Source organism: Panthera tigris, chromosome X (genome assembly GCF_018350195.1).
Source record: "Panthera tigris isolate Pti1 chromosome X, P.tigris_Pti1_mat1.1, whole genome shotgun sequence".
Classification (NCBI taxonomy): domain Eukaryota; kingdom Metazoa; phylum Chordata; class Mammalia; order Carnivora; family Felidae; genus Panthera; species Panthera tigris.
The window spans coordinates 15,249,449-15,493,241 of record NC_056677.1 but is presented as its reverse complement, the minus strand read 5'-3'; the positions used below and the strand labels follow the sequence as shown (position 1 = coordinate 15,493,241).

Sequence of the window (243,793 nt, the reverse complement as noted above, 5' to 3'; positions counted from 1 at the left end):
TCAGAATCAGAAGCGTTTTAAATAAGCATCTTCTCATCTCAATTTTGAGTGAAAAGTACCTCTGTATTTAGCTTGAAATTGAATATTTACCTCCAGCCGGCGCTTTGAAAGAGTTTTTGCTCTGCTTGAAAAGCTTCAAATTGTTTTGAGGGGAAAAAAAAGGGACTCCTAATGTCCGTCAGGCTGGAGGGATGGCAACAAGATCCTAAAATTGACGAATCCGCCCTCCTCAGGGCGCTGCCCGGGGGAGGCGGCAGGGGGCGCCCTGCCAGCTCCTGCCCCGCCGCTCTTCCCAGAACTACCCCCCACCCCCCCACCCCCCCACCCCGCGCCCTCCGCTCGTCCTGACGTCCCAGGCCCCCGCCTCCTTCTCCCCAGCTTTCAAAGGGCGCTTGGGGGCTGCGGGGCTGGAGCTTCCGTCTGCAGCCCGGGGGCCTTGCATTCACCTGCGGGCCGCCGGGCCACGGGTGCGCGCGGGCTCTTCCGGGTCCCGCCCCGCGCCCCCGGGAACAGGTGCCGGGACTGCTTGCGGCCTTTAGCCGCACGCGCGGAGGTGGGATCAAGGCGCGCAGGGCGGCCACATGGAGAGCGGCGGCGGGACTCTCCCCGCTGGGGCGCTTGGGGTGGCGACCGAGTCGCCACGGTGCCCGCTGCCGCCGGGAGCCGAGGCCACGGCGGAGCCCGACGGGGCGGCCGAGGGCGCTGGGAGCGGCAGCGGGGGCGAGGACGGGGACGCGCCGCGGCGGGCTCTGCGGGCAGTATACGTGCGCAGCGAGAGCCCCCAGGGCGGCGCGGCTGGCGGCCACGAGGCGGGGGCGCGGCTGTGCTTGCTGCGGGCCTGCGAGGCCGAGGGCGCCCACTTCACCTCCGTACCCTTCGGGGAGCTTGACTTCGGGGAGACAGCTGTGCTCGACGCCTTCTACGACGCCGGTGAGGCAGATGCCCCCTTCGCCCTTACCCCACGCCGCCTGCTTTTCTTACCCTGGCACACGCCATGGCCCTGGCCACCCCCACCAGCCCCGCTTCTCCTAACTTAACCACCAGCCTGCCCTGCCTTTCGGGAGGGGAGAGTAGGTAGCATTGTATCTTTTTACAGATAGGAAAACAGAAGCGACTGGCATTTAGCTTCGTTATTTTACAGTCTCCTTAAACATCCCTTAACCCAACAAACAGCCCATAAACTGGATGATGCGAAGCCCTCCTCCCAACCAGTTATCCAGTTTTTATTTCCTCCCTCTGGCCCTGTCCTTATAGCAGTGAGTGGGCCCCAACCCCACCTACACATTAGAATCACCTGGGTAACTTTTACACCCCACCCCCACCCCGCCCCATGCCCAGATTGTATCCCAGACGAATACCAGAATCTGAGGCCTCAGTAGTTGTTAATGCTTTCTCAGATGATTCCATTTTGCAGCCCAGAAGGGGAATTGGTGTGTTACAATTGAGTGTGTGTATATATGTGTAGGGACAGGTGCTCTTAGAAGTGCCCCAGTGTTCTTTTTAGTACTCTAATTCCTGCCCCCCAAACACACTTTGACGGTGGGGCTGTGCTCTCCCACGTGTGTGACAGATCTATTTTATCCCATGGTGCACAAGCATTTGGGGGCTCAGGGTCTCCTCCGTTGCTGGGATGGGGCCCTAGATCTCTGAGCTCACTGTAATAAGCACTGGCGTGACATTAATAAGCCTTGGGTATCGTGCAGTAATTACCTGGGAGTCCTTGTGCCTTGGCTTCTTCACTGATCAAAAGGTGGTAACGGTGCCTACCCTAAACCTAAAAGCATGTCGGAAGGTACAGGGAGGATTTAAGACGCTGGCCACACCACGCTGAAGCAATCAGCCAGATGTAGTGCCATCCATTCTCTGCCAGAGGCAACAGGGATCCGTTTTCTGCAGAGCAAATCCTCCCCGTCTGGAACAGGGGGCGGGGTGTCAAGCTTGTTCAAATAAAGTGGCCCCTGAGCCCATTGAAGACACTCTCTTGACGTTTCTGACCTCTCAGAGTGTACTCTTCAGCACAACGTCTTTTTAGAAAAGTGCTCAGGAGCCCACTTCACCCAGAACCACTCAGTTTTCTTGCCTTCTGTTCATTCTCCTCCGAAACTGGAGTTTGAACAGACTCTTCTCTGAAAGGGTAAATGTTCCTTTAGCCACTCAGCACAGCTGTAGCCTCCTGCGTGCTGGTGCCAGCTCTGAAGATCAGTGTGCAGCGGCTTTATTCGGGGGGGGTGGTGTGTGTGTGTGTCTGTGTCTGTGACAAGCCTTCATCTACCAACAGGACCCCTTCTGGGTGGGTGTGAAAGTGAAGTCAGTCAGAAACTCTTTGGCTTTCGATTCCAGATCTACACAACAGGCACATTGCCTTCTCTTGCTCCGGGTCCTGATTCCCTAGAATTTTCTGCATCATGCGCTTCCTTTGGTTGACCTTGGCTTCATCTTTTTAAAAAAAATTTTTTTAGTGTTTATTTTTGAGAGAGAGAAAGAGAGACAGTGCATGAGCAGGGGAGGGGCAGAGAGAGGGAGACACAGAATCCAAAGCAGGCTCCAGGCTCCGAGCTGTCAGCCCAGCGCCTGACGTGGGGCTCAAACTCACGAACCGTGAGATCATGACCCGAGCCGAAGTCAGATGCTCAACCGAGCGAGCCACCCAGGCGCTCCTTGTCTTTTTTTAAAAGTTTATTTATTTTGAGAGAGACAAAGACGGCATGAGTAGGGGAGGGGCGGAGGGAGGAAGGGAGAGGGAGAGAAACCCAGGCATGCTCCAAGATGTCAGTACAGACTCCGACGCAGGGCTCGATCCTACAAACTGAGATCATGACCTGAGCTGAAAACAAGAGCTGGATGGACACTCAACCGGCTGAGCCACCTGGATGCCCCAACCTTGGCTTGGTCTTGACTAAGTCGTTTCTCAGCACATCATTACAACTTATAAATATAACTTACGTATTTGTGTATAAATATAAGTATATATGAATATAACATTGATATATAACAAATATATGTGAATATAACATATTTATATAAGTTATATAAATATATGTAAATAGAACATGTAAGCTATATAAATATAACTTACATGTAAATATATATATAAATATAGCAATAAATTCTTTTTACAGGTTTGACAAAGGATGTATGCCACTCCACTAAGTGGGTTTATGGATTAAACGGACAGCCCCCTCACTCACCTCTCCTGGCTTCCTCATCTCTACCACTCAGACTTTTGATATCTCCACCAAAAATCATACACATCTTTCACTTTGGTTTCTTTGTAGAAGTTCTGTAAGCACGCTGTCCAACAGGTAGCCTCTAGCCACAGGTGGCAGTTTACATTTAAATGAGTTTAAATGCAGTAAAAGTCAGTTCCTTGTGGATACCAGGTGTATTTCAAGTGCTCAACAGGCACTGTGAAGAGAGCATTTTCCTCATCGCAGGAGGTCCCATATGGACAGTGCTGTTCTAGAAAAATGTTTGTGGGGAGGGGACCAATGGAGCTGTCCCAGATGTTTTTTAGGGAGGCTGGTAGGTGTGAAGTGTGAACACTTCCGGCCTCTTGCTCCCATAGCAAGGCGAAACCGGGTTGGGTTGGGTTTTCCTACTCCTGGTGCAGTTTTATGTGGTCCTGTGTGGGACTGGATCAGAGGTTCCAGATCACCAGTGCCTGGGTGATTTGGTGGGATATGAGAGAGCCCCAGGCAGGCCTTCATCCCAGGCAAGGACAGGTGATGCTGTGGGGAAAAACACCGCCATGGCCATGAGTACTGTAAAAAACAAATCATAAGATCTCCGTAACATAAAATTTGCCATTTAATCATTTTTAAGTGTGCATTTCATTGGCATTAGGTACGTTCATGCTCTTGTGCGGCCATCTACAGAGAACTTTTTTACCAGCTCGTACAATAACTCTGCTCCCCTTAAATAGTAACTTGTCCTCCCCGTGCCCCCTAGCTCCTGGTAACCACTGTTCTACTTTCTGTCTCTGTGAATTGGCCTGTTCTAGAGATTTCATAGAACTGGAATCATACAGTATTTGTCTTTTTGTGTCTGGCTTATTTCACTTAGCATAACATCTTCAAGGTTCCTCCGTGCTGTAGCACATACCAGAGCGTCTTTTAAGGCTACCGAATACTCCAGCGATTGCATACACCACGTTATGTGAATCCCTCATCTGCAGATGGGCTTTGGGTTGTTTCCACCTTTAGGGTATTCTAGATATTTCTGTGATGACCGTGGGTGTCTGAATACTTGTTCGTTTCTTCTTTCACTTTCTGTGGTATATGGTAATTTCATGGTTAAATTTTTGTTTTTTTGAAAAACATCCTGTTCACTTTGAGCGGAGGTGGTGGTCATCCCTATGTGCCTTTGGTCCATAGAAGGACTAATTTGTTTTATTTTTTTGAGCATCTGTCGTCCATCTTCAAAGTTGGGAGTCTTGAATTTAGTAGAACTATTGAATTCTTTGAGGGCCGATCACTCAGTTACTTCTAGTATTGGGAGAACAAAACAGGTGTTCTCTTTTTTCTCTAAAAGAAACCCCTTCTGGATATGCCTTGACTCCTTTTGTCTAAGTGCCCATTTATCTACTTGAACAGAATTCATAGTTATGGCTTGAGGTCCTTCTCTTGTGTGTGGAGTGTATTTACACGCAGCAGCCTTTTCTCCTTCTCAGGCTCGTGCTGTGTCTCCCTCTTGGAGGTTCTCCGTGCTTGTGAACATATTAGAAACCAAGAGTTCCTTCAAGAAGGAAATCTGTGTAACTCTGTCTCCTGCTTTCCCGCACATTTTGACCTGGAAATTCTATTCTCCTGGACTCTGTAGTTGAATCCGCTTACTGCGGTATCTGATCTTAACCTGAGATCTGGTTCAGTAGAATACATCGATCTCCTAGGAGTGCACCGTATTTTTGATGGAGGTTTACTCTCCAGGTAAACCAGGTGGTTAATGACCAATCTAAGTTAGAGCCTCCATGGTGAGTTAGCTAGTAACTGCTCTAATGACAGCAGCCCCTTTGATCGAGCCTGCCCCGGGGCACAAGTTCTCTTCCCACTGCTGTTGGGTTTGGCTCTGCCTAACTTGGCTCCTCTCTGAACCTCATTTAGTTGGTACTTTTCTGCCCCACAGGCCCAGCTTCTGAGGATTTTGTCTTCAGTTACTTTCATGGTGATTTTACACGTTGTGAGCTATTGCCACCTACGGCAAGAAGTCTTTGCGCTTCCTGAACATCGATTCAGAAGACCAAGGCCAGGACAGACGAGCTGTTTGACTTTGCTCTATCCGGATGACACCCCTTTTCTGGCTGGCTCATACAGAGTCATTCGGAGGATACCAAGCGTGGCAGAGATTGTTGGGTGACCAGGGATTCACGCTCCTAGTTGTTGCTGGGAAGTGGGGGCTACATTTTCCAGCCCTTTGAGTCTTGGGATGTGTAACTAGTTCTGGCCGATGAAATGGAATTACAAGTGGCATCTGTCACTTCTGGGCCCAGGTGTTAGCATAGCGAGTATTCCTTCCCATACCTTGTGTCCCCTTCCTGTGGTCCCCACGGGAACCTTAGAGGCTCAGGGTAGACGATGGCAGCGGTGCACAATGGAAGGCCCCCAGATCCCTGAACCACTCTTGGAAGGATCCCTGTTGGAGCTGGAATGTTTACTTAGGAGTTCGCATAAGCAAGAGAGAAGCTTTTATTTGGTCAGGCTACTAAGATTTGGTGTGGGGGGTGTTTGTTACCGTGGTAAGAGTGCAACTTGGGTTATGAAAACCTAGCGCAGCTGCTAGGAAGTTGTCTCCAAGGTATGCCTTTCCAAGAGGAAGTCCGACTGCGTATCACCTCAAGTAATGGATCGTCCCCGTTCGTGACCGTGGGGCCCCACGCTGTGCTGCCATGAGTGAAGAAAATAGAATTGAGATGCTTGGACCATCAGGTTAATACCAGTGGTGGGAGGACACGTTCTGGCTTTTTTCCTTGGTTTCACTGGTTTTGGAGGCCAGGTTATTTTTGCCTTTTGTATTAACTGATAATGCAGTGATTCTGTTATTTTCGAAGCTGACAGTGATATTGTGCTTCTGCCGAGATAGGATATGTAACGGTTTAACGTAAAGCCAGCTGTAGTCCCTTTTGCTGCCCTTTGTGTGGGTTGTGTCTAGCCTCTCCATCTGTGATGTTACTTGTGGATTCTTTATCAGCTTGGTGATAAAGACCAGGCCCTGCCAGCTTCTGTATACTCTTCCACAGTTCCGGACCTCCCTTGCGGTCAGCTGGGCCCTTGTGGTTAGTACTGGCCTGTGAAATGTGAACAACGCCAACACGTATCACTTCGAAAGAGAAGTTAGTGTGCCTCCTCCGTCTGTCTCTGCCTCTGTTATGGCAAACTCAAAGGTCATGTGTTCAAGATGGCTGTTAAGCCACTGAACTGGGGACTTGTCTCGTGGCACCCTGGCCTAGGTTACCCCGACTAATCCAGTTTGCCACGCATTGTGCTAGAAACGCCTGAATGCATCCCTCGGCTTTCGTGGACTTAGTCCACAGGTGTTTTGGCTTCTACTCAAGAGAGAGCCTTGAGGATGCCTTAGGCCTTCTTGTAATCAGGTGCATACTCTCCTCATCACTGTGGAAAATGCAAAAGGTTCTACGGAAGACAGGCGTGGGTTTAATGGTTGTAGAATGTGTACTTTGCGTGGCATCTCTACCTGGTCAGGCGACTGGCCAAATCGATTTCCAGTAGAATATAAGGGCAGTAGTTCCTTAAACTGTTGCCTTCTCTTAAGTAAACACTGATCAGTGAAATCGTCAACTGGGAGTCAGTCTTGGCCCCACCTTCTCGGTCATGGACGAATCCGGCCTATTGCTTCCAAAATAGTTCTCGGATCTGCTGGATGTCACTCTGTGTGCCTCTGCCACCTTGGTACAGGCATTATCTTCTCTCAGCCAGGGTGCTGTTAACACCTTTGTCCCTGGTCTCTTAAGGTTGGGCCGGTCTTGGTGTGTTCCACCCCATGTCATCTGCTTGGACACCACTGTCCCCTGGCACCCTCCACCACCCTGCAGTCTTGCTTGGTCTCTTACGTCCTCAGCCTTCACATCTCCTTTCTTCAAGGAAGCCTTGACAGATTCCTCACCCTTACCCTCTCTCTGTCAGCTTTGAGCACACCGAGGTCTTCATTCCTAGTGAGTGACACAGTTGTGATTAAACGATTACTGATTTAATGATTGATCTTCTGTGAGACCTTGAACTCGTCACCCATAGGCAGCCAGATGCGGTTTTCTTTGCTACTCTTGGAGTGCTTCCTAGGAATATCTCTCTGGTTCTTTTTTAGAATAACTCTCAGTGGACACCGATGACACTTGGTTTCTCCTGTTGAGATGAAGCACAACTTATTTGGTACCCTCAAAAAGAAATCAGAATGTGGCTTCCTGTAAAAGCCATGTTGAATATGGTGGCCAGGCATAGATACAGTGCAGTTGTCACTTTTATTAGGAAATAAGATCCATCCTAATGACGCACCTCTGGATCTGAACCTTTCTCCTGAGTGGTACGGATCAAATAGAAGAGACCAGAACCACTCACTCTGGAGACACCGGAATGGAAAGAGTGGTTTGAATTGTGTTCTGGGGATACTGGTTCTTTTTATTTGTCCACATTTTCTACAGTGTATATTTTTTGTAATATAAATAATTTTATATTAAACAAGTGCAGTGGGAGATTCACGATGGGGTTATCAGAAGCCTCTTTTCTCCCTGCTGGAGACAGTGACGTGGCTTGCCCAGGCCACAGTGGCTTTACTCCCAAGGACAAGGCTGCGTGAGTGCCTGGCTGGACCTCGGCTGTCTTCGGCTGGACCTGGCTTCTGGCTTGCCCTCGAGGGCCATTCGCGGAGCCTCTTTCCTTTCTGGCTGCTCTTACTGCTACTGACTCGGCATTGAACCTGCAACTTTCCTCCATGCTTAGTCACGTGGGCCGAGTGAAAGAAGGTTGCACCTGCAGCATTTCCTTGCAGCTGTGCTGATTGAGCCTTGAGTGTGTTTGGGGTAGATAAATACTCCTGGGCTGGCCTGCTACACTGCTGGCTCTCTGTTACTGGGGCAGAAGGTGTTTGGGGTTCCCAGCAGCCAGCTTACAAATAGATTTTTGGAATGCAAGCCATAAACTATTGTTCCAAGACTCTGTGTATCAGGCTTTGAGATAGGAGCTGTTTAAATCCTGTTCAAATAACCTCTGTGGAGGAGGGGTGAACTCCTGAAGAGCCTGCTAGAAAACGTCTGGTTTCCATCCCCCCCAAACACCGCCCCCCTCCATACCTTCCCAGCTTTCGGGCTGTTGGGTGTGACAGGGCTTGGCCAAAATGCCTGGTGGTCGTTGGGGCTTGATTGGTGGTAGGAGGTGCAGCGCAGGAAGGAGTTGAGCTGTGGACCTCAGCAGGAAGCAGAGTTCACTGGAGAATCTGGGTCTGTGGGAAGCAGCCCGGGCGCCAGGCAGAATTGGACAGGGGTGGCAGTAGGAGAGAGCAGGCGCATTAGATGTAGATGAATTTTTTCTTAAATTTTTATTATGGAAAATTTCAAGCATGTACGTTACCAGCTTCAACGATGATGAACTTTCTGCTGTCTTTATTTGTTCTTTATGTACCCCCTGCTCCACACTTGATTATTACACTCAGACTTTTTTTTAAAAATGTTTATTTTTGAGAGAGCGGGAGGGAGAGCACACGAGCATGAGCAGGGGAGGGGCAGAGAGAGAGAGGGGGACAGAGGCAGACCCTGTGCTGACAGCAGAGAGCCTGCCTCAGGGCATGAACTCACAAACGGTGACATCATGACCTGAGCTGAAGTCAGACGCTTCACCAACTGAGCGACCCAGGTGCCCCCTACTCTTAAACTTTTTTTCTTTTTTAAAGTTTATTTTTGAGAGAGAGAGACAGAATGTGAGTGGGGGAGGGGCAGAGAGAGAGAGGGAGACACACACAACGTGAAGCAGGCTCCAGGCTCCAAGCCACCAGCATAGAGCCCACCGTGGGGCTCAAACTCACCAACAGTGAGATCATGACCTGAGCCGAAGTCGGACACTTAACTAACTGAGCCACCCAGGCACCCCCCTCTTGTACATTTTTAACGTGAAATGTATATGCATCAAAGTACACAAATCTCCACTGACTAAATCCCTGTAAATAGATCCTATCACGATAGAATTTCCATCTGTCCAGGAAGTTCCCTCATGTCCCTTCCTGCTCATTCCCCTCTCTCTTCCCGTTCCTGGCACCGAGGAGTGACGGAGGTGCTGTCACTACCAAGCAGATTTGACTTCTCTGGAGTTTTGTATAAATGGGCTCATGCAGTACTCCTCATTGTCTGGCTTCCTTGGCTCAGCATGATGTTTTTGAGATTGACGTTTACTGTTGCGTGTACCCATCGTTTGCTCCGTATTCGTGCTGAGTACTGTTGAATTGTGTGGATATACCACAGTTGGTGTAGTTATTCTCCTGTTGAAGGACATGTGGGTTGTTCCCAGTTTGGGGCTATTACAAATAAAACTGCTATGAACATTTGTGTGTAGGTCTTTTTTGTGAGCAAATGTTTTCATTCCTCTTGGGTATATACCCCACAGCAGAATGGCTGTATGTGAACCTGTATAAGGACCTTCCATACCTTTCTCCCAACTGACTGTACTATTTATGTTCCTGGCAACGATGCACAAGAGTTGTAGTAGTTTAACGTCCTCGCCGACACTTTGTATTATTGAGCTCTTCAACTTTGGCCTTGCTAGTGGGGGTATAGTGGTTTCTCATTATGGTTTTAATTCACCTTTCTTTGATGACTGATGACGTTGAGCACCTTTTTATGTGCTTTTTGGGCAGGCAGATAGCTTCCTTTGTGGGGTGTCTGTTGAGACCATTTATCCATTTAATTGGGCTGTCCTCTTACTATTGAATTAGAAGACTTCCTTATATATTCTGGATTCAAGGGCTTTGTCAGAAGTATATTTTGTGAACATTTGCTCCCAGACTATGGTTTGCTTATTCATCTACTTGGGACTTTGGATGAGCAGAGAATTTTAATTCTGATGAAGTCTCATTGAGGCTATTTTTCTGTTTAGGTTGCCTTCTGTGTCCTCTCTGAGAAATCTTTGTCTCCTTCCGGGTTGCGGTTGTACACATACACTTTGATGTGTTCTTCTGAATGCTTGGCAGTTTTAGCTTTTACACTGACGTCTATAACTGATCTCAAATGAAGTGACTTGTGATAGACCATGCCTGACACCTTGTCTCAAGCACCTGAGAGAAGGGTCTTGCCCCAGATGAATTTTCCAGGCGCTTTGAGTCTAGTTGCCAGAACCACGGCTGCCTCCCTTTCACCTTACCATCCAGGAGAGCGTAGGAAGTGCAGGTGATCCTTCAGGTACATTGCCTTTCTGCTTTTTGGAATAAACACCACCAATACAGATCTGTGACGAGACTGTACCAACACGTGTTCCATCATTGTGTCCCGCTAACCTTGTTAATACAAATGGCAGAGGGGAAAAAACCTTGGCTTTGCAGATCAGGTTTCTTTTTTTTTTTTTTTTAATTTTTTTTTTTTTTAACGTTTATTTATTTTTGAGACAGAGAGAGACAGAGCATGAACGGGGGAGGGTCAGAGAGAGAGGGAGACACAGAATCTGAAACAGGCTCCAGGCTCTGAGCTGTCAGCACAGAGCCGGACATGGGGCTCGAACTCACGGACCGTGAGATCGTGACCCGAGCTGAAGTCGGACGCTTAACCGACTGAGCCACCCAGGCGCCCCGATCAGGTTTCTATTTTTGCCGTGTCATTTATTGGCTGTGTGACCCTGGATAACCTACTTAACATCTCTGAGCCTCATTAAAAAGAAAATCTCTACTAGGTAGAGATTCAGCCACAGTGCCCTGAACTCAGTCTCGTAAGTGCTCAACAAATGTCAGTCCCCTGTGCCTCCCTTTCCTCCTACCAACAAATAGACCGGAACCTCGCTATGGAAGGAAATATGCTTTGTGGAATAGTAAAGACTCAGGGATCAAACCCTTTGGACAATCATTATGTAGTAAGGTCACATTATACTCCTGCAATTGGGTAAAACACATTTTTTCCCAAAGTTTTAACGCTGGAGATTTAATCCTAACTCCATTCCTGGTCCTGTGTTCGAGAATGGAAGTGAGAAAAAGGCACAAAACCCTGCTTTGATGTTTTTTCTTTTTTCTTTTTATTGAGGTAAAGAATATTTATATAGAAAAGGGCACATTCTTAAGTGTACTGCTCTGTGAGCTTTCATAAGCTATACGTGCTGTGTAATTCTGCCCTGGGATCAAAAAAGTGAACGCCAGTAGCACCCCAGAGTGAGCTTGCTTCTGTTTTCCAGCCTGGCCAAGTCTCAGCATACATTAGTTTTCCTGTTTCTGTACTTTCTTTTCTTTTTAAAGTTTTAATTTTCATTTCAGTCTAGTTAACATACAGTGCAATATTAGTTTCAGGTGCACGGTATAGTGATTAAACACTTCCGTATAACGCGGTGCTCACAACAGTGCCCTCCTCAGTCCCCATCACCTATTTACCCTGCCCCCCCCCCCCCCCCCCCCGGTAACCACCAGCGTGTTCTCTGTAGCCAAGAGTGTTTCTTGCTTTGCTTCTCTCTCTTTTTATAAATGGAATAATACAATTTCCTTTTAGTGTCTGGCTCCTTTCATTCACCATTATGTTTGTGGGATTCCTCTCTCATTAATACAGCAATAATTTGTTCATTTTCATTTCTACGTACTGTTGCCTTGTAAGGATATACCACAGTTTATGTTTTCTATTGTTGAACATTTGGGTAGTTTCCGGTTTGTTCCAATTGCTGCTAAGAATATTCCACTTAAAAAAAAAACCCCAGCTCTATTGAAAAGTAATTCATCCACTGCAAATGTACAGTTCAGTGGTGGTTGGTGTGTGTATGGAATCATGCAGCCATCGCCGCAGTCTTGATCTCAGGCCACTTTGTCCCCCCGAAAAGAACCCTGTACCCATTAGTAATCATTACCCACTCCAGCCACCTAGCCACGCCCCCAGGCGGCCATTACTTTCTACCTCTCTAGATTTGCTTATTCATATAGATGTCATTGTGTAAAATGTGGTCTTCTGCGGCTGGCTTCTTTTCACTTACCATGTGTCCATGATTCATCCTTGTTGTGGCTTGTATCTGGACTTTATTCCTTTGTTGTTGCTGAATGAAATTCTGTATGGATAGACCATGTTGTTTTTACCTGATGGATATTGGGCTTGTTTTCTAATTTTGGCTATTGTGAATAACACTATAACTTTTTGTGTGGAGATTTGTTTGCATTTCTCTTGAGTATGTACCCAGGAGTGGGATTTCTGGGTCATAAGGTAACTCTATATTTAACCTTCTTTAAAAAATATATATATATTGATTGTGAGAGGCCCCTGGGTGACTGAGCATCTAACTTCGGCTCAGGTCATGATTCTCGGTTTGTGGGTTCGAGCCCTGCATCAGGTTCACTGCTGTCAGCGTGGAGCCCGCTTGGGATCGTCTGTCCCCTCCCCCCCCCGACCCCTCCCTCGCTTGCATGCGCTCTCTCTCTCAAAAATAAATAAACATTAAAAAAAATTTTTTTTTGTGCTAAAAAGCCACATAATATAAAATTTGCCATCTTAGCTATTTCCAAGCGTACAGTTCAGTAGTGTTCAGTACATTCACCTTGTGCAACCAATCTCCAGAAGTTTCCCATCTTGTAAAATGGAAATTGCACCCATTAAATGACTCTGAGTTTCCCCCTCCCCTCCATTCCTGGCAGCCACCACCCAGCTTTCTGTTTGTATGACTTGACTACCGTGGACACCTCTTGTAAATGGAATCCTGCAGTATTTGTTTTTTGTGATTGACTTATTTCATTTAACATAATGCCTGCAGGGTTCATCCATATTGGAGCATGTGTCAGGATTTCCTTCCTTTTTCAGGTTGAATAATATTCCATTGTAGGGATACGCCTTATTTTGTTGTATCCATTTTATCCATCAGTGGGCTCTTGGGTTATATCCACCTTATATTTAACCTTTTCAGGAACCGCTTTTCAAAAAACAACTGTTTTCCAAAGCCGCTATACATTTTACATTCCCACCAGCAGTGTGCGAGTGTTCCAGTCACACCGAATCCTCATTAGCACTGGTTATGGTCTGTTTATTACAGCTGTCCTAGTGGGCTTTAAGTGGTAACTCATTGTGGCTTTTTATTTGTATTTCCCTGATCATGAAGGATGTTGACTGTCTTTTCTTGTGTTTGTTGGCCATTTGTATACCTTCTTTGGAGATATGTCTATTCAAATCGTTTGCCCACTTATTTTTAGTTATTTGTCCTCTTACTATTGAGTTGTAAGAATTCTATACATGTTCTGGAGACAAATCCCTTGTTAAGTATGTGATTTGCAAATTTTTTGTCTGATTCTGTGATTTATCTTTTAACTTTCTCGGTGCTGTTCTCTAATGCACATTTTTTTTTTAAATTTTGATGAAGTCCAGTTTATTTTTTTCTTTTATCCCATCTGCACTGTTTCCCCTGTTTTTTTTTTTTTTTAGTTTTTTATTTATCCGTATAGTGTTTATATCAGTTGTCAGCATGCTGCCACCTGCAAGCTGGCTGCCTTCATATTGTAAATAAAGCTTTATTGGAACACATCCATTCATCTATGCAGTGGTAGAGACTGTGAGGCTACAAAGCCAAAAATATTTACTTTCTGGTCCTTTACAGGAAAAAGTTTGACAACTTCTGCTATGTAAATATAAGCACATATGAATGTACATTCTTATTCTCCCTTTCTTAGTCAAAAGGTACCAGACCAAATACACTGTTATGCACCTTGTATTTTTCCATTAACAGTCGAGCCTGAACAACTTTCCAAATCAGAATATGGGAACCTACCTTCTTCTTTTTTATAGCTGGAGAGTACATGATTGGGTAAATGGATCTTGTGTATTTTACCAGTTCCTCTTTAAAGGATACTTGGATATATGGTTTTTTTTGTTGTTGTTGTTGCTACTAAGCTGCAATGGGTAATTTTGTATATGTGCTATATAATATAAGTATATTTGTGGTTAGGTACCCAAAAGCGGCATTTGTGTATTAAAGAATAAATGCACCTGCAAAAATAGTCTGCTAGTCTTTTGACTCTTGGTAATTTGTTAGTTGAGAGATAGTATCTCAGTTCTAGCTTGTGATTCCCTTATTCTGAGTGTAGTTGAGCACATCACCCTTGTTTCTGAGAGCTATTTATTCATGATCCTTCCTGGTGCTTTTTACCTATTGGTTTACGGGCCTTTGGGAGAGTGTCTTAATTTCTAGAACCTTCTATGTTTGGGCACAAACTCTTTGTTTTCTGTCTGTTGTTCATATTGGATCATTTATACTGCACTATTGTTAATTTCACTGACCCCCCCCCCCCCCCCATCCCCTTCCGCCCGTCATGTCCATTCTTCTTGTGGGCCCGTCTGGTAAGTTTTCTATTTTGGTTATTATACTTTTCATCCCTAAGATTTCCATATGGTTCTTCTCTTTATGTGGACACTTTCTACTTTTTCCATTCTTTTCAGAAGTGTCTGCCCTTAACTTCTTGGAGAACTTTTATAATAATTGCTTTAAAGTCATTGTAAGGTAATTCTGATATCTGTCATCTTGTCATTGGAGTGCATTGATTGTCTGTTCCTATGTGAGTTTGAAACTTTTCTGCTTCTTTGAATGCCAAGTGATTTTGGATTGTACCCTGAACCTTTTGAAATCCTATCATGAGATTCTAGGCCTTGCATATATCTTGTAAAGTCTGTTGGTATTGTTGCTCTAACAGGTGGTCAGCCTGGTGGTTTTAGGCTGTCAAGTTCAGTTTCAGTTGTGGTTCCATTTCTGATTTCAAAGCCTTTTCAGTGCTGCATGGCTTTGCACTTTGTGATTTACTGGAACTCCCCTTTTGGTCTTGTGGCCAGAAGACTGGGGCTTTAGTTAACCCACTCAGCCTCACATTTCCACCACTGCCCATGTTTGAGGCCAGGAGTTCAGAGAGAGAAAAAGGCAGGGATTCACTGCTGCCCCCCCCCCCCACCTTGAGACCACAGCTCCTCCAGTTAGAGCAGAAGATTGCCCCATCTCAGAGGTCCAGGCACCTGTAGACCCCATTGCCACCTGCTGTCTGTGCTGGCATCACTGTGGGCTTGCGAGGGTCTGGGGGATGCAAGGGAACAGAGAAAAAAGTGGAGAACTGCCTTCCCTCTCTCTGAGCATTAGAAGTCCCCTTTCCTGCTTTCTGAGCCACAACTACAGGGCTCTCCTGGCGCTCTCTGCATCCACACCCAGCACCCATTTTGGGGTTTCAGGCTGCCTTTAGTCCCAGCTAGGGAAGACTGGGAGAATATGGGCCACTTGCTTTTGGTTTGGTGGTACTTTGGAATTGGGTCTTCTCCAGTTGGCTTGCTTTTCATATTCCTAAATACCTATTCAATCCATTCTGTCTAGTTTTTATAGATGCATTCAGGGAGAGACAAGCTGGAATGTCTACTCCATCTGACTTGGAACCAGAACTTAAACTTGGACCATTACATTTTGAGATGTTTTGTCATGAAGCCTTAGTAGGCAGAATGTAATATCTCTGCATCTTAATGATCAACTTAATAAGCAAAAATATCCTCAAGGCCAGCTTCGTTGTATCAGACCAGTTTTGTCTGTATGAGAGGCTCTGTATGGTAAGATTGGGAGCAAAAGAAGTGAAACACGAGATGGTGGAAATGGTTGATATCATAAAGGTTCTTGTTGGGTCTCCAGCGTAGCCCTCCAAATATTTTGGTTGTGAGCCGCAAGCAAAGACCGTTTCGATGTTGAGAATGACCCTTGGATTGTCCTTGGGTCTCCCAAGGCTGAAGTTTTAAGACTTGTTGGATGGGTTCCCTAAAAAAATGTGTTGTCTTTCCTGAAAATGAAAATCCTGCATTCACAGTACTTGTCCTTGCTAAGTAATTTTTGTAAAGTCCGTGGCTAGTGAGGCATACTTGGTGCAAACCAGGAACTCTGGACATGGATTCTCAAAGAACCTCCTAGGAAAAAGGATATTGGCATGTGTGTGGGGGGATTAGATGGGATGAGGACAAAGAAAAATGGCCCTATATCCAGCAGTGAGTTCCCATCACCATTGCCAAATGAACTGTGTTCCCCTCCGTAGGCTGTGAGGTGGACACCACTGAGGAAGCTTGGAGCACAGAATGGGTGAAATCTGTGGTCAGGCAGAAGCCCTGGTACCTAGGGTTGATCTTGAAAGAGCAGTTGATTTGGTCAGGAAAAAGGGGGATGTTACCTTGGAAGTGGATGTAAAAGCCATGGGTCCTCCTGTGTTGACTGGCGGTCATTTTAGCGAGACAAGTAGAGAACAAATTAAGGAAGGCAGCGGCCATTTCCTACAGTTTTGTCACTCTGACAGAAAAGCTCAGCGGTACCCTCTTCACAGTGTGTGCCATGTGGTACCTGTGCTTCAGGCTCTACTCATCTCTGAAATTGCACACATCTTGAAGGCGACATAATGACCCAGACCTTTTAGAAGGAGAAGTCATTATCTGCTGGTCAGAAAAAGCTTTTAAGAAATGGTCTCAAAAACTGTTTGCCAGAGAGCGTTCTGTTAAAGCAGATCCTTTTATAAAAGGGCTGAAGGAAGCTGCAGAGAACATTCAGGTGATGAAGATGAAAATATTTAGGTGGCATGTTTAAAAGCTGCCAGGGAACCCAGAGGGGGAGCTGTGACGTGTACCATCTCGGGTGTGGACGCTGGCACACCGTTTCAAGTGCCGAGCGAATGGTAGGGTGCCGTTGTTGTCCTTGGTAGCCGGAGGAACAACGTCAGTATGTGAACGCTCACTGACTTAAATCATGCTGCCTTCTCTCTTACGGATAGTTCATTGCAAGTGGCCTAAGATGATGCCCGGTAGGGGCACCTGGGTGGCTCAGTCGCTTAAGCGTCAGACTTCGGCTCAGGTCATGATCTCACGGTTTGTAGGTTCGAGCCCCGCGTTGGGCTCTGCGCTGGCGGCTCAGAGCCTGGAGCCTGCTTCGGATTCCATGTCTCCCTCTCTCTCTCTCTGCTTGTCTTCTGCTCATTCTCTCTCTCTCTCTCTCTCTCTCTCTCTCTCTCAAAAATAAACATTAAAAAAATGTTTTTAAATGAAGCCCGGTGAGTCCATTCACCTCACACCTTGCTTATATTTGACATGTTTCTTTGAAGAAAACTGGTAGTCAGCACATCTCAATCACACTTACAAAGTTACACACATTTATCTTTTGGTCATTCTTTTTTTATTTTTGTTTTATTCTGATAGTGCACACAAGCAGGGAAGGAGTAGAAAGAGAGGAAAGAGAGAATCCCAAGCAGTCTCCGCTGACAGCACAGAGCCTAATGCGGGGGTCGAACCATGAACTGTGAGATCATGACCTGAGCCGAAATCATGAGTCAGCCACTTAACTGACTGAGCCACACAGGCACCCCTATTTTTTTTTTTTTGGTCATTAAAAAAATAAGATCTTGGAAAGCAAAAGATAGGGGGCCAAATATAGGTTGCTCCTGCACCCTGCCTCGCCCGTTGAAATGGGATACCCATCCCATGCCTCTGTGTTATTTGGTAAGGATTTGTTGACATCCTGACACTGAATTGGTAGGTTGTGTCCTCCTTATGAGACTGGAAAATTGGGTTTAAAATAGAAGTAGAATGTGCCTCCTGTCCAGTAAACATGGGCGCTATTGTTTTTAGGTAGCTTCAGATAACTAATGTTGCCCTAGGTCCAGTCAGATGTTTTTAAATGTCTTTGGCAGTAAAGTTATTCTAAAATCCGGTTCATTTAGATACAACCAATCTTCCTTATCTTCATTATTTCAGATTGCCTGGAATATATGTAAAAACTGGCATGAGCCAGTCCAGTCACAGAATTACCATACGGTAAATCATTTACCATTGTATCATTTTGTAGACAAGTGCTTGGCTTTGGAAGTTGGACACTTTTAAACCACACTAGGAAATTAGAGTTTTACTTCTTATAAAACATTTCACAAAAATAATGTTCAAGACAGTGTTCAAAAGTTTTTAATGAACTAATTAAATATTAGCACGTCGTGAAATCCTTGCACTTGATTCTGAAATTGTATGAAGGGCACTTTGATTTCAAATTCAGACACTCTCCTTGTAAGAGTAGATTTTAAGGAGAGCCCTGGCTGTTTTGCAAGTTCCTGTTATGCTATCTCTTAAGGTTTATTAAACCAAGATGGGAAGGGGGCGTGTGTGTCCCCATCAAGGAGAATGGTTTATCCTCTGCAGACTTTTCCCCTGAAGCTGACCTTTGTCATTAGAAACTGAAAGGTGATGGTTGCTCGGAGAGCAGGCTGCATTTGCAAAGGAAAATCTGAATTTTACCTCTTTTTATCTGTGGTCTGTTTGCCTAAGACTTAGCTTGATCAATCAGCTGTTTTACCCCTGGTGGCTGTGTTTCAGAGTCAGGAAAGTCGTAGACCTCACGTGGACACTTGGGAGCCCTGTTTCGGTCGGGCCCTCGCTGTGTGACCTTGGGGCAATCTTGGTGCTTCATTTCCCCATCTGTGAAGTAAAGCCAGTACCTACCCTGCCAGTCTGCCAGGGTGGTTCTGAAATTCAAACCAAGATGTTTGTGGGACTGTTTCGTAAATGTCAAAGCAGGTGACCATTGTGGTGATTGAAGCTTTTAGGTAACTTATGATCTCTTTAGGGGAAGAAAAAAAAAACCTTGATGCCTCATTTATAATAAAAATTCCATTGTGGTGTTTAAATTTACTATTTATAAATCTGCAAAATTAGTATCTTCGGAGTTGTAAAAATAAGCTGGTTGAATATTGTTGTGGTGTAAATCCTGAACATAAACTCAGTATAGTGGCCTGAGTGACAAATGTCAGGCAAAAATGTCAGCTTTGGGTGTGAGACAGTTTTTCTGTTGAACATGGATTACGTGGAGTCTGGATAGCAGTATCAATCTGCTCTGTGTTAATTAGGCGCCGGCAAGTCTCTGTCCCAACCCTGGGTGGAGCCGCGGAGGGGCTCTCTAGTGGCGGTGGTAAGGCCGGTGGGGCTAGCGTACAGGACCCAACACAGAATGTTGAGAAGGCCGAGGAAGGAAGGAACTCGCGTCACTGGATTAAAACGCGCTCGCCTCAGTGACAAGCTAGTCCATCAAGTTGCAGGTTTCCCCCGAGAATGGTCGACATAACTGGGGGGCTGCTGTCCATCTGTCTTCCGCCCTTTCCCGTCACTCTGCTTTGTCTTCGGATGCTTCCTTTCCTCTGTTAGCTAATTACAGCCATCTCCATGGCTTTGGAATTAGCATCTTCGTTGCCACCTCTTAATAGCATAATTAGGCAACACATTCTTTTTCGTATGAGCAGGTGATCGAGTCTAAGGAACAATCCTGTACGCAGAATGTCTGATTCATTCAGGTGCAGTGTGATTTTTTGACTCCAAGCAAATGTCTCTGGGAGCGGGTACCCTTCTGAGATAAAATAATCAGGCTGGGTCGTGTGTCTTCAGCGTATATGTTTGTCCTTTCTTGAACAACAACCTCCAAAGGGTGAATTTGGATAGGATAGGCTCCCGTGTAAAACCCCTCGTGATTATTTTTTAAAAACTTTGAGGTGAGGCATTGATGCCACAGTGATTTTTTTCCTCTGCATTCTCCTCTTTTAGCAACACATAGTGAAATATTTGGGAATGAAATGCTAGGGTGATGTCTGGGATTTACTTCAGAATAATGTGGAAGGGGGTGGTGTGGGTGGCGGGAGAGATGCGACAGGGCTGGCTGTGAGCTGGTAATTGTTGAGGGAGGTGAAGCGGGTGTGGGGGTTTCGTTATACTATTCTGTCTGCTTTTATATATATTTGTAATTTTCCATGATAAAAAGTGTTACGGAACCAGGCTGGAACGCTGGCGGAAAAACCAGGCGGCACTCGAAGATCTTGGTGGATCGGAGATTGGTTTAACGCCGGCGGGCTCAGAGGAGACTGTTTCTCCAAAGATCTGAGCACCGAGTGCAAGTGGGGAGGGTAATTTATAGTCATCAGCTTCCATTTCTTTGGGGGTTCTCGTGCACACAGCAAACAAAGGAAGAAGAGCCCGGAGGAGGGGTCTCGAAGCCAGAGACCAGAGTCTGCTTTAGCCCCGTCGGCCATCTTTGGCGTCCTTCATGCACTTCTTCAACAAAAGTAAAAACCACAACGCCACCCTGCCTTAGGTTTCTCATTGCCCTAAGGTAGAGTGCAGCCCTCCTCACATGGCCTTCAGCCCCCTTAATCACCTGGCACCTATTAACCCTTCCAGGTTCATCTTCTTAGGAAATTATTTGCAGTAGCCTGAACACTTAATGGCCCATCTTACCTGGCCCTTTGCACTGGTTTTCTTCTCTTGCTGCAACACTCTTTCCATCACCTCATCCTCATCCTTCCATCCAATTTTCCTGACCCTTCTGGACCCTTGGATCCCAGACGACCTCGCTTCTTGCAGGCCTTCCCTGATTGCCCTCTGCCCCAGTGTGGTTGAGTACCCTCCTGGGGGGGGGAGGGCTCTGTCACAATGACCCTCACTTTAGCCATCCTCTGGGTGATTGTCACCACCACTTCCTTCCTGTCACTGTTGTTGTATTACACATTTTTTTGAGGAAAGGGATTAGGCCTTGTTCACACTTCTGTCCCTTGTACTCAGCACAGTGCCTGGCTTGTGGACACTTGCCCTCCGGTGTCCCACTGCCTCCTGCTCAGAGGCACAACATTGCCCGGTGCCCATGTGGCTTCCGCCTACCTTCTCATTGTTGCTCCCATTCACGTCACCTCTGCTCTGCATCCTTGGGATTTTTGCTGATCTCTGTGAGTCACAGCAGGACGTTCTTTGCAAAATCTCTGCATGTGGATAAGGAAGGTCCAATCAAACTTGGGGCTTTTATACTTTCCAAAATGACAAGTTTTGAGATGGTATCCAGTACTAGTGGGCACATTGAAACACATTCCTTATTGATGTGATAGGTTGCTTCACTGTTCAGAACAGGTCTCTGTAGGACACAACTCCAGGGGTGTTTCAGCTACATTGTCAAGTTGATGGTGGACATGTGAATGAAGAGGAATGTTCATTACAGCGGTTTGAAATAGGAAAAAGAAAAAAAAGTGCATTTTGGATGGATAAAGAAATTTCCATCTAGTCCTCATATAGTGGGATGCTCTGCTGAAGTGAAAATGCATCTGCCAGAGCTGGGCATGCAGATTGGTGGCATCACCAACCAATGGCAAGTCCAAGAATATATATGGTGTGCTACTATGTATATAAGGTTCACAAACCAGCAAAACTAAACAGTATACTGTTTAGGAGTTCATACTTCATAATATGCATACACATGCATATGTAATATGTATATATACATGCATACATAATCCCATATAAGCTTGCGCATGCACGTGTATAGTATACATGTGCATATACTCATAAGTGTACATATATATTTTTTCATATACACATATACATGCAGGGAACCGAGAAATCCAGAGATCAGGACAGAGGTGTATCTCTGTGCAGGAGGGAGAGAAGTGACTGGGAAGAGACACATGAGAGTCACAGTATAGATAATGCTCTGTCTTGGGTTGGCACGGCAGGAGTATGGTTTTACATTTCATTATACTGTACTTTATAATTTGTATATAAGCTAAATATATTCTGTGGAGATGGCCTGTTTCCTAATAACACTAAAACTAAATCCATCAGTAATCTTTATGTGAGGCTACATTCCCAAGTCCTTTGATGAAGGAATAGGCTTATCTTGTTGTTGCTTTTCTCCCACTGTTCATGGGGTAATGTTAATCCAATCATTCCTCACTTTCTGCTTTGCCTAAAAGACTGTTGCTACAAGTGCAAATTGTGGTAGTTCCCCATTGGTGACCAACAGGAAGTGGATGAAGGACACAGATCACCTCTCTCTCCCACATCGTGTCCTTTCCATGTTCATCACAGATGTCGCCGTGGTGGACATGAGTGATGTCTCCAGACAGCCTTCGCTCTTTTACCATCTCGGGGTCCGAGAAAGCTTTGACATGGCCAATAATGTGATCCTTTACCACGACACCGATGCTGACACTGCTCTTTCATTGAAGGTAAAGGATGTTGTTCATCTTCTTGTGAATACTTTGTTTTGGGAAAACGGTATTATATGGTCAAATGAAATGTACGTGTAGTACAGGAGGTTGGAGAAAAACAATAAAGATTTGCTTGTGCAATTCCTTCCTTTCTACTACAGGTTTTTGCTCACACAGACAACTTCCTGATCACTGTGTGAGCGTATGTGCTACAGAGAGGCATTTGTAGGCATCTTGATCGTTTCCAGACTCATTAGGGAAGTGGAGGCAAAAACAGTTTCCACGGAAGCCAACACACAGCTCTGAGTCCTTTAATGGGCAATGTGATGCAAACCTTCACATTAAAAAAATAGTTTCTCAACTTCAATAATAAGACTGCACATAACCGGGGCGCCTGGGTGGCGCGGTCGGTTAAGCGTCCGACTTCAGCCAGGTCACGATCTTGCGGTCCGTGAGTTCGAGCCCCGCGTCAGGCTCTGGGCTGATGGCTCGGAGCCTGGAGCCTGTTTCCGATTCTGTGTCTCCCTCTCTCTCTGCCCCTCCCCCGTTCATGCTCTGTCTCTCTCTGTCCCAAAAATAAATAAAAAACGTTGGAAAAAAAAAAAAAGGCTGCACATAACCATTACCATAGCGGGCAGAAAGTTCTAGCATAGATATAATCAGTATTTAATCCGTTACCCCCGCCCCCCCACCATCCAAAGCAGAGGAACACTGAAAACTTGTCTGTTTGTGCCCAACTCAGTAATTACTGAGATTTTAAAAAATGTATTCTTGGAACTATGAAACAAGTGCTTTTTGGATAATAGTACTTGTTAAAAATGATCATATTTGGAACAGAGGGCCAGATGGCAATGGAGTAGGAGGTCCTGCGTAAGTGTTGAATCACTGCCTTGTACACCAGAAACTAATAGGACACTGTTACCTATACTGGAAGTGAAGTAAAAACTTCAGAAATCCTCCTGTTTGTAAAATGTGAAGGTCTAGGGTGAGCTACTGCAAAACTCAGCTAATGTTAATATTGTTGAATATCTTAATACTAGTTAGGAAAACCTGGTCTGTATTAAATCATTTCAGGAATAAAAGACTAGTTTGTTAACAGCAGTATTGCTCAACCTTCACTGCACTTTAGAATTACTTGGACAACTTGTAAATATCCCAGTCCCCAGGTCACGCCCCAGGCCAATTACATCACAGTCTCTGGGGGGTTTGTTTTTAACCTCTCTGAAGTACAGTCACGGGTGAGAACTAGCGGCTTAAAGTTAGCTTTCATGGACGCCATTTTTAAATGTCCAGCTCCCTTAGTGTTAAAAATCACTAGCATATAAATAGCACAATTTTGTGATGGCAAGGATGAACATTTTTGTGTTTCTTGGGGTTTAATATTAACCAGATTTTTCTAGGTTCTGTAATAATTGGGATTATTTCCTGGTAGAAATACAGCCTGCTTCAGGTGTGAAACCTATATGTGTTCAGTATCACATACACTCTACGTAGATGTGTACTCTGTAACTGGAGCACAGTACTGTGTGTTAAGACATCATTCATAGGACATTAAAAGAAGAAACTGGTCATTATTGTACTTTACATTGTAAAATAGTTTCTCAAAAGACTATAAGCCACTGTAAAATATTACTTTAGATATTTAGATACTGATTTTCTTTTACCGGTTTTCACTAAGGAAGTTGTGCTTGGAAGTACTTAGAAATAGAAAATATGAAAGGATAGATTATTACGCTACATTTTGATGAGGAACATGAAATCAAAGTATTTTTTCCAATGCAATTCATTATTTTTCTCAACGATGCCTTAGTGGACTCCTCTGGAAAGTCTCATAACCTAGGTAAGTGTTAATTTTTAATAATATGGAAAAATACTTCCTAAAATGGATATGGGTAGTCTGTAATATCTGACACTGGAAGAGGCAGTCTGCACTTGTCAACAGAAAACTGAAATCTCAGAATATAGAAAACCCATTTTACGGGGCAGCTGTTTAATTATGTTTTCTTTTTGCAGCACATGTTGGCCGACAGCGCATAAATGATACGGTCAAGGGCTGCACAACCATTATGCTAAGTTAACTGACTAAAATTGCTATCGCTGAATCTGAAGGTTCCTAGACAATTACAGTGATGTGTCAGAAACCCTACCAGCAACACCCCTTCTGTAGAAAGGCTGACGGGGGGGGCGGGGGTGGGGGCAGCACTGATTGAGGCAAGAAGCGACTGTAGACCTGAGGACCCCGCGGCACTTCCTGGGCATTCCTTGCCGTCACCGCCGTGGTTCACTGGACAGGTGAGGTGCAGGGCGCTCAGAGCCCTAGACCTGAATCTCACAGTGTTTGGACAAAAGCATTGCCTGCTATGGGGCATTTTCATAACTGTAAATGTTCCTCAATCATTCTAAAAGCTAGCCAATTATGATCTGTTTTCCTTAGAATATAAATTTTACAATTCTCTGAGGCTCACCCTATTTGAAGCTTTTTGCTCAGGGAAAGTGGGGGAGGTTTCAAATGATAGGTCTTGCTCTAGGGTGGGTGCTGGATGATGGGGGGCAAAGTGCTTGTAGTGCTTATGGAAATTAATGGGTTTTTTTTAAAAAGCTGTATTCATCTTATTTTTTTCTTTTCAGGATATGGTAACTCAGAAAAACACAGTAAGTATTATATTTTCAGATTTTTAACCTGGTAAATGTAGAAGATGCTTGCTTGAAAATCCCACAGATAGCAGGGTGATTTTTTTTTAAGTTTTATTTACTTTGAGATAGAGCGTGAGTGGGGGAGGGGCAGGGAGAGAGGGAGAGAGAGAATCCCAGGCAGGCTCCCCACCGTCAGCACAGAGCCCAATGTGGGGCTCGAACTCACAAACCATGAGATCATGACCTAAGCTGAAGTCAGACACTTAACTGGCTGAGCCACCCAGGTGCCCTGCAAAGTGATTTCTAATTATGCCTGTTGGTGTGTTTCTCAGGGGGATGGCTAGAACCCCCTGTCCTTCGAGCTGCCTGCTAGGTTAGGCCCCACTCCCATCTGGGGTGAAGGGCAGAAGGTAAGGTCAGGAAAACGGACTTATTACTCTTCATTGTGTACTAGGACTTTGAGGCTGGAACCATCTGGCTTGGCTATCTCCTTCTGATCTGGGTTGGTATCTTGGACACCAGCAAGATTCTTTTTATTGGAGCCATTACCTCCCATATTTCCCACCAAAGTTTCCCTAACAACAGAGAAACATGAACGTATACTTGAGGTAATACGGGGCCTAGCCCAGAGTTCCTGCAGTGACATAGTGATAACACCACGTTGGTTTGAATCGTATAATGAAATCCCCACTTTAAAGACATTCAGATAAGTTCATGTTCTTGGAAATTGTGCCAAGGTTACCCTGTGCCTTGAATGAGCCTCGAAGCACTCATCTTCCTAGACCTGTAGCACTGTGGTCTGACCAGTCGTGACCAAGACAGAGGACGTGTCCCTCATTTCTTTCCTTTGCCCTCAGCCTGCTTACACTGGTCCTTCGAGAAAGGAAGGGCCTCCTGTCTTATTTTCTATACCAGTTGAAATTCCTGAAGGGAGAAGGATAAAGGGCCAAGGAGGTAGAGCTCCCCCAGGGGTGCCCTCTATAGGGGAACAGGAACTTTGCATGACATTCCCCCCTCCACAGAAGGCCCTACCCTGCAGCTGTGGGGTTTAGACTTCTCCAGAACCCAGGCAGAGCTCCTTCTCTGTGTTGGAAGCCTTGAGTCTCCTCCTCCAAGCCAGATAATGAAGTTCTAGAAACCAAACAAGCGGTGCAGGTTATGCAGTTACCACTGGAGCTTGGATTTCATAAGCTGACCTATAAAATTAAGGCATCAGGGTGGGTTTGAGTTCTTGGGAAAAGAAATGGGAAGACCTGTCACTTCATTTTGTCCCATTTACATACTGCTGCTCTCCACTTATGGGGCTCTTCCTTGTACTTTCTAGATCTTGATTTCTTAAATTACCTCCATCATGGAGATAGGGGGGATCCAGTAAAAGGAGCCTGAGCCTGAGGCTGCCAGGCACGGGTTGTAGCCCCAGCCTCGTCTCTAAGTCACTTTGGGCAGTCATCCCCGCCCCCATCCTCAGTGTCCTCATCAGGAGAATGAGAAGGTTGAACTCTTTCACTTGATTCATAGATAACTTAAAATTCTCAGAGTCTGTGGTTCCATATTTGTTGCACAAGTGAAAAGACGTAACTTGGATTTAATGCAAGGAATGTGTCAGCAACAGTTATTCCTCAAGACAGGAATCACATTAAGGCAAAGTGCAAAGAAGAAAACTTTTTCCATCCTGACTACTGGGTGTTTTGGAGCCCAGAAATATTCTTGTTCTCGAAGAGACTTAGTGTCACTCTGTTACCATTCCACTGAATACCCTCCTTTCTGGTGCATGCTCTCTCCTCTGAACACCCAGGAACCCCTTCACATTCTTGGTAATTCTGATTATACCATGGCACCATTCTCCTTGTGTGTGTGTGTGTGTGTATACAGACACACATATATATGTATATATATATATGTATATATACGCATGCGTCTGTTTGTAATCAACTTACTCTAGATGATTTGGCAACTAATCTCTCTGCTACATTTGCTATTACTTTAGAATTCAGTGCTCAGTACTGGTTGTCATGCTTCATGGGCTGTGAAAATTTAGAGCATTCAGGAAAACAAAATAAAGGACCAGAGGCAGCTGGAAGAGTGGAAGATAACACCAAGAGGAAAGGTTGAAGGGAAACAAACCTTGAGAAGTATTGTTCACGGTCATTTTCAAATGTTTTCCATTTCTGGAAAGTAGGGAGACAGTTACTACTTCTACTCTGGGTGACAGGGAAATGTAGGGCAAACTCAAAAAAGGTTGCGGGGTGCCTGGGTGGCTCAGTCAGTTGAGCGTCTAATTCTTGATTTCGGCTCAGGTCATGATCTCAGATCATGATCTCAGGTTTGTGGGATTGATCCCCACGTCTGACTCTGTGCTGACAGCATGGAGTCTGCTTGGGATTCTCTCTCTCTCTCTCTCTCGCTCTCGCTCTTGCTCTCGCTCTCGCTCTCTCTGCACCTACCACACTCATGTGCATGCGCTCTCTCTCTCACACACAAAATAAATAAACATTAAAAAAAAAAAAGGTTGGGATCAGCAGAATGGTCATCTCATAGCTAATAGTGATTAAACATTGAAAAAGAATGTCACGGTAAATCAGATGACTTTTAAGGAGGGTTTACTCGCTTGTCCCCTCAATATGGATTGAGTTAATGCTGCTTAGAACCAGAGGTCTGGCTTGTCTGACTGCAGAGGTTTTGGGAAAGAATCTGATGAAATTTGGGGTCTGTAATAATTGGACAGCTTTAAAAAAAAAAAAAAAAGGGTACAACATAGTCCTAGGCAGTAAATCAGGAAGTCCTGTGAGGCAGGTGTACAGATTAAATGCCACACTCCGTGCCACTGAACGCTTGAAGTGATTTGTGAAGAGATGGAAACCTAGAGCCTTTGAGATCTCTGCCTTCACAGAATCATCCTATATTTCTAGGATTGTGCCTAGTGGTGTATTGAACTCGACTTCATTTAGTAGAGGGCTGGTGTCTTAGGGCTCTCCAGACAAACAGAACCAATAGGAGACACAGGGAGAGGGAGTTCTTTACTATGAGCCATCACCTCGCATAGTTATGGGGGCTGAGCATTCCCGCCATCTGCCATCCGCAAGCTGGACACCCAGGAAAGCCGTTGGTGTAATTAAGTCCCAAGTCATGAGGCCTTAGAATTAGGGGAGCCAGTGGTGTAAATTTTAACCCCAAGATCAGAGATGACTGTCCCATCTCAAGCAGCAAGGGAGCAAGAGGGGCAGATGCCTCTTTTTCTCAGCTTCTGTTCAAGCCCCAGTGGATTGGATGATGCCCACCCACTGTGGCAGAGTCCACTGACGCAGCTGCTAATCTCACCCGGAAACACCGTCATAACCACCCCCGGCCCTAATGTTTAATCTCGGTACCCCAGGCCAGTCGAGGTGACACAGAATTAACCATCCCAGGTAGGCACACTTGCTTCCATTTCTAGGAACATTTGTTTTGCAGTGATGTGGAGGATAGGAAGCCAATTTCTAGGCTTCAGGCTGGGCCAAGTCTGCAGCCATTCTGGGCTCGTCTTCTCTTTGGAAACACATTATCACCTTTTGTACTCAGCTCTTTTTTAGACCATGCTCGTGTTCTCATATTCCAGGTTTTGTTTTCAAATGTTTATTTATTTTTGAGAGCAAGAGACAGAGCCCCAGAGTATGAGCAGGGGAGGGGCAGAGAGAGAGAGAGGGAGGCACAGAATCCGAAGCAGGCTCCAGGCTCTGACCTGGCAGCACAGAGCCCGATACGGGGCTCGAACCTACCAGCATGACCTGAGCCAAAGTCGGACACTTAGCCAACTTAGCCACCCAGGTGCCCCTAAAATCGTTTTCTTAATTTCCTTTTCAGGATGGATATTTTTTTAAAGTTTATTTATTTTAAGTAAGCTCTACACCCATCCTAGGGCTTGAACTCACGATCCTAAGATCAGCAGGGAGCGTGCTTTCGATCCTCTGTCCTCCTGGCTCTCTGCCCCTGCCCTGCTCATGGGTGCGCATGCATGCTCTCTCAAAAACTAAGTAAATATTAAAATATACATATTAAAATACTTTTTACAAAAATCTTCAACGCTCAGCACATTTTATTTCAGTATTTGAGTTAAAAATACTGTTTTTTTTTAGGTTTGTTTGAGAGAGTGGGCACAAGTGGGAGAGGGGCAGAGAGAGAGATAGAGAGAGAGAGAGAGAGAGAGAGAGAGAGAGAGAGAGAGAGAGAGAAAGAGAAAGGGAGAATCCCAAGAAGGCTCTGTGCTATCAGCACAGAGCCCAACGTGGGGCTCAAACTCACAAACCCTGAGATCTTTACCTGAGCTGAAGTTGGACACTTAACCGATGGAGCCACCCAGCTGCCTCATAATTCCGGTTTTTTAAATGAACTGTGATTTTAATTTCAGTGTAGTTAACAGGGTTGTGTATATTAGTTTCAGGTGTACAATATAGTGATGCCGCAGTTCTGTTCATTGCCCGGTGCTCATCATAGTAAGCGTACTCTTACTCACCTTCCCCTTTTTCGCCCATCCCTCTATGTAATTCAGCTTTTGATCCAAGTTCCAGAAAAGTTACTTTTCTCTATTATTTTCATCCTTAAGCTGTTTCCTCCTGCTTCACAGATACCAAAGAGAGCCATTTTCAGCGTTTTACCACTTCAGAAAACCTGTTGATGTGATGAAAGATCAAGGTTGAGCCTTTATGGGAACAAAAGTGGAAATGCTAGCCAACCCCGAGAGACTACTTTATCTATTAAACCTTGGAACTTCCTGGTAGTTTTTTACTCATGTACATAGTCCACAGGTATTCTTGAACTGTTTTAATTTTCCTTTGCAAAAAATAATCATACCTTCAAAGCCATGGTATATTTTGCAGGTTGATTTCCCCCTGGAAGTGGACTCTGAGACTGAATTGAGTGTGCAGGAGATTTATTCAGGCGTGCCCTTGGGGTCAAGGCTGAGGAAGCGGAGGGAAGGAAGCAGGACCAGGCAGAGAGAGATGAAGCTGGGAGGCAGGCTCAGCGATAGCCTTGGCTGATCCCGTGGGGGGCTCTAGAGCTGGAACGGCCTTTCTGAGTCGGGGTGAGATGGCCAGGCCTTTACATGCCTGCATCCAGCCCTCCCTGGAAGGTGTGTGACCTTGGGTGAGGTACTGTCTGCGCCGAGGCAGTTTGGGATGTCAGGAGCTAACAGCAGGGGCCACACATCCTACCTTGATGGTCGGGGGTGGTGTCTGTGTGCCTGAGTGTTCACCACATTATAATCATTTTATTGGAGAAATTTGCAAATCCTGTATGCCCCACGACGAAGGATTGTATCTCTAAGGCTGAGAGGCACAGAAATCATTTTCTTCCATTGAATTGTGGGTAATTACCTAGAAGCTATACATATCATAGCCTCGCCAGAAGGAAACACGAGGCCATAAACCTGCCCTGTCCCCTAGGAAAATTACCAGGAGAGGATGAGATATTCCACTCAGTACTTATAGAAGGAATTGTTAAAAGTGCACTAGACCGTATTTTCATTTGTCATGTCCTAAAGGCAGAGTTCACAGTTGGTTTTTAAAAATGAAAGTTAAATTTCTAAGCTAGGATCATGTTATTAAAAAGCACCTTATTAAAAGACTAATCTGGTTCTTGACCTCGGGACTAGGTGTTTGGTTTTTTTTTTTTTTTTTCTGCAAAGCCAATGAAATTTAAGAGAAACTCATTGTTCCCATTGAAATAGTTATCTCTATAATCCCAGTAAATTGGAAATTCTTTGAGAAACAGACATTGGCAATATTGGGTACATTTTCTACAATATTGGAAGTCTTTTTCTTGGCTTACAAGCAAATTTAGTACTCAAGTTCAGCGTAACAGAATTCTCTTGGTCTTTCCCTCTTGCATTCCTCACTTTTCAGTTTGCCATGACTTGGGATCCAAAATTATCAAAGATGATATAGATTGCTTAGGCACACTTTGGTAAAAGGACAATCAAATTTCCTTTCTCCTTTAGATATCCTCTGGGTTTTCTGAGTTCAGATCAGAATTTTTACCACTTTTATTAGTGAAGAACCAATTTCCAACAAGAAGGGTATGTCTCCTAGTAAATGGAGAGGCAGAATTTTATTTTGCACATAGAATATGATTTATGTGAAAACCTGTGTCCTTTGAATATTTGTCTCTTGTATAGCTATTTTTTAGTATTTCTACCTTATCTTTTTTTTTTTTTTTAGTTATTTTGAGAGAGAGAATGAAAGTGGGGGAAGGGGCAGAGAGAGAGAGAGAGAGAGAGAGAGAGAGAGAGAGAGAATATCCCATGCAGGCTCCACACTTTCAATGTGGAGGCCGAAGAGGGACTCGAACTAATGAACTGCAAGATTATGACCTGAGCTGGTTAGACGCTTAACCAACTGAGACACCCAGGCGCCCCTGGTATTTCTACCTCATCTTAAATTCTCTTTTCTCTAGTCTTGATGCCTTTTGTTTTTTCCCTATGTGCTTGTGGTCTTGTGATCTCTTTCAAATTGGAGTATTCTGGAAGTGCAAACCACAAAGCTTTTGTCTGTTCCTCTCGAATGTCACAGGAGTGATGTCCCATTTCACAGGGCCAGTGTTAGAACCAAAACAGCAATACCTAATTCTGCCTACCAACTGAATAAGTCTTTGGTGTCTGAAGATACCCATTTGTTTTAAATTGTGATACAATTCATATACCATACAGTTCATTTACCAATCTGTTTGTGATGGGTATTTTGTGCAACATGGCTTGCTTTATTAAGGGTATTTCAAAATTAAGCCACAATGGCAGTTACTGACAAGAATCCTGAGGAGGAAGGGGAAGGACCTGAGGTCGTCTGGCTCTGTGGTCCTCTGTGGGCCAGTCGGTTAACCTTTCTGGGTCTCGGTTTCCTCCTGTATAAAATGAGATGATCAATCAGGTGGTTACTGACATTCCTGCCAGATCTGAAATAATTCTAGGATTTTATGAACAAAGCAGATGAGCAATTGCAGTAGTTCACTTGACACTGCATGGCCTGTTTCCAGCAGTGAGATCTTCAGTTACCTTTTAAGTGTCACAACAGCCTGATGATTCAGTTGAAATTGTTATTGGGCTTCTGTGTATTATTAGTTCTCATCCTGACCAAATAGAGAAAAGTAGCAATACGGAATGCTGTCTGCATCGATCTTCAACAACAACAACAACAAAAACACCTGCATTCCCCTGATGTGCATGTGTGGGATTTTGAAAATTCTCCTGTAACTGACTAGACAAAGAATTGTATCTATTAGGCTTAACACCTTGTGATCATTTAAAAAATTTTTTTTAATAACGTTTATTTATTTTTGAGACAGGGAGAGACAGAGTATGAACTGGGGAGGGTCAGAGAGAGGGAGACACAGAATCTGAAACAGGCTCCAGGCTCTGAGCTGTCAGCACAGAGCCCGACGCGGGGCTTGAACTCATGGACCGCGAGATCGTGACCTGAGCCGAAGTCGGCCGCTTAACCGACTGAGCCACCCAGGTGCCCCTCATTTTTTTTTTTTTTTTTTGAGCAGCCCCTGACTTGGATTCTCTTTCTTAATAAATGGACTTTTTAATGCATGCTCATGTTAAATAACTTTTGAAAAATTACTGTCCCGTATTTGTTCATCTGCTCTGTAAATCTTCTTGGGAACACTTTTGCATGCTTTTCTAGTTTTCGTTTTCACGAAGGATTTGCAACCCTTTTGCGTTACAAGATTCAGGCTCCAAAGTAACTACGTTCTGCCAGCATTCAAGATAGGCCTTCTTCCCTGAGTGCTCAGAAATCATTTTTACCTTGAATAGTGTTAAACCACCTTCCATCTGCCTTAGATTCCACCCCCCCTCCTGACTGGGTCATTTATTGACTGATTAAACATTTGTATTGTGATAAAAAAATGTTCTTTAGGACATTGAGCTTGGAAGTCTCATTAGGAAGTCTGTTGGGACGAGATTTTACACATTTATTTGCTCCAAAGAATTAATTGATAAAACTTGTGCTGTTAATGACCAATTTTGCCACCTGCTGCTAGCCATAAATAGAAATAAGTGCTGGTGTAGTGAGGCCCCTTCCCTTGGGTTTCTGTCCTGGTGGCCTTGAACCCTTGGCCTTCTTGCATAGAGTAGCTACATAGGAGCCAGCTGAGGGGAAAGTCCTGAGTGTCCTTGGTTGGTGGCCATTATTGAAACCCTTAGACCGTGAGGTGAAGAACACAGCATCCTCTGCTCTCCTGAGCTGTCCTAGAGAATCCAGACCGCTGTTTGTGGGTGGGAATCGCGCTGTTACCCATAAATGTCTTCGCATGTGAAGCCCACTGGAGAAACACTTGTGTTTTAGGGCTGCAGGTAGGATGTTCTATGTGAAACATCTGCTGGGGAGTCCGGAGCAGATACTCTTAGGTTTTGGAGGGCCTTGGGACCCCGTTGTCAATCTGGAGGAACCTATGGACGCCTTCTCAGAACATACCTTAAAATGCTTAAGTAAATACAAAGGATTATAAAGGAGGCAAATTATACTGAAACCTAGCTACTAAAATATTTTTTAAAGTTGCATATTATAATCTGTGTGCTTCTTTATTAATGTCTCAAATAATAAGATCAAACAGCAGGTCTCAAAAGTATCATAAGTTTGGACTGATAATGGGTATAAAGGTTATTTTGAGATCTCTGCAGGAAGTGTAACGTGATAGGAAAAATTCTGTGATTTCTATTAGTGACAAAGTCCCGGGTCCTGCGAAAACTAAGATGTGTTACCTCTGTTCCTAACTGAAGGCAGCTTTACAATTCATTTAAAGGTAAATGGTGACAAAGATGTAATTTTCTTCTCATTCAAGTTCATAGACTCCCAAGGATTAATAGACTCCAGGTTCACAACTCCTGGGCTGGTCTAGAACTGTTGAACACAGCTGATATTTACTGTATGCCCACTATGTGCCATGACCATATTTAGGCCCCTGCCACCTAATGAAGTTGACAGTACGATTGTCTCCATTTTAAAGATGAGAACACTCAGATTCGGACAGAGAAGTATATTGTCCGGGGTCATTCATCTAGTATGGAATGGAGCTGGGATTCAATCCTTGGCCATCCCAGTTCTCCACCATCTTGCTATGCTTGAGCAGAGATGCTATGATACTTCCTATTTCAGTATTAATAAGGTATTTCTTTCTCACCTGACTTAGCAAATGTTGGGGGGAATCCATCCCACTACCCAGCTCTGCTGAGATGATGAAAAGGAAATGCCTCTGCTCCGTCCTCTTTGACAGCAGCACATACCAAGAACCTTAAACTTCCTCTAGTCATTTCATTCTTGGGAAAAGACAACAGTGTGAAGATGCAAAAGTGTTCATCTCTGTGTACAGTAAGAAAATTTTCAGAACGAAGTTAAACAGTAGAATGGTTAAGTACACGGTAAATATTTACCATGTGGAATATTAGGGAGGCACTAAAAACGACATTCGAGTACGGAAGTGTTGAATCACTATATTGTACACCTGAAACTAATATAACACTGTATTTAACTACCTGGAATTAAAATTAAAACTTAAAAAATAAAATTGGTGACTGGTAAAGGAAAAAAGTATGGCATTTGAGACTATATAATCAAACTTTCATAATGAGAGCTTTTTTAAAAGCACCTGTTCTTTAACCTAGTGATGGTACAGGACAGTCTGTTCATGGTGATGAATCTGTACATGGCAGTAGTTCTAGAAATCTCCACTGCTAACGTAGGGACTAGAAACTTTCAGAGGACAGATTCCTCCACTTCCAAATGTCACGGTGTCTGAGGCCAGTGGCTTTTACTCTGCTCTCTGACCCCACTTACTATATGAGAATCTTCCTTTGGGAGGTATTTGAAGAGTTTTTGGAAGGGTTTACATGTTAATGTGCCTAGCATACTGGTTCTAATGCCCCTTTATTGTAGGAAACTAAGCTGCCTTTGTTGAATGTGTTTTACTAAGCTGGATTCTTGAGATGTTTCCATTTATAAATGTAACAATTACAAATATACAAGCTTGGTTTGCTATTGGACATGTGTTATGCTAATCAGTGTTTTTCTTTTTAATTTCTGCTCTCCCTACCAACAAAAGTCTGAATGTGCTCCATCATTTGAAGATGTTTGAGCCTATTCTTCTTCCTTAGAACAAAAGTACTGCACTCAAAAGCCCGTGCTTTCACTTGGAAGTTTATGAATCGCTTTTGTAAATGTAGCCATTAGTCCCAATTGCTTTCTGTAAAATTTCTTCAACTTTTATACACTTCACGAGAGATTTTCTCAAAGGGAGTATTTTTACTTTGCCAAGGCTCCAGATTCCCGTTGTCTGCACAGTCCTGTTCAGTCAGCTCGCTCAGTTGTCAGACGTCACGTATCCCCTCTCTTTCTCCTCATTTTCCTCTGTGGCTGAACGTTTGCCCAAAGGATCAGATCCCGCCTGGCTGTGGGCAGGTCTTGATGAGCCTGCGCCTCTCTTGCTCTGCCCACTTGAGCCATAACCTGGAACAGCACGTAGCGTTTATTTGCCGAGGTCCTATTTTTTTTCACACCTCATTATTGAGGACTTGAGTAGGATGGGGACAGAGTTTACTTTTGTGCTATTTGGGAGCAATGGGCTTGCTGAAGAAAGACTATGAATAAGATTTCAGCGAAGTGTTTGTTTTAGAAATGGCCTTAAGTCCTGTCATACTTGTATCCAAATAAGTGGGATTCTGGCACCTTCAGTTACAGGTCTGTTATGGATCCTCCGGGTTATGTAGTTGTAAAGTTGGTAAATATTTTTGTGATAATTATTATTCTGTATAATGTTTTTTAAATAAGCTGAGAGAAGGAAACAAAGAAATGTATATATTTATAGAGTTACATTAACCTTTTTGTTGACCATTTCTGGTAACTTTTTGTTGGTTTCTGTGGATTCCAGTTAACACATGGTGCAATTTCCTCATGCCTGTGTACTTTGTGTTATTTCCACCTGCATCTTTTACACTGTTACTGTCAAATAAATCCCGTTTCTGTATGTTACATACAGATTAGATGATTATATATGTCATTTTATGCAGTTGTCTTTTTATTGTTAGAGTGAGTGGGAGACAGGGGCGGGGGGGAGAGTGCGAATCCCAAGCAGGCTCTGTGCTCAACACGGAGCCCGATGCTGGGCTGTATTGCATGACCGTGAGATCATGACCTGAGCTGAAACCAAGAGTTGGACACTCGACTGACTGAGCCTCCCAGGTGTGCCAATGTGATTGTCTCTTAAATTAGTTAAGAAAGAAGAAATTGTCAATCATATCATCTTTTTTTAAAATAAATTCCAAACACCTCACCTTAGCATGGCAAAGGAAGTCTTCTTTTAAAGTTTATTTCTTTCTTTTTGTGGGGGACCAGAGAGAGACAGAGAATCCCAAGCAGGCTCCTCAGTGTCAGCGCAGAGCTGGACACAGGGCTCAATCCCACGAACTGTGAGATCATGACCTGAGCTGAAACCAAGAGTCAGGCGCTTAACCAACTGAGCCTCCCAGGCGCCCCCAGTCATATCATCTGTTATCATTAACTGTTTACCTTTCCTGGCATGCTCTGTTTTTACCAAGTGAATTAGAATTAGTGTCTGGTGTCACTCACTTTCAGCCTGAAGAACTTCCTTTAGTAGTTTTTGTAAGGTGGTTCTTCTAGGAACAGATTATCTCAGTTGTTGTTGATCTGAAAATATCTTCACTTTCCCTTGATTCTGAAAATCTAGTTTTGCTAGATAGAAGGTGCTGGCTGACTTACTTTTTCTTTCACCCCTTTGAATATGTCCTCCTCCTGCCTTATGGCTTTCTTATTTCCAGTGGAAAGTCAGATGTTGATTTCAGCGGAGTTTCGTGTGCGTGACAAGATCCTCTTACCTTTCAAGATTTTCTTTTTGTCTTTGAAAATGTTAGCCGTGATATATCTGGGTATGGATCTCTGAGTATCCACCGTGAAGTTCATTCAATTTCTTGGATATGAAATTGAACGATTCATTTAATCACCTCTATGAAGTTTTCAGAAATTATTTCTTTGGATATTTTTCTGCTCCTTTCTCTGCTCTCCTTCCAGGACCCCTGCAATGTGCCATGTATGTTGGTTCACTGGGTGATGTCCCACACTTTTGTGAGGCTCTGTTGATTTCATTCTTTTTTCTCTCTGTTCCTCAGACGGCATCATCTGTTGATCTGTCTGCAAGTTTGCTGATTCTTTCTTGCCCTCAGATTTCCTGTTGGGCCCCTTCAGTGAATTTTTAATTTTGGTCCTTGTACTTTTGAACTCCAGAAATTCCATTTGCTGGTTTGTTTTTTGTTTTTGTTTGTTTGTTCGTAATTTCTGTCTCTTCACTGACATCTTCTATTAGATGAGACATTGTCATCATACCTTTCTTTCATTCTTTTCAGCTTGGTTTCTTTAGTTCTTAGAATACCTTTATAATATCTGCTTTCAAGTCTTTGTCTCCTAAATCCAGTATCTGGGCCTTTGCAAAGGCAGCTACTATTGCTGGCTGTGTTTCCTGTGTATGGATCACACTGTCCTGTTTGTTGGCATGTTTTGTTTCTTTTTTGTTGAAAGCTGGATATTTCAGATAATGCATTATAGCAACTCTGGATACTCATTTCTTTCCGGCTGTCTCTGGTGCTTATTTTTGTTGTTTGTCGGTTGGTTTGTTTGTTTAGTGACTTGAATAGACTAGTTCAGCGAAGTCTCTTTGCTCCACAACGTGCGGCCTGCGGTGTGACTCTTTGGAGGGTACAGCCTTGGTCATGTACACAGCTACTCTGACCTTGCCACCCCCAGCCAGGGGTGACTGTGATTATACCTGGGCTCTCCTTGACTATATCTCTCCCTGATTTCCTTAAGTTCTTCTTGTATTGAGAATACACCTTAATTATTAGCTGACTACTGTGGTTTTTTTTTAACTTTTAATTTACATCCAAGTTAGCATATAGTGCTTGCTATAGTGATTTCAGGAGTAGATGCCAGTGATTGATTCCCTATGTGTAATACCCAGTGCTCATCCCAACAAGTGTCTTCCTTAATGCCCCTTACCCATTTAGCCCATCCCCCCACCCACAACCCCTCCAGCAACCCTCAGTTTGTTCTCTGTATTTGTCTCTTATGTTCTGTCCCCCTCCTCGTTTTTATATTCTTTTTGCTTCCCTTCCCTTACGTTCATCTGTTTTCTTATCTTAAAGTCCTCATATGAGTGAAGTCATATGATATTTGTCTTTCTCTGACTGGTAGTTTCGCTTTGCATAACACCCTCTAGTTCCATCCATGTAGTTGCAAATGGCAAGATTTCATTCTTTTGATTGCCGAGTAATACTCTGATTACTGTGTTTTTGATGAGGCCCAAGACACCAGTGTTCCATAGTCTGATATAATTAAAGTTGGGTACCTTTGCGGGGGTGGTTAAGGCCTGTCTCCAAGGTTTACTCTGACCTTATGAAGGTTCTTCTTAGCTCTCTCTTCCCTGTTTGTCTGTGTTAAACTAGCTGGTCTGCCTTTCACCTATTGCTGTCCTGGAACTACCAACTTCCTCTTAATTTCCTGCCATAAAAATCTCTGTTGTTTTTGATAGTGCTCATAAGTTTGCACTTGCCCATGCTGTGTTCTGCATCCTGGCAGTCCACTTCTGGGTTGCTGCGGGCCTCTCCCTTCCTACAGCACGCCTCTAGTCCTAGGCAGAGCCTGTGCCCCACTGCTCCAGAGCTGGGCGGTGGGGGGTAGTGGCCTGCCTCTCTCAGAACGCTCCCCTGCTTTCCAGGGGGGTAACCGAGCAAGGATGGCAGCGCCTCATCTTCCCAGCTTGCCTTTCCTGACGTGGAACCTTTGTTCTATGTGATCTGGGACAAAGACGATCAGAGCCCAGTTTTCTTGGTGAAATAGGCCAAGCCAAGAAGATCAGGGGCTGCCACCCTTGCTCGGTACCCCACGCTAAAGCAGGGGAGCGTTCTGAGAGAGGCAGGCTCCTCCCCCTGCCCTGGTCCTCTTTCTTGCAGTTGCCCAGGATAGAGCTTTTCCAGCACAGGGCCAGGGTGGATGAGAATGCTGGCGGCCTGGCCTTCCCAAGGAGAAACTGTCAGAGTAGAGGTTGTGGGGTGAGAGGGAGCCCCGTCTACTTGGCTGTACCCACTCAGGGCAGCATTTCTGTCACACTGGGCTGGAGGACAGGGGAGAAGCGGGTCATAGCTCAAATGCTAGAGTCTCGCTGTTCTTACCAAGATTAGTTGATTTTCTTGAATAAATGTCTCTCCGTTGGTATATGCTCTTCACACAATTCATAAAGACTTAAAATTTTTTTTTTTAATTTTTTATCAGGGCTGTTTTTCTGAGGAGATAATCTGAGAAGGTTCTCACCGCCCCCTGACCCCTTCCCATCTAGCTCTTTTGGGGGGGAAAAAACCCAACTCTGCTTCCTCACAGATATTTTACCTTCTAGACCTCACTGATCCACATAGCCCTCTTCTCCCTCTGTCTGAAATCGGAAGGCTTTTTACCATAAACTCAGCTACTTTGTGGAAGAACCAGTTTACGCTTCTGACTGAGTAAATGGCTTTTAGCTTACCTCAACAACATGGCATTTTGTTAGAGATGAGGGAGAAATCAGAGTCTAACCCACCACATCCTGACTTTGCTGGTCAATACCAATCTCTCTCTGAGAATTTGAAGATCTTAACTGGGGTCTTTGTTCTCCTGGTGCAGGCACTTCCCAATGATTGCTGGGAAGTAGCTGGCAGTCTTCTCCCTGTTCCCCAGTTACCACCCACAACCCTGGATTCTTGCCATCTCTGTTTATAACGCACTGGTATCTGCATTTTGAGTGGTTGAACCCCACTATCTGGTGCCCACAGGGACAGTCTTCAGCTATTGTTCTGCAGCAGGGTAAGCATTCTCAGAAAATCTTATTTTCAGGAATAATGGGATATCAAGGAGCTTAACGTAAAACGTGGCTGGCCTGCCACCTGCTTTTGCGTCGCCTGTCAGCTAAGAAGGGTTTTTCCACTTTTAAGTGTTTGGAAGATGTCACAAGGTGAGGAGTATTCCAGGACACGTGAGAATACGAAATTCAGATTTGTGCCCACAAATACAGTTTTATTGGGACATAGTTATGTTCGTTTCTATGCCGTCTACAGTTGCTTTCATGCCACAGAGGTGAGGAGCTGCAGCAGAAACTGGCCCACAGAATCAAAAACCCTTACTGTCTGGCCTTTGACAGAACAGGTTCGCTGACCCAGTCTTAAGATGTGTTTGAACGAAGCAGCGCTAGTAACTTTTTCTTAACAAAATAATTCAGGGCCTAGAAACATGACTGAGTAGGACTTAGAGATGCCCTCTACAAGGTACGAAGGAGAGAGAGAGTCTCAGGACAAGGAGTTAGAGTTTGAGTTCAGGTGGAAATAAGAAATCCACCTGTTCTTGTGTAAGCAAATCTTACTCAAAAGGAAGACTTAAAAATATGAGTCATGTAGGTATTTGAAATCAGTTCCCCAATGTGGTAGGTTTTCCCACAGCTTCTGTTTGATCTGAGATGGTAGTGTTCTGACCATTTTTTTTCTGTATTTAATGAATTTCTTTCTCATTTAGAAGAAGCTATATTGCTTATTTGGTTTCCTGTTCTTGGAGAAAGTGTGCTTCCCAAGGTTATGTGTGTATTATTCTAAAATGTTTGAAAAATTCCATTAGTCTAGTTTTAAAAATTAAGGAGGAAAAATCAGATGAATTATTTCTGGCATCATATACATTCTTTAAAACTAAGTGAAGAGATAGGAATTAGGAAGTTTGGAATTTTAAGCTAGTTGCTTTTTTTTAATTTTAAATTTATTTATGTTTTTATTTTTGAGAGAGGGAGTGTGAATGGTGAAGGGGCAGAGAGAGAGAGAGAGACAGACAGACAGACAGACAGACAGACAGAATCTGAAGCAGGGTCCAGGCTCTGAGCTGTCAGCACAGGGCCTGATGTTTGGCTTGAACTCATGAACCGTGAGATCATTGACCTGAGCGAAAGTCAGACGCTTAACCGACTGAGCCATTCAGGTGCCCCAAGCTAGTTGCTTTTTATGACCGTGTAGACAAAAGATTGACTGGCAGAAGAAGGTCGTGTAAGAATGTATTTTAGTCTCAAATGTGCTAAAAAATTGAGCATTATCTAATGCTTTTCAGAGGTAGTGTTTATGCTTTACAATGGATCATGATTCATAGTCAAATTGTAATTATTTCTTAGGAAAAAAGCTACTGTTTTACCTGAGTAGTATTGGACAATATAAAACTTTTTAACATCCTTTTCCAAAATAGCTCTAAGACTAGTCATAGTTATTGATACCTGCTTCCTGCAAAACAATTTTTACTCAAAGTTTAGAATAGTTCAGCTGTGGTTAAATTATCAAGTAATGGGGCTTTTGCATCTATGCTGAAAAAAAGAGTATCTGCCTTTACATTGCAGTTCTTGGTCATCAGTGGGTCCCAAGCTCACTCTGATTTGGGGGGCCCGTAGTGAAATGATGTAGTGTCCAAGACTTGAAACCCTAAAAGCTCTGCCAGTGAAGTTCAGAGCCGTCCACAGATCAGTCCAGCCTCTGAAACCAAATTTTTGTGTTGAAGCTTGTGGAATTGAGTGGTTTCCAGTTTTGTGCCTGATAGATGCATCGTCCTTTTGCACACACAGTTAATCATTCTCAGGTACTTTCTCCTTCCCTGCCCTACCAGGTTCCACCTGCCTGAATCCACGGCTTTGCTTCTGCATCAGTTACTTTGTGAAACGTGTTTTGTTTCTTTTTTCCAGGCATCCAGTGGAAATTATTATTTCATCCCGTACATCGTGACACCATGTGCTGATTATTTCTGCTGCGAGAGTGATGCCCAGAAGCGTGCCTCGGAATACATGCAGCCCAACTGGGACACCATCCTGGGCCCGCTGTGCGTGCCCCTGGTGGACAGGTTTATCAGCCTCCTCAAGGACATCCACGTGACCTCATGGTAATGCCCATTCACCGTCCTCAACCCTGGGAGCTTTGCCAAACATTGCCCTTCACGTTCATGGAGGCAATAGACCCTTAGGAGATCATAATGCCCAGAGAATGGGGAACCCTAGCTAATCCTTTCTAAGTTCTTCTGGAAGCCTTTATTCTTCTTGCTACCTCACTAAGTTGGGCCACTGGGGTGTAGCCAAAAGAGAGTAGAACTGGAGTTAGGAGGTGAGGGTCAAGCCTGTATCTGTCGCCAACTCCCCATGTGACTTTGATAAGTCTCTGTAGCCATTTTCTCATCTAGAAAATAAGGAAGTTAAGTCACTGGTTTTTTCTTGCTCTTTCAACCCTAAGATTCCTTATTTTAAGATCATTTCTGAACATGATTTCACTCCCCCCTACCCCATGCAGTTGTTGGGGTTGTTAAAATGGCTCAGCAAGGTCATTCAGGTCATAAATTCTTGTGCTATAAAGTCAGATCTGTTGAGTCAAGCCACAGCCATCCTGATGTCAGGATGTCTTGGGATGTGTTCTTTGTAGGCTTATGTCGGAGAAGGTATGGAATACTCATTCAGAGGTGAGCAGGTTTGGGTTTGAATCCTGGCTCAGACGATTCTGCGCTTTGCAGCCTTGCAAATGGCAGCTCACCTGTCTGAGCGTCCGTGCTCAGGGAACCACGCCTTAGCATGTTCTCACTCCAGAAGTGGGAGGCCACAAATTATCCACTAAACCAAAGCATCTAGTGATTTTGCTTGCAGCCAGTTTAAAGGATTTACTCCTGTAAGTTCGGTCACAAGAAGGATTTGTCCTTGCAAAACAAATGAAAATCCAAAGCCCTGGCAGAATTGACTTACATTGAAATGGAAAGGACCACACGTCCTGCTGTGGCTCAGGTGGCAGCTCCCCAAACTGTGACATGTGACTGTTGTGGCAGTGGCGTGAGGTACATGCTTGCTCATGTTCTGTTCTCTTCTTCTATCCTATCATCTCTTATTTGGACGCAGAGTTCCTTGTGTCCACTTTAATGGGACAGTGAGACTGGAAACCCAGATCTGTGTGACCAAATGCCAACGCAGACAGCAAATGGGGTCCCTTTGTGGCACATTCCTGCAGAGCCTGACTCGATCACCCCTTGCTGCTCAGTGAACATTTTAGTGACGTTTAGAGAGAAAGCTCCTCAAATACCATGTGTTTAGGTCTGACAAGGAAATAGGCTGGTTTGCGTCTGCCCGACGAGCAGGGTCTCGTAAGAAGTCGACCCGAGTTTGTTTCTCATTAAGCGTGTGTATGTATCAGTAGGAAAATGCCTCTTGATTAGTATCGTTTCAGGGGACTTGAAATACCTGTTGGTCACTTCCACCCCTTGGTTGGTTGGTGAGAGGGTAAATGGTGCTTCTGGTATAAAACCTGTACAAGAGGGGTGGCAGATACGTCTTTAGCTCAGGTGTCAACTCCGATGGATTGGTGACGGCTGCCTTGGCCTTGTGCTGAGAAGCGGTTTGAAGCCATTGCCAGGTTCACATCGATTAGCAGCATCTTCCCTCATTACCACGGGCAGAAATGGCTGCATGTGAATTACATAGATGGTGTCCCCAAGCCATACTCAGTTCAGTGTTTTGTTTATTTACTTACAAGGTATGGCTTTTCTGAGGTTTCTTAGTTTATTGAGACTATTTTTCAGAATTAGCCTTGAAAACAAGACTAAACTCAAGTATAACTTTGTATTTGTAAGGCTAAACTAATAACACTTTAATATCATTGATGCCTTTATGGTCCACCAAATGGACAGTGGCTGTCACCCAACTTAATGACTCATTAGATTAATGACAGAATTTTAAACACTGGTAGAATCTGCTAATTTGCTCATTAGGATGATAAGCAATAGACAAATAAGAGAGAAAAAAACAATGCACTAATTTTCTCTGGGGCATCACTTTATTCTTGAAATGTTAATCGAGGTCCTGTTATAAGCATTGGACTAGGCTGTGTACTCTATTCACATTTATTTGGCATAGTTTTATAATAAAAATAAGTAATATTCTTATTCTTATGTATTGTATCTCTTTCTCTCAAGACTGTTAAATTGAGCCTGCTCCTTTCTTTAATGAATGGCCTAGTTTTTCTCTGTGGCGAAATCCTCCCAGCTACCTAATGGGATGAGAGTATATTACTGCTTGGCATTGCCCAGTCTCCATGAAAACATTGCTTGGAAAGTAGGCAACCTATTTAAATCTATGGCCATTGTAAGTTGGCCTTCTGTACATCAAATTGGATCATTTTTAAAGGTTCTAAACCAAGTCCCAGGTACTAGCATTGGTTCTTTGAGAGGCTGTGGTAAGGGATTCCAGTGTGGATTTGAAGTGCTTTAGATGTTTTCATACATCTCTATTATTGACTAGATCCCACCGCGAAGGAAGATTAGTTTTACATCAGAAGAGCATTCTGGCAGTTGAAAATGACCAGGGGAGTGAAGGGCAGAGGTTGTTCATAAGCTTCCAGGCACAGCTTCTTGGATTGCTCGTGGGCACATCCAGTTTCCGGCTCTTGGCCAACCGGAAAAAGCTTTGAGATTAGTAGGTGGGCGGTACCCGATAGATTGATTTGAATGACATTCTCAATGTACCGTGTTGCATGGTTTTGGGGTTATATTTGGCTCTGTGATAATGCGTTAATAGTGGGGGAAATAATGATTCAAGTAAGGTAACCTCTTGCTCTCTTTGTGTTTGAAAATCTCGGGGGAGGGCTCAGTAGCAAGTCCTATGCGTCATCCAAATACAGCTGGGGGTCAACTTTGAAAATATTTTCAAGGTCATAATGAACTGAATTTCTATGTTGATGTCAAGTGGTTAGTTGCTACAGAACGGGACTAGCAAGTAGGACAGGTCTCCTCTCTCTGCTGGTGCAGGGAGGCTTAGGTCTGGGAGAGGCCCCCGTGTGTTAACCTGAGTCGTGGCTACGAGAACCTAGTTTGAGCTGCTGAAGGAAGCGGAGTCCCAGATGCATGTAGACGCGACTGGGGGTTTTCGTATTTCCCTCTCCAGTGCTTATTACAAAGAAGCCTTGTTAAACGACATCCGGAGAGCCCGAGAGAAATACCAGGGTGATGAACTGGCGAAGGAGCTGGCTCGGATCAAGCTCCGCATGGACAACACCGAGGTTCTGACCCCAGACATCATCATTAATTTACTGCTATCCTACCGAGACATCCAGGTATGAGTACCTTTAATGGAGGCTAGCACATAGGGGGTTCTTCTTTGGCATAAGGAATTAATTCCTCATATGAAGTACTCTTACACCAGGTGTATGGTTAGGTATCTATTTTATAGACTAAGTAGGTATATGGCTAGGTCATAGGTCACCTAGCATATCTGTTGTGGTCGTAACATTGGAGGTTTTGTGGGATCAGATGGCCACTCCAGCAGAATCTCCTACACAGTACTGCTTAATAAAAGGAACTTAGAATTTCACAGTTTAGATGCACTTTATGCTAGGCACTGTTTCGAGCTCTTGGCAAATACTCATTAATTTGATTCTCTTCACAAGTTTACGGGATGTATAGTCTGATTATCTCCATTTTACCAATGAGGAAATATGAGGCAGAGAGAAGTTAAGTCCAAGGGTCACACGGCAGTTGGCAAAGTCACGATTTATACTGAGGCAGCTGGCTCCATTGTCCTTGCTCTTAACTCCTCCACTATGCCTCTTTAGGCCTTTGTTGCTTCTTTCTTTGTTTCCCACCACCCATTAGTGACAGAGCAGGAGTAGCAGAGGCACATCCAGGACCCAGGGAATGCAGACACTTATTCTAAAACAAGCATCAGAGACTTGTGGAGAGTCCTTGAGAAAGAGTTTATGGGATGCGGTACCATGAAAGAAATGGTTTCCTCCCTCCAAGTTAAATGCTTTTGAGCCATTTGTAAGGATGTCTTGACTTCCTTCCCTTTGGGGGAACACACGATAGTGGGCCTTCCCTGCAGAACTCTACAAAGCCATATTGGAGGTTGTGGACCACAGGTCTTTAAATCTAAACGAGCGAGGCATCCCTTGACGACCCAAAGGAAGAAGGGTCAACCACTAAGGCACACCTGCCTGGCGACAAACAGGCGCATCTAATTGACTTTAACAGCAGATGCTGTTAGGAATTTTGACAATGATTAGATCATGGCCTAGGGGACAAGAGAATGGGAATGACCTTTTTGAATCTTTCTTCCATCTGAGCTGCTGGCTTCCTTCTGTCCTCGCCGTCACACATCTTTTTATAACCTTCCGTGGGTAGGACTCTCAGGCTCAAAGGTAAGCCAGAAGCTTACCCCAAGAGGGATACACTGTCTCCTTCTCTCGAGCAGTGGCCTCAAGGTGCAGAGGCACACGACAGGCATGGGATTTCAGTGGGAAGTCCTCTTCAGCTAACTGTGGCTGACTGTCAGCAAGTTGGCCAGTAACCGGGATTCAAAGCCTGGCTGGAAGGGTAGCAGATGGCATTGCTCAGAGGGGACCCAGCTGAGACAAACACAGTAGCAATTTTTCCCTGGGTAATTATGCAGTTTAGAGCTATGGTTTTCAACGAGGGGACATGTGACAGTGTCTGGAGACATGTTTGGCTTTCACAACTTGGAGGCTAGGGGGAGGTGCTACTGACATCTTATGGGTCGAGGCCACGGGTGCTGCATAACATCCCAGAATGCACAGGACAGCCCCCACAGCAAAGAATGATCCAGCCCCAAAATGTCGATGGTGCCAAGGTTGAGAAACCCTGGTTTAGATGAATTCACTTAGTTCTGGCAAAATAGGAAGGACCTGGCATGTTTCCTCTCTTAACACAGCAAGTGACCGTAAGATTTTGTGTATGTTTTTATCTCGCTCATCTTCACCCACAGCTGTGCTCTTAGTGTTAACTCGCCTGCCCTCAAAGCGTGGTAGCTATTTTCGGGCTGCTGGACTCATTTGCTTGCTTTTGTTGCCTTTACACTTCTTTCCCTTGATCTTTTTGTGGCCTCTGGTAGCAGGGATTTTTTGTCTGTCTTCTCTCTCATCCATTTTGGGTTTAAAAACAATGTTATTTCTGTTCTCTTACGGGCTGTAAGTAGCTTCACTAAATGCTGTGTGTAGGGAAAAGCTTGTATCTAAATGCTGAGGCAGTCATGTTTATAACTGTTCAGAAAAATCTGTGAAGAGCTGTGTGTTTCGTCTCCTTCTCACCGTGGGACCTCTTGCCAACAGGACTATGATGCTATGGTGAAGCTAGTAGAAACACTAAAAATGCTGCCTACGTGTGACTTGGCCGATCAGCATAATATTAAATTCCATTATGCATTTGCACTGAACAGGTAAGTGTAATAATGTACGTATAGAATTTTGAAATCTGCCTCCTCTTCCGTTCTTTTTTTTTTTATGTTGGTTTATCTTTGAGAGGGGGCGGGGAGAGAGAGAGAATCCTAAGCAGGCTCCGTGCTGTCAGCACAGAGCCTGATGCAGGGCTCAAACCCACGAGCCGTGAGATCATGACCTGAGCTGTACCAAGAGTCAGACGCTTAACTGAGCCACCTAGGCGCCCCCAGTCCTTCTTTCATTCACCTCTCACTGAGTCTGAGCCAGATCATTTGCTAAATGCCAAGGTTATGAAAATGGGCAAGGCATATGGTCTTGGTCTTCGGGGATTTGGTCTTTGGAGCATATGTTCCAGCTGTGAGGCCAGACATGTAAATAAAGCCCTAAGAGCTCAGAGTAATAAATGCCTTAATGAAGGTTTGCCCAAAATGCTGTGGAAGCATACCAGAGGGAGGAAGTTATTCTCCTTAGAGGTTTTTCTGTTTCTTTGGGAGAGAGAGCACAAGCGAGGCAGCAGGGGGTTGGGTGGGGCAGAGTGGGGGGCAGGGAGAGAGACAGAGAATTTGTCCAGTAGGCTTCATGCCCAGCGTGGAGCCCAGCACGAAGTTTGATCTTATGACCATGAGATCATGACCTGACCTGAAGTCAAGAGTTGGATGCTTAACCGACTGAGCCACCAGGCGCCCCTCTGCTTGGAGGTTTTTAAGAAGCTTCCCTGGGGTCTTTTGGGCTGGGTTTGGAATTCACAGTAGGAATAACCTTGCGGGCAGGAGAGAGTGTGGGATGGGGATGGTGAAAAGGCCGTTCTGCTTGGCCAGAACAGAAATTGGAGCTTAGTGTTCTTCATGTGCAGGGTGCCCTCAGGGAGCATCCAGGGTGACTATAACATGGGACACACGGGAAGCAAGCACATGCCATGAGGCTAAGTGTGGAGGGTGGGACTGTGTCTTCAAAGGACCTTGTACACCTGAATAAGGAGTTGATAGTATCTTGTAGATGGTGAGGGACTAGTTGAAGCAACAGGATGACGTTGTATGATAGGAAAAGTAGGTGCTGTCTTCATTTACTAGTATGATCTGAACTTCGGAATATAAATTACTGAGCTAGATAGTCTGTGAGACTTGGAAACTCCTGCCTGGAGACCATGAGCCTCAAAAGCTTGTGTGCTGGGGGGTATTAGTTCAGATGCTGTAACAAAGACACCTCAAATAAAATGATTGAAGTAAGATCAAAATTTCTCTTTCACATGGTAGTCCAGTGGTGAGTGGGCCAGACTAGTGGCATAGCACGCTCCAGGAAATGTTTAGGGACCTGGTTTCAGACCATTTTGTAGCTCTTAAATCTGCAAAAGTGTTGTCTTCTTCTAGTTGAAGACAGGTCGCTGCTACCCTGTTTTCCCAGCCTATGCAAAGGGGGAAACAGTGGAGACTCAGGACAGCCTCCTTTAAAAGCAAGTAGAATTTGCACATGACACTTCTACTCACATTCCACTGGTGAGGGCATAGTCACATGAGTCCATCTAGCCGTAAGGGCAGTTGGGAAATGTAGTCTCTACCTGGTCGACCATGTGCTCATTCAAACTTGGCTACTGTGGGTTTGGAGGATGAATTATAAGTTTGCCATTTCAACCCTCCAAAATCCTAGATGCCTAAATGTCTTAATCCTGCAGTCTCCCTTCTTCCGTGGGTAAGATACAGGAAGGAGAGCAGCATTAGGTGAATATGGTGAGAGCCATGCCCAGATATACTTACTGCGGGACCTGCCTTCTGCCGGGGCCAGAAATTGGTCATATTGAATTATAAAGCAGAAGACTCTGGGAGGGTGTTCAGACTCAGCCTGAGAGCCAAAGAGTTTTGGCACCTCCTCATCAACCTTCCATGGCCAACATCTTCCACGGGGAATGAATAAAGTGAGTATAGGAGGTGACCTGGGTTAGAGGACTCCTGTGTCCAGTTTCTCAGTCTTGGCTTGGTTTCAGCAGCTGGATTAGGCTCCACATTGTGGGTTTGCCCCGGCAGCATCTGCAGGACAGCAGATGTGTTCAGAAGCCCATGGCTTCAGGAGTCTTAGAACCCACGTGACATCACGTCTCTCTCTTATGTTGAAGTAAAATGTACATGCAGTGAAACGCATAGATCTTAAGTGTACAGTTGGATGAATTTTGATAAATGGACGTAGACTGTACACAACACCCTTATCAAAATATAAAACATTTCCATCCCCTCAGAAAGTTCCTTTGTGCTCCTTTGCAGGCAGTTCCCACCCCTTCGTATGCAACCGCTGTTGTAACATCTCTCAGCCTAGATCAATTTTTCCTGTCCTTGAACTTCATATAAATGGAGTGACACAGTGTGTATTTCCGTTGTGTCTGTTTCCTTCACTTGGCATCATGTTTGTGAGATTCATCCGTGCTGTTGGATGTATTCTTAGTTCGTTGATTCTTGTTGCTGGAGAATAATCTGTTGTGTGGGTATACCACAATTGATTTATCTGTTTTATTGCTGATAAACCTTTAGGTTGTTTTTACTTTGGGGTGCTAAGAACAGTGCTGCTATGAATATTCTTGTGCATGGTTTTTGTACATTAATGGCACATTTCTGCTGGATATATAGCACACGTGTATGTCCTGCTGGAGTAGATAATGGCAAACAGTGATAGGATTTTTATTCCTTTTGGAGGGAAGATTTCATGATCTCTGTGAAAAATGTGCCTCCTCTCTCCCCACTACTCTTTTTTTTTTTTTTTTTAAGTTTATTGATTTATTTTGATGGGGGGAGGGAGGGACAGAGAAAGAGCAAGGGAGAGAGACAATCCTGACCAGGCTCCGTGCTGTCAGCACAGAGCCCGATCTCACAAACTGTGAGATCAAGAATTGGACATTTAACCTACCGAGCCACCCAGGAGCCCCTCCCCACTGGTCTTTAAACTCAGCATCCCAAGGCAGGGAGTATTGGGAAGGGCATCTTCATTAAGCCCAGAAAAAAAAGAAAAGTCTTATAACTCTGTTACGTCAAAGTAGTGTGTGCCACTTTCATTCATATTTAATTATACTTGATTAACCCTTGATTTGTAAGGATTAAATGAGCTGGCACTGATGAAGTTTCTGGAAGAATGTCTGGCACACTGTAAGTGCTATGAAAAAATGGTTTGTTAAATAAAAACGCAGAGGGCCATTTAAGTCACTCACCACCATGTCTTCTCTCAGATGGAGTAGAGGTAACTGCTGTCAAACAGAACAAAATATTCTGATTGCCATCCATTGAGAGCACTAATAGAGAAAAATGAGTTTTGAAATGTAAAACCAGTACCTAAGAGAAATGGGTGTGGCAGGATGAAGTGATCACAGGGTGAATGAATGTGTTTCCAGTTTGGAAGCAGAGTGACTGGGACTGCACACCACTGACCCACCTTGCTCTCCGGTGATGGCTTTTTTCTTTCTAGTCACCTTAGCTGGTGGCTCTTTGTGATAGGCCAGGCAAGGTCCTCAAAGCCAAGAACCTCCTTTTTTCCAACCGACTAGGGATTTTCTGTAATATTGCGGTATTTGTTTCCTGTGTATATGCAGTCTGACCCTGAATTTGACATTTTTGCTTTGGGTGGAACTTGGCCAGCTGTCAGCATATGCACAGTAGAATTTGGTACTATGTACAGTTTTGAGAAACTTTATGGCGTTACCCTGTGTCTATAAAGGGGAATATAGTGATAGACAAATAATATTCCTGCATTACAGTTGACCTTTAACTCAGGAAGTGGAGCAAATCACAGCCATGAATTAGTTACTAAAGTTTGGCGGTAATGAACCACATTTGACCCTCAGATGGCAAGGCGTCCCTGTTACTAGGAAAGCTGGCTTGACCCAGCTAGCTCTTCCTGATCCCTTGCACTTGAGCTGTTCAGAAGCTCATTCAAAGCTGCCTCAAGTTTCCTTTGAGCAGTTAAACTGCTTGCCACTCAGTGGCCTGCAATCCTTCATGGGAAATTTTTATTTGCTGTTGTTTTTACAGACAGGACTTTATTGGATATGTTAATGCAGCCAGAAGAACCTGACCAGGTTTCCAAGCAGCAGGCAGAAAGATGGTCTGGAAGAAGAATAACGGAATCAAAGTACTAGGTTAAGAACAACAAAACTGTCACAAAATAGGAGTGTTCTCATATTCTCCTTTCTGCACCTTTGGGTCAAGACTGCTAACTCCAACAAAATTTAACTCCTTGAATTCCTCAGCTAGTGGAAGGGAAGCCAGATGCTTGATGCATTTATTAGAATATCTGATGTATCATTCTATAAATAAGATATTCTAATATAAATATTAGAATATCTGATGTATCATTCTATAAATAAATAAATAAATAAGTTAAGGGGAGCGATAGAGGCAGGTACGCTGTGGGGCCTGGAAATGTGTGCAGGGGCGATAGTAAACAGATGTTACGAAATCCAGCCTGTGCCAGAGAGGCCACAAGCTTGTTCCAGAACCTACAGCAGTCACCTCATCTTTAGCCCCTGGACTCCAGCTTTGTTATTGCTTGGGTGGAGGGACATGTGTCCCCAGGAGGGCAGCGTGGGTTCCTTGTCTCTGCCGTAATCGCCAGCATCCTTTTCTTTGTGTCTTCTGTTTATGTATACTGTTTGACCTTGCCAGAAATAATTTATGTATTTATATAGCCATTCTTTAAAGTTTATTTGAGAGAGAGAGAGAGAGACCGTGTGAGCAGGAGAGGGGCAGAAAGAGAAGGGGAGAGAGGATCCCAAGCAGGCTGTGCCTGATGCAGGGCTTGAACTCATGAACCGTGAGATCATGACCTGAGCCAAAATCAAGAGTCAGATGCTTAAACGACTGACGTGCCCCTATGTAGCCATTCTTTAGTAGGTGTTTGTCAAGAGTAGGAAAATGATGACCTAAAAGCATGTTGCAAAATAAGGGTATCTTTGTGGTAAGGGTATCTTTGTGGTAATCATTTTCCTGGAAGTGAAGAGAAGCATGAATCTTGTGAACTGACAGGAGTCATCTGGTCCAAACTCTTTATTTTAGAGAGGAGGAAGAAAGAAAGGCCAGGGCCCAGAATATAACAGCTGATCAGTAAGAGATCTGGGACCACAACTCCCCAGTTTTAGCAAAGTGCTCTGGATACACTAGATTTTTTTTTTTTAATGTTTGTTTAATTTTGAGAGACACCAAGAGAGCGTGACTAGGGGAGGGGCAGAGAGAGAGGGAGACACAGAATCTGAAGCAGGCTTCAGGCTCAGAGCCCCGATGCAGGGCTTGAACCCACAAACTGTGAGATCATGACCTGAGCCAAAGTCAGGTCACTTAACCCACTGAGCCACCCAGGCACCCCTGGGAACACTAGTTTAATGATGTCATGGCATAATCCATGAATCTCTGCCCAGAAAGCTTCCTCTTCTTTTTCGTTTGCCTGAGGGATAGCCAAAAGAATCCTTGGGCCTCTTGAACTGTAGAGCCATCCTTTTATATGTTCTCCTTTGTCATCTGTGATGAGAGCATTAGGTGGTAGTTGAGTATTGAAGCCATTTTCCTAATACATACTTTTTATACCAAAAGACCAGTTGCAATTTTTTTTCTGAGAAATGTACTATCTCCTTATGTTCTGAGTAGTGGCCTTGCCAATAATACATGTTTTCCTTTGTGTGTGTGTGTGTGTGTGTGTGTGTGTGTGTGTGTGTGTGTGTTGATTTTTGACAGATAGGCAGAGTATGTGAGAGTGGGGGAAGGTGGGCGGGGGGACAGAGGATCCTAAGTGGGCTCTGTGCTGATAGCAGAGAGCCCAGTGGGGGGTTGGAATTCACAAACCCACAAGATCATGACCTGAGTCTGATGCAGGGCTTGAACTCACGAACCGTGAGATGATGACCTGAGCTGAAGTCGGGTGCTTAACTGACTGAGCCACCGGGTCCCCCTACACGTTTTCCTTTTGAAAAGCATTTATTCAGAGAACTTAAACCACCTCCATCAGTCCTCCCCCTGGTCTTCTTGGGCCTAAGGTATCTTCCTTTTCTGTCCAGTTCCTGCTTTGGTTTCCTCCCTTTTGTCCCCCTCTCACCCCCCGCCCCAATTAATGACTTCTGTGTCAGGGGAGGCCTTTGTACTAAAGAAGGAGACCGCTCATGAGGGGTGTGTAAAGTTAACAAGTGATGGAAAATATACTCACACATGTGATACATTACACACACACACACACACACACACATACACAGTTTGAGAAATATTTCAAAACCACTCTGCTGTTTACAACCCATGAAACTGTGGAATGCACTGCTGTGGAAAAAATGAGGATAATGGAAATTAATAAGATGGGATTTTTAAAATTTCAATTCCAGTTACCATAGAGTGTAATATTAGTTTCAGGTGTACAATACAGTGATTGGACACTTCTATGCATCACCCTGTCCTCATCACAAGTGCACTCCTTAATCCCCATCACCTGTTTCGCCCATCCCTCCACTCCTCCCCTCTGGTAACCATCGGTTTGCTCCCTATAGTTAAGAGTCTGTTTCTTAGTTGATCATCTCTCCATTTTTTTTCTTTGCTCATTAGCTGAATTACGGAAGCAGCCTAAGTGTCCATCGATAGATGAATGGGTAAACAAATGTAGTATATATGTACAACGGAATATTATTCAGCCACAACAAAGAATGAAGTCTTGTCATTTGCAATGACATGGATGGATGTAGAGAGTATAATGCCAAGTGAAATAAGTCAGAGAAAGACAAATACCATATGGTTTCACTCATATGTGAAATGAGATGGTTTTAAGAATTAAGTTAGAATTTTTTTTTTTTTTAAGAGAGAGAGGGAAAGAGGCAGAGGGAGACAGAGAGAGAGCATCCCAAGCAGGCTCCATGCTCAGTGTGGAGCCCAACACAGGGCTGGATCCCATGACTCTAGGATCACGACCTGAGCCGAAATCAAGAGTTGAACGCTCAACTGACTGAGCCACCCAGGCGCCCCTTAAATAAGAATATCTTTAAAAACTTAGCACACAGTGCCTGGCACATAGAAGATGCTGAGTGAATGTGAATTGCCCTTCTATTTCCTGACAGAATCCCAACCACCAGTGTTCTATTATCTTCCATGATGGTATTTCAGGAAGGCTTCTTAAGAGCTAAAATCTAGAAAGCCATTTGGAGTAAAATGTGAAAGTTAGTTCATAGCTTCTGAGTTCTTGTGAGTAGGAGTCCTTAATGGAGAAACTTCGCCTAAGAGTTAGGGAAATGGTCCCATGTGACCTGGGTCCTGTCTTGCCTCCTGTCCCGTTCCTGGTTCACTGCCCTGTCACCACCCTCACCTGCCTTCATTTCTTAAGAGAGGCAGGCTGTTCTCCTCATGGGTGCTTCCTCTGTCTGGAATGCTCATTGCTTGCCTCACTGAATCTGATGATCCTTCAGGGTCTAGTTAAATGTCCCTTTCTAAATGATTGGTGTTGCAAAGAGTACCATAGCTAAAAACAATGTCCCTGCTGTTAGTCATTCTCATAGCACCTGCTCTCTTCCTTCATAGCACGCACATTTCTGTGTTTACTTGTTAATATTTATTCTCCCTCCCACTAGGCTAAATCTGAGGGGGGCAGGAGCCACAGTATACTAGGCCATTGCCTCCCCTGTGCCTAATAACATTGTGCCACCCACAGAGTAAGTACTCAGTAAGTATTTGTTGAGTGGGTGAATGAATGAATGACTCAGTGATCACCTGTGGCCTACAGTTGGAGAAGATCCATATGGTGATAACTGGGTGCTACAGTTAAGGGCTTGGTGTAGTAGTAGGCAAACCTGTTGAACTTTATATGTGTGAAAATAAACATATCTAAGTCATATGTGTTCAGTGTACACAGAAAAATATAAAGCAGAATTACTGGCAATGCCACCCTTAAAGTAGGGCATGGTCCAAAGCAGGGAATCCCAGAAAAGTGAAGGACTGCATAGGCCAGGTCACGGTCAGCAGTGATGGAAGTTTGCCTGGTGCGGGATCCAAGGTGTCTGTTCAAATGGGATTTGATATAGACTCAGAGGGGAATTGGTCTTTATCACCAAGGAAACCTGTGCCTTCTTAGTGGTGGTGGCTTGTGTATTGGTCAGGGTTAGGGTAACTGCTATAACAAGTAGCATATCAATTTCAGTCTTAACATGATGAATGTTTGTTTTCACTTACGAATCATTCCAGTGTGGATGTATCCTGGTTGGGCAATCTCTTCTCCAGGTGATTGAAAATTCAGTCTCCTTCCATCTTGGTGCTCTGCCCTCTCTTCGATCCTCTGCTCTCCTTTCACCAGATGATAAGAGAGACCATGCTGAATTGCCAAGGATGTTTTGTGTGGGGTGTGTGTGTTGTAACAGCTTTATTGAGATATAATTTGCATTCTCTATAGTTCACCCATTTAAAGAGTACAAGCCATTGATTTTTAGTATATTCACAAAGTTGTGCAACCGTCACAGTAATCAGTTTTAGAATATTTTCATCATTTGTCCCCCCCAAATCCTGAACCCATTACCAGCCACCATCCCCCTTCCACCCCCTAGCTCCCCTTCCCAGCCCTAAACAACCACTGTTATATTTTGGCAGTCCATTAGCAGTCACTCCGTGTTCCCCCACCTCAGCTGCTAGCCCGAGAAAACCACTCATCTCTTTTTGTCTCTCTGCATTTGCCTATTCTGGACACTTCATATAAATGGAATCCTATAATACGTGATCTTTTCTGGGTGACTTCTTTCACTTAGCATAATTTTGTCAAGGTTCATTCATGTTGTAGCATATATCAGTACTAAATTACTTCCTGTGGCTGAAAAATACTCCATTGTACTGATAGACCCCGTTTCATCTATTCATTTATCAGTTGATGGACATCAGGGTGGTTTCCACTTTTGACTGTACCAAGGGAGTTTTGTATGAGCCTGGTCAGGAAGTGATGTTTGTTACTTGTTAGCATATGTCATTGGCCGAAGTTCAGTCTCATGGGCCAACCTAATTGCAAGAGAAGTGGGGAAATGTGGTCTGGCTGAGGGCCAGACCCATAATAATAAATGGGTTTTAGTGAACACATCCTAGTTACCACTGCAGCTTGTAAACAAGAAGAGTTTAACTGGATCCATCCGTGTGGAGATCCCTGAGAGTCTGTCAGAAGAACCAAGAGTGCAGCAAGAATATTCTTCACCTCCTGTTGCCTTTGTGAAAATGGGAGAGCCAGCCTTCGAAGTGCCTTATTCGAAATTATGGCCTGCCAGTCCACTGTAAAAATGTTTTTCTTAAAAATGTTTCTTTTGAGGGGCACCTGGGTGGCTCAGTCATTTAAGCGTCCAACTTTTGGTTTCAGCTCAGGACACGATCTCGTGGTTTCGTGGGTTTGAGCCCCACACCGGGCTCTGCACTGACAGCATGGAGCCTGCTTGGGATTCTCTGTCTCCCTGTCTCTCTGCCCCTACCCCACTCACACTGTCTCTGTGCCTCAAAATAAATAAACTTAAAACAAATGTTTATTTTGAGAGAGACTATGCATGTGTGAAAGCAGGGAATGGGCAGAGAGAGAGAGAATCCCAAGCAGGCTCCGTGCTGACAGTGCAGAGCCCGACGCAGGGCTCAAACTCACGAACCATGAGATCATGACCTGAGCCGAAATCAAGAGACAGACACTTACCCAACGGAGTCACCCAGGCACCCCAAGCCCAACCTTTATAGATGTTGCTTGGTGGTCCCAGGGGACTGGAAAAGGTGGTGATGATGGAGGCAAGGATAGGATGATTTAATAGTGGTTCTGCCCTGATGTAAGAAAACAACCATTCTGGTTCATGCATTTCTTTGGTTCTGGGCATTGTTCACACTCAAACACAGGTTGCCTGTAACTGTTCCCTTCTCCGTATGTAAATACGAGGCATCTGGCCAGACAAAGGCACCTGCTTCCTTGTGGCAGGTGTATATCTGTCAAGATCCAATCAGGAAACAAATCTCTAAGTATTTAAAGTAGAGGAAATGTAATACATGGAATTGGTTACACAGGTGATGGAAGAGCTGAGAAGCCAAACAGGGAACTGAGGCCACTCAGAAATGAACACGTACAGGAAGCTGCTACCATCCCTCCTTTGGCTGGATGGATACAGGAAAGAGGTGATGTGACCAGAATCTAGGAGCCAGGATCACTTGAAACCATTACACGCCAGCCTTTTGGGAGCTAGATCTATAGAAGAGATGCAGTTGTTTCTAGAGCCACCGCAGGAAACACAGACAAAAAAGGGGAGAAAGTATTATGGCTACTTCATTCTTCCGCTCCTCCAGATACTTGTCCACCATCGTCTTCCACTGGCTGCTCATTGCTGGTAATCAGCTGACCAGGAAGCCCAGAAGCATCCTGGAGGAGCCCGCTCCCCTGTGATGCAGAGCAGAGCAGGTGAAAGAGGGGTGTATCTGAAGGCAAACAGACCACTGATTGGCCCAGCAGGACACTTACCTTTCAGAGACATTGATGGGTTCTATGTATTTTTAGAGCCAGCTTTATTAAGGTATAAGGTAGAACTTCCGTACAGTAAAATGCACCCATTTAAAGTGCACGGTTTGATGACTTTAGCCAAACAAATAGTCTCCTATAACTATTACCACGATCAACAGACACAGCGTTTTATCCCACAAAGTTTCCTTTTGCCCTTGTCCTTGTCAACTCTCCTCCCATACCCATCCAGCCCCGTTTGGATAATGGCATTTGGCCCATATTCCAGGTCACTGATCCTGTGTTTCAGAGGGCCCAAATCTGGTCTATGGCCGTACCACCCTGAACACACCCGATCTTATCCGTGTCCAGATCTGATGCTGTGTTCATTCAGTGTTGTTGTTTTTTTTTTTAACTTTTTAGTTTTAGGACCTCTATTCATTTTTTTTTTGAGAGTTTCCATTTCTCTCACAAAATATCTTATTTCTTCACAGATACATGCTTTATGTATACATATATATATATTTAAACATTTTGTAATAGTTTTTTTAAGTTTATTTTGAGAGAGAGTGTGAGTGGGGAGGGGCAAAGAGGGAGGCAAAGGGAGAATCCCAAGCAGCCTCCGCACTGCCAGCGCAGAGCCCAATGTGGGGCTCAGTCTCCTGAATCGTGAAATCGTGAACTGTGCCGAAATCAAGAGTTGGACACTTAACCAACTGAGCCACCCAGGTGCCCGTGTTTATAATAGTTTTAAAGTTACTGTCAATTTCTGGGTCTGGTTCTATTGATTATGTTTTATCTTGATCGTGGGTCACATTTTCTTCTGTGCACATCTCAGTTTTATTTTAGACATTTTATCTAAAAGAACAGTGGGGAAAAAACAAAACAGTGGAGACTGAAGTATAATTTCAGTTTGTTTTGTTTATTACCTTGATTATCTGAGCCCTGTCTTAGGTCTGGCAATTAACATATATGACTGATTTTTTTCATATTTCTCCTAGAGAGTAGCTGGGTTGGGACTGGACTCAATTCTAATCAGTTTACTTGCAGTTAGCCTGACCTCCCACCTCTTGTCTGTCTGCTACCTTTCTGATCTTGTCAGTATTTGAGCATGGAAGATTTTGAGTTGCTGTTTGTGTAATTTTTGGATTCAGTTTTCACAGTGACCCACATCTGAGTGCTATGATAATGCGTGTGATCTCTTTTTTACTTTGAGCCTCCCCTTCATCACAGCTTTCTTGGAAAAATTTAGTGGGCAAGTGTGCTGCAAGGGAGTTCTTACACTCAGCGATTAGTTTTCGCCTGGGGACCCTTCCAGATTCCGTTCTTTCCCATCAGCCCATGCTGTTGTGCACAACTTTGCTCATTTTCCCTTTGTCCCTGTGCAGTTTCTCTATCAAAGGCTCCCTCTTCGATTTGTCAGTACCTAGAGCAGGCACCCCAGTGAGGATGCTGTCATGGCTCTTTGCTCAGCTCTGAAAGCATTGTTTTCCTGTGGAATTAATCAAGGAAGTTCTTCCTCCTCTTCAGTAGTTTATATATTGTCTAGGTTTTTATTGTTACTGTGAGAGTGGAAGTCCTTTCACGGTCTTCTACTCCTAATTGGAAGCAGGAGTGTCTTCAGAGGTTTTTGGTGGGCAGCCTGAGACAGAGTTTGTCCTAGAAAGGACACTGGTCTAAGTGAGACATTTTGCTTGTTAATTCTGAGTGTTTGTGTAGAAAAAAAAGATTTTTTGGAAGTCTGTCTCCTACCCTATGAGCTTTCTCTTACAGACACACAGTACAGAAAAGACAGGCAGGCAGGATGCTTAGTGACCAATGAAAGCTCTGGCAGACCTGTAGTTCCCCGTTGCCTGGTGAAGTAAGCAAAGTCGAACATACTTTGCACATGAAGAACTGAGGCCCAGAAAGGGTAAGCAACTTGGCTCAAAATTCACATGGGTAGTAAATGGTATAAAAATAACCAGAATCTAGCTGTATAGGATTCCCAGTCCAATGTTCTGTTTTTACTCTGTGTGTTTTATTGCATAAATAAGAAATACACTTATATATTTTGGGAAGAACCTGGGGAAAAAAACGTTTAAAGAAACTGTCCCTTGTGATTCTAATCTCTAGTCCCACTCATGTTCCAGAAGTAATCTGTCTCATCAGTTTGGTGTATATCCTTTCAGTTCTGTGAATTTACATTCAATTCAATATGTCATACTGCAGGGTTTTTACAATACAGGAGATGCTCTGTAATTAAAAAAAAAATGTTTCTTTTTAAAGAGGGGGGAGGGGCAGAGAGAGATGAGAACAGAGGATCCAAAGCAGGATCTGCACTGACAGCAGAGAGCCCAGTGCAGGGCTCGAACTCCTGAACCGTGAGATCGTGACCTGAGCCAAATTCAGACGCTTAACTGACCAAGCCACCCAGGCGCCCCTGTAATTTTCTTTGTTCACTTAACAGTCAATGGATGGAGATCTTTTCATGTCACTACATTTAGTCTTGCTCAGTTTGTCATCCATTTAACAGACAACTTAACAGATACTTATACTTATTGAGCACCTACTTATGTGCTAGATTGAGTTCTAAGCCTTGGGGCATAGCAGTAAACAAACCAGACAGAAAAATCCCTTCCTCTTGGAGCTTACATTCTTAATGGGGAGACACCATACAAACTAAGTAAAATTATTAAAACAGGTTAGGGTGGTAGGGAGGTTGGTGGGGCAGGTTACAATTATGAGCTGAGTGCTCAGAGAAGACTTGACTTACTAGAGAGTGACATGGAAAAAAATGAGAGATGAGGGAACATACCATGCAAATATATTGGGGAAGAACATTCCAGCCAGAGGGATCAGCACGTGCAACGGCAGGGATGCTTGTGCAGCTGGGACAGAGGACCCCTACTCTGTGAAACAACCGGGAGCCAGGTCTTACAGAATCTTGTAGGCCACTGAAAGAAAATTGGCAATGGCTCTGCGATGGGAGCCTCTGGAAGGGTGTTTTGTTGTTTTTGGTTTTGAGATATAATTGATATATAACGTATTAGTTTCAGGTGTATAACATCATGATTTGATGTATGTACATTTTGTGTAATGATCACCACAGGAAGTCTTACTAACATCCATCACCACACATAATTGTGAATAGTTTTCTTGTGAGGAAAACCTTTAAGATCTCTCTTAGGAACTTTTTTAAAATTTCTTTTGTTAAAAAAATTTTTTTTTAACATTTATTTCTGAGAGACAGAGCACGAGCAGGGGAGGGGTAAAGAGCGAGGGAGACACAGAATCTGAAGCAGGCTCCAGGCTCTGTGCTGACAGCTCAGAGTGGGAAACTACCCTATGATAGTGGGGCTTAAACTCCCGAGTGGTGAGATCATGACCTGAGCTGAAATCGGACACTTAACCAACTGAGCCACCCAGGAGCCCCAGAAACTTTCAAATATACAATACAGTATTGGCTGCAGTCACCATGCTATGTATTACATCCCCAAGACGCATGTATTTTGTAACTGAAAGTTTATACCTTTTGACCCCCTTCACCCATTTCACCCACATCCCACCCCCCACCTTTGGCAGCAACCAGTCTGTCTGTCTTCTGTATCTGTGAGCTTGGTTGAGGTTGGTTTGGTTGCTTTTTTCAGACTCTGCGTATAGGTGAGATCATACAGTATTTGTCTTTCTCTGACTTGTTTCATTCAGCACAATGCCCTCAGGGTCCACGCATGCGGTTGCAAATGGCAAGATTCCTTTTTATGACTGAATAATATTCCACTGTGTATGTACATCACATTCTGGTTATCTGTTGGACACTTAGGTTGCTTCTAGGTCTTTGCTATTGTAAATGCAGTGAACATGGGAGTGCAGATATCCTTTAGAGTTAGTGTTTTTGTTTCCTTTAGATAAATACCCAAAAATGGAATTGCTGGATCATATGGTAGTTCCATTTTTAATTTTTTCAAGAGTCTCCATACTGTTTTCCACAGCACCTGCATCAATTTGCATCCCACCCACAGTGCATGAGGGTTCCCTTTTATCCATATCCTCACCAACACTTCTTTCTTTTTTTTTTTTTTTTAATATAGCTTAGCCATTCCGACAGGTGCGAGGTGATTGTTATGGTTTTGAATTGCATTTTCCTGATGATGAGTGGTATCAAACATCTTTTCCTGTGTCTGCCTGCTGTCTTTACCATTGGCCGTCTTGATGCCTTCTTTGGAAAAATGTTTCTTCAGGTCCTCTGCCCATTTTTTAATCAGACTTTTTTTGCTCTTGAGTTGTATGAACTCTTTATATATTTTTGATATTAACCCCTTGTCAGATATATGATTGGCATTTGCGTGGACGGTTTTGAGTAGTGGAGTGACATGACGTGACTCAGTGTTTAGCAGGATCACTCTGACTCCCATGTTGAGAATAGATTGTAGAGGGTGAGGGTGAAAGCAGGAAATGATGGTTATTTGGGTCAGGGTAGTAGCAGTGGTGGTCATGAGGTGTAGCCCATTTTTGGATGTGGCTTAAAATAAAAGCTAACAATGATTTGATCGAATAAAAGATACTAGCGATATGAAGCATGACTCCAAAGTTTTTGGCATGAAAAACAGGAGGAACGGACTGGCCATTCTTAAATAAGATGGAGAAGAATAGCTTTGATGGGACAATCAGCAGTTAAGTTTTGGACACATCAAGTTTGAGGTATTAGACATGCAAGTGAGATGCTAGGAAGATAGTTGGATATGGAGTTCAGGGGAGAGTTCTGGGCTGGAGATAGTAATTTGGGAGTCATCAAGATATAGATGTTTGGAAAAGCAGGACAGTAGATGATATACCAAGGGATCTAGTGTAGTTACAGATAAGAAACATCCAAGGGTTATGCTTAAGGACTCTCCAGTGTTAAAAGACTAGGGAGATGAATAGGAACCAGAAAATTAGACTCAAGTAGAAGGAAAATGAGAGTATGGTGACCTGCAAGCCGAATGAAGAAGGTAATCCAAAGAGGAAGGAGTACTCAGCTATCAAATGCGGCTGGTAGGTCAGATAAGACAAGGGCTTAGAAGCGGTCACTGGGACTTAGCAGTGATGCAGACCTACAGAACATCCAGGGTAAGACACACTAATGCCTGGATCCCATCTCCAGAGACTGATGTAACTGGTCTCAAGTGCAACCTGAACACCAAGGTTTTTGAAGTTTCCCAGGTGATTCTAATGTGCAAGCCAACGTTGCGACCCCACTGTCTTAGTTCATATCTTTTTCTTAATTTGTGAAATGACCTTATCGTCAGAAACATATGTTGCCAGACTGATTAAACACAGGAGATTTTATCTGTAGACTTGTTCGTGGATACTTTGGGATCTGAAAATGATAAGCATATCTGAAAACTGATCATTAACCACTAAAGAGATTAGCTATTTAGCACCTGTCCTGAAGTGGCTTTTAAGCTGAAAATCGCCTTGCTTTTCGTTTTTTGCAAATATTTGATTTTTTATTTTTGTTCTTTTTTTTTAATCCCCAAAAGACCTTTTGTTTTTAGTAACAAGGGTAAGTTTCAAGTTAATGAAAAAAATTTAAGGGAAACATTGCTGTAAATGGTCCAAAGAAAACCAAATGAACCCGAACTCAGATCGATAATGAAGCATTTAGAAGAGTTAAGTAAATTCTTTTCAGAATCCTGAAAATTTCACACTTCAAAAGTTGGCTCATAGCAGATGTAAAAATGTTGTACCTCATTAAAGTTTTAGTCTTTTTTCATTTTCCTGCCACTGACTGTAGAAATTATTTCAATGCTGTAGTAAAATTGAGTTGGGTTGGTAGCTCTTCACTCTTTAAAATGGGAAGGAATCGTGAGTGGGCTGTTGGTTAAGAGATCTGTTTTGCAGGCTGATAATTGGATTCTATGGACAAAGAGAGTACAGATCAAATCTCTGAGAACAAGATCAGGCTGGAAAATAGGAAAAATCAAAGTTGCAATACAGGCCTAATTACTGCAGGTTTCCAGAAGAATGCCAAGTGTCTAGATTAGCCCTTCTCAACCCGGGTTGGGTTCCACAGAGAATTAAACCCTAATGCCCTAAGGCATCCATTGTATCAATCGAATGAACTCTCTTAAGTATCCAGAATGGGGCTACCTATGTACCATACTTGGGAGAATGGAGAAAATAGTTACTCAGATAATCAAATAATTTTCTCTGGAGCTTAATTCACTAGCAGAACCCCCATTGAGAAAAGCTGTTTGACGTACTAATCTGTTGTCTTGAATGATGCAGAGTTTTATGACTTACAGGTCCTCAGGAAAGAAAGCATAAAAGAGCCTGTTGTCGAATTGCCAAGAAATTAAAAAGAATAATCTCTTTATTATTTATTAGAATAGTTATTAGTAAAACATGCACAGGAACACCTTGTGCAAATCCCAGCAGTGATTTTTTTGAACAGTTTAATGTGTATCCTTCCAGACTTTGTGCATGTGAACATAAGTGGAAATAATATTTACTGCAAAGAATGGGATCATGGCATTCATTTAGTTCAGCAATGTTTTTTCCATGAACTGTTATGGAAATTCTTCTATATAATTACATACAGACCTGCCTCTTTCTGAGGGTTGCATGATACTCCATGGTTTGGTTGTTACAAACTGTATTTTATCATTTGACATTTATCATATGTCAGAGGACATTTGGGTTATCTTCAGTTTTTCACTGTTAGGAGCAATGCCATAATAAACATCTTGGTTCAAAAATTCTTGAATATATATATATATATATGTGTGTGTGTGTGTGTGTGTGTGTGTGTATATACATATATATATATGTTTTTCTATTTCCAGATTATAGAAGCAGAATGGAGTCAGGATGCATACCTTTTACTTTTTGGTTTTATTAATAGAAATTTCTTTTTTTAAATGAAATTTATTATCAAATTGGTTTCCATACAACACCCAGTGCTCATCCCAACAGGTGCCCTCCTCAGTACCCATCACCCATCCACCCCTCCCTCCAACCCCCCATAAACCCTCAGTTTGTTCTCAGTTTTTTAGAGTCTCTTATGTTTTGACTCCCTCCCTCTCTAGCCTTTTTTTTTTTCTTCCCCTCCCCCAGGGTCTTCTGTTAAGTTTCTCAGGATCCACATAGGAGTGAAAACAGGGTGTCTGTCTTTCTCTGTATGACTTATTTCACTTAGCATAACACTCTCCAGTTCCATCCACGTTGCTACAAAAGGCCATATTTCATTCTTTCTCACTGCCACGTAGTATTCCATTGTGTATATAAACCACAATTTCTTTATCCATTCCTCAGTTGATGGACATTTAGGCTCTTTCCATAATTTGGCTATTGTCGAGAGTGCTGCTATAAACATTGGGGTACAAGTGCCCCTATGCATCAGCACTCCTATATCCCTTGGGTAAATTCCTAGCAGTGCTATTGCTGGGTCATAAGGTAGATCTATTTATAATTTTTTGAGGAACCTCCACACTGTTTTCCAGAGCGGCTGCACCAGTTTGCATTCCCACCAGCAATGCAAGAGGGTTCCTGTTTCTCCACATCCCCTCCAGCATCTATAGTCTCCTGATTTGTTTATTTTAGCCACTCTGACTGGCGTGAGGTGGTATCTGAGTGTGGTTTTGATTTGTATTTCCCTGATGAGGAGCAACGTGGAGCATCTTTTCATGTGCCTGTTGGCCCTCCGGATGTCTTCTTTAGAGAAGTGTCTATTCATGTTTTCTGCCCATTTCTTCACTGGGTTATTTGTTTTTCGGGTGTGGAGTTTGGTGAGCTCTTTATAGATTTTGGATACTAGCCCTTTGTCCAATATGTCATTTGCAAATATCTTTTCCCATTCCGTAGGTTGCCTTTTAGTTTTGTTGATTGTTTCCTTTGCAGTGCAGAAGCTTTTTATCTTCATGAGGTCCCAATAGTTCATTTTTGCTTTTAATTCCCTTGCCTTTGCGGATGTGTCAAGTAGGAAATTGCTGTGGCTGAGGTCAGAGAGGTGTTTTCCTGGTTTCTCCTGCTTTTGATGGTTTCCTGTCTCACATTCAGGTCCTTTATCCATTTTGAGTTTATTTTTGTGAATGGTGTAAGAAAGTGGTCTAGTTTCATTCTTCTGCATGTTGCTGTCCAGCTCTCCCAGCACCATTTGTTAAAGAGACTTGTTTTTTTTTCCATTGGATATTCTTTCCTGCTTTGTCAAAGATTAGCTGGCCATACTTTTGTGGGTTTAATTCTGGGGTTTCTATTCTATTCCATTGGTCTATGTGTCTGTTTTTGTGTCAATACCATGCTGTCTTGATGATTACAGCTTTGTAGTAGAGGCTAAAGTCTGGGATTGTGATGCCTCCTGCTTTGGTCTTCTTCTTCAAAATTACTTTGGCTATTCGGGGTCTTTTGTGGTTCCCCACAAATTTTAGGATTGCTTGTTCTAGCTTCGAGAAGAATGCTGGTGCAATTTTGACTGGGATTGCATTGAATGTATTAATAGAAATTTCAAACACAGTCAAAAGTAGGAAATAATATAGTGAACCCCCATGTACCCCTTTTCCACTCTTCAGTAATGATCCCTGCATGGCCATTTTTGTTTCCTGCTCACCCCATCCACTCTGTCTTACCCCAACACCAGATTTATTATGAAGCAAAGATATACCATTTTACCCAGAGATATTTCTGTATTGTCTGAGGGACAGTTTGACAAAACATGGTCATGATTGTGTTATACCTAAGGATAAACAATAATTCCTCAGTATCAATGCTCAGATTTTCCCAGGTACCTCTCTGTCTTTACCTTTTGTGTTTAGAGTGGGGTTTTTTGAGTCATGGTCCAAACAATGTCTATACATGGCATTTGGTTGAGATGATTCTTAAGTCTTTTTTAATATATTTTTAAATATTTGTTTATTTTGAGAGAGGGAGGGAGTGCACAAGTGGGGGAGGGGCAGAGAGAGAGAGAGAGAGAGAGAGAGAGAGAATGAATACCAAGCAGGCTCCACACTGTCGGCATAGAACCCAGCACGGTGCTCAGTCCCACAAACCATGAGATCATAACCTGAGCCGAAATCAAGAGTCGGACACTCAACTCACTGAGCCACACAGGCGCCCCAAGTCTTTTTTAGTATATAGGTTTCCCCTTATCTTATTTTTTCTTTTCCATGTTAATTACTTGGTAAGGAAGCATTTGTCTGATAGCAGTTCCAAAGTTGTGGATTTTGTAATAGTATCCCTGTGGTGTGATTTATTAAGTTCCTCTGTCCCTTTTTCTCCTTGCAGCTTGGTAGTTAGATTTGGAGGCTTAGTTCAGATTCTGGTTTCATTTTTTTTTCTGGAAAGAATACTTCATAGTTGATTGTGTACTTTATTTGTTTTTTCTTTTTTTGTGATGTTAATGGCTGTTGACGATCATTGCCTGGATCCATTGTTTCATTAGGGGTTACAAAAATAGTGATACTTGAATTTTATAATTAATTCCTGAGTTACTAGCACAAATACTTTCTAAAGAGACATTTCGTCTCATCAATGACTTGGTCACCCCCAGTGTACAACTCATCTGGGAAAAGGAGACTGCTTAATTTTTGCTTTGATAATTTTCAAAAATAATGAGACGGTTCCTTAGCGTTCTCCAAGGGTGACCCCTGAAGTTGTGTCAGACGATTATGAAATCATCATTTTAATATAGTTGATATGTTTCAATTCTTTTTTATAGTTATTATTCTTTTTAATGCTCATACTGTCCCTTCTTTGGCCAAAAACTGATTCTTGTTAGTTCCTGAGTCTTTCTGATATGAACTTAGTAGTTTCTTTGAGTCTTTGTATTAAGATGTTCCAGGACCATCTTAGACATATCTGGAATCTGCCATTCCTCCACGAAGTCCTGGTTCCTTGGTGCTTTTACAGACCCCAGTCAGGGTTTGGAGGGTCTCATTGCTACTGAGTTGCTCATCATTTTGGTCCTTTTCGGTAGACAGAGCTAGGAACACCACTGGATAACTTTATATTGATGTTTCAATTCAAATTTAGGACTGTAGGATTTTTACTGAATTCCTTTGATTTTGTGTACGTCTTACCCTGAAAAATCTGGTTCCTAATGATATTAACATCGTCATTTGTTGTATTCTATACTACATGATGTTTTCACGTTACCAGTTCCTGTATTATTGCTAACAATATGATTACCAGAAAGTATTTAAGATTTCTTTGCATTTATATTTTTTCCTTAAGTTATATCCTCTTAGGAAAATACAAAGTGCTGTGCTTTAAAAATCATGTGAACCAGTTTGTCTTTTGTAGGTAAGCCACCAATTGCTTGCAGGGGGTCATTTGTTTGGTTCCAGCCACAAATTCAAATTGTGTTTATTGGCAAATGGTGTTTTTAGGGGACAATGTAAATTTTTTTAAAACTCATTTTCTTTTATAATTTGGTAAAAAAAAAAAAAAAAAAAAAAAAAAACCTTACAGTTTCCAAGTCACATCCCAAGAAGTGAATTTGGATTCCTGTCCTCTTCAGCACGTTTTCTCCCTCCACCTGTTGGTAGCCAGTTTTATTACCTTTTGGTTTATCCTTCCATTTTGAGCAAATAAAAACAGGTAAATATTCACATCTCTGCTTTGCCTAAATAAAAAGGTAGCACTGTGTGCACAGTATTCAGTGCCTTGTTTTCTGGTCTTAACACTAAATTCTAGGGATCACTCCATAGCAGTATTACATAGAAATTGTTTCTTTATACAAATGTTTAACGTATTGTAATATGAATACGAACATCATTAGCCAGAGTTGATTTAATCAGGCTCTGCAACTGATGGGCATTTGCTTCCAAACCTTCACAGGAGCCCTTAATATTTCACAACCACAAACTCGGGTTATTTTGTGGCAAAGATTATTTTAACAATGATTGAAGGAATCCATTACCTTTGTGTGAAATGAAATTTTTACCATATAAGTTAGTAAGAGAGAAGACTGCGGTTTGTGAATATAGAAACAATTTTCTAAATTTTCTTTTCCAGTGGACAGGAAAACAGGAATTGCTGGGGTCTTTTCCTGTTTGAGGATGGCAAGGTAGAGAAATGCCAAAACACATTTCTAAATTTCTCTTGGCTTTCTGAACTGGGGGGCCCTGCCAGTTTTCCAAAAGAACCTTTTGTCAAACCACGTCATTCTCATGATTCAGGCGTAGCTTCCACAATCCTTGCTGTCCATCCAGCTATAGAAGCTGCCATGTTATTTTGTGTGTCTTCCCAAACACATCAGTCTGCATCTGCTGTCATCCACAGTCTGGATCTCAGTGAGAGAAGGGACCAAGTAGCAACTGTGACAGCGTGAGATTTACTGGTGTGGGTCTGAAGCGCTTGTTACATTTGAACATGAGAAAGTGAATTCTTATTTGGCTTTTGTTTCCTGCTAAAGCACAGCATCCCTACACCAGCCCTTGCCAGAACGAGCGCACATATGCTCCCATGTCTTGCTTCAGACATGAGTGATCTTACCATACAAATCTTTCAGGAGAAACAGTGCGGGTGACCGTGAGAAGGCTCTGCAGGTCATGCTCCAGGTTCTGCAGAGCTGTGACCGCCCGGCCCCCGACATGTTCTGCCTGTGTGGGAGGATCTACAAGGACATCTTCTTGGATTCGGACTGCAAAGATGGCACCAGCCGAGACTGCGCCATTGAGTGGTAAACCCTCCATCCTAGTCGGTAGCGTGTGCATCTCTGCAAAGAACAGAACTGCAGAGGCTAAGGATCCAGGTCTTTTCCGTGTGTGTGTGTGTGTGTGTGTGTGTGCGCGCGTGTGTGTGCGCGTGTGTGTGCGCGCGCGCACGCGCGCCTGCCTACTGACGGTGGGGAGAAACAAAAAGTCATACATGTGGTTTGGGAATTTTCCAGATTCCTTTTTCTGAAAGGGACCATTAAAAACTGCGTTTTGTACTGGTGACATTATTCCCACAAGTTCACTCATTTATAGGGGCAAGAAGGAGGCTCACCAGGCTCCTCCCCAGCTGCTCCTTCCCTGCTACTTCATCCAGAACTGTGTTCCACTGCCACTAGCGCATTATCTTCTCAGTTCTGCCTGCCTGCCTTCTTCCTTCCTTCTTTCCTGCCTTCCTTTTTTCTTTCCTTCTTCCTCCCTTCCTTTTATCCTTCCTTCCTGCTTTTCTTTGTTCATTTAACAAAAGTTTATTGAGGGTTTACTGTATGCCAGAAACTTTTCTAGATGGTGGGGATAAAGACACAGCAGCAGACATAGACACGAATTCCCACCTTCACGGACCTTGCATTGCTGGTAAGGGAAGTCAGACAGAGACAGGCAGAAAAATAGGATGTCACCTGTTGATGAGGGCTCTAGGGACAAGTTCATCAGGGAATCTGAGGAGGCTTGGGAGGAGTCACCTGCAGTTTCAGGCAGGGTCATCAGTGAAGGTGAGTAAAGTTGTGAGGGTGGTAAGATGAGCCTTGCTGAGAACTGTGGAGAAAGTGTTCTGGGAGGAAGGGCCAGCAGAGGCAGAGACCAGGAGGAGGAAGTTTGCTCCACGTGATCAAGGCCAGTGAGGCATGAGCCAGGGGAGAGTGGCAGGAAATGGGAGAGAACTTTTTATTGTGAGTGAGATGATAAAATACCAGAGCACTCTGAGCAGAGCCGTGACGAGATCCTACATGCTTTTTTACCAGCGCATTTTCACTGTTTTGCAAAGAATACGTTTCAGGGGGTGTATCAGTTATCATTGGCTGCATAACAAATCCAAAAGTTAGTGGCTTAAAACAGCGATTTATAATTTTTCCTGATTCTGTGGATTGGCCAGGCAGCCACTCTGCTGGTTCCAGTCCTAAAGTGCTGGTCTCACTCGGAAAAATGAGCTCAGCTGGAGGCTCAGGAGGGGTGGAAGGTTCAAGATGGCCTCACACACGTTTGGCAACTGGCGTTGGGTCTTGGTGGTTCACCTGCATTCTCTGCTTGTGGTTCTCATCCTGGCAGACCAGCTTGGTGGGCGGCATTCTGAGAGAATGAAGGTGGAAGCTGCGAGGCTTAGGCTCCGGAACTCACACAGCGTCAGTTCTGCCTCACACCCTGGGTCACATCATAAGCAGGTCACATGGTTACCCCAAATAGACGCCAGCTGTGGATGGGAGAAGTGACAAAGGCACACGTGTCGTGGGATGGGAGGGATTTGTGGCTATTAAATAATCTACCACAGGGGCAAGAGCAGAAGTGGGGAACAGGAGACGGCTGCAGTAAATCAGGGAAGGGCTGATGGTGGCTTGAGCCCAGGCGGTGGTGATGATAATGAGATGTCAGAACCTGGACATAATTCCAAGGCGGAGCCAACAGCTTACCTCACCCATTTCTGTCGCGAGAGCTCTTGCCGCTCCACTCCTAGTTCTCACTGCTTCCCCTTGCCCTCTCCCCTCCCTTGTTCTCCTTCCATACATGTTGCCGGCTGTGTCATCTCCCCTCTTCTCTCTACCCACTGTCCTCCCGGGTGATCCCACTCACTCCCACACCATGGAACCGTTAGCCGATCTCCAGCCTAACCTGCGTCCTAAGCTTTGGCCCCACGTCAGCCCCCGTTTGCCCCTCTGTCCCACCCAGAGGTGGTGCCGCTATGTAAGATGCAGTGTATCCAGGCTGAAATCCTCACCTCTCCACAAGGGATGGCTTCCAACGTCTTGCTTTCTCACTACCATTCTTCGGCCTCCTACACATAGACTTTTTTTTTTAACATCTGGTAATGTTCACTCATTTACCTCCCCATACGGTCAGTTCCCCATCGCAGCCCTTCTCTGTATCTTGCCTCACTTCCTGCCAGTCTTTGCTCATCACCACCACCGTGGTCAGTGCCACTTTTTTTTTTACTTTCTTGCCAGGAGTGTTCTAACAGTATTCCAAGTAGGCTCTGTGCTTGGTGTCTCTAAAGTCTATCCTTGTAGATTGAACCACTATGCCTTATTCCTCCTAAAGCTCCAAGACCTACCATGGCTCTCCATTTCCTATTAAATAAAAACTCAGACTTCTTAGAATACCAGTCTAGGTGCTCTGCAAACTTTCTCCAACCCACCCTGAGCCCCATTGCCCACTACCTGATACATGGCCCACTAAACTGAAGTTTCTTAGGAGTTTTGCAGACTCTCATCTCTGTTCCTGCCATTCTTTCTGTTGGAGGTTTCCTTTCCAAATCTCTGTCATTGCACATCTTTCCATCTTTGTGCCATATCTCGAGTTTCTAGGGGTGGCCCCACTTCTGTGAGCCCCTGTAGACATGGGTTTGTGTAGTTTTAGGATACTTACCACATTCAAGTTTGTGTTTTCCCTAATTGCACTAGCTGTGTGTAGATCTTATTATCTCTACCATAGTATAGTTTCTTGGAGGGCAGGGACCTTATTTTATTCGTAATTGCACCTGATGTACTGTATGGTAGGAGTCGCTCAAGGTGCTAAGGAGCAACTAATATTGGGTAGAGCCAAAATAGGAAGCTGTGTTCCCATCACAGTGGCCAAGAATTCAGCCCTCAGGTAAGGAAATGACTGCCTGTGGCTCCTTCACCAAAGTCCTAGGAGCCCTTCTCCATCCACTTCATAAGGCAGTGGTTATAGGAACAAATGAAGCTTAGTCTCTGGTATGGTGAGACCTTGGGGTTATCTTACCCAGGGCCTCAGGTACTAATGTGGAACATGGGCACAGGGAGGCAGGGGGCTGGTAAGAGGCAAACCTGGGACTGCAATCCTGATTCCCAGTTCAAGTCTTCTCTGCCCCTAAGCTGGGCCTGTTGGATTTATGGATAAGAGGCATAGAGAAGTCACCCTCCCTGCACTCTTCCTTTTGATAGTAAAAGTGGAAAAAAAATCAAATACCATAGGACATAATGAGGGAGGGGGAAGGTTTTTCAATTTTATTGGAATTTTATTGGGTAGGGTTGGAATGACTTCCTTAGTGTCCTCTGGTTCATCAGAGCATACTTGTATTATTAGCCCCAAAGTTCATAAAACTGAATTGTAATCGACTTTAAATGATAGGTTCTCCCTTCCACAATTAGTATTTTGTTGGTGTTTAACTCTCTTGTTGTCACACGAGTGATCAAATTCCTCCTGGTTTACAAGTCTTTGGTTTGAACTGTGCCACTTAACAACATTTTAGTGTTGTTACTTCGTGGATCAAATTCTTTGTTCCCAACCATGATATTTCTACTCGCTCATGGAAGGGAAAGAAGCTTTTTATGTATAGAAAAAAAGAATAAGAGAATTAAAATGGCACTCTTTAAACTTCAGGTGTAAAAATGCTACTCTCTATTTTGCATGTTGTTCTTTACCCCAGGGTGACAGATCCCTGCTCTTCTGTCACGCTGTGCCACTACTCTCGGAGCAATCTGGGGGCCAGGATCCTGCCGGTACTGCTTCGTACGTGAAAAAAAATGACTCCATTTTGTGATAGAAGCAAACAAACACCCTGCAGAGTAATTGCCTACAATTGATGGAATTTTCGCCTAATAAAGAATGCTCAATGTACAAATGGAGTCTAACTTTTAAAGTGTGATTTGGGCATCAAATTGTGGTCTACTTTGGGGGATAGGGTTATAAAAAGGTTTTAAATTTCTTCTGTGCACTTTAAAATAATTTCCTTATTTTATACAGTGATCATGGTTTTCTCATCAAAAAGTATAAAACTGATGAAGAAAAATTTTTAACTCCTTAGTGTTAATATTATGACATTTTCAAGAAGCTGTTTGAGTGCTTGGATGTAGCTGTTTGTAAAGAGGGAGGGGATCTGGAAAACAACCAATTAGTTGGTCAAAAAAAAAAAAGTTCATGAGAAGGTGGGCTTGTGCCATTATTTATAATTTTTTGCTTCTACCATAATAAGAGTCGGGCGGTTCTGTACTGGCAGGTATCGCAGAGGATTTGCGCTCCAGTCATCTCTCTATTCAGGAATTAACCTGGCAATTTTGCTGATAGTTGCAGGACAGCAATTTGAAACTTCCATGGAACTAAGGAAAATAGGTAAAGTTATTTTTGATAGCCGATGTTGATGTGCTTTGGTAACACAAATTCAGCATTAAAAGTTACTAGCATTTCGTTCAAATAACTAGCATTTTGTTTCAAAAGGAACAATTACTCTCTGATAGCCTGCCTGAGATGGTAGCCAACATAAAATGGGTACTTTTTCCTCTAGCTAAAGGCTTGCATAATGTGATAGAAACTAGAAATATTTTTCATAACTTCATGTAAAATTCAAATTCTTAAGGTGTCCGGCTAAACAGTTTATTGGGAAGAAAAGGGAGCTTGGAGAAAATGAACAATTACTGGGATGTGGGTCAGTTCTTCAACGTCAGCATGTTGGCCAATGATGTCGGGAAGGCTGTCCAGGCGGCAGAGAGGTTGTTCAAACTGAAACCTCCAGTCTGGTGAGTCATGTCTGTGTGTGGCCTTCACTTCTCTCAATATCTGATATCGTTCTGAAGGGTTTTCTCCAGAGAGGAGAGGGATAAATGCAAAAGACAATAACGATTGCCGTGTTTCTCCTTCTGACTTCTTCATTAAAGCAAAGTTAGGGCACGAAGAACAGCTCTGAAGGCTCACTTGGTTTTATGTGACAGGAGGGAACGACAGACAGATGGGCACGTACATGCACAGAATACGTCCCTACGCACTCTGTCTCCAAGAGGATGCTCTCAATCTTAGTACTTTCTTCAGGTCGTCATCTCGGTCCTCAAGAACAAAACCTTCCTCAGCACTAGTACGTATTTGTGAGAAAGCAGGTAGTAAAGCTAAAAGCACACCCACAAAGTGATGTGCATCACGCATGAAAACTGGAACTGAACGACCAAGATATGGTCAAGAAAATGGAGTCAGAGCAGTGGCCCTAGCTTAGCCCAACATGTCGCCATGAAAATGGCAAGAAAGAACACTGGGAGGCATGGACTTGCGTTCATGGTTTATCCTAGGATAAGAAAAGCCCATTGCAGGGTATATTTTCCTCTCTCAGTGGTTCTCAAACTTCGGCAGGTATCAGAATCAGCTGTGTTGATTACAACACAGATAGCTGGGCCCGCCCTTAGGCTGTCTGGTTCCAAAGGTCTAGGGTGGGACCTGAGAATTTGTATTTACAAATGACAATCTGATGCTGCTCCTCTGGGGAACCACACTTGGAGAACCACTGTTCTGTGTGGTCTTTTAATTAATCTGGGTTTGGTATGTGACTCAGAGCAAGGTCTGTGAGAGGTGGGCAATAACTGATTTGCCAATAGACATGAAGCTCCATTAGAATCGTCACTATGTCATTGACTCCTGTGGTCTCAAAATAGATGCTTGTTAGATATTTGTGTAATTAATAAATGTATGATGGATTTTCCCTGAAATATCAACAGTGGTGATCTCAAGGAGGTAGCCTAATAAGAAGTTTTTAATCTTTTTTCCTTATCTCTGTTTTTCTGATCTGTCTAAAATGCATTTGGATTACACGCATCATGTAAAATTTTTTACTTTTAATGACCCGTGTTCATCTGTCCCGTTATTTCCCAGTTCACGGAGCCAATCTGGACTCCCAGGGGTCGGAATCTCTTCAGTTATTTTTAGTTGGACCCTTTTTCTTCCCAATCTGAAGGACCTAAATTTGATCCCCAAACTATATCAGCCTGTTCAAATTTTTCTGAGGCTGAGCCAATAGGGATTCAGGCAGAGTCTCCAGCCTTCCTGGAGTGGTTGCTGTTGCCAGAATTCTACTTTTAAAGTGCATTGCTGCACCTGAGCTAGACAGAGCCGACTCCAGGGAGGCGACAGCCAAGCCTTGAATACGTTCTAATTACATTAGTACCTACACTGACTTACAGCGTTGGGACCTGATATTGTAGGTCCGAGACCACCCTGAGCTTCATGATTCGCTAGAAAGACTCACAGAACTCAGGAAGGCTGTCGTACTCATGGCTAAGGTTTATTACAATAAAAGTACACAGATTGAAATCAGCAAAGGCAAAAGGCACGTAGGACAGAGGCCAGGAGAGAGTAGGTACAAGCTTCTAGTTGTCCTCACCCAGTGGAGTGACATGGACAGTGCTTACTTCTTCTAGCAACAATGTATGGCAACATGTACAAAGTATTGACAACCAGGGAAGCTCACCAAGTCTCGGTGTTCAGGGTCTTATGGGGGTTCAGTCATGTAAGCATGGAGCGCCCATGTAGTTGACCTTAGTCACTGAGTCCCCAGCCTCTGTAGAGATGGCACTGATACAGCATGGCCCAAGGCCCCAGGTAAACAAAAACACTCTTATCAGGCTGGATGTCCCAAGGGCTTAGAGGCAATGTCCCAGAAGCCAGTCAAGAGCCAGACCTTCCTTGGAATGTGTAGAGTTTGGAGGACCCAGGCCTACTGAATTAATCCTTCACTGCATGGTACTCAAGCAAGTCAGTCAGAGTCTAGCCGTGTGGCTTCCCGGAGCAGCCCCAGACTTTATCCTCAAAGAGCAACCTAGTAGTCCAGTGCTTTCAGCCCTTCAGTGCTCCATCCCCATTCACTACCGGTGGTGATGTGACCACCACTGCCCAACAGCTATGTTTCAGAAACCTCAGTTGGCCTGAAGACAGTAAAGAAGTGGGGAGATTGAAGACCTCGTAACTTCAAAATCTGCCTGGTCAGAGCTAATAAAAAAAATTCGATGAGTTTCACATTTGTGATTGTCTGGGGTCAAGGAGGAGAAGAGAGGGATGGGAGGAAAATGGCATGTCTATAGAAGGGAAGCATGACCCTTGTGACTGTGAAAATGTTTTCTATCTTAACTGTATCCGTGTTGGTATTCTGCTTGTGATGTTGTTCTAGAATTTTATAAGCTGTCATCCTTGGTATAAACCAGGCCCAAGGTTACATGGGATCTCTGTATTATTTCTTACAAGTATACGTAAATCTACAATTACCTGAAAATAGAAAGGTTGATTTAAAAAAGACTGTGAGTTTGAAATTTTGTCATTTTGTAATTGCTTTGAATTTCAAACTACATTGTTATTAAGGTAGTTGTTAGAAAATGTCTGCCAGTGTCTACATTTGGAATACCATTAGCCCAATGTTGGTAAAAAGCCATAATGTATGATTTTGTTGGACCAACTTATTTTGCCCGGTGTTCGGGCTTCTTTTGATTAAGTGTGTGGCTGCCAAATGATGAAGAAGCACTCACTACACACTGTGAATTTAAGTAAATTAAGCTTTTGGGGAACCTCTTTTAAAGGGAGTAGAATTGAATTCCATTTATTGAAGGATCTAATTTATTGGTGCTTGTGATTTTTCCAGGTACCTCCGATCATTAGTTCAGAACTTGTTACTAATTCAGCGCTTCAGGAAACCCATTATTGAACATTCACCCAGGCAAGAACGGCTTAACTTCTGGCTAGATATAATATTTGAGGCAACAAATGAAGTTGCTAATGGACTCAGATTTCCAGTAAGTCATGCTAAATCCATTTCTTTCAGATAGAGCCAAAGAAACTGGGGATTGGTGCTAATTATTGAATACTCCGAAAGGGAGAAAACCTTAGAGTTGTTGAAAATGTGAAGATACCCATCAGTCTTTGGTAGAATCAGCCAGGGATAGATCAGCTCACTAGAACAAGTTGGCTCTGCCCTCTAACATAGTGGTTCTTGACAGAATCATTTTGTCTCCCGGGGACATCTGGCAATATCTGGAGACACTTTTGGTTGTCACAGCTGTGAAGCAGGTATTGCTACTGGCACCTAGAGAGTAGCAGGCACCTGGCGAAGGCCAGGGGTGCCACCAGACATCCCACAGTGCATAGGATAGCCCCTCCCCCTACGTAAAATCGTCTGGCCCCAAATGTCAGCAGTACCAAGGTGGAGATACCCTGTTCTAAATCAGTGCAAGACTAATAGTAAAATTTTGGAATTTGACGCTGTTTCCCGTTGAGCTTTGGTTTGCCTCCAGTACCACTAATTAATTTTTAAAATGTTATTGCAAAGCAAAATGGCTATTAGCTTTTCATTAAGTTTTTGTTTGAATTTTATGACCATATTGTAAGGAGTCGTAAGTAAGATACGTAAGCATCCTAGACATTGAACTTGACATAATTGTATTTTGTGTTTATGCCGTGAGATTTTGTGAACATGCTGTGTTCAGGAATTTCATTAAACTGCTAATAGAGATTAAGTTGTTTGAAATGATTATGATAATGATTTTGTTCTTGGGTACTACGTTTTAAAATCTTCTTTTAATTATGAAATATTTCCAACCTATTGAAAGGGACAAAAAAAATAACAGACACTTGTGTAATCTCTACCTAGATTTAACGATTTTAATTAGGTTGCTGTATTTGCTTTGGAAAGCCATTCAGTCTCTCTCCCCCCTCCCCCTCCCTCTCCCTCTCTCCTTTCTCCCCATCTCCTTCCTCTCCCTCTCCCCCAGCAATAAAACATTACTCATGGAATGTCACCTCACTCTTCATTCCCTTGGATGTTTCATAGACTTGGGCACCTACTCACAGATCATCCAGTTTGCTTCATTTCTCTCAAAAACTGTAGCCTCCCTCTTTATTCTCTGCCACCTTGTTGGGCAGGCTTTCCTTGGCCACCCCATCTAAAGTGCTTGCCCCACCTTTATTCTGTCGTGTTTGCTTCACAGCCGTATAGGTGACCGTATTCCATGCCCCTATACGTTTGTTTCTTGTGTGCCCCATTAGAGCATAGACTCCTCCCCCGCCGTGGGGAAGGGACTACTGTCAAGATTGTGGTATCCCTGGGCCCTAGAGTAGTATTGGCACACAGTAGGTCCTCGAGTATTTGTGGAGTACACCGCTTCCCACTTGCTCACTGGGCAGAGTGACCTTTCTGGGATATTCCTGTGCATCACAGAAATCTGTCCTTTCAGGTGCTGGTGATAGAACCAACCAAAGTCTACCAGCCTTCATATGTTTCTATAAACAGTGACGCTGAGGAGAAGACGGTTTTCCTGTGGCATGTCTCACCCACAGAAATGGTAAGAAAAAAATCTTCCATAGCTGTCTCTCGCCTCTGTGCTATTGAATCACAAATTTGGTATTCAGGTAGGAGGGTCTGTGTTGTAGTACTTGAAAGAATAGGTACCTGTGCCTGACTGGTAAGATCTGTGAGTGCAAGAGGGTATAATCACAGATGGGAGAGAGGATGCTGGTTTTTCCATTTGATGTTTCTTTGTGTACACATGTGTGGGTATGACTCTGTGTATGTTTATGGAAATGAATACAGGCTTGTGGAAAAAAGAAGTTACACCCTGAGGAAGTGGATAAGGAGTAGTGGGAAAGTCCCTCCAAATCCCCTAGACCCTGTCCTTATTCCCATCCCCACTGACTTGGTGGATATTCATCCGTACCATTCTCTGCACTGCCTTATGTATGTGTAAGTGTGTGTATACGTGCATATATTTATTATTTTAATTTTTTTGATGTTTTATTTTTGAAACAAAACACAAACTGGGGAGGGGCAGAGAGAGAGGGAGACAGGAACTGAAGCGGGCTCTGCGCTGACAGGAGAAAGCCCTATGTGGGGCTCAAACTCACGAGCTGTCAGATCATGACATGAGCCGAAGTTAGACACTTAGCCAACTGAGCCACCTAGGTGCCCCTATATATGCGTATGTTTTATATATATGTTTGTGCATGCGTGTGTGTATATATATATAGAGAGAGAGTATTTTTGTTAAAGTGAGATCATACAATATATATTTATTATTTTGCATCTTACTCTTTTTTAACTGATTCATACATCTTAATGTTTATTTTTGAGAGAGAGAGAGCATGAGCAGGGGAGGGGCAGAGTGAGAGGGAGACATAGAACATGAAGCAGGCTCCAGGCTCTGAGCTGTCAGCACAGAGCCCGACGCGGGGCTCGAACTCACGAGCCGTGAGATCATGACCTGAGCCGAAGTCGGACGCTTAACCGACTGAGCCACCCAGGCGCCCCTGATTCTCACATCTTAGACATTATTTCCATATAGCACACAATGATCCCCCTGATGTTTTTTGGAATATTCCCCATATTCTTGTATCATGGTGGTCCATTTCTGAGTACGCTTGAACTGTAAATTATGGTCCCAGTCTCCTGCAGTGCACCTTTCAGCCTCACCTGTGCACTCTAGCTGATGATAGATGCGTCGGTGCACATCCTGGCGGAGTCACCCTGCACACTCCTATAGATTGTTTCAGGAGCAGAGATTCCCAGAAATGGACTTGCTGGTTTTAAAGACCACATATATTTAAAATTTGAGAGCTACTGGCATATTTGCCCCATTTCAATTTATATTCACACCAAGGATATAGGAGAGGGAACATTTTAATTGCCCGCTAAAGAGATCACAGAAATGCTGGGCCAGGCCTGATGTTTTGTGGTAGTAGCTATATTTTTGTCTCTGTGTGTCTAAAGTACTTCTTCAGCTCTTTTCTTGAATGAAATATTTTTAGTCATGAAAAGATCCAGCACCTTTGACAAGTGCATTCATTATGTGGGTCTGTTCACTATGTATATGTTCTCATGGAGCGTGGGGGGACTTCTGCCATTAACTAGGCAAAGAAGGATTTTTCTCCTGGAAATAAGAGCGTGAGCAGTTAGGTCTTCATCAGGTAAAAGTAAACAGTATCCTCAACAGTGAAATGCAACATGGGAGAATAAGTGGAGGCTCAAAATCGTGTAAGAAATTCCTTATCAGAAATAGTCACGACATGGCACCTCCCCATCATTTGGCTGGTATGAAGTCCGCCTTCTGGATGCAGAAGTTGCGGATGTGTGCTGTACGCTGTGGCGCCCGGAGTGAACAATCCAGCACTGTGCGTGCTTCACGGTTTAAGAGAGTAATTCTCATGTGTCCTTATCCGCCACCCCCCCCCACACACACACACGAAACTAAAACCAAGGGACACAAGGACACTTCGGGAGGTGTTAGACATGGACATTACCTTGATTATGGTGTTTGAATATGTCCAAACTCATCAAATTATGTGCATTAAATATGTGCACTTCTTTGTCTATTATTATACCTCAGTAAAGATGTTAAAAAAAAAAAAAAAGAAACGGACACGAAATCTCAAGTTGCCTTAGTACCCTTGAGCGGCTGTAACAGAACACTGTAGGCTAAGGGCTTAAAGAATATTTCTCATAGTTCTGAGGGCTGGGAGTCTGAGGACAGGGTGCCCGCATGGTCCGGTTCTGGTGAAGGCCCTCTTCTTGGTGTGTCCTCACATGGTGAAGAAGTGTCTCCCTTGTGTCTCCTTTAATAAGAGCACTAATCCCATCACGAGGGCTCCACCCTCATGACCTGATTGCCTCCCCTAGGTCCCACCTCCCAGTGCCGTCACATTGGGGTTTCGACAGCTGATTTGTGGAGGCACAAACATTGGGTCCACAGCACAAGTGTAAGCCAGTAACTTTTCTAAGATTTAACAGTGTAGCGACCTTCTCATTCATCAGAGTCAGCAGCCATTAGGGGACATGAGCTGCTCTGATGTGCTTGGGGTTGTTGGTTTCTTTGGTTTGCTCCACTGTGTGTGTTAATTTAAATACTGCAAAAGAAAAAAAGCCAAAATAAAATATACACATGGTGTTCAAACAGCTAGAGCTCCTTTAAAGAATGGAGATGTTCTGTTAAATTTGCCTCTTTGGTTGTTTTTAACCTTTTATGGAAGTGTCATAGACACTGAAAAGCACATCAGTCATAAATGTACAGTTTGATGGATTTTGCCTAGTGAACACACCTGAGTAACCAGCGTGGCCAAGGAAGAGAACATCAGACCCCACCACCCCCAAAGCCTGGCTTACGCCCCCTCTGTGCCCCCCTCCAGTACCCACCCCCAGGAAGCACCCCGCTTCTGATGTTGGAGTTCTTATACTAGAGACAGACCTTGCTTGTTTGCGTTGTGTCATTGATGCCACTCTGAGACGAGAGGGTTTTCAAAATTCTGGTCTGTGACCTCAGTATTCCATTGATATACGCACAGAACACCTCCTATTTTGACAAGTACTTGGAGTAAAAAAACCAATGTTATTCAAGTGACTCCTCAGACTTTTAGAGCCAAATGTTTTTGGTCTCCTGGAATTCTGCACACTTTGCCCATTTTATTTGAATCCTCTAATGGTTGCTGGCCCTTAACGGAAATTTCCATGGGTACGTATACTGTCTCCCTAGTTGTAAATGTTTTACTTTGTATATAGTCTGTAATAAGAAATGGAAAAGAACTATATAAGCAGCAAATGCTAGTTTTCCCTGACTGATGAAATGTTTTGCACAAGTGCTTGTAGTTGTCAGAACAAACGTCTGAGGGAAATATAAATTGCCTTTTTTTCTTTGAGAGGAAGCTTTTGCTTTTGCCTGCATTTGCATTTTTGAAATTCTGCAGGCTGTAAAAGCCAGCAGATTCGCCTGGAATGAGGGCGACATTTCTCCACGGTGTTGCATCTTCTCCCGGTGGCCTGTGCCCAGCGGGGAGAGATCAGGCACGTGCACGGTGTTCTCTCGCATACTGGCGGACCACACTGCTGTCAGAGAAATTCAGTTCTGGTTTGCTAGCCAAGGATTCAGAAACTTCTGCTGGTAAATGTTTAACAGCCAGCTCTCCAGGGGACATGGGAGCAGAGGGCTGACCCGTGGTGTTTGGCGGTTTCTGCGGTGTAACTACTCCCGCCGTGGCCAGTTTCAAGCCACGTCCAGTGGGTCTGCAAACGTGGTGTTGGAAGGAGGTGTGCACGGTTGGCCTTCCTAGACCGGCACCAGTGGCACCCAGTGCAACAGTGCAAGTAGGCTACCCGGCGTGGGGACAAATGCAGCATTGCCCCCTCAGCAACTCTCATGCCCCAGAGTCACCACCGGGCACATAGTAGCCACCGGCGCTGACCACGCGGGTAGGGCTGCTTGTTGGGGAAAGCTCTGTCATCGTCCTCGCCACCTTTTATGCTTATGTAAGAGAGCCACAGGACAGACACGTCCAGAGTCTACAGAATTGTCCCAGATGCCCAAGATTTCCTCCCTCAGAGGTCTGCGTTCTGGGAGTAGGAGGGCAGGTGCTGAGGCGCCCGGGGTGGGGGGAACCCTGGAGGCCTGTCCCCACCTCTGGCTTCCTGGCCCGTTTCTCCATAGCCCACCCTGGCTCTTGCTCCCAGGAAACTCTTCCTGGGAGCTTCTGACCCCGACATGGAAAGCTGTAGTCTTGAGTCCATTTCCTCATGATTCAGAGGGAAAATATCCCCTCTCCCAAAAGGATGAGGACGCTGCTGAAACGGGAGGCTCGGGATGGGAGGAAAACTGCCCCTGCATTCATGATGGAGACGGTACTCCGTGCCAGGTGACCCACCAGGCCACTGGGTCAGAAACTGCACAGCCACCCTGACTTCCACTACCAGATGCTTCATGAAAAACCCCACTTGTACATCCAAGAGAGTGCCGGCTTCACAATTTCATTCACATAATATTCCAGAACAGGCAGAAGTTGCCGTTTCTACTCTTGGATGAGTAGAGATGGGGGGGTTATGACGGAAGTTTCTGGGCTGCTGCTCATGTTGTCTCTTGATTGATTTTTAGAGCATGAGAGAGTGTGTGTGTGTGCAGGAGAGGAGCACACACAGAGGAACAGAGGGGTGGGAGGGGGGGTGGAGAGAGAATCCTAAGCAGGCTTCACGCTCACCGTGGAGTCCAACAGTGGGAGCGATCCCACGATCCTGGGATCATGACCTGAGCTGAAATCAAGAGTCAGATGCTCGACCGACTGAGCAACCCAGTGCCCCATGTCTCTTGATTTAAATGCTGGTTACAGCAAGTATTCATTTTGTGGAAATGGACTGTGACAATCACTGTGCCCTTTTCTGAATGTATGGTGTATTTCAATTCAGAACTTTCATAATAATTTTAAAACACTTGTACTGGCCCAAACCATTACTGGATCCCATGGCTTTCCAGATTAAAACTCACACTCTCGTACTGAGTGTCAAGCCCCTGTATAATCCCGCCCTCTCATTGTCCCCTGAGCTGGCCCACAGGGGCTCACATGTGCACTTCCGTCATCCTTATTCCGTGTAATTTCTTCTTCCAGTGACCTAAGTTCCAACTTTGCCGAGGTGTCTCTAACCACCCTCCCGCCCCTTTCACTCACTGTAGGCTACCTTCTTGCCTGTATCGTGTACACAGTATTTCCTGTTGCTTATTGATCGGTTTTTGAGAATGTCTCCCCAAGTGCTCTGCAAGCCCATGCAGGACTTGTATGTTTTATATCCATAGTATCTACAAAGCCAGTACCTCAAATGCCCATTGGTTATGATAGAAAGGGAAAGAGGAGTGTGTGTTGTTTACTTCTTAGCCAGCAAATCTTCCTCCCCAATCAAGAAGCTCCATAAAGCTACCTCACAGTAAACCTACCATCTGGGAATACTTCAAAAACTCCTGTGGCTGAGGTTTGTTGTTGTTGTTTTTTTTAATGCTTGCGATAGAGCGCACCACCAGGGGAAGGGCAGAGGGAGAGGGGGACAGAGGATCTGAAACAGGCTGTGCGATGACAGCAGTGAGCCTGATGGGGGGCTTGAACTCACGAACTGTTAATGACGACCGGAGCTGAAGTCAGATGCTCAACCAACTGAGCCACCCGGGTGCCCCTGTGGCTGAGCTTTTTATGCACATGCAGCCTCTTGAAGGTATAGGTAGGTGGCCCAAGGCTGTCTTGAATCTGTCCTGGTTCCTGTTTCTGTACCCTAATCCGAAGGTGGGCTCCTGCTCTCCACCACTGCCTTCTTTCAGTGACTTTGAATAGAACTCTGAAATATGCTCAGTCTTTCTACATGGTTGGGTCCAGTGTGCTGGCTTTCATATTAGCATATGCTTTCATCTTTCACAGCCCTCACTGGTTCCCGTCTTCTATAGAGTAGAAGCTGAGGTCCTGATGATGGTCTCCTAGGCCCTGCATGATCTTCCTCGTGAGCTCTCCAGCCTTCTCACCCACTCCCCTCAGTCACTCGCTCCAGGCATGCTCCCCTCTTGGCTGGTCCCCAAACATGCCAGTACACTGCTGCCTCAGGACCTTTGCACTTGCTGTGCCCACTGCCTGGGACTGTTCTTTCCCCCCCAAATATCCACATGGTTCAGTCCTTCACCTGCTTTAGCCTTCTGCTCAAACGTCATCAGAGATGCCTTCGCGGAACGTCCAGTTTAACATCATGACTCCTGCCCCACCTTGATGTCCTTCCTGGTTCTATTTGGCATTGTGGTGCTTTTCGTCCTCTGCCCTATTAAGTTACTACTTAATTTATTTTTCCTCTCTCCTCACTTGAATGGAAGCTCCATGAGGGCAGGAGTTTTGTTTTCTGTTATGTCCACAGTACTTACCCAGCACATAGTAGGTGCTTAATCAACACCTCTGAATGGATCTTCTCCCATTGAGGGCCATATTTCCCGTTGTTCCTGTTGTCGTTCCTCCAGGATGGCAGGTAACTTGTCACCCCACTGTTCATGGCTATTCTCCTAAGCCATATGCTCAGTCATTGGGCTCTGACACTTCTCTTGGGGGCTGAGCTGGTCACTTATGACATTGTTCAGGCCAACCAAATGTATTTTCTTATTTTAAATGATTGTCCATTGTTGTGATGTATCGGTATTGTAGCCTATGGCTCTTCTGAAAAGGATTTCAGATATTTCTCTTGAGGCTTAGCTTTGTGCAAAGTTTATGACGTGCGTGGAATGGCAGTGGAGGGAGGGAACAGTTATTTTAAAAAATCTGTCACGTACAGACTGAAATCCAAGTTAGTCTTTGTGTTAGTTATGATAATAAGGTATCTGCTGAAACACATAGCCCCCAAATATCAGTGTCTTAACATGATAAAGGATTGTCTGTGCTTTGTGTCACATCCAGGTTGGCAGAGTCTCCGTGCCCTGTAGCGGAATAGAGGATGGCTGGGGAGGTTTTTAATGAGTCCAGCCCACAGGTGGAGCACATCATTCCTCCTTAGACCCCCGTTGGTCAGAACCTCATCCTGTGGCCCCACCTAGCTGCAGGGGTGGCTGGGAAGTGCATTCCAGCTGTGTGCCCAGGGACAGAAAGAAAGCTTGGAGAACACTGACTGGAGTCTGCCACAGTCTTGCTTCTGCAAACATTTTCACAGGTCACTCAACTTAGGTGGGCTGTTCCCAAACTCATTTTCAAGTTTTCCTGGTATGTCGACAGAAGATGAAAGTCCATTCAGTGTGTGTTTACTCTGTGCTTATACTCTTTCAAATTTAGATCATTTGCTCTAAACTGGATTAAAGATACAAATGAATTTTTAGGATACCTTAGAAAGTGTTTCAGGTCTTCCAAGTTATATAAAATATATTGCTCTAACTTATAAATCTCTATTGAAAGTAAAATAGCAGAAGTGACCTGAGAATGAAACCCCCCAAAATTTTTTTGCGTGGAAAAAAAATCAAGCTCTACTGACTTTTGTCTTTAAAACCTACAGAAACAAATTCATGAATGGAACTTTACAGCTTCTTCCATTAGGGGAATAAGGTAAGAACGAACATAAGGAAAAATGGAATTATTGTTTTAACACAGGTGATAATGACAGTGTTTTATTACTTTAACGTTTCCACTTATTTATAATATGTGATATTTTCATTTTTAACAATCCGAAATAGACTATGAGCTCTTTTGTAACCCTTGCTCATGTGCTGCTAGTCAGGGCTTCTTGGCTTGTTGTAACACAGTAGCTTTTTGTGGTATCCATAGACTAAAACTCTCTTGTCTCAAGCTTTTCTTTAAAAATGAAGTTGTATCTCTAGAAAGAGAAAGTGTTTCTTGTTTAAGCCGTTGATGTTCAAGTGCTCAGGAAAACCCAGAAACCTAGAAATCTGTACTTCTACCAAGAAGGAGTTACTTGGTAATGACACTTGGTTGGGGTCTCCTGAGCAGAGTAACGGAGCCAAGGGAATTGTTATTAGCTGGGGGAGAGGTGGTGTAGTCCAAGGAGAGGTACGGTGCTTGCTCTTTGGACCAGGGGTGGTGACCATTTGGTGACCCTTGTGGCTGCACTCTGAGCCTCATTCTCCCAGCACAACCAAGGGTAGGAGCGGCTCTGAAGCAGATGTGAGTTCTAATCCCTCTTTCACTGTTTGACCTTGAAAAGGTCACACTAGGACTCTGTTTCTTCATAGTTTCCATTAAATTAAGGGCTCAGATTATAACTGTATGTCCTTTCTCTGATTGTAAGACCACAGGCCACTGAATGAATCCCCTGTTACCACTAGACATGGTACGATCCTATTCTAGACATATCACTGTTTAAATTAGAATGTTTTTGTCACTTTAAAGGGAGGGGAAATAATTTAAGAACAGGGTAGTGAATTTGAGCAATGCTGCTCCAAAAATAAAATTCAAAAAGTGTTGAACATTTTGAAAATCTTAGTACTCCAGAAACTAAGTGGTATAAGAACATGTACTTAAGAACCTTTTGTTTGTGCCTTCTCATGGATCTAGCTCTTGCTGCCATTCACTCATCAACAAGGATGTGCAAAGGGCCTGGGGTGAGAATCAGAACCTGGAACCAAGGTGACACAAAGAACATGTGTTGCACATTCCCATTGCTACCCAACTAACCGTGGTAGTTCCTTTACAAATTGGTTTTCAAAATTTATGTATAACCTAGTTTTAATTTTTTTTAATCTCCCTGTACTATTGCTGTTTCAACTCATTATTTGTCACATAATCCCTGAACACAGGAAGAATGGCTAAAGAAGCTGTGGATCTCAGGAAGAGGTAACTTAGGGCAAGATACAGTGGCATCGTTTGAAGAGAATTTGGGCTTTTCCATAGTGCCACCTGGCTAAATGAGGGCCATTGTGTAGGCTTTGGCCCAGTGTAGGTATAGAACTTTCTAGCAGTTAAGTCCATCAGCAGATGGAGTGTGGGGATTTTCTGTCACTGGGTATGTCCAGGAAACCTGAACATCGACTAAGGCAGGCACTGTAGAGTCAGATCCCAACCTTAGATGGAAATGGACCAGATAACATTTAACGCCTTTCTTGAGCTAAGATGCCATGTTTATTTCTGTCTCCCTTGTGTGGCCACAAATACTCTGTCCTGATACTTTTCAAGTCTAGTAATTCCTTTGGTACCATAATACGTTATCTCACAAATAAGCTTCCTGTCTTTTGTGTGAAATTCTAAACTTTTGAGGACAGAGATCCTATTTCTTTCCCTTTCTTGCTGCTCTGTGCTTTAGCACTGCATATATGGTAAGTTCTCGAGAATACAAACATAGGCAAGACCAGTGTCCCTGCTAGCAAAATTTTCATAGAGAAACAGAAGTCAAATTTGGGGGGTATCTGTTAAAACATTAATGAATCTTTCAAATTTGCAAAATGGAAGAAAATCTATTACTAGATTTTTCTGAAAAATTTACAAGGGTTATCATAACTTACATATGGTAAGCATTCTTATGTTTTTCCAATTTTACAGCATATCAAAGTTTGATGAACGGTGTTGTTTTCTTTATGTCCATGATAATTCTGATGACTTTCAAATCTACTTCTCCACTGAAGACCAGTGTAGTAGGTGAGTTACAGCTGATTGAGGTGTTTGCAAACTAATTATGGCAATTCACTTTTTTTTTTTTAAGGGAGAGAAAGTGTGAGCAGGGGAGGGGCAGAGAGAGAGGCAGAGAAAACCTTAAACAGGCTGCACGCCCAGCAGGGAGCCCAATGTGGGGCTCGATCTCACAACTCTGAGATCAGGACCTGAGCCAAAATCAAGAGTTGTATGCTTAACTGACTGAGCTACCCAGGTGCCCCATGTGGCAAATCAGTTTTAAGGGTCTTTGTTGTGAAAAATATTTGCCCTTTCTGAAATTTTAACTTTAAAAAAGTTACTTTTACAGCTTCATTGAGGGAAGAATCACATACCATGCAGTGTACCCATTGAAAGTGTACAATTCAGTCTTTTTTAATAAATTCCCAGTTTTGCCACCATCACCACGTTCTAATTTTAGAATATTTTCATGACCCCCAAAAGAAACCTGGTGTCCGTTAACACTTACTCCCCATTTTCCCTCACCCTAACCCCCCTAACCCCCCTAACCCCAGCCTTGTGCAAAAACTAATCTACTTTCCGTCTCTGGATTTGCCTTTTCTTGACATTTCATATAAAAGTAATCATATCATATGTGGTCTTTTGTGTCTCACATTTTTTACTTATTATATTCCCATGGTTCATCTATGTTGTAGCTTGTGTGGGTACTTCATTCTTCTTGTGGCTGATCATTGTTCCATTGTATGGATATATTTTATTTAACTATTCATTTGGAAGGCACTTGGGCTATTTCCTCTTGTTGGCTATTATAAATAATGCTACTGTGAACCTTAACGTGCAAGTTTTTCATGGACCTGTGTTTTCATTTCTCTTGGAGCTAACTTACTGGGTCTTAGGTAACTCTCTAACCTTTGAGGAACTGCCAGACTGTTTTCCCACTTGACATTGTCGTCAGCAGTGTACGAAAGTTCTAGTTTCTCCACATCCTTGCTACACTTGTTATTGTCTGTCCTGTTGATTACAGCCATCCTAGTGGGCAGTAGGTAGAATCTGATTGTGGTTTTGATTTGCATTTCCCTAATGACTGATGATAGTGAGCGTCTTTTCATGAGCTTACCGGCCATTTATATATCTTCTTTGGAGAACGATCTGCTCAAATCCTTCACCCAATTAAAAGAATGTTTTAAACTTTTTATTTTGGGAAAACATTCAGAGCTATAAGAATGTTTCAGAAGGGGCACCTGGCTGGCTTAGTTGGTAGAGTATGTGACTCTTAATGTCAGGGTTGTGAGTTCAAGCCCTACATTGGGTGCGGAGCCTACTTTAAAATTAAAAAAAAATTTTTTTAATGTTTATTTGTTTTTGAGAGAGACAGAGACAGAATGCGAGTGGGTTGGGGTGGAGAGAGAGGGAGGCACAGAATCTGAAGCAGGCTAAATTTTTTTAAAATAAATTTTAAAAAAGAAAGTTTCTAATCTGGCCATTTGTAGCAACGTGGATGGAACTGGAGAGTATTATGCTAAGTGAAATAAGTCAGTCAGAGAGAAAGACAGATACCATATGTTTTCACTCATACGTGAATCCTGAGAAACTTAACAGAAGACCGGGGGGAGGGGGAGGGGGAAAAAAGTTACAGAGAGGGAAGGAGGCAAACTATAAGAGACTCTTAAATACTGAGAACAAACTGAGGGTTGATGGGGGGTGGGGGAGAGGGGAAACTGGGTGGTGGGCATTGAGGAGGGCACCTGTTGGGATGAGCACTGGGTGTTGTATGGAAACTAATTTGATAATAAAATTTCTATATATCTATATATAGAGAGATGGATCTATACATATATATGTGTGTGTATATATATACATATGTATATATACATATATATGTGTATATATATGTATAGATCTCTCTCTACATATACACGTATATATATGTATATACATATAAAAGAAAATTTCAGAGAAACAGTACAAAGAATTTCCATATGTTTCATCCAGAATTCTCCAGTGTTACTCCTTTACCACATTTGTTTTACATTCCTCTCCATATGCATATGATTTTTTTTGTTCTGAACTGCTGAGGAATAACTTGCAGACATAATGCTTCATCCCTCTCTCTACTTGAGTGCATATTTCCTAAAAACAACATTCACTTGTATAATCACAGCACAGCTATCTAATCAGGAAATTAAGATTGATATGGTTCTGTAATCTACAGACCTTATCCCCATTTTACTTACTGTCCAACTAATGTCTTTCACAGCAAAACACAAGATTTTTTTCTCAGCTCCGCGCTCCAATCCACGATCATGTGACATTTAATGGTCATATCTGTGTAGCCCCTGTTTATCTTCATCATTGCTTCCTTGTTTTTCTTGACTTAATGCTTCCAAAGGGTACAGGCCATTGATCGTGTGTAGCCCTTCAGTTGGGGGTTGTTGTTTCTCACGATTACATTAGCATCATGCATTTTGGGGAGGAACCTCACAGAAGTGATGTCCTGTCCTTCTCATGCACGACATCAGGATCTGTACAGCATCTTTGTCTCATTACTGGTGATAATAACTTGGCTTACCTGGTGAAAAGTGGTGTTTGCCAGGCTTCTCCCAACTGCCCATTTTTAATGGCATTATTTGTATTTTTGTTAATGGTTTTAAGGATTCTTTACGTGTTCTGGATACAAGTCCTTTACCAGATACGTGATTTGCAAATAACTTCCCCGACCCCATTCTACGGGTGGTTTTTTCACTGTTGATGATGTTCTCTGCAGCACGGTTTTTAATTTTGATGCAGTTCAATTTATTTTTTGTCCTGTGATTTGTGTTTTTGGTGTCCTGTAAGATTTTGCCTAACCCAAGGTTTTTTATGGTGCTTCTTTTCTTCTAAGAGTTTTAGCTCTTACATTTAGGTCTCTGGTCGAGTTTGAGCTCATTCTTGTACATGGTGTAAAGTAGGGTGTCCGGCTTCATTCTTTTGCTTGTGGATATGTGCTTGATCCAGCACATTTGTTGAAAAGACTATTCTTTCACCCACTTCACGGTCTTGGCAGGCTCAGAAAATCACTTGACCAGGGTCACCTGGGTGGCTCGGTCAGTTAAGCGTCAGACTCTTGATTTCAGCTCAGGTCATGAGCTTCCGATTCATGAGTTCCAGCCCCACATCGGGCTCTGTGCTCACAGCACGGAGCCTGCTTGGGATTCTCCTCCTTTCTCCGTCTCTCCCCTGCTTGTGTGTGTGCTTGCTTGCTCACGCTCTCTCAAAATAAATAAAAGTTTTAAAAAAAGAAAATCAATTGACCATAACCAGAAAAGTTTAGTTCTGGACTTACACTTCTATTCCATTGATCCGTATATCTGTTCTTAGGCCAGTACCACATTTTCCTTCTTGCTGTAGGTTTGCAGTAAGTTAGGAAATCAGGAAATGTGAGTCCTCCCAGCTTTGTTCTTGTTTTTGATAATTACTTTGGGTATTGTGGGTGCTTGCATTTCATGTGAATTTTAGAATCAGTTTGACAATTTCTGCAAAACAGGCAGCTATGATTTTGACAGGCATTGCAATGGCTATGTAGACCAATTTGAGAAGCGTTGCCATTCTAATCGTGTCACGGTAAGCCTTCGATGCCATGAGCATGGCACATCTTTCCATTTGTTTAGGTCTGTAATTTCTTTTGACAGTTGTTTTGTAGTTTCAGTGTACACGTTTTATACTTCTTTAGTTAACCGTATACCTAAGTATTTTAGTTTTTTGATGCTATTGCAAATGGAGTTTTCTTAATTTCTTTTTCAGAGTGTTTCTTGCTAGTATATAGAAATATACTTGCTGAACTCATTTAGTGATCGTAATATTTTTATTTTTAAGATTAAAAAAATTTTTTTAATGCTTATTTATTCTGAGGGAGAGAGAGACAGAGTACGAGCGTGGGAGGGGCAGAGAGAGGGAGACAGAGGATCCGAGGCAGGCTCCAGGCTCTGAGCCGTTGTCAGCACAGAGCCCGATGCGGGGCTCAGACTCACAAACTGCGAGATCATGACCTGAGCCGAAGTCAGACGCTTAAGCAACTGAACCACCCGGGCGCCCCTATGATTTTATTTTTTTTTAAATCTCTATACCCAGGATGGAGTTCAAACAACCCTGAGATCAAGAGTCACATGCTCTACCAAACAGAGCCAGCCAGGCACCCCAGTTCTCATACTTTTTATTGAATTTCTTAAGATTCTCTGTATACAGGATCATGTGTGCTGCAGATTGATAAAGTTCTTCCTTTCCAACCTGGATGCCTTTATTTCTTTTTCTTACCTAATTGCCCGACCAGTGCAATTGTTGAATACAAGTGGCAAGAGCAGATGTCCTGTCTTCTTCCTGAACTCAGGGGGCAAGCATCCAGTTTTTCACCAGTAAGCATGATGCTCCTGGCGGGTTTTTCTTCCTTCCTTCCTTCCTTCCTTCCTTCCTTCCTTCCTTCCTTCCTTCCTTCCTTTTAAATTTATTTATTTATTTTGAGAGAGTGCGCAAGAGAGAGTGAGGGGAGGGGCAGAGAGAAAGAGAGAGAATATCCCAAGCAGACTCTGTGCTGTCAGCACAGAGCCCGATGTGGGGCTTGAACCCGTGAACCATGAGACCATGACCTGAGCCAAAATCAGGAGTCAGACGCTTAACCGACTGAGCCACCCAGGCACTCCATATTTACATAATATTTAAATTAGGTGTAACATACATAGAAGTGAAGTGTGTAAGGTGCACTTAGGTATATCAGCACCCTAGAAGGTGCCTCGTGCCCCTTTCCAGTCATTAACCCCCTTCCAGTGGTAACTATTTTGATTTCTGTCACCAATGGTTAGTTTTGCCTGTTCTTGACCTTCAAATAAATAGAACCATGAAGCGTTTACTCTTCCTCACTTATTTCTTTTCAAATAATATCCATTAGATTTAGCCATGATCTATGTACCATTTCATCCTTTTTATTGTTGTATAGTATTCCTTTGTGTGAATATACAGCAATCTATCTGTTCTAGTGGTGAACGTTTAGATTGTTTCTAGTTTGGTGCTATTATGAATAAAATGACCGTGACCTTTCTTGTACGTGTCTTTTGGTGAACATATACCCTGATTCCTGTTGAGTACATACCTAGAAGTTGGAGTTACTGGGATGTACGGCAGGTTTATATTCAGCTTTGGTTGACGCTTTCCAAAGTGGGTGCATCACTTCACACTTCCAGCAGCAGTGCACGAGCATTCCACGTGCTCCATACATGGACAAGAAATGGTCATGTCTTTTATATTCTAGTTATTCTGGTGAATTCGTATCCTATGTCTCCTAAGAAGTCTGACTCTTGGTTTTCCCAGCTTTCAGAGATTAGAAGAAGCAAAGGTGGGATGGGTTGCAGAAAATAACATTTTAACGTTTTGTGGAAATTGTCTGGAAGTATACAATACCCTTCCCTATGATCGTGTGAGAAAACCATAAAAATTTTGCAAGTCAAATCTCTTGTACGTAAATAAACAACTGCACAAATGTCGGAAGTGGCTGATGTGGCCCAGCAGCATCCGTGAGAAAGACCTGGGGGTAATAGTTGATGTTAAGCTTCATCTGTGTCAAGAGAATGATGAGTCCATCTTACACATTTCCTCCTCACCCCTCTCCTTAAGACCTTACTGTTTACAAAGAACTAGAGCGTCGACAACTTGAGAGGTGATGATCCCACTATCCTTAGCGCTGATAGGTCACATCTGGAACACTGGTCTTAGGGCCAGACGAGGAGAGTAATGCAGGGACACCTTTGAAGAATTACCTGCTACTGGAGTGACTGCAAAACAAATCCTGGAGGAAACATTGAGGGAACAAGGAGGAAAGATTTACAGGGATTTAGTAAATTTACGTACTTTTCTAATGGACTGTTACATAGAAAAGGGATTAATTCTAAGCAGTCTGTGGATGAGACCCACCTAAAAGGAGTCTTAGCTCAATGAGAAGCTTAGCTTCTCATCAAGTTGTCCACGGAATAAGCAAACTTGTGAGGTAATGAGTTCTCTGTCACTGGAGATGTTCAGTTGGGCATCAGTTGGGCATCAGTTGGGCAACCAGTTGGTGGGGCTCCTGTATAGAGAGGACTCAAGTATCACGTTGAGTATTTGAACTAGATTAGAAAACCATTAAAGTACTATGTCAAATCAAGGAGTAGATTGATTATTCCATGAAATTGTACAAACTTGCTTTATGTAACCACAGTTTAATGTAATAAGGCTAAGTTAAAGCTATGGAGCATGAGTGATGATAATTAGCATCTTTGTGACATTTGCTGTTCTAGGTTTTGCGCTTTGGTCAAAGAGATGATAAGCAACACAATGGGTAGTACAGTGGAGCTGGAGGGGGAAACCGATGGGGACACCTTAGAGGTGAGTCATAGAAGACCTAGAACATGGAAAAAAATATTTATTGTGTCTTTGATGCTGAAAGAAAACATCCCATTTTTTGTGAGAATCCTTCCTATTTAAAAATACTCTCGAATGAATGAGCTAGCTATCACTATCTGTGACTTTCAGAGATTAAGTTGAATATGTCTGTAGAAGAACCTCATTACTTCGGGATCTTCTCAGCCGGAATATTTAAGAAAAATTTGGCATGGACTAAAGTAAAATTTTATTTTGTGTACAACATATGGATAGGGTTTTCTCTGCTGATTAATAATGTTTGTGAGACTACAAGAGAAATAGTTGGTCAGCTCATTGTACCCATTCATCTACGGGTGGGCATGGGGTTGTGTCCATATCTTGGCTACTGTAAATACTGCAGTAAACATAGGTGTGCATGTATCTCTTTGAATTGGTGTCATTTTCTTTGGGTAAATACCCAGCATTGGAATTGCTGGATCATGTGGTAGTTATATTTTTAACTTTTTTTTTTTAGTTTATTTATTTTGAGAGAGAGCAAGAGAACGCACAAGCAGAGGAGGGGCAGAGAGAAGGAGAGACAGAATGCCAAGGAGTCTGCACGCCATCAGTGCAGAGCCCGATGCGGGCCTCAGGTTCACGAACCACGAGATCATGACCTGAGCCAAGATCAAGAGTCAGATGCTTAATCAAGTGAGCCACCCAGGCACCCCTGTTTTTTGAGGAGCCTCCATACTGTTTTCCACAGTATCTGCACCAGTTTGCCTTCCCAACAGTGTACAAGGGTTCCTTTTTTTCCACATCCTCGCCAACACTTATTTCTTATCTTTTTGATAATTGCCAGTCTGACAGGTGTGAGAACCCTGAGCTCTTTTGGGCAACACAGCTCTCCTCCACGGTTACTACAGTGTTAGACGTGTGTTTAAATATTGCACAATTACTCAGGTTGGCCACTAATTGAGGTCCTCCCATTGATGACAATTTAATGCTATTTTACTATCAAGTTAGTTTGAAATTCATTCTTTGAGGTTTCTTTCAGAAAATATCAAAAGGATTCATTTTAATCATTGACTCACGTACTTGAATTCTTAGTTTAGAATCAAAGTTTGTTGTGGAAATGAACTAAGAGATGCACTTTGAAGGTAACAGATGTGGGGGCCGAAAACGGTGTGAGAGAAAAGGCTTTTGTGGAGCATGCTGATGTCTGGTTAAATCAGACATGATGGGAACTTGTTAGTGATCCTAACTGTCATGAGCATCTTTCAAAGTGTGTGTGGAAGGAACCCACACACGTTCTGTGCGCTTCTGTAAGTATGCACAGCGGATCACAAAAAAAGAACAAGTATGGCTCAGCCTAGAGATATGTTGGTTTTAATCATCGAAAAGAACCAACTAGAATGCAGCTGCACAACACCTTTCGATAATGAGATTGGGGGGACAAAACTGCAGTGGCGGTTATAGGCAGAATGTGTGCGGTGTGTGTGGTGCTAGGTCTGTTCTTCTAAAAGGCGGAAGGCCCTGCTTATGTGCTTTGTATTAAGACAATTTTAATTTTTATCGACCTTCAGTTCTTCTCTGGGCTACAGAAAAGGATCGGTTTCCTGAGAAGGTAATGAGGGATCATGCAGGAGGGCACCTCTTTGGGGCTCTTGGCATGCTTAGAAGCCTTTTTAAATTGCAGCATTAAAGTGGGCAGAATCTCCCAACACTGAGCCCATGAAGTTACCTATGACTCGTAGTTTTGAATTTCTTGGATTCCATTTCATAAAATCATGTTGTTAATATATGAGTAACTGAGTATGACCCTTTTAAAGTCATTACGTATTGAAAATAGCATAACCTAAGGAATGTGACCTGCTCGGGACTCAGATAACATTATTTATAAATAAAAACTTGCAGGACAATGTTGAGGTTTTTATGGGGCTCCACCACAAGTTGTGTGTTTTTTGATCCTGTTGCTTTGCCTTCTTCAGTATGAGTATGACCACAATGCCAACGGCGATAGGGTCGTGCTGGGGAAAGGCACGTACGGGATCGTGTATGCCGGAAGAGACCTGAGCAACCAAGTGCGAATAGCCATCAAGGAAATCCCAGAGAGAGACAGCAGGCAAGTCGGGGAGGGCCATCCTTGTTGTCAGTTGCCACCTTCACACCCAAACCCTGTGCCCATCAGTGCTGGTGCGGGGGACTGAAGAACGAAGTCATTATGTCATCAAAAAATTGAACATTCTCTTGCGGTAATGGTGATTTGTTGTTGTTCTTTGCGTATCATAAATGGCTGGAGAAGACGGAATAACTTTACTTGAAGGCATGTGGAATGCCAAGAGTCCTATCGTAAAAGAAAACTTTTTTATTTCCACTCATCAACTAGGTCTGAAATTTTACATTTTTACATAGCTAGACATTGCCAAATTTTTTTAAATGTGGCTCTGCTTTAATTCACTTGTCATAATTGTAACTGGCTATCATTTTTTTTTAAAGCTTATTTCTGAGACAGAGAGAGACAGAGCATGAGCGGGGGAGGGGCAGAGACAGAGGGAGACACAGAATCTGAAGCAGGCTCCAGGCTCTGAGCTGTCAGCACAGAGCCCGACGCGGGGCTCGAACTCACAGACCGTGAGATCATGACCTGACCTGAAGTCAGTTGCTCAACTGCCTGAGCCACCCAGGCGCCCTGTAAGTGGCTATTATTTATTCAAATGTATCATTACAGAAAATTAAGCGTGGCAAAAAGAAAATTAGCTTTTTGCAGTACAGGCTCTTTTTAATACCCTGCCCTTGAATCTCACCCTCAAAGATTTTGGGTATTTTTTTTTAAACCACCACAACTACTAACTTATTTCTTCAACATTGTTTTGAGTCTAATTAAATATTTATGCCTTTTTAAATTCACACCTCACCCCCCCCCCACCAATTCTAAACAAGAACGTGGCATCATTGACTGTCGAGTGTTTTTGTAGAGAAGCTTCATACACAACAATGGCCACTATGTAAGTGTGGTCACATGACATCTGCGTGTTGCTTTCAGTGCTGGACACTGAGGGACACGTGCAAATATCCTTCCGTCCTGGTGGTCACTGAATCATTAGTTATAAGTGCTTTCTAGCAGCCATAAGACCTTTCATCGTCCCTTTGTTCATTTATTCACACATTCATTCATCTGTCCTTTCATTCGTAATGGGATTGCGTGTTCTCCTGTTTGAGTTAAAAGGCCGGTCCTGAAATGAACTCCTCTAGCTGCTTCTAAGGCCGAGGAAGATTAAATGACTTTTCCCAGCATGTGAGGAGTCAAGACTAGGATCTACACTCTGGAATTCCTTGTCCAGTACTGTCTCTTAGGGTCATGCTGGATAAGGTACCGCAGTTGTATCGCGGGGAAATTGCTGGCATGTACCACCTCCTTTGGTCGCAGCACTTAAGCTTTTCATTGCCAAGAGCTTTTCCTGGGATTTTAGAGCTAGAAAGGATCTTAGACACTGTTTTTGTCCCATTCCCTAAATTTAGAGCTGAACTTAGGCTGTCAACCCTTGCCTGGGGGTAAGAGCAACAAGTGCCATCATAGAGGGGCACGCAGAATGTTTGTAGGACAGGAGAGGAACTAATTACTTTTCCTGGGTGAGTTGTGGTCTTTGAGGGATGAGTAGGAGCTCGTCTGACAGAAAAGAGGAAGCCCAAAGCGTCCTCTGCTGCGGGAAGAACAGAGCTGTTCAAGCACAGAGTGTATTCGGAGAACAGCAGATTACCTGTTGTGACTTGAATGTAGGATGGGGGTGGAGGGCTCTTGAGATGAGGCAAAAATTTTAAAAGATGTAGTTTGACTGGAGTTTGAACTCCTCGTGTGCCATGCTAAGCAATATGGTCTTTATGTGGATTTCATGAAGAGAAGTGATAGGATGAGGTATGCAGTTTAGGAAGAGAAAATACGGTGACCAGAGGTTGAATATACTAAAGAAGCCAGACACTGGGTTAGGAGGTCTATAGTGTAAAGTGAGTGTGTGGAATGAGACTCGAGGGCAGCTGAGGAGAGAACCTTCTGGAACGCTACCACTCTTCATGAGAGACAGAGGAAGAGGACCTGCTCAGAGAGGCAAAGGGTAGTTGGAGAGTGTAGACCTAACCATAGCAGCCATTCATCGAGTACCCACCGTACACCAGGCGCCATCGGATGCCTGAGAGACGTGACACCGCTTTGGCCTTGAGCAGCCCTGTGTGGCTAGTATTCTTACGGGAAGCCGGGGATTCTCACGGGAGCCAAGGGAGAGAACATTTGCAGAAAGAAGGAACGGCCGGGAGCAAGACAGGGACTGGCACAGTGCCGTGTGGGCCCCAGGCCGCAGGGATCTGGCAGGTGATGCTGGCTTTGTTTTTCTTCCTAGGTACTCGCAGCCCCTGCATGAGGAGATAGCTCTGCATAAGTACCTCAAGCACCGCAATATCGTTCAGTACCTGGGCTCTGTCTCCGAAGATGGCTACATTAAGATATTTATGGAGCAGGTGCCTGGGGGTGAGTAGTCACTAGGATTCTGGTCTCGTGCTCTGAAATTCATTGATGAAAATATAATATGAACATCATTACCCATCTTGCCACTTAAAAAGTGGCAGACCTGTCGTTTAGATGTGGCGGAACATTTGTTTCTCAGAGGAGTTGGATACAAACTTTTCGATGTCGCATAGTCTATTGCTGGCTTCATTCAATCATCAAATATTCATTGAGGATCTACTGAGTGCCAGCTGCTGGGCTGAGCGCTGGAGACAGATGAATTAAAGCATAGTCTCCAGCCTTGAAGCTTTCGGTCTGGGAGTTTAAAGATGGCTTGGAGAAGAGGGGACAGAGGTCTTAAAAATGACACTGCAAAATAACATGTTTACTGTGAAATCAAACACCAGTGCTTTCTCCACAAAATCCCCCGTATGCAGGCAGTATTGTGTGGGGGAAGAGTTCCTCTGATCTGGAGCCCGGAGTGTCTAGTTTGAATTGGTCCCTCCATCTGCAGGCTGTGTGACTTCAGGCAAATTCTTCACCTCTGTGCCCCCCCCCCCTCGGTTTCCTCATTAAATAAATGAACTGTAAGGTCGGAGTAATAGGGGCGCCTGGGTTGCTTAGTTGGTTAAACGTCCAGCTTCAGCTCAGGTCATGATCTTGTGGTTCTTGGGTTCGAACCCCATGTCAGGCTCTGTGCTCAAAGTGTGGAGCCTGCTTGGGATTCTTCTCCTCTCCCTCTCCTCTCTCTCTCTTTCAAAAATAAATAAAAGTTAAAAAAATACCCTGCATTTAAAAAATAAAGTAAAATTGAAGTAATAATAGTTACCATAATGATTGGAGTAGTACTAATTATTGGAACAATAGTGACCCTAGCTCAGTGGGTTGTTGGATGGATTAAATAAGATAGTGTATGTAAAGCTTTTAAAATGGTGCCTGGCAGAGAGCAAGAGCTCATTAAGTGTTCATTTAAAAAAGTAATAATAAAATTGGGGCACCTGGGTGGCTCAGTCAGTTGAGCATCTGACCCTTGATTTCAGCTCAGGTCATGTTCCCAGGGTCATGGGATTGAGCCCCATGTCAGGCTTTGTGCTCTGAGCGTAGAGCCTGCTTGAGATATTCTCTCTCTCTCTCTCTCTCTCTCTCTCTCTCTCTCTCTTTCTCTCTCTTTCTCTCTCTTTCTCTCTCTTTCTCTCTCTTTCTCTCTCTTTCTCTCTCTCTCTCTCTCTCTCTCTCTTTCTCTCTCTCTCTCTCTCTCTCTCTCTCCTTCTCTCTCTCTCTCCTTCTCTCTCTCTCTCTCCTTCCCTCCCTCTCTCTCCTTCCCTCCCTCTTCCCCTCCGCCTCCCCCTTTGCCCCTCTCCCCCATTTGCATGCTGTCTCTTGCTCTCTAAAATAAAAAAATAAACAAAATAAATAATGATAATTATGATCTGAATACAAACACTAAAACTTCAGTTAGAAATCTGTATTCATTCATCTAACCAACAGTTATTAAGAGCCTACCATTCTCTTAAGAGCTTAAATGTGTATCTAGCCAGGAAGTGGGCTAGATTTTGAAGGTTACAATAAAGATAAAATGGTTTGTTCTTCCCTCCGGTTGCTCATAGTCTAGCAGAAAATATATCATTGCTGTTCACATTATTTGATATTCCAAGGGCGAGGTTTAAGGATGGCAGAATTGTAGATAGATGTGCACAAACCCTTTTACATGTGGAGAAACTGAGGCAGGTGGCAAGGTTCCTGTAGCACTGTGGAAGGTGTCAAGCTGAGGCTGGCTGCTGCCTGAGGGCCTGCAATAATAACCTCTGAACCAGATGCTTAGAATTGTTTTCTTTGGGCCCAAAGGTTCAATGTTTAGTATAACTGAGTCAGGGGCTGGGGGGATGGTAAGATAGTCCTGCCCCTGTGACCTGGCCCCGAGGGCTTCTCCCAGTGGAGATGGACAGACCCCGGCTTCTCTGATCCCAGTCCCTGTCTCCCTGAATGGCCCCTCATTCTGGTCCTGTCCACCTGATTTCCCGGCAAGGTATATACAATGTGGCTTTGACCCAGGCTGAACAGCCGAGACATTCGTGCAGGATCTCCAGGGGGGGGCTGGTCCTCTCAAGTCCAGAGTGCTTGTTGCACTCTCCTCCTGACTCCGTGAAGCTTAACAGAGCTCTACCCAAAGGGAGCCCCGCTGAATTTTGGAGGTCACAAGGGGTTCCCGTTCACCCTCCATCTCTGGTCCCTTCTCTGGCTGCGCTGCTTGCACATCTGGAAAACAGGCAACAGAGGGAGGAAAGACGCTGCACTTGGCCGGGATGCAGCCATGTTGGTATGATTGCTTGTGTGAGGTTAGAAGCATCACCTCGCTGGGGCACTGGGGTGGCTCAGACGGTTAAGCGTCCAACTCTTGATTTCCACTCATGTCGTGATCTCACGGTTCGTGCGTTCAAGCCCCACGTCAGCTCTGCACTGACAGCATGGAGCCTGCTTGGGCTTCACTCTCCCCCTCCCCCCGTCCCTCCCCCACTCTGTCTCTCAAAATAAATAAACATTTTAAAAAATACATCACCTCGCTTTATTTCCCTGACTCTTGTGATTGAATCTTCATCAACCTGATGAGTTTTCTGCTGTGTCCATTTCCAGGAAGCCTTTCTGCTCTTTTGCGATCAAAATGGGGGCCAATGAAGGAGCCCACCATCAAGTTTTACACCAAGCAGATCCTGGAAGGCCTTAAGTATCTCCACGAAAACCAGATTGTGCACAGAGACATCAAGGTGCTTGCTCATCTGAGGCAACGAGGTTTCATTTGTGTGTTTCGGACCACATGAGCTGCTGGCTGGCAGTCTGCAAACTGACCAGCTCAGAGAAGGGGAGGAATGGAGCGTGACGGCCCTCAGAGTGCCGAGTCGAGTCTTGCTACATACTTGTGACTGTTTCTTCAGGTACAAATCTTGTTTCATGTTAGCTTGTTTAAATCTGCCTTTCAGCATTTGGTGGTTTTTCTTTTCTGAAGGGTGACAACGTTCTGGTGAATACCTACAGTGGAGTGGTGAAAATCTCTGATTTTGGAACCTCCAAGCGTCTTGCAGGAGTGAATCCATGCACCGAGACTTTTGCTGGTAAGCAGGACAGGGCTTGGTGTGGGTGGCCGTCCCGGAGTTAGGTTTACCGCGCACATCTGCGCGGCAGTTGGCAGTTGCAGTGGACAGCGTCTTGTCCCCAACTTCAGGTGGTGTGAACTTGGTCACAGTGGTGCACTGAGCCAGCTACCTGTGACAGTACTATTGCCACAACTGTCTTGTCTTCACAGGTTGGGTAGGTGTGGTGCTCTGCTGAGGTTTTCTGAGGGTTTCTGACCGCTCAGGAAAGTAGCAGCATCTCTTCTAAGTTAATGTCATGGGTAATTCTGAATCCCGCTAGCCGTCAAGCCACTTGTTGGGGTGTTTTACTGGTCTGTCCTAAAAATAGCCTGTTCTAGTTCACGAGTTCTGGTGCCTTGTGCTTTGATGGGGTTATGTTTCCAAGGGAAGCTAATTGTTCTGGGGAATATGGTCTTGTAAGTGGGTTCGAGGAATTGGATTTTCTTCTTCGTGTGTCAGTGATGGAATCATGTAAGTGTTTAGAGGGACTGGATTCCGAGAGTGGTATAAAATTACCAGCTAGCTTTCCAATTATAAGACCAGAAAGTTGAATGAGGTTCAAAAGCTACCTGTGGCTTTTTGAAATTCCTGCTTAAAAGGAATTGATCCCTGGAAAGAAATACTGATTTTGAATAAGGAAAGGTTTATGGTCCCCTAAGGTATAATAAAAGGGTCACAAAGGTCTTGCTTGATGGAATTAAGAAACAGTGCTTAGATTATTATGGCTCTGAATAAAGCTATAAAAGAAGCATGACCGTTCTCTGTCCTGGAGCACTAAGCTGTAGTGTGGACAGATTTGGCCTTGGTCTTAATGAATGTCTCGGCTCTGCTCCAACAAGAGGGTTTTCTGTGTTGATCGCTAGACGCCCACAGTGGAGGCACATTCCCTGTCTAAAGAGAACTTTTATGTGTCAGAAATGGCATTGCGCTTGTAACACCAGAGGAGATACACACACCTAAAGATGGGAAAATATTACACCAAGGACTCCACCAGAATCTCACAAAGAAAGAATGTGTTGAACTTTCATTTTTTGTTTCTGATAGAAATATACACGTGTCATCATGTATATGTGAGTATGGATGTATATATGACTGGCACATTTTTTTATTACGCTAATTGAAAATGACTTCTTTCCTCCTCTTTGGAAGTCACCAATTAGCTTGGCAATATGTAGCAAGAGGGTCTCTGATATAACAAGGAGTTATTTCAAAACATAAAACCCCTGACAATTTATCTCGTAATTAGCATCCCCAAGGAGAAAAAAAATTCACAAAGAAAACGCATGTATAATTCATCATTGCATATCACATTTTCCCAAGTAATTGGCTTGAGGAGGCATGAATTTTGCATTGCAAAACAATGCAGGGGTGTTTGGGGGATAATAAAGAAGGGGTCTCATTTTGGGTAGGAAATTCCCCTGCATATCATTACTCTTTGCAACACAGAGTGGTTCTGTAAAGAAGTCTCGGCTGGTTGGTGCAGAGCCCTGCTTGGATGCCTGAGGTTATGGTGGGGCTTTTCCATGCAAATGCCCAGAGGCTGTCGGAGCCTGGAAGGAGAGTGAGAGGTTTAGGCAACTTCTGGCACCGAAGCCTCCCCCTCCCGTGTTCTTCTCAAGGGTTTTCACTATAGGTATAAACCAGCTAGAACAGGAGGAAGGGCTGTTATGACCCAACCGACTGAGCCACCCAGGCGCCCCCACATTTTGGCTATTGTGAATAATTTTGCTACGAACAGTCACAAGCCTTTGTGTAGACATAAGTTTTCATTCATCTTGGGTATATGCCTAGGAGTGGATCTTGGGAAAGGAACTCTGGTCTATGGTTGTGAACATCTTTGGTTCAAATTCTGGCTCAACTGTTTGCTAGCTGTGTAACTTGAGGCATGTTACTTAACGTCTCTGTGCCATAGTTTCTTCAGAAGTAAAATGGAACTGTTAATAGTACCCAGATCGGAGGGTTTTTACGAGGATTAAATGAGTTAATATTGGTGAAGTGCTTTGACCCGGTACCTGACTCACAGCAAGTGCAGGTGAAGTATTTGTTAAATAAATAAATAAAATAAATACTAATTTGCACTTAGAAGATCCCAGGTTATCAGAACTGGCAGGAGTCTTTCAGAGAATCAAGTTTCTGTGGGTAACAAACATGTTGAACCTGTCAGACTCACAGGGTGTAATCATAAAAGTCACCCCCTCTTTGTCTCCCACTGCCCTCTATGCTCTGCCCACGGTGGTAGTCCTTTCCTGAGACTTTGCCAGCCACCCTCAGGCAACTGAGAGAAAGTCTTAATGGAGCTTCGAGAAGCAAACAGTCTGAATTGGGTAATTAAAAGGGGCCACACTGGGGCTCCTGGGTGACTCAGTCGGTTGAGCGTCTGGCTTCGGCTCAGGTCATGATCTTGCAGTCCGTGAGTTCGAGCCCCGTGTCGGGCTCAGTGCTGACAGCTCAGAGCCTAGAGTCTGCTTTGGATTCTGTGTCTCCCTCTCTCTCTGTCCCTCTCCTGCTCGTGCTCACACACTCGCTCGCGCTCTCTCTCAAAAATAAGTAAACGTTAAAAAAAATTTTTTAAGGGGCCACACTGATGTACTCATCAACACTCTGGTCCTCATTCCAGGGATAGCGACCTAACCCTGTCCCTGCAGATCTGGTGGCAGGCGGCACGCAATCTCGAATCTCGTCCTTTCTCACCTGCCCCCCCCACCTCCTTTTCTGCTCCCCAGCTGCAGGAAGGGGAGGAGAGGGGCACAGAAAGTGGTCACTTGACTGGTGCTGTTCTAAGCTGGATTTGTGTGCTCTGGGACTGGCTAATGGTTATTGTCAACGCTTTCCTGCCAGATCCTTTGTTAAGTCCCACGTCGTGGGCAGAGACCTGTCCTTTAGTTGACTGCTTCCTGCCCCCCGCCCCTCTTTTACCCCTCACATTGTACACACTCCTCCGTGTTTTTCTCTTGAGGGATCCAGGCCATAGGAAATGGTCTTTGAGCAGGATTCCTCTAACAGAGACCCTAAAGCGGTATTTCTTTCTTTTCTTTTTAATTTTTTTAATGTTACTTATTTTTGAGAGAGAGAGGGAGGGAGGGAGATATAGTGTGAGCGGGGGAGGGGCAGAGAGAGGGGGAGACACAGAATCTGAAGCAGGCTTCAGGCTCTGAGCTGTCAGCACAGAGCCCGATGTGGGGCTTGAACCCACAAACTGTGAGATCATGACCTGAGCCGGTCGGACACCCAACAGACTGAGCCACCCAGGTGCCCCTAAAGCAGTATTTCTACACTGGGTCCCACATCTGGCATCCAGGGTTCATGCATCTTTCACCCACTGTTAAGAGGGCATGGCCGTATCCTCGGACGCTATGGGCCGCTCCCCTGGGAACCAGTCCTGTGTGCAGCTTACCAGCGGGGGACATGTACATGTGGAGCTCTGCATGGGCCCAACGAGGAGTCCTCATCTTTGGGTTAAAACAAAGTGGTGTCCCCTCCTACCAGGCCCGTCCTTGGCCAGGGCAACCAGGGTGGTACAGGAGGCATCTTGTTTCTCTTTCCGGTACTTCATTAATATGAAACTTGGAAACTTTGGGCTCTAACAGTGTTTTCCAGGGCCTGTGGAAAACGCTTATGCGTGTGCCCTCCTTTGGAGTGTGACAGTTCTGAGTGCTTGTTGAATTGCCTGAGTCGCCATTTTGGGCACAGCCTTTCCTCGGCTCCTGTAATGAGAGGGCAGACCTCCCGGCACAGCAGTGTCTAAAGAAGTCACTCACAACATCCCCCACCTCTAGTCTCTCCTCTCTCGATCTTTTTAATCCCTTGATCTGGGTGGCAGGACCCTGGGCTAGAGGCCTGCGAGGTGTGTGACCACTTCTGTCGGACCCCCTTTGAAACGTGCGCCTGTCGTCTGTGTCTCACCCCTTGCCTTGGTGTCTGGCTTTTATCTTGGCGCCTTGATCAAAACTTCTCAATTATTGTCCTATGCCATGCGTTTTTGTCGCTGGTGATTTGAAAATCCTGCTTGGGCAGTTCTCCGGGAGCCCCCACAATTTCATGTCCCCGGTGGTCTGGGTCCATGCCTGTGGGTCTCCTGTCCCCTTGTTCTGAACTCTGTACCCCCGATCACATGACCTGTGTGTGGGCACATCTTGGGGGACGTGCAGTTTTGAAAGGCTAGGATACCCTTAAGAGAGCCAGATTGAAGGCAAGCAAGTTTCCCAGGATTTCCACATTATTCAGATGCCCCCCCTACCCCCGCCGCTGGCATCTTTACTTGATTTCTCGACAGAAGCCGATTTGGTGCAGCCGATACACACCCACAACGTGCACACCGCTTGGGAACAGTCCCTTGACTATTGGAAACAGTTGTGTGGATCCGTCTCCATTGGATGTTGACTGTGAGTGGGTGGTTTTTCTGTAAATCTGGTGGTCAATAAAATGGAGCACCCGGTTCTCTCTTACCGCCCTACGCCTTCCAGCTATACGGGAACACGTCACATTATGGCTTTGGAAATCCTCACGTCAGCTCGACTTTTGTTCAGGCAGCATTTGCTTCACTTGTGCTTGTCCTGGATTCATTGCATACATCAGCAGTGTCATGGTGAACAGTTCCAAATGTGGAGACGGAAGACCTGAGTTCTAGCTTGAGCACATCTGCTGCCTTCTCTGAGGCTCATTTTCCTCATGTATAAAATGGGAATAACTGTTAGACAGCGCCGACCTTACTGGGTTGTGAGAGTCGCAGAGACAGTGCTACGTGGAGATGCTCTGTAAGTCATTGAATACTGATGGGAAGTCAGGCATTGTGGCCATTAGCCTCCAAGATGGCCCCCAGCGGACCCCGCCGCCTGGCCTTCACAGCCTCGTGTAATCCCCTCCCCTTGAATGTGGGCTGGACTTAGTGACTCACTTCTCTCTCTTTTTTTTTTAAGTTTTTAATTTTGGAGAGTGCACAAGCAGAGGGGGGACAGAGAAAGAGAGAGGGGGCGAGAGAAAATCCCAAGCAGGCTCCTTCAGCACGGAGCCCAATCTGGGGCTCAATCCCATGAACCGTGAGATTATGAACTGAGCCGAAATCGAGAGTTGGACACTTACTTAATCAGCCGAGCCACCTGGGCACCCTGATTAGTGAAATCCCTTCTGATGAGCATATGAAGGCAGAGTGGCAGTGTGTGACCTGGAGGCTAGGTCGAAGAGGACAGCGTGGCATCCCTCTTGCTTGCTGTCTGTGGATCCCTGGCTCCGGGGGAAGCCGTGTTTTGAGCAGCCCTTTGGAGGATCCTACTCGGTGAGAAACTGAAGCCTCTTCCCACAGCCTGCCTGAACTTGGAAGTGGGTTTCAGCTCCAGTCTGCGTTTCCCTTGACTGTAGCCCAGCAGATACCTTGCCTACAGCCTAATTAGAGACTCTGGGCCAGATCCACCCAACCCAGGTGTTCGTGGATTCCGACCCTTAGAAACCGCATGACATCCTAATTCCTGTTTTAAGGTGCTAACATCTGGGCTAATTTATTACATAGCAATAAATAACTAATACGGATGTCCTTGCTAAGTCCCTACATTTATAAAGGGTGATGTTTACTATGTTGTTATATAAAGAAAATCTCTAAATTTGGCATCAAGCGGGCTTAGCCTCCAATTATGAAACAGTTGTACTCTGGTGCACAGTTGTTTGACGAGGGTCAGTAAACCATTGCGGTTTGGTATAGTGCTATTTTCTACGTTGCAGAACTTTGTAAAAGTTGATTCTCTTACTCTTTTAAGAATTAACTTTTACTCGTTGTGTTAGTTGGGATCCAGGCAGGAAAACCAAAATCGCCCCAGTTATTTTTACACAGAGAATTTAGTAGAAAAAACGGTTTACTGGGACTGAGTTATCAGAAAGCAGCTTCTGTTTCTAGGGCTTGCGGGGAGCACAAGGAAGGGTGTTACTGGAGTGGAGCAGGCAACTAGTGGTGGGGCAAGATGAAGCTGGATCTGAAACTATGAGGGGACAAAAGAGCTAGAAACTGGAGCCAAGCACTGCTACTGGAACCAGCTGAGGGTCCAAAGTGCAGCTCCCTCAGAGGGACAGCGGCAGACATGGGGGAGCAAGTAACCAACCTCTCCTTCCTCCCTCCTCTAGGTAGGTATGCCTGAGCAGGCCCGTCTGAGCTCTTCCTCCCGCGGTAGCTCGCGCTCTCTCGCGCGCTCCCCCTAGTGGCAGAGCCTAACAGGAAGCTGCAGGCAAAGCACAAATGGGGTTTGCAGAGTCCCGGAACCAGCATCGTAGAGCAGAGCTGAGAGAGAACAGCTGAGTTAACAAAAAGCACGAGTCTTTCCTTGATTAACAGATTGTGGATTAGTTAGTAGGCACATCCTCTGTCAAAGCCTCTCCATTCATTATTCACAGCAGCACAAGCCTGGGAGGGGAGATTGTGTCACTGGAAGTTCCCTCCCTGGGGCTCTAGGATTTCCCAATGGTGCAGCAAGTGCTATGAGCCTGTATCTTGCCCAACCCTGCAGCAGCTGAACACTTCCCTAGCAGGCTTTCAGCTTTGGAAACCAAAACCATCGTTTGTGCCCTACTGATCTGTTGAGCTCACAGACCCAACCCAAGTTATGTTTCACTTTAAATTAGTTTGAATTTTTTTAAACATTTATTTATTTTTGAGAGAGGGAGAGAGACTGTGTGAACAGGGGAGGGGCAGAGAGAGAGGGAGACAGAGAATCTGAAGCAGGTTCCAGGCTCTGAGCTGTCAGCACAGAGCCCGACGCAGGGCTTGAATTCATGAGCCATGAGATCGTGACCTGAGCCGAAGTCAGACGCTTAACCGACTGAGCCACCCGGACGCCCGTAATTACTTTGAATCTTTAAAAATTAAAAGAAAGTAAAATTCATGTCATCCGTCTCACCAGCCATATTTTAAGGGCCCAATGGTTATATGGGGCTAGTGGCTACCATATCGAACTGCACAGATTTTCATTATTGCAAAACTCTGTGGGTCGGTGCCTTTCAAATGCTCATTGGGAGGAAAAATACTAAAAGACATTGGATCTTCAAGAGGAAGATGTAGTACATAGCTTCTCCAAATGTTTTTTAAACCAATGAGCCCTTTGTTTTCATTGATTTAGACTCTGGAGACTTGCTTTGGTTGCGTGATCTTGAGATAGGCACTTGAATTTCTCTGGGCATCCGTGTTCTCTGTTCACACCTTGGCCAGTGTCATATGCAAGTTTGCTCTTTATTAGAAACCACTTTGCCAGCATATAGTGTCTGGTGCTGTTGCTTTCCTCGGCCTTAGTTTCAAGAAGAACCTATGATTTTACTCCCAGAGCCCTGATTGACCTCCCTGCCCCCATCTCTGCAGTGCTTTCTCCTCCCAGCACTGTATCTGATCACCACCTTCCCTGTGGCAACTCTGGCGGCCCGTGACCCACAGGAGAAAGTCTGAAGCCAGAGCCTTCATTATGTACTGCTTGCCATTCGGGCTGTGCCCTCGCCACTGCCTCCTTAATTTTTAACTCCTAATACCCTACTCTGTCAGCTTCCGCTGGTGGTTCCCCGAACTCACTCTGTACTGCACACCTTCGCACCTTTGCTCAAGCTCTTCCCCCAGCCTGGGAGTCCTCCCATCCCACTGTCCACCTCCTCAACCCGCCTGGTGGGAGGCCAGCTCGCTGGCAGCCCCGTGTGCCGCCTTCTGTGGCTCTGCCTCCGTGTTCGTGGCGGGGTCGTCCGTCACCCTGCCTGCTCCTGGCCGACGACTGCACGCCGGCGGCGTGCTGGACCAATGTGATGTTCCTCCAAGGGGCAGCTTTTGGTCAGGGACTCCCCAGTGGCCTGGCCGAAGCCATCCCTGGGCTGTTCTTCTGTCTGAGACTCTGCCCACCTCTTCGTTCCCTGCCCTCTCTCCCAGGTGTCACACTGGCACTGAGCTTGACGGTTCCCCCTGCCCATCCTGCTCCCTCCCCCTTTATCCCACGTGTATTTCTCCCCAGTAAATCTCTCTGGTGTCCAGTGCTGTCTTAGCATTTACTCCTCGGAGAACCAAACTGATCCAGGTAAAACTTCCCCTGACTTGAAGCAGGCAGAATCAAGCACTTTTTCATCCGCTTTCTCGGAGCCCTCTGCTTTAGCACTTACTCCGTTTTGCCATTAGCCCGCCCCTACCATCATCCTATCATCTGTCGCTTCCACTAGGCAGCTCCTGAAGTCGGTGGGGTACTGTGTGTCCTGCATTCTGTGCACTGACTGGATGGGGTTGGGGCCCATTTGTCCTTCGCGGAGCTGAACAGTCTTCTCTCAGTGTGACCAGTATCAGAGGAAGGACGCAACGGCATCATTTATGCATGAGAGCAGGCTCCGTCTGTCATTAATGAGAGGGTTGAAGTCCACACGCTAGTTTACCAATGGTCCGCTGAGATTTTTGTGCAGCTTGGTGCCCACAATCTTTATTTTTTTCCCCATAGGCACTCTGCAGTACATGGCACCTGAGATCATCGATCAAGGACCTCGCGGGTACGGCGCCCCGGCGGATATCTGGTCCCTGGGCTGCACCATCATTGAGATGGCCACCAGCAGGCCTCCGTTCGATGAGCTCGGTGAGCCGCAGGCAGCAATGTTCAAAGTAAGACATGTTTGGTGATTGAAGTTGCTGGTGTCAGGGAAATAATAAGTAAAAAGAAAATCTCCTGCCACTCCAGAAATCTCTCCACAAAGGTAGAAGAGAAAGCAAACAGTTTTATTGTTGAATAGGCATTAAATCAGAATGCGATGCATGCCACAGGCAGTCCACTAAGTGGTTGCAAGGACAGAAAGAACTTGTCCTTTTCTCCAGCCAAGCACTACCACCCTCTGACCCGTGGTCTCAAAGGAAACGATCACTAGTCCTCCCGTGCGTGAACAGGATAGTGCCACTGGTCACAGTAGTGCATCCAAGGGTCACTCGATAATTGGGACGACCATTTGCATCAGCTAATTGATTTTACCTAAAGGAAAAATAAACTTCTCCAATATTTAAGATAGGAGGTAGTTTTGGAGGAAGACACTACTGAAGTTAGGGCTCCCCCGCAACCGGAAACTGGGAGATAGAGATGGATCCTTCTTGATGTTGACATTTCCAGGAGTTGGCCCTCAGGTCCTTGAGAAAGGCATTCTTGGCAAGAGGCTTATTCAGCTTTTAAAAAGATTCACATAGCGTCTCAAAGACACCAAGAACTTGCAGTTACAAGTTTTCTAAAGTACATGCTCTAAGAAAAGAGGGGGAGGGGAGGTCTCTTCCCTTATTTTCAACAGGGAGGATGAAGGCTCTTTGTTTTCTCTTGGGTTTTTTTTTTTTTTTTTTTGTATTCTACCAGTCTTATTATTAGTTTTAAAAATCATAGCTGTTGGGGCACCTGGGTGGCTCAGCCATCAAGCGTCCAACTTCAGCTCACGTCATGATCTCACGGTCCGTGAGTTCGAGCCCCACGTCGGGCTCTGTGCCGGCAGCTCAGAGCCTGGAGCCTGCTTCGGATTCTGTGTCTCCCTCTCTGTCTGTCCCTCCCACACTCGCTCTCTCTTTCAAAAATAAGTAAACACGAAAAAATTAAAAAAAAAAAATCATAGTTGTTAACATATTATCCATGTGATTTTTATCTCCTGCTTCTTCCCATACTGTGAGGAACTCATCATAAACATCATGTTGCATGTTGTTTATTTCTAACTTTTGCTTGTACAACTAACATTATTTTTTTAAATTTTTATTTAATTTATTTTATTAATTTACATCTAAGTTAGCATATAGTGCAAGAGTGATTTCAGGGGTAGATTCCTTAATGCCCCTTACCCATTGAGCCCATCCCCCCTCCCAGAACCCCTCCAGGAACCCTCTGTTTGTTCTCCATATTTATGAGTCTTTCATGCTTTGTCTCCCTCCCTGGTTTTGTCTTATTTTTGTGAAGCCTCTTATTTTGAATCTGTATTTGCCCTTACACTAGGTGAGGCTCAAATACCACATGGGCCTGTATCTTTGGAGGGCAGGTTTCTGACTGGTTTTGAAGAGGTGGGGCTTCGGATAGCAGACAGTGTTTACTTTGTCATTCTAAAAGCCCTCCCCGAGCTCACGGGAAGGCCACCCCAAGTATTGAGGCCCACATAAGACCGACTGGCCACCATGGGGGGGGGGGGATTTTACCACCAGGCCTGCTCCCTTGGGAAGGGACATGCTTCCCATCCCACGGGAAGCTGATGCCAGGATAGCCCCTTGTGTCTAAGGCCAGGTCTGTGGCTTCTGGCTCTGAGTACACTTGGAGAAGTTGAAGAGAGGCTGTGGTCTTAAGAGTCCCTTAGCAGCAGTGGCCTCCCTGGAGCATTTTTGGTTGCCTGAAGGCTAAGGAGGAGGAGAGTGGGTTCACTGCTTATGGACAGTGAGGTCACAGTGCGTCAAAGCAGCCCGATAGAACATGCTCCAGAGGCCTTGCTTCCTTGCTTCTCTGCCAGGCGTGGCGGCCCCTCGGCCCGTCTGCCCTGCAGCCTTGCCGCCTGCGTCTTCGCCGGACATTCCGGCTCAACCTCTGGCAGAACGAAAAGGAACGAGTGCAGGTTTCTCGGCGAGCGGAGTGCAGGCCGCTCAGCAGACGGACTGCTCTGCGCTGTGGGTGCCGTGGCTGCTCCCCTCAGCCCGGCCCCTGCAGAAGGTTCTCAGAGCAGCGGTCAGGCGGCTCCAACGTCAGGACCTCAAGTCGCCGAGTGTCTTCTGGCCCCCACGATCCCGACAAGACCCTGAACGCGAGGGCCGGGGGACAGCGGTAACCTTCCCCGCCCTGCGGCGTCTGTCCGTGGTGGAGCCGTGTGGCTGTCGAAGATCCTACCTGCAGCTTCAGTCGTAGGCCTCGGGACAGATACTCGCTGGTGCAGAGACAGACATCGGGGCCAGAGAGGTGATGACATGGAGAGACGCGGAGGGCGGCACGCCGAGGCCAAGGTCAGGGTGATGTGTCTGCAAGCCAACCGTTGCCGCAACCGCCCGAAGCTGGAAGAGGCAAGGACGGATTCTCTCTAGGTTTCAGAGGGAGCGTGGCCCCGTCAGCACCTTGACTGCAGACGTCCAGCCTCCCAGACTGAGAGAGAATAAATCTGCATTGTTTTCAGGCACCCGGTTTGTGGCGCTCTGTGAAGGCAGCCCAAGAGAACTCCTACAGGGGCCTTCTGAGTAACATCAAAGCACCTTTAGATGTAACGTAGCGACAGGGCACCAAGGCGCCGCCCACGTTCGCTCTCTGCTTTCCGATAGTCTTGTGGGGGACGCCACCCCTCTCTCCTTTGGGTTCTTGCCCTGAATTTCGGTCCCTGGCCCCTTAGTGGCCTTCCCCCCTGCCCCTCAGGTGAGGGGTGCCACTGTAGGTGTCCTGCATTTCACATTTTGGAGGGATATTCCATCCAGTGTTTAGTGTTCTCAAAATCTAAAACTCGATTTAAAAACTTTTATTTGATCGTGGTAAGAACAGTTAACAGGAGCTCTACACCCTTAACATACCTTAAAATGCTTGCTGCGGTATTGTTGACCCTAGGTACAGTTGTTGTACAGCAGAATTCTAGAATGCGTTCATGTTGGTTTTGTTTGTTTTTTTGTTTTTGTGGGGTTTTTTAAGTTTTTAAACTTTATAAACATTTTTTTAATATTTATTTTTGAGAGAGAGAGAGAGAGCACGAGCAGGGGCAAAGAGAGGGAGACACAGAATCTGAAACAGGCTCCGGGCTCCGAGCTGCCAGCACAGAGCCTTATGCAGGGCTCAAACCCACGAACCGTGAGATCATGACCTGAGCTGAAGTCGGGTGCTTAACCAGCTGAGCCACCCAGGCACCCCTTAAACTTTATTTTTAAAGTTTTTTTTTTTTTTTTTTACTTGAGAGAGAGAGTGCAATCGGGTGAGGGGGCAGGGGTGGGGAGAGAGAGAATGAGAATGCTAAGCTCATCGTGGGGCCCGATAGCAGGGGGCCCATCCCAAGACCCTGGGATCATGACCTGAGCCCAGATCAAGAGTTGGATGCTCAACTGACTGAGCCACCCAGGTGCCCCAAGATTTTTTGATTTTTAAGTAATCTCTGCACCAAACGTGGGGCCTGAACTTAGAAACCCGACATCAGAAGCTGCATGCTCTTCCGACCGAGCCAGCCAGGTGCCCCAAGAATGTGTTCATCTTTCTTACCTGAAACCTCATGCCCTTTGATTAGTAACTCCATGCACCTCCGCCCCCAAACTGCCGAGCCTCCCTGCGTGTGGCCTCAGGGCTCCACTGAGGACTAGAACAGAAGCCCCAGGACCTCTTAAGCCCTACGCTCTGAAACTCCTCTGATTTCACTTTTCCAACAACCTACTGGGCAAAGCCAAGTCCCAAGAGGCCAGCCGGGCGAGTCGTTGAGGATGTTCTAACCCACCAGCTCCTCACAGGATGGCAGGGGTAGGAGCTTTATACTGAAGGCACATGCACCCGGATGTGCCTGAGGCCTCACAGTCACGTAAGTCACGTAAGTCCCCTCTCCCTTAAATGCAGGTGGGGATGTTTAAGATCCACCCTGAGATTCCAGGAGCCCTTTCAGCTGACGCCAGAGCATTCATTTTATCCTGTTTTGAGCCTGACCCCCACAAACGTGCCACTGCTGCCGAGCTGCTCAAAGAGGGTTTCTTAAGGCAGGTGAACAAGGGCAAGAAGAACCAAATTGCTTTCAAGCCAGCAGGTGAGGTCTGCCTGGACAGCGGGGGTGCCGCCCGGGGCGCGGTGGATGCCTGGGCTCCTCTGTCACCGAGAGTGCCTGCTCTCCAGAGCCGCACGCACGGAACCTGTCCCTGTGAAGAGTGGCAGGGATTGGTGCGGGGGGCGTAGGAGTGGTCACACCCAACCAGTGAATGTCCCTTGATTCCCTGACGGACAGAGGGAGCCCCACAGGTGACAGCGGCACCCCCCCACCCCGCCTTGTTAAAGTCTTTCATTTGAGATTGTGCCGAGAAGGGAGGCCAGGGGTCCCCTGCCTGGGTTTTGGGTCTTCGGTTGGTGCAGAGCCTGGCCTTTCCCCCTCTGCTGCTCCTGACCTTGATTAAGGGGTGCAGCAGCTGTCCTACAGGTCACTGAAGCGAAGTGGCCCCTTCTAGGGCAACGAGCCCTACCTGGCAATGACATAAATGTGGCCTCTGGAAAGAAAGCTGTTGGTTTTCTCTTTCCTGGTGTGAATGGAGTAGAAGCCAGGACAGATGCTCAGCATCTTGCTTGGGGGTGACAAGTTGTGTTTCCGTCAGTGTTTCCTGCAGGCTGGTTAGAGACGCGGTCTTGGGCCTCAGACCTGCTAAAATGGAACCTACATTTCAGGGACCCTGGGTGACTGACTATACCGCCCCGTTAAGAGCAGCACAGACCTAACAGTCCCTGCATGGGTCACCTGGCCTAAGGGGCTGAGGCTCACCCTCCCCCCTCCCTGTCTGCCCCCACACAGAGGGTACCCGGGGCGCCACCCTGGCCCTGCCCACGTCTGGGGAGCCCCTGGGCGGCAGCGGCAGCAGCAGTGACCACGGCTCTGTCTCCCCGGACTCTGATGCACAGATGGACGCGTTCTTCGAGAAGGCCCGGGCACCCAAGCACCGGCTCAGCCCCCTGCATAGGTACGGCCCACCCACTTCCCTACACTGTGGGCCAGGAGCCAAATCCCTCCCAGGTGAAAACCAGATGGCCGCCAGGGGCTTTAGCTTTCTGCACGGTTAGTAGGGCGGCCAACAGTGCAGGTGAAGGCGGCGGGCAGCGGCAGCGTGTTCACTGCGGTCACTTCCCCATCTTCCTGTTCCTTCCCCTCCTTTCTCATCCCCTCCGCCCCTCCTCCCCTCCTCCCACCGTCCCCATTTTCTTTCCCTTTCTTCCCTTCTCTCTCCCTCTCTCAAAACTGGTGCTGTGGGGGTTAGAAAAAACACTGCATCTCTCTTCCACCTGCCTGCCTCCTGCAGTTTCACCTTAAGGGTGGGGACTGCCGACTCGCCTCTTAGCCCCTCCCCCGTGGCGTCCCAGCCTGGAGACTTTGTTCCAGGACACGCAGGGATTGTCGCATGTGTTTGTCCGCAGCGTTCCAGATGAGAGCGCAGCCTCCTCCCCGGAGGACAGGGACCCGGGCCTCTTCCTGCTGCGCAAAGACAGCGAGTGCCGCGCCATGCTGTACAAAATCCTCTGGGAGGAGCAGAACCAGGTGGCTTCCAACCTGCAGGAGTGCGTGGTCCAGGTAGGGCCGGGTCGGGGGAGCTGCTCATGCCGCCCCCTCTGCCTGGCACCAGGTCCCGGAACAGGGACGAGTCTCCTGCTGCCCTGGACCGTTTGCAAAGTTACGGTAATCACCAGAAGTATTTCCCAATGCCCTTCCCTCTTCCAACAAGACAAAAGAAAATACAAAGCAAAAAAAAAAAAAAAAAAAGACTCCACCGAAGCCTGCATTTGCGGAACACTGCGGTGAACCGAGGCATGGAGTGCTGCTGCCCCCTGGTGTAAAACAAGCCAAATGCAGCACGAAGCTTAGGGACTCACAGCCTTTGCCCTTCACTCACGTGAACCCTTCGTTTTGAACCCCCAGCTGCAGGACACATTGAGTTGCCCTCAGAAGCTGGGAAAACAGCCACTTTAGGGGGAAAGGTTATGGATAAAAATGTTTGCATTTTAAACTTTTTTTTAATGTCTTATTTATTTTTGAGACAGAGACAGAGCATGAATGGGGGAGGGTCAGAGAGAAAGGGAGACACAGAATCTGAAGCAGGCCCCAGGCTCTGAGCTGTCAGCACAGAGCCCGACGCGGGGCTCGAACTCACGGACCGCGAGGTCATGACCTGAGCCGAAGTCAGACGCTTAACTGACTGAGCCACCCAGGCGCCCCAAAATGTTTGCATTTTAACTTACTTTGGAAGTGGGAAGGTCAAGGCCACTTGCCCTGCTATGAACTGTACCTTCTACCAGGGGCCGGCAGAGGGGGATCAGTTAGAAGGGGTTCAACAGGACGACAAAACCATTCCTAGAGGGGGGGTGGGCAGTGAGGAGAGGGGGCTGCCTAATGAAAGATCTGGGGGGAATTCCAGACAGACCCGTTCTCACCTGGGGAGCCCACAGAATACATCTTGAGTTTCCCCCTCTCTGACCTACTCAGTGAAAATTATTTTTTGGGGGGGGGGGTTGGTGATCAGAGTTCAGAAGACTTGCATCTCTCAGCCGGCCACATCAAGCAAATAATTGGGATCCTGAGGGACTTCATCCGCTCCCCGGAGCACAGAGTGATGGCATCCACGATATCAAAGCTAAAGATGGACCTGGACTTTGACAGCTCGTCCATCAATCAGATTCATCTAGTACTGTTTGGATTTCAGGATGCTGTAAGTGTTCCGTCTGGCTCTAGAGAACATGCTAGAAGGCAGGAAGCCCACTGAAGTGGCTCACAGCCGGGACCCTGGAGTTCAGTTACCATCTTCTCCCCTAGTCCCCATCTCTTCTGTGTACACCTGAATCCCTAGTTTCAGCAGTTCATTCTAAACACAGAATATGCAAGTACAGGTGAACGAGGGGATTGTTTCTGGCCACTAAGAGCAGGAGTGTAGGACTCGGGAACAAGTGGCATCTGCCAGCTGAGTAGGCATGGGGTTTAAGCTTATGTGTCTGTGCAGACAGATGTGAGTTGCTCCAGGCGTGAGACCGTGTCTGGTCCAGCTTTGTGTCCCACGCCCCCAGCGAAGAGCCTGACTTTTCATAGGTGCACCAGAAATACTCTCCGAGTAAACAACAACGAGCCCGGTGCGGGAGATCCGATCACCGCACCCATCCCGAAGACCCGGCATGACTTAGGGTCAGCTTGGAGGGAGACCCAGTCCGGAGGGAACGTATGTCAGGTAGAGATGCAGGGCAGCACGGTTAACATTTTATCTCTGAGTAGAAGTAAACTAGAATTCGTAAGAACTCCTATTTCTTGAACGTACAGCAGACCAGAAATCTGGATTTTTGTGATTTATAGGTGAATAAAGTTTTGAGGAACCATTTAATTAGGCCCCACTGGATGTTTGCGATGGACACCATCATCCGGCGAGCGGTGCAGGCTGCGGTCAGCATTCTCATCCCGGGTAAGCGTGCCGCCTTCGCAGTCCAGGGCGGGCTCAGGCCACGGGCGAGGTGACACGTGTGCTCCGCGCTCAGCAGTGGTTTTCTCCTTCCCATCTGGGCAGTATACTTCCCTGCAATTCAGCGAACGCTAGCAACTTCTGGAGCCATACTTTTGTGTCCCCTACCCATAACCAAGGAGACTGCACAGAGACAAAACTTGTCATCGGAGAAGGAGCCCTGGGCCTGAGGGCCGGGATCCCGCAGTGCCCCCCGCCCCCCCGCCCTTCACTCAGGAATGCCTACTGGTGGCTTGATGGTGCCTACTACGGGCTCCGTCTCCTGTCAGAATCATCATGGGGTAGCTCTAGAAATCTTTGGCTTTTTTTAAGTTGCTTTCTTCAGTTAGAGACAGCGTGAATGGGGCAGGGGCAGAGACAGGGAGAATCCCAAGCAGGCTCTGCTCGGTCAGCACAGACCCCGCCGCGGGGCTTGAACTCATGAAACCGAGATCATGACCTGAGCTGAAGTGGACGGTCACATGCTTAACGAGCCACCCAGGGGCCCCAGTTTTTGGCTTTTGTACCTCTCATTTGTCATTTGTGAAGCCACAGAGCCGCTTAATACCCAAGTTCTCTCTCCTGCGGTGACTTCATCCTCGGAGGGGGAGGCTCTGCACCACTCGTGTTGACATTGCCGCTTCCTCTCTTGACTTTGCTCCCTCCCTGTCATGTCCTCTCCTGCCTGGTTCTCGTTAAACCCCAGGACTTCATCACGCACCACTCCAAGCGGGCACCTTTTCTGTAGTAGAACCACCCAGGCCAGGCCAGGTTGGAAGCCTGGTTGCACCTCTGTAAAGCCATCCTTGGCTAACTAACTTAACGTCATTCAGCCTCAGTTTGCTCATCTATAAACTGGCCGTGAGCATCTTTTCACTGCTGAGAACGGAGTAACGGCTCCGCCCCATTTATTTATAACGTCAGCAGTCCCCTGATGGAGCACTGCCTCGCTGGGCCAGCCTCCGAACACTCCCGTTCGCTGGCATAAGGACAGAAGCTCCAGTGAGCCCTGGCCTTGTGTCACCACGGTGCTTTCTCCTTCCGTCATTTCACAGAGCTCCGAGCCCACTTGGAGCCCACGTCAGAGACCGAAGGGGAGGAGAAGGACCCAGATGAGGTGGAGGACGACTCTCCCCCCGCAGACCTGCCCGGGAGTGAAGGGCACGCGGCATACCGAGGGAGCAGCCCCCCGTCAGCGGGCGCCCCAGAGCCACAGCCCCAGCAGCTCCACCACCGGCACCTGAGCCTCCAGCTGGGCCAGCTCAGGCAAGAAACCAACAGGTGGGCAGGGGTGGGACAGTGACCTGGGCCAGGAAGGTTATCACTCTGCTTGCCTGAGGGTCTCACCCGGGTCTCGGAAAAGCATCTTCACCAACAAAGTGGGCAAGGGGGTGGTCTCAGCTTCAACTGGGGGAGAAAGCCTCCCTTTCTTTAACGTTAGGAATCAGAGAGCTGCGATGCCTTGCCACCAGGCACAGAGCGATCAGCCGTGCCGAAGGCACCAGCGTCTGGGGAGTTTTTTCTGTCTCTTCACCAAGATGAGCCCCCTGGCACGGTGTGGGAGTCCGGCAGAGAGCAGCGGACAGCTGCAGCCTGCCCCTACGGACGGAGCCAAGCCAGGGGTTGGTGTCCCAGAACCCTGACCCTGCAGAAGTTTACCCTCCCCTCTTTGAATCTCTTCTGCGTGATTTGTCAGGATTAGCCGGCAGGCATTCGTGGCCTTCTTTCCCAGCCAGGGGACCCTGGCATTGGTGTGAGGTACCCCCGAGAGAGCTGGTCTGTTTTGTTCACTTCCTGGCACATAGTAGATATTCGAAAATATTTGTCAAATGAGTAAAATGAGTCCCGTTTGCCCTGGGTAATCACATGAGTAGACCTATAAAAGAACCCACGGGCAGAGCAAATGAGTTGGTGCTGGTTCCAGATGATGCCTTGTTGCCATATGATCACTACTAATGCCAATTAATACTTGACAGGGAGATATGGTATCAGGTATCCATATTTTGGAAGAAACATGGTATACACTCCAGGGATCTCTGAAGTCTGACCTTAGGCAGATCTAATCACTTCTTTTTAGAGACCTAGAAGGTTTTTGTTTTCATTTTTTTAAGCTTATTTATTTTGAGAGAAAGAGTGCAAGTGGGGAGGGGCAGGGGGAGAGAGAATCCCAAGCAGGCTCCACACCATCAGCACAGAGCCTGACGTGGGGCTCGCTCCCAAGAACCGTGAGCAGACATCAGGAGTCGGACCCTTACTGACTGAGGCACCCAGGTGCCCTGAGACCTGGAGTTGTAGTTAATAGGTAGCGGTAGCAAAATTGTGAAAGCTTTTAAAATATGACACCTGTGGAAGCTCGTGATAATTAGCCCCACTTTAAAATATTTTCTGGTGGGGTGCCTGGGCGGCTCGGTCGGTTGAGCACCCGACTTCAGCTCAGGTGATGATGATCATGGCTTGTGAGCTGGAGCCCCACGCCGGGCTCTGTGCCGACGGCTCAGAGCCTGGAACCTACTTCTGATTCTGTCTCCTCCTCTCTCTGCCCCTCCCCCACTTTTCCTCTGTCTCTCCCTCTCAAAAATAAATGTAAAAAAAAATTAATTTTCTGGTAAGGTTTATAATTACTAAATTCCTAAACTGTTACGTACGGGCTCAGTGGCTCTTCATCTACACTGCTGATAGTCCTTCTGTTACTTTGCAGTTTCAGTAGAATTAGTAATGACAGCAACCGACTACAGATGGCAGACAAGCACGCCTGTCCCTACGGCATGGAGATGCCTTAGCTGCTGTCAGGTAGAGCACGAGGATGGCACCTCCCACCCAGAGTGGTGTGGCCTGGAGGCACCTGGTCTGTCCTGAGTGGGAGGCCAGCCCCTGTGAAGCACTTAGCAGTCACTGGTTCCACAGACGTCTGGAGCTGTATTCCTCCCACTTGAGGTGGTCTTTTTGCCGGCTCCCTCCCACCACTGTCCATCAGAAGCAGGGGCACCCGGGTGGCTCAGTCAGTTGAGTATCCAACTTCGGCTCAGGTCATGATCTCACAGTTTGTGAGTTCGAGCCCCACATGGGGCTCGCTGCTTTCGGTGCGGAGCCTGCTTTGGATCCTCTATCCCCCTCTCTCTGCCCCTCCCCTGCTTGCACGTGCTCTCTCGGTCTCAGAAATAAATATTAAAAAAAGAAGCAGCAGGGCTTCTAGCTCCTTGGCCTCCTCCCCAGAGGAGAAAGAGCCTGAGAATTAGTTTCAGCAACTTGATCTGACACAGGGAGACAAGTTGTAATTATCAGATCCCTCCTGGCTGAGTTTACTGATCACCCTCAGGTTATCTTTCTGGTTCCTGATAGGTTTTGAGACAAAATAGACCCATGCCCTGAGTGCTGGTCTTTTTTTTTCAAAGGGAGGAAACACAAGGTAGGTGCCCAGGTACAGGCTGCAACCAGACTGTTGGGACTGTGTAATTTTTTTCTCAGCCTGTAAGGTTCAACAAATGTTTGTGAATGGAACTGAATGAGGTTAGGCTCTCTCTGGATAATGGCTTGTTTGTTTAACCAGACTTTTGGAACACCTAGTTCAGAAAGAGAGAGAGTACCAGAATCTTCTACAGCAAACCCTAGAGCAGAAAACTCAAGAATTATATCATCTTCAGTTACAGTTCAAATCTAATGGTGAGTAATTTTCCACTTGCTCTGACTTGGGGGAGCGAGACCACTGAAAATCTGCCTAACAGTCTAGTCAGCCTTGACACTGCTGCAGTTATTCTCTATGAAACCAGCAAGCACTCCAGTAGATTCTGGAATACTAACGATAAAAAGGAACTGCCGGTACATTCAAAAACACAGATGAATCACAAATGCATTATGCTAAGTGAACGCAGATTCAGAGGCTACACACTAGGACTTCCTAAGTATGGAATATTTATATATGCAGTACTCAAAGGCAAAACTACAGGGACAGGAAACCAATCAGAATGGGGGCAGGGAGGGCACGGATTATTCAAGGCCACAACAACTTTTTGGGGTGATGAAAATGTCTTACCGCATACCTAACCAGGGCGATTTACTACCTACCTTCTGAATTCATTGTGTGCCTACAAAAGGGCTACAGCTGCCTCTTGGAATGTAGAATGGATAGGCTCTGGTACAAAAATCTCAATACTGAATTCTTTCCTCATTTGATTTCCAGTGCAGATAAGGATGGGATTCCTTACAAAAGGCATTTTAAAGACTAGAATAAGCATTTAAAGTGGTAGACCTATAGCATATCAAATTCCAAAGAAGGAAAATCACCCTTACCTGTGGTTCCTTTAATCTCTGGAAAGTGAAGCCAAGAACTGTGTGATGTTGTGCACTGTGGACTAGAGCTGCTAAGACGGGTTTAATGAATTAATTTGCTTTCAAGTCACATTTACGTTCTGGAATAGTTTATTTCATTCAACTTATCTTTGCAGAATTAATATACAACAAAACAAATCTCTCATCGTTGCAGATACTCCAGAGAACCCAGCATCCCCACCTGGGTCTCATGGGCAGAAAACAGATAAAGAGCTTATAGACTGGTTACAAGAGAAAGGAGCAGATGCGAGTACAATAGAAAAGGTAAATTTGTAACAAAAAAACATTCCTATGCTGTAATAATAACAAATAATAATAGCAGCTTAGCTCTTATGTATTTGATGTCTGTTTCAGATTGTTGAAGAGGGTTATACGCTTTCTGATATTCTAAATGATATCACTAAGGAAGATCTAAGACACCTTAGACTACGGTAAGAATGGCTTCAAAACACTAACAGAAAATGACTTTTTTCCCTGTGCTTATGCTTTTAAATAAAGCAGTAGAAAACAAAGGGCTGGTAACTTTCCCCCTTCATTGAAATTAATTTCCTATCTGGGTAGTGTGTTTTCTAAGCCACAATCTCAGCCCCCAACTCTGGAGGTTTCCTAGGATCAGGTTGCAGATGAGTCAGAAAGAGGGAGGGGAAACACAAAAGCTCTCCCCCTCCCACCTTCTGCCATCCATGCGCCATCCAACCCTTTTTATTCTCTAGCAACCTGGCATTCCTGCACATATCTCGCAGGTCACGTCCCCTTCCTACTGGGCACAAATACAAGAGGACGTATCTTTAAGTTAGGGACTGCATTTTGGCAAATCTAGACAAGTCTAGAATTACTTAACATAGCTTTTGACATAAGAGCTACCCAGGTATTTGGTGGGGTTTTGAAGTTCTTTTCTTACCACTCTAAAAAAGACTCTGGATTGTTTCCTAGTGGCGGTCTCCTCTGCAAGCTCTGGACAGCAGTCTCCCAGTACAGAAGAAAGGCTCAGGGGTCCCTGGCCTCACAAGATGAGGCTGAAACTGTCAGCTAAGCCAGGGAATAGAGGGAGCCAAGAGCTGTCATCTTTGTTTAAACTTCTGTTAACATGACATGAATTTCACCGAGTTTACACAAGGAAACCACCACTATTTAAGACCTTGAAGTTTTAGAGACTTACAGAAATGGGATGGGTTTTTTAAACGTGTTGTTACTTCTCAACATGTTTTAAAGGTGAGTGGAACCTTAGCATTGTGAGAACAGTGACTGAACCCTAATTTTGACATCCCAGAATAGTATGGCGTTCTTAAAAACGGATGAAAATTCCGTACACCCTATAGCACTTACTGGAAAGCAGGCTGGCATCACTGTTCTAGGTTAAAGTACCATGGGGTACTTACAAGATTAAAATGTTAAGAATATGCCTTCTGTTTGATACTGAATGCACATAGAAAACTATGTTTTGTATTTAATATATAAATGAAGAGGTCTTATTTAAAAATGGAATTGTCCTTCTATACCCTGCCTGGATATAATAAATATTGCGTTTTATTGAGCAGTGGTCAGTGTGAATTGGCTTCAGCCTCCACACACACACTGGTGATGGACACGTGCCACTACAAGGGTCCAGGGAACGATTCTACTCCCCTCGAATGATGGCAGAGTTGGACAGGTAGAAATGGCCATTTTTCACTTAATGTATACGATTTAGCAAATACTTCTCAATTATTAAAAGAAATAGAACTATTTTAAGGAAATAATTTTAAGTCTAAAATACCCTTTGTAACTTTCACACGAAATACTTAGGTGTGCAATAACGTCTTTCAACGCAACACTATACAAAACGCATGCAATTACTATCTTAGCCTACATCCTTTCTTTTTATGGGTTTTTCTTGCTTAATGTTAAAAGTGGAGAACACAGAGTCCCTTACAGTTGAAAGTATCACCATCCGTGATGTGCAGTTTCCCTTTAACTGATGGACTTAAACTTGATCCACTGATTTGCACCCCGAACTTCAAAAGGTGGGTCGCTGCTGTAAATGTGATAGCCTAGTTCTTCCAAAGGCGGTTCAGGATCAGCGGTGGCAAACTGGGCAGCATCCTCAATTTCTTTCCTCACTTCAACATCAATTTCCTAAAAATCAGATTATAGTTCGGGAGGTTTTTGAACACACAGCAGCTTAGGTACCAACTAGCTCTACCTGGAACCTGTTGCTAGTATACAAGTGCTAATAGTTGCTATTTTTGAAGGTGATGATTGTTTTTTTAAATTTTGGAACATTTATGAATTTAACATCCAAAGTCTATTTTTAGGGAAAAAAGAACGGTGCTACCGGGAGGGTTAAAGCTTTTGCAAATACGACTGATTCATGTGCTGTGAAACCTTCCCATTTACGGAGGCAGTTCCCCCAGGAGCGGCAGCTTTCTGTGTGCAGAAAAACGCGTTGCCCAGAAAGGAGAGCAGAGAGCCTACCTTTAATTCTTCAACACTGGCCAGGTTGCTGTTCACCATTCTATCCTTGAGAAGCATAATAGGGTCACTCTTACTTCTTACTTCCTGAATCTCCTCTCGTGTACGGTAACTACAGGGAGGCAAACGAATAGGTAAGAACATTTCCGGTACAGCAAAGACCGTTCTGTGAAATACAGATGTGTGTTTCCGACAGGGAGCACAGCAATACCTCTGTCACTGTGGGAACAGTGCAATTCTACTTTCAAAATACAAGAACCCCACCTCTAACAATTCTGTAAGAGCTGCTTAGTATCTTTGACAGGAAACTCTATCCTGGCACTTCCCCCGGCTTTTCAGGCATTCTGACAACAGGGGCCAAGCCTTTATTTGCTTCTTGGCTCTAGATGAAGGGTAGGAAGGACGGGGTAGAGCCTCTTTATGTGCCCACCGTCCCACCCTTCTGAGCTTCTACATTTGATGTGGGTGGTGAGAACTACAGACTGTGAGGCAGAATGCCAAGCAGGAAGCAAACGTGAAGACCCCAGAGAAGCGTGGCCAGCAAACCCTCGGACAGCAGGTTTTCCGATCCCTCTTCTACGATACAGCTGACCCCTGAACAACGTGGGGGTCAGAAGCACCAACTCCCCATACACCCCGTAGAAAATCTGCAAATTTTGACTCCCCCAAAAAACACATTTTGTACATGTGTATTATATTCTTAATGTAAACTAGAAAAAAGTGTTAAAATCAGAGAGAAAAATACCGTTCTGTAACAAATGGACCCATGCGGTTCAAACCTGTATTGTTGAAGGGTCAACTGTACTTCCTTGTCCTAAGTCACCTATAACCCCACAAGGAAGGGCTCTACCGTTTTTTGCAAACACCAAGGACATTTTTCCCACTTGCTCTTTATAACCTTTTCCCTTAGAACTCCAATCTACTCCAAGGCTTGTCAGGGCTTACTCTGACTAAACCTACTTCTTTTAACTGTGTCACACGCTGGGATGGCAGCATTACATGCCAGAATTACTAAATCGACAAGTAAAACTATCTTCCTACCATAACCTACCTCTGACTGATAGATTTCAACATGCTGAATACCCCACGTGCCAGGTGGCCTCACTCCACACCAGCCAGCTTTTCAGATTCCGAGTCTTCGTGGGGGTGGTGCCTACAAAAGCTACATGCCCCTAAATATATAAACTCTCCATACCGTCGACCTGTTTATGCAATGATTTCTCTCTGCAATTTTTTTTGAAGTAACCTCTACCCCGAAAGTGGGGCCCGAGCTCCCAATGGAGACACAAAGTCGCATGCTCTACCTACTGAGCCAGCCCGGCGTCCCCCTCTGCAATTTTTTTTATTGCTGCTCTTGCTAACAAGAGCATAGTGCATGCTGTGTATTATAGGCGTTTTCAGAATGCTTCCAGGCAAAGACTCCTAGAACTACTTTACTTGATGTCAACTAATTCACCGCACGAAGCCCACTGGTGTCTGGCTTCCAAAGCAAAGGCAGAAATGCTTGCTTTTTCATGTGAGTAGCCACACACAAAGCCCAGCCACTTGGGACACCACACTGAGATTTCCCATGACCGTACCTGACACCAGGGTCACTCATGCTATGTCCGTGGTAGCGGTAAGTCTGTAGCTCCATCAGTATGGGCCCCTAAAACAGAACCCAGTGGAGAGTGAGATGATGGGCACAGCATATCCTTTCAGGATCAAAGAGCTTCTCGTCAATCTGTAAATTGGCTGAGTCGTCAAGAATTCCTATTACCTGACGTAGCTGTTCTCATTTCTAATACCTGTGTATTCCGTTTCATCCTTCTCATTTTTTTTTTTTTTTTTAATGTTTGTTGAGAGAGGGAACACAAGCAGGGGAGCGGCAAAGACACAATGTGAAGCAGGCTCTGAGCTGTCAGTGCAGAGCCCAATGCGGGACTCAAACCCATGAGCCATGAGACCGTGACCTGAGCCAAAGCCGGATGCTTAACTGACTGAGCCATCCAGGTGCCCCTCCTCCTCATTCTTAACAGGAACTTACTGGAATCCAAAAGGCATTTAACATGTTATAGAGCCCACTGATCTTAATCATTTTATTAGCATGGTCTTTGATATATAATAATCCTATGAAACAGCTGAGATTTAATGAAGAAAAACCTATTAGCAGTTATGACACCAAGGGGGAGGGTGTCAGTTTATCTTATCTAGTTTTCCCCCTCAGTCACAGAGGACATGATCTACAAACATTTGGATCCTATTAGAAAGCTAGAGAAAAACACGAACATAAGATCTCACAGAATAAGACTAAAAGCAAACCTGTATGTGCTGGAAAGTACAGAAGGCAGAAGAACTAAAGCTAGGCTGGGTAGGTGAATCTCCTCCCCCCATCTCACGCAGTGTTTCAGAGGGGCTGGCGACCAATCCTGCTGCACACGGATCTGGCGAGTGTGTGACAAAGACGGCAGTCATGGACAACATCTGCTGTTTAACCCTGCGACTCTGCCGGCCAGCCTGACCACCCCTAGGACACCTTCCTCCTGCTACGCCAGCCCCCTTCCAGAAGACGAGGTTGAACACTGAGGGGGAGAGGGTGGATCTAGGATCCCCGGGCAGTTTGGGTGCGGTAGTTCAAGTGCCTGGGGTCCGATCTGAGCTGTGGCGTACAGCAGCTATGTACCCTTGACTGCTCTGCGCCTTAGGTTCCGGTCTCACAGATGAGGGACTGGACTCAAGAGTTGTGCCGATGAACACATGAGAAGTATTTACTGCATCACCCGACCTAAGTCAATTCCTCAGGAACTGTCAACTGTTCTTTCTGTTCTGTGTCATCCAGGAGCTACTGAGAAGCGCAGTGGGTTGGGCTAAGGGGGTTTCTAGATTCCTCTAGTTCCAAGATCAGGCTGGGAAAGTCAACACATACCACAAACCGGTGATGACGTTTCTACATATGTTTATACCCCACATATTCTTTCAGGAACTGGGGAAGAGGGGAATGATACCCACCTCCCAAGCCTGGACCTCTTCTAGTCTTGGGAGTCTGAATACAGACCGCTGAGCTCACTGCCACCTCAGTCATACTCTACATTTCCCCCTCTGCTCCACCCCCTGCCCCACTAGCATCACTGCTGTCCGAATCTTACCACACAGGGGAGGTCACTGAAAGGTCAACCCTAAGGACAGGATTATTGGGCTGTGCAACACCAACTTAGGGAGAACATCGTTCTTTCCACCAGCTCTGATGGCACCTTCGCCAACCTCACTGTTGCCCTCTTCCTCTACTGCTCTCCCTGAAAGGTCGAGATTCTCAACTGGAACAGGAAGACTAGGATTACACACTTGAACCATAATATTTAACTTATAGAAGACATTGTGAGGGTCTCCAGTGTTCATTCGAGGGGCTTATGGAGGGGATGGGTGGGTAGAGGTTGGAGGCACACCACAAGAGGTTGGAGGCAAACCACAAGGCAAAATGCTGAGGAAGCACTCAAAAGATTTGCCCTAAATGGAGGCAACGTGGCATCTTTCGTTTCCCAAAAGGTGAGCTACCAAGACCACACTATTTACAAAGGGCCCCGATTCACTTGACTCTGCTTCTACTTTATACATAACCTCAATTACCAGCTACCCCTGAAGAGCTACGATAGACACAGGGGAGGCATTCTTTTAACTTTAAGACAAACATCAATAGAAATCTCTAGCCCACAGGCCTAAGAGAAAGCCTTACCTTTCCAGATCTACAGTAGGCGGCTGCAAACCTCGTCGCCTCCCGGACACACAGGATATCCATTCCATCTACCTGTTAATACACAGGAAAGGGGCAGAACATAAATCAACCTAAAACCATTTTATTTTTACAGGACCTATTTGTGCACTAAAAACCGAGAACTCTTCAATGTGTGTGAGATTGTCAAGGTCACGCAGAGGCATCAAGGGGGTAGCCCTGGCTTCACACCAGGTGTCCTTACCCTCAGCCCAGGAATGAAGTCACCTCTCTTGTAGTAATCCGTGCTGGCCGCTGCTCTCTCAACAGATGTTCCCATTCCATAGCGGTTATTTTCACAGATGAAAATACATGGCAATTTCCACAAAGCTGCCATATTGTAAGCTTCGAATATCTGACCCTGGAAGTATGTAGAAGTTCAAATGGTTTCATTTTGCCATTTTTCTCTAGACTTCTTCATCGTCCCCCGCAGATGCCCTCTGACACAGGAAGTTTTCACAAAACACGAAATGCCTCACCTTCCACAAACCAGCTTTTGAAACCAACGAGTGTGTGTCAGGGACAAGCAGCAGCAAACATCTCTTTCTGCAACCCGAGGAAGCCACAAACCAAATACCACCACTTGTTAAGTGGGGTCAAGGCAGTAGTACAAAACACACTGGCTCTGTGGCTACCTGCTTTTATGCTTTAATGGAAATGCTAGGAGACCCGATGGATAACCAGAGTGAACCAGTGCCTGAGAATCGGCATCCAGAGCAGTGCCTCAGAGTATCGTGCACGGGCTGGTGATGACTCGGGCCATGACAGAAGTACAGAAAGAGTCGCGGCTCACAGACCGTGAGAGGAGTCCGACGATGCCAGGGCATCCAAGAGAATGTACATTACGGTACTGACTGAAGAATTGGTTTGCAACGGGGTAAAATGTGAAAAGGTCTTTCAGCCGCCAAGCGTTTGTGAAGCACTGAGGTAGAGGCAAAGGAGAGTTCCCTCACGGGTGTGCCCGTACAAAGCGCTTGGTGAAACAGGCCATGAAGTAAACCTTTAATCTGGCCATAAAACCAAGTTTTAGCTTTCCACGAATGGCTACTTCAACTAATAAGCAATATATTCTTTCTCTATAAATGAACTAAGAACGTTTGACGCTTTAGAAATAAAACTGCAATGGTTATTAAAAACTTAAGAGGCATATACTCACTTGGTTAGCAGCACCATCGCCATATAAAGTCAAACAGACCTCATCCTTTCCGTTATACTTACAGGCCAGAGCAATCCCTGCTCCCAGGGGCACCTAATATTAAGGACAACCAAGAAAAGAACCACTGAGGTTTATATATACAATGGAATACTACTTGGCAATGAGAAAGAAGGAAATCCTGCCATTTGCAGCAACGTGGATGGAACTAGAGGGTATTACGCTAAGTGAAGTAAGTCAGAGAAAAACAGATACCATATGTTTTCACTCATATGTGGAACTTGAGAAACTTAACAGAAGACCATGGGGGAGGGGAAGGGGAAAAAAATAGTTACAAACAGAAAGGGAGGGAGGCAAACCATAAGGTTGATGGGGGGGGGGGGAAATGGGTGATGGGCATTGAAGAGGGCACTGGTTGGGATGAGCACTGGGTGTTGTATATAAGCAACGAATCAAGGGAATCTACCCCCAAAACCAAGAGGACACTGTATAGACTGTATGTTAGCCAACTTCCCTCCATGAGGAGGGAAATTAATGCTCCGTATTTTAACTCCTGGCCAGAATTTAAGATAAAAATTACAGTATCACTGCAAACTCCCTCTTCCACTGCTATCTCTAACTACTCCACCCCCATAATTACAAACTGGTAAAACAGTGTGAATAATTCTCATTCTCTTTCAACCATGAAACAACACTTCTGCAAAGATTCCACTACTAAAGAGCCACTACTAAACATGAAACCTAATTTTTTTTTAACATATAATAGAATTTGATTAGAAAACAAACCAAACAATCTAGTTACATTTTTACACTGTTACTTCTTCACTATTCACTAACTGATGAGAACGAAGAGGACTACATAAGCAAGAAAGCTGGATTTATTTCTAACTAGGCCCCTAAGATCCTGATCACCTGCCTTTCCTTGTCAGACACTAGCATCAGCAGTCTATAGCAGGGAGAGGTAGGGCAAAGTGGATGTGACAAAGCAATCAATGTACTTAAATGGAAAAGGTGAAGGTATAGCTGTTACTACAGACTCTTGCTTCCTTATAAAACCTGACAAATACCTAAAAGAATTTTAAATCACTGTCCAAACCTGTTTATTAACTGATCAAATGGTAGGCTATGAAGCAACAGGTCTTTTAAAGAACACCAGGTCCCCTGGGGCGCCTGGGTAGCTCAGTCGGTTAAGCATCCGACTTCGGCTCAGGTCATGAACTCACTGCTCGTGGGTTTGAGACTCTGTGCTGACAGCTCAGAGCCTGGAGCCTTCTTCAGATTCTGTCTCTCCCTCTCTCTCTCTCTCTCTCAAATATAAAATATAACCTAAAAACATAAAAATTTAAAAAAAAAGTACACCAAGCCCCCACAGTCCTAAAATACTTCAAGAGGAACATTCTCTGGGGTGTGAAGATCTTTAAGACATGGTCTAAGGCCGAATCAAGGCAAGCATGCAATCCTCATCCTCATCTCGGGTCACCTGAGCTCCGACGATGCCGTTGCCCCCGTAGAAGTTTTTGGCATACATATGCATCGATCCGCCTTTCCCTTTAGCGCAACCTCCTCTTCGTCCTAGAAATGGCAGCATATACACATCAAAAACCAAATATACAAAAGAAAATCACACGCCAAATATTTACTGAGAGGGTCAACCACGGGGACTCACAGGCTAATTCAACTGTATAAGCACCCATCCCTCTATGCAAATATATGTTCCACTACATCCTTTCATGAACACCAATCCAGTCTCATGTCCTTGACCTTTATCCTTTAGACGTTAGCATGATACCCTGGACTTTTTTTCCAGTTATAAACATCTTCTGATTTCCCCTACACTGGTACAATGAACAGTTCAAAAGTCAAAGGGGACATGAAAAAGATTCCTAGAATTTAAATTGCATACAATGAAATGCTCCTACCCCATTTACTTTCTATGACTGCTAGATTTCTACTGGCATGCTTGAGTGATCAACAGTATTCTGATTTTACGGAGCTAACATTTTTAAACTTCTACCTGAAGGACCAGATGACCTCAAAAACAGTCAGTTTACTCAAAAGCACAAGAGAGGTACCAGAGCACCAAAAGGAGAGGCTTTCTTTTTTTTAACTCAAAAAGGTTTTAATGTTAAGTTGTAATAGCATCTTAATATGAGAGATCTGCAAAGTTATTTCAGTAATTTCTCTTTTTTGGAAATCAACAGCAAACCTGTAAGCTCTGCAAGAATTTCTCGGACAGAAAGTCCACGAGTAAAGGTGAAGCCATGAGCCCGATAGGCTGTGATAAGATGGTCTGTGGGATTTATGCCGGCCTCCAGGCCCACACAACAAGCTTCCTGCATTAAAAGAAGGAGCAGCAATGAGTCAATACAATTCACATTTCTAGATAAAAGAATCCCTAGAATATTAGGAAACATTTGGCCTAGCGGAACTCTTTAATAACCACAAAAAGAGCTCTATTTTTCATCACAAACAGAGTAGAGGGTAAAGCACAAGCCAGAAGCTGCAAACCGGCAATCCACAGATGTACAGTTTCAAGCCCATAGAGTGATATGGAAAAAATCCCGAATTAGACATCAACATTAATATTGGGGGAATTTCATGTGAAAATCCAGACTTCTGTCTTCTCTAGAAGAAACAAACAATAGGAAGCACTAATCTCATATGTCCACATGGCATCAACCGGCTAGAACCAAGTTATGATGCCCCTGGTGGGCAGGGGGGCTGCCTGCTCAAGGTCACTACCAGTCCTAGTCACCGTTCTCTAGTTTTGTACAGCTGGCCTTCTTCACTCATTTATTCCACCTAGCTAGTCCCCACAGGCATTTGAATTTGTAACCCTTGGCCTAAATCCACAAGACAAAAATCAAAATGAAAACCCTTCCCCCAAAAAGTATATCCAGTACAGGTGATCACAGTGCCATGTAAGGCACAAGGGCATGTGAAAAAATTCTCCAGTGTAAGCTTCATAGCAGGTCTTGGCATTCTCATCTTTACTCTGACAAGCCAGTCTCGAGTCCTTCTGATGCAAAAGGCAAGGTAAAAACCAGTAAATACAAACCATACTGAGGCACCTGGGTGGCTCAGTTGGTTGAGCGTCTCTTGATTTAGGCTCAGGTCTTGATCCCAGGGTCATGGGACCGAGCCCAGCAATGGGCTCTGTCTGTGCTGAATGTGGAGTCTGCTTGGGATTCTCTCTCTCTCTGCCCCTACCCCATGCTCTCTAATTAAAAAACCACAAAACAACCATACTTAAATTCCTAAATCTAACATGGTTTTATTACAAAACCACCACTTACCTGACCATCACACAAGTGACAAAAACCACGAATAATTTTCTGTTTATACAGCTGATCTGCCTTTAATTCCATTCGGCGAACAGTCTGCATCATCCTATAGTATTTGAGCCCATCCTCCCTGGTGAGTACCGTGGTGACAGGAGGGCCCTCTTCCAGTCGGTGAAGATCACATTTCTGAAATGGAATCAGACAGTTAACTTCCAGTTACTACAACATAAACACTGCCAACCCATTCTAAGATCTAATATCGCAACAATATTTAATTCAAAAAGCTGCAGAGGAGCACATTGGAAATGCTACATATTGCTTCTGACTCCTTAAATCATAAAGCTCACTGTGCAATGGGATGGAGTTTTGGAGAAAAATATTTCTAAGACGACTTTCACTGAGAACCCCTCGAAGTCAAAGGAGTTACAGGTTGAAAGACAAACTTTTAAAGAAGCACTCTATTCCTACTGAAATATTTTACTGAAACACATTCTAAATTTTGGATTAAGTCTTCAATTTTTTTAGGTCTCCCCCCTTCCCCCTCCCCAAAACACCAGCAAGCTGCTGAGCAAGAAAAGTGAATTCTAACTTTTGCTAAACTTCTCTGAACCTGTGACTCTAGAACATTTGGAAGAAAATGGTAAAAGAGCACAAATATCAAAATGTTCGATTTCAAAGGTAAAACTGTGTAACAAAGTATACCTGTGGAAATATTATTAACACAAAGCAAAACACCTCTTACCTTAATTTCAAATGTAGCATCATTTGCAAAATTACGGGATGCCACCAGCACTCTGCTTGCCTTGAAAGACCAAAATATACAAATATATCAGTACTTTTTATTTTTAGGTATTTTTGAAAGTCATTATTATTATTAACCAATTATCAGGATGCAGTCCTGGAATTTTCATAAGCCCCAACACATTCATGGGTTTATCTTCCTTTCTCTTCACTGTGTTGGGATCTTGTCTTCAAAATGATTCCATGCTTTGGCCAATGAAACATGATTATACACCCTTCCTGAAGGCAAACAGCGGAAACAGGAGGAAAAAAAGTCAAACCCGTCCACTTAGCCATTTTGTTTCCAAAAAAATTACATTGAAAATATAATGAAGTTACTGGCCAACAGAAAAGACTAGACAATCTCTGGGCTTTGTTTATAGTTATACACTGAACAAGCTAAAGCTTTACTTTCAGAATTCTTCTTCAAATAAAACTGTGATTCCATTCCTACTTCAGGCAAACCACCATTCTATGAAATGGTTCCATAAAAAAAAATATTTCCAACTATTCAAAGTATGAGATAAATATGTTTGTGAGACATGTACAAGACAAAAGAAAAGATACTTAGCACTCCCTGACTTAAAAACAATGGACTTGACAGACATTTTATAATCTGAACAGCTTAGGTCTTCAGTAGGCTGTTCCTGAAGCCTCAGAAGGGAGAGATGTTCCCTGCAACAATGTTCCCTTCTTGATGTTATGGGTGGCTGTCACTGTTTGGGTGGTAAAAAGATGGGGGAAACGTTTCCTTTTCACTTTCGACTGAACATACCTGCTCACAGCAAAAATACTGCTAAGTGATGACCAAGGTCCAGACCGGACCACACACATTTAACCAATTACTATTATTATATTAGTTTAGCCACACTCTGCCACGTTTTCACACGCTGATATGTAAAGTTACATGACTTCTCTTCATGGAGACTTGAAGCACATTCTTGACATCCCACAGAAAGTACCTGTGATGTGTTCCTACAGTGTGTCACCTTACCATCCAACTTCTAGCACTGGACTTGATCTTGTTGAGAAGGGTAAAGACTGACCTGCTAAATGCACCTCCAAGTATACAAAAATCTATTATTTACTTATCTTTTCACCTATCAATATACCCTTATCTGATAAAGCCAACAAAACAATGACACTGCTGGAGGAAAAATGCCTCAACACTAGAAATAAATGCTTCAGTTACAGGTAGAGAGAGTCCATTAGTATACCTAGAATACGTGAAGAAAATCGAGGAATTTGGACAGAAGCTAAGAGGGGTGAGGTGACAAACTAATTTCTGGCCATCATGAAACGGACCTATTATTTTTGCCGGTTCACAAATACTGTTGTGGGGCCAGAAATATTTCTTGTAATGCAAAATAAATTTCCAGATACAGCTACAGAAACTGTAGTCTTCAGAAATATTTACAACTAGAGACCTTGGGGCAGCTGGGTAACTCAGTAGGTTAAGCATCCAACTCTTGATTTCAACCCTGGTCATGATCTCACAGTTCAGTTCAGGAGTTTGAGCCCCACGTCGGGCTCTGTGCTTGACAGCACAGTTCTTGCTTGGGGTTTCTCTCTCTATCCCTCCTCCACCTGCACGTGCACATGCTCCTTCTCTCAAAATAAATAAGTATTTTTAAAAATATATAAAACTAGAGACCTTGTGGAAATACTTTATTGTACACCTGAAACTAGTATTACTGTTCTCTGCAACAGTTTTCCCTTCCTGATGTTTGTATGTTAACTGTATGTTAGCTGGAATTCAAATAAAAACTTAACTAATAAAAGTAAATAAAACTAGAGACCAAACCAGCCAGTAACCAACCATACCTGTGAAGAGGTAAATTTTTCTTTCTCCATCTTAAAGTTGAAACCAAGAATGACAGAAAATTCTATATAATAAAGAGCAGGAAGGAAAGGCCAAAGATTATGACTGCCAGAAAGCTACTCATATCTTTTCTCATCGTTTCATTATTATGAATCTCAAAAATTAGAGGAATCACTCACATAATGGGTAAAAGGAGCTGAGTTGAAGAAGCTGAAGTTAAAGAAGCTGAAAGTCCTATCTGAAGTGTGAGTATATAATAATTTGTAACTGTTGAGATTGCTGAAAAAATTACCTTTCATTTTCTCTGGAGAGCCATAAAAAGCTTCTCTGTTAAATGGGATTCCTCTTTGAGAGACCATGGACAAACCCATTCACATTAAAAATAAAAACTCTGAAGTTCTTAAATACATGGGAACCATTCAAGTGAAAGAGGGAAAATGGTTCAAAAATTTCAGATTCTACAAGTGTAAATTAAAAATCTTACCTATTACCTAAAAAGCCAAAAGATTACTGGTAGTGAAATTCTCACAAAACAAGGGATCATATTGGAAATACAAACAGTAAGGCAAAGAATAAAAATTTTAAATGCAATTTAATCTGTGAAATAACTGAAGACACTCAACCTCATTCAAAGATGAAATCACAGGTACTTAAGTAACTTAGGTTACCCTGGGCTCTCTGCTTTCATTTTAGAGACTCTCATTTTGTAGAAGGTGCTAGCATCCAATTTCTAAAGGTTTTGTGGGTTGGTTGAAAGGTGGCAAGCCGAGAGAGAAGAGTGGAACAACATCCTAAGGCTTCCACCTAGGCCGGCCCCAGTAACCCGAGAAGTGAGCATTGTAATAAATTACAGCAACATTTAAGATATTAATTCTACAAGATTCTTTAAGATATTAATACTACATCTACTTCACACAATGAGTTTGTTAAAGGACAAGTTCCTTACACTTGTTTGTATCACCTATGATTGGAAACAGGTTGTTTCTGTCTTGATGGAAGTAACATCAGATATGCTTCATTTTAACGACACTGTTGGAAATCAAAGTGTCAAACCCAGAATCACTGGGAATGTGTGGCAAACTGTGCAACGAGAAACTTGTCCAGTTCATCTAACAATGATCTTTTCAGCGTTAAGAAGTATAGGTTCAAAGAAGAACGTATACATCTATGTTGATTCTAAAACACTTTGAACACTCTAAGCAACCTGTATTAACACAACTGAAACCTGATAAATAAGCACACTAGACCCAAGACCTTAAAGTACACCGAGCTCTTTGGGGACATCTCATCAATTATTACAGTTTATGGAAACACTAATTACCTGATTCGCTCTGTCACAGGGAGGAGCTATTAAACAGGGTTTCAGCCCACAGACACACATAATCCACGCTGAATACACAATTCTTCAAAATATTTTTCTGTGCCTTAGTATAATTAATGCCACATATACAGGCATCAGGAGAAACATGCAAAATAGCCAAAAAGAGGGGGGGTTCAAAGTAAGGAGCATTAACTCTTTCACTGTCTCTCATCCTCAAGAATCTATTTCTGCTGTAATAATCTTTTCTCTCAATAAAAATTTGTGACTAAATGAAGTTATATTCCGCTCTGGTTTTATCCAGTTAACAAATCACTGAAACCCAAAATTCATTTCTATTTGATTTTTGAGGAGGCCAAAGTTTTATTGAGATGAAGTGCAATTTGCATTTCAAGCCAACGACTTGCCGGAAGACTGCAAAACACAACCAGGAGTATTTTGGACAGTTGAGTGAATGAGAGTCTGATATTAAATGACTTCTCTGTATTCACAGAGAAACACAGGTGACAGTAATTTGAAAACTCACATACCAATTTTCCTCTTTCTGTAGAATATCACCAATTCTATCAAAGTTTTTCTTTTCTAATGCAACCCTTTAAATGTAACATAATACCGAACTAAGACCTTTATGTAATGTTGAAAATATGTTTCTATTACTTACATTCAACTTAAAACTGCAGTTGTGGAGATTAAATAGCCTAGTGCCTGGCGCTTGTTAAGAGCTCAGTAAGTGTTGGTCGTATCATGTGATATACAGAAATAACACTTAAATGTGCTTATCCTTCAGGTAGATCTGGTTACAATTACATGCTAATAACTGATTAACCAAATTGTGTTTTGTAGTCATTTCAGTCAATGGGATTCCCAAAAGGCTATATACTTCCTACCTTTCGATGATATCTGCCCATACTAAGCAGAAGTGCCACAAAGTCCTGGGAGAGTTACTAGAAGCTGAATTGCAAGGCAAGTTTGGCTACAGTTATACCCAGTAACACTACCTTCCACTACCTAAGAGGTCAAAATGGTTCAAGGTCTTAGGCACATATAAGAGCTGGAGCCGCAGCCTCCAATCACCACTGCTGTTTTCTTTAGCTCCTTTTACCCTAAGCGTACGTAAGGGGGAGGGCGGTTTCCTCTGGGTTCCGCTTGACTGCCTTTGAAAGGGCTGCCAAATAAAACCTCAACGTTTAAGGGGAAGGTTTGCGGGGGGGGGGGGGGGGGGGGGGGAGCGGGGGGGGGGTGCTTTCTGGTGAGCATGACCCGGTCTTAACCCTCCAAAGCTGAATGCAGGTGCTCCATAAATGTATACCCACTGGGCATTGAAATAACATTGAACACAGATGGCACCTACTATGTACCAGGCACTATTTGGAAAGGTTTACATACGTGTCACGCGTTTAAGCCTCAGGACAACCTCATGGGGTAAGTACTCGTACGTATTATCTTCCCTTTAGAGATAGGGGAACTGAGCACCGGAGGTTTAAAAAAACTTGCCCAAAGTCACAAAGTTAGTGAATGGTGAGGCAGGTGTTTGAACACGACCAGTTTCCGGATTTCACACTCTTTTTTTTTTTTTTTTAATTTTTTTTTTCAACGTTTTTTATTTATTTTTGGGACAGAGAGAGACAGAGCATGAACGGGGGAGGGGCAGAGAGAGAGGGAGACACAGAATCGGAAACAGGCTCCAGGCTCCGAGCCATCAGCCCAGAGCCTGACGCGGGGCTCGAACTCACGGTCCGCGAGATCGTGACCTGGCTGAAGTCGGACGCTTAACCGACTGCGCCACCCAGGCGCCCCTTTTTCTTTTTTTTTTTTTTTAAATTTTTTTTTCAACGTTTTTTATTTATTTTTGGGACAGAGAGAGACAGAGCATGAACGGGGGAGGGGCAGAGAGAGAGGGCGGATTTCACACTCTTAACGTACTATATGGCCTCTCAGTCAAGAGGAATAAAATTAGGAAAATTTAAAATGAATGGGCAGGATCAACTGGAGACTCGAGGAAGCCCAAGGCCCCCTTTTCTGTCTGCAGTAAATGAACGGGCATTTCTGGAGCACACCAGCTTTAGCAGGCGCAAGGAGCCGCGGCTGACCTCCACGCGGACTTTGCAGAGCTCCCGTCCCCATTAACCGCCGAAGGGCCCAGTAGCCCCTCGTCCCGGAGTCGGAGCGGAATGCACGGTGCGAAAGCAAAAACAAAAGACCCGCGGCTCCCCGGACGCCCCGCAGCGCCCTAGGCGGCACCAAACCGCGCGCCCCGAGGCCCGGGCCGTCCTCCCGCGTTCTCCAGCGTCCGGCCCGCCTTGGACCCGGGCCCCGCCGGTGCCCTACCCCGGGCCGCCCACGCCGCCTCACCGGCTTCTGGGCGACGCCCGACAACACGCGGGAGACAGCTGCGAGCATTTTCCTCATGGGTTGCCGGCAGAAGCGGCGACGACTACTCCCAACAACTCAAGCGCGGTAGCCCCGACCCTCCAAGTCTCCTTCAGGCGCCCGGAGCGGAAGCCACGCCCTAACCGCTACGTGACAGAACGGAAAGACGTCAGGCGCCGCGCCGGCCGCAGGCCTACCGGGAAGGCTCCTAAGGCGCGCCCCGCCCACCAAAAAGGCCCGCGGCCGCTCATTGGTTGTGGGAGCCAGGGCGGGCGGGGTTGGGGAAACTCCCGTCACCGCGCCACCGGCGGGTGAGGATCCGGGAACTTGAGGACGCCTGCCTGGGAAAGTGGCGCCCGGCTTCCGGGGCCCTGCGGGAAAATGGCCTTTTCCTTGGATTTTGCAACTCTGATTCGGCGTGCACGATTGGAAATCGTGCAGGTCACCTACAGTGAGCCCAGTCCTGCCGGTGCTGCACTTCTATAGCCTTCGGTCAGTACACGGGATGATTCAGATTAATGGCACGGTTGGAGCCAAAAGAGAGAATATTTGGTTTCTGTAAATGGTTATGCTGCTAACTTGAGTTTAAGAGGTCATATAACAATTGTAGAATGCTGGCTTTTCTACCTGAGCCAGGATCAAAAAATCGGTTCCCCAAGTAAATACTGAGAGATCAGTGAGAGTGTAGCAGGATTCTCCCACTGATAGTCGTGACACCGACACCGAAGCTTTTCTTTCCTGGAAGCAATTTATATTCCTGCCAGTGGCACCGCTCGGTTGGGTTGTATCCAAACAACTGAGCCCCGAGCGCCACGTAGGGTAGTTTTTTATATATTTTTTACTTGTTTCTCATATATAACACATAGTTTGTTTAAGTGGTCTCATGTTACAAGGTCGCAAAGGATGTTGTCAAGTACGTGAATAGCAAGGTTGAGGGTTTTTTTTTTCTTTCCTTAGGAAGGACACCCTATGACATCCCCCCCCCCTTGGATGCTCGGACCCCTTTATTTAGGGTCAAAGAGCATCACCTTGGTTTAGAGGTTTATTTATATAAGCTGTTCTCCCACATATCTAGTATAGTCCACCTGAGGCCTGCCATTTGATAGCCACATTGACATTGTCCCAGGCCTCTCAGAGATGAGACAAGTTAGACAAGGGGTGGGGATCTGGCTCAAGGTTATCTGGGGCCCCCCATCATTGGGTTTTTTTGGGTAGTTGAGTTATAAAATCTCTGGCCTAGGCACGTTAAGTTTTGAACAGAGACGACGGTGAACTTTTTCTGCACTAGGCAAGACAGTTTCTTTACCCAATAATTGAGCTTTTAAGAAGCCAAGCCTGGATAGTAGGACTGGGGTGTTTTGTCCTACTATAAGGTTTGTGGGGATCTAATTTTTTAGTCTCGTATGTCCATTGGTTCCCCATGTTGGTACCAACGAAGTATTCTATCCACAAAAAGAAGGTGAGTGTTAACAGAAACCTCGCTTCATATTTTTAGCCGGCCGGGGAGGGCCTCGGCCAATCCTATGGCAAAGAGTAGAGCAAAAATCACAATAATAGTGAGAAACGGGGAGTGACAGTGCATCACAGTAAGGAAACATATAGAAAATAAGGACAGTCTTTTGTTTCATCGGACTGTCGATTCCTCAAACTTCTGCCGTGCATAGATTAGTTAGCTTCCGGAGTGGCTAAAGCAGGGCTGCAGTCTCCCAGAGCCTCTGGAGTTGCAGATTGCTTCTTCCATATGGTCAGCTTACACAGTGTTGGTGGATCAGGAATGCACTCCCAGTTTCGAGATGCCGGCCTCACTCTGCTGTAGTGAATCCAGGGACCCACTTCGGCTACCTGTACTGCAGGTGGGGTGGACAAAATGACAGTGAACAGGCTCCTCCAGAATGGTTTTAGGGGTTGGATATTTTATTCCTTTATTCATATTGCATCTCCTGGTTTAAAGGGGTGAACGTCTGTGGTCAGATTCACAGGTAATCGTTCCCTGACCCAGTGGTGTAAGGTGGTTAGGGTAAGGCCAATGGCCTGCATCTGTTGTTTTAGGGTTAGATTGTCTATCTCATTTAGATCCCCCCTTATGCCCTGGATAATGGGGGTGAGGACACCCATAAAGGATTTCATAAGGGGAGAAAGCACGAGCGGGGGGAAGAGCCGAGGGGGGGGGGAGAGAGAGAGAGAGAGAGAGAGAGAGAGAGAATCTCAAGCGTGGAGCCTGATGTGGAGCTCCATGTCACCATAGTGAGATCATGACCTGAGCCAAAATCAAGCGTCAGATACTTAGCCTACTAAGCCACCCAGGTGCCCCTCCAATTTGTAATGAGTAGGATATTTTCTCACTTTTTTTTTTCTGCCAGAAATGTCAAAACTAGACTTGGAAGTGACCCCAAAGGTAAGGGACACTTCAGGTGTTATATGAGTGGTGACAAGCTAAGGTTGCAGTTAATAGTCATTGGCTATGGGCCATGGTGATCTCATCTGTGCTAGAACGTTAACAAAGGACTCTTGCACCTGGAGGAGGAAAGGCCAGGGAGATGGAGAAATAATTATAAAAGGCAGGGACCTGAGGAAGAGAAAATCTTAAGAAAGAGGAGAATAAAAAATAACAAGTGTTGGGGAAGGTGTGGAGAAAAGGAAACCCTCATGCACTGTTGGTAGTGATGTAAATTGTTGTGGCCACTATGGAAGACAGTATGGAGGTTCCTCAAAAAAATTAAAAATAGGGGGCGCCTGGGTGGCTCAGTCGGTTAAGCATGTGTCTTCAGCTCAGGTCATGATCTCACGGTTCATGAGTTTGAGCCCCACATTGGGCTGTCTGCTGTCAGCGTGGAGCCTGCTTCGGATCCTCTGTCTCCCTCTCTCTCTGCCCCTCCCCGCTGTGTCCCTCAAAAATAAGTAAACATTTTTTTAAAAATAATATTAAAAAAATTAAAAATAGGACTACCATACGATTCAGCAATCCCACTTCTGGGTATCTATGTGAAGAAAATGAAAATACTAAAACCCCATATAGTAAACTAATATGTTTACTGCGGCATTGTGTACAATAGCCAAGATATGGAAACAACCTAAGTGTCCATCAATGGATGAATGGATAAAGAAGATGCAGTCTGTATGCAAAATGGAATATTACTCAGCCATAAAAAGAAGGAAATGGTGCTATTTGCAACAACATGGATGGAACTTGAAAGCGCGATCCTAAGTGAATTAAGTCAGACACAGAAAGACAAATACCATATAATCTCACATGTAGAATTTAAATAAAGATAAGAACAAAAACAAAACCTAGGCTTATAGACACAGAGAACAGATTGGTGGTTACTAGAGGTAGGAATGGGTGGTGGGGAGGTGGGGGAAATGGGTGAAGGGAGTCAAAACGCAGAAACTTTCAGCTATAAAATAAGTAAGCCCTGGGGGTGGAATGGCGACCTTAGCTGATAATATTGTATTGTATATTTGAAAGCTGCTAGGCAATTAGATCTTTAAAATGCTCATCACAAGGGGACAAAAGGCACTGTGTGGTGATGAATGTTACCTAGACTTCCTGTGGTGATCATTTCACAATACGTACAAATTTTGAATCGTGTTGTGCACCTGAAACTAATATGATGTTATATGCCTATTATCTCCATTTTAAATCAGAAAAAGAATCCCTTCATTTCTTAAAGGAAAATAAACACTGACGGTTTCTATAATAATGTGAAAAAGGGGGGCGGGGAAGACTTCAGAGCTTGGGTGGAACTGGAGATGAGGGACTCCTCTCTCCAGTGCTCCTGTCGTCCACTGCTCTCTGCTCTCCACTCTCTGGGTGAAGCCGGAGGATTGGGAGAAATATGCTTTTTGACCTTCCCTTTGCAAATTTCCCCAAAACTACAATCGAGCTGAACTTTAGGGCAAATCATGGTCCTTACACGCCTTTGGCTTTCTTGGTGGGAGTTGTCCCCCCCCACCCCCGTGAATGACTTGGCATAGAAGGATCATGGATCATATACCCAGGTGAAAAAGTCAGTGGCTACTTGAGTGTTTGGTGTGCTAGGCCCCAAGCTGGTGGAAGGATTATGGCTAAGGGCTATTTTGACTTTGGAACCATATAAATGTTTTACGTAACCATAAAACAGAATGGAATAAAAACAGAAATGAGGGGTAACAAGTGAATTTAACCATATACCAAGTTGCTGACATAATGGCACAGAGAATGGCCTGGAGCTATTGACTAATGCAGTAGTAAAACCAGAACAAAAACAGCTGCTAAAGACATCTTAAATTCTTTTCAGTTTATCTGTGTTATTGTTATTTCTAGATTACACACACACACACACACAAAGTGAATATATAATTATGTTAATGTCATTAGGAATCAAGATTTTCTGCATAAAATGGACACAAATCAAAGAAGTCAAAGCCTGGTGGTCCGGAATTTGAACTGGAAATAGCAGTATAAAACTATCTTCCCTTAAAAGATACACAGTAAAACCTTGCTTTGTGAGCATAATTCGTTCTGCAGACATGGTTGTAACCCAAAGCACTTGTATATCAGAGTGAATTTCCCCATAAGAAATATTGCAAACTCGGGCGCCTAGGTGGCTCAGTCGGTTGAGCGTCCGACTTCAGCTCAGGTCATGATCTTGCAGTCCGTGAGTTTGAGCCCCGCATCGGGCTCTGTGCTGACAGCTCAGAGCCTGGAGCCTACTTCAGATTCTGTGTCTCCCTCTCTCTCTGCCCCTCCCCTGCTCATGCTCTGTCTCTCTCTCTCTCTCTCTCTCTCTCTCTCTCTCTCAAAAATAAATAAACATTAAAAAAAATTGTTTAAGAAATATTGGAAACTTAGGTGATTCGTTCCACAACCCAAAACTATTCATATAAAAATCATTACAATACTGTAATACAAAATAAGAAAATCAAAATAGAAAAATTAAAAAAATTAACCTGCACTAACCTTTGAAAACCTTCAGGGCTGGTGTGAGGGAGACAAGAGAGGAGGGTTATTGTGTAGGGAGACTTTCATTCTCACTAACGGAATCATTGCTATCTATTGGCTCAGTGGAATCTTTTTCTTTTTGTGCAACTTTAACAAGGAACTTATCCAATGACACTTGCTTTTGCCTCCTTTTGAGGATTTCTCAGAATGTGACAATGCATTGTCATTAAAGAGATTCCTCACTCACTGCTGCAGCCTTATTCGGGTGGTGCTTTTCTACACAATTTCGCACTTCTTCCCACATTTCACACATCTCCCTAATCTCACTTGAAGTGAGGGATCCCTCTGCCTTTTTCCCCTCCTCCTTTGCAGAGGAGATCTCCTCCGTAGCCTCTTGCTGTAGCTCTCGATGCAGATCCGTCGTTTCCTCAGTGGTCAGCTCCTGGCCACGTTCCTCCACCGGCTCCTGAATGTCATCCTCATTCACCTCCAGTCCCGTGGTCTTCCCCAAGGACACAATTTTAGTGACAACTGGCGGCTCCTGTTCACGAGCAAGCCCCTCTGCGTCATGCCCAAGGACGCCTTCAGGCCACAGTTTTCTCTAAGCAGAATTGAGGGTTCTCTTGGCAACCCCATTCCAGGCTTTATCGACGATCTGGAGGTAATTCACGACGTGGAAATGACTTTTCCAAAATTCTCGGAAGGTAAGGTTTGTTCCTTCAGTCACCTTGAAGCATTGCTGAAATAGTGCTTTTTTAAGTGTAAAGCTTTTTAAACTTTGAAATGACCTGCTAATCCATGGGCTGAAGGACTGGAGTGGTGTCGGGAGGAAGGAACTTGACCTTAAAAACTTGAATTTCTCCAGGAAGTCGTCCTCAAAGCCTGGAGGATAAGCAGGAGCATTATCCATAACCAGCGAGGGTTTGAGAAGCAGATTCTTTCCTAAAAGGTCTATTTCTTCACTGCAGGACTGAAGGCCTCATTGATCCACTCAATGAACAAGATAGGAGTGACCCAAGCTTGCTGTTGGACTCCACATGACGTTTAAGTGGCTCTTCTGCACCTTGCATTTCTTGAAGGCCCGTGGATTCTCGGAATGATACACAAGCTGGGGCTTTACTTTAAAATCCCCGCTTGCCTTAGCACAAAACAAGAGGGTGAGACGGTCTTTCATGGGCTTGCGACCGGGCACTGCTTTCTCTTCTTTGTAATGTAGGTCCTCTTTGGCATCTTTTTCCAAAAAAGCCCCGTCTCGTCGCAGTTAAAAACTTGCTCCAGCAGGTAACACTCGGAAGCCATGAGCTTCTGGAACTCCATAGCGAATGCCTCAGCTGCCTTAGCGTCCGAACTCACGGCCTCTCCGTGCCTCACAGCACTATGATGATACTTCCCCTCTTAAAGTTTTCGAACCATCCCCTGCTTGCCTTGAAGCCTTCTTTGTTTTCTCTTGACGTACCCGGCAGTTTACTTACGAGGTTGGCGTACAAGGCCTTTGCCTTCTCGCACATAGAGTTCTCACAGTCACCTCCTAGTTGTTTCTCGTTTAGCCGAACGAGAAGCAACTTTTCTACATTTTTCAGAACACGTGGCCATTGTTTTGGTATTCTAGTGACTCCTTTTGCTGCCTCTAGACCCCTTCTTTCTTCTTTCTTCTTTAATATTTTGCAAATGGCCGACTTAGACTTCTTATAAAATCTTGCAATTTCAGCCACTCTTACACCTCGTTCGTACTTCTCGATGATTTCCTTCTTAACTTCCACCACAATCATATCCTTCTTCTTACCGCTTTTCTTTTCAACCTTTTTCTGCAGGGGGGCCATTGTATACACTCGCAAGGATGTTGACTACAGTACAGTATTAATCAACTCTTGTCATAGTCTGTAGTTAATGTAACTGGCAATAAGGCAGCAGAGGAAAGGGTCTATATCTGCAGGCAGCCTGATCTAGAATGAAGCAGAACATTCCTAAGCTTACTCTTGTCTGGAAAAGCAAAGGACTGTCCACAGGTGCTCTGAAGGGACAAAAAATACACTAGTGCCAGTTGTGGGCACCTTCCAACATTCTGAAAAATCACTGATTCCTGCCAGACACCACGGCCTGAGACCAAGCATCCGAGCATGGGAGATGATCACCCACAATCCCACAGAAAGAGAGAAAGCGAGAGAACCATTGGCTCAGTTGTGATCATGTGATGTTCAGCGTCATGTACTACTTGTATTGCAAAACATCACTCATTTATCAAGTTAAAATTTGGGGCACCTGGGTGGCTCAGTCGGTTGAGCAGCTGACTTTGGCTCAGGTCACCATCTCGCGGTCCGTGAGTTCGAGCCCCACGTCGGGCTCTGTGCTGACAGCTCAGAGCCTGGAGCCTGTTTCAGATTCTGTGTCTCCCTCTCTCTGACCCTCCCCCATTCATGCTCTGTCTCTCTCTGTCTCAAAAATAAATAAACGTTAAAAAAATTTTTTTTATTAGAAATGTTTGCTTGTCTTTTGGAACACTCGCAGAACAAATTACTCGCAATCCAAGGTTTTACTGTACATCCTAACTGCCCCCACTGGAAATACCTAGAAACAAAGAGCTGTCCAATAGTAATTATTCTGAAAACTGGTAAAAAAAAACAAAACTGGTAAAACGAAAGAATCAAGGTTTTATCTGGCCTCTTGTAAACCAATAGTTAGTGAGGGAAAGTTCTTTATGGGACAGTTTCTGCCAATAAATACAGAAGGAATCCTGGAGTTTTCATATCCCTGACATTAAATAACAGATCTAGCCACCAGGAACTTTATAATGCACGACCAAATAGCGCCTGATCAAGCAGCAGTCCGCACCTCCTGCCAGAGACCAGCCCAGGCGCCTCACTCGTCTGCAGAATGTTCTTGCCTCTAAATCAAACTAGAATTCCAGCAAGCCTTAGACTTCCTACCAGCTGACAGGATGCAATCTAAAATCAAAAGATGGGGAAAGCATTATAGGAGAGATGAACTAGTATCTTTAAAAACCAAATGGCAGGGGGCGCCTGGGTGGCTCAGTCGGTTGAGCGTTCAGCTTCAGCTCAGGTCATGATCTCACGGTTGGTGAGTTCAAGCCCTGCATCGGGCTCATTGCTGTTAGCGCAGAGCCTGCTTTGGATCCTCTGTCCCCCTCTCTCTCTCTGCACCTCCCCCGCTTGTGCTCTCTCACTCAAAAATAAACATTAAAAAAAAAAAAAAGCCAAATGGCAGGATTTAAAAACAACAGGACAAGGGAAGTGTCATATGTTAAGAGATTTAAGAGACTTGTTAGCCAAATGAAATCTGGCTGTCTCAAACAAACCAAATGTAAAAAAAAAAAAAAAAAAAACCAAAAACCAAAGACATTTAGTAGGTAATTTGGACAATTTAAACACTGACTAGATGTTTGATGATATCGAAGAATTGTTTAGGTGTCCAGACACTATCAAAGTCATTTTAAAAAGACTTCTTATCTGTAACAGATACATGCTGAGGTTTTCGTGGTTGAGATAATTTGATGTCTGAGAGCGGCTTTAAAATTATCCAGCAACAGTGGTGGCCTCGCTGGGGTACCTTGTAAGACGGTCACAGGAAACCGGGTGGGCCGATGAGCCGATAACCGTCACAGCCGAGTGGTGCCTACGTCGGAGGTCACCGTACTCTTCTCTCTACTCCCGAGGATCTTTGACGATTTCTCCTTGTGGAAAAAGCATTATAGATGCCAGACACCGGCGATTACATATTAGACAGTTATGTTTAGTTGATTTAAGAAAATCCCCATTCCCACTTTTTGGTATTTACTGTAGGGCCCGGAAGCTATGGAGGACTTGCTCATGTCAGGCAAGTGTAGACATTTATAAACGTCCGGTTCACAATACACACTGCACACCTGTAAACCAGGCACTGGCATTACAAACGTCAGGGGCGCGATGGCTGTCTTGGAGCTCGTGGTCTGAGGGGCGGGGAGGGGGCAGACATTAAGCAGATACATTACGCACATAATTACACGTAAAATTAAGACATTTCCACTGTAATGAGTGTCATTAAGGGCAGAGGGGCTGGGGGTGGTCAGGAAATGCTGAGGGAAATCTTTTTAGGTACAGTCTGCCAGCTGGGGGCTGACTGGTTAAGGCGAGGCAGGCACACAGCCAAGTGTGGAAAGAAGCTTGGCAGTAGATCCTCCTGGTCCGTTCAGACCCCATCAAGGATCTAGACATTTGTCATAAGTGCAAGGAGATGCCGAAGAAGGATTTCAACATTAGCTTTGCAAGATAAGATGTACCCGCATATCACAAGACCCCAAGGGAAATCAATTGGAACAGGTGCCACAGGGTTTTCACAGAAGCGTGGGTTTCCTGAAGCCATGGTAAGATGTATGAATAATGGTGGGCATGGTCCGCTCTTTCTTTCTTTCTTTCTTTCTTTCTTTCTTTCTTTCTTTCTTTCTTTCTCTTTCTTTTTTTAATGTTTTTATTTATTTTTGAGACAAAGAGAGACAGAGCATGAGCAGGGGAGGGGCAGAGAGAGAGGGAGACACAGAATCCGAAGCAGGCTCCAGGTTCCGAGCTGTCAGCACAGAGCCTGACACGGGGCTGGAACCCACAGACCGCGAGATCGTGACCTGAGCCGAAGTCAGACGCTCAACCGACTGAGCGTCCCCTATTTTTTTTTTTTAATGTTTTTATTTAGGTCCGCTCTTTCTATTAGCCAACACAGTGATGTGGACAGATGGATTCCAAAATCGTCCCTATTATGGGTGCACTCAAGCTGGAGAGAATGTAAGCATGAAAAGCTGGGACCCCCGGGTCTGTATTTCAGGCCTTTGACCTATTCTGTGTGGTCCAACAAGAGCAGGGTGAGGATCTCCTTTCCATCTGTGGTTGCATCAGCCTGGGCCGCCTTTCATCAGACCACAGATTGCATCACCTCGCACATCTTTCCAAGTCTGGCCTCATTCTCCCACCACGCAGACCTTTGCTGACCAGTCTGGCCTTAAGTTACTGTCAATCATTTTCAGGAGCTGATTCCCCAACCAGAAGCAGCCTTTGGAAACCTAAGACCAGGCTGAGGGAGAGGCGGCATTACACCTGGGCTCCGGAACCAGTCCCCCTGGGCTCCTATCTTGGCTCAAGCCCTTACTAGCTGTGTGACCAAGGGCATGTTGTCTAGCCCCTCAGTGCCTCGGTTTCCTCATCTTTAAAAGGAGAATAATGACAATATTCATGTCACAGGGCTGATACGGGGCTTATACAGATTAGTATTTGTCAAGCACTTAGAACAGCACCTGGAATTCGGTAAATATGCAAATCTTTAAACCTCTTGGTGCCTTGCTGTCCTCATGACAAAACCAACTTTTAGGGGCACCCGGGTGGCTCAGTTGGTTAAGCCTCCCACTTTTGATTTCAGCTCAGGTTGTGATCTCGCGGTTTGTGAGTTCAAAGCTCCGCATCAGGCTCAGGGTGACACTGACAACCCGAAGCCTGCTTGGGATTCTCTCACTCCCTCTCTCTCTCTGCCCCTCCCGCACTTGCTCTGTCTTTCTCAAAATAAATAAATAAACTTAAAAAGAAAAGAAAAGCAACTTTTAGAAACTTCTATCTTCCAGATATGCTTTGAAAATGAATCAGTTTGGTACCTGGTTGATTTAAGGGGTGACTATTACCTTTACAGTCAAGTTTAACTACTGTTTGGGGACCACCACCCAGTGCTATTAAACAAAGGGACAGAATCTGTGTCGCTGTAGTACCTGGCCAAAGGTCATGAAGCAGCCAGGCCGAACAACGGCAGACCGTCCAATGGCAGATGTGGGGCGCTCAGTGAGCTCTGCACCTGATGCGACAGCTCACGGCTTCTTACCGCGTCAGGTTCTCCCCTCGTGAAAATGCACAGGGCCTTGTCAATTGCACAACTGGCTTCACCGTTGACAAATCTTGCCAATCTTTTTTTTTTTTTTTTTTTTTAGATTTTTGATCTTTTGATTTTGATTTTTTGATAAAAAAATCGCTTTTACTTATTTTTATTTTTTGAAGTAAACTTTATTAGCAATCCAAGAAACGCAGATTAGAGTAAAAATGATGCCATTTTCACTTAGTAACTTGAAGGAGATTTTCTGTTTGTTCATCTGATTAATTTTCTGTTTTAAATGGTGCTGCTACTTGGTACTGGCAAAAGTGAGATCAAACAGATACTTGGTTCCAACAGCGTTTATACCCTGCAGGGACTGGGGTAACTGAAACCCTCTTTCTGAAAACCCATATGGATGGGTGTCTCATTAGTTTTAGTTATGATACTCATTTGTATCTGGTACTTCTCTCTTTTTTTTTTTAAGTGGGCTTCACGCCCAGCATGGAGCCCCAAAGCAGGGCTCAAACTCACGACCCTGAGATCAAGACCCGAGCAAAGATCAACGGTCAGAAGTTTAGGCTGCTTAACCGACTGAGCCACCCAGGTGGCCCTGCATCTGGTAATTCCTCTTTTAGAATGCCCTAGGAAATATTTGGATCTATCAACGAAAGTTTTGTTCCAAGAGGTTCATAGCAACTTTATACCAAATAAAAGGGGAGAGGGAGAATAGCTAAGTCCCCAACATTAGAAAAATGCTTAAGTACATTGTATTTTGGGACCTCATTCTTAGTGGTTGTATAATATTATTTCAGTGCATATATTTACACATATATGTATTTACCGTTAAAAACGATGTATATAGAGGTACCTGGGTGGTTCAGTCGGTTAAGCGTCTAAGATTATTTATTTATTTTTAATATGAAATTTATTGTCAAATTGGTTTCCATAGAACACCCAGTGCTCATCCCAACAGGTGCCCTCCTCAATGCCCATCACCCACTTTCCCCTCCTTCCCACCCCCATCAACCCTCAGTTTATTCTCAGTTTTTAAGAGTCTCTTATGTTTTGGCTCCCTCCCTCTCTAACTTTTTTTTTCCTTCCCCTCCCCCATGGTCTTCTGTCAAGTTTCTGAGGATCCACATAAGAGTGAAAACATATGGTATCTGTCTTTCTCTGTGTGACTTATTTCACTTAGCCTAACACTCTCCAGTTCCATCCACATTGCTACAAAGGGCCAGATTTCATTCTTTCTCATTGCCACGTAGTATTCCATTGTGTATATAAACCACAATTCCTTTATCCATTCATCACTTGATGGATATTTAGGCTCTTTCCCTAATTTGGCTATTGTTGAAAGTGCTGCTCTAAACATTGGGGTACAAGTGCCCCTATGCATCAGCACTCCTGTATCCCTTGGGCAAATTCCTAGCAGTGCTATTGCTGGGTCATAGGGTAGATCTATTTTTAATTAAAGATTTTTATTTTTAAGTAATCTCTACACCCAGCGTGGAGCTCCAACTCACAACCCGGAGATCAAGAATCGCATGCTCCACCGACAGAGCCAGCTGGTGCCCCGATCTTGCCAATCTTAAAGAAAGCTAAAGCGGGGATTTACCAAACACAAGGTAGGGGTAGTTATGGAATTCATCAAACAGCTACAATAGGATTCTTTTATGAAACATTTCCTCATCATTTTAGAACTAGTGCTTTTCTTATTGTATAAAAGCATGTTCAACGAAGAAAATCTGGAAACTAAAAAGAAGTCTGTGTGTCACCTCCCAGTGATACACTGTCACGACACATTTACACATTTTTAAAATGTATAGAAATGAGATCAGAAGATACCTCATATTTTGTAATCCTTTCCCCACAGGTGATTAAATCTTTTTAACAACCTAATTTTTAACTCCTAATATTAGATTGTAGCTACAATTCAACCACTCCCTTATTGTTGCACAATTAGATGGCTTTCCACTTTTACAGTCATAAACCATGCTTGGTGAGCATATTTGTAGCGATCATCTCATCTAGATTTTTTTTTTTTTAGGGTACATTCCTAGAGGTGAAGTTGCTGGGTCCGACAGCACGCAAACACTTTAGGGATGTGATTCATATGGCTACTATGCCTTCTAGGAAGGGTTAAACCCTTTTCAGTAAGTGAGGCCCATAGAAAACATTATACCTATAACAAAGGGTGGTGGTAAAGGGGCTAACAAGTGGGACTTGGAGAAAAAGTGGTGTCCTAGGTTCACTTGCTTCCCCGACACCATGAGGAGAACATGGCACATAACTACCCTGGCCCGTGTGTGCCCCCGGGTGACTGGATCTGGGGGGCTGCAGGGCCAGGAAGACAAATGTATTTACAAGTAAACTGAAGAAAGATTGTGTCAATAATTTGTTTTGTTCTGGGATCTTCCAAGACTTGTTTACCATTGCAGAAAACTCCTATCACCAATGGTAAAGCTGCTAGTGGTATTCGACTCACTGACTTAACACCCCACTTCCATTTACACCCGCAGCTGTTACAGAGAGGGAGAGATTCCGCGTTCGGGGGCAAACATCCAACCACTCCGTTGCAGCTCTAGGTATTCACAGGCAAGCCAAGGTATGAGTTCGTAACACATTACTTTGCTTTCCTTTCTTCTTTATATTAAAGTCTTTAAAATATATAAAAATTGGGTGTGTTGGTAGGTAATATTATCCACGAGTTGCATTTCAGAATAGTAAAGAGGATGTTTAAAAACATTTGCTATGAAAAGGGACCCTTGGGCTGTGGTAGCGTTGAGAGCAGTTGCTGGCGACCTCTGGTGGCACACTCGAGCATTGCTTCACTCAGCTAGTGGTTCTTGGGCTTAAAAGCTTGTTGGCTCCAAAATGTGATTTAAAAAAAATGACCTTTTTGGCAAAACTCAAAACAAAAAATTCCCTGAGTTGTTCTTGGCCGTCTATCTCATCTGTCGTCATTTGGATCCACCCCCACCCCGGGCCACACAGCTACCATTCCCTAAAGTGAAGCCTGGTCCTTTCCGGGGAAGGATGCCGCTGCACAGGGCTCCTCCTTGTTGATGTGCCGGAGACCGAGCCGGGGAAATGGAGGGAAAGTCAGGAGCCGAGGGAAGTAACGCCAACCCCATGTCTCTGTTCAGAACTAGAAAATGTAAGCAAAGAGGCAGCTTATGTCATATCCCATTATTTTTTCTGTCTTACCTGCTGGGGCCTCCCGGCTTTTCCCCCTCCATGCATAGCAAGGTCCCGGTGTGTACTTTCTGCACAAGCTTTCCTTACACCAGTGATTCTCCATCTTAGCATGCATGAGCCTCACTAGTCCGAGCGCGGCCTGTCGGGGCCGCCCCGGCTTTCGGGAGCTGGGAGAAGGACTTCGCATTGCCCGCGAGCTCGCAGGTGGGGCAGGTGCAGCCTGTTTGGGGAGGAGCTCAGGCGGCCTCAACTCCTGGTCAGTAGTGAGCCATGTTTACCATTCTCATTTCCTGAGACCACAATACTTTGCTCCATTTCCTAAGTGCCCGGATTTTAGGGAATTTGAGGTTTTCTGAAGGCAAGCCAGCTCAGGACCGCAAGGCCGCCTCATAGAAAGGGGCTCCGGGAACCCTCTCCTGGCGAGGGTGGGCGGAATCAGGGGTGATTACCAACCCCCACTCCCCCCGCCTCGCCCAGGGGGAGCAGGGTTTCCTGCACCACAGCCTCTACCCCAAATGGGGCCGCGTGCACCCAACACAATGCCCAATCGAGAAAAACGATTTCCCTCCTCCTGGCAACTCCGGGACCTTTGAGAGGATCCCGTCTTCCGGCGCATGAGTGTCTTTTCAGGGAGAACTAGAACCTCAAGTGGCCAGAGTCCTTGTGTATTTGTCATTTCTCGTGGACTTGTTCTTTGCAGTCACTGAAAACCAAAATCTTGCCGGGCTTTCTCATAACTGAATAAATATGAAAGCAAAAGACATAGGGAACGAAGAGAAGGAAAGATGTAAGGGGGAAGGCGGAGAAACCTAGGTTGGGAGGACTGGCCGGAAAGGGGAAGAGCGGTGATTTTTCTGGAAAGAAAAAAGTCGAAAGAGGGAGACGGCAGAGGAACTGGAGACAAAACAGAAGGCCAACAAGATCCCCGTCGCCCCCGCCGGGGCGGTGGTGTCCGCGCCCTGGGCGCGCTTCGCAAGCGCGGTGTGCGCACGGCTCACGCGGGACCGGTCCCCTGACCCCGGGTCCGGCCTGCGGCGTCCCCGCGGGGTCCCCCGAGCACGTTGTCACCGGGGTGGTCCGCGTGACCCACGGCATCCGGCAGGAGCTGACGTGGGGCTGTGCGGGCGCGCCGGCTCTCGGGCTGTGGGCGGAGGCGGCCGCCCCGTCGGAGCTGCGGAGCGGACAGGCCCCCGGGGCCGGCGAGCCGCGCAGACTCCTTCAGGCTCCCTCGGGCCTTTGGACCGCCCGCGTCCGGGCCGCCGCCTCCAGAGACACCCTGACCCCCACCCACCTGGCTCGGCTGCTTCTGGATTCCCGACCCCCACCGAAACTGTGCGACAATAAACGTTTGCTGCGTCGAGCCACTCGCGTTTGTACCGGAACAAGACACGTCTGCTGAAGTGGGGGAGGCCCGGGAACGCGGCGTCCCAAACGAACAAGGAGAGTTCCAGACCGATTGCCCTGCCCTCCCTCTCAGCTGCCCAGCGCCCTGTGTTTTAGATCTCCCTGGGGCATCATTTTCGGGTGAGGACCAGGACCCCCTGGTCTAAGTCGCACATTTCCAGGATCACCGTGGGATGCGGGAGTGCTCGCCACACTTCTTCCTGCCGCAGCGCGTGGCGAGAACGGTGCTCTTTGTGCGGCGCAGTGGCGTGAACCTGCCGGGCTGCCCTCACCCCAATGCGGAGGCCCCACAGGGGTTCTGGCCTCGGTGAATGTAGGGGAGTAGTATGCTGACACCCCTATGGCTCATCTGTTGCACCCCGACTGCGAAGTTCTCTGCGAGATGATCTTTGTGGTTCTGCGGTCTTTCTCACCCCGGGGTTCTTAGCTGAACCTCAGAACACCGAAAATGACGTGACCCTCTTTCCAATTCTCGCGGAGAGCACATAACCCTTCCTATTCTAGGTGCAGAAGAGAGGTTCATTCCTTACCTACAACGGATGCTCCGGGTGTAATCCTCTCCCGGGCTAAGAGGGCCTGGAAGGTAATAGAACTTTGCCAGTGAGTCATGGTGTCTTTCTGAAAGAATGCAACCTTGCCAATTTAGAGCTGGGGTAGATTTAGCAATGGCTGGTTCAGGTCTCTCGTTCACTAATGGACGGACTAAGGCCCAGAGAGGTTAAGTAATTTGTCTGAGATCACACAGCTAGTTAAAGTTCTCTGGGATGAGAACAGAACTCAGAATTCTCGACCTTTAGCCTAAATTCCCACTCTGTAAGACTTTTAATGGAGAGCGAGGGAATAAATGCACGAGCAAAACTTTTATTTCTTGGCTTTATAATGCCTGCAATTTACTTTAACGTAATCCAGTGTAAATGGAGTGCTATAGATGTGTCTGGGAATTCACTTTAATCTTCTCTACCTTAGGGGCAGTTAACCTGTAAAGTACCCTAATCAGGGAGCCACACTTCAGGGGTAGGTTATTAACATTGGAAGGACCCTAGCCAGAAGTCCATATTTTAGGAGACCTGCAAATATCCTAAGTTTCCACCGGAAAGGTTACCAATTCACGTAAGAAGTGTTAGAAATGATTTTCAGTTGGTGAATTGAGTGGTGTTCAAGACATGCTATTGGCTAAAAAGATGACAAGGGACCTGAGCCCTTGCATGAACACAGTATAAGAAAGAGTCTGACAAGTCAGAGCCCCAACGCCTGTGAGGTAGTGGCTTGTGCTTGCTGCTTACTGAGGACTTTGTCATCTCTATCTGTCGCGGATCAACATTTTGGGAAGAAGCTTGTGACAGTGCCGAAAAGGAGTAAGCAGAACTCTCAACTGCATATGGGAACAGGCCGTGTGGCAGGTTCTGGGCCTGCATACGAATAAATGATTTTGACAGATTTCTGTGGCTTCTTTGCTTGTAACATGCCAGCGAAGTGATAGGGAGGGAAGGAGACAGAGTTTCTGCCTACTTCAGTTTCAGGAAGCTGTCGTATTTATCCAAACAACCTGACAAAGTTGAAGGCCTGGTTCATTCATTCATCCAACGGATATTTAGGGAGCACCCATACTAGGATTTTATGATACAAAAACAGACAAAATCCCACATTGTAAAGTTGTGTAGATAAGTTTGCGAAAACATATCCAAAGTAACTGGTAGGTTTAATCAAAAGGTATCCTGAGTTCTTTAGAGAGACTCAGGAGGGCAGAGCTTCCTAAACTCTACAGTTTTCCAAAAATGAAACAGTTGCAGAAATTACATGAGAAAAGAAAGCCATGTATGTGTGAAACTAAAATTTAAGGAGTATTTCAGTGCTTCTCAAAGTGCAGTCCCAGACAAGTAGCATCAACATCAACCAACACCTCATTAGAGATGCAAATTCCCAGACCCCAACCCAAACTCCCCAAATAGGAAACTGGGGTTGGGGGCCTGCAGTCTTTCTTTTAAAGAGCTCTCCAGGTGATCCAGATGCCAAGTTTGAGGATCACTGGTCTACTTCTTAACAAAGAACAATTCCACCAGGTGGGACTCTTTCACAAGTAACAAAAAGACATTTTTTTTCCCTGTAAGTGCTGGATGATTCTGCCAGGTGGTACTCTTACGTGAGAAATTAAAAACATGCCTGTTCTGTAATTGTAGGAAAATTCCACCAGGTGGCACCCTAACCCGAGTAGCAGAAAAAACAGTGGTTTTGCAATTACATATTTCCACTAGGTGGCATTCTAACCCGAGTACTAGGAAAAACATATGTGCTCTGAAATTACATGATAATTCCACCAGGTGGCACTCTAACCTGAATATAGCTTTCCCCGAACTAACCACAAGTGAGTTATGCCACTTCCCTCTTTGGAGAGGACTGCGTTAGTACTGTTTTCCCTAGGTGAAAGAAATCCGAAGAGGATTTTCACTTTTGTAATAATGTACTAATGTAGGTCCTTCCTAAGAGCAAGCAGTGTAACTCGAACTTTTGGAAGGGAGGGGACACTCTTTGCTTTATGCCATTTTGGCTTAGGAATGGTTTCATGGGAACCTTCAACTTTTGGATAGCAAGGGAAACCTGTAAGAAAAACATGTTATGTGATTGCAAGATAATTCCACTGGGTGGCACTCTAACCTGAGTAGGAGAAAAACGTATCATGCAATTGCAAGATAATTCCACTAGGTGGCATTCTAGCGTGAGTAATAGGAAAACATCTGATTTGGAATTACTTGAAAATTCCACTGGGCGGCACCCTAAGGATACAGGAAAAACTTCTCTGATCCGCAATTGCACAATATATCCACTGGGTGACACTGTAACTAATTAGCTAACTAGCCAACTAGCCAACTAACTAGCCAACTAGCTAACTAGCCAACTAGCCAACTAGCTAGTTAAATAAAAGAATGGACAGCTAAAGAGATAGGTAAATAAATAAATGAATGATAAGAAACAATCAAACAGATAGTTCGATAATAAATAAAAATAAATAAATAAATAAATAAATAAATAAATAAATAAATAAAAATTGTTTTGCAATTACACGCTAACTCCACCAGGCGGCACTGCAACACAAAAAGAAAATAAATAAATAATTGGTGCTGCAATAACATAAAAATTCCACCAGATGGCACTCTAACACAAGAAATCGGGAAAATACAATTGTGCAATTATAGAAAATTCCACACGATGGCACTCTAACATAACAAATCACTGATTGCTGTTCTCCAGAATTTCCAGTAGATGGCACTCTAACATAAGAAATAGGAAAAATTCACCTGTATTGGGAAACTTTGGCATTTAAGTAAACTTTTTACAAAATACGTGGTAACAAATTTATAGGAATTATTTATTTATGAATTCAAGTGTAAATTAAAATGTAGTAATACGCTTTCAGTGCTTTGGACATAATTATAGGGCTTATTCTTTGCATTTAAAGAATATTTTTTTAAATTTATTTTTTAATTTACATCCAAGTTAGTTAGCATATAGTGCAATAATGATTTCAGGATTAGATTCCAGTGATTCATCCCCTATGTATAACACTCAGCACTCATCCGGACAAGTGTCTTCCTTAATGGCCCTTACCCATTTAGCTCATCCCCCCCATCCACAACCCTTCCAGCAACCCTCAGTTTGTTCTCTGTATTAAAAAGTCTATTATGTTTTATCCTCCTCCTCGTTTTTATTTGGGGGGTGGGGAGAGGGAGAGAGAGAGAGAGAGAGAGAGAGAGACCAAGCGGGGGAGGGGCAGAGAGAGAGGAAAACACAGAATCTAAGCAGGGTCCAGGCTCTGAGCTGTCAGCACAGAGCCCTACGCAGGGCTCCAACTCACCAGCCGTTAGATCATGACCTGAGCTGAATGAACCACCCAGGCGTCCCTTATCCTTTACATTTTAATGACTTGTTTGTACATTCTTCCCACCATTGGCGGGTCCTCTAGGGCAGAGACTATCTAATTTTTCTACCTCCACAGCCTCTATTACAGTAACTGATGCATAACAGGAATTCTGTAAGTATTTATTTAAAAAGTGAGAGAAAGAATGAATGAAAGTGTGAGAAGCCAGTGAAGGTCAAATAAATGGAGGGAAGACATCACGAATCTAGAGTTGTTGGGCTGTATTCCCAGGGCTTCCGCGCCCAGCAGTTGGACAGGTAGGGTGAAATGTAGAGGAAAATGTGCTTGAGACCCAAAAAACAATGATGTTCATCTAAATGCCTTCCAAATTTGAGGGGGGGAAATCAGCAAATTATAAGATTTTTGTTTTAAATTGGCGAAGCGTAGGGGCACCTGGGTGTCTCAGTCAGTTGACTCTTGATTTCAGCTCAGGTCATGACCCCAGGGTCTGGGATGGAGAGGCTCCTCGGGCTCTTGCTTGGGATTCTCCGTCTCTCTCTTCCTCTGTCCCCCCCGTTCATGCTCTCTCTCTCTCTCTCTAAAAAATAATAATAAATTTTTAAAATTTTAGCAAAGTGAATTAGAAAGGATTAAATTCAGTGAGAAAATTAGCTTTGATTGTGTTTTCAATAGCCGTCAAAACGATCTCAGTCCTATAATCGTTTTGGAACTTGGTTTTCGAATTGAATGTTGGCCTTCCTCCCCCAGAGTAGCCTGGGAAAGCTGCCTGTTAGGATCCCCTCAGGATTCCTTCCCCTGGGGCCCTTCCTGCTCTAAGGCTAAGCTGGGCCAGCCGAGATCCGAGATCCGAGATCCGTTCAGGGAGGAGGTAAGGGCCTGTCAATCTGCAGACCAGACCGAGGAGGCTGGAGCTCACGTCAGGAAACGTGGGAAGAAGCCGCACTCGCCCTCCTGGCCTCCTGCAAGCTCTTTCGGGTCCTCATGGACGGCCTCCCCCTCCTCTCTGAGCAACCCTCACCCCGCTCCAGCCTGCCCACCCACTGGCAGCCCACCCAGCGCCCGTCCACTCTACATACGCCCTCAGGTCTTTCTGAACCAGAACTTCCAGCCTCCTGTCCCATCTGATTTCTCATTGCCCTGCCCTGCTCCTCATGGCCCAGTCTCCATCACTGCTTTCTGTTTCGTCTTGGGGAAAGGAATTGGTATTTCATGCTGAACTAAAAATCTAAGCTAAAAAGAGTGTCAAATGGTGGCGTTTTAGGCACCAGCCCCCAAGTAGGAATTTTTTACAGAAGGAATATGAGGCTCTCCCCCCAGAGGCGGCCCAGCTTTGGCCTGTGCTCTGTGCCGCTTACACAGCTGGGACCTCCTGGCGCCATTTGGCTCTGACTCCCAAGGAAGTTACAAAATGCCCTACTTCCTGGCTGTTAGCCTATTTAAAAATAAAAATGGGTTTACAAGGCCCTGGCGTTCATGCTGTCTGTCATTAGTCACCGCTTCGCTCCCCGGACCTCCAGCTTCAGGCTGCCCAAGCGCTCGCCTCTCGCCTCTCCGGCAGCTGGCTCGGCTTACCCGGGCTGCAGGGCCCACGCAGGCTTCCCATCCATTTCCCGAATCTTCTTCCGAATCTCACTGCTTCGCCTTCACCCTTCCAACCTAGTTGGGCCACCCCGGTGCATCTCTCACCTGGACTCATGTGGAGGTCAAATGACAGATCTCCCTGCACACTCTCGTCCTGCTCAGGTCCGTTCCCTGCACGGGGTCGAGGTGACCTGGCAAAAGTGTAAACTAGCTCTTGTCCTCCCTGCTTGCGATCCTCCCGCACCTTCCCGCACTGCAATTAGAGTGCAACCCCAACTTCCTGCCAAACCGGCGAAGATCACCTGACCTGACCCCAACTTCCTCCTCCTCCACTAGCTTGGGGTTGCTGGGCTTCAGCTGCTTCTCTGGCTCCGGGCTTTGCAGAGATGCCGTCACCTGTGCACGTGGTGCTCGGAGAGGCTGCGGCGGCCAAAAACACTCCCTCCTGCTGAGCCGCCCTCTTGCGTGTGACCTAATTATCCTCGCCATCCAATTATCCCGTTCGCATAAATGTGCCCCCCACCCCTGCTCACTAGAAACGGGGATCTCTCCGGGGTAGGCCTCTGGAACATCGTGTCCACCTCTGTGTCCTCAGAGTCTAGAACAGCACTAAGCGCACACAGGGGGCTCAGTAAACACTTCCTGATGGACTCAGACTCATCCACTCAGGCTCATATCATAACTCTCACCAACCCCTTGGGGAATTTTCTTGTGTCCGTTGCATTTACGTACTTATGTGTAACCACCGTTAAATCGCTGAGAGTAATGGTACTGAGGAAGTTTTGACAGCAAACATTTCAGGGTGTTCTTTTACCTCCCGTCCTTCATCCAGTGTGAGGCCAGATGGGAAGCAAGTGACCCATTAAGGTGGCGTGACTTCAACTTTTGAAAGTCTGAACCTCCTAGAAACTGAACGATGGTATCTCGGAACCTGTTATCGGTTCTTCTATCACACGTCTGAGGAAGTGGCCTCTTCTGGAACAAATGTTACTTTAAGTTATAGGTTGAACGTGACATTGATTTCTTCAACATGAAAAAAAATCATGCATGTCTGACACATTTTGAATAATCTTACTTTATTTCGTGGCCACTAACTGCTATCATGGGTTTACCCCTTGAGGTTCTCTTAGGCCGATGGTTCTCAACTGGGTGTGGTTTTGCTCCCAGGGGACACTTGGCAGTGTCTAGAGATATTTCTGATTGTCACAGTTTGAAGGGGAAGGCGTCGCTGGCATCTAGAAGACAGGTACCGGTGCTGCTGTTAAACATCCCACAGGGCACAGGACGGCCCCGCCACAAAGAATGATCCATTCCAAAATATCAGTCACGCTGAGATTGAGACATGCTATCTTAGACTATGTAAACTAATAATGCATCACCTTAAAGGTAAAAAATACATGTTATTTCTAGAAATATTGGAAAATATAGACAGACCCAGAGCTGGCGAGTGTTAATCCTTCGGTGTGTTAGCTTTCTAGTATTTTTCTTCTACGCACATATATATTATTGTTAGTGAAAACGATAGGTACCAAAGATATTGTTGTGTAACCCTTGTTTATTTGATTGTGCCTACGAACCGTGCCCGTGTCATTAAGTATTATTCTACAACATGGGTTTTCATGACTGCATAGTGTTCTGTTGCATGGGCGTACCAGTATTTATTTCCCCACCGTTGAACATTTACATTGACATTTGCTACTTGTATCTCTTATTCTCAATGCTTTGATGAGAAATGAACATTTTGGTATCTAAGTTTTGTGCACAAATATTACTTTTGAAAGATGTATTCTTAGACGTTGAACTGCTGGCTCAAAAGTTATATTTCAAGGCTTTAATGTCTACTTTTATTTTTTTAAGTTTATTTATTTTAAAGAAAGAGAGAGAGAGAGAGAGAGAGAGAGAGAGAGTGTGTGTGTGTGTGAGCAGCGGAGGGGCAGAGAGAGATGGAGACAGAGAGAGACTCCCAAGCAGGCTCTGCACTGTCAGCTTGGAGCCTGATGCAGGGCTTGATCCCATGAGCCATGGGATCATGACCTGAGCTGAAACCAAGAGTTAGGTGCTTAACCTACTGTGCTACCCAGGCTCCCCTTTAATGTCTACTTTTAAAAACTAGTAACTAGAGGGTGAACTTGTTGTAGGTGGAGATGTATTTTATGCTTCTTGGTATCCCTCATTATAACTAGCTCGCTTAGGTGGGGCTCCCTCAGAAGCAGATCTAAGAATAAGATTCGAGCACGAGTTGTTTATTTGGGAGAAGCACCAGTCAAGGAGTGAGGATAGAAGACGGAAGGGAAAGAGGCCAGTGCTAGGCATGTGTTAAAGAGCAGCCTACCTCTGTGGGCAATTGCGGCTTCACACCCCCGAGAAGCTATAGGAGAACATACGGAGCGCACCTCAGAGCTGTTCCACCTGAAGGGGAAGAAGCCAGGGTATTGACACTCTCCCTCCCATTCATCACAGCCAAGGGCTGCTCCAGGGGCGATCCTTGCCACTCTGGCCTTCCTTGCACGCAGGCTAGGGTGGAAGCTTCTGGGTGGAGGGCGGCGGGTGCTTGCAGGTGAGTGCCGAGGGTATCGCCGTTGGTGCACTGATGGCATCAGCTACGCTGGCCCCATAGTAAAGACACAGTCGATGCCCACGCAGTCTTTTTCAAACAAACGAATGGCACTTTGTGTCTTTTTTTCCTTATAGGATGAAAGAGTCATATCTTTTTAGAGTAGGAGGGGAGCTCAGACACAATCTCAGTCAAGCTTCCCACTTCACGAATGAGGAAACAGGTCCAAGATTGTCAAAGCGAGGCTTCCTTTCCTCACCTAAGATGAAGGACTCCCTGTGTTATGCGTGGGGGTCTGATCATTACAATAATTGACAAGGAACGAAGCATTCGGTTCTGGCCATTGAGATGCATTGCCAGTCCCTCAAGCTCTCCAAATGCCATTCTGTCTCAGAGCTTTGAACTTGCTGTTTCCTTCTGCAGAGAATGGTCTCCCCTAGATCTTTGCATGGATACCTCCTTCTTATCATTCATTTCTTGGCTCCGATGTCACTTACTCGTTGAGGTCACATTGACCTATGGTTAACTAAACAGCTAAAGTTTAGGGAGACGTCATCAGATGGTCAAGGCACACAAAAGGCACAGACATTTAGAGACTGTATGGACATCAAACACAAATAAAGGGCCATAAAATATGTGGGAAATGTGCAGGTGCTTTGTGTGGAAGGAAATGAAGAAGGGAGAGTCTAAGTCAATGGGTGTTCAGCAAAGGGGGCTGCTGAGAGTGGTCTGAATCGTTTGGGTGCCGAACATCTTCTGTTTCCACTCTCCAAAGCTCACTCTCCACCTTCTCCACCCTTCTCCATCCTGTAACCCAGGAGGCTGACCTGCATGAGTTGTGTCCACAGGGCCCCCTGCTCTCTGGCTTCCTACTGGGTCCAACCACTGGGCAACACAAGCAAGAGATGGGAGCCAAATAGGGTCAGTGTAAGTATCACCTGTGGAATTCCTTCCTGGGGCATTCTGTGGTGTTTGCCCAATCCCTTATTAAACTTGTCTTCACTTACCCAGTGTGTGTGTTCCATTTGTGTCCCGCTGGAACCTTGACTGATACAATGATTTAGTATACTTAAGACTCAGACATCCGACTCAGCACCTGTTTACTTCAGAGGCTTTTACACAGTTATTTGGAATGATGTTATGCAAAGACTCCTGTTTGGTTCTCTTCTTCCTTTCTTGAAGGTCATGTTTTCTCTACCCTTTTTCATCTTCGTGACCTTTAAAAAACTCTGTCTAGGTTGATCTGTTGAATGTGGCTCCTGACTCCAGAGGGGTCGGGCATTGAAATCACCTATCAGAACACCTTCCCGCCCTCTGCTCTCTGGGCCACAGGGAATTGGAATGAACAACGGAAAGGCAGACATGGGAGATCATTTGCTAATCTTCAGAGAAACTGCAGTTGTGAAACATCAGTAGCTCTTAATTAAAAAACAAACAAACAAACAAAAAACCGGCAATGACCTTTAGGTGAGAGTCTGTTAATCTCTGAGGCTGTCAGGTATGGGGAAAGGGTTCTGTGTGGGAGGATGGGATTCTCTCCTTCCAGCATGTCTCCTTTATTCCTATCTGCCACCTGTAAGAATAGTAGTTTTTGACAAAATATGGTATTGCAACTTATACAAAGTAGGCATTGAGAGATAGAATATCAGAAAAATAAAAGGTTGATTTGGTTTATGGAAGCTCCATTCTAAGAAATATGAAAGCCTCCTTCCATGACCTACCATCACAGGGCAGGATGGAGTGGACAGGAGTTTTTGGACCTTGAGAATCTGATGGTGCTTCTCCAGATGGCTCTGGCAGCCCCAGATGTATAGAGTTCATAATTGCTTCTCCACAGTGAGCATACTTAGGGTTATGTGTTCTTAATCCACGTTGCAGATCAAGAAATTATTTTATTCATTCAACAAACATTTATTGATCACTTACAATATGGTAGACACTAGGGACAGAACAGTGAACATGACACAGGCTCTGTCTTTGACAAACTGCTCACAGTTAGGTGGAGAAACAAGTATAAGTAAATAATTACGCAGAGTTATGAGGGTACAACAGTTGAGGGAGTAAATTTCACCTGAGGCATTTAGGGGGAAGGCTTGCTGAGGAAGTGATAATTGTGCTAGGTATTAAAGAAGCCATAGATATCCATCATGTAGGGAGAAGGGATAAGACTGTTCCGGGAAGAAGGACCAGCATGGGCAAAGGCATACTGAAGATAGACAAGGCATGGAGTGTTCAAAGAATAGCTCTCAGTAGCTGCAGGGCAGGAGTCACAGGTGGGAGCAGGAGCAGAGTAAGATACCCCCAAAATTAATGAAAAGTGTGTTTTGAAACTTCCAGAAGAGAAATTTATTTTGGGAGGGACATGCTTTTCTTGCTAAGGTCTAATTCTATCACACTGAAATGGATCTTTTTCAATGCACATATCCATTTTAAATATAAAATAGGAATTTAAAAAAATCCAAGAGGCAAAAAAAAAAAATCCAAGAAGCTGGGGAATCCAAGTTTGTAACCCATTTCAAGTACATCTTTGCATATATGTGAAATGGGAATTGTCTTTCTTTTGCACGTGGTTATCCGTTTTCCCCAGTACTCTTCATTGAAGAGACTATCCTTTCCCCTTGTGCATTCTTGGCTCTTTTCTCATAAATTAATTGTGACCTCTTTTTTGAGACAACTTAATAAAGTGCACAAATCTTAAAAGCACAGCTCAATGATTTTGTACATTTGAATACACCTGTGGAACTACCACTGAAATCAAGATCTAGAAAGTTTCCAGCATCCCTAGGGGCTCCCTCATGCCCCTTTCCAGTCAATACCACCCTCCCAGAAGTAACCACTCTTCTGATTTCTGTCGCCATAGATTAGTTTTTCCTGTTCTTGTATGTCATACCAATAGAATCATATAGTATGCACCCTTTCCTATCTGCCTTCTTTCCTTTTGTTCGATGTCTATGAGATTTGTCCATGTTGTCGAATGTCCTCTGCTTCTAACTTTGATTTGAACTGGATTAAAATTAAAATCATGTCAGGCTTATATTAACTTGGTTACTTGTTTGTAAAATGAGATACATGACAGCTATGTCTCAGGGTTTGGGGGGTAATCAAATTTATATGTAGCTGTATCCATTATAGTTTTGTGATTTGACCCATAATAGATAATAAATATAATTGCAAACACTACAGTAGCAGAATCAAAGCCTGCTGTGCTTCTCTCAACAGAAAACAAATGTTACCTGGGGCAAGCCTTTCCGGTAAGTTACTGGGCATGAGTCTTGTTGACCATGCTACCCCTTTTACTGAGAAAAAAGACTTTCATTTCCCCACTCAGAGTGCCATCAAGCCAAGTGGAGACTATCACTAATGCTCAGTCCGCTCATGAAAAAGACATTATTTTCCGCAGATCTCTGTGATCTGTGTGGTTTGGATCTGCTGAAAGGGTAGGCTCCCCAAAGCCCCATTCATGCATCTGAGCCTGCCCCACCAAGTCTTGGGAAGGCCAAACTCCATCTGAGTGATGCCCTTGGTTTCTGTCATTTGGACCTCCTCTCCAGCTGGAGGCAGAAGGATCCTTAGCTGCCAAGAAGAGTTCTAGCCTGGCCACACATCTGAGACCTCAAGGAGCTTAAGCGGCTCCAGAAGGAATCTGCAAGTAATTATGTTTCACAAATTGCCTTTAGCGTGGGACCAGCTTTCTTCAGGCCCTGGGTGAGGCACAGTGTGCGACTTGGGCAGGTTTACCTACCTAAGTTACACGTCCATGGGGGGAGTGGAGAACACCAATGTCGTTTGGAAGAACCCCACTCTTTGCAGGAGAGGAGGCATCACCAGCCAGGACGTTTGGCAGTACCAGTACTGTCACACCCTCCTGGGCACAATCAGCTCCATCTTTTAGTCATCCGCAGTGTGGAAAATTTGGCTGCCTATTGAAAGGGATGGAATTAATGATTTTCTTGTGTTCTGTTGAGCTGGGATAGATTTCTTACATTTCTGTTACACCGCAGAGTAGCATCTTCCCTTAATAGATCACAGGCCCTATTCTGTAGTGGGTATTGCTAGGGGGAGGACTGGCCTTATGGCTAGGTGGGTAGCCACCTGTAAGCAGGGTGGAGGGGCTGAGCACCGAGACTCTGGAGGCAGCCTGTCCGAGTTCACCTATCTCCACCGGTTACCTGCTGTGTGACTTCAGGCAAGTAGTTAATAACCCCTCTGAGCTTCGGTTTCCCCATTTGTAAAATGGGGACTATTTTACCTGAGTCATAGAGTTGTTGTGAGAACGAAATAAAACAGCCATTATAACATGCCCAGCATATCATACATTTCAATACATGTTACTTAACGTAATAGGAATGAATCTCAGTCCAAACATTCAAATATAGAAACATTATCTTATTATTTATTTTAACTTAAGTTCCATTTTGGACACCCGTGAGGTGGAGGGAAATTTGAACTCAATTACTGAGTCTTTTCTAGGCCAGCGCTCTGCAGTTGTTTACGTTATCGCCCATTTTCCTCATAATGGACAGGGTCCTGGTTTCTTTTTCAGTCCAGCAGTTCTGCTGCTTCCAAGATACACTTGGGTGATAGGACTCAGGCAAAGCTGGAGCCTCTGCCCCCGGGACCCAGTATCCCTGAGTGTGCCACAAGTCTCTGCCTTCCAAAATCTTGCCATCTTCATGAGGCATCAACAAAGCAGCAGGGACCATGAGGCTGCAGATTCTTTCCCTCTCTCAGGGCTTCATAATAGAACATTCTAAGGTAGTCTAGGGGTGTCTGGGTAGCTCAGTCAGCTAAGCGTCCGACTCTTGATATCAGCTCAGGTTGTGATCTCGCGGGCATAGGATTGAACCTCGTGTCAGGTTTCACGTTAATAGCACGGAGTCTGCTTGGAGTTCCCTCTCTTCTTCTCACTCTGCCCCTCCTCCCCTCAAAATAAAGAAATAAACATTTAAAAAGAACATTCTAAGGTATTCTATAAAAGCTACAACTGTTCCCCGCAGAGCAAGTCTTTCTATTAAGTTCATAGATTATGCTAACTAAATAAGAGAAAGGATATTTTGCCTGTGTGATGATGAAATGAAGCAATTAATAAATCTGTTAGAAATTATAGTGCTGTCATTTTTCTTCTACAGTGCCCAAGATGACTATGGTTTCATGTGATATGCACAACAGAAGGCATAACTTGATTTTATCCGAAAGTAGTTTTTTCTTGAATGTTTTAGATTTTTTTGAGAAAAATTTAATCCCTCCATGGAAGTTGCAAGAATACAACAAATACTTGAACGCCACTCACCGAGATTCACATGTTATTGACATTTTGCCACATTTGCTTCCCTTCTCTTTCTCTCTAATTTTTAAAGAACTATTTGAGAGTCAGTTATGGACATGGTGACCTTTCACTCTGCATACTTCCTGCATGCATTTCTTATGAACCAGGACACTTTTATGAAACTACAGTATAATGATCAAAGTCAAGAAATTTAGAAATGGTGGATACAATATTATCCTCTACATGTGGTCTGTGTTCAAATTTCACCAATTTTCTCAATAATGTCCTTTATAGCATTTTTTTCCTTTCCAGGATCCAATCCAGAATTATTTGCTGTATTTAGTTGTCGTATAGAAATCAGCACTTACAAACACCACTAGAAAAGCATTAGATTGAAAGTCAGAAGCAGTGACTCCATATGACCGTTTAGCCTCTTTGAAATGCAATGGTAATGAAAATGAACATTCACCCTGCCCACTTCCCAGGGTTGTTGCAAGGGTCAAATGAGGCACCCTATTCCCTGTGAATGGCAAAGCACTGTGCAATTATGTAGAACTGCTCCATACACACATTTTCAGCTAGTTTCTTAGTGCTTAATTGCAAAAAGTTACTTTCTGAAGACATGGGAAAGTGTGAGGCAGAGTCAGGAAAATGCTGTCAACAGCTAAACCTGGCGGAGATCATAGCATGCCACCAGTCATTTCAGAACTTTAGGAGACTTCGTATTCCTCTGATGACAGTTCTTTCTTTCCTTCCTTCCTTCCTTCCTTCCTTCCTTCCTTCCTCTTTCCTTCCTCCCTTCCTTCCTTCCTTCCTTCTAGAAAAGTTCCCTTAATGCTCTAAGAATCTGTGATCCTATTTCCGTAGTCTTTATTCTTTCTCCCAAAAATTGAGGTATAAGTTTCACACAGTAAAGTGTGTATCTTAGGGCATAGTTTGAATTGTATGGGTAAACACCTGTGACACCTGCACACAGATCAGGATACGGAACATTTTCATTATCCTAAAAGGCCCCCTCATGCCCCTTCTTGGTACCCCTCAATTTCACACTAACAGAAACTGCTATTCTGACATGTTGTCATAGATTTGTTTCTTTGCTCTTGAGCTGCATGTAAGTGGAATCATACAGGATGTGCTTTTTTGTATCTGGTGTCTTTTTCAGCACTGTTGGCGAAATTCATCCATAATACTGTGTGTAAGGCTAGTTCATTATTTTCTCGATTGTTGTGTAGTATTCCATATTGTACGTATTGCGATATTTATTTACTCATTTTACTGTTGATGGACACTTGTGTCGTTTCTAGTTTGGAGCTATTATGAATAATGATGCCATGAATACTTTTGTGCACGTCTTCTGATCGACATAAGGACTCATTGCTGTCACTTAGATACCAGGAGCGGAATTGCTCGGTCATAGAGTGTACATATGTTCAGCTTTTCCAAAGTGCTTGTACCTGTTTACACTCCCACTGACGATGAGTGAGAGTCCTAGTTTTGCACATCTTAACTGTCACTTGGTGTGTCAGTCTTCCTTTTACGCGTTAGCCGTTTTGGTGGGTATGTAGTGATGTCTCATTGGGTTCTGTTTGCATGTCTGACATATTTGAAGTGCACAGTGACTAGGTCATGTCTGCTGTATCAGGGCCAACGTTAGGCAGCTGCTTTCACAAGGAAGTGACTAGAAGTGCACAAGGAAGGCTTCCCAGACCCAAGCTGGGGTGACTCCACAGAAGTCATCATTAGGGGTGACTTTTTGTGAGTGTGATGGTGGTAGCATTTGTCCCATCTGTGGCCACCTGACATCTTTTGAACACCCATCTTATGTTTGGAGCACTTCGTACACGGATGCTGACTTTTTAAAGATTGAAATCATAAATTTGCTTTCCCAGCAACCCCTGCAGCTAATTCCCACTGATCAGATGCACCTCGGGAAGACATGGATTTGAAAGCCAGTTATGCATGGGAACAAGCGCTATGAGGAACTGTTTTCTGCTGAGGGAAGTAGGAAGCTCTCTTTTCTTTAGAGGCAGCAGTGAATGAGTTTCAGGCATCTGGTCCCCGCTATCATCTGTGAGAGCTGCAGTGTCTGAGAAGTAGTCACTCTTTAAACTTAAAAAAAAATGTTTATTTATTTTTGAGAGAGAGCAAGTGGGGAAGGGGCAGAGAGAGAGAGAGAGAGAGAGAGAGAGAGAGAATCACAGCAGGCTCTGTGCTGCCAGGGCAGAGACCAATGTGGGGCTCGAACTCACAAACTGTGAGATCACAACTCGAGCTAAAGTCAGTCACTTAACCAACCCAGGTGCCCCGAGAAGTAATCTACTCTTGGCTGGAGCAGACCAGTGATGGCTCGGGGAATGTTCCTGGCTGCCTTGTGTTTGAGCCTGACTGTCTGTGCCACACCCTATCCCCACCCCCAGGTTCTGTGAGCTTCCTAAATATTGTTTTTAAGAAAACTTTCTTTATTTGGAAGTAATTTTATGCTTAGGAAAAAGTTCAGTGCACGTTTCCTAAGAAAAAGGATCTTTTTTTTTTGAATATTTAATATTTGGATTTATTTAAAAAATTATTTTTATTAACTTTTGTTTTTTATTTTCTTTAATTTACATCCAAATTAGTTAGCATATAGTGCAACAATGATTTCAGGAGTAGATTCCTTGGTGCCCCTTCCCCATTTAGCCCATCCCTCCCCCCACAACCCCTCCAGCAGCCCTCAGTTTGTTCTCCATATTTATGAGTCTCTTCTGTTGTGTCCCCCTCCCTGTTTTTATATTATTTTTGTTTCCCTTCCCTTACGTTCATCTGTTTTGTCTCCTAAAGTCCTCATATGAGTGAAGTCATATATTTGTCTTTCTTGGACTAATTTCCCTTAGCATAATACCCTCCAGTTCCATCCACGTAGTTGCAAATGGCAAGATTTCATTCTTTTTGATTGCCGAGTAATGCTCTGTTGTATATATATACCACATCTTCTTTATCCATTCATCCATCGATGGCCATTTGGGCTCTTTCCATACTTTGGCTATTGTTGATGGTGCTGCTATAAACACTGGGGTGCATGTGTCCCTTCAAAACAGCACACCTGTATCCCTTGGATAAATGCCTAGTAGTGCAATTGCTGGGTCATAGGGTAGTTCTATTTTTAGTTTTTTGAGGAACCTCCATGCTGTTTTCCAGAGAGGCTGCACCAGCTTGAATTCCCATCAACGATGCAAAAGAGATCCTCTTTCTCCGCATCCTTGCCAACATCTGTTGTTACCTGAGTTGTTCATGTTAGCCATTCTGACAGGTGTAAGGTGGTATCTCATTGTGGTTTTGACTTGTATTTCCCTGATGATGAGTGATGTTGAGCATTGTTTCATGTGTCGGTTGGCCATCTGGATGTCTTCTTTGGAGAAGTGTCTATCCATGCCTTTTGCCCATTTCTTCACTGGATTATTTGTAGAAAAAGGATCTTCTTAAGTAATCACAGTACAGTTATCAACATCAGGAAATTTAATGTTGATACAATATTTTAATTTAATCTACCATTTGAGTTTCAATTTTGTCAGTTGACCCAATAGTGTCTTTTACAGCATTTTTCACCTCTCATAAGGATCTACTTAGGATCAGGCATTGCATTTAGTTGTTTAGATTGTTTCCATTTAAAGAAAATTAGACATTTCTTGGTGAATACCTAAGCTCATGTACTCTTTGCTATACACACGCTGTAACGTAACCTCCCATTTTTTTTCACTCCATGATACATCATGTCAACTTCCCATATCAGTAGAATTGTCCAAACATAATCATTTTTAATGGTTGCCTAGAATGTTTCATTTCACCCGTCACTTGTTGGTTGATATTTAGCTTACTTCCATTTAACGACAATTCTAATCAGCTTAAAGTGGTGATTGCTAGGTATCTCCTCTACTAATTTTGAGAGAAAATCCTCCATTGACTGAAGTGTGTGATGACTCCCTCTCCCAACTTCTATTGTCCGAGTCTGAGGGATTCCACCTCTGGGCTCAGACATTACTGTTTTCCGTGTCCTCACAATAGCACAGAAGAAATAAAATGGCCGTAGGGCTGATGTCAGAACTCCCAAACTTAAGAGTGACTGCAAATGTCACAGCATTGGGTCTGAAAGGCCTAGTCATCATCTGCAGACACGTAAGGGACAGCAGGAGGAGCCTTGCCTAACACCTCCATTTTTATAGATGAAGAAATGGCTAAGTGGCTTGCCTGAGGTCATGTGACTGGTTAAGGTCATAGTTTAGATTGGACCCAGGTCTTCTAACTTCTGGTGGGTGGTTTCTGTTTCCCACACTGCCCTGTTCCGAGTTCTTGAGGTCCTCGCTCTCCAAAGTATGGCCAGGCAGCACTGGCCTTTCTGGCAATCTGATAGAAATGCAGACTCTCAGGCTGCATCCCAGACCTGCTGAACCAGAACCACAAACCTGCTGAAGTTTGAGAAGTAGCGGTTTACGCTTCAGAGCTGTTTTTAGGGTGAACTTCCGTGTCTCCCAGCCACAGAAGCTGGGGGCTTCAGGGGATAGGATGAGGTGCCCGAGGAGACACCTCCTAAAGAACTACACAGTGTTCAGTGTTTCAAAATAGCCCCCAAATACTGTTTCAAGTTCACTGAGAGGTGAGACAGTGCAGACCCTGACAGATCCCGAAGTCGACTTACAAAAAATCCTCTTAAGAGCAAAGTGGCGATTCTCACCTCTGGGCCTTTGCACTTGCCACTGCCTCTGCCCGGAAACTGGTTCCACATGCGACTCCGGTGTTAAGTCAAATATCACTCCCCTTGCCGGGTCAGCCTGGCTTGCTGGTTTGTGTGGCGCCAGAAACAGCTCCCATAAGATGACTGCTCCCACCGCTGCCGTCTGAGTTCCAGCTACCGCACTCTTCTTTGCCCTTCCGGCAGAGGGGGGTACCAGCTCCCTGCTGTTACTCTGCTGTACTGCACCCTCCCAGGGATTTCCCTAAACCCTGACCGCATCTCTGCAAAGCATCCCTTCCTTAATCTCTTCAATGCCTCCTAATTAGCTGTGGCTTTTGTTTCCAGCCAGTACGCCGTTGGTGGGTGCTGGGTAGGGTGTGGATGGGATAGTCGGTTGGCCTTCATAACTGTGCGGGGTGGAAAGCTCTCCAGGTGATTTTAAATTTTTTGAATGTGTTTTTAAATTTATTTTTGAGAAAGAGACAGAGCGCGAGGGGGGGAGGGGCAGACAGCGAGGGAGACACAGAATCTGACGCAGGCTTCAGGCTCTGCGCTGTCAGCAGAGAGCCCGACTCAAGAACTGTGAGATCGGGACCTGGAAGGATCCTCAACCAGCTGAGTCGCCCAGGTGCCCCCAGGTGATTCTAATTCACATTCACTTCCCTGCCTTCAGGGGCCACCCTTCCCAGGCCCTCTTCAAAGTAGCAGGAAGCAGGGAAGGTGGAAGAAGGAGGGGAGTGGAAGGAAAGGAGAGGCTGAGGCCAAGAGAGGAGCAGTTATTAAAGCAGAGAATGCCTGGGATATCACCATTTTCTTTTCACATCAGGGTCTTTGAAAATCCCGACTAGTCTGGAAGCAAGTACTGGACGGCAAAGACGAAACTTACCAATTTGTAAGAGCAACTTGGATGTGGCCACTCATTAGTCTACAGCATATTCTGCTTTAAAAGAGGAAACGGTACACAGGAAACATTACTCTCCTTTTCCCCTCGCTGACTATTTCAACTAATAGGCCTATGCATTAGTCACTTTGCCAATGAGTAGTTTTACCCTGGCTCTCCGTGAACTAGGCCAGAGAGGGGCCCTGCAAACTCTTGGGACACCTCGTGAAAAGTCCTGTTCTTGTTGACCCATTAGCAGAGAGGTGAGACACGCCGGGGACCAATGTTTGTATATCCGAGCTATGTTTGGAAATTTAATTGTTTTTCTAAAAATCTCAGTTGAGAAAAGTTGAGGACTTGATAATGATAGAGTGAAAACAGTACATTCTAAGACCTACTGTGTTCTTATTTTTCATTGGCCTCTCCCACTTTCATCGTCCAGAAAAGCAAACAAGGGAAAAACTGCTTCACCACGTCTTCTACATCAGAGGTTCTCACCCAGGGGCAATTGTGCCCCCCAGGGGACACTTGGAATTTGTCTGGAGACAGTTCTGGCGATCACCCCTGGAGTGAGGATTCTACTGGCATCTAATGGGTAGAGACCAGAGATGCTGCTCGACATCCCACAGTGCACAAGACAGCTTCCACAACGGAGAATGATCTAGCCCCAAATGTCCAGAGTGCTGAGGCCGAGAGAACCTTCTCTGCCTTAAAATTACAGCTCTATTAGCAAGGAAGTTGGTGTTCAATAATCTTCATAGCTTTGCAATTTAAAAGCCACTGTTTTTAAAGTTAGGTGCCCCTACTGTACTGATATCACTATAAATCACTCATTAAATATCATTGCCTTGGAGTTTGTGGAGTTTTGAAAATGGCAAGTTTATTGCATTTTTTCGGTGTGTAATCGATGTTTTCCAAAATAGAAACCAGGCTAATTGGTCAGATGGAAGAAAATCGTTTCGGAAGACACAGAATTTTATTTTTAATTGCCTCGCTAATCAAAAGCATTTCCCCTTCAGATTGTGGTTCTAACTAAAGAGATGCCCAGCCCGAAAGGAAGTGGTCTGAGGTTCAGAGTACCCAAGGCGAAGAAAGTGGAATTAGCATCTTAACCATTAGCCACTGTAAAGAAGAGATGAGAATCCAGGGCTCTGTGGGAAAGATTTTACCAGACACAAAGGTATCGAATGTCCTGTCTCCCTTCCACCCAAAATAGTTCTGGCCTGAACATGAGGTCCTCAAGGTATCTTCGAGTAAGGAGGAAAAAATCTGTTCTGGGCATTGACAATTACCAACCATTGAGGTCTGCTGGTCAAAGAAGAGGCCAAGAGTGTCTTACTTAAATGATGTTTGTCACTGAGGGACATGGCCTGCTGGTTAAAAAAAAAAACACAACAATCCCAAAACCCTTTTGTTAAACTTTACCCTGTGCCGGAGAAGCAGGCTCAGGAGGAATCAAAGAGCTATCAAAGAAGCTAAAAGCCTTTCGTGGCAAAGAAAAATCAGCCTGGTGTTAAAATTAATGAAGATGCTGGAAGAGCAGAGACAAAAGTGCTGGAAGGATGAAGATAGAGAAACTATTTTAAGGTCAGTCTCCAAGAAGATGGGGAAAACACATGAGGCCAGGTAGAAGGAAATGCCAACCCCTCCAAATTAACTATCCAAAGAAGGACTACATTTCTTGGAAAAACTGACCCTATGCAAACTTGCAGCTCCAAATACCATTCTTCTGAGTCTATTACAAGAATGGGCTCAAGGGCCTCGCCGAGTTTGAAGAGCACTTGAGAGTTTGTTGAAATTTCTGCTCTTCTCCAAAGGAATGTTCCTAGAAGCAGAAATTGGTCTGCTTAGGCTGACAATACTAAAATGATGAAGAGCTCAGATAGGCCCAAGCTGCAGGAATTTAACAAGGTTGTCCAAGTGATGGATACGTAGTGGACGAAGCTCCCGGCCAAAGTTGTGCAACTTGACTTTGTGGATCTTCCAAGGCCAGCTCCCTGCCAGGTGAGGGTACGGGGGAGCGTGTGGCTGTCGTGGCTGGCTCCCTACTGTGCAGCGTGCCAGAGGCAGGCTATTCCACCGATACTTTAAGAACATTCTCATTTCCAAGTCAAGAGGGCCCGTGAAAATATGGTGGTGAGTTGGGGTCAACACACTCCAGCAAAGCCAATAATAATACTGAACAATAAGTAACTAAAAGTGCTGACAATCTTTGTTATCGATCCACTTTTTGAAGGTAAACCAATCAGTGGCTTATCCTAATCAACGAGATGATCACAAAAGGTGGGGATCAAAATAGCAGAAAGCATTGACTTAGTATTTGAAAGCACCAGAGTAAATCAAGAAGAAAAAAGAATTTAATGTGGTAGAAACAATTCCAACAAGGATTAGCAAGAAAGCAAAGATGGTCATGCCCCAACCGGAATAAAACTGATGACAAGAACACCTAACACTCATTTGCCCCTTACTCTGCACAAGACATTGTTAGGTGCTTCTATTAACATTATTGTATGAAATCTTTCTCACAGCTCTATAGAGTAGGTACCATGACCCCCCTTTTGTAGATGAGATTGTGAGATGCAAAGACTTTAAGTGATGTGCCCAAGTCTCCTTAACTACAAAGCAGTGGAGCCGGGATTTGAATCCATGTCTGCCTGACTCCAAAATCCGAGCTATGCAACACTATATTCTACTAGCATAAACTTTCTGGCTCTGTGGTGGAGTAGGATGCCCCAGGGGAACAGCGGAAGTTTCGTCACTTGGGTTTTCAGACTGAACAAAATATTAGTATGTGTGTCATAGGAAGTAATCTCTAATGGCTCAGGGTGGATTAAAATAATATCTGCAACTTCCATTTCTGAATGTTAAGAACTCTTAATCCACAGCACTGGCCATATTAGTGCAGCCCATTGCTCTTTCACACACACTTTCTCATCTGATGCTCACCGAAACCTTGTGAGGTAGGCAAGCCACATATTACCAGGCCTCTTCTCAAAGAGATGATAGGCAGTCCCATCAGAAATGAAGCATTGCCAAGTTACTTATCATCAAAAGTATGTGGGAGGAGGGGGAAATGGGATTCCAAAAAAGTTGCTTATTTCAACCCTGAGCAGTTCATAATTTATTTCCACAGCAGCGTGATTGCTTCCTTTTCAACAAGGCTTTGACTCACTCAGAGGAATGTATTCCATTACAAGTCCGCTGGCTTCAGGCTTTATGTAGAACCCGGTGGTTGCCATGACGACCAGTATTAACAAAATACAAACCATGAACTTTTTCAATCCTGGTCACTAACTCGCTTGTAACAGTCCACCTCAGAACAGTGGAAGCTGATGGTGCTTCCGAGGGAGTATATATTCATATCTCCATTCATTCCAGAGGGTTCCTCTTTCACATTTGAACAGAATCTCGAGACATCTGCTTTGGGTTCAAAGATAACTTGGACATAGGTTTTTTTTTTTTTTTTTTGTCTCTGTGGTGAAAGAGTGTTTGGAGAGCAGTGTCTTCAGCCATGATATTCTATTTTTTAAAAACTTGCATTTCTCATACCAAATAAAGGTTTTGCCTCAGGTTGAGGCAAAAAAATTAATACACTGAAGGTTAGTAATGGCTTGGTATAGCAAAACCCCTTTAGCATTTATTACTTAAGCACCCAGCTCCTATCAGAAGATGTTTATTCACCATACCAAAAGCCTATAAGATGATATGTTTGAATTTTGGAAAACAAGACAATTTTTAAAAATTTATTTATTTATTTTGAGAAAGAGAGATAGCAAGAGCAGGGGAGGGGCAGAAAGAGAGAGAATCTGAAGCAGACTCTGCACTGTCAGCACGGAGCCCGATGTGGGGCTGGAACTCACAAACCGTGAGATCATGACCTGAGTCGAAGTCAGGAGTTGGAAGCTTAACTGACTGAGCCACCCAGGCACCGCAAAAAAGAAGATAATTTCTAAGACACCATAAAACCTCGTTGGTCACAGCTAAATGGGAAATTGGAGGAAAGAGAGGTGGGGAAGTTTAATTTGAAATAGTTTTTCTGAATTGTAGTGAACCTGTTTTTCTTTGCTCAGTGGTCATCCCCAAATCTTCCGACAACACTCTGACTCTCTTTGGGGAGCCACCCTCTACCCCAACTTCAGGCATGTAATTCAGGTACAGTTGACCCCACGCCAGTTCCAGGAATGCACATGTAACACAAGCCTGGGCGATCGGAGTAATGTGTCCCATTGAATATGGAGATTAGTTCAAGGAAAGGCACGTGACCAAAGTCAGGCTGATCTAAGCCAATACGATTCAATTCCACAATTTTATTTTGTTTTGTTTTTAAGACTTTGTTTTTAAGTAATCTCGATACCCCATGTGGGGCTCGAACTCACAACCCCGAGATCAAGAGTCTCTCGCTCCACCGACTGAGCCAACCAGGTGCCCGAATTCCACAATTTTTGTTGGAGTTCTTGGGACAGAGGGATGATCTTTGGGGTTGCTGAACAGGTGTATGAAAGCCTAGAGCCACTGGCAACGATCTTGCTACCAAGAGGAAATAGTAACCTGAGAACGGAATCTACTTAGAGGGAAAACAGAAGACAGATGGAAAGAGTAAGACCCAATTTCCAATGACATTGTTTGAGCCCCTGAATCAAGCCTTGCCTGAAGTTTGTCTCTGGACTTTTTGGCTATTTGACCGATAGATTCCTTTTCTCCTTAACTTTAGTTCAGTTGGATTTGTTATTTACAACCAAAAAAGTCCTGATCAATAGAGAAAAAAGATGTATATTATTTTATTTTATTTTTTTGTTGAATTGCTCTGTGCATTTATTCGCTACTATTATTAATGCAGCAAAGAGGGCACAAAAGCTCACAAACACTGTATGTAGTTTCACAGGACACATCGCAGAGAAAGGAGTGACTTGAGAAGGATTGACAGTATTGTGTTCTGGTGGACACACTCCTGGGGGAGGGGGACCTCTAATACCTGGCGGAGGGGGTCTCATTCCTGGAGGGGGAATGCCTATTGGCGTCCCTCCGGCAGGGGGAAGCCCAATTGGTGGGCCCATGGGTGGTCTCATACCACTGGAGGAGCCCTGATGCCTGGAGGTGGTGTGGCTCCGTCCACGGGAGTGGGTGGGGTCCCCCGTCCCGGTGGGCACCGGGTGGGGGCTCCAGCAATGCTGGCAATAGCAGCGACCGCAGCAGCTGCTACAGTACCTCTTCCCTGTGGAGCCATTTCCTGTTGGGATGGTCCCCCAACCCCTCGCACGGGGCCTGCAGATCCAGCAGGAGCAGGGGGGATTGGAACACCGGCTGGCACTCCTCTGCCCGCTGCCCTGCCGACCCCAGGACCTCCTGCCGCTCCAGCAAGTGGTACCCCGAGCAATGCCAGGGTCCCTGGGGGGTGGTCCTTGACAGGCATGGAAACCCAAGTTCTCCCTACGTAGCAACACCAGGCCCCCAACCCGCTTTTCTTCACACTCTGGCCGCTTCGCATTCTTTGGCCTGATCTTGCTGGATTCATCATAATTCCGGAGGATCACGTTCCTACGTTTGTCAAAAGCCTTGGAGGTGCCAATGAATGTTCGGTCATCTTGCAGGATACGCGTGGGTCTATAGTCCGTGTGCCGTGGCATCTTGCTGCTCTTTCCCACAGTCACGGCTGTTGTTGCACCCAATCCACCGTCCGCGGTAAGGTTTCAGGATCCTTAAGACCTGGGGGAAGGCTACAGATAAAGGTGTGACGGAGGCTCTCCTACACACAGTGCAAGCTTGGGGCAGGAGCTTCAAACAGTAGACGGAGGCTGCTTCTTCCCCTGGCAATCGGCTAAGCTGGATGTCCCAGTGCTGCTTTCACCACTGCTTGGTGTCCCAGCGAAGAATCGCCGTCCCAGTTCGGCCTGGAAATCCACCACAGGTACTTGCTGCTGCCGAGACCGCCTTGGGTACAGCTGACACTCTTGGTTGCTCAGGGAGGCTCTCCTTCGACATTTGACTTGGACTTGCACCTCGGGCACGTGCGGTTCCACAGTCCGTCTCAGGTGTAAGCCGTCCCTGGCTCGCTCCACCGCGCTGCTAGCCGCCCCTCAGAACAGACGGTCGGGCATCTCTGGCGACCACTCCGCTGTGCCAAGATCTGCATTATCTTAAATGCGATGATTAAATCTAAGCTAAAAAGTAGAAGAGATCTCCAGGGGCCCTGTTTCAGTGATTAGATAATTATGTCATCTAATAAGCCTAATGAATTCCCCTGAAATCAGTCCCTTGGGGGAACTTTATTTGCTTAAACATTTTAGAGATCTCCCCTTACAATCTTATTTATGATTTTAATTTGTGCTCCTGAGAAATAGGTTTCCCAGAAAGGATACATTTTGGCTCCCATGTTAACTGGAACCCATCAGCGGGATTTTATTGAAGCGGGCGCTGGACGTGTGGATATCCTGATCACAGACAATCCTGAACTTCCTAAAGAAAAACTGAAAACATACTGTTTTTTTAGTCTTCAGCTTCAAGGCATTGTTACACTTAATTAGCTTTTGCTCCGTTAGGCACTGCACAGTTGCTTTTTTAAAAGTATAAAACATTTGGAGTCCCAGCCAAAAAAAGACTTTAACAACATATAATTATTATCTTGTTTTTCTTTAGACATCTTCAAGAACTTTACAAATTTTCCTATTCATTGTCATGCATCTTAGGGGGTTAGTATATTTATTTTAGTAGATTTCCTGGACTATTAATAAAATCCTAAATGTTACATTATGACAAGGATTCTCAACTCTGGCTGCCTAGGGGAATCACCTGGGGAGCTTTTCAAAAATATTAATGGCATGGCCCCACCCTAGACTAATTGAATTAGAAATTTTTGGAGTAGGGTTCTGGCACTGGTGTTTTTTAAAAGCTCCCCAGGTGATTTTAATGTCCAGCCAGAGCTGAGAACAACTGTATTATTGGAAATATTGACTACAATCTATGATTTGTTTCAGCAAGGAATCGTTTAACAAGGAATACTTTGGAAACACCCTTAATTTCTCAAAACAGAGTTTAAAAAATTATGCACGTACACAGGAAATACATTGTATGTGTTTGAGAACTCACTTATGCTCTTGGGTATATGGAGGCACCTCTCACCAAACCTGATCCTTCAAAGTTACCTTTCAAAGAAATATGTAAGAGGCCGACTACTTTCCATGTGTTGGGACATCATTCTTCCTTTCTTCAAGGTGAATTATATCTGTTATTATCCTCGAATATTGTCTGTTTGAAATTGCATAGTTCTGCAACTGATCCTTGGTTAACTTGCCCGAAGACAGAGCTCACTTACTATTCCCCCAACTCCAGCTCATGGCGCTTAGACTTAGAGGAAGACTCGTGATTACTGTCTCAGGGGATACTATCTTTTTGGTTCGGAATAGTACATAAAACCTCAAATGACCCAGAGAAACTTGCAGAGCACGCGAGAAAGAGTAAGATCTTGAGGTAAAGGTGACAGGATGAAGCCAATCACAGAATCTCTTTCCTTTAATATGAGCAAAAAGGGATTTTTAAAAATAGCAAAAAGTGACCAATAGCCACCATGGAAGAAAAGTGGCATGACCTTGCGAAAATAAGAAACGGTGGCCGGAGGAAGGACTGGATAATTCGGGCGCTTATTCTGGCTCACTGGTGTGCTGGAGCAGGTTCCCACTGGCTCAGGAGAGCCTGCTGATAGTCCAGTTTTCAGGGATTTTTCAAGCCAGGGATTAAATAGAGCAGTTCTTAAAAATTACACTTACAATTAAACAAATTTTATTTAAAACAAAGATGGTAAATGCTCAAAAACACCGCTTTCTAATTATTTCACTTCATTTTTACTTATTTATGCTTTTGAGGTTATCTATGTATCCGCAAGGTGGAAATACTGTTTAATAATGTGCTACGCTATATAGCGATGTGTGTTCCAATTCCACACTTAGTCACGTCACATTGGTGGCTTGAAATTGGCTACGGGGGGAATACTTATGCTGTGGAAACTGGCATACACTCTACATTAGGGATTTTTATTTTTGAGAGCCAGTCTTTAAACATTTACCACCACACTACTGCTCTTAACCTCACCCCCATGTTCCACTGACCATCACCTGATATGGTACCGGGGGGAGAAAAAAAAGCCAGTTGACAAAAACCCATATTCTCACCACTCACTCTCAATTTAGAGAGAAGTGAATTGATGAGGAGAATCAGAAACCCTAGGGAAAAAATCAAGGAAAAGAACTGAGTATTTCATCAGGGACAGAAGAAAACATCCTCAGTGTATGCCATTTACTAGGGATTCATACGGAATTGAGGGCATAATTCCAAACCTAACATATTAAGAATAGGATTTGTCTCCAAGTATGAGGTCTGAATTCCTAGTGCAGAACACAGAAGATATTCTTTAAAGAGAGCTCGTGTCCACCAACAAAGGGGGCACACAACCCCAGTTGAACTCTATCTCTGCCCCTCTGGCCATATCATCAGTGTAGAGAAAAGTATATAAAACACTTCATTTAGGACTCAAATTGGAGCTCTTAGAGGAAGACAAATGAGTTTTAGGTAGGTTAGAATGGGGTCAAGATTTCGCTCACACATGTCAGGGAAAACAAAAACGTCCAGTCAGCTGCCAACATCGAGAATGAGAAAGTAAAAATAAGATAAAAAACCAAGATGAAATGCTAAAACAGCAGATGGGGCTAAAAAGGGCGAAGTCAGAGTTAAGAAAACAAGTTGAAGACCAGCACAATACAATTATAGGTTGAATGAATTGATTGGAAACAGCAAGAAGAACGGACACCAGGTGAAATATCACATTATTGACAGAAAAGGTTTGGGGTTATACAGTTAGAACAGAGGTAAAGACAAATGTCAAATTTTAGAATATTAGTAACTAAACAGAATTTGGTAACACCTCAACTAGGGGATCAAAATTAACATCACAAATGAGGGGCAGATAGACATCAGATGGGTGTGATACCCTGAGAAGGACACAACATTTATATGGAATTCTGGCTGGGAGTGTAAAACTGGAATCTAAGAAGCATTCTATTAAAAAGAGAAAAAGGTCTGTATTCTTTTAAGATGTCAGTGTCATAAAAGACAAATGCTGAAGAATTGATCCATACCTAAGGGGACTGAAGAGGATGACCAGTGTTCTTGCCTGAATGTTTGTGTGCCCCCAATATTCATACGTTGAAAGCCTAACGCCCAAGATGATGGTGTTAGGAGGTGAGGCCGTCGGGAGACAGTTTGTTCATGAAGACAAAACTCTCATGAACGAGATCAGTGTCTTATAAGAGCAGCCCCAGAAAGCCAGCTCACCCCTTCCATCACGTGAAGCTACATGCAACAAAAGAAAAAGTAGATAATTTTGGTCCCATCAACATTTTATGTTTCAAAGAATAGCAGCAAGACAGTGAAAAGACAACCCACAAAATGGAAGAAAATTTTTGTACGTCATGTATCTGATAACAGATTTGCATCTACCATATATAAAGAACGCTTACAACTCAATAATAAAAACAACCCAATTAAAAAATGAGCAGGGGCGCCCGGATGGCTCAGTTGGTTAAGCGTCCAACTCTTGATTTCAGCTCAGGTCATGATCTCGTGGTTTGTGTCTGTGCTGATGGTGTAGTGCCTGCTTGGGATTCTCTCTCTGTCTCTGTCTCTCTCTCTTTGTCTCAAAAATAAATACACATTTAAATAATGGGTACAGGGTTTCCTTTTGGGGGCGATGGTGAAAATGTTCTAAAATTGACTGTGGTGATAGTTGTTCAACTGTGAATATACTAAAAAACCATTGAATTGTAGGCTTTCAATGGGTAAATTGTATGGAATGTGAATTATATTTCAGTAAAACTGTCATTAAAAAAGATTTGAACAAAGGGGAAAGACATAGCATGGGATTTAACTAGCATAAGAAAAAACTGTTGTGCTATTTTGGTTGTTTAACAGATCAGAATTTAGAACCACCCCACTTTAGCGCTAATGGACACAAGGAATGGCAATTCACTCTGGCAGTCAATTGCTCAGCAAGATGTTTACTGAGTTACTATGTGCCAGGCACTGGGCTGGGGGCTGAGGACAGTGAACAAGACAAGCATGGTTGTCATACTGACAGTAGTCAGAGTGTACTTCAAAGACATACATTAAATTACAAATTACACAACTGAATAAATGCCCTAGGAGAAAAATCCAGATAGTAGGAAAAGGTCGCTGGAGGGTCCCAATCTAATCTGGGAAGGGAGGGGGGCTTCTTTGAAGAAGTGATGTTTGAGTTGAGCTCTTGAGGATTATCAAGAATACACTAGATGAAGACTGGGTGTGAGGTAGAGAGGATTCCAGACAGAGGGGCCTGGGCCTCCTCTGACAAGGAACCAGGGGCCAAAGGGCAGTGAGAAGTGGGGCCGGGGGGCAGCATGGTGGGTGCTGGAGAGGCTGGCAGACCCCGAGGGCTTCATAAGCCACATTAGGAAATTGATCTTTGTTTCAAAGGCCATGGCAAGCTGTTGACAGATTTTAAGGAGAGTGTTCCATTTATGTCTCTAGTATGTTTTCCTGTTAAGTCTCCCCCTGCGTAACACAAAAATAAAACTACCTGATTATGTCAGTGGAGGTGATGTGGCTCCCCCACTACCAAATTTCCTAGGCCACGGTTCTCATATTTTGGTCCCTGGGAAACAGCGTACACAATTCCCAGATGGAGAAGGGAGGGGAGAGTGTACAGAGGAGCCCCGAGGAAATTAAGCTGGGCCACATGAGCTTCGGTGAGCTCAGCGACACCAGTAACGCAATGATCCATAAGGACATATTGGCCTCTGTAAGCTCTGGATGTATGTAAGAGATGAGATCACTCCCTGTGACTCGAGGGTCTTGTTATTTACAGCTGCAGTGCTAAAAGTGGCACCATAGGCACTTTATAAAATATGGGTGGAGTAGCCCCTGGCCTCTGTTATATATCGCTTGGGCTATGAGCTGGTATCCTCAATTGAGTACAGGTGAAAACAGATGGAAAATAGATCATCTTACAATTCTCGGTGTGTTTTCATTGCCTTAGCATCTGTTGGAAAATTTATTCTGAGAATAGCATCAAGGAGCTGATCTACATAGTGGGCAGTGGCCAACTGAGGCCTCTGAGAGATGGTTTCTCCATTGGCCAAGGAGCGCTTTGCCAAAGTTCTTAAGGCTATGATATTGCCTTGACAACACTGAGTAAAACAAGACACTGAAGTTCTTTAAATTTACCATAAGTCACAAGTTACACTTGCTCTTAATTCCAGATCTTGGGAATATGTGTTCTCTGGTTGATTTAACTTTTTTGTCTTGGCTGGATGTGGTGAGGGCATGCCTTCCATGTTGTAAATGGCAACTCAAAACACCTTTTGATTCTCCTTGCTCTTGACCTTCCCTTCTTCTTTCCTTGTCCTCTTTTACTACCATCCTCTTTGTCTCTTGATCTTTCCTTTGAGTGACCTGCTAGAATTTTGAGTTCTTATATATACATGGCTCCAAATGGATTTGGCGAGTTCATCATGATCAACCACCAAACAATACATGTTACTGAAAACAATTCAATTCTATGTGCGAGGTATACACCCTGATCTCAAAGTAGCATTTTGACTCTTGTTGGTCACCCTACTTTCTTCTTTGGCTTCTCTGACACCCATCTCTCTTGCTTCTCTTTTGTCACGGCCCCAGTGATTGACACCTCCATATTCATTCAAACCCAAATATGACTAGTCTGAGCCAATCGTAGTGGTTCTATTGTTTTTGACAATGAATGATTGCTTTAAGAACTTCTGCAGCCATTTTTCCTCCAGCTTGAGGAGGAAGCCAACACTATTCTGGACAAGTTACAAAGAAATGAAATTGGAGCTCTGATGTAGTGTGCCTGGAGCCCATGCTAGTTCTGAACTTCCTGTTACATGACATAATTAGTTTTCTTATTGTTTAAGCTGATGTGAGCTAGGATATTCTGCTGCTTGCATCTAAAAACACACTTACTGGGTGACTCAGTTGGTGAAGTGTCCGACTCTTGATCTCAGCCCCGGTCTTGATCTCCAGGTCGTGAGTTCAAGCCCCGTGTTGGGCCCTGCACTGGGTGTGAGGCCTACGTAAAAAAAAAAATAAAAATATAAAATAGGGGCGCCTGGGTGGCTCATTCGGTTGACGTCTCACTCTTGATTTCAGCTCAGGTCACAATCCCAGGGTCAAGGGATCGAGCCCTGCCTCAGGCTCCATGGAGCCTGCTTAAGATTCTCTCTCTCTCTTCTCTCTTCCCCTCTCCCCTGCTCGTGCTTTCTGTCTCTAAAATAAATTTTTAAAAAATAATTCAAAAATAAATTTTGGGGCACCTGGGTGGCTCAGCTGGTTAAGCGTCCAACTCTTGATTTCGGCTCAGGTCAGGATCTCACAGTTCGTGAGATTGAGCCCCACATCAGGCTCTGTGCTGACAGCGTGAAGCCTGCTTGGAACTCTCTCTCTCCCTCTCTCTCTCTGCCCGTCCCCTGCTCATGCTCTCTCTCCCCCTCAAAATAAATAAATGTAAAAAAAAAATTTTTTAAGAAAAAATAAAATAAAAACACACTTGCTGATGTTCCTTTTTAGTCCTGTCACCTCCACTTCTCAGGCTCCTTTTCATTGATTTTGCTTCTTTCGATCTTAGGGTTTTGTACTTGGTCCTCTTCTTTTGCTCACCAATCTCTATGAGTCAGCTCATCCACTTCTTTTGCTTCAACTACAGTTTACAATGTCGACTGGCTTCCAGGTCTGAATTTCCAGTTCACCCTCTTTCTCAAGCTCCATATCTATATTTTCTGCTGTTTGGGATCAATAATGAAATCAATCTCGACTGCACTTCACAATTACTGTAGACCTTTACAAATGTATGGTGTCCATGCCCATCCTTGACAATTTTGGTCCACCAGATTTAGATCAAGGCCAGTGATATCCACTAGAACTTTCTGAGACATTGGCAATAATTTACATCTGCACTGGCCAATACAGTAGCCATTAGCCACATGGGTCTACTGAACACTTGAAATGTGGCTGGTATTAAAAAGGAACACAATTTTTGCTGTTAGTTAATTTCAATGCATTTAAATAGTCACACGTGCTAGTGGCTACTGTAATGGACGGTGCAGCTGGCCCTTGCAATCCCTACTTGATTACATCCGGGAATCTTTATGAACTTAAATACAAGATAACTACTACTTACAGCAGCTACTACTTCTGCTCCACAGGCAATCTCTTTGTGATTTAGACCATGACCCACAGGAAGAGATATATTTTACACAATGACCCAGTATATATACACATATACTCACTCCCATGTACACACACTCACGTACACATATATGTCTTCTTATTACTTATGAGAAACTCTGATGCTTTTTATACTATTCTAGTCTATCAAAAAAAAACAACTGCTGGCCACGGCCCACTAATGCATCAGGTGCCACAATTTGGCAATCGCTACTACCCCTACAGAGCTGTCTTGTGCCATGGAGTGCTTATCATTCTACTTTAGGCACTGAAGTCTTTGCTGGGTGCCACCGCTGCTTGACCAGGCTCTTCAGACCTCCTGTGTACGGAGCCGTGGTCTGCAGCAACGAAGGGGAGAATGCCTGTCTCCCCTCTGTACTTCCGCATGTTAGAAGGCTTCCAAAGCATGCAGCTGATCTCTGAGTCCTTTAAAAAAGCTTCTCGCCGAAACATCTCTTTTGGCTTCCATTTATAGCTCTCCAGCTCGAGAAGCTGTGTTTTCACTGGGACTTTAGAGGTAAGAAAATCTGAGTAACAGACATCATGCTGTGCTCAGAATTGCTTCTTATCCTCTCGCTCTTGGAGTGCCTCTCCTGCCTGATTACCAAGGTTTCCCACTGGCTCAACCTTTTTGTGCCCAAGATAGAGTCCTGTCTCAGAGGGCTCCTTTGCCTGCACACATCAGGCATCTGGTGGGCCAGACTCCCGCTTTACCTGCCTTTGTAGACATTTCCTCAGACTCAAAGAACTTGACAGGTGTTCAATGAGGGAAGTGTGCTGTGGGACCATGGTTGGATTTATTCTGTGTAGAGCTGAGGGAGCTTCAGAAAGGGATAGGGAGGGGAAGATAAGGAGGAGGTAACAGGTGAGCTCATCCCAGGGGATACGTAGAAGCTCGAGGAAGGGAAGGATCTGATGTGATGTCCTTCCAGCTTCCAAGTCAGGTCAATAGTTTTCCTCCTCTGCTTCCACCTTTTCTTCCTGCCTGTATGAGAGACTCCTCACACTTTGGAGTGGTTGTTTCTGTCTAGACTTTGAGATCTTTAGGGACACAGGTCATATTTTCTTCATCTTTGTATCTTTACCAACTAACGTGACGCTTTTCCTTTGCGGAGAGAGATAGTCACTGAGTGAACAGGCGATGTATTGGATGTGAGAGAGAAGTGTAAAGATTGAAGTCAATTCCTGTGGGAACGGGGCTCTGCTTCCAGAGGCTCCAGCCAACCCCAGGTCCTCTTCTAAGTGCCCCAGAGAGAAGGGATAGATGGGTCCTTTGGAGACTTTCAAGGTAGGTTTGAGATCGTTAAGGGCACTTTCAAAACCATCCCGGCTACCAAGTATGTCCTTTGAACCCAGGAAGTTCAGCAGCGAGGCTCCACTGCCTGCATGTGGGGCTCAGCATGACCTTGGTATCCTGTTCCCAGTCCAGATCCAAATCCCAGCCAGGTGTGCGGGCAAGGAATTAAAGCATTTCAGGTCTGAAGGCGCCTTTGAGATGGACTACGGAGGTCCCCTCACTGACCTTTCATGAGAACCAGACTTCAAGCCTAAAGCAGTCCTCCAATTGACTTCCTTTCTTTTTCTTTTGCTGGGTTTCCATGGAAATCAGTAATGAAGGAATGATTGATGGTCTGCTTCCTGCAAGCGTTCGTGTTCTCGCCTCTTAGTAATATCCACTGGGAGTACGAGTAGCGAGGAAACCCAGGAGGAGGAGGTGTGGGCAGAGCTGATGCTATTTTTAGGGGCTGAACTTGAGTTCTGAAGGTGATTCTGGAGGCCGCTGGAGACCCTCGTCTATGCAGGTTGCCCCGTGCGCAGAGCCTCTGAAGGGAACTGAAGTCCTGTGGGCATTTGGAAGCCCGAGCGCAGCTTGGAGAAGCGTGGAAGAGAAGCTTTGGCCCCGAGACTGATTCTGGAAGAGCACACTGCCGACCCAGTCTTGCTTTCTGCTTTACTTCACTCCTCAAAAATTCTGCGGCTGATCTTGGACAGTTGGAAGTAGCTAAATCTAGAGGGGAACAGGCATGTTGGCCCCGGAGCCGAAGAGCGTTTGTCTTGCAGCTGTGCCGCCCTCATAGCACAGGTGTACAGAGCGTGATTAAGTGACCCCAGAAATGCGACCGCCTGGGGTGCGGTGCTCATTCTTTCACCCTGACGCAGCTAGCTCAGGGTGTGGGTACTCTCCGCCTCACGCCCCTTTTCTCTTCCCCGCCCCCCCCCCAAACACTGAGTTTCAAACTGTGGCGTCACTGTGAAAAACAGAGACGCTAGGAGACAGGTTTCCTGCTGTTGTTGTTGATTTGGTTTTAGAACCACTCACTCTGGTGCATTTTAGAAGTCTGCCCGAAAGGCAGGACAAACTTTTGAAAAATCTTTCGGCACCTTCATCGATCCAAATTTTAGTGTGATTTGGCAGGCGATGCCGGGTAACGTGTTCCAATGTTTTAACTTGCGCATAATTGCCAGATTAGCTATTGTTTGACTTGTACAATTATTAATGAAATGTGGAAAAGAAAGGGTGGTAACCGCAAGGCCTGGGGAATGTCTAGACATGAGGGTGGGGGTTGGGAGGTGGGGCACCAAGGGAGACGACACAGAATTTCCTTGACTGTGGTTTTTCTCAGACTCGGTATTTCTGCCTTAGCACAACCACACGTGGCCAAGATATTGATAGGTGAGAGCTCATTGTTTCAGTTAAAATGAAAAATCAAGTTTTAGGCTACGTGCTGGAGACATTTCTCACCTCACTGTGTTAGGAGAAAAGATGCAATCCCCTGGGCTGTGGGGTGAACACACGCAGGCTCACAAATGCACACGGACATTTAGGTTTTCAAGAGCTACTTCCGTGTCAAGGCAGCCAGGAGAGAGACGCTCAGGGTAACCAGGTTTTTGGAGGAAGAAGATTTGGGGTTCAGGAGAGCTTACGAATGTCATGCACGCACTTTGCAACCTTGTGTCAGGGTCACAAGCTGAGAGAGGGAATCAGACCGACACACACGGATTTGGGGTGAGACCCCCGTAGGCAAAAATCAAAAAGAAGCCACTTAGGTTGTATGCTGAGTTGCTTTTGGTGTAAGTATAGATGGATAAATTATATTACAAAACCATACATAATGGATCATCATGTACACACAGGCAATCGCATGTAATTTGTCTCATCCACATAAATGTAAATTCAACTTTCAAGTGGCTGGATGGACTGGTTTTTATGTACGTTGGGAAAAGGTTTTCCCCTCGGTTTTATTCTAAGCAAGGCAAGCATCTCCCTCCCCCAGCCTCTCAACCCACCAGGACCCTCGTTACAGACAGACCCAGTTCTGAGCATGAACCTCGGTTCTCAGAGAAGAGCTTCTGGCAGTGTGGGATAGGCCGCAGGACTTGCTCTGTCCCCCTCCCCCACACCCCTCTCCCCCGCCCCCATCCTGACGTGGCTACAGTAGCCCAACCCCTCAGCCTCATTTCACTCAAGGCCACGAGTAGTACGGCCCTGGGACACACGAGAGTAAGTTTTGTTTTGGGTCCCAGCGGAAGAAGCCTGGGCCAGGTGCTGCCGTCTAGAATGGGTGAATGTCGCGGTGAACAACCGTGAGCAGTGGGGCAGGTGGGGGCAGCAGGTAGCCTAGGAGCCTGGGGTAGAGGAAGGAGGGGTGAGAATCGACAGGGCCCTGGAGGAGAGAAAAGAACCAGAGCCACAGAATTTGAGAGCTGAAGAAACCTTTGAGAATGTTTAAGTCCAATCCCTTCATACTACAAATGAGGAAACTGAGGCTCAGAGAGAGGAACTGATTTGTCCAGAGTTAAGAGGTATGTAGCAACAGATCTGAAATTAGAATTCAGATTTCCCGTCTCAAGCCTGCTAGACTTCCTACTCAGATGAAATATTAAATACACCAAAACCACAATAAGCTAATATCGAGTTCATTTGTAATTCAAAGGAACCGTTGTTTCTCAACCGACTAAATGCCCTATTGTTCTTCATTAGGAAATCAGATAATTCTGAATCCTGACCGTTCCATATTTCTCTTAGAGATCCTGTACTTTAATGCAATTTTATTGTAATCATGCCAAATATCATGACCAGATAATGAATTTACTAGATTATTTCAAATCAGTTCCTTATACACTAATTTGTTTTATAGGATCACATTCAAACACTCTCTCTCTCTCTCTCTCTCTCTCTCTCTCTCTCTCTTTTAATCACCAGAATCACACTGTGATTTAGGTGGGTAAACTTCAAAACGCCAGGAGAAATTGCTTCTAGTATTTCCTGCTAAGACTTGAAAAGCCTAGGGGCTGGAAACTGTACGAAAAAGTCAGGTGGTTCTCTCAAGGCTTCCAGTATAGTTTTGGCATTCGTCTAACAATCGAAGTCTTTGTTTGGACTATATGAAATGTCATGGTGGTTTTTCACCCCTAGGAAGGAGTGATTTGCTAAAAAAATCACTCCAGCACTATATAGGTAACATCTTCTTTTGTGCTGGGCTAGCAAATTGGTCAGACTTGCCTCATTCTTTCAGAATTGCCAAAATCCCTTCCAAGTCCAAAACTTTGGTAACAATTCTATCCTAATCTTTCTCTTTCTCTTCCTCTTTAAAGAGCTGGTGTCTGTGATTTTTTAACTATAAGGTGCCCATTGCTTGACACATAGGGCTTAGGGCCCTTTATTTCTTCTATCCAAACTTCTTATGAATAGCTAGGAGCTGCAGGGCAGAAAAATTTAACAATCATACATTTTGTTTCTGAAATCTCTAATTTATTCTTGCTTCCCACTTTCTAGTCATTCTCATTTGCCCTGTCTTTCAAAGATTCCTATTTTCTAGCACTGACATGTATTAATCATTTGTAAAACTGTGTGTGTGTATTTTTTCCTGTCATTTCAACAGCTTTGAGGGTGGAGAGGGGAGGCTGGCATGTGGGTCAAGCTCTGACTGCAGTTTTTCCCTTGCAGCCTCTTAGATGAGGGGAAGGTGCGGGGAATGTGCTTCTTCCCCGGCTGTCACTGCTTCTGAGTTTAGAAAAAGGCCGAGGAATCGGGGTGTCATACTTCGAATGTGGGTACCTGTGCCTGCAGAGTAGTCTGGAGGGTGCATTTTGGGTGAGGGGGAATGTCTTACCTAAGCCTCCTTCTTTGCTCCCTTCACATAATGTCTTTTTATTGGCAAGTTTAAACCATTTACATTTAAATTAATTACTGATAAGGAGGGACTTCTGTCATTTTGCTATTTGTTTTCTACGTGCCTTATAGCTTTTTCATCCTTCATTTCCTGTATTACTGTCTTCTTTCGTATTTAGTTGATCTTTTTTTTTTTTTACAGTGAAATGCTTAAATTCGTTACTAATTTCCTTTTGTGTATATTCTATAGCTATTTGTTATAGTTACTATGGGGATAATGTTTAACATCCTAAAGTTATAACACTGATTTGAATCGATACCACCTTAACTCCAATAACATACAAAAACTCTGTGCCTTTACAGCTCTGTCCCCAACTCTCCTGGTTGTTGATGTCACAAAATTACATCTTTAGACATTGTGTGCCCTAAAACATAAGCTACTAATTTTCTTAATGGATTAGTTTCTTAAATTATGTAGAGAACAAAAGGTGGAGTTACAAACCAAGGTTACAATAATATTAGTTTTTAGATTCATCAAAAAAAATGTGTTAGTCTCTTAAGTCATGTAGAAAACAAAAAGTGGAGTTATAAACCATTGTTACAGTGACACTAGCTTTTATAACTGCCCACGTATTTACCCTTCTTGAGAATTTCATTTCTTCATGCAGCTTCAGGTTACTGTCTAGTGTGCTTTCATTTCACCCTGCAGGACTCCCTTGAGTGTTGAGTGTTTCTTGCAGGGCAGGTCTAGCGATAACAAACTCCCTCAGCTGTTGTTTACCTAGTAATGTCTTAATTTCTTCTTCACTTTTGAAGGATGGTTTTGCCGGATACAGGATTCCTGATTGATGGGTTTTTTTTTCTTTTAGCATTTTGAATACATCAACCTACTGCCTCCTGGCCTCCAAAGTTTCCGATGAGAAATCTGCTGTTATGGAGAATCTGTTGTATGGGACAAATTGCTTCTCTCTTGCTGCTTTCATAATTCTGCCTTTGTCTTTGTCTTTCAAAAGTTTGGTTACAATGAATCTTAGTGTGGGTCTCTTTGAGTTCCTCTTTCTTGGAGTTTGCTGAGCTTCTTGGATGTTTATATTCGTGTCTTTCATCACATTTGGGGAGTTTTCAGCAATATGAGGCAGTATGGCATTCAGGGCCAATAAAATGGTAATGGGGTGGTTTGACAAGGTTTCAAGATATGGAAGTTGGTTTGGACCGAAGGAAGGACAGGATTTAGGAAGGCATCAAGATGGTGGTATATTCTAGGCAGAAAGGAGGATGAAGCCTGATAACGAAGTAGTATTTGTTGTGTCTGATGTGGCAGGCACGTCAGCCATCTCATTTAAAATTCAAAATACAGGGGCGCCTGGGTGGCTCAGTCGGTTAAGCATCCGACTTCGGCTCAGGTCATGATCTCACAGTTCGTGGGTTTGAGCCCCGCGTCAGGGTCTGTGCTGACAGCTCCGAGCCTGAAGTCTGCTTCGGATTCTGTGTCTCTCTCTCTGCCCCTCCCACACTCACACTCTGTTTCTCTCTCTCTCTCTCTCAAAAATAAATAAACATTAAAATAAAAATAAAATTCAAAATAGAGTACTAAAATATCAAAACAGAGGTAGGTACTAGCATTCTCATTTTACCGATAAGAAAAGGATGTTAAGGAAGGTTGAGACACCTGCCCAAGCTCACATGGCTAATGAATGAATCGCATGGCTAATTAATAACTGACCGGAGAGTAAGAATTAACATAATTCATGCACTTTCCACTTTACCATCCTACCAAGGATAGTAGCATGAACGGAATTTGGAGGTGAGAACTGTTAAGTCACTCTGGAGTCAAGTAAATAGGCTTGGCCGGACCAAAGGGCAAGTGTAGAAAAGCAGTAGGAGATAAAGCTTAGATAAATGGGTCGCATTAAAAAAATTTTCAAATACCAGGCTTAACGTTTGGACTTTCTTTTATGGATAAGGGAGAAGTACTGGCAGTTGAGAATAAAGAATTTTTAATTTCTTTCCAAAAGATGTTGTATAAATATGGAATGACAGTAAAAAGTAAATTCCTTGAAATCATGGATGTCTTTTGCACTAAATGAAGGGGCCAAGGGTCACGTCTGCATAGTCAACAAGTAGAGCAATAATAGATTCCACTCACCAAGAGCCTTTCATCTTCTGTTTATCTCTTAAGAAAACCTAAATCCATTTTTCTTTGAACACTTCATTTTCATCCCCCAAATAGCAACTTCTGTTTTATAGATTATTCTTGTTCTCTTCTTCCTTTTGGCTTTATAAAATGAACATCTGGAATTTTCCTGGATTGTTATATCCTTGAAATAAAATTCTATTAAAAGATTTGTTGTGGTTCAAAGGAAAATTTATTATTTTGTTTGGTGTGCTTTCGAGTCTGTGGAACACTTATGGTTGTCATATGTAAATTTAGCATTTCAATCCCAGTTTAAGCCCTTCAATCTTGTTGGGACGAGTCAAATTCACCAGGCATTTATGTAGAAATGCTTTCTTTACTATAGTAGTAAATTGGGTAGGTATTAACATTTTTGAGATGAATTATTGGGAAAACTATTAGTTTGTCCAGAAATGAAAATTCTCTAAAAGTTCCATCTGCCACTAAAATGCTTGAAGTGCTTGCTCTTTCAAGGGCCCAAGAAATGTCACAGAAGTGCATTTGGTTCCTGGAATTGCCTAGTATCTTAGGGGGAAGTCTGGTTTGTCTATGTAAAGTATCTTACACAGAGCCTGGTACACAGTAGGATCCAAATATTAATTTCTACCTTTTCCCCTGTGGGTGTGAAAGACTCACTGTAAGGTCCCAATGTGTCATGGCAGATTATATTTTGGGGTGGTTCTTTTTTTTATGTTTAGTTATTTATTTACTTATTGAAAGAGAGACAGACACACACAGCGTGATCAGGGGAGGGGCAGAGAGAGAGAGGGAGACACAGAATCAGTTCTGAAGCAAGATCCAGGCTCCACGCTGTCAGCACAGAGTTCAATGCGGGGCTTGAACCCCCAAACCACGAGATCATGACCTGAGCTGAAGTCCAGGCGCTTAAAAGACTGAACCACCCAGGCACCCCAGAGTGGTTATTTTTCTCATTAAAAAGAAATTGAGATATAATTTACATACAATAAAATGCACAGTTTGTAAGTACATACTTAGATTAGGGTTTTTTTTCTATTATATTCACCCACGTAGCCACTACCCAGCCCGAGATAGAGGAAGTTTCTCTTACTTCACTTCCTTGTGTCTATCACCATAGATTAGTTTTGTCTATTCCAGGAATTCTTAGAAATAGAATTGTACCATGTGTGCTCTTGTGTCCAGATGTTTCGCTCAGGATAATGTCTGTAAGTTTCATCCATGTTATGACACCGAGTAGTATAACAATATAGATGTACCTCAGTTTGTTTGTCCATGTTCCTGTGGATGGACACAGGGCTGTTTCTAGGTTTGGGCTATTATGATGAGAGCTGCTATGATTATTCTTGTACAACTCTTTCTGGGACCATATGTTTTTATTTCTCTTGAATAAATATCTGGTGGAGGAATTGTTGAGTCACAGGATGGATGTGCATTAACCTTTATTGAAACCGTCAGTTTTCCAAAGTGCTTCATCATTCTCTACTCCCAATAGCAGCTTATGAGAGTTCCAATTGTTCCACAGCCTTACCGACACTTAGCGTTGTCAGTCATTTTCATTTTAGTCATTCCAGTGGGTTCCTAGCAGGTTTCGACACAAAAAATATCTAAGTCTATGTACAGTGGGATGGACAAAAATATCATGCTTTTCAGTCGGTACCTGAGTTTTTCTAAAAGAAAGAACTGTCTTTGTTTGAGAAAGGCCTTGATAAGCTGATTTTGGTGGACAGGGAAGCCCTGAAGTCATAAGTTGGAAGGAAGCACTAAGGAGATGGCCTACAGAAGAAAGGAACAAGAATTCAGGAGTATAGTGAGAACACAGAGGAAAAAAAAAGAAAAATTGTTGGGAAATACGGCAGCGACTAGAGCCCTGGGCAGCAGAAATGGCCAAGGGACTTTTCAGGAACAAGGAAACCTAATATTAAAATTTAACAGATTCTGTGTCTCCCTCTCTCTGCCCCTCCCCTGTTCATGCTTTGTCTCTCTCTGTCTCAAAAATAAATAAACGTTAAAAAAAATTAAAAAAAAAATTAAATGCTATCCTCTAGGTAGATCTCACCACAGTAAGGTGCCTAAGAAGATTCCTTTTGGGGATGGGGCAGGGAACCAGGAGGAGGCCTGGGTACTGTGCTTGGGCCACTCTCAAGGTAGACATGAGGGAAAAATTCCAAATCGCTGAGTAGAAAATGATAATTCAACTTAAATTAGAAATTAGAACTAGAAGTGATTACAATCATTCTCAAAGAATTCCAGAAAACTTTAGACTTCCCAAGGGGCATGGAGCTTTCATATGAGCCTATCTTTTCACTCCTTTATAAATCTTGAGGGATAGAGTGACACTAGCTGACCGCCAAAGTGACTTCAGAACTTAACTGGTTTATTCTCTAGCCTCCAGGTAATCAGTACTAGCACGGGCTTTTGCTCTTAAAAGTGTCTTGCTTTGGACAGTAGATTAATACGGTCAGTCTAGCTCGGCAGTTCTCAGCTCTGACCACAGATCTAAACCACCCGAGGAGCTTTACAAACTCCTGATGCCTGAGTCCCACGTCTAGAGATTCTGATTCATTTGTTTGCTACATGCATTCTGGGACTCACAAAGCTCTCAAGTGATTCTAGGGGAAGGCCAAGGTTGAGAATCACTGCTCTGGCTCTAAGCCATGGAACTAAGGGTTTATTGGAGTAGAAATTGTACTCTTGGGAAACCAATCAAACGAGGGCTATCATCAAAAAGCGTTTCTTTGCTTCTGTAACATTACCGACATTTGGATCTGAAGGCAAGACATACTGTAAAATTCGACTTTATATTCCAAAAAATTATTTAAATAGCAAATACTCTTTTTTTTAAAACTTTTAAATCATTCTTTTAAAGTTTTATTTCTAAATAGAGAGTGTGAGTGGGGGAGGGGCAGAGAGTGAGGGAGAGAGAGAGAATCCCACATAGGCTCTGCACTGTCAGCACAGAGCATCACACAAGGCTCGAAGCCACAAACTGTGAGATCATGACCTGAGCCAAGATCGGATGCTTAACGGACTGAGCCACCCAGGCTCCCCACAAATGATCTTTGTAAAAATAATAGACTGGCTACAATCTTTTGTATAGCATGACATTTTTGTTGAAATTTATGGAGTTAGAAATTCTACTTACGAGTTTTTATTAGAGGCATTTGTATAGTAATACTAGGATTTCCAACCTATGCAGATTTCTCCTTTATTTGGCAAAGCAAATATAAAATGTTTATGGACTGATCTTTTATTTTTGAAACACTGTTGACATCATCAAGACACCCTGATGTGTGTCTGTATCTTTAGTAGGGACACTATAAAGAGATTCGGGCAGGAATGGCTAAGATTCACATTGACAAGGGCCTCTTGTTTTTGCCACCTGGACCGCGTCCATTAACTTGCCTTACTCATTATAGACTGCTTCGGGCACAATTCTGACAGAATTCTCAGACTCCAGTGCTCCAGTGCTCTGCCTCCAGTCCTGCCCGATTTCCCCCACAGTAGGGTCTGTTGTCCTTCCTCTTTATTAGACCAGCTTACCGTCCCTGCCAATCCTGACGTCTTCAGGAGAGATTTGAGGAAATGGAGCTTGGCTTTCTGGGACTGAGCATGAAGTCACCAAGGCTGCTAGGTCGTTTTGTTTGGTTTGGTTTTTAGTGAGCTCTATGCCCCACGTGGGGCTGGAACTCATAACCCCGAGGTCAAGAGTTGCTTGCCTTACAGACTGAGCCAGCCAGGCGCCCATGGCTGCTAGTTGAAACCTCAACTTTAGGTCTTGGTTCTGGTAACTGGGCCTCTGCTTGTGCCTAAGACTCACTCCCCCATTCCCTGCCGTCGTGGGGCCTGGATGCCGTGCTTCCGAACCCTCATCTCGTGTGTCGGTCATTCTAGGGTGCAAGCCCACCTCTGGGCCCATGGCTGACTCCAGCCCTGAGAGTGAACCCGTCTCTCAGCCAGACGCCTGTCGCTCAGATTCCTCCGTTCCTCCACATCACCGGAAGGCCGTCCCCGGGACTAGGTGTGACCCGGCAGTGCACGTCACGACACAGTGGCCAGGTCTGGCCTCACACTCTGGCCTTTCTCCCCTTGTCCTGCCTCCATGTATCCTCTGGGCCATGCATGACTGGGACCAGGGAAAAGATGCCATCCCTCCGTTCCTCACAGCTGCTGCTTGTCTCTCAGTCCTCACCCCTACCTCCCTCGTCCCCTTCGTCCTTCCCTTGGCGGCTGCTAATACGCCAGCATCTTCAAACACTGTCAGGGACCTGGCATCTGGCAAGTGTAAGTGCTTAGGACCAGACACTCTGTAAACACTTCAGGCACTAAGTGGCCAGCAAAAGAAACCAGACTGGAGACAAAGACTGTTTCTTGCAGAAGCTTATTCCTGAACTCAAGACACCAACATGCATTATGATTTTTAAAAGTAATACATCTTTTTTGTAGAGAGGTCAGCACAGAAACACCTCGCGATAACCTCTATCACTATTTTTGGTACATTAGGGATCCATCCTTTCCTTCCGTTTGCTTTCTCTTTCATACACCTAAACACGCCCACAGACATTACATAGGAAGGCACATGTATATTTGAATCACACTGTGCATGTTATTTGTAATTTGTTTTTTAACGTAATACTATGTCTTAAAGCTTTTCAACAAATTTAAAAAAAAAATTTTTATGCCTATTTATTTTTGAGAGAGAGAGAGAGAGAGAGAGACCGAGTGCAAGCAAGGGAGGGGCAGAGAGGGAGACACAGAAACAGAAGCAGGCTCCAGGCTCTGAGCCATCAGCACAGAGCCTGACGCAGGGCCCGAACCCACGAACTGTGAGATCATGACCGGAGCCGAAGTCGGACGCTTAACCGACTGAGCCACTCAGGTGCCCCTCGACAAAATCTTTTAAAACATAGTTTTTAGGGGTGCCTGGCTGGCTCAGTCAGTGGAGCATGCAATTCTTGATCTCGGGGTTGTGTTTGAGCCCCACGTTGAGTGCAGAGATTCCTTAAAAAATAAGATAAAATCTTTTAAAAAAAAGGGTAATTTTTAGTGTTTAGGTATATCCCATAATATGGACATATGTTATAATGTACTTAATGGATTCTCTATGTGGGGGATGGATTGTTTTAGTTTTTTGATATTGTAAACAGTGGTGTGATGAACCTCTTTGTACGAAAGTGTACATTTTCCCACACCTTACTGATGGTGTTATTAGAATAAATTTCAAGAAATGGAATTTCTGGATGAAAGGCGAGGCATAGGTTTAAGGCTTTTGATACACGATTGCCAAATACCAGAAAGGCCGTTCTGGCTCCCATCACAAGCGTCTGGGGCTCATTCCATGTTCTTCCCATCAATGGGTAGTATCATTTAAAATTTGTTTTTGACAATTACGTACTTCTAAACACATGTGTCAGCTAAAAGAAACAAGAATAAGATATTGCTATGAAACAGTAGTGATAAATGTGAAAAAGGAACAGAGTCCTTAATATTCATAGCATTGAAATGACATTCTTTTATGCCTGTGGTCAGTTCTTCCAAGGGCTTACATTTTGGAATCCGGTTGAATTACATAAGCTCCTTAGACATAACTTCTGATTATGTTTTATAAATCTATTTTTATAAGCAAATCATCAAACCCATTGATACAGATTTCAATAGCTAGGTGAAGTAGTCAACAACCACTTAATCCACTTAAAAGCCCTTACCTAATCTCATCGCTATTATAATTCGATTTTTAAAAATATGATTAGGCAGCGGCCTGTCTCCAAGTTCACCGGAGATCTTGAAGCGGCTCTCAAAGACTTTTCGTGTACTAAAAAGCGGTCATCTTTCGCTTAGTTTGGCTGGCCCAGGAATTGTGGCTAGCCGCCTCAGGAAATATTCACATTGTGGAAAAGATCTGAAGGAAGAAAGGAAAAGAAGTTGCAGGTAATTGTGGGATACATGAGTAAGCTTCACTTTAAGGATTTACTCTGAAATAGAGAATTCAAAAAACACGGGAAGCCCTGGGGATTAAGGAGAAAACTATCAGTAGGCGTAATAATTTTCTTCAAAGAAAAGAATGCCTTGCTATATAAACTGTCATGAGAATCATCAGAATGTCGTAATTAGGATGCATTCGAGAATGCCCTCTTCACTGTGGATGTCCCTCTGGATAAACACAAACCAGGTGTGCTTCTGGAGCATCTCGGAGGGCTTCAGACTTTGGTATCCAGACAGACCACAGAAAAATGCTTCAGATGCAATATGACAATATTTCTCCTGAGATCATGGAAGTTTTCTATGAGGGGATGGTTTGTTTTCATTTTTTTTTTTTAATTTTTTTTTCAACGTTTTTTATTTATTTTTGGGACAGAGAGAGACAGAGCATGAACGGGGGAGGGGCAGAGAGAGAGGGAGACACAGAATCAGAAACAGGCTCCAGGCTCCGAGGCATCAGCCCAGAGCCTGACGCGGGGCTCGAACTCACGGACCGCGAGATCGTGACCTGGCTGAAGTCGGACGCTTAACCGACTGCGCCACCCAGGCGCCCCTGGTTTGTTTTCATTTAACACTACCAATGAGTGTGTTTAGGGATTTAGGATTCCTCTCTCTGCTTTGCCACTCGTCTTTTTTTTTTTTTTTTTTTGGTGGCATTGGGCAGCTGACCCTTTTTCAGGTTCTGTAAAATGCTAAAACACAAACAATTAAGAGATTAATTATGCCAAGATTTTTACAAATACCTTACTGGCAGAGGTCATGGATGATGCATCAAATAGCTGAAACTTTGCTTATTGAAAACATCTGATTATCGACTCTCAAAATAAGAAAGACAATTCTGCTTTTAAGTTTGAACGACCTTTATCCCATACCTTGGCTAAAGCAATTTGACACCATTTCTTAAGACTATAAAAGCTGCCGCATTTATTGAATGTCTTTCTGACATCTATTTTTTTCTTAATGTTTATTTATCTTTGAGAGAGAGAAAGACAGCATGAGCGGGGGAGGGGTAGAGAGAGCAGGAGACACAGAATCCGAAGCAGGCTCCAGGCTCTGAACTGTCAGCACAGAGCCTGATGCGGGGCTCAAACTTGCGAACCGTGAGATCATGACCTAGGCCGAAGTCAGGTGCTTAACAGACTGAGCCACCCAGGTGCACCTGACATCTATTTTTAACACATGACAAATGCTGTACTTGGCAAGGCCCTCAGCAGTGTCCCCAGCGAATGGTGTGGCCGAGTAATTTGAGAATATTTAAATATTTGGAGGTGTTAGCAGCCTCAGAAAGTTTTAATTAACTAGGTGCTTATGTATAGTACCATTTTAAGGCCCTCTGAATGTTGCTTTAGACTTCATAACTAGAACCCAATTATAATGCTGCAGTGGGGGTTAAAACCAAAATTTGCCTTGCAGGGAAATGAGGCCCCTAGTATGCTTTCTCCACGTGGCTCTTATGTTCAAAGGGACATGGTTTGACTCAAAGTAGAATCCCGTAGTTCTGCAGAAATAGCGTTCATTATAGGGTAGGCGTTGTGCTGGTTACTTCCCATTCGTTATCTTGTTTCACATGTGCAATGCCCTGCAAGGTAGGAATTATAATTCTCATTTGACGCGCGAGGAAACCGATGCCATGAAGAAGGCAGGTAATTGATTCAGGGTCCCATACGTGCCGGGGCTGGACGGTGAATCCCTGTCCTCCAGAGCCCGCGCTCCCATTTGTGACCCATGCTGCTTCCGCCCGGGCTCGGATACGCACCGAGGCACGTACGGTGCTCGGCGTCACAGCGAGCTACTTGCCCTGCTCTTAAAACCAGACGTGTTATTCTCCGGTTCCTGATGTACCCTCGTCCTTCCGACGACAGGAGCCGACTGCCGAGAACGAGCAACCAGAGCGTGCTTAGTGAATGGATATTCGTGGTCTAATTCCCAGAACCATATTTGTGTTAAGTCGCTAAGTTTGCGGTGATTTGTTACGGCAGCAATAGAAAACTGATACAGGCCCTTTATTGATAAAGTTTATCAGGGGTGGCAAATAATGGCCTGCAGACCAAATGTAACCTGCCACCTGGGGCTACAAATGAAGTTTCATTGGAAATCAGCCACACCCATTTGCTCACATATTGCCCATCGCTGCTACGATGGCAGAGTTGTGTGGCTGCAGCTGAGACCGTTGGGTCGGCAGAGCCGAAAATATTTACTGACTCTGTACCGAAAGACACCCCAATCTAGAGTGCAGTTACGAATACAACACGATAGCTATGGATGCAAATTAGGTATAAAAAATGTACCAAACCGCTTTGAGAAAAAGAGCAAATCCTCCTATACTTTTTCTGGTTGGTAGTCTAAATTTTCTCTTGAACAGAGATTAGAGCAAATTCCCAGTAAATAAATTCCCCGAGCAGGCTCGTGCCAGGGAGCCGAAATTCCAATGTGTGTCACACTATAGAAAAGTCAAACGGCATGAATGTGAAGTTAAGGAATAAAGATGTTATGAGAGAGGACATTTATGTTGTTGAGCTAGGTAAGAATTTAGTTTTGAATTCTTGTCTTTCCTCTTAGGAAAAAAAAAAAAAAACCCAGAATTATTTCCAGCCTAAAAAAAAGGTTGTTTTTCCGTTCTTTTCTGAAATCCCTCCTTCCTGCTCTCAGCTGGGGAACTCCTCTCGGATCGGATCGACAGCGTGGGCAGTCCAAGAGGCCGCCCGGCCAGCGTCCCCCGCCCGGCGTCCGCCTGCCATTCCCACTTAGCCTCAGCTGGGCCAACTCCTATTTGGGTCAGCTCCCTTCTGAAATGGGTGACAGGGGCGGACACTGCCTGGCAATAGCTCTTTCACTGTAATGTTAGACTATAATTTTGGCACGTGTTTCGTTTCTGCTAAGTGCCCCTTTTTAGCATCTTTGGCCATGGATCCTAACTTTTGTCCCGAGGGTTTGTGCAAATCTGTTTCCTAAAAGCGTTCAAACTTGTTATCATGGAACACATCAACCACTTACCAAGTAGACCGGAGAGTACGATGACCCCCTTCACGAACTGCACTTGCTTCAGCAACGGACCCCAGGCCAGTCTTGTTTCATCCTGCACAACCACCCACTTCTTCTTCACCTCAAGTTTTTGAAGCAAATCCCAAATATAATATTGTTTCATCCACAAGTATTCCAACATGTGTCTCAGAACGTAAGGACTCTTTTTTAAAAGTACAATCGTGATGCCATTATCACTTCCTTTTTTAATATTTACTTATTTTTGAGAGACAAAGAGAGACAGAGCATGAGGCGGGAAGGAACAGAGAGAGAGGGAGACACAGAATCAGAAGCAGGCTCCAGGCTCCGAGCTGTCAGCACAGAGACCGATGTGGGGCTCGAACTCACGAACCACGAGATGGTGACCTGAGCCGAAGTCGAACACTCAACCTACTGAGCCACCCAGGCACCCTGCCATTATCACTTCTTAAAAACGTTTAGCACTAATTTTGTATCAAATGTCCAGTCACTATTCAAGGAAATAATTTTTTTAAATTATCTTACTCTGGAATATTTTGAGTGGTTTACGATTTTTATTCCGGCTGGGGCTGCGGTTGATAAGAGAGGGAGGCTGGAAAGGTGTGTGTGTGTGGGGGGGGCACTGTCTGAAGCTTTGCTTTAAGCCTGTCATGTTCATGCTTTTTTTTTTTTTTTTAAACAGCTTTATAGGGGCGCCTGGGTGGCTCAGTCGGTCAAGCGTCCGACTTCGGCTCAGGTCATGATCTCACACTTTCATTTGTTCGAGCCCCATGTCAGGCTCTGTGCTGAAAGCTTGCAGCCTGTTTTAGATTCTGTGTTTCCCTCTCTCTCTGCCCCTCCCCTGCTTGCACTCTCTCTCTCAAAAATAAACATTAAAAAAGTAGAAAAAAACCCAGCTTTATAGAGATAGAATTCACATACCATACAATTCACCCATGTAAAGTATACATTTCAATGTTTTTTAGTATATTCACAGAATTGTGCAAGCTTCACCACAATCTAATTCTAGAACTTTTTCATCCTCCTCCAAAAGAAACTATGCACCCGTTAGCGGTCACTCCCCATTTCCCTCCACCCCCCTCTGCCCCCCATCCAATGGTCTAGGCAGTCACCAATCTCTTGTCTGTGTAGATCTGCCCATTCTGGGCATTTCATGATTGATGCTCTTTTTAATTTTTTATTTTTTTAAGTTTATTTATTTATTTTGAAAGAGAGAGAGAAAGAGGCAGAGAGAGAGGGAGAGAGAACCCCAAGCAGGCTCCATGCTGTCAGTGTGGAGCCCGATGCAGGGCTGGATCCCACGACCTTGAGATCATGACCTGAGCTGAAATCAAGAGTCGGACGCTCGACCAACTGAGCCACCAGGCGCCCCGAGGTTTTTTTATTTTTTATCGTTCAACTTTTAGATGCTCTTTGGAAATTGGGGACTTAGACTTTCCATTGATGGCTAACATGCAGCCTTTACCACCCAAAATCTAAACTGAAGTGTGAAAAGGAAACTAAGAAAGGAGAATGCTAATTATGTTTCCAGGGGAAAAATAGAAATATAATATGTTTACTAGAAGCTGTTAGATTTTTTTTCCCTTCCGAATAGTCTTAGCAAATTTCTAACCAAATAGGGAACCAATGTAAAATGTTACACGCTCTGCCTCCAGCTCCCCCAAATCGGGGAGTGTTACCCAGGGCTTTTGTGAAATTCAAACAGAAACAGAAGACAAATGTAACAGCAGTATTCCCATGGAAGAATATGATGAGTCTTTTTAAACATTTGAAAAAATGGATTAAAATAATAGATAATTACATTAGATTACCAAGCACGACATAAGAACAGGCCAAAAGATAATCATTTGGAAGTGGATAGAAATAAATATTAACCACAGAAAATGGGTCTTCTGACGTGTGTGTATGTGTTTAATTTCCCCTTTCTTTTTTTAATGTTTATTTATTTTTGAGAGAGAGAGACAGAGTGCGAGGTGGGGAGGGGCAGAGAGAGAGGGAGACAGAATCCAAAACAGGCTCCAGGCTCCGAGCTGTCAGCCCAGAGCCCGACGTGGGGCCCGAACCCACCAACCGTGAGATCACGACCTGAGCTGAAGTCGGAGGCTTAACCGACTGAGCCACCCAGGCGCCTCTCCCCTTTCTTTAAAAAACCCTGTCTTGAATCTGTATTTATTCTATTTCCTAATATTTTTATTCAGTGCCCCAGAATATTCTACAAGAGAAGCATACAAATTAAAATGTCGGTATCTCTAAAGAGTTTTGAAGCACTTATCATTTTCCAAAAGACCTAAAAAGAAGGCTTCAGAACCATAGATAAGTATCTCAGAGTAATTTCCAAAACCAAATGTGCAATTGGTCTTCTTACTAAGAAGGATCCCACACCAGAGCTCATCGACATGCTGTGATCCAGCAACATACTCTCCAAAAAGGAGATGGGATGGATGATGCCTCAATCTTAGCTGTATTTCTAGAAATCACATGGAGGGTTTGGAGTTTCAGGCTTTGCACTCTGAGATATGAAGAGCAAAACAAAACCCCAAACACCTCACTATAATTTGTTTTAAATGACTTTAGCCAGGTTAACCCTTTGGAGCTGAATTCTTTGGGCTTGAGATGTGGATCACTTGCAACCGCACCCATCAAAGATGTTAATACGAACCTTGCATAGACACAGACTGGTCAGAGACCAAATCTGCAGTCCCGTGTTTTGTTCCATTGCTTAGTTTCAGTTGAAAATGGTGCTGGGATCTTGTTTTCTCCTGAAGGAAGGAAACTTTGTTTCTGTTCCTGGGCTTCATGGTTATTTCCTCCCCTCCACTGTTGGAGCCCGACAGAGCCAACCCTTACATCACAGGCATCTGTTTGCACTAGGAAACTTTTGGTAAAATACGACTGGCCCTATAAGGTTGTTGCAAGGAGCTTTGGGTTACTCAGTAGATTTTTTTAAAAGCTATATTTTGAACATTTGGAGAAAAACTGTTGTGCGAATATGCTCTGTCTGGGAAGGTGAGTGAGCTAAGGAAGGCTTCTGTCTGCCGGGGGCCGACGAGGAGTATGAGAGACAGGAGCTCAAGGTCATACACCGTCAGAGGCTTTCTTTGGTCACTCTCCATCTCTTTGGATCCTTTTAATTTTGGTTAATTAGCAGGGCAAATATCCCCCATAGTTACGGGCAGAGAGCTGTATTTCTAATGCAAAATTGTGTTTGAAACATGGAACAGGTACAGATTTCAAATAAAGTCCTTTATTGGTGCAAAAACTTCTGACCCCTGCTATCTGAGTCACTGTAAGACATAGTTCTGGGACCCCCTATTGAACTAGGAAAAACACTGTTCTTCCTATAGCCAAGATCATCTTTCAATATATAGGGAACCCCTTCTGGGGCTGCTTGTGTATGACACCAGTGGATGTAGAACTTGCAACTGCTCCGCTGGTGAAAAATATTAGACCCCATTTGTCTGTGTGGAGAATTCTACTGGACTCTCACGTGCTAAAATCAAGAAAGTCAATGTCAGGTTGTCCTAAGGGAGATATGTTTGTTGTTGTAAACCCCAGGAGAAGGTCTTTACACCCACATTTCCTCAATTTATTCAACAAATATTCACCAAACTTTCTCCAGGTGCAGGGAGCCTTTCTGGGTGCTCAGAGTATGGGAATGAGTAAGACCGACAAAAATCCCTACCTTCACGGAGCTTCTACTCTAACGGGAAGAAGGGTTACAGATAATACATGCTGATGGCTGTCCACCAAAAGTTCATTTTCCACCTCTTCCTTGGAAAATGGGTGCTTGGCCGAACCACAATTTTCCAGCCTCCCCTCTGTTGGATGCGGTCGAAGTTCTCACTGATGAAATATGAGTGGCAGCGATTTACGCTGCTTCCTGGATTGGGCTTTCGGCCCCTGGCTGTGCTTCCTTCGTGTTCTCTTTGCCTTCTCTGCCAGCTGGAACCTGGGTGTGGTGTGACCCAGCTTCCGGCACGCGTGTGAGAACAGAGCCTGGGAGGTGGCAGAGCGACACAGTGGAAGGACCCCAGATCTCTGAGTGACTGGAGCAGAGAGACCCCACTGGTCAGACCGGTCACTTCTATATTCTTCAGGCCATGGTATCCTGGGGTTTCTTGTTGACAGCCACTTGGCAACACCTCAACTGAGACCATAAACAAATATGGAAAACATGATTATTGACATGGGAGAAATGCAATGGAGAAAACTAAGAGAGTAACGAGAATGGAGAACACCAGGATGGAAAGGGGGGAAGAAGTCACTGAGGTGACATTGGAGAGAAAGTGTGAGGGGCTGAGAGAATCAAGCAGTACAGATATCTGGGGGAGGGCGTTCCCGGCAGGAAAAACAGCAAGTGCAAAAGCCCTGAGGTGAGACTATGTCTGGCATTTCTGAGGAATGAAAGGAGGTTAGCGTGCTGAAACACAGTGAGTACGGAGAGACTAGCATGAGACGGAGGCACAGAGGTGGTGAAGGGAGGAGGAGGGCAAGGAAGTAGACCGTGGGTGGCTTTTGGTGGGCCCTGAGAGGACGTTGCCTATTTTAAATTAATTTTTAACGTTTATTTGTTAATAACATTGTTAATAATGTGGGGGAGGGGCAGAGACAGAGGGAGACACAGAATCCGAAGCAGGCTCCAGGCTCCAACTGTCAGTACAGAGCCAGATGCGGAGTCAGAACTCACAGACCACGAGATCATGACCTGAGCTGAAGTCAGATGCTTAACCGACTGAGCCGCCCAGGCGCCCCAGAGGACTTTGCCTTTTAATCTAAGTGGGAAGGGGAACCACTGGAGGTCTTGGGGCCAGAGTAGAAATATGATCCGGCTTCGTTTGAACAGGATCCTTCCAGCTTCTGCGTTAGGGAGATAGAGGGGGGAAGTGTGAGACCAGTTACAAAGCTATGGTAATAATCTAGTTGAGCATTGATGGTGGCTTGGTTCAGGGTGGCAGCAGTGGTGGTGAGGAGGAGTCGTCAGAGCTTGGCTGTATTTTATTTTATTTTATTTTATTTTATTTTATTTTATTTTATTTTATTTGAGAGAGAGAGAAAGAGAGAGCACAAATGGGGGAGGGCGGAGAGAGAATCTTAAGCAGGTTCCATGCTTAGCACAGAGCCAGATGCGGGGCTCGATCCCACGACCCTGGGGTCAGATCTTGACCTGAGCCAAAATCAAGAGTTGGATGCTCAACCGAGCCACCCAGGCACCCCTCAGTTGTATTTTGAAGGTAGATTCCATAGAAGCTGCTGATGCAGCTTATAGACGTGGGCTATAAGAGAAACGGAAGAGTCAAGGATGATGCCCACACTTCTGGGTTGTAAAATTAGCAGAAAGGAGGGGCCCCTTATTGAACTTGGGAAGATCCTGTGAAGAGCAGGTTTGAAGGGGAAGAGTGAGGGTTAGTTTAGCAAAGGTTAGTTTGTTAAATTTAAGGTGCTTCTTACACAGGCAAAGAGAGATGCCAGGTAGGCACAGATGGATATGTAAATCTAGAAAGAAAGGGGAGAAGCACCAGCACACAGATGATCTTCAAAGCTATGCACTGGATGAGATCGCCAGGGGAGAGAGGGTGAATGGAGAAGTAGTATGAGGATAGAGATCTGGGGCAATATCTACAGTTTGGGGAGCTGAAAAGGAACCAGCAGAGGTGACTGAGAAAGAGCCTTTGGTGAGGTAGGAGGAAATTCAAGAGAGTTCGGCATCCTGGAAGCTGTGTGAAAAAAGTATTTCAAGAAGATTATTTGGGACGCCCGGGTGACTCCGTTGGTAGAGCGCGAGACTCTTGATCTGGGGGTTGTGAGTGCGAGCCCCACGCTGGGTGTTGAGATTACTTAAAAATAAAAAAATCTTAAAGAAGAGGAAGAAGAAAAGGAAGATGAGGAGGAGGAGATTAGTCACTGAGAGGTGCTAAGGGACAGAAAGGGAGTGCTGCTCCAAGAACCAAAAAACCCAGGGCGCTATTTCCATCCATGAGAACTTCAGTAAGTTTCTTGATAAAATTGAGGCCAGGGGCATGTGGGTGGCTCAGACGGTCATGATCTCGCTCAGGTCATGATCTTGATATCAGCTCAGGTCATGATCTCGCAGGTTCATGAGATCCAGCCCTGTATGGGGTACAGAGCCTGCTTGCAATTCTCTCTCCTCTCTCCATCTCTCTGCCCCTCCCCCTGCTCCTCTGCGAGCTCTCTCTCTCTCTCTCTCTCAAAATAAATAAATAAATTTTTAAGAAAAATTTAAAAAATTGAGGCCCAAAGAGTTTTTCTGTAGAAGGGGACAGCTAAGCTCAATGATCCAAAAGCTGTCTCTAAGCTCTAGAATTTTAGAAGAAAAAAAAACAAAAGCAAAAACTTCAGTGTGACTTAGTTTCCATTCCCTGACTAGACTGTGGGGGTTTTTTAAAAAACAGTTTTAGTGTCTCTTACTTTTTTCTTTACTTTTTCTTTTTTAAAGTAATCTCTCCACCCAATTCAGGACTCGAAGTCATAACTCCAAGATCAAGAGTCACATGCTCTACCGACTGAGCTACTGACATATCCTAGTTGTAAGTAGTTCATGTTTTTTTAATGATTATTTATTTTACACAAACGGGGTGGGGGGGGAGAGGCAGAGAGAGAGGGAGAGAGAGTGTTTCTGAGGATAGGGAACAAGTCCTATGTACCTGTATCCCCACATCCCCACAGGCTAGAGGGTCTCACGGCAGGTATCCAGTTGATATGAGCATCTGATAATCCCACGTCAAACTCTTCAGCCACCTCTTTGTCTGAATACTGAAGGTTAGAGATGCACCCCTAGGGGAAATAGAGCCAGGTTCCCATGGAAACAGAGTCCAGGAGGTCACAGATATGAGAGCTCCACATGCCATGCAAAAATGCCATCCATCTCCTGCCACCTCTCGAGGCAAACTTTATGGTCAACCCTGGAAGTCACTCAAAGACGTGTCTCGACTTTTTTCCTTTCCTTTCTCTGGTACATTTCCATGCCTGGAGATGCTAAAGAGGAAAGCACAGTGGGCAGCCAGAGTGGAAAAGATCATGGAGACAAATGTGCAAATAGAGCCATGAACTTCCAAGTGACTTTTTTAGGTTGTTCCTCTTAGTTCTTTAATGGGAAATGTGCAAATATCCAGTTCAGGGGTTATTTCTGATTCACTTCGGCTATCATTCTCCATAGGTATTTAAAGTGACCAAAGCAAGAATTTGAAGAGGCTTGGTTTTTTTGCAGGGGAGTCCTTTTGGGATTTGTATCATATTACTTGATTGCTGTTATGCACATTGTCCAACAGTGTATCTCCATGTTTCTCCCAGCCATGCCATCATGTAAAAATAGTGACTTTATAGTGTAAAATGCCAGTGACATTTGTGAACACGAAGCTGTAATTTTTTTAGAATGATCACTAACCAGTACGTTGGTTTAACCTTTAAATCCTCACCATAAGTTTTGCTCAGCTGTTTACTTCTCAAATATAATGAAGGAGATGGCAGAAATTCAGGCTGTGGAAATAACCTTTTTTAAAGTTTATTTATGTATTTTGAAAGAGAGAGCAAGTGGGGGAGGGGCAGAGAGAGAGAGGGAGAGAGAGAGAGACAGACAGACAGACAGACAGAGAGAATCCCAAGCAGGCTGCATGCTGTCAGCACGGATCCCTACTAGCGGCTCGATCTCATGAACCATGAGATCATGACATGAGCTGAAATCAAGAGTCAGATGCTTAACTGAGCCACCCAGGCTCCCCAGGCTATGAAATAATCTTAATAACAATGTTTTCATAATAAGCAACCACCTAAATGATTTCCCAATAGCTTGTTGTCAAAAGATAATCAAAACAAAACAAAAAAGAAGACAATTAAAACAGAACAGCGAAGTTTCTTTAAAAAAAGCTGCAGAACTTGTTTGTTGAAATTGGGTTTGGTTAATCGTACTTAGTGGCCTCTTTTATTCTAACAATTACTTAAATTTAGCGTAAACACACAATGACTTAGGAAATCGCCTGATTTGGGCAACTTCAAGAAACTCGAGTAGTCTTTTCAGGAATAACAATGCTATGAGAGTATCTTGTTTTTTCTTACAACATAGAATTATTTCATTTTGTGTTATTAACATGTTTGCAATCTGGATGGGTACCACAGTGACTCTTGAGTAACTACATTGATGAGGAAATCTGAGATGTCTTACTGATCTAAACCAAGTAAAGGGTTTTGAACTTTTTTTTGTCTATTAGTGCTTTGTTCTCTTTTGATGTCTTGCCCCTTTTAGTTTTCTTTGGTCATGTCCACTCAAGAGGTATACGTATAGCCTGCACTTTCAGTGAGTTTAAGTACTGTTTTCTCTACCCTTTGCAGCCAAAACAATGCATTCACTATGCGATACGGTGTTTCCTCTCCATTTTGGAAATATAGCCATGTAAAGAGCCAGGGAACTTTACTCACAGGTCCCAAAGCCTTGCAGAGGTAGAAACACTTTTGTCTTTTTCTTGTATCCTTTTCTTAATGGTGATATGAGAACAAGATCTTTGCTATCAGTTTGTAAGACGGGATATCAGTTTGCTTTCTAGCTGCCAAGACTGAGAAGTCTAATTAGGAACAGCTTAAACCAGGGGCGCCTGAGTGTCTCAGTCTGCAGAGCATGCGACTCTTGATCTTGAGGTTGTGAGTTCGAGCCCCATGTTGGGGGTAGAGATCGCTTAAAAATAAAATCTTTGGAAAAAACATCAAAGAGTTTAAACCAGCGCTTCTCAAATTTCAATGTGCCTAGGAATCCCTGGGGGCTGCAGATTCTGAGCTAGTAGGTCCAGAGAGGGCTGCAGATTCTGTATTTCTAACAAGCCCCCAGGCATGCTGATACCACTGGTAATCCTATTGCACCTTGAGTAGCAGGGGCTTAAAAACAGTAAGAACATTTATTACCTCATCTGACAAGTCCAGAGGAAGGAAGTTCTTAGGTTGGTTCACAGCTTTTTTTTCTTCCTCTTTGTTCTGCCATCCTCTGGATGTTGGCGTTAATCTGTGCGTATGTCCCCTCAAGGCTGCAAGATGGCTGGTGCCTCCATGTGGCCTCTCCGGCCTTCTCAGGGCCTTCTTTTCAGCCACGTACACTTCTCCAGGCTAAGTTTCAACCTCTGGACAGTGGGGCAGAGGAGAACCCACCCCCCAGGGCACTGAGGAATGCCAACACTAATAAGGCTTCCAGGGGATTCATTTCCTGCCTTTCCAAGCCAACGTCCACATTTGAACACAGGCCTCCAGGCACATAATCCGGTCTTGAGGACTGGCCTGGTTCAAGAGGGAGGGTAGCCTAGTAGAACTTGGAGATGGATTAGTCATTTTAATTTTTTTTAACGTTTATTTATTTTCTGAGAGACAAAGAGCACAAGTGGGGGAGGGGCAGAGAGAGAGAGGGACAGAGGATCCCAAGCAGGCTCGGCACTGTCAGCACGAAGCCTGATGCGGGGCTCAAACCCACAAACTGTGAGATCATGACCTGAGCCCAAGTCAGACGCTCAACCAGACTGAGCCACCCAGGCACCCTGGGATTAGTGATTTTAACATTTCAGAAGGAGGCTATAAATATCCAAGATTATTGATCTCTAGACTTCATAATCCCAGATTTCAAAGGACCAGAGAAGAAAACATTTCCCACATAGCTGAGAAGAGACTGAAATGAGACAGTGGAGAGGAAAGAATGCACCATTTCTGCATTCTCGCCACAGGGAGCGGCACCAGCCCTCTTTCCCCGTCTCGAATCTCCTTCCTCCTGTGGCTTCCCCTGGGGCACGCACCCGTTCATTCCTCAAACACGTACTGAATTCCCACCACCTGACCAAAATAAACCATTCTCCATTTTCTTCTAAAAGCCCTACTGCTGGAACTGGAGGGTATTATGCTACGTGAAATTAGTCAGTCAGAGAAAGACAAAAATCATATGACTTCACTCATATGAGGACTTTAAGAGACAAAACAGATGAACATAAGGGAAGGGAAACAAAAATAATATAAAAACAGGGAGGGGGACAAAACTGAAGGGACTCATAAATATGGAGAACAAACTGAGGGTTGCTGGAGGGGTGGTGGGAGGGGGGATGGGCTAAACGGGGAAGGGGCACTAAGGAATCTACTCCTGAAATCACTGTTGCACTACATGCTAACTAGTTTGGATGGCAATTTTAAAAAATAAAAAATAAAATTAAAAAAAAACAAAGCCCTACTGCTAAGTGAAAAGTTACCGAATGAAAAATATTTCCATTAATTTCAACGGAAGAAATCATGAGATGCGCAGATTCCGAAACAATTTTTGCAGCTGGAAAAATACATCAATTGAACAGTGAAAACGTGTTTTTTGCGTGTAATAACAACTGTGAAGTACATAAATTTGTGTTCATAATGTCAGGAAGGTTTAGGAAGGTTTCCAAAGGAAAAGAGAAGAGCCGCTGATGCGTGGTCCTGGCGGCCGATGTGCGAGGGAGTCATTCTTTGGAAGGGGTGAAGAGTTGTGATTGACTTTCAGGCAGCCCTTCAATATTGGAGTCAGAGGTGCACGCTGCTAATTTTCACTGACTCGAGGCCTGGTGCAGAAGACACGTCCGACAAGGCTGCCTTCGTATAACTACAGAAGAAGTGGAATCCCCGGGTCGAAAAAGTCCACACGGAAGTTCACCTGCCTTTTTGTAGTTGAACAATCAGATTGATTCTCCATCCACGGATCAGACGCCTCAGGTTTCATAAATATCTCATGATAACCTCTTGGGACATGACATATTTTCTCCAAGCAGACAACCGATTGGGAATTTATCTTCTCATGATTTCCAAAAATTATACACAGCAGGGTGAGCTCTGCTTCTTTGTCTAACACCCACCACTGGCCGCTGGTTCCCAAGGCAGCTTGCTGGACTCTACTCCCTGCGCTGTTCCTTGCGGTCGTTTCCTACTTTGCATGCTCTCGGGCACTGGATCAGTCCAGCTCTGCCTGCTGGCTCGTGTGAACTCCTCATCTACCTTCTAAAAGGTCTCCCTGCTTAGAAGTGGTGCACGTGGAGATTAAGAGCAAGGGCTCTGTGTGAGAGGAGGCAAAATGGGCGAAGGGGATCGAAATGTACACACTTCCAGTTCCCAAATAATGAAGTCATGGGGATGTAATGTACAGCGTGGCGAGTATAGTTAACAACACTATGTTGCGAATTTGAAAATTGCTAAGAGAGGGGCGCCTGGGTGGCTCAGTCGGTTAAGTGTCCGACTTGGGCTCAGGTCATGATCTCACTGTTGGTGAGTTCAAGCCCTGCATCGGGCTGTGTGCTGACAGCTCGGAGCCTGGAGTCTGTTTTGGATTCTGTGTCTCCCTCTCTCTCGGCCCCTCCCTTGCTTGTGCTCTGTCTCTCTCTCTCTCTCAAAAATAAATAAAGATCAAAAAAACTTAAAAACAAAAAGAAAATGGCTAAGAGTCATCATAACAAGAAAAAAATGGTCACTATGTATAGCGGTGGATGTTAACTAGACTTATCGTGCTGGTCATTTCAGAATATATACAAATATCAAATCACTATGTTGTACACCTGAAACTAATGTGATGTCATTTGTCAATTATACTTCAATTCAAAACAAAAAGAGCAAAGGCTCCAGAGCCAGACTGCCTGTGTTCAAATTCTTCGCCTGCAGCTTCCTAGCTGTGCGGCGTCAAAAAAGTTACTTAATCTTTCTGTGCTTCACTTTCCTCACATGTACAAAGGGATGATAATACCTACCTTGGAGGGTTGTTGTAAGATTTACTGGAATAAATAGAAATTACTCAAAACAGTGTAGTGTGTGGCACACAGTAAGCTCTCAGTACGTGTGTTACTTTTAGCTTCCCTTTCCCCCACTATCGTGGATGCTGGTGCAGAATTATCTTCTTAAATCATCTCAGTAACTGCTACCATGTGTTGAGTATTTACTATGTGCCAGACCCTGTACTAGGCACTTTATCTAGAATACCCATTTAATCCTTGCATGTTATCCCTCGTTTACAGATGAAACTACAACTCTGAGAACCCCGGGATTGGGACATGCACACTAAAAATATTAGAATTTTAGTAGTTGAAAAAATGGTGTGGGGTACATGGAGGAGTCCTTTTGATTTTTGGTCTAGTCCTTATCTGGTCTATTAGTAAACTATTGCTGAAAAATGCTGTATAACAAGCCATCCCCAATTTTCAATGCTTCACTATGAAAACGTGTATCCTTTCTGGCTCCGACATCTGTGGGTTGTCTAGGGTTCGGCTGGGCTTGGCTCTGGATTGTAGACGAAGTCACATCTACTCCCGTGTCTCCTCGTTATGGGAGCAGCAGCTACCCAGGCATAATCTTGTCTTGAGGGGTAACAGAAGTACAAGCACACAAGCCAAATGTCTAGCACATTGGAAGCCTTTACTTATGTCACATAGGCTAACATTTCATTAGCCAAAGCAAGTCACGCAACCAAGCCCAAAGTCAATGGGGGCAGGGAAGTATCATTTTTCTACTCTCCCGGGAGGCACAGTAAGGTTACTGGCAGAGAAAGGAGTGAAGAACCAAGAACGATCATCCAACCTAACATACTGGGGTAGAATCAGACTTATTCCTGGTGGCGAGGGGCACAGAAAGATATCGACCACTTAATTTTTTTTTAAAGATTCCACTTTCAAGTACTGTTTACACCCAACATGGGGCTCACGCTCACAACCCCAAGATCAAGAGTCACATGCTCTACCGACTGAGCCAGCCAGGGGCCCCTTGACCACTTAATTTTTAGCGTAGTGGCTGCTATATGTTAAGTGTTCAATAAATTTATGCTGGATGAATGGGTGGGTAGGTAGAGGAAGGAAGGAAGGAAGGAAGGAAGGAAGGAAGGAAGGAAGGAAGGGAAAAGCCAGTTGCTGGTTGTAACTCAGAGGAAGCCGTAAGAGAAAGAAGCTAGAGATGGTACATGCAAGATTGTACTAGTCCTTTGGATCCACAGGGGGGCTATCGTCTGAGGATAATGAGATTTTATAACCCATATGCTTCCTTCTACTAGGATATGGGTTCAGAAACCCGGATGGAAATTTGACTGTGGCCGTACTAATACATTATTTAAACATAGCTCTTTTCCCTTTATTCTTCCTTAATTATCAAAGGTCTTGAAAGTAACAGCATGCCCCAACTTGCCAAAAGAAACCAAGAAAGAGGCTTTTCTCCTTGCTTAGCCAGAGTTTTAAAGGGGGAGAAGGGTCGGGGCACGGGTGGGGTTGGGTAAGGGGCAGCGATAAGTATCAGTGTGACAAAGGTACAAGGGAGAGGAAAGATTCAGGACCGGGAGACCAGCCGGCTGACTTGCCCACCTGGAAATTCGCCCTCCAGAGCTCAGTTGAGTGTCTGTGCAACAGCATGCTGGGTTCTAGTGCAGTGAGGGGAGAAGCCTCCACTCCGGGATTTAACTATGCCCCCCAAAACAAGGCCCCAGCCTATCTTCCTACCTCCTCTCTGGCTGCTTTCCTACTTCTGACCTAGGCTGCAGTCAGAGGCATTACTCTGTAACGCCTCCTCCTCCAGGGAGCCTTTACTGATTTAAAAAGAAATCGCTCCTCCTTGTGATTCCGTGTTCGCGTTGATTTGTATTTCTCTTATGACACTTTGCTTGCTCTGCTTTTTGGTGGTGCCCGTTGTGTCTTTGCCTTACCCTTTCTTACAAACCTGTGAACTCTGGCTCAGACTCTGTACATCTGGTTCATCTGTGTATTCCCTCTATGCCCACCCAGTGACTGCCCGAACCCCCAATGCGAATGCATCGACTTATCTCCCTCCCCACTCTCCTCTCCTAGGGTCTCTGCTCTGTGGGCGAGGCTGTATCTTGTGGGGGGTTAAAAGTGCAGGCTCAAGGGTACCGGGTATGAATCTCAGTTCTTCCATTTCTTGGTTGTGGCTTTGGACAATTCACCGACCTGTACCTCCACACCCTGATCTGTGATATGGGACTGTGTGGGGATTGAGTGAGTTTGCAAATGTAAAGGACTTAGAATAGCGCCTAGCGCTCAGTAAATTCTCCATCTATCCTAGTGACAGTTACGAGTAATCTTATTTTTTGAAATCCAGTTCAATTTCAGCGCAACTAACGAAAGAAAAGCACAAGCAGAGAGTTTACACGTGCTTGGCGCTTCGTGTACATCTTGTCCTGTTGACTTTGGGGTTCGTACTGGTAGCCAGCGGCCCACTGTCTGTTTGGCTAGTGGGCTTGGCGTAACCGCGAACCTGTGAGCAAAACTGGGGGTTTTTCTTTTTCTCTGATTTTACTTTTGTCCCAGCTCCAACGTTTCCAGATCTCGTAGATTCAATTACAAGCTTTCTGCCAAGCGGACATTAAGATGTGTCTGCTGTGGAAAAGGAAAAAACACAAAACCGTCTGCGCTGTGACTTGAACGCACTGCTTCTCAACGCACATTACGATCGTCTGGGGAGATTTGGAAAATCTTGCCGCCCGGGCTGCACCCCAGATCAATAACATCAGATTCTCTTGGCGTGGCGCCCAGGCGTCTGACCTTATTGAGGCTCCCAGGTGATTCCAATGTGCATCCGGGGGTGAGGCCCCCTTGAAAGGAATTCTAGCAGGTAGACTGACTTTGCGAACACTTCACTGAAGGTCACCGAATGTAAAAAAAGCGCGGCTAGCCAACTCATTTAGACCTTCTACAGCCCATAATATTGCAAACAGAGCTCTGTAAGGCCCATTTTCTTTTGCACCACGGTTTGTGGCAAATGTTGAAGTGGCCCCAACCTGCCAACACGCTCGGAGGCTCTGATAATTCTGCCCTTCCCTCTGTCTTCACTTTCTGCACTGTCCGCACATGAATTTTGGTTTCTTTTTCTCAAGTGACCTGGGGGTGGTGAATAGATTGTCCCAAGAGCATGAGGCAATTCTGTTCATGGTGTTCCCTCCTGCTCTTTTTCTAGGAAATCCACTTGTGTTCTAAGAAGATGACTACACTCACCTCTGCCCCCCGAGCAAGTCACTGAAAAGCTGAGCTAAGGCCAAAGCTTCTCCAAAACAGTTTTGTAGAGGTTCAGATGCATAAAATAAACACACAGCTTCTAAGCCCTGAGGACTCTTACGAACGAGCGACGGACGAGCTGCCTGACTGCCGTCGTTCACTTCGTGTGAAGGCACAGGCACATCATCGCAACGCCTCACTTATCTGACTGCTCGGGGGAGGAGGAAATTCATCTCCCACAACTTCTGGACACTTGAAGCCAATGCTCTCGGGTGCCCAAATCTTTCGTTTTGGAAGAAATGAAATTTCTTCATTTCAAAACAATGAAATTATTCTGAAGTGTGATCTCCATGGGCTGTTTTCTGTAATAGGAAATATGGGAAATGATTTCATCCAGGAGCGAACTTCTACTCACCATGACTCAGCCCGAACACATCTTCCCCTCGGAGCGAGCCCCAGCCACACAGCCCCTCCGAGAACCAGCCTCCGCGGCTCCATCTCCGACTCGCCCGCCCCAGTCAGTCCCCAAGCTCTGCTGGTTTTGTCACCCGAGTGTTCCCCTCCTTCATCTCTATCTCTACTACCTCTGCCCCATTTCCTGAGCTCACTACCAGCTCCGCCTAGGCTACTGGAAAAGTCACATCTCCACTCTGCACGTTCACTGATGGTCTATTTAGAATATGCATCTGCTCATGTCATGCTTTTGCTTGAGAATCTTTCGATGGCTTCCAATTACCTGCAGGATAAAGGCCAAGCTTGGGAAAAGAGCATACGACACCCCTGGTGACACGCTTTTTCTCTGACCTTCCCTACCTCTCTGTCGAAGCTCTGCTTGGGCTCCTGCACACCGGAACCTCTGGGCCTTGCCCCTCCTGTTCCCAGACCCGGAATACCTTTCGCCCCTCTCTTTGCGTGCTCAGTTCCAGCTTTCCCTAATTTTAGGGTACAGCTGGGGCTCCAGTCCCTTCTTTCAGAAAGTCCTCCTCCTTTTCTGCCCATGCTTGCCAGCTGAAATAGATTGAAATAGATGCCGCTCTGCAGACGTCCCAGAATGCCCCGTGCATATCATGGGGGTCAAGGTGAAGAACATGTTCACGCGTTCAGTCACGTGGTGGTGTAGTTCTGTGTCCACTCACATTTTCCTGCCCCTGCCTGGCTCTCAGCAGCCACTTATCAAGGCCATCTTTGGGCACATTTTCAGGTGCCCCCTATGTCCCCTGATTTCCGGATAACAGCTTCTAGTCTGCGGTGGCCTGGGGAACTGGATAACCAAGTTTATTAGAAATTGTAGATCCGAAAAAAATGTCAGGAGTGGTTATGTCTGGATGTCGGCTCTATGCGTGACCTATTTTTCTTTCTACTTTCCATTTAAAAAACATTTTTTTAAATGTTTATTCATTTTTGAGACACAGAGAGCGACAGAGCATGAGCGGGGAAGGGGCAGAGAGAGAGGGAGACACAGAATCGGAAGCAGGCTCCAGGCTCTGAGCTGTCAGCACAGAGCCCGACGCGGGGCTCGAACTCAAGAACTGCGAGATCATGACCTGAGCCGAAGTCGGACGCTCAACCGACTGAGCCCCCCGGGCGCCCCTACTTTTCATTTTTAAATCAAATTCCCTCTAATGAATATGTGCTATATTTATGATAAAGATGGTAAGAATATACACATTTTAAAGAGTGAGTAAAACTTCTAGTCAAGGTTAGCACCTTAGGCCAATTCCACGAATCCCCAGATTCTCAGTGTGGTCCCCAGACCAAAGCCAGCAGCCTCACCCAGGAACTTGGTAGAAATAAGAATTCTTGGGCCCCGCCCCAGACCCACTGAATCACCAACTCCGAGCCCGGGCGCAGTCATCTGTGTTTTAACAAGCTCTCTGGGTGAGCCCGAAGCACGCTCAGGTTTGAGAATCACCGGTGTGAGCAACCAAGTGCAGAGCATTGACAGCGCGCTCGCTGACAGCTGCTATTTTGGGCATTTGGAGGTTTGTCACTTGTTGCTCGTTCCCAACTTTTGGGCCCTGCGTCCTAGGGGGTTGTGGCTGCTAAGGATCCGGCCCATGGACCCTCACGCGGATTTCTTACGACTCTGTGGAAAAGGAAGGGCTTAAACGTACTGATTTCATGAAGGGAGGAAATATGAACAAAAAAATAATAGTTTCTCAAGCTAGGGATGGGGGATGGGAGAGGTACCAGATGGATGAAGAGGTAATTTTAGCTTTCTTTTGAATGATTCCAATTGTGGAGCCCTCAACTTCTGCAGACATTTAAAAATGGTCAGAGGACCGACTGAATGCAAGACTGTGCCAGAAGCAAATTGCTGGTTAACAGGACCCAGAGGCCAGGTGTCATTGTGCACTAACCATGGCCTCCGGGGTTGGGTAATTATAAGGCAGGGAAGGTGCCCCCTGAGGCTACACTGGTGGTAAAGAAACGATCTTTTTTTTTTCCCCCTTTCTGTTCCAGGGATAGCGTGGGAACCGTGCCTGCTCTAAGCTCTGGAATCACTTTTCAATTTTTTATTTATTTTCACATAAGTAAATTTAAAAAAATTTTAATGTTTATTTATTTTTGAGAGAGAGGGAGGGGGGGAGAGAGAGAGAGGGAGGGAGGGAGAGAGGGAGAGAGAGAGAGAGAGAGCGCGCATGAGTAGGGGAGGGGCAGAGAGAGAGGGAGACACAGAATCTGAAGCAGGTTCCAGGCTCTGAGCTGGCAGCACAGAGCCCGACGCAAGGCTCGAACCCACGAACCAGGAGATTATGCATGACCTGAGCCGAAGTCAGTCACTTAACCGACTGAGCCACCCAGGCACCCCTTTTTTCACATAAGTAAATTTTAAATTAAAACTGTAATGCGACTGCAGAGTAACATATGACAACAGATCACAAGGGTCTCTAATGAAAAGTAACTCTTCCTTCTATCTTAGAACCCTAGACTCTCCTCAGAGGCAACCACTCGTGTATACACAAGCATATATGTTTGTGTATCCCCTTTTGACACACAAAAAGGCTTACTGTTTTTCCTCTCGTTATGCCTACTAAGTTGTCACATCTAAGCTGTACAGTTGACCCTTGAACAACACAGGGGTTAGGGGCACCGAACCCCACGCAGTCAAAAATTCACGTATAACTTTTGACTCCCCCAAAACTTAACTACTGACAGCCTACTGATGACCAGGAGCCTTACCGATAACATAAACCGTAGATCAACACGTAGTGTATGTTGTGTGTATTATAAGCTGTCATCTCACAATAAAGTGAGCAAGAGAAAAGAAGAGGTTACAAAATGGTAAGGAAGAGGAAATGCATTTACAGTACCGGCCTGCATGTGTTGAAAACAATCCATGTTTAAGGGCATCCGCATAGCTCAAACCTGTGCTGTTCACAAGTTGACTGTGGGGAGCTGCCTCAAGCTTTTCACAGCTGCGTAGTATTCCATTGTAAGAATGAGATGTGATTTATTTAACAAGTTTGTCACCCTTGGGTTTGGGGGTCACTTCCTTCCTTTTACAGCCCTTTCACCATGAACACTTAAGCCGGGTAGACTTCAGGTATAAGCCCATGTATTGCGCATGTCTTCTATCTCTGTAATTTCAGATAACCTGATGTTTGGTGAGCAAAGAATTCTAAGGCTTATCTTACTCCCTGGGCAGGCATTACCCACAGCTGTAAAAATCATTTTGAGAAATGAGGGATAATATCAGCAAGATAGCGGAATAGGAGATCCCCACCTCCCCACATATTCCCATATGGCAACAAAAATCTGGCAGCCATCCAGGGACAAAAGTGCCTTTGTGGCAGCTTTGGGATCTAGGTAGGAGGTTGCAAAACCCTGGTGGAGCTCCAAGACTGAGGAGGGCCATTTTGAGAAAGCAGGCCCACACCCTGGTGGCAGGTTCGTAGACGGTGGTCCTTACAACAGACCCAGAAACAGCCCCATTCCCCATGTGGACTTAGCTGCAGTCCCATTTGGCCTTGGTGTTGTCACCAGCACTACCCGCCTAGGGATCTAGGCGGAACCACATATATTTGATTAGGGGTTAATATCCAAAATATATACAGAATTCATACAACTCAATAGCATAAAAAGCGAACAATACAATTTAAAAATGGTCAAAGGATCTGAATAGACATTTTTTCAAAGAAGACATACAAACGGCCCCCAGGTACATGAAAAAGTGCTCAACCTCAGTAATCATCAGAGAAATGCAAATCAAAACCATAATGAGATATCACCTCACACCTGCTAGGATGGCTATTATCAAAAAGTCAAGAAATAACAAGTGTTGGAGAAATTCTAGAGAAAAAGAAAACACTTGAGCACTGTTGGCAGGAATGTAAATTGGTGCAGCCACTGTGGGAAACAGCAGGAGATCTCTCAAAAAATTAAAAATAAAACTACCAACCTCACTTCTGGGTATATAGCCAAAGGAAGCAAAATCAGTATCTCAAAGAGATATCTGCACCCTCCATGTTTATTGAAGCATTATTCACAACAATCTAAACATCTGTTGATGGTTGAATGGAAAAAGAAGAGTGGCATATATATACACAGACAGACAGACAGACACACACACACACACACACACACACACACACACAGAGGAATATTATCCAGCCATAAAAAAGGAAATCCTGGGGCCCCTGGCTGGTTCAGTCAGTAGAGCATGTGACTCTTGATCTTGGGGTTGTGGGTTCGAGCCTCACACTGGGTGTAGAGATTACTTAAAAAAAAAATAAAAATCTTAAAAAAAAAAAAGGAAATCCTGACATTTGTAACAACATGGGATGAACCTGGAGGACACTGTACCAAGTGAAAAAAGCCAGACACAGAAAGACAAATACTGTGTGCTGTCACTTGTATGTGGAATCTAACAGTCAAACTCACAGAAGCAAAGAGTAGAATGATGGTTTCCAGGGGCTGGAGGTAGGGAAAATGGGAGATGTTGGTCAAAGTGTACAAATGTTCAGTTATGAGATGAATAAGTTCTGTGGAACTTACGTGTAGCATCGTGATTATAGTTAATAATGCCATAGTCAATACTGGAAATTTGATACAAGAGTAGATCTTAGGTGTTCTTATCACACAAAAAGCTGTAACCATGTGAGGTGCTGGACATGTTAATTGGCTTGAATGTGATAATCATTTCACAAGGTATACATATTTGAAGTCATCGTATTGTACATTTAAATACACAAACCTTTTTTTAGCGAATGATACCTTAATAAAGCTGGAAAAATTTTGAGACTTCAGAGCCCTTTTTGAGATTAAAAAAAACAAAAACAAAAACAACACTGGTCACACAGCAAAATGTGTTGCAGAGGTTAGTGTAGAGAAAAGAAGTACCAGAGATTTTGTGCAATTTTTCGGATTTCTTGAAGGTCTTATTTAGAAAGAGGATATGCCTTGGCATTTTATACCATTTCTTTAAAAAGATGAGCAGAATCATTCTCTCTTCAAGATATATTCTAGGGAACATGCCCCTGGATTAATTCTGTCAACTGAGTAGGAATCCATCTTATCTCATCTCATCTCATCTCATCTCACCTTAAGTAGGTTCCACAGCCAGTGCAGAGCCCATCTTGGGGCTTGAACTCGAGACCCTGGGATCAAGACCTGAGCTGAGATCAAGAGTCAGACACTCAACTGACTGAGCTGCCCAGGTGCCCCTATTTAATGTTTATTCAACAAATTTTCGCCCAATTCCTATTATTTGCTAGATCCTGGGGATATACATCAGTGAACAAAATCTCCCAATGTTTAGATTCTAGCAGTATCCCTGTATTAATTTTCTAGGGCTGCCGTAATAAGATACCAGACTGAGGGACTTAAACAACAGAAACTTCTTTCTCACAGTGCTAGAGGCTGGACGTCCAAGATCAAGGTGCCAGCAGGTTTGGTTTCTCCTGAAAGCCTCTCTCCTTGGCTTGTAGATATCTGACTTCTCGCCGTGTCCCCACATGGCCTTTTCTCTGTGCCTGTGCAACCCTGGTGTCTCTTCCTTTTCTTACAAGGACGCCAGTTACATTGGATTAGGGCCCGCCCTTAGGACTTCATTTTACTCTTGATTACCTCTATAAAGGCCCTATCTTCAAATGCAGTCACATTCTGAGATATTGGGGGTTAGGACGTTCACATATGAATTCTGGAGGGGAAGCATAGTTCAGCCTACAACAGACCCCAATCTAAGAAGTCTCCCATATGCTCCAAGTATCACTTCTCAAGCTTTAATGTACACATGAGTCACCCAAGGATCTTGTTAAAACATAGATTTTGATTCAGTAGGTCTAGGGTGGAACCTGAGACTGCATTTCTAGCAAGCTCTGGGTAATTTTGACGTTGCCCATCCACGGACCACACTTTGAGTGGCAAGGCAAAGCCGTCCACAGCAATGATAAGACTTTGTTTTTGAAGCCTTTCCTAAGTGGCCTATCAACAGTTTTAGGGAAATAAAACTAAATTCTTCCCATTGGTATATCATTCCAGGTGATATCAGATGGGGGGCTCTCTGGATGGTCATTTCCGTAGGCTGAACAGATCACATCAGTTCCTGGGGGCTGTCAATTTTCAGCAGCCAGTCAGCCCTTTCATTCCCAGTGCTTCTTGGTTGCTCTGGACTCCACCCTTTTGGGGCATGATTCCCCAGTTACCAGCACTAGGCAGGAACTTAGGAGTAAGTTTTAGGGTTCGTGACCAGCTGGTGCTCCCAAGCTTGTTGGAGCTGGAAGATGCTCTAGAGATAAGTGACAATGTCTGGCCTCCCGGTGCCTTTTGAGAGATAAACGAGCTAAGGTACAGCCATGTGAAGTATCTGAGGTCACACGCCTGGTGAGGGCAGGGCTGGACCCAGGATCTGGGACACCATTCCCTAAAGTAGTGGTTCTCAACCTTAGGGGCACATTAGAATCGCCCGAGGAGCTTTTAAATGTATGCACACCCAGGCCCCACTCCAGACCAATTAAATCGGAAAGTCTCAGAGGTAGGGCCCAGGCATTGACTTTTTTCCCCCCAAAGTCTCCATGGTACAAGCCTAATATACTAGGAGTTGAGAACTACTGCCCAAAAGCAGTAATAGAATCACTGGGAGGACTGGTTAAATCAAAGATCACCAGACCCCACCCCCCGGGGCTCCTGAAGCAGTCTGAGGTCCAAAAATTTGCATTCCTAACAAGCTCCCCAGTGCTGCTGATACTGCTGGTCTGTCCTTAAGGCTATGCACATGGTCAGCTCACTCATTCTCAAGGGCAAAGGCCTGTGGTTGTCCCCACTTTCAGTACCCACCCCTCTGTACACTGTTCTTGAATTAGTTTCTCTTGAAAGCCTACTTTTAATAATCATTTGTTGCAGATTTGTTGCCTGATTTTAACACTGGGGTCCGGATGAAGAGGAGAAATTGTATGTGCTCTAAGCTCCTCATTCTTCTGCAGAGTGGAAGGAGAATGACCTTGCTTATTCTGAACACAGTATATCAATGTAAAGACTTTGACCAACCTCACACACACACACACACACACACACTTTCCTGAGTTCTGTATATATGACAATTTCATTTCCCTGAAATGCCCACTCAATTCCAAATTAATGACTAGGTTCTAGATTATACCAACTCCCAAATACTTGAAAGGTCTTTTAGATGTTTGCCAAACCAAATACAAAAGCATGGCAACCACATCACGATCCTCCAGTGGATGTACTTTCCAAGTCCGAGTAATGGCAAATTTGTATGTGAGGAATCTTCCCCAGCTGCAATTTGAACTGAGAATCTGTGACTCCAACTTCCAGAGCTTTAGACACCGGAGTTATGGGTGGAGATGTGGCTGAGGCAAAGGCAGAGGCAAAGGCAAAGGCAAAGGCAAAGGCAAAGGCAAAGGCAAAGGACAGGCTGACTTTTTCCATCCTTGTTATGATGGCTGGGAGAAGAAGAAGATCATGTCCATAGCTGGGAGTTGAGGGAGATTGACAACCCTTGTGAAGAGGTGGGCCATGGTAGAGAAATGCTCCCAAGCATCACAAAAGGCCTGATACATGAAGTGTTGACTAGGTCACGTGCCAGTGGAAGATCTTTATGCCGTGTTGGTCCTGTGTCAGAGCCTCCAGCCCTTGCCTCGGCAGCATGTATAGGTGGGATATTCTGTTTATGTGGACAGAAGGCCAGAAAGGACATGGCCTAGGAGCCAGACCCTAGTTCAAACTCCCTCCCTGCCACTTACCATTTGTGAACTTGGACATGTTCCCACTCTTCTCATCCTTAAAATGGGCCTGATATGGATAGGTTCGCTGTGAGGTTTTAAATGTAATGTGTATATAGCGCACAGCACAGTGCCTGGCATATGGTAGGCATTCAATAAGTGGTAGTTTTTATTGCGTCAAAATCAAGTGTGGATTGAAGTTGGAGATACACCAGATTGGTAAGATATCACTTGATGGTGTTTTCCCCTCATAATTCAGACAGTGTGAAGAACACACATAAATCCACTGGAGAGAAATTAAAACAGAACATCTAGAGACTTGGATTGTAGTTCCAGCTCAGACTTCAGCAGATCATGTGACCTTGGCAAATCAGTAACTTTTGTTTTCTCATCTGTAAGAGGGGAAGTTGTAGCTGATGCCTTCCAAGGCCCCTTCCCCTCCAACATTACATATGTATCTATGAAGTCATCAAAGTGGCTCAAAAGCCCATTGTTTAGTGACCACCAATTCCTTAAAGTGGCATTTCCGAACTCACTTGATAAGAACACCTGGGATGCTTTCTTTTTCTTTTTTTTTAAGTTTATTTATTTATGTAGAGAGAGAGAGAGAGAGAGAGAGAGAGAGAGAGAGAGAGAGAAAGAGCTGGGGAGGAGCAGAGAAGGAGACAGAGGATCCAAAGCAGGCTCTGTGCTGACAGCAAGAAGCCCGATGTGGGGCTTGAATCCACGAGCTATGAGATCATGACCTAAGCTGAAGTTGGACGCATAACCGACTGAGCCACCCAGGTGCCCCTGTGATGCTTTCAAACATGCCAATTTCTAGGGTCTTTCCCTAGCACCGTTCTAGCCACATGTGCCTACTTAGCACTTTAAATGTGGTTGGTCTAAATTGAGATGTGCCATAAGCATAAAATACACAGAGCAATTTAAGATTTGGTATGAAAAAAGAATATAAAACATTTCAATAATTTTTTACGGCTCACATGTTGAAATGACAATATTTTGACTATATAAGTAAAATACTCCTATTTTAAATAATAAAAATAATAAAAATATCATTAAAATTAATAAAATATATTTAAGTAAAGTAAGGTTTATTTCAAATATATTTAAATAAAAGATTATTAAAATTAAATACAGTATTGTTTAAATAGTATAAAATTTATTCTTAAAATTAATTTTACCTGTTTCTCTTTATTTTTTCTCTTTTTATTATTTAAAAATTTTTTTATTTTAGAGAGAGAGAGTGAGCGTGAGAGGGAGAAGGGCAAAGGGAGAGAGAGAGAATCTAAAGCAGGCTCGGAGTCTGACTCGGGGCTCAATCCCATGGCTGTGAGATCATGACCTAAGCCAAAATCAAGAGTCGGACGCTCAACGGACTGAGCCACCCAGGCACTCCTCTCTTTATTTTTTAAAACATGATGACTAGAAAATGTAAAATCATATATGTGGCTGGCATAATATTTCTATTGGATAGCACTGTCCTAGAGGTAAGAATTCAGAATGTCTACTAAAGTTGACATAATCTATAATTTTAACATCTGACCCAGGTGATACTTGGGTACATCACTATTTGGGCAACACCCTTTTAGGGAATCAAAACAGACCTCACAGCTTTAGGCAAACCTCCCAGCTTTAAGAACTCATAGGCATTAGATGGATGAAGAAATTATCTTGGAATAGGATCAATCTGGGCAGGCCTCACTTTTTTCCACCTGGCTTTTAAGAACTCTGCTAGCGCCCTGGTCTTGACATGGAAATTACTATGCACAGTTCCTGAGAATGGAGGAAAGTCACACTGAAGGGGTTAGTAAAAGGAGCCCTTCTACCTTGTTCTATGGTTTTACTGCTCCTTGGTGCTGTGAGGAGCTCTCTTTGGGCCAGCGGGGCGTTGTCTTCGGGGCCATATCTGCTTAAAGCTAGGTGCCAAGGCAAGAAGCCCATCAGAGAGATTATGAAAATGCCGTCTCGTGTCTCTCAACTTTAACTACTAGCTCTTGTCAGCCATGGCTCCGTGCTGACCCCTGAGCAGGTGAGTTGGAGAAACGGAAGTCATGCAATACTAGAGCCCTCCCTCCCAGGTAAAGCAAAAGGCGGTCTGCATCCACCCAGGGCACGCTCTTCCTCACTGCTGGATGACTGGGTAACCTGATTCGGCACGTGCCATCTTGCTTTCAGCTACACTAGGCTCCTGAGTTGTCACGGAGGGGTCTGAGGGGTAAGGCCATGTCTCCTCTCCCGCGGCCTTCCTCGTGCTGAGGCGCAAGAGCACTCTGACGAGCCTCGACTTCACTCTGCTTACGGGGACAGTGGGTAATCGGACCCCCCACACCAAATAAAAAGACTGTAAGCCAAATAAAGAAATATCCAAATATTGGCAATTTGACACCAACAGAGGTCCCCGCCAAGACTTTTTATAGCATGTACTGTGGACAGAAAGAAAGCAATCTCAGATGGAAGGTTGGAGATATAAGAAGAGAAAATGAGCAAATTAAGTAGTAGAAAGGTGGGTAATCTAAAACGTCACTGAGCACAGAAGCAATCGTGTCTTATAAGGTTCAAAAAAAGAACCATAACATCCAATAACAGTTGCATGTAAATTAAGCACTGAAGTACACTAAATTAAGAAGTCAAAGTACACTAACGTTCTTATGTTTTTAAACAAGAAGGCAAAGATATGAAGGTCAATATTGATGTGATTTTTGCATATCAAAATTCATACTAATGCAAGAGAAGTGGTATTAGAATAGGCTAACTGCTTTACAAAATAGGTCCAAAGTCATAAAATGGCCAAAACACAATAGAAATGTACTTCTTGCTCATGTGACAATACTAGGCAGGCCAAAGGAGGTCCTTGGAGTGGTTCTTCCTCCACAGAGATCGGTTTTCTGGGCTGTCCATTCTTTTCCATTGGTTCATATCACACTGGCCTAATTCAAATAGTTTCAAAGAGTTCTTGATAATGGTAAGATGAGTTCCTCCTCTTAGTTCTCCTTTATTTAGCAGTGTTTTGACTGTTCTCGCTTCTCTGATCACCAACAAATATTTTAACTTGTAGGGTTCCACAAATACACCTTTTCAGATTTTCATTGGAACTCCATCAGCCTGCATATCAACGTCTGTACAAGAGTGAGTTTGCTTCTCCGTAAACATGGTATTGCTCCTCAATGATTTGCACTTCCCTCGCTTATTTACGACGCAGAATTTTTACTTTCTCATTAAAGATATATTTTTTGTCATGTCTATTTTCTGATGTGTTACACTTTTAGGAACCACAATTTTATTTTTATAATTTCCATTGATTGCTATTGTATATAAATACAATTGTTTTTGGGGCGCCTGGGTGGCTCAGTTGGTTGAGCGTCCGACTTCGGCTCAGGTCATGATTTCATGGTTTGTGGGTTCGAGCCCCATGTCGGGCTCTGTGCTGACGGCTCAGAGCCTGGATCCTGCTTCAGATTCTGTGTCTCCCTCACTCTCTGCCCCTCTCCCATTCCTACTCTGTCTCTCTCTGTCTCTCAAAAATAAAGAGACATTAAAAAAATTAAAAAAAATACAATTGCTTTCTGTAGGTTGTTTTTTTTTTAATACAACAAACCTGCCAAATTCTCTTATTAATTCTAGATTTTTTGGAGTTTTCTGTGTAAACCATAACATCGTTCTCCATAGTAGCTAACCAATAGATAATTCTAAAATGGAAAACTTAAGAAATAAAAATAATAACATTCTATACAAGTATATATAAAGAATTATCAGAGGAAACATGTAAAAAGATTTGAAAGGAGTTGCCTTTGAGAAGCAGGAAACACGATTGGGAGGAAAGGACACGTGACTATAGTCTTTCAGTTTAAGACCAATTATGCTATTGTGTTTTTCAAAACAATGTACTTATACAAAAATTTAAATTAACAAGCAAATGCTAAGGGTGCCTATGTGGCTCAGTTGGTTAAGTGTCCAGCTCTTGATTGGCTCAGGTGATGATCTCCCAGTTGGTGGGATCAAGCCCTGCATCGGGGTCTGTGCTGATAGCACAGAGCCTGCTCGGGATTCTCTCTCTCTCTCTTTCTCTCTCTCTCTCTCTCTCTCTCTCTCCCCCTTCCCCACTCACGTGCGCACTCTCTCTCTCAGGAATAAATAAACATTTAAAAGAAAAAGTAAATTCTATGTTAGCTATCTTGGCAGGATTTTGGATTACCCAGGTGTGTATGCATTTGTTAAAACTCAGTGAATGTATACTTTGAAATGTATATATTTCAATGTATATACATTTTACATCAAAAGAAAAAATTGGTAAATACTGAATTCGAATTAACAACATGCATGCTGATGTCTGTAATTTACTTTGAAATCCTTCCAAAAATAAGATGGATCAAGGAATGGGTAGAAGGATGGATAAATACGTGATAAAACAAGTAGGGTCAAATGTTGATGGTAGACTCCAGGAGGTAAATGAACAGGGCTTCACTGCAAAATTCTGTCAGTTTTGCTATGTACTTGAAAAGTTTTGTAATGAAATATTGCAACAATTTTTTTTAATCTGGCACTAAAAATAAATTTAAGAAAGAACATTCTGTCTAGCGTAGCATCTAGGTGAACTTTGATCTGAAAGTGCCACTCGCTTTTCAGAAGCATTCTGTAGCCATTTGACCCACAGATGACTGGTCAAATCAAAGAGGGCAGTGACACAAGACAAGTGAGGGCAGGCTGCTGTTTTTTGTTGGCCTTCTTACCAGTTTCCCTACGGGGAATATGTGTGGTTCAGTGTTGAATATTTCATCTCTCTTGACAAGCTTTGTCCTCTGGTTATGAATATCCTTCTTGTCACATGTTCATCTATCTCTTAGCTCCAACTGAATTGTAAACTCATCCAAGCTATAGTTTGTAAACTCCAGGGTCACATATCCAGTGGTTCATCAATATCAATTTTGCTCTAATATACCACAGAGGAAAAGTAGCTCTCCGGAATGATGGCTCTAGGAAAAGTGTAAGCTGGTTGGTCTGGGGAATAGAATCATACAATTTTCATTACAATGACTCTTAGGGCTTGGGTCCAATCTGGTCGTTCTGTAGATGAAGAAACTGAGGGCAAGAGAGATTACACGACATCTCCAGAGTGATTTAGCTAGTTAATGTGGTTATCTTTGGGTATTTTCTTGTTTGGGCCCATTTCAAGCTATGAAGTAAGCTCCTGAGATGTGAACGCACATTTACGTGAATAAACATCCACCCTTTTCCCAAAGAGGCACTTGATTTGAAAGGAACTATGGGACGTGAGGCACTATGGAGACCCGAGGCAGCCCGTTTGCAGGGTGAAGCAGAAGCAAAAGAGCATAGGTGATGGAATGCTCCCCCATACTCAATTTACAACCTCAATGAACAGTATCTGTGATGAAAGTGTTGATGCACGCCACATTGCAGACGAACCTCGAGCACAGTATGCAAAGAAGCCAGGCACCCAAAGGTCACATACAGTCTGATTCGATTTCTATGAAATGTCCGCAATAGGCAAATCCGTGGAGACAGACAGCAGACTGGAGGTTGCCAGGGGCTAGGGAGAAGGTGAACGGGGGTGACTGCTTACTGGATACGGGGTTTTATTTTGAGGGAATGAAAATGTTCTGGAACTAGATAGAGGTGGTGATTATACTACATTGTGAATGTACTAAATGCCACTGAGTTGTTCACTTTACAATGGTTAATTTTATGTCATGTAAATTTCACCTCAATAAGACAAGAGATCTCGAGCAGGAGGGAAAAAGCAAATGTGGCAAAATGTTAACAATCGATGGATCTAGGTGCAGGCCATCAGGAGTTCCTTGTACTATTCTAGCAACTTTTCTGTTAGGTTTAAGATTTTTCAAAGTAAGAGGTTGATAACAATAAAGTATCTTTGGGAAACTAAGAAATAATTTCATGAGATTGCTAAATTGAGGCCAACAGCAGCAATCTGAAATTAGCTATTGTTTGATCACTGGCCTGTGAAAATAGTAACAACTATTTCCTCGTTGGCCAGTAAGATTCCCAGCAGTGAAAATTACTTTTTAGGAGAGTCACAAGCCAACAGTGTTTAACGTGGGAGCCTATTAAGATTCAAATTTCTGAACATCAGTGCCTAAGAAAAGTTTATTGGGTTCCTCTGAACAGGTGCTATTAACATGTAGTTTAACTGAAAGACATGAGCTTTTGGAACTAGGTGTGTGTATTCTGGCTTTGTCACCGTCAGATGAGGCTGACACATCTACTGATAGCTAAAAGCAAGAGTACAAGCTGGCCGAGAGTGTCATTAGGAGAAATATTAGGGGCACAGGTGACCGTCCTGACCCTTGCAGAGTGTTCTGAGACTCAAGCAGTAATGAAGAAAAGAGCATCCTGTAATCTCACGTCACCCCATCCTGTAACTTCATAATGATGAGAGAGGAGGGCTCGTCTGCCTCCATTTCACGGCAGGTCGGATGGAGTTAATGCCTCCCCGGTTCCTTACGGGTCCATGACCTAACTCTAAATCCCCCACCCAACCATCTCTGAGATCTGAGACCACAAATCGACCTGTCTACACAGGCGAGAGCCTACTTGTTCCTCTCAGATGCACCAAACGAAGTACACAAAGATTCATAAGGTTGGACAGTAATACGAATATACTTAACACTACTGAAACATGTACTTAAACAAAAGTTAAGATGGTAAACTTAATGTTGTGTACTTTTTAGCAGGATACTAAAAGACACCTAAGACCTAAGTTTTATTTTTCATGCAACAGACCTTAGAATTACTTCCCTTTTGTCTAAAATGGAGGTACACTGCCAATCTTTAAATCCTGACACAGACTCCCGATGAAATACGATCTGCTCCCATGGAGGAAAAAAAAAAAAAAAACTAGAAAAACACTCAGGCCTCTGCACATTCTTTGTTGAGCAAGAAAAATGGACAGAAGAACGGATTAATGGCAGGACATTAAAAATAGACAAGAACTATTGATTCGAAGGTGTTACCTCAAGAGATAAGTACCAATAAATATTGGAGAGCAGTGGTCACCATATTTCAGATGATGATGTGAACTAATGTATGTTCCTTAGGGTTTACTCATGCTTTTGAGATGCAATTTATCGGCTATCTAGACACAGCTTTGGGACTGAACAAATCATTAAAGGGAAGGAAAAGGTTCAGTTCATAAATATAACTTTTATAGGGGGACAAATACAAGAATGCTCTGCTTAAATAACTGAGTTCTTTTTTTTTTTTTTTGCAAACTTTTGCATTTTCCCAGAATTTTTATCAAGCACACAAGAACAAATTCATGGCCAATCAACAAGGCCTAATAAGATCTTTAATATTTGTCTCTTATAAGATCATTGCTGAGAGTACAGAGCTGTGCTGACCCACTCGGTAGCCGCTATAAACACAGGGCTCTTGAGCACATGAAATGAGGCTAGTCTGAATTGAGATGTGCCATAAGTATAATATAATCATTGGATTTCAAAGATTTAATATGAAAAAAAGAACATACAATATTCCATTAATAATTTTTGTATTGATTACATGTCAAAATGACCATGTTTTGGATACATTGGGTTAAATAAATACACTATTGAATTAAGTTTCAATTTCACCTTTCCATTCACTCTTTTAGTGTGGCTGTTCCATTTCACTTTTTTAGTGTGGCTACTAAAAAACTTAAAATTACATTATGTGTTTAACATCATATTTCTAGTGGACATTGCTATAAAGACTATTTGCATTTTTGATCCCATTCTCTCTTTAAAAAATTGTTTTTAATGTGTATTTATTTTTTAGAGACACAGACTGTGAGTGGGAGAAGGACAGAGAGAGAGGGAGACACAGAATCCGAAGCGGGCTCCAGGCTCTGAGCTGTCAGCACAGAGCCCGACACGGGGCTCGAACTCACTGACCACAAGATCATGACCTGAGCTCAGGTCGGCGCTTAACCATCTGTTTCACCCAGGCGCCACCCCCTGCCCCGGGCCATTCTCTCCTTAAATGGGTCTGTGTGTTGCATGTAAACCTATACATGTGTAAATAATATATTCTGATTATCAAAGTAATGTATGTTCTCTTTTAAAAAGTGGAATATGGGGGTATCTGTGTGGCTCAGTCAGTTGAGCCTCCAACTCTTGATTTCAGTCAGGTCATGATCCCAGGGTTGTGGGATCGAGACCCACATCGGGCTCCGTGCTGGGCATGGAGCCTGCTTGAGACTCACTCTCTCTCTCTCTCTCTCTCTCTCTCTCTCTCTCTCTCTCCTTCTGCCCTTCTTCTTTGCTCATTTTCACTCTCTCTCTTTCTCTCTCTAAAACAAAAAATTAAAAAGTGGAATATGTAAAAACCACTAAGAGAGGAATACCTAGAGATAAACATTCTTCCCTCTATAATTACAATGTCTGTTTAAGCATGACTTTTATGGACACAACCACAATTTATATTAAACATTCCACTGGTAAATGAGTTTATACAAAGTAGTGTCAGCACTGGAGCTGGTTAAGATAGGCCACTAGAAATTGCTTTTGTTCCTCAGAAATTGTTTCCCAATGGAATTCTCCTCCATTTAGATTAATCTGGTTGGAGTAAGAAATTCAAAAGTGTAATTCATTGTACTTGGCCTTACACATCTCGGAGATGGCTTGGAAATGACTGTATCAGTTACATAATGAAAAGTGATCTCTGGCTAAAAAATTGCCAAGGATCAGAGAAAAATTACACTGACTGTCAGCATATCCACAGGATGGAGTTGAAGAAGCAAGGATCTTAAATAACATTTGACTTGGTAAAATGTTGGCCGGGATTTTTTTTTTTTTTTTGAATGCGGGAAGTATGATTTTTAAAAATTAATTATTGTCTAGCTAGAAGTTGGTTAGAATGGAACTTTTCCACTTCAGTTTCAGCTAAGGTCAACAGTGCAGTTGTCAGATATGAACGTGAGCGGGAGGCAAAACCCGCTACGGGCAGAAACTACAGGAGAAGTGTTTGGGTTCTGTTTCTGTGGCTCTGGGACCCTCAACCAGAACAAGGTTATCAAAAGAGGTCAGGGTGTGGAGGGGGAGGGTATTGGTGAAAAAGAACAACTCTTGCTGTGCGTGGGGGGGGGGGTGAAAGACTCACACCCTCCTTCACTTTTAACCTGGTTCGTGAGAGACTTCTGGAGGGCCGCTTGGGAGCTTTGGAATTGTTTTCCTGTGGACATAGGGAGAAATGGGGCCTACATCACACGTAAGAAAGCTGACGTGGAGCGCTGGGGCCCAGGGCACCCAGAGCACCAGAGAAGGGCTGGCCTACTGGGTATGGAGGGGCTAGTATGTTGGACGGGCTTGAAATCCAGACTTTGCCAGGTCAAGGGATACAGGAGCATCTCTCTGGGATCTGATGAGGACCTTGTAGCTCCTCCTGGGTCCTGTCCATTGGGACCCCCTAGAGGGAAGAGAGCAATTTTGCAGCTCTTTCATGGGAAGGATTTAAAGAAATCCCTTCGGCTGTTGCAGAGGCTGACCGTTGCCTTTTAGCCAAATGATTTGTAAAATCTTGGCCCAAAATCATTTACGTGCATAATATAACCACTACATTGAGCAAGACTGACTCTTGTAATCTCCTCAGGCTCCAGATCCAGTCAGTCTGGCCGAGTCCCCCTGTGTGTTTCTATCTGCCTGATCTTTCCTGCTCCTGTTCTCTTTCTAGGCTTCCCCCATCGGACACCTCAGAGCCTCCTGCACGTCTGGCCCTGGAATGGTTCCCGGATAATCCTTACTTGTCACTTTGTTCCTCCCACCGCGCCACCACCCTGCTTCCGTGCCACCTAACACATCCAACATATCACTGCCAGGCTCGTTTTCCTCACTGCACACCTCCGATCATGTGGCGTTCCTACTTTGAAACCTTAAGTGCGATGGCTTGTAATGACACGTTACCTGGAAAGCAGGGGCATGGTGTGGGAAAGGATTTGGCTGTGGGGGACTTAAAACCATACATACACCTTCTCTAAGACATTCTGCACCTGTCCTCCTCTCTGTGTCTCCCTCCAGCCCTGAAGAATTGTTACCGACAAGAGTATGTTACCTATGTGGTTAGTGGACAGGCAGAATCAACCAAGGCTGTATCAGTTAAAGGTAGCAGTGCTTTTCTCAAACGCATCACAATCTACTAGGAGTGCTCTGCTTGAACAGCCTCCTATGTGACTCTTCAGGGACCCAGACTCCTGCCACGCTGTGGCTCTGCCCTCATTTGTAAGGTGGATATAGTGATACTATTTTTGTAAAGGCTGTTGGGATGGTTGATAGGTGAATGCATGCTTGGTACACAGGAGCTCTTCTAGATTTCTTTCCCCCTTCCCCTTGTTAGGGGTTCCCTGGTAGGTCAAGTCAACTCTATTGATAACCTGTCAACTCGCCATGCTGGGCCAGTTCTGGGCATTTTGAAATGTGAAGTTAATCGTTAGAATCGTTTCACCTTGCCATTTATTTCTCTCCTCTTCTAGCCTGTTCTCGATCCCCCTTCCTGGAGGCTCTTACTATCAGTCATCACAGTTGGAAAAGCTCTGATGCCTTTACTATCACACCTACCCAATATTTCGTCTTCCTCTGCACTCCTGTTATAACCCCCCAAAGGGTGAGATATGTTAAAAAAAAAAAAAAAAGAAACTAAGGTATTATTCTTCTCTAAGTGGTACCTGTACCATGATGCATGATTTCTATAGAGAGACGCTCTCAAGACTCAATAGAAGGAAAAGTCTTTATTGGAGGGGTTTCAGGAATGAAAATAGATGACAAGGGAGATATTTGGAAAGGTGGATAGCTGCGGGCTTAGGGGCTTAACACAACACTATCCATGTGGGTAGATGACAGCTCTACCTCTCATTCTATTCCTCTTCTTTCCTTCCTTTTACCCTGTGCAGAGAAGTTGGTATAAGTAGACCTTTCCTCATAATAAAATCACTGTCTTAAATATTGGGCTTAAGAATATTTCAGAATAAATGCACAAATTTTTTATAGAGGTAAGGATTTTAGAGAGCATTTCTCCCAGGTATGCTTAGGTGGGTATCATTCATTCATTCATTCATTCATGTATGTGTCCAGTGCTGACCTTGTTGTAGAAGATAGCCACAAATTCTTTGACTCTGCTCCCATAAACTGGTAGGGTCTAATTCTCCCCTTCTACCATCTTGATTCTGGGCTGGCCTTACTTGGAAGCCATACAGAAGTGGTGTTATGACTTCCAAGTCCTTGTCAGAAGAAACCTTGAAGCCTCTCCCTAGTTCTCTTTGAATACATGCTCTGCAGACTCTTCCTGTTGGGACCCAGCCACCACGCTGTGAGAAGCCCAGGCCACAGGGAGAGGCCAGATGTAGGTAGTTCGTGGAGCCCCAGTTGCACTCCCAGCTGACAGCCAGGATCACCTGCCAGACTTGTGAACGAGCCACGGTGGATGTCTAGCCCTGTTGAGGGACACCCAGACATCTGGACACAGTCGTGTGAGAGACCTCAGTGAGAACCATTCTGCTGATTCCCTGAATTTCTGACCCACAAAGTGATGAGCAAAAAGAAGAAGGATGTGTTAAGCCCCTAAATTTGCAAGTAATTTGTTACACAGCAATTGATAGCTGGATTATTTGTCATGTTCACTTTTCTTTTATAATCCTGCCTTCTAAAAAGTCTCAGAAGTTTTGTTTCTAGCAAAAGCTAAAAGGCTCCTGGCCCCAGAAGATGTTAATACCCTTTCAAAACTTTCTTCCTCAAGAAAAAGAGGCAGGTTCCAGTTGATTTTCCAAAAACACAGTTCTTGATTTCAAGTTGTTACCTTCCTTCCAATATCTCAAAGTAGTGACCATGAACTCACTCAATACCTTCTTGTTTTCTCAGCAGTGGTACTTTGGGGGTAGGAAAGGAACACTTAACTTCAACTGAATAAAATAGTGTTTCAATGTCCTAAAAAACATGTTTCAAGAGAAGCTAATCAGTTTTTCACTGAGCGACCCACCTAAGGTGTTACTTTTTTCTTTTTTTGACACATTTTGAACACAACTGACCTGTGATGAAGCAGAGTGTATCTTGCCAGAAGAGCAATTTTTCTTAAGAATTTTCTAGACTGATGGGCCTAGAACTTGTATATATATCAAACAAGGAAAAAATGGGAGAAAACATAGCATCTTTTGAAGTTCCAATATTTACAACTCGCTGCTGAAGTTCCTTCCAAAAATATTCTTTATTTTACATTTTTTCAAAGCAAGTGACCCAAAACAAAGGATATTGACAAAATAGAGTTCAATGAAAGAAGAGAACAGAACGTGAAACTACGCAGCAGAAATTTTCATGCAAGAGAATCAAACAGAAATAATATAGCCACGATGCAGCCCATTTACATGTGAGAATTTACAAATATGGGAACTAGATGCTACCCTAATTAAATATGTGACTCCTCATGTTGTTTCTAGTACAAAGACATAGATGCAGCAATGTGATTTCATTAATGAAACCATAAGTGTATTAATGTAATCAATATGTATTTCTTGTCAGATATTATGCTAGAGACCAGCACAAATTCTGTCCTCAAGAAACCTAACAGTCTATGGGGTGCCTGGCTGGCTCAATTGTTAGAAAGTGCGACTCTTGATCTCAGGGTCATGAGTTTGAGCCCCATGTTGGGTGTAGAGATCACTGAAAGAAAGAAAGAAAGAAAGAAAGAAAGAAAGAAAGAAAGAAAGAAACGTATAGTCTGGGGGGATGGGGAACAGCAAGTAAAAAAAAATTAACTGAGTTTAATATGTATAAAATCTTTATGACATTGCCAGACACATAGCATCATGTACCTGTTAAATAAGTAAATAAATATCCATTCATTTGTTTATTCAACTGATATTTATCTATCTCTCTATTTTGGAATTGACATTATGAGGTTTATTGCAAGAGGTTTCTCAATGAAATCATGGAGGTGAATGCTTAAATTTTTTTACTTTTAATATTTTCTCCGTATCACTGGTTGAAGCAAATAGTTTATGATGTGTTTTTTAAAATTATATTTGATCAATACATATTTATTGATCACCTTCTACATGGCAGGTATAGTGCAAGATTCTGGGGATAGAGTGGTAAGCAGAGTTCATATTCAGAGAAGAGGACAGATATGGAACAAGCAGCAAGCAGAGACATTCTGGGAGTATTCCTGAAATGCCCAGAAAGCAAGAGAAGGCTGCTGGCTCCAGGTGACCAAAGGCCAGGCCAGGCCAGGCCAGGCCCAGGCTAGATGCAATCAGCAGCATTTACCCCAAGCCACAATGAAAATCTAATGTATAAAGTTAAACTTGGGGGGTGCCTGGGTGGCTCAGTTGGTCGAGAGTCCAAGTTTGGCTCAGGTCATGATCTCGTGGTTTGTGGGTTCAAGCCCTGTGTTGGGCCCTGCGCTGATGGCTCAGAGTCTGGAGCCTGCTTCAGATTCTGGGTCTCCCTTGTTCTCTGCCCCTCCCCCACTTGCTCTCTGTCTCTCTCTCTCTGTCTCTCTCTCTGTTGAAAATAAACATTAAAAAGAAAGAAAGAAAGAAAGAAAGAAAGAAAGAAAGAAAGAAAGAAAGAAAGAAAGAAAGAAAGAAAGAAAGTTAAACTTGGGAGAGCTCAAAGACCAGCAAGGCAATCAAGATCTGCCCCCAAATTCCACACTGGATCAGAGGGAAAGCTCAAGGGCAGAGACAAGCACTGGACTTCGAGCATTGGCCGTCACATGAGAGCAAGAGGACAGCAGAGTTGGGATGGAAGACTAGACACAGTGCTTGAGGCTCTGGTACTTGGTTTAAGCAGTGGGGTCTGCCACCCATAGCACAAACAGGTCTGCACCAAGACATGCTGGAGCTCCAGGAAGACCAAGAATTTGGTGTACCTCAAATGATACACCTCCAATATTAATGCAACAATTATTTAGTCAGGGAGCAGAGCTGGCACCAAGATAATGTTTTCATTTCCATTGTCTACTGGGCTGGAATGGGACCAAAGTATATTCTGATGGTTATAGAAGTAGTCACACATGCAGATCTGAGTTAAGTGGTACCATATTTCTGATTTCCATTAGGAATAGTATTGTCCTTATAGATTGGTGCTCAGAGCACTTACCCAGTTGGCTTACCTTTTTACTTGGCTCTGAGCACAAAGGACCCCAGAATACAGGTGTCTGCTGATTGCCCTGGTGTGACAGGCCGAGGGCCATTGTGTGTGTGTGTGTGTGTGTGTGTGTGTGTGTGTGTGTGTGCATATGCATAAAAATGTATCTGTGGGGACACCTGGGAGGCTCAGTTGGTTGAGCATCTGACTGTTGATTTCAGCTCAGGTCATGATCCCAAGGTCATGGGTTTGAGCCCCACATCAGGCTCTGTGCTCAGTGTGGAACCTGCTTAGGATTCTCTCTCTCTCTCTCTCTCTCTCTCTCTCTCTCTCTCTCTCTCCACCTGCCCCTCTCCCCTGCCCCTGTGCACTCTCTCTCTCTAAAAAAAAGTGTGTGTGTGCGTGTGTGTGTGTGTCCCTCCTCTTGTACAAGGTGGATTCTCCCAGGTTTGGAAATACAGCAGAATGATTGGTCTTATGAGGATCATCTAAGTTTTACCACTTAAGAGTTTAGAACTCTAGGGGCGCCTGGGTGGCTCAGTCACCCACTGGGTGGTTAAGTTTCTGACTCTTGATTTCGGCTCAGGTCAGGATCTCACAGTTCTGTGAGTTTGAGCCCTGCATCAGGCTCTGCGCTGCCTGGTTCCACTCTGCCAGCACAGAGCCTGCTTGGGATTTTCTCTCTCCCTCTCTCTCTCCCCTATACTGCTTGCAGAGCCTGGATTTAGGAGTCTGCAAACATGATAAAGTCATGTCTCTGTTCCTTAATGGTGGTGAGATCCTAGGCAGGTTACTTAACTCCGTGAAACGGTAGTTTCCTGGTCTGTAGAATGGGGATGGTGATATTTAGCTCATAAAATGGTTGTGAAGATAAAAATAGCACATTGAAAGCACTTAATGTGATTCCTGGGTTATAGTAAGCCCTGAGTAAGTGGAAGCTATTAGTGTTAGAATTAAAAGTACTGAGCAAGGGCTATGCACAGCCAGACATCACAGAACTACAGTTTATGCTCGTTTTACATTATGGGCAAAGTCTATAAATAGAGAGTTAAAATATTGAGCAGGCTGTAGACTTAACTAAACCGGCCCACTTACAATGGTCCATCGTTTGCTACTTTACCAGGTACTCAAGAGCTAGTCAATTCTCTTCCGGACAAACAGATGGCCTTTCCTCATCTTAAAATGGGCAGAACGACTTTGTGGACCCAAGCTGATCTGGCTTAAAAACCCAAGCATTTCTTATTTCTACATAAATTAATAATTCAAAACAAATTTTCTAAATAACAAACTTCCATTTCGTTGAAAACAAGAGTCCACTAATGGATGCCTCTAAATTTAGCAACCACTCCAGATGTATTATCGGTGGGTTTTTGTTGTCTCCCTCATAATGCACACTGATGGCCAGGCACTGAGAGCACTGGATGGTGTCAGATGCAATGAGGCACTGATCCAGGACCACCTTCTTCCCGGGCTATAGATTCTAACAGTGCGATAGTGGACTTTTAATCCATTAATTAGCAATGAAAAATAAGAGTGCTATATTCTGACATCACTAGTTTCAAACAGCCTAATGAGACATAGTAGGATGCCTTCCAAAATCGATGAGCTCAATCGTTGATGGGAGTAACCGAAGAAAATGTTCAGCACAGCTGAGATAACCCAACTGTTCTTTCCCGAGCTACTCATGAATTCTGAAACTGAAGTTCATTCGGAGTTTTTTGCTTTGTTTTGTTTTGTTCCTTTGGAGTGGGAAATGCTTCTAACTCTCTCAAAGCAGAAAGTAATTTTTTTTTTTTTTTTTTTTTTTTTTTTTTTTAGCTCCCACTGCCTGACAACATCAGGTTCCACTCAGGCTTGTCCATTGAAGTGTTTTGGTTAATTGTTAGATTAATTACCAGGCTTCCATTTCTACACTTGGTGGCGGGGGTGGGGGCAGGTAGTAACTATATATTCCTTTACAAATGTGTTGCCTTTTCCTCCTTCCCTTCCCCCCTCCACCAAATACTACTCCAACATGGCAATTCGGAGAAGTCTCGCGAACATCTCTGTCCCGCTGTCACCCATCTGCAGGGCAAAACCATTTAAAATGAGGGAGTTTGGCCTGTGCCCGAATGTTAGCTGGTGGGTTGCAGCTGGCTTGGAAAGCAGGCCAGGCACATGCTTGCTGAAGGCAGGGAGGCAAGAGGGAGCCGGAGAGAACCCAAAACGGTTTAAATGCAAAATGATGACGTTCAGAACTTGAAGTGTTAGGATCAGGACAGCAGCAAGTCCAAGTAAAACTCCTTGCTCCCGCGTCTTCTAGCAGGCACCACGGTGTGAGTCCACAGCCGAGAGGAGCAGAGTATATGAGCCCGGGCTGAGAGGCGCCACTTATACGCTTAATGGGTAGACAGAGCAATGGGCATTGCATCCCTCTCCGGGCCAGCCTGTGGCAAGATGGTGGATGTGGCTCCCTTTCTTTTTACTGTAACTACTGAAATCATATTCTGTGGTCTGGGGCCAGCTATATCATTTGCCAGGCCTAGGGCAAGATACAAACACAGGGCCCTTGTTCAAAAAGCAGAAAAAAAGGATTGTCTAGGTCCTGAGATATAAAATGTGTCCTCTGCTCGCTAGTGCGCGCTCTCTCTGTCTCTCTGTCTCCCTCTCTGCCTCTCTCTCAGTATTTAGTCTCTATCTGAGGTCACGCTAAACTCCCATAGGCACCCGGAGACACCATTCTGTGATGAGGTGTATGTGCTCCGCTGGCTGCCGGGTTCCCCCTCCCATGAGCCACGGGAACCACATGCGGTGTCGCAGCCCCAGCTGGAAAGTCAATACCCCTTCCCACAGCCTGTGACAGGCCCTCGAGGGACTGCAACTTCTATACCTGGATCAGGGGCGGGCTAGAGGCTCACCCCTACCAAATTGTTTGCTGAACCCATCATGGTGCTGCCAGCCCAGGGTTGGGTTGGCTCCTGTCATGCCCCCGCCTGAGCCCCCATGTGGGGCACGTGTCCAACCCCGGCCCCTACCCCAACATTCTGGCACCTGTGCCATGTAGAACATGGGCCTCCCTCCCTCCCCTGGTCCCTTACCCTACTCTACCTATACATTCCACCTCTTCCCCACAATGCTACCTCTACCGGGGTAGAGGGTGGCCGTGGTCAAAGGGCAGAGAGGGGGGGCCAGAAGGGCTGGGGCTCCAGTGGGTGGGAGAGAAGGGTGGTCGAGGACCCACTGGGGGAGGTGGGATGAGGCAGGAAGTAGACTTAAAGCGTGGACTTCACTTACAAAACACAAATTCAAAGATGAAACGATTAAGAATGTCAGTGTGCCAACAGTAGAACGTTAAGTCACAGTCAGGGCCCTTCTGAGCACAGGGCCTGGTGTGGTGGCACTAATCAGACACCTATGGAGCCCCGTGGGCTGTAGTCTCCAAATGTGTCCCCAAAGGAAGTCCTCCAGCAGTGACACTAATCAAATTCTTTTAAATCCCCTGGCGAGTCAGCTAGCAGCCAACACTGAAATTCAGAGCTGAAAA

The 243,793-nt window shown here is 44.5% G+C and overlaps 3 protein-coding genes and 1 pseudogene across 3 annotated transcripts; 1 reads left to right on the top strand and 3 right to left on the bottom strand.

Moving 5' to 3' along the window:
- Window positions 1–368: 368 nt before the first annotated feature.
- MAP3K15 (mitogen-activated protein kinase kinase kinase 15) lies at window positions 369–123,463 on the top strand. Its single transcript, XM_042975280.1, has 29 exons — window positions 369–930; window positions 22,031–22,170; window positions 24,781–24,804; window positions 41,557–41,750; window positions 44,782–44,950; window positions 46,961–47,067; window positions 68,961–69,131; window positions 73,334–73,446; window positions 73,691–73,850; window positions 76,724–76,874; window positions 78,312–78,419; window positions 85,886–85,935; window positions 87,883–87,978; window positions 94,251–94,338; window positions 96,306–96,439; window positions 98,709–98,836; window positions 101,444–101,574; window positions 101,814–101,919; window positions 110,376–110,533; window positions 114,441–114,624; window positions 115,375–115,540; window positions 115,992–116,145; window positions 117,092–117,277; window positions 117,910–118,015; window positions 119,107–119,332; window positions 121,599–121,711; window positions 122,532–122,641; window positions 122,732–122,808; window positions 123,311–123,463. Exons 1-29 carry the CDS (start codon window positions 582–584, stop codon window positions 123,408–123,410), a joined length of 3,999 nt encoding a protein of 1,332 aa, XP_042831214.1. The 5' UTR covers window positions 369–581; the 3' UTR covers window positions 123,411–123,463.
- Window positions 122,450–139,430, bottom strand: PDHA1 (pyruvate dehydrogenase E1 subunit alpha 1). The gene is made up of 11 exons (XM_042975281.1): window positions 139,283–139,430; window positions 133,753–133,812; window positions 133,023–133,196; window positions 131,933–132,059; window positions 131,207–131,298; window positions 129,730–129,822; window positions 128,779–128,934; window positions 128,538–128,609; window positions 126,409–126,476; window positions 124,832–124,940; window positions 122,450–124,492 (listed from the first exon to the last, which is right to left on the bottom strand). Exons 1-11 carry the CDS (start codon window positions 139,337–139,339, stop codon window positions 124,328–124,330), a joined length of 1,173 nt encoding a protein of 390 aa, XP_042831215.1. The 5' UTR covers window positions 139,340–139,430; the 3' UTR covers window positions 122,450–124,327.
- A 23,939-nt stretch (window positions 139,431–163,369) lies between these two features.
- On the bottom strand, window positions 163,370–179,160 carry LOC102963127 (annotated as a pseudogene).
- Window positions 179,161–179,292: 132 nt separating this feature from the next.
- Window positions 179,293–197,919, bottom strand: LOC107178966 (SNRPN upstream reading frame protein-like). The gene is made up of 2 exons (XM_042975227.1): window positions 197,867–197,919; window positions 179,293–179,581 (listed from the first exon to the last, which is right to left on the bottom strand). The coding sequence occupies exons 1-2, from the start codon at window positions 197,917–197,919 to the stop codon at window positions 179,293–179,295; spliced, it is 342 nt and encodes a 113-aa protein (XP_042831161.1).
- Between the last annotated feature and the right edge of the window lie 45,874 nt (window positions 197,920–243,793).

Bases quoted from the DNA above. Each gene is read 5' to 3' on its own strand.
- MAP3K15 (XM_042975280.1), top strand. From the start codon at position 582: ATGGAGAGCGGCGGCGGGACTCTCCCCGCTGGGGCGCTTGGGGTGGCG. The intron at 41,751-44,781 runs GTAATGCCCATT...TTCCCTCTCCAG, and splicing joins GACATCCACGTGACCTCATG to TGCTTATTACAAAGAAGCCT. The intron at 101,920-110,375 runs GTAAGCAGGACA...TTTTCCCCATAG, and splicing joins ATGCACCGAGACTTTTGCTG to GCACTCTGCAGTACATGGCA.
- LOC107178966 (XM_042975227.1), bottom strand. From the start codon at position 197,919: ATGAGGGTTCGGAAGCACGGCATCCAGGCCCCACGACGGCAGGGAATG. The intron at 179,582-197,866 runs GTGAGTCTTAGG...AGGGGCGGCTAG, and splicing joins CGACGGCAGGGAATGGGGGA to CAGCGCGGTGGAGCGAGCCA.
- PDHA1 (XM_042975281.1), bottom strand. From the start codon at position 139,339: ATGAGGAAAATGCTCGCAGCTGTCTCCCGCGTGTTGTCGGGCGTCGCC. The intron at 133,197-133,752 runs GTAAGAGGTGTT...ATTCCATTTCAG, and splicing joins ATGCTACATTTGAAATTAAG to AAATGTGATCTTCACCGACT. The intron at 128,610-128,778 runs GTAAGGACACCT...GTGTATTAACAG, and splicing joins ACTTCATTCCTGGGCTGAGG to GTAGATGGAATGGATATCCT.